Source organism: Strongylocentrotus purpuratus, unplaced genomic scaffold (assembly GCF_000002235.5).
Source record: "Strongylocentrotus purpuratus isolate Spur 01 unplaced genomic scaffold, Spur_5.0 spur5_scaffold_14, whole genome shotgun sequence".
NCBI lineage: Eukaryota > Metazoa > Echinodermata > Echinoidea > Camarodonta > Strongylocentrotidae > Strongylocentrotus > Strongylocentrotus purpuratus.
In genome coordinates, this window is record NW_022145599.1 from 24597730 (window position 1) to 24859640 (window position 261911).

Below are 261911 nucleotides of genomic sequence, written 5' to 3' on the forward strand. Positions count from 1 at the left end.
TTGATTTAAAAGCAAAAAGATTAGGTGAACTATTGTAAAAGACAGCTACCTTTTTCCATTAATATATCCATGAGGATAGCATCTACATATTTTACTAAAAATAGAATGTAATAATAATTATTTACAATATAAATTATATCAGTATCTAGGCAGGAGCATATATTTATCTTGAACATTGTCAACACCTTGCGCACTCCTACTGATGGCTGGTGTATGTATGCAAGATAAAAGCAGACTGATATCATCGTTATTACTCACTGTGCTTATACCAGCTCCTGTGTAGATGACTAAGTTTTCTGCACGTTGGACTTCTTCTGCAAGCTCTGCTACCTTAGTTTCAAGTTCCCCGACAGAATCTTCAACCTTGGATTAAGAACAACAATGTATGTGTTACATTTTGCATGGTTTCGTGGAGTCTCTTGAGAAGAGAAAGCAGGAGCTCACATGTATGGAGTAATATTGTAGCCCTAAGAATACACTTCTCTGCATTTATATGCAGGACTCAGTTTATGGATGTGACCTTATACAAATTTATGGACACTGTGCTCATTACGATTCTTTTGGCAAACTTGTGACCATTTCCCCTATTCACATTTCTTCCATAGATATGAACCTATCAATTGATAGGTGTACCTCTACACCCCTAAATCAAGGACCATTAATTCATACATTATCCTTGCTATATCTTTGGCAGGTTGTTTATTAATAAGTTTCATTTTGATGGTCTGCTTATCCATAATTTTCCATTTCTATTTCAAGGCCTAAAAGAAAGGTCCACAATGAACAGATTTGTTGTTTAAGTCTAGCAGACCATAAGATTTCCTGGATACAGCCATTGGTCATTTACTATCTAGGCCAGATAATATTAGCTTTTCATATCAAAGTTTTCAGAAAGAACATGTGATAGCTGCTCATCATTTGCTACTTTGTTATTTTGTTCTAGCAATGCCTTTTCTTATATTATTGACATGCAGCCATACCTATTAACTTATACAGTGCACCTAGAATGATATCAGTGGCAGTTATTATACAAATCATTTATTTCATCTTTATATAACGCATCCTTTTCAGCTGGAAGAGCTTATCTAACAAAAACAAGAAATATTTGATTCCATTATCTTCTTCTTTTTTTAAACTAATTAATCAGTATTTATTTTATTAAATGGTGTGGTTCTCAAAAAGAAAAGAAGGAGGGAATAGATAGGAACGGATACCAGATATTTCATCACTTTGTCTTTTACCTCTTGTGATTTCTGGCGATTAAGCTCTCTCAGCAGCACCCTCTTCTCAAGAATCTTGACAACCTTTTTGTTTTGTTTGATTATTTGTTCCTCCTCTGTACTCCTGTCAGCATGGTTCTTCTTCAGGATCGCTCTTACCTGGGATAAAAAAGAGACATGGAAGGATCGTGATCGCCTTCTTTTAATCTTCACTATATTCCCTACATGCCCAAGCTAGACTAGAGTGTAATTATAGATTAGATACTGTACTTTTGTATCCATTTTTGGTTTTGAGATAGCCTACTAAAGCATACCAAAAATCAACTAAATCTTCATCGAGAGTGTGCGTGAAGTCGATTACCGGTAATAAAGTTGATAACTTCACGCACGCTCATGCGCCCGCACCCAGGCCTTTCGTCAGTACGATACAGTATGCAGTTGTAATGTAATTGTGCAGCGGTTTGCCGTGAAACCTGTGAGAAAGTGAATATTGTGCCGTCTCCGTTTTTAGGAAAATGCTCCAAAAGATAAGAAAATTGACACGAAAGGGGTAAGAAATATAACAACTTTACATCATTGCCATTATTTGAACAATTGATGTTGATGAAAATTTAGTTGATATATCATCATCATATGTCACATTATCACCTGGCCCTTAAGGGTACCACCCCCCCCCCCCCCCCCCCCCCCCCCCCCATAACAAAATAAATAGAATTGTCTCTTCAAATACACACTAGACCCTCTAGGCCTACACAGATCTTAACGAATGGGGCAATAGTTTATACTTCTCATTGCTATTTCTGTTCTTCTCATCCTTACCTGACTTTCTTTTTCCTTCGCTTTATGTTTTTTGTAGAGGACTGACGTGTAAGTTGCTTTCCGACATTTTCGTGCTGGTCTTCCTATTGCTAAAGATGATTTTTTCGGACATTCCTTAGACTTCTCGGCTCAACTGATGCGAATGAATTTGCCGAACATGACCTAAGTGTGTGATTAAGGTATAGTCGAAGGGACAAATTACGCAGGACAATGTAAATAGAACTGTAGCTCTTTATACATTTTCTTTCTTTATTAAAGGTCACCGTACAAGAACTGTCACGTCTTTTGCCAGTGATATGGGGTAAGCGTCCTAATTCGTCGGTAAATGTAGTCGATAATCTCAACCATGTACAAGTGTGAGAGCAAGAGATGCATGCACCTCAGTACCTGTGCAGTGGATGTTGTATTTTGATTTCGATTCTGTCACAATGTCTGTCACAAACAATTTCTTCAAGTCGGCTTCTGCTGAAGAATGGACCAAGGTTCTTGAACTCTACAACCAGGTCCTGAAACTCAAGGCCTCCAAGATCCAGAAGCCTGGTGGAAGCAAGAATTTGCTGGACCTTGACAAGTGGTAGGTTAGATTTAACTTTAGAATTAGAAAAAGGAATTTAACATTTTTCACTTAGAATCGATCAGCAAGTTAGAGAAATTAATCTTTTGAATAGACCTAGGATCTTTTAACTTTTATATCTTCCTCTCTCTCTCTCTCTCTCTCTCTGGGGGAGTTTTTCTCTTTTCAGAATTAGTAGTGCTTTTTTTTCAACATTTTCTTGACAGAATTGTTATTTCATGTAGTCTACAAGCATTTATAAATGTTGTTTACTTCAAAGTCAAACAGATAAAATGCTTTTTAAAGAAAGAAAAATAAACATGAAATGACTAATTACTTTATCATTATTATTAACTAGACTATTATTGTATTAAACGAATAAATGTATGAAACTGAAAGTTGTTTTGATTAGCGCTTAATTGAGAATTATACTTTTGTATTATATTTTGATTATTCTGAATGTGATGTAGTCTAGGTCTAGATTAAGTCAGTATGATGTAAATTACATGATGTTGATTAGAATGTATACTCCTTCTGGTATGATTGGGGAAATAAAACGCCTTATGAAACTATAAAAATCTGTCCAGTGAAAAAAATACACAGGGGCTCAGGGCGAAATAGCCCCTGAAATGGCAAAAAGAGCCCCCGAAAGTCATAAAAATGGCAAAAAGAGCCCCCGAAAGTCATAAAAGAGCCCCAAAAAAATTTGAATAGAGTTCAATGCAAAACAATTTAAAGAGCGTTTTTTTCATTCAAGCAAGCTTGAAAATTTTAAAAGTATTTTTTCCCGGAAAATCTCAACTACCGGTATGTAAACTTTTGATTGGTCGGACGACTTGTGATTGATTTGGATCAATTGCAACTCTTTGTAAGACAGGGCCAAGGTCTCACTGGTCTAGTCTATATGTGAAGTGTTGTAAACTAATAAAACACATGACATAAATAGGAAGAGAAACGGAAAAGAGAAGAGAAAGCACAAATTAGAGGGGAAGGGAACTTATATCTATTATCTAAGTTTTAACTATAGAATTAAAAAAATGATTTAATGAATGAACTTAATGTCATAAAAAATGTAAATTTGAAGTAAAACAAGCTGGTGTAAACTGTTTTCTTTTCTACTTCTAGACCTAGATGGTTTTTTTTTGTAATATTACATTTGAAATTGAAGTTTATCTATATAGTAGACTCTAGACTATAGTTATATATTTAATAAAGATCATCCTTTTCATTTTCTAAAAATATACAAAAGACAGAATTCTATATTCGACTCTGAGTGTTTTTAAAGAGATTTAAAATAAGGTATTAATGTTGTTCAAATAAATAAAGACTAAAAATGTAACCCCCCCCCCCCCCTCCCCTCCATGGCTGTGAACTTTGTTTTTATGTGAAGAAAAGTTGCTACTTGAAATGAATAATTTATTTTGTTTGCTTTATGTACTCAGGTTTCAAACAGAACTTTCACAGGCCATACAAGAGAGGAAAGAAAGATACATTACACATGAGGAGTTGACAAAGCTTATGAAGTGGAAATTGAGTGTGAGTATATTCTTTAATATATTTCATATTTTGGCAGAAACTTCCAATAAAACCATATTGTAGAAAAAGAAAAAAAGAAGAAGAATAATCTCTTACCTTACCAGTAAGTTATTATACTGCAGAATATGCAGATTGATTTTGTGGAGCAGATTTTGAAGTCCTACAGACTCATTAAATTTAAAGAAGAAATAAGTAACGGTAGTAAAATTCTTTTTTTTTTCTTCTCCTTTTCTCTTTTCTACCATGCAGAGAGGAAAGTTTCGTCCGAGGTTGACTGAAATGGTCCAGACCAATAGCTCAGACCTGGTTGAGAAGTCTAGCCGACAAGCCTTTAAGAAGCTGCCCAATGTAGGAGCTGCCATCAAAGAGCTGATTGTCCTCAAGGCAGTGGGTCCAGCAACAGCTTCAGGTACTGAGTTAAGATTGCTAGTTTTCAGGCAAAAACCTGATTCCAGATGCCTCTCTAATTCAGGCTTGATTAGACAGAGCTCCAAGTATGCTTCTCTTGATAAAAAGCATCTATGACCCAAGAAGTAATAGAGTGAAACCTATGTATAAAGATCACTCAAGGGAGGTAAGAACAGAGTTCGCTATGAGCAGGTGGTCTTTCTGAATCATTTAATACAGACCTTTAAGGGAACGCTATACCGGTAGTTCACTTTGATAGACTGTTTTGTTCCCTGTCTTGACAGCTATTGGATCCCCTTGGACATAACTTTCCCCTGAGGTTACTTATGACATTTACATGCAGAGAATTTTTCTCAGACAGCTAACTATCCAGGCGTAGCCGTTCTGAGGCAATTGCGGTAGGAGGTTTTTGTCAAAGGGGCCTTTTTTAAGGGGGGTTTGATTAATTGTCTGATTGATACAGTCAAGTAGTTTTCTGTTCGTGGTGAAGGAGTAATTATATCATGCCTTGAATCCTCTAGTTATGCTTTCTATGATTTTAGAAGTATTTATACTATGGAAAGAATGTAATTTTTGATTTACTTTTTTTTTTAAAGAAATAAATTGATTTTCAGAATAGTTTGTCTTACATTCAAAGCCAAATTTATTAATAATTTAGGTGCTCTCACAACCATTGTAGAATATCAAATAATATAGTTCATTCAGTTCCTTTTTAAATAACATTTTTCATTACAGCTGTGTTGGCAGCAGGAGCACCTGAGCATGCCCCATTCATGGCAGATGAGAGTATGTTAGCTATCCCAGGCCAGTCCCCATTGGCTTACACCGAAGCTGCCTACAAGAGATACAATGCAGAGGTTCAAGACTGTGTGAAGAGACTTAAAAAAGAAGGTAATATGTGTGTTTGTGATAATATTGATACACATTTTGGAAGAAGAATTCCCCCACCACTCAAGCAATCCATACCCTAACACTAACCCTCAGACTTACACCTGAATCCAACCCTAACTTAATCCTTAATCCTTACCCTAATCCCAACCCTAAATCTAACCCTAACCCTAATACATGTACAGTACATTGTGTTGACGCTTGGTGTGGTATTCTGCAGTAATGCCAAAATCTAGACCAAAAAAAGAAACACCTTTTGGCAAGTGATACAGAGTGCTTGTTATTCACTGCACTTGACTAGGGGGTATAGCATCTGTTCTTACTATAGGTACTGTTCCCTACCCACAAACTCACCATATTAGACAAAACACATCACTGATGGAACTCATGGAAGTAGTATTAAAATAAAGTGCTATTAAATGCAAGTATTTCACCTGAATAAGTAGTTTTCATTGCCCTGGACAGTATAATATTTTTGGTCTGGGTCTTGTATTAAATTAAATTGTTTCTTTTATGACATCATCATGAATGAATGAGGTGGCTTGATGGCTCAGAGTTAGAGCATTGGTCTTGTAACCGGGAGGTCTAAGGTTCAAAACCAAGTCAATGCGCTTGTGCCATTTAGTAAGTCTTTAATCCTCATTAACCAAGTCCCTCTGAGAGGACTTAAAGCCGTCGGTCCCCTGGTTGCTTACTTACAAGCATGTTTTCTTAGCAGTCAGATAAAGCAATCCTCAAACATCCATGTATTTTCAACATTTTTATTTTTTCCTGTCCAGATCCCTCCGGAGAGTGGACCCCGCATAAAGTGGAACTGGCCTTATGGACCCACTACATGGCCTGTAAGCTGGATCCATCTCTACTAGCAAGCAAGACTGGACCATCTAAGAAGAGGAAGAGCACTGGAGAGGGGGAAGGGGAAACCCCTAAAAAGAAATGAAGGAATGTGTGATACAATCACCTTACTTTTCTATGGCAGTGTTAATTACCCCACTTGATAATCATGATTATTACGATGCTGCTATGTATTGAATGTCAATCTATTGATGCCTTCTATGCAATCATTGCACATTCCGAGATTGTAATCAAATTCATCTGTTGTTATTGTATGACAATAATTACAAAAAGTATGACAACAATAGTTGTAAACATAAGGCACCTTTTCCACAGGAGACAAAGTACTGAATGCTATTGTCACAATGGCTTTAGCAGGGCTTCCATGATAAGGTGCTCAGTTATTCAAGGAATTTTTCCCAATTACTCATTTGCTTCACCTGGGTTAAGAGTGACATTTGTAGATCAATGTTGTGCCAAAATATGTATATTGTGATGTGCCATAAGACATATTAATACTAATAACAATGTAGTAATACCAGTTTCTTATATAGTGATTAACCATTGACTGATAAAAGCGCTTCAAGTATTATTATTACCACAGTCACTGAATTCAATTACTGCACATCATAGTGCACATACTCCACTCCCTGGGGAGCATTCCATCTCATCATCTTTTTATGGGTGTAAACATGCTAAATTAACCACAATAATGTTCACATCCTACCCAGTACCTAATTTACACCTGGGTGGAGAGGACCAATGTAGATAAAGTGCCTTGCTCAAGGACATAAGTGCCATGCCAGGGTACAAACCCACAACCTTTTTCATTTCCAGTCAAGTGATTAAACCACTTGAATGTGACACCTTGAATGCAGATTTGGACATTTGGGGGAAGAGGAGGTTGGAATCATTAGTATTCTTAAATATGGGCAGTCCATTTAATATTTAGTTCACCTAAAACTTCTACCTCATGAGAGAAAAGACTAATGATGAATTCACTCTCTCACTTTTATGGTGCTTTAACCATCAAGTATTATGAGTAGAATCATTCTTGATGGGAGTCCTAATAGATGTTGAATAAAAGTTATATCATTCCAAATGATAAATGACATTGTATAAACGTCTGTAAATTAGACGTTAATAAAGTATTGGTTCAAGAGACAGATGTTTTGTATATTTAGCTGTTTGGAAAATAGCTTTTTGAGAACTTACCATTATCAGTATTCACTTTCCGGATGCAAGTACGAATGAATAAATACCAAAAAAAAATAGAACAGTTATTAGTTATAGCAATATTTTTAAAAGATTTGCTGATTTTCTTTGCTTTTTCCCCTAAAAGAATTTGTTCTGAAATATTTTTGAGGCCTGTGCAGTGTGCATCCCTATCCTCTTTGAAACCCTGCATGTATAGAGTAGGTGATAATTGTAATGGCTAGGAAGAAAGGGCCGCTACCGATTCTTGAAATATTTGCTAACTTTGAAATGTCTAGGATTTTTTTTTTCAGTGTGTAATTCAAAGACAATGGATCCTCATGATTGCATTTAAAGAAAATGAAGAATTTGTAGAGAGAAAAATTTATTTGATTTTCTTTTTAAACTACCTATATATCTGCACGATAATTCATATTTTAGGGTTCACTTAAACTAAAGGCTATTTGAAAGTTTCTCTTCTTTCCATTGCATTATTTTTTCAAACCTTAAATTTGATATAGATCTATCTCATCCTATCACAGTGTATGACAATGTAATTAGTCAAGCTGCAAATTAATGAAGTAAAGTTTTCTGTGTTCAAGAGAGATAGTTAATCTGCTTTTTCACCCAGTGTTGCAGCAAGTGCCTCAAATTTGAAATGTTACATCTGAAGAGAAACGTTTCTAATAAAACAGTACTAATAAATGTATAGAAAATCATGTGTTCTTGTTTGATTCTCAATAAAAAATACAAATTTGTTATTATTCCACACACAAAATTGTGAAATATATTTCTTTCTTGTTTAAAATGGGTTATCTTATTTCTGGGATGAGGGTTTGGGGCTCGATTTAAAACAAAAATGAGTGAGGGGACGAAGAGAGAGGATGCCTGATTGACAAATCGGAAAGAGGAAAGAGAGAGAGAGTGGGAAAGATGGTCAAATGATAATAAAAACAGATATGAAATGAGAACCTGACAAAAGGTAGAAAGAGGGAGGGGTGTAGATGGAAAAACGGAAGAATTATAAGTGCGGAGAATGTGATAATGGTCAAACTGTATAAGCATTTAATCATAGATTGATCATGGACCAAGTAGAGAGAGAGAGAGAGAGAGTGTGTCAGAGAATAAAAGAGAAAGGGCAGCAGATATTTGCCGACCACATACCCCTTTGAGCACTTAAAAGTGCAATAAGAGGAATTAAAACAAAATAGAGAGATAGATCTAGGAGGACTTGGTAAAACGGTAAAAAATACAGAAAATCTCACTAAAATCAGAAGGGAATTACAGCTAGTGGACAAAAATGAATACTGTTTGATTGTTGGTGTGTTTTTTTCACTCTTTTTTTTTTTTTTTAAATCAAAGGTCTCATAATTATACTCTAAAATCACAATTAATTCTTTTCATCAGTGATCCGAAGCACTGATCTCTCAGAAAAGAAAGAAAATAATCGTAATCATCATTGGTCTTCTTCTTTCTTCTTGATTTGTTTTTGTTTGGCAATCAGTCACAGTTGACTATTTTTGCCACACACTATTTTATGAATTATTTATATATATATACATATATGTACAATTTCATGTCATAAATGACTATTTTTAGGATTCTTTCTCTTTCCATCCTCTTTCCTTCCTCTTTTTTTCTTTTTAGACTCTATAACTTTTTTTAGAGAGAAAATTCAATAAATTAATAATTTTGGAAAGAGACGACGGCCTAGCAAGTTGTGAATGAAAAACGCCTATAAACTTAAACTAAACCAATTTAAATAAGGAGCAGTTACAGCTACCATACCATTTAAAAATTGCCTTTCATTCGACTAACTTCAATCGTGTGTAGCGGTTAATTCGATTCGGCGAAGTCGAAGAGTGAGTTTAATATTCAATGTTCAACTGATTAAACGAATAACTAGGCCTAAAACCTTATCTTTGCAGTTTTTATGTTGATTTATCATGCCATTTACCGAAAGTGTATGTTTAAATGAGGGTACAGAGACGGTTCCTGCTCGTGATCGTGTGAGTGCTGTTGTCTGTGTTGAGTGTTGTTGTCAACTCCGCCCCCGGGCTGGGCGGGGGGCGAGTCCCATGGCTTGGCTAGCTAGCTGGGCTTGGCTGGCAAGGCAAGGCAGCAGCTAGCAGCTAGCCACTCATGCAAAGCATGATAGAGTCAATGCTAATGCGCATTGGCAGCTAGCTAGCAGTAGATAGAAATAACCGTCTGGTATGGGTCATTTTTAGGGTGGTTAGAGTTGTTTTTAATGCGAGCTATCGTGCTCATACTAATGTTTTGTTCTACAGTAGACCCTAAATAACTTAGCAGTAGGGGCGCTGGTCCGAGAATAAGGATCGTCTTCATAAACGAGGATCGTCTTCGTAAACACGGACCGATGCATCCTCAAAAATAAGGACCGTCTGCATTTTTGCAGACGTTCCATATTTTTGATCGGTGCATTGGCGATGCAAAAGACGGATTCTGCAATGATTTTCTTGATGCATTTCACATTGACATTGTACAGAGACTTTCACATTATAAGCAATAAATCCTTGGGAAGACGGACAACCCATAAAAGTAGACGGTGAACTAGGGTTATTTTCCCCGGGAATCCATTTTTGGCATCGCCAGCAGGCCGTTCTGTAACATGAAACCCCCAGAGCGCCAATGAAAAAAAACGTCCTCAAAAATGCAGACAACCCTTATTTTTGAGGACGCATTTTGTCCTCGTTTATGAGGATATCCTTGTTTATGAGGACGATCCTCATTCTTGGACCAGCGCCCCTACTGATAAGCTTTTGAAGGTTGAAGACATTTACTTTATACAGTTAGGCGCAATTATGAAAATGGTACTCTCCCAAATGCGTTAGTACAAATATTTCGAAAGAACAATCAAATTCATAGCTATAATACAAGGCAGGCAACTGCACTTCATATTCCATGTGTAAGAACTGCTTTTGCTCTGAAGACGCTGGCTTGTACTGGTCCCAAATTTTGGAACTCACTTCCTATCAATGTAACTAGATCTGTCTGTGTCTTTGTTTTTAAACGCAAATTGAAATTACATTTATTGAGTAACTATGTCGACAATTAACGTAAAAATTATATCACCAGAAATGATATTAGGTAATAATTTATCAATTGTTATTGATAACGTGCATTATCTTTTTGTTTTTGTTATGTTTGATTATTCAATATAAATGTCAGCATTTCACATTATCTCTCTCTCTCACCCCCCCCCCCCCCCCCCTCCTCTCTCTATTTTTCTTTTTCTTTACACCAAATACCATTTTCCCTATACATATAACTTTCTTCTTTCTCTGTTTTTCTCTGTTTTGTTGTTTTTTCTCGTTCCAGTTTGCTTTTTTCCTCTCGATTCCTTTGTATATATTTTCATCCTCTCCTTTTCAAATTTCAAGCTATCCCTTTTGTTTTGTAAATATTTCCCCCATATTTAATCATGTGTAGTTTTGATAACTTTGAAACATTTTTAAAAGTGAAACATTGATGGATTATTTTATTTGGGGACCTTGCTCTTACAAGCCCAGCTTTTCTAAGGTCTCCACTTTCTTTCATTTGGATTATATATCAACTTAAAATTGCACTTAAATTATTTTTTTCTTATGCTGTTTTTTGTTCTATTATTATATGTAAAAATGTTGTGAAAGAAAGAAATAAAATGAACCTTGAACCTTGAACCTTGAACCTTTAATAAAAGTTTAAAACTGACATTTGTCAACATTATTCCTCATCTTGCTCATACATAGACGGTAACCCGCGCCGTAGGGCCGTACGGCTCGCACAACGGTGCCAGGGCCGGGGCATGTAGAAGAACTTTAGCTTAAATTTAGCGCATGTGAAAAACATTCATCCGATCTCGGCGAATCGCAGCTTCATTTTACTAAATTTGCGCCGACAATTACAGGGCTCGAATTACCCACCGGCAATCGGCAATTTGCCGCCATGCCCCTCTCACTGGCCGGAATGCCCTTTTCAAAATCAAACCGTTTACGGCCACAATATTTTAATCCACAAAAGTTTTGCCGACATTATAGTCATCGTAAGCCAACCTGACTTGTAATGTTCAAAAAGGTTTTGTTGCCCCTACGGAGCTCTAAAAACAATAATAGTCGGCAAGGTTTTGTTGCCCCTCCGGCGCTCTAAAAACAATAATAGTCGGCAAGGTTTTGTTGCCCCTCCGGCGCTCTAAAAACAATAATAGTCGGCAAGGTTTTGTTGCCCCTCCGGAGCTCTAAAAACAATAATTACCGGAAGGTTTTGTTGCCCCTCCGGAGCTCTAAAAACAATAATTACCGGAAGGTTTTGTTGCCCCTCCGGCGCTCTAAAAACAATAATAGTCGGCAAGGTTTTGTTGCCCCTCCGGCGCTCTAAAAACAATAATAGTCGGCAAGGTTTTGTTGCCCCTCCGGAGCTCTAAAAACAATAATAGTCGGCAAGGTTTTGTTGCCCCTCCGGAGCTCTTAAATCAATAATAGTCGGCAAGGTTTTGTAGCCCCTCCGGAGCTCTAAAAACAATAATAGTCGGCAAGGTTTTGTTGCCCCTCCGGAGCTCTAAAAACAATAATAGTCGGCAAGGTTTTGTTGCCCCTCCGGAGCTCTAAAAACAATAATAGTCGGCAAGGTTTTGTTGCCCCTCCGGAGCTCTAAAAACAAAGATAGTCGGCAAGGTTTTGTTGCCCCTCCGGAGCTCTAAAAACAAAGATAGTCGGCAAGGTTTTGTTGCCCCTCCGGAGCTCTAAAAACAATGATAGTCGGCAAGGTTTTGTTGCCCCTCCGGAGCTCTAAAAACAATAATAGTCGGCAAGGTTCTGTTGCCCCTCCGGAGCTCTAAAAACAATAATAGTCGGCAAGGTATTGTTGCCCCTCCGGAGCTCTAAAAACAATAATAGTCGGCAAGGTTTTGTTGCCCCTCCGGAGCTCTAAAAACAATAATAGTCGGCAAGGTTTTGTTGCCCCTCCGGAGCTCTAAATACAATGATAGTCGGCAAGGTTTTGTTGCCCCTCCGGAGCTCTAAAAACAATGATAGTCGGCAAGGTTATGTTGCCCCTCCGGAGCTCTAAAAACAATAATAGTCGGCAAGGTTTTGTTGCCCCTACGGAGATCTAAAAACAATACGAATCGGCAAGGTTTTTGTGCCCCTACTGAGATCTAAAAACAATAATTATCAGCAAGGCTTTGTTGCCCCTACGGAGATCTAAAACAATGATAATCGGCAAGACTTTGTTGCCCCGACGGAGATCTAAAAACAATAATTATTGGCGAGACTTAATTGCCACTATGGAACTCCTAAATTAATTGGCGGGACTTAATTGCCGATACGGAGATATGAAAGAATGTCTTCATCCAAATGAGTGAAACGTTTGGCACAAAAACCGTAATGACTCAGGCTTAGTTTGTCAATCCATCATTTTTATTTGGACCAATCAATATCGGGAAGTTTTGTTTACCCATCGTTGGTTCAACATCTTCACTTCGCGTTGTGACCTTTTTTGGTGCGTTTTCACAGTTTTTAATCAGTGAAAAACTTGGGATTTTTCTCGGGAGGAGGGTCTGGAATTAAATCAGAAAAGGATTAAGAGTCGAGATAATGGTACATAGAATCGTCTTCTTTCCCATACGTTTTAATTAAAACGTCATAGCTTCCGCCCATCGCGCGGGAGGGGTGTGACTTGAGTTCAGAAAAGGATTAATACTGGTAGTCGAGATCGAGACGAATCGTCTTCTTTCCCTAATAATTTATTAAAAACGTCTAAGGGGGAAACTCCCCACTCCCTCCAGCTCCCCCCCCCCCCATTTTTTTTTTGAAAAGCATTTTAAAGAGAAATAGAATGAAAGAGAGCAAGAAAGAAAAAATAGTTAACTACCAGTTTCTCAACAAAATAAGGTATCAAAAATTGCTCATCTGACCGTAATTAAACGCCTAAAACCCCTGAGCTTCCGTGGGCTCTGCCCCCGGGACCCAACCAAGGGCCCTTTGGCAGGCCCCTTGATACTCATCTGACTGCAATTTAGTGCCTAAAACCCTTGATCTTCTAGGGGCTCCGCCCGCTGGACCTCACGCCAATCAGTGTCCTGCCAGTGTCACAAATAAAGTATAAAAATATGTTCATCTGACCGTAATCAAATGCTTAAACCCCTGAGCTTCCGGGGGCTCTGCCCCCTGGACCCCACTGGATGCTAAACTGATGGTAATGTAATGCTTTAAACCCATGGGCTTCTGGGGGCTCCGCCCGCTGGACCTCACGCCAATCAGTATCCTGCCAGTGTCACAAATAAGGTATAAAAATATGTTCATCTGACCGTAATCAAATGCCTGAAACCCCTGAAATTCAGGGGTTTCCGCACCCTCGACTCCACCAGGGGCCCTGAGGCGGGCCCCTGAATGCTTATCTGACCGTAATTTGCCTTCAACCCATGAGTTTCCGGGGGCGGATAAGGTATCAAAAGATGTTCATCTGACCGCAGGCACGTAGCCGGAGGGGGCAGTGGGGGCGCCCCCCCCCCCCAAAAAAAAAGCCCAAAAAGGAGAGGAGAGAAAAGGAAGAGGTCGACGTATGAAGAAAAAGGAGAAGAAAAAGGAGCAGACAAAAAACATTTTTGAAATTCAGACAAGGATTAAGAGTCGAGAACGGTACAACAAATCGTCTTCTTTCTCTAATGATTCCGCGCTTTGCGCGGGAGGGAGAAAACTGTATTCATGCAGACGAGGATTATTTTCAAGAATGGTACAACGAATCGTCTTGTTTCTCTAATAATTAAATTAAATGTCAGAGCTTCCGCCCTATGATCGCGCAGGAGGTGGGGTAACTGAATTTAGATGAGGATGAGGGGTCGAGAACGGTACAACGAATCGTCTTCTTTCTCTAATGATTTAATGAAATGTAAAAGCTTCTGTGCTTCGCACGCGCGGATTGGGGCGGGGGAATTGAATTCAGACGAGAATTAAGAGTCTAGAACGGTAGGCTACAACGAATCGTCTTCTTTCTCTAATGATTTAATGTATTGTAAAAGCTTCCGCGCTTCGCGCGCGCGGATGGGGGTGGGGAACTGAATTCAGACGAGGATTAAGAGTCGAGAACGGGACAACAAATCGTCTTCTTTCTCTAATGATTTAATGAAACGTAAAAGCTTGCGAGCTTTGCGCGGGAGGGGGAGGGGGGGGGTGAATTTAGACGAGGATTAAGAGTAAAAAACGGTACAACGAATCCTCTTCTTTCTCTAATGATTTAATGAAACGTAAAAGGAGGAGGGAAACTGTATTCAAACGAGCAGGCACGTACGCAGGGGGGGGGGGGGGTTTGGGGCGTTGAACCCCCCCCCTTCGGGTTTTTTTATGTCTGTATTTTGGAGCAACATCCCCCCTCCCCCTTTTTTTGTGATGTTTTTTTAATTTTTTTTTTTAATGAAACACACAAAAAAAAAAATTATGCTAAAGGCTGATCTAAAAAAGGTGACCTCACCACCCCCCTCCCCCCCCCCACCCCAACGGGAACAAAATGTCAAATTTTCAAATTTCGAGACCAAAAAACACAAAAGGTGTCCTCTTACCCCCCCCCCCACCCCCCCCCCCCCTCCCCCGCTTATTCAGCGGCTGGCTGAGTCATTGCGATTTGTGGCCCCCCCCCAAAGAAATCCTGGATCCGCCCCTGGGCACACATATCCCCCCCCCACACCTTGAAAACAACGGCGTGAGGTGATTTTACGCGCACTTTCCACGTTGGCCTTATATACTGCCCCTTAGGATAGATTTGTGCCCCTTTCAGTGGATTTGTGCCCTCTCAAAAAAGTGGCCTTGACCAAAATTTGATGTAATTCGAGGCCTGCAATTATGGCCTTCTTGTTGGCTATCGCTGGCTTCCATTCACTCAATGGTATAAGATATTGGTGCGAGGAGAAAGCTTGCAATTTTCTGTTTGATCCGATATCAAAATTATGATATTTCAGTCAAACCCTCTATTTTTTATGATTTTTCAGCATCCTTAAAAGTTTCAGTATTTCACTTTAAGTTTCAGTCTTACATTGTATGTAAGTCCGAACAATTCTCATTTTCGTCATATTTAAGGTACGGTACGTACTATTAGTTGACATTGCCATTAAACTTACAGTAAGTTGCGCTTAAGTTAAATAGGCCCTCTCTCACTTAAATTTGAAGCCACTCGAGGAGTCGAGGGGATCGGCCAATGGGAGCACATAAACTCAATGTGCAACGTTCTTTGTGGTTGACTCCTCTCTTTAGAGACAGAAGCCAGCCACAAAATAGGGTCTCCTGTTAGAAGTTGGTGGTAGTCACGTAACACCAAAAGTGCCACCAAACTTTGGACTAAAATGTCATTTTAGCAGATTCATATCCGATGCATTTATACTTGAACATTTTTAGATTAGGCCTAGGGCTAGGCTAATGCATTGCATTTAGATGTCTTTTTTTCAGCATTTAGTTTGTTGAAGTTGCATTCTGTTTTGAAATTCTTGCAGCCATATTTTAAACTGTTACTGTCAATGGATAACGTCATCATCCTTCATGCGCAGCGACAATTTAAAATACGGCTGCAAGAATTTCAATTTCAAAGTGCATTAGTGCCTCTCTTTCATGTACAGGTTCGACAATGTGACTGAACTCCAGTAAAGATTACCACCCATGGCACAGGAACGTGCAGATAATGTGACCAATCTTGGGGATGCCTCCTTTGCACGGCTGGCAGCAGAGAAGGAGCAGGAATGGCGCAACCTTCAGGCAATGCATGCCCACAGTCTGGAGGATCGTATCCGGGAGAAAGACAAGATCTTGAAGGAGCAGCAAGAGAAGTTTCACACACTCAAAGAAGATTTCAAATTCAATCTGAAGCTTCTTGCAGAGAGGGATCAGGAATTAGATCGGTAATTATGTATGGACTATGGTCAAACACAGTTCCAAATGTACAATGTGCTTCCTGTATTAAATTCTAGATCTGAGAATGCATTTTGAACTGCTATTTCAGAAGCAGTGATAACAGTGCTGTGTAGCAGATGCCCAACTTAAAATGAATGGATAAATGCATCTCTTTTGAACATAACTTTGTAATGGGTAAGTATGGTGCACACCATATGTGTACATACATGTAGCTTGATTTTTTCTCTCTAGATCGGAGATCAGTGTCAAAAGACTATTTTAATAGTTACCTCTTGTAATAATTATTGAATTTGTGGAAGGTCTGACTTATATTTGTGTAGACATTGATTCAGCGACCCTTTCTATGGCTTCAGAACTTTGGCACTAAGAATACTTGAGATACCAGATTTGTCATAAATGTTCTTCGACAGACAGATTGTTCTGTTACTGTTGTCTGATATGATTATTTTGAAGGCTTGAGGTGACGCAGGAGCAACTAGGAGCCAGATTGCAGTCCAGAGAGGCAGGAGTCAGCCAGCTCAAGATTCAGATCGATGAGCTGAAGACAAGAAGGGCTCAGGATGAAAGGTCTTTGGAGGATCTCCAGAGGCACTATCAACAGAGGGTCAGGGAGAAACAGGCTGAGGTGGAGCAATACAAGATGTTAGTATCTTATTCTCAATGAAGTGGATTGATCTCTTTAAAACTAAAATGACCCAAAGAGTAGTTACCAAAAAAAAAAAAATGAGAATAGCTCGATAAAATTCTCAAAAATTTGTATTAGAAGATATATTATTTCAGTTTTGTTAGAGGTCCAAGTATGTTGGCAATTTACATTGAAGCCAATGTTTGAACTTTGAACATAAACTCTAGACCTTATGGAGCTTTCTTTGAAAGTACTTACTTGCAATGTCTAATGTCTTTACTTTATCCTGTAGTGTAATTGAATGGTGTACACCTGTATATGTAGTCAGTAAACATTCTTTATCAAGGAAGTCAATGCTCAACACATCTACATTTGTAGCTTCCATAGCCTCAAAATGAATTTGTATCAATTATTCCTTGGCAATTACTAGAGACCTAAATTTTCATATGGCGCAATTCTTGAAGGAAGAAAAAATAACAACAGACGATGCTCTGCTGAAACTCTACCACACCACCTTTCAGTTTGTAAGTGCATTCAAAGAGGGCGCTGTTATGCTGCTAGCCCATGTTTTTAGCTTGCTCTTCATCAGGACACTAATTTTCATATTTTTCACCACCTTGGAGAATTTAGTCAATTTTTTGTGTGTTTGATCTGTTTTATCATCATTAGTTGTCAACCGTGAGTAACTTTGTTGTGTGATTTGCAATTCACTTTACTGTTTACAACCACGTTTTCATCATGCACCAGTCATCGTTTGAGAACAGATATACACAATTCATGTATAACGTACATGACTTACGGCGGATCGGACCACTCCTAGTACTTTGTTGTCTGTTGTTCATATCTTTTGTACTTGTAACAATGACTTCTTCACAACATAATAGGCTGTGCTACAGTCCCTGTGAACTGAAGACGTTACGTAATATTAATTCATTAGTGTTCCTTTTTTTTTAAAACTTCAATTGTAGGCCTATGCCCTTGCTAAATATTAATGTTGTGCTTTTTATCTCTAATATAATGTGCAATATCTTATACGAAATTATGTAATATTGTTATTCAAATATCATTTTTTTTTCTTGTTTCAGATGAATGATGTCATTACAATTAACAATAGCAATTGTTAAATACACTCTGTACTATATTTTTTAGACAAATAACTTTCTTATTCTCATGCATATTAATAGATATTTGGTTTTAAACAAACCGGTATAATAATACGTTTGCAATATACACTTTTATCCAAATTTACTCTCAGACTGCCTAAAACTGTAAACATATTTTTAATCCGTTGTTTCATTAGGTCATTAGTGTTCCCTTCCTTTATATATTTGTTTTAATACAAATTCATGCCCTTGCCAATTATTTGACTTGGGTCTCTTTCTCCAAAGTAATGTGCAATATCTAATTCGAAATTACACTATATTGTTATGTAAATACTCATTTTAATTTTATTTGAACAACTTTCTCGATCTAAATGAATGCTGTCATTACATTTATATTAAAGGAGAAAACGAAATAGAGACTGTCATTTTGACTTTTATGGTTTAATTTCATCCCATCCAATAGGTTTTTTTTAATGCTTAATTTCATTTTTTGTAATAGAAATGTTTGTTTAGCAATTGTTAAATACTTTCTCAACTCTTTCGCTCAAACAACTTCCCTTTTTCTTCTCCATTCTCTCCTTACCACCGTCTTGGTTCTTCAACATGAAAGTATATTATTACATTACTGTATAACTTTGTTTTTGCAATTTCGATTTCATCTTACAATGACTTACAATATGTATTTTAGTTTTGTATATGTTTATATGTTTTTATATTTTTAACTTGTTTGTAAATTGAACATTTTCAGCCTGCGAGCTGCCTGTTTGATGTGATTTCTCAATAAACCAAACCAATCCAATCCAATCCAATTAAATAGTATAATGTTATCCATGCTCAGTTCTAAAGATGTTGAGCTGCAGACAGAGCGAGATGAGTTGGAGGCGCTGAGGCGTGACATGAAGCGAAGGATTGGTGAGGTTGAGGAGGATCTTGAGATTCAGCGCAGGGAGATGTCAGCTGGGTTTGACGATGCCTCCAGGAGGAGAGAGAAGGAGTATAGGACCAAGATCGATGAGCTGAGCTCTACGGTGCTCGCACATGAAATGAAGGTAAGTACATATGAGATGAGCTAGCAACCTTCACACTATTTTGGCTGAATTTAAACCACCTGGCCTAATCCTTACTATGCCTCCCACTTTGCACATAAGTGTCACAAATACATATTGAGCAATGTTTTGGCTGTTTATCTTGATAGTTAATCAATGTCCCTTCATCACAAATGTATCATTTTGCAAGGATAAAGTTATGATCCAAACGTATTCTATGCCAGTTTAAAATTTTGGAAAGAAACTTAGATCCTTAAACACAAAATGTGTTAAACATATCATACTTTCATATTCACAGCGTACCAACTAGATAAAATTGTACCATCATAAGCTAGTTTGATAGAATTGTTTTTATTTATTTATATATCTTTTGCACAGGCAAACTACTAAGTTTGTTCTTTCTTTTTAACAATACAATGCTTTGACTGTGATCTAATATGCAATATAGGCCAAGTTATTGAGCAGGGAATTGGACCTGGTGAGAGGGGCCAGTCAACAGACCTCTACAGAGCTCAAGACCAGTGACACCAAGATGGACGACCTCAAAAAGAAACTCAAACAAACAGAATGGGAGCTGAGTGACCTCCGAGGCATGAAAGATGCAAGGTAAACAAACTTGAATTCTTTCAAAATAGGTAGACTAGATTCATAGCATTGATTTTCTCTGTGGACATGTCGGTACAAAATTGTCCCGGCATCAGCATGTGGAGGGAGCATAGTGAAATCTATTTGCCTTCTTCACCTTGTATTTAGAGACTCCAAATTTGTTCTGCTATGCTGCACATTTCAGCTTGTTCGGAAACCGTTCCCAATAGCCTTGCCTGAGCCAGCAAAACTATCCCTACATGTATATGCTGGCTTCTGCTGTAGAGCTCTGCATTTTTTTCTCTCAAATTTTTTCTTCAGTATTTTAGTGAAATGACTGCACATCTCTAAATACATACACAAATAAAAATGTATGAACAAAGGATGTTTACACCTGGTAATGGGCTGTTTTGTTATGCTGCACATTTCAGCTTGTTCCACTAAAGTGTACCTCGGTTCACTTTATACCAACAAGACCTGCAACAGACTGACAACAGACCAAATAAAATTTAGATAACCTGGGCCCTGTCTTATAAAGAGTTGATATTAATCGTAAGTTACTTGCCATTGATATCAATCGTCACTATCTACATAAGAGAAAGGAGACTGCAAACTTGCGATTGATTGATTGCAACTCTTTATAAGATGGGGGCCCAGTATGGACAAATATTGAATGGTTTGGAGTCGGTGTCGGGTCACACAACAATTATTTGAGATTCTTACACTGTGGTCTTCACTAATGCCGTAGAACTAGCGATTATGCATTATACATACATATGATATTATTGATAGGTAGGAGTGAGATCTTGTTAAAGACTAGTGATTAAAATTAGATATTTCTAAAGTATTATTGTTATGTCCTATTCTCTATTTTCATGCTGTATGTGACCTCAGGATCGCCGAGCTTGAGTCTCAGTTGATACATGCACAGCAAACAGTAGAGAGAGCTGAGGAGGAGTTCAACAGAAAGTGAGTTAATGTTGATCATTTTTATGAAAAGGGCTATGTATAATACAGAACAAAATTAATCATACCCCTTGTAAATACGATGTCTTTTTTGTTTTTTTTCATAACTCAAGACTGAAAGGTGGACTGGTTGGTTTCTAGGGCCTTTCTTGAATACTTAAAGATGTAAGCTTCAATATGTCACATTCTCAAGAAACACAAATTAGGATAAATCACTTTGTTACATACTTGAACAAATTACAAAACTTGGTAAGGGTATGAATTATTTAGTTGTTAACTATAAATATTGCCTCATTTCTTCAAAGTGTACTATGTGTTTGTAAGTTTTGTTTGGTCTGCTTGTTGTTGTTGTTTTTTCATAACTGACATTTCAACTCTTGCTTCATTGGCATTCATTTCTTTAAAAAAGGAAGTGAGTTGTTATTATTGTTGTTGAAAGATCATTGCTATTTTTAGGGCAAGGGGAAGATTGTGTAGTGTGGAGGGTATAGTTTGTAATTGCAATCAATTGCAATGACCTGGGTAATTAAGAATGCATTTAAAAAGTGTTAGTGTCTGTATGAAATAATGAAGTTAATTTTCAAAACAAAGTAACATTTATTGTTGTAAACATTGTCATCATCATCATCACCACACTCATTGTTGTTATTATACGCCAGTTCATAGTTGCAGTCTGAGCTTGAGCAGATAAAGGTCATTGCAGACCAAATTGTGAAATACACTTAGACAAAATACTGGATATGTGCTCATGAAAGTCATGTTGTCGTTATTCATTTATGCACAAGCAGTGCACTCCATGATACACAGGTGGAAGTATTCTTTAGGAAAGAGGAAACAAAAGCTATTTATGTAGCACCTCCATCGCTGTATGAGTGATTATTTCAAAATGTACAAAGTGGGACCTCTTCATGTTTTGAAGATTTGTGGATATTCGGGGTCATTTGGGACATGTGCTAACCGTGAGCTGGTCTATTGTCACTGTTTTATTATCATTATTATTGTGATTCTCCATGTCAGACACAAGGAGCTGGACCGCTATGCCAGGGAGAAGGAGACTGCTGTGGTGGGCTTGAAGGAGTCCCAGGTGGAGGCAGAGAGGAAGCTCCAGGAGGAGATCAGGAGACTGGAAGGAGCCCTGGAGGCCAGGGAGGTGGAGAGCAGGAGGGAGGCATGGGAGCACCAGGATGCATTAAAGGATAAAGAAATGCTCGTTGAAAGGTGAGTTAAAATCTCAGGGAGTTGTAACATTTGGTTGAATACCTTGCCTACCTACAATAAAGGACTCAAGAAGATAGGCTAACCCTTTGCACTTTCATATTTTAATTACTATTCTATATTCAAAACCTCATTGCGAAACTTCCTGCCTCACATAGTTCATTAAGGAGCTTATTCACTCATGGTTGTTTAAAAATGGTTAAGTTATGGAGTAATTAATATATCCCCCTCTTTTGTATATATATATATATATATATATATATATATATATATGCATTAAACTGTACTTGCATTTATGTGTGAATATATCAGGACAGTATTAATTTTATTATAAAATTGCTTCCATATTTTACAGTTGTTTAAATTGTGTTTGTGTAAAGCAGTGGTTGAATGTTCAATGATGATTATGGTACCAGATTTATGTAGTGCAAAGATGGACTCTATTGAACACTTTGTATGATTAACTCTCAGAATGAAATAGTGATTACATTGTCCACAGGCAACCACGTTTAATGTGGGGTTTCATAGCTTTTCCCTGACTTTGCAGAAAGAAGTTTTCTTCACCAGTACCATCGTCTGCTTGCTTTGCATTCTTGTGTAAGATGGAAATTCAATCGTGTCATTGCATATTATATCTCTTTGTGCAAGAGTATAGCTTTCAAACTGTGAGCCTGATCTAATTGGTATTTTTGCAGACATCAGCAAGAGTCCAGAGAACTAAGGAACCAACTTGATGGTCAAGTTTCCAAGGTGTCCAAAGACTTAGTGTCGAAAGACCTGGTGATTGAGTCACTGCGGGACAGAGATGGCAAACTGAGGGCAGAACTAGAATGCCGCAAGGATGACATAGAGAGGTAATGTAATGGGTTTATTGCCATTTGGTCTACAACCATTTCATCGACTACCCAATTGGTCTATTCCCATAAGGTCTACACCCAGTCCTTCTACTATCCACATGGTCTAATAATCATTTTGTCTACTTATCATTTGGTCTAATGACCATTCAGGCTAATAGTCATTTGGTCTAATCTCCAATTAGTCTACAACCTATTTGGTCTACTGCTCATTTAGTTTCATTTTCAGTTAGTCTAATTTCCAGTTTGTCTTCTATCCATATGATACAATAATCATCATCAAATGATTATAAGACCTTATTAGACGGGAAGGTTGACCTTATGGAAATGGACCAATTGGGTAGTTGACAAACTGGTTGCAGACCAAACAGCAATTCATCATGTAGTGTACTCATCTCTAACCTAAATGTGTGTCTTTGATTCTTTACCAATTGAAGTGAGAATGGATCTTTAATTCTTTTGAGGATCTCGATAAGAAACTCCTCAATTTTTTAACAAGACTTCACTTCCAATAGTAAAGTAATTTGTAAATCTGCAGTGCGAATGTGCCATGAGCTTAAATGCTTGATAGATTCCATGGTTTGAGTTACAATTCTTGTCATTTTGCTTTCTTGGATTTGGGTGTTTACAAATATACCGGTAAGCAGAAATGTGTAATTTTGTCAATTCTTATTGAGAGGCAATATTTTCACACAGATTTTCTTATTTTATGAGCATGGAGAAACTAATGCCACCCCCACCATTGCATATAAAAAAAGTTCATACTAGATGAATGCGAAGTATTTTGTGAAATTTGGGTAATGTTCTGAATTTGGCACATCCCCTAATGCCCTTACTCCAGTTTAGTTATAACCGCACTTATACTTTATGTTATTTTGGAAAAAACTTAAGATACCAGAAGGAGCTAGTTGTGGCTGCAGAGAAGGAACAGAACATGGAGCGCACCAAGGCTCAGCTGGAGCTGGACTGGCAGAGGAGGTACGAGGATGCAGAGAGGAACCAGTATGCCAAGTCGGAGGATCTAATCGCTAGGCTTACCAAGTCAAGAGATGAAGTGAGCCAATTATTTACATTTTACGTGTAGGCAAACTTTACAGTTCCCGTTTTTAGATTCAGATATCAAGTGATACTATAATTCTGCCTGTTTTTGATATACATGAGGTGTTATTTGAGATTGTTTGTTAATTGAGAAGATACCTGTACATAAAGACCACTCTAAAGTGAGACCAGAAAAGTGGTCTTTATGTTCAGATGATCTGTAAATTCAGGCTGCCTTAAAGCAGGACTGCACTACTTGTAGCTACTTGAGCCCTTTATATAGCAAACAATGAAAAGCGGAACCCGTTGGTCCCATTTTTCTTATGTTAATTGAGAGGTGATTTGCTGAGATAACCACCTATCGGTGACCATGCAAGGTGGTCTAATTTCTCCTGGCCAAACAAGTGCAGATAGGCTTTAATACACTTTTTAATGATAAAGACTATCCACTGCAAAGCATAAAATGTGGAGTGTTAGACAGGAACAAATGCAAATTTAATATTGATAAGCCTCAATTAGACTATGCCAAACTGAAAATTATTGCCTGTTTATTATTAAGACCAAGTATCTTTTGTTTTGTTCCTACTTTTCCTTGACATGATATTGTATTATTTTGTTTACAGGCTGTTGCACTGACAAGGGAACTAGAGAGGGAGCTCCAGCAAAGAGATGATTTGAACAGAGTCTTAGCGAGAGACAGGGACCAAGCTGTAGCCACGTTGAGAAAACACAAGCTGAAGATTGATAGAGATATGATTCCAGTGAGTTTAGTTCCTTTATGAAACACCAGTGTCTCTAATCTATGTTTAATTGCAAGCACATGTTTGAGTTGAATTCACCACTAGCCAGGCTCTTTTTTTCACCATGAGAGAGCCAAGTTACAAATAGAGCAAGATCTTATTGCACTTTGCACTAATAGTGAGCATTCATGGCAAAACACTTCTTATCTGCTCATTGATAGTACAAGTTTTAGTGTAATCGAAAGAAAAAGCTCCTTTTACTAACTGTTACTGTGAGCGTCTATTTCAAAAAAAGGTAGAATCACAGAAAGAGAGAGAGATAGAGTTTGAGATGGGGAGAGGGGAAGGGGGAAAGACGGACACACACACAGAGAAAGAAAGAGAGATCGAGATCAGGAAACAGACACACAGAAGAGAGGCAGTAGTTGTAATCTATACGTAAATTTTGGATGGGTCACAAATTTGGGGGTGGCATTTAGATTTTTGCCCATCTCTTAGAGTACAAATAGAGAGGACCCCCTCCCCATTATTCATCCCCCCCCCCCTCTTCCAAGAAATTAATGGCCATGCAACTAGGTGTTGTGGCATGCACTTGTAATCCAGCTAACAATGAAGTTACAAACTGATTCAGCCGAGGACGCAGGTTTGAAACTGAGTCACGTCTTTTGGATGGTGACGTTTAAAGGTCGGTCCCCAGGCGTAAATAATCATATCTGATTGATACACGTCTGTAAAAACCCAACACACACACACACACACACACACACAAATGCACGAGACCATTTCCTAATAAATTCAAATGTAATGCACAAATCTTTGTTAAGTTAAGAAATAATTGTATTTCAATAGTTAGAATGTGAATTGCATGTTAATTGTTACTAGGTGGAACAAACATTATGGCTTGTCCTATCTAACAACACGTTATGTATGCTATTTGCATTCTTAGTATTGAATGACAATTATACAAAACAGGTGAATGCCATGATTTGTAATGGGGCACTTAATAAGGATTTGTGCATTAAATTTGATTACGTTACTAAAATGGTCTATTGTTTTTTTAATCAGAGTCGAGATACTGGCACGGAGGAAACCCACTTGGGGTCCAGGCAGGCTGAGGAGCTTCAGGCCCAGAATGAATCTCTCATCGCAGTCATCAGGGATATGAAGAGAGAGATGGAAGAGATGGAAAGCCATGTGGACGGAATGAACAAAGACGGAGTGAACATCATACCAAGAGGACCCAGAGGGGAAAGCACGAAGGATGAGCAACAAGAACCCTTTACTGGAGGTATATCAATCTCTCATTTTGACTCTCGTATTTGCATTGTTCACGTTCACAAATGAATTGTTTTGAGTTTGATTTCATTCTCTATAGCAGGTAATGTTGTTCCTGTTACAGTGTTTGATTTTTTTCTGAGCATATTTGAATAGCATAGCGATAGCGATATCAATACCGATATTGAATCAAATGCATGGATTGGGCCTAGCTTCAAGACAGATTAAAGATAAACTTGAGTTCTGGTAAAAAAAAGAAAATGAATTCTCACAGAATCAAACGAAACTTACACTGAATGTTCAAGATTACAAATAAATGACATGTGCCATACAATTTTGGAAGAAAATGTATACTGGCTGAGTAATGAGCATAGAAAGACAAGGAAATCAAGGTAGTACTAGCCCCGACACCATGTGTGTTGTCCCATATATAGCTTTCTGTGTACAGTGCTTGTTACTTTACCAATACTCGGTCAAATTTATTATGATTTTAATGACTCCAGAACCTTGCAGTGCACACCAATACTTACATGCTACATGATCAACTGTTTCTGATCCTTTCCACACCTTTTCTTTCACAATGCAATCGCATTACCAGTACTAAAGTTTATCTTTAACAGACATATTTCTTCAATGAAAGAGATTGTAACCTGATACAAAATATGTATATTTGGAATTTTTCTAAACTCTACTCTGTTTCTATCAATTCATTAGAATGCATATCCCATTTTCATCGGGAGAGGGGAGATTATTCTGTGTGATACAACACATCAACATATTTTCAAAGCATTTCTCTTGTATGAATCACACCATTGATTTATGATGTGTTTACAATACAACTGTACATTCAGTATTCATATCCAAAGTTCATCCATTGATAGACTTTGCTTCACAGTTCTTATAGGATGTTGGATGACATGAAGCTTTTCAGATTGGATGAATTACATCATTTGTTATCAGTACGGAAGATTGATATGTTAATTAGTGTTTAGCTTGAAATACATTCATATGCTATATTAGTTCCAATCAACATTTATTAGTTATCTAGGAATCCATTGTAATGCTATGTAAATATGTATATAAGACTTTTGTATCACAAGTATGGATCTATGTGGAGCCAAGATAGTCTTTGTACTTTGTTTATGACCTTTTAAACTATATGAGGCTAAATAGAGAAGTAAATAACATGTCTGAAGAGTAATGATTATTTTTACCTGAATTAAAATCAGCAGATTTCCATCTATACATGTAATACAATATTACAAATACAACTACGTATCACAAAATGTTGAGAATGAATTGTCTTCATTTCTACCATAGAAGTAAATAACATGTCTAAAAAGTAATGATCATTTTTCACCTGATTTAAAACAGATTACCATATCTATACAAGTAATACAATATTACAAAAACAACTACAGTCAAACCTGCTTTAGTGACCACATGTCTACAAAGGCCACATTTGTTGTTTCCCTTGCAAATGGTTTCTCATTGAATCATGTATTAAAGAAACCTGTCTACAAAGACCACCTGTCTACAAAGGCCACTTTTTGTGTTTCCATTGGGTGGTCGCTATAGACAGGTTTGACTGTATCACAAAACATTTAGAATGAGTTGTCTTCATTTCTACCATAGAGTATGTCAAGTCCCTAGAGAAAGAGTGCAGGGAACTCAAGGTTGAAAAGAGGAGACTGGAGGAAAGACTATCCACCCTGGCACAAACCATTCAAGATGGAGGGGTTTATCCGTCTGGTCATCAAGAAGGGATTCAGATTGATCTGGCACAAAATGATGCAATCAAAAGTCATATCCAGTCATTGAATGACACCATTGGTGAGATATAACTTAAAATTGTCTACTTCTTGGGAGAATATTTGTTTAAGTTCTTGTTGTGTTTATGTTTTAAGATTTTATAGAGCAGTTCAAGGAGTAACCTGTTATAGTCAGTCAATCCATCACATCCACGAGGTGTTTGGCATGGATATTTAGGTTTGGATATTGGCAAACAGAGATCCCTTTTCTTCGTACATGGTTAGATATTAGAAAGTTTTGTCAAAGAGTTGCAATATTGCCAATTCTGATAGAAAAACATTGATTTTAAATATCTTAGCATTTTGCCAATTTAAGGATTTTAAATCTTATTATCCTTCTTAAAATTCCTGCCATCAAACACAATATAGTCATACAACAAAATGGACACATTGGGTCTAGAAATGTTTGCCCCTTCTCCTCAATTATCCAGTATTTTTTTTATGGATCTAAATCAACAATTATTAAGCCAAACCGAAAAATGTGGAATGACTGTCTCAAAAGTGTAAAGGGTATTAAAGAAAAAAACTTTACAATTGTCTTTATTTGTGATCTCTTTTGTAGGTGCCCTTAGAGCAGATAAGGTAACAACATCAGCAGAGTTGAGGAAGTATCAGGCTAGACTGAGTCATTTAGAAACTGAAATAAACCAGAAACAATACCAGGTAAGCTCAGCATATCATGGAATTATGTTCACTTTTTTTTTTTTTTTTTTTTTTTTTTTTTTTTTGGGGGGGGGGGGGGGGGGGGTGGGAGGGATCGCAGTGCTGAGCCAGATTGAGATTTTTCATTGATGTATTGAATTTACATATATATTCAATTGAGTCCTTCAATTGAGTCTCTTCTGCAGTCCCCTGTGAGTTGTATACTCACAAAGAGTGTTAGTGTAGATAAATATAGATATGGTATAAATAGTGGTAGTATTGAAGAATTTTGATTTTTTTTTTTCTCTTTCTCCTTCTTCTTCTCCTCCTTTTTCTTCTTCCTCATCTTCTTCTTCTTCTTCTCCTCCTCTTCATCCTCCTCCTTCTTCATCCTCCTTCATCTTCTTCTCTTCTGAGCCTCCTCCTCCTTTTTCCTCTTCTTCTCCTTCTTCTTTTCTATGCCTCCTCCTTTCTTTCTTGTACAGCCAAGAGAGAAACAGGCAGAAGTTGATCAGCTAAGGTATGAGCTCTCTACCCAAGCCAGACGCCATGCTGCTGAGTCTGCTTCCTATACCCAGAGAATGAGTCAGCTAGAGCTGGAGCTGATGGAGGCTAGGAGGGAAGCAGACGAGTATTACAAGGGCACCTTACAAACCAACCTTGAGGCAACCACCCTGGGGCAACAGGTCAGTGTACATTATCATTATTCATTAATGGTTGTCATTACCATCATCATTACCATCTTCATTATCATCATCATCATCATTACCAATTGTCATTGTCATCATCCTTATCATTACCAATTTTCATTGTCATTTTCATCATCATAACCATTGTTTTTATCTTTATCATTGACACATACATAATCACCATTGCTTTCATGAACTTATTATCACAACCAATCTTCCTCATAATCAACTTCATCATAATTTGTATAGTGATCATTATTATCACCATTACCATAAATCACTGATATCATCATAATTGGTTTTATTATTAATATAATTATTAATATAGTTATTTACAAAATTCTGACTGGTATCTCTTGTCAGGTTTAACACTCTTCTGTATATTACATTATCATTCTTCTGCTCACTAGTGGAAACATCAGAATGCACTAACTTGTTGATACACTGTACTTTTATAAGAATGTTTTTTGTTTCAGTGTGTGACGACGTGTTTGATTATTAATTATATTCAATTATTTCATGCCAGGTTTCTGCACTGACTATGGATCTTGCTGGTCGAGGTTCAAAAAGCAGGCATGGGATTCAGGTTAGTTAATTACTACAGACTAAAAGTTAACTCTTTATCAACCGTCAACATTGAAACTTGTTTCATTTCTTTTGAATGGGTTTTAGATTCATTGGATTCTTCTTCTTCTCCTTCTCCTTCTACCCTTTCTTCTTCTTCTCACTCTTCTTCTTGTTTTCTTTTTTCCTCCTCATCCTTCTCATTTTCTCATAACATGTCTTCTCTCTGCGCTATCTATCAAATTGCAAGTTTGTTAGGCTAATACATAGTACCAAACAATGTCTATAACTGATTACATTTCAATTTTCATCTTCTAAGAAGCTCAGCAATCTGAATATCATTTCATGCATTTACCGTAACAAATATTTCTCCCAAATCACATCAAACCTATAAAATTCCATATCTTTCACATGTTTTCAAGTTTGTTGTTACTACATGTTCTATAATTGTCATTTTGTCAGAGTGGTTTAGTGACACAGCTTCAGAGAGAGGTGCATAACCTGAGGGCGCAATTGGCCAGAGTCAAATCTCATCCCGGAGATGATGAGAACACGGACATTAATGGAGTAAGCATATCAAACCTAATGAAGTTTCATGGGGGGGAGGGGGGTTCTACATGTTATTGATGAAGACGAAGAGGAAAATGAAAGAGGGGGAAGCGCTGTACATTTTCAAAGGATGAAGAAACAACTTTAAAAGACTGCTGGATTGGAAACAAAGAAGAAAATCATTAAAAATGAGAAGGAGGAGAGGAAAGTGAGATGTACATGTAGTTGACAAAAATGATAATTTCAGGGGCGGATCTAGGGGGGCACGTCCCCCGTCCCCCCCCCCCCCCCCCCACTGAGCGAATTTGCGGCCGACGCGATTTTCAAATTATGACCGATTTTAAAATGTTAAAACCCCCCACCCCCCTCCCTTGAAAAAATCATGCATACGCTACTGATTTCACCCCATGCCATTTTGTGCCCCCCCCCCCCCCCCCCCCCCCCGGTAAGAAATTCCTGGATCCGCCACTGAATTAGATAAAAAAATTATACAGAAAGAAATAACAAATTTAGTATTGTCCTCCTGAAATCAATTTCTATACAGATATTAGTCAGATTTCCCCAAATTGAATCAATTTTATTTTTTTACCAAAATATGCTAAACGTGTTATTTTCACTTCCTAGGTCGAATTCTGACATAAGTCAAACTATTTTGCAGTATTATCAGATTCAACTTGTGCAAAGTTTTCTGTAATTGCTTTTGTTCATCATTTCATTGATGATCTATCTATTGTTTATTCCTTGGAATACTTTCAATCAATGCAGTATACTTACATGATTCTTCTTCACCTTTCAGCTGCAAGCCAAACTCAAGACGGCAGTACGTCACATCAGTCGGCTAGCCAAGGAGAAACAGAAGCTCATGGAGCTGGGGAATGGACTACGATCAGAGCTTGCCCTCTACCGACCTTCACCTGCTCCCCAGCCCACAAGAGGTCAAAGGTCAGCTGCAGGAGAGAGGAGCATGACTGCAGGGAAGCTGGCAGAGCAGGTCTCTTCCAAGCTTCAAAACTTGGAGAAACTCCAGTACGTCCTCACAAAGCAGGTAAGATCATGAATCTTTGTAATGTTTCATATTGGCAGCTTTTGGAGTGTAATTAGCATAATATAAAGTATAATGTATGTTACATTCACAATTATATTGGAACATTTATGCAGGGAGATCAATTGTTTTCTAATGAACTCCACTCATTTTGTTAACTTTAATTTAATTTTCAAAGTAATTGTTACACAATACATGGTATTATTTCAATGGGGCTGGATAATCTTTGTTATAAGTAGTATTCTGTGTGACTACCGGTATGTCAAAATTGGGATCTCTTTTGATTAAAGCCCCACTGCACTACTTTGTAGCTACTTTTTCCCTCTATATAGCAAACAATGCCTAAGCTGTTCCCGTGGGTCCCCCATGATCCTCTTTTTCTTATGTTAATTGAGAGCCAAGTTGATGAGATAACCACCTGTCAGTGACCATGCTAGGTGGTCTAATCCTTCCTGGCCAAACTAGTGCAGACAGGCTTTAAATAAAATCATCTAATAACAAATACATGTACTAGGATTGTCTGTAATACAAGCGTGTGGTTTTTGATAAATATTGATTTGATCTTGCCAAATGAATTTGTAATAAATAAGAATATGTGCTTGTGACAGGTGCAGGATAAGAAAATCATGAAAATTAATGATAATAATAATATTTAATTTTTATATAGCGCTTAATACAAATGTCTCTAAGCGCTTTACAAATATACTATTACCCCGGTCATTGGATTCAGTGCTTGCCCGCACACAATGGAATTACACTTTAAGTATGTCCTTTGATATATATTTTTCCTGCTGTAGGAATTGCAGTTTGCCAGAGGAAGAGGTCACAATGAAGGGGTGGCCGATGTCGTCCAGGTACAGCTAAGCTCATCATCGGATTCAACACCAGAGATCACACCTAGGATAGCTGCACATGCTGAATACACACAACCTCTTCAAAGCAACCATTCACAAGGTATGGTATGATGTATTAGAAATTACTTTAATTTAAACTTAGTAACTCAAGGTGAATTAAGTAGATAAACCTGTGATAGATTTTGCAATGCAAAACTTTGTATCTCGGACACAAACACAATTATTCACTTATTAGACCATTAAACCATGTAAATAATAGACAAGGTGGGAGTAGACCATATGGAAATAGATAAATTAGGTAGTATATGAAGTGATTGTAGAACGAACGGCAATTCACATTGAGCCTCACTTTCTTTACAAAACAGACATAGTACTTTCATTTTTTTCTTGTTGCATTACTCTTCTATTTCTTCTTTTTTTTTGACCCAATTTAAAGCAACCACTTGTAAAAGACAAAAAAGAGGATTCCGTAACTAAGTCTAGAAACCAATTAGTAGAGAATTAACAGATGTCATCAAGTTTTTTACTTTTCTTTTCATAGGTAATCCCCCTCCACAAATACTGCGGCACTCACACAGCTCTGAGGGGGAGGCCCCCAGCAGTGATTCCTCAGCCAATCAGAGGCACACACCACTAATGATGTCATCACTAGGGGAGGAGTCTATGCAAGATGTGTGGCGTCTTCTGGATGATGGCGCCAGCCCACTATTCTTCAGGTCACCCTCTCCAATGCGCAAGCCAGGTAAGACCCTAACAATACCTTGATTGCAAAGTAAAGATTTTGTTCACACCTTTTAAAAAAGGCCACAGAACTACTAAACAGAATTCACTTTTTAAAGGCAAGTTGTGGATTCGGAAACAGTGGCATTTTAGAATGCCAGAACAGTAATGCGTTTGATACAAGGACCATTTTGTAAATAACATTATTAAAAGCACTGATCAGAACAAGACTTGCATATAGTATAGTTGAAGTATACTAACGTGATAAAGAATTTTCTTGGCCAAACCCTTCTTGTTTCATTGTCCATTTATGCAAACATGTACTGCGTAAAACTTTTTTGGAGGATGGTCACCTCTCATCTATTTTAATGGATTGTCAATGAATAGTTATGTAGCCCAATATTTTGCTGATTCTTATTGATGTTCTTTCAGAGTAGTCTGTCTTAATTCAATTTTGAATGGTTTTGTAATCACATTGTATCTGCATTATTCACAGACCACTCCCCTATACCCGAGGAGCCACACCACTCCATCCCATCCAGCATTCATGCCCGCCAGCACCACAGCACAGGAGGCCTAGAGGTTGCTGGCCATAGCACCCACTACAAGGTCAGAGGTTCAAAACCCTCAACCAAACCAGAGTTATCGGCCATGGTGGCAGGCAAGGTACAACCTCAGCTGCAGCCTCCCAAGAGAAAAGTTAGAAATTACGCACATAGAGACAGCAATGATGTCAGATGACACTGAATAATTTAGGTTCTTCTTTTCTAAATAGTGTGTGTTCAGTACTAACAAATAAAGAGAAGTTCATTTCATCTTGTATTAAAGTATAATCTAAAAGCAATGCACATTGAGACAGTGCTTAATAAAGGTTATCATATGAACTGTTTCTCTTCATATATTGTACGATTGGGTTAAGGCCGCTTTAGGCCTCTGCACACCAAAGATAGTGCCAGAGGCATTATGTTTTGGGTTCTCCATTTTCAGTCGATCATTCTGAACTTCATGATCCATAATGCCATTATTAATTTCAAGAAGAAAGACAAACTTGTACATTTCTGAAGAGAAAATGTAGGTGGGGTTAATCATTTTTGGTACTGAAAAGGCTGATCATAGAGCTCTCATTCTATCTTGTTTATGTGCCGCTCTAAGTTTAGGACATGAATACACCAGGAAATTGCATTGATCCAGTTTCTTTTCAAATACAGTGTATGGGCACACATTTTCATTCCTTAGTCTTTAAATACATGTACGGTATAAACATTCTTAGTTTCAGAATTACATTATAAAGACTAAAAGATTGGAATACATTTTATACAACTCACTCCTAGTTTCTTATCAATTGGTCAAAGTGGTCAAACGTGGTCACGTGTGATTCATTTACTGAGACATACATAGCACTACCTATTACGTGTGTAGACTGTAGAAGTATTTAAGCGAGCTTATCTAAAGTAAGCCTATTAAACTTGGAATTTATTTGTTAGCGATGACATGAAAAAATGTTGACATGAATTATTTTTAAACCAGTAACAAGGATCTAGGAGTTTTGCTGTATAAAACAAAGGATGCACGTTTTCTTCTGTTTATTACAGGATCTATCTGCTCTTGTTGACGATGTTTATGCACCTGTTGATAGATGCATAATGCAACAACTCCAGTGCCGATATATTGTCTAATGTACTCATTCGCATGCACATTTGTATATTATTTGCTGAGAAAGCATTTTGTATCGTTTATTTATTCATTTTGACTGAATTGCTCTTTGGCGAGGCCGATGTAACCTATCAATTCATTACTGAAGTGTCCTTTGAACAAGGAAAACCATATATCTTATTTAATAACTATATGTGTGTATAAAACAAGCTTTAACATTTCTGAGATCATCACCCTTGTGTAATTATTGAAAGTCATGTCATGTGTAGAATCCCACACAATTCTTACTAGTGAGGGTGCTGGTGACAGGTGCAGTGATGTTTGAGTCCCGATTTTTTTTCTTCAAAAACTATGTATAAAATAATACTGATCTGCAAAAAGCACATCAGAGGAAACATATCTGTGCCAAATATCGCTGTTGGTGTTTCTTGAACACCTGGGCCTTGGGGTAGGTTGTTTTTTTTTGGGGGGGGGGGGCGGGGGAGGGGTACAGGGCTAGCTACAATGAATTTCATGAAAATATTTTTTTTTTTTTAACTCAAGTAAACAACCCCCGAGTTGGAATGATTGGATTGTCACCAGTTTCCATGGCATTGTATAATTGCTTCTCTACAGTTACTTTTAGGCATTCCAGTGTAAAAAATATATATATTCTATTTATTGTATTCATTAAAATGTTCTATGCTAGGAAACAGAGATTGTAAAAATTAAATTTGAATATCATGCAAAATTTCTACTTGTATTATGTTTTTAGTTCATTCTCGTCGGAAGTTTCATGTATGCCATATCTTTGCTTCTGCCAAATGAAAGCAAATAAACACGTACTTTGCCCTCCCTCAACATTTATGTCATATCATGAAATGAGAAAGAAACTGAGCTGTAGAATATTTACATATAATTCACTTAAAGAGCATTATAAATGAGTAATGAAGTGCTGGAGATTCTGAACAAAGTGAAGCATGTGTTGATGAAGGGCAAAGGCTGCATCATTTCAAACTGTTTTACCCCTCCCTGATGTCTCTCTCCATCATCCCCCAACCCTCCCTGTCTGCCTTCTCTCTCTCTCTCTCTCTCTCTCTCTCTCTCTCTTAACTCCTTCCTCTTTCAGTCTCTTTTTCTCTATCTCTGTCTATCCTCTCTCTGCCCCTCTCTCTCCTTCCATCCCTCTATTCTCTTTCACCTTCTCCGCCACCCATTCCTTCCTCTCTCTCTCTCTCTCTTCTCTCGCACTCCCCCCCCCCCCTTTCTGTCTCTCTTTCCCTTTTCCACCCTCTTCTTCCTCTCTTCTCTCACTCTCCTCCACCTTTCTTCTCTCTCTCTCTCTCTCATTCTCTTTCTCCTCCTTTCATCTCTCTTTCTCCCTCTCCTTTCCTGTAAAATGCTCAGTAATCAGTCAAGACTCTGACAAGTGAATACATGTACAGTGGAAGTATATGAATAATAAAATCCATCAAAAACATACCAAAGACAAGTCAAATAATTCAGTTAGTTTTAATGATGTCTGTAAATAGTACATACAATCTCCCTAGAAATTATTATTTTTCATCTTTATTATCAACCTTAAGCCCTCGCAACCAACCTCCCCCTCCAAGATTAGAATCAGAAACAAGTTTTTGAAATGAAATTTCATAACAATTGACTTTGGGGACCTGGCATCGTGTGTTGTCATCCAGAGTTTTTTCTTGCTCGTACGATCCTTGCTGCTCAGACATCTTGAGAAATCCATCTCTCATACAAAACAAATATATTCCAAGCTAACTTCAGTGCATGAAAACATGTTTTGTCTGAAAGTCCCTCCTACAGTGATGATTGATTCAATGGGTTTTCCATGAACTGTTCTCATATGTCATTCAATCATCGAAGGAGACCTGTCTTTCATGCTTGGTAGCCGAGTGCGCCTTCTTCCCTCTTAATCGCTCTCTGTTTGCAGATTCCACCCTAAAATGATAGGAAGAGAATAGAGAGGAAACTCCAAATAACTTCTATCAGATTTAAACTTATGATGAGATTTATTGCACATGTATGTATCTTTTCGTCCCAAGGAAGTATCAACTCTGTTTTTCAGAATAGAAATACATCAGATTTTCACAAACTTGGTGTAAAAATTGTACAAGATTTGCGGAGAAAAGGTTGAGTATTGATGTAGCAAGAAATATATTGTTTTGAAATACAGAGCAAACCTCTGACATGCCCCTTCAATTAAAGTTGAATATAAGAAGGTCTCTGGAAAATTCAGAAAAAGGTAAATGTGAAAATAACAAATTGTATTGCAACAATAATTATTGCCATTCAAAGGCAGCAAATTAAGGTTAAGGTAAAATCTGAGATCCATATTGAATTTTCATTTTCTTAAGCTTTGTTTGTTTAATATTTCATAGTCAATCATGGTTCATGACAAGTTATTTTGAACTTTGCTGCCAGTGTCATACATTTTCATGCAACAATTTAATTAGTAGCCTACCACTACAGGCACTTACTACAATTACATACTCATTTGCAAGTCCTGAATTAATTTAGCAAAAAAAGCCTGTCCAAGACTCTTAATTAGTCTACACAATCATAGTTCATTTCAGCAGAGGAAGCAGCTTGAAGAAAACAGCCATACTTTTCTCCAACTCACATAAATTCTCAAACCATAATTTAAATCTAGTCTTCTACAACAGATACTTTCTGTAATTACCCAAATTTAACACCAGCAAAGTATTGTTTTATTTTAGCAATAACCTGTCTTCACAAGACTAGTTTGATTTGTCTATTATACTAACCTGTCAATCATAGTCAATTATCAAGGAGAAAATTGGATATTAACTATGTTTGTTTGACATGCCAAGGAGAAACAATAGATGAATTCTACAACACTAAATGAAACCTACCATACAAGAATGTTTGATATTGACTATGTATGTCAGAAAATCTCCTGATAGATTACTATGACCTCTTCTGAACTTGGGTGAATGTACACTGTTAGAATGCCATGGCCAATAAGTTCAAAAGTTCAAATAATGTATTGACTGAGGCATTTGTAACTATTTTATTCATCAAGTCAGTATTAAACAAAAAAAGTAAAATGTTAAATTAAAACCATCATCATGAAAATATAAAACGATCTGAATAATAACAAGTCTCTTCATACTCTCCTTGAAAGATATCTGTAGAGAATTCCTGCTCATAATTTCTGTTTTAACAAAGTGTGAATGGGTGGAATATTACACAATTAACCCCATCCTCCAAAAATGAAGATTATACTTACAGATTTGTAATTATATTATTAAACAGACCTCGTTTCCTGTAATTATATATTGAATAGATAAATTTACCTTCAAACTTCAATAGATCTGTAACTGAAAACTCAACTAAAACATTCTGGTATATTGCAATGCAATCTTACCTTATTCTCCTGACAGCCTTGTCCTTTTCGCTGGGCTCTTTAGGTTTCCGCTCTGCCTCCGCTACCATATCTCGGATCTTTTGTAGACAGTCGCTGAAGTTCCTGATCTGTGATCTCGTTCGCTCCGACACGATCACCATCTCTCCTCTGCTGTTGATTTTATTTTTTTGCTGTATTATAGAAAATTAAAAACAAAATAAGCTCTGAAAGTTAGGTTCAGGTAAAAATGTCTGAGGAAAAATGCCTGAGATAATAATTTATACCTCTGGCATTTTTGCCCCTATAGCCCCCAAGATCACTTAGGCAAAGGTAGATTATCAAACAGCCAGAGAAAAGCAGATTATTTTTTTGTTATACCCCACATCAGCAATACATTTCCAATGAGAAAGAGGTAGACATTCCCAGAGATTATCTACAGGCACATAACTTGTTGTTGGGCTTCATTTTCAATAATTTTTTTTTTTTTTTTTTTAAACTTTGAAATTCAAATTGAAAATGCAAGACAGCCTGTAAAACTGTGTATTCACCAAGTCATCAATCTACAAGTGTACTTAATGCATCTCATTCCAATGATCTAGTAATAAATTATTCTTGGAGACCATTTACCTGAATTTGCAATTTTTCTCTCACATTCTGAGGCAGCCATTCTGCTGTAGCAACAAGAAACCGGACATCCACCTTCGTTTCCACTATGTAAAAAAGGAAGAGAGCATGCATTAATCACTATATAGAAATCTTTCTTAGTCATTTAGATTTACATGTATAGCCATGGGACTATGTCATGCAGACCCATAAAACTAAATCAAACAAAGATGCTTAATATCATTTCAATATCCTTTATCATGATACATGTAGTTTGACTTTACTGGACTAAACTTTGGGATAACTGTCTCAAATTAATTTAATTTATATTTGATAAATCTTCATTTTTTTTAACTAATCAGAAACTAATGGTGAATTGATACAGCTCTTTTGTTATAGAAAGAATTCAAACATCATCAACTAACATAAAATGCAATGACAGCAACTGATACAATATCCAAAAGAGAATATTTTCAATCCCACCACAAAGCCCTTTTCCTTCATTATTCTGTTCCATAAGTGACAAAAGTAAAATTTATGATGAAACACTTTTAATAAAAAATATAATTCAATCTACATGTATGAAGGAAAAATTAAGGGCTCACTTTGAAGAAAATTAACTATAAGTAGTTTCAAAGTATCATCACTTTATCATCGATCATTCTTTTCTGGAGTAAACGCTCTAACCTTTCCCAAGATTTCCAGTACTTTTTACATTTTGTTCCATTGAAAGATAACTCCAAAAAATAGTTTAATAGTAAATTTATAGCAATAGTAAATAATAGGCAAGTATCTTTGCCACAGAACATGGTTAGCAACTTAGCGTTATTTTTCATTTTTAAAACATGGATTACTTGTGTAAAGCACTGTTTAGCTTAATTTTCAAAGTTGAGAGACAAAGTTGTCCAAGGGAGTTGACTCATTACCTTTCTGTACATTTTGACCCCCTGCTCCACCACTCCTGCTGTACTTGACTAGCAATTTATCTGAAAGAAGTAACAAAGACAACAAAAATAAAACATAAAACATAACATCATGATAACTTGAACAGATTTGAGACTAAGTGTGTACTACATATACATATTACATTCCTCCATCTTGAACAAACCAGCAAACCTCATTTTTTCGTTGACACATTGAGAGATTCACAATCACTGTTTTTTATCAAAATTTGCTCTTTTTTTTTTTTCCACTCAACTTTTTGACAACATGCCCATTCATGTACATGTATATTGTTTTCAGAGGAACTACATTTTAAATGATAATTGGTGCCAATTCAAAGAACAATATAATGTGATCATTTTAGCCCAACATAAATACTGTCTTGAAAGGGATAAGGAAGATTAAAAAATTGACATGCGAATGTTGTTATTCTCATACTCATACAACTACAATTAAGTCATAAGCATATTTAAAACAGGGACCACTTGGTTTCCATGCAGGGAGTTGCGAGTGAAACTCACAACCCCCCAGGCTATGGGTTAAAAGACGCCCAACCTGCAAAACATAGATTCAGAGGTTTCAGTCTTGCAGTTGCACACGCACATGCGCTTCATTAGACCAAATTTTCTGTCTCTTTCGTTCGTTAGCCACTGATTTGGGTAGGGTCGGCTCCTCTCGTTAAGAGAGGAGCCGACCCAACCCAAATCAGAGGTTAACGAACGAAAGAGACAGAAAATTCGGTCTAGCACTTTATATGCACATACAGTAGACTCTACTTACCAACTGGAATTTGTCCACTGAACTTTGACTCGATGTTCTGATCTGCAGTCTGAATAAAAAATTAGAATGAAGAATGCAATTATAAAAAGTCACAGATCTATCATCTATTACCAATTTAGTATTAGCAAATTATGGATTTTCAGTTTGCCACTCTTCAATTAGTCTAGATCTAAATGCATTTATTATGTAAAACACAAATTATGTAAGAAGATTATTTTATATTTACAATGAAACATCTGTAGCCTAAATATCTCATAGAGGTCTAGTCTATGACTGCATGAGCGTGACAACTCAATATCAAATGTGAACAAAATCTTCTTTTTTTTAATTTTAACTTTAACATCCAATGATCCATAATTCAAATGAAATCCACTGCACAAAAAATGTTAGGAAAATAAACTAAAATATGTATGATGGGGGACCCTATTCTACGTATATCATGTACATACACTTTGTTTTCAAAAGCTAGAACTAGAAGCTGTCGGTCTTACCTCATGTGATTTTCTACATGAAATTGTGATGTCTTGCTCACTGTGTGGATATAATTTGTTCAAACTATAATTGCTCTGGAATTGTCCCACGTTTAGCCGATTTTGGGTGGTGCAGAAGTTCCTTTGACGCCAAAGAATGCAGCTAGCACGTCTAATCATGATGCTCGTCACTTGGAAAGAAATGAACAGAATTGAATTCACGATAAATGCTTAATATCTGTGTTGTTGTTGTGACCAAATATCATCCAAATTCCTCAGTTTTGTAACTAGCATACAAATCTACATAAAAACTAGCCAACCGCCCAGTTGGTATATGGGACTACACTGTAATAATTGTAGCGACTGCGATACCTACACACACACACATGCATGCAGTTATAACTTTTTGCACACAATATAAAGTTTAAAGTAACTCGATGTACATCAAGGTAGCGTGGCCGAGCGGTCTAAGGCGCTGGTTTAAGGCACCAGTCATTTCGATGGCGTGGGTTCGAATCCCACCGCTGCCAATATCTTTTGCATTTTTCACCTGAATAAAATAGTTATCTTTAAATCTTTTTTTTTATTATACAGTAGGCTTGCGGGAGCACCATGTGTGAGAGAGAGGGAGGATTGAGAAATCCTGAAAATGTTGTTATTTCCCCTTCAAACAGGACATCTTCCAAAAACTTGTGTTTTCTTTATGAATAAGATAATTGTCTTTTAAATCTTTGTTGTCTTATCTTCAAACGAGAATAAATTATAGCACTTTTTTCTTAAATATTAGTTGGTTGGCGGTCTAGTGTAACCTATGTTAATGACAAAATAATGTCAAATATGTATATGTATCAACAGAATCGCAACGACTCAGCCAGCCGCTGAATAAGCGGGGGGGGGGGGGGGGGGGGGGGGGGGGGGGGGGGGGGGGGGGGGGGGGGACACTTTTTTTTTTTTTTATTTGGTCTCCAAATTTGACATTTGACATTTTGCTCCGTTGGGGGGGGGGGGGGTAAGGTCAACTTTTTTAGGTCAGCCATTGGTATAATTTTTTATTATTATTATATTTTTTATTAAAAAATAAAAAATAAAAAAATACCAAAGGGGGGGTTCAACCCTAAAAGCCCCCCCCCCCCCCCCCTCCCTGCGTACGCGCCTGTGCATCAAAATTGATCCAAGCTTTAAATTATAGGGGCTCATAGTACGGTATCACTTAATAATAGCCTAACAAAATCTATACCATGTTCCAAGTGTAGATCACCTGATAGTGATGAAATGAACTGCAAAGAAAAGTTTATAATAATCACTCTAGTGATGACCTGATAATTTACGTACCCTCAAAAACACTTTTTTTTTCAAAATCGAACTTTAAATACCATTTTCTTTCTTTAATGACCTCATTGAGTAAACAATATGCGCCAACCATAATTCGTACAATGTCTGGTCCGGAGTAGTATGAGCAGACATGATGAACTCATACGATGCTCTTCAAAATATTATGCAAACAAATAGAAGAAGTTAATCGTTAACTAACTGTGTTTGGTTCCACAGAAACTGTGACCATAGACTCCTGGTACGCGATTCGTCTGTTAATGTTTAATCCCTCAATTTTCTGACTCACTGTTGAATGAACGTTGGACACTGATAACAAAACGAATATTTCCAAATACTGGAATGATGGAGTCTTTATATCATTCATACTCCTTCTTTCAAATACATAAAAATATCCGATAATTCCAAACCAACGCGATCCCTTCACAAATCGATGTCGCTGCCCCTTCGCATCTTCTTAATTTTAATGGTCGATAAGATAATTGTTTTGATGTAACAAGGAGACAAACTTTCAATTCCCGATGAAATAACCGACAGCCCGCGATCGAGGCCGACAAAAAAAAATACTAACGACAAGGACAAAGTTCTAAAGGGTTCACGAAACCGAACGCCCATGAGACTGACAGCCTGCTATAGACCGATAAAACAAAGCAATATAATTATCAGGCGAGATATTTCTTTGTCGTTTTCCAGTGGACCGTCGGTAGGAATTATCTTCTTTTATAAGATGATAATTAAGGCCGATCCTGGTTGAGAGCGTACACGTGACCAGGCATTGCCTAACACGTAGTTTTACTATTGACCGGTCATTAGTAAAATCATGCTATAAAATATCAATTTATAAACATATAAAACATCATCTTATAAAACAAATAATACACATCATTTTGTTCCGGCATTAATAATATTACCCACACTCAGTACCTTCGAAACAGTCCAATGCGTGGGTAATTCTTACTAATGCCCTCACTGATGTGTATTATTTGTGTAATAATAATGCTGTGTTATGTTATCATTTTTACTGTTATATTGCTTTTGTATTTTGATGATGGTATTATACACGCATTGTAAATATCTGATTACTTTGTAAAACATTCAATGTCAGCACTGAGCTGCACGTCATGTTTTTTTAATAAACCAAATCAATACACACAAAAAGAAGCCCATGAGACCGAAAAAGGAGAATGAAAAAAAAAGTTGATTACACGCACGATTCAACATTAAAAAAGAAGGCATATCAAACAAACAGAAAACATTTCAAGTGCTAGGGAGAGGTGAAGTTCAATTATATTCGTCTGATAATTCCAACACAGAGACTCATACACCAAACATTCCACAAACAACATCTTGAGTTAATGATTAATAATATGCATACTTTGCTTTTGCAACTCTTCAAACAAATGGCTTCAGAACTAGCCAATAGCATCGCGTCTTCCTCAGCAATAACCCGCTTGTTTATTGGAGTACCACGGATGTGTGTGCGTCCGTGCAAAATACCAGGGTGTTGCCGTTATAACATCTGCAAGACAACTTGCTCGTTTTTGTAAGGTTTACTTTACCGCCATTTTTGTCTTCACGCGTCGCATATCTTGGGAGTAATACCTGAGACAAGCGAATTATACCTGTTGGTGAATACACTAAGATAAATTGGTGACTTTGGTGCTGCTACCTGAACCTCCTATTTGGAACATATATAGTGATACATTTCAGGTGGAAATATAACAAAAATGGCGCGCAGAAAAGACGACAAAATTTCGATCGATGCCAGCGACATCGTCGAGCTGTCGAAGGCGACATCGGTCTTTGAGAAGTTCATTCAGTCGACTTTCGCTGAGTTCATTGGAACCATGGTATATACCTTCATCGCATGTATGGCAGTAACGACCATGGATGTTACCTCGATTGCACTTGCAGAAGGGCTGGGAATTGCCTTCCTCTGTTCAGCTTTCTTGAACATCAGGTGAATAGTTCAATTATAAACTTGTTATTACGAATATGCCATAAATACATGTGTATTGATATAATAGATTTAATTGTAATGTTATTTTTATTATACATTATGTTATATAAGCTTTACTATCACGATTCATCAACACATTCTTTTCGAGCAACGCCATTTTAATTGATATTTTGTAATCCCTTCGCAAGGCTTCGAATTTTATTAGGCCCCATCCCAATTATTATATAGAAGCGTAATATAACCTTTCATTTCCGTTATAACCATTATTAGAAAGACCCAACTTTTGTACTACAGACCAATGTCTGATAATAAATACAAGCACTTCATGTTAGCCAATTCAAGTATCTTTCTGTTTATTTTATTCAGCATATTATTCTACTCTTTTTAAAGATGACAACATTTTGTGGTGTGTGCAAAAACTAAAAACTCATCGGATTCAAAATGGCGACCAACATGCTATATAGACATCATCACGTAGATATTGAATAGACTCGATACATCATAGTAAATGAGTTTGTACCCACATCAGATTATGTAATGATATTAAATATTAGTTATTGCCTCCATGAAAAGTTGGTTTTACGAGCTACTGTGAATGTATACGTTTCCCTGCCAATTTCCTGCCAACAATCTGGCCGTTTATTGATAAAACACATTAATTTTAACGAAATTAAAGTTTACAAACTGACAAACAATGCGAGAGTTAGCACCGTGACGGCGAACATAGGGGAATGTTCCAAAATATTTAATAAGTTTTGATTGTCGGTTCAAAGCGCGGGATTTCTTGGTCCTCTCTTTTTTGTAGTGCGTTTTTCTGTCTCCGCCTTTCTTTCCCTCTCAGATTTATGAAACTTCTGCACTTTTTTGTCCACTGCGTTACAATTTTGATTATAAAAATAGTGAACATATTTTGTATTGCGCCACGTCTGTCACAATCGTGTAAATGCATTTCCATTTTACTACTAAGAATTTAAGAAACCAACAACGTATCATAGTCAGCTTAATAATATCTTTTCATAGCCTCTTCTAAAAGTATATGTCTTAGAAAATTATATTAGGAGATACTGAGAAATGCGGTCTTTTATCAACGAAGATGTATATAGTTATGGTCAAGTTAAGACATGATCACACTTCAAAAAATACTTTATGGATATATTAAACATGGTATTCTTTCCTTTATATTTTATTTCCAAATAGAATTATTCAGAATCACAGGGCTGCCTACTTTTAATGACAACTGTCATTCTCCAGACAATGTGTTTTTTAATATTATCGTTCAGGAAACACACGGGGTTCTAACTAAGAAACAAGAAGTAAAAAGTAGATATTACGCTTAGAGGAGTATTGTGTCGAGTCTGTATTCACAAGGTATGGAGAAAAGTATATATTTACATAGTACATACATATTTTATATCTGTTTTAGACATTATTTCTTTCATTAATTTTAGGATTTAGATTATAATTTTCATATTATGACTTCTTTTTGACAGCAGAGACACATGTAATATTCATTGATGAAATATTATGAATAATATATCCTGCTGACATTATTGAATCACGCTAGACAACGATGTAAACAGTGACAATAATGACAAACGAGAATATGATTATGAACAGAAATAACTATGATGAAAATGATAAACTTAGTGTGAAACCAATATGATACTTTACCTCCCAACTTGAATTACATTGTTTAGTACTCTTTAGATTTCAGTCATTTCAAAACCATAACACAAAGATTCTTTCGTTTATGACAAATCGTTTGTTTTTTAGCGTCATTTTAAAGTTTTCTTTTTATAAATTTACCCTCCCAGCACTAATGACGGGTTACTGTAGCATCATGAAATGATTGTTTAAAAGATGAAATTTGATATACTGATTTACTTCCCTCATATCACACTATTATCTTGATCGTACTCATTGTTATCCAACTTTTAATGTTTTTTTTAAATGTTTGTCAAAGTTAATCATCAAATGACGTAATACTTCTCCATTACCATGGTCTCATAATTCCCAATCCCATAATGCTATTCGTGGATGACTAAACCGCCAAACATGCATGCAGTTTGCTCGGTTTATGGCAAATCGTGTTTACTTAATCTTCAAGTTTGATCTTTATCATCGACCCAAGCCGTTAAAGCAATTCAGACTGCACAACATTTATAACAGACAAAATGTAATACAAATTAATGATTCATTGCTAGAATCTTGATAATAGCCCTCATATCTTTTCTATTTTGAAGAGTCGTGAAGTTATACTATTTCGTATTTCTAATTATTTAAACGAGAAAGACTACAGCCACCGATGTTTGAGAAAATGATATTTCAAGAATATTTCAAGTCGACAATCATATTAAATGTTATGATATAGTGATTGTATTTTTTAGATGAATTATGTCAGAAATCGGAGTAAAATGCATTTTAGTCGTTGGTGACATTATGAATTCATTTAGCAATTACTATTTTTTTTTGATCACGTCATGCTGGATTTAGAAGCAGACATAAAAAAATTAACGTGTTACTAATCCTCCCCTCCTTCTCCCTCTCCCTCCGCCCCCCCCCCTTTCTCTCTCTCCCTCTCTCTCTCTCTCTCTCTGTTCCCCTATCTTTCTCTTATCTTATACTTTCTCTCTCTATGTCCCTCCCTTTCTTCTCTCGATCCATCTTGTCTTTTCTTTCTCTTCTTCTCTCTGTCCCCCTTCTTTCTCTATTTTATATTCCCTCTCTTTCTCTCTCTCTCTCTCTCTCTCTCTCCCTCTCTCTCTCTCTCTCTCTCTCTCTCTCTCTCTCTCTCTCTCTCTCTCATTCTCTCTCCATCTCTTGCTGATGAGCAGTGGAGGCCTGTTCAATCCCGGATTAACCTTTGCTATGGCTCTTTCTGGTGGTATCAACGCAGTCGCCGCCATCATGTACTTCATCTTCCAGATCTTGGGGGCTCTGATTGGAGCGGCTTTCATCAAGGTATACTTTTTATTTGTGGAAAATCGAGTATTAGATGAAGAATTAAAGGGAAAGTAAACATTTTTGTGTTAACTAAAACCATTACTGATATATATACATGCAAAATTTCAAAATGATTCTTGGCCATTCGAAATTATGATAAGAACATACATTTTAATATAGATCACTTACAAATTGCAGTTCATTTTTGAAATATCACAGATTCACTTGGCAAAATAATTTAGAATAAATAAACAATCAGAAACACTTTTAAAAAGTATGCCGTTATGATGATGATGATGATGATGACAATATGATACTGAAAATAATCATATTATGATAATAAACTAATAATAATAATAATAATAATGATGATGATAATAATGATAATAAAAATAATAATGATAATAATAATAATCAATGTCTTCAGAACCCTCAACCCTTGGAATGATAGTCAAGTGCTTGAACCACTATACCACGACATTAAACAAAATGTAATTTCATACCTGAATTCACACCATGATCTATCCACACCATTCTATTCGAAGTGTACGCAAAATTACTCGAAAATTCCCTTAAACTTTATTAAAAACTACACTTTGCTCATTTCAATAATGAAGCAAATAGTCATTTCAATTTCTCTCTTTCTCTCTCTCTCGCAGGCGGTGGTCCTCAATGATTCCTACTACGACATCAAGGGCGGCTGCAACCAGTACCGCGGCCTTGTACCTTACGACAAGTACGACGCCAACCGCCAGCTGGACATGACAACGGGTACCGCTGTTGTCATCGAGACCGTCCTCAGCACCATGATCTTTCTCGTCTACCTGATGGCCAACCTTGATACCAAGGGCCGCCAGAGCACCGGCCCACTCGCCTACGGATTTGCCGTCCTCGTCAGCATCATTTGCGCGTAAGTGCCAATCTTAATATTTTTATCCTCGAATCAAAAGCAAACATTTCTGGAAAAATAAAGCTGATGTTATTTTTTTGCATTTTTTTTTTAAACATTTTTAATTTGAATGGTTGATTTGATTTTTTTTTCTTTTTAATTTGATTGAATGATGAACAATCACAGGGGTTTTATCTAACATAATGCAAATTTAGCCCAAGTTTAGTTTTTCATATTGTGACATCATTCTCTTTACCTGTTTTATCTATGATATGAGTTAGGACCAGTAGGGGATGGTGATAGTGAGATGTACTGGTCTTACTTTATTTGTTTGAATCCGATGTAGTATCCATCATCTTCTCATTTTTCCTTCCCCCCCCCCCCACCTCTCTCTCTCTCTCCTCTCTCTCTCTCTCTCTCTCTCTCTCTCTCTCTCTCTCTCTCTATTACATCTGTTAATCTACAGGTACCACTCCAGCGGAGGCTCTTTCAACCCCGCTCGTAGCTTCGGACCTGCAGTCATCTCGGGCTACTGGGCAGAGCACTACATCTACTGGGCAGGACCTGCGCTTGGCGGACTTCTGGCTGGTCTCTTCTACAGGTATTTACTCCGAAACGATCACATGTGCTACTGACAAAAAAAAATGAATGGGGGGGGGGGGGCTGGGGTCGATGAGATTCAGTGATCACTTTTGCAGACAAGAGCGAAGATTGCCAATATGGAAGAAAAATGAAATCAAACAAACAGGGTTCCTCCAAGATAATCCATTTGCCTACACAAAATAGACCTCATAAAAACAATGTAAATCTAAGTTTATCAAAACGGCTTTAAGAAGTTCTAAAACCCCATATTAGTTTGCCAACATGTTTGAAGTATTGGTGAGGGGAGAGGGCTTTAGAGGGCTTGAGGGTTATTGTACTCATTTTCTACATGTACCTCGATTATGTTTATCTAAACGCAGGGAGGAGCTTGAGCCACCAAGACCCCCTCAAGAACCGCTACTGGTATAGATCCAGTTGAGGGGCAAATGTAAATGCCTTTAAATCAGGACTCTATAATATATTGTAGTAAAGGTCACCCATATACAGGGATCTTGAACTTGACCTTTCAAGCAAAGTGAACGTGACCAACTTGTGTCCCAATATTCAAAAGATTATAATTTTAAAAAAACTTGTGTCCCAATGTGACTTGGAGGGGGTATCTGTTTTTATCTTTGTACCTAGCATGCAATGTGCGGTCCTTTTTTTTATAAAAGTTATTTTACAGCAGGTTTGTCAATCATGTTTATGAGATAGCCACTCGGCATGACGGCACAAAGAGATAACAACTAAGTGTCATAATAAGGTACCTGAAAATATAATGCATTGAAGCTTGGTTAATGATTATAATATCAATTGTTTTCTTTTGTTTCTTTTCCTTAGGTTGATTCTTGGAGATCGTAAGAAGCGTTTCATCCTCAAGCATTAAGCCAGGACAATGAGTCGACACGTTTTAGGAGTACTATGAGAGTGAAACATTCACTACAAAATTCGAATCTCTGATTGCCAAATCGAGTGATTTTGTTCCTGTTTGATATTAGAAGTAAATATAACACTGACAAATATTCTCATTTACGAAAAGCCCCTTGGACTAGTTTGTTTGTTTTCATTAATATTTTCGGTAACTCATGTATCTTTATAAATATACAAAACACATCAGAGGTATACATCAGGAGTATACATAATATATCAAATTCAAGGAGCTTAGCTTCTGGCAAATGAATATCACATATTAATTATTCATACCTTACACCACAACCACTATTAATAAAAACCCTTTCGTTTCATTTTCTTTGAGCCCTTTTATTTGAATAAGACGTTTTAAACTTGAACACAATTATTACGACATAAATTTGCCTTTCGTCGAGTTCATCGAACATTAAGAATTTCAATGACCTGTTCAATTAATGTCTTTCGAAGTTGTGCACTTGCTTATTTTGAAATCATTTTCTGTATATATTGACATTCTTTTGTAGTTTTTTTTCCTTCTTTCTAAAACTTATTGCTTCAGTTTTAGAAAATAGCTAAGCTTTTTTGTAGTTAAATCATATTTAATTATTAATCATACGCTTGTACACACAAATTTTAATTAATATGTAATAGATGCGATTTGAATAAATTGCGTTAAGTTGGGATTTTTTCAAATATATTTTTAAAGAATTGTCCTTACAATACAATTGTCGTGATAAAATCTCCCTTGTAGCGCGTTTACCTTGATGCTTTTCTGTGCCCATTTCCCCGTTGCTATCGCTTATTCTACAATGTGTTAAAATCTGCAAAATACATACATTGAAATACGCAATCCAGCACTACGTTACATGAATTAGAAAAATTAGATTGATTAAGCATTAGCTAATTAGTGAATCAAACTTTTTTAATCAATCAAGTGCAATTAATTCAAAAAATGTACATAAAGAAGTAACAAATTATGATTAGAAAGAATTGATAATCAGAATAAGAAATAAATGATTGAATATGTACAGATCTGATTTTTACTGGTAATAAACTTGCCACTTAGTTTGTAAACACATTTTGAGTTTTGTTTGATTTATTTCATTTTCTGGAAATGATCTCGATAATTGTATATAGAAAGAAAGTGCATGCCTCAAATGTTTAATGACGTGACCACCTTTATAAGCTTTGTATATCCTTTTGATGATGTCGGATTGGGACCTTTAAAACCAGAATGTATGTAGTCATTAAGAAAAACGGATTTCTAGTATACAAATGGGAATGCTATGTTGTTGTTGCCGCTGTTGTTTTTGTTGTTGCTGTTGTCGTTCTTGTTTCTGGTGTCGCTGTTGCTGTAGATGGTGTAGTTGTTATTTATGTTGCTGTTGCTGCTGTTGTTGTCGCTGTTACTAGACCGTTGATTGTGAAATTTTCTTTAGCGCCATTCTCAGTGAATTTTTCCCTATTAAACTTTCTTTAGTGTTTTTTTCTTCAAATAAAGTTGTCATGCTTTTAGTCGTTTATATCTTTTCTTCAGGATGGGTATAACTTTCAGTTTACACGTACTTTCCTCTCTGTATTTCCTCTGTGGTAATACGAGTTGTCTTAAAATGGCGATGAGATTATGCTTTTCCATTCCCTTCGTGGGTAAATCAATCCTATCGTCTTTTCTGAACCATTTGACCGATGGAGCACTCGTGAATGATACCCTCTTTCGTGGTCGTCTCTTCACGTGGTCGTCTGGCGTCGATGACGATAACGAGACGGGTTTCTCACTGTGCTTCAAGGCCTGGTGGCGTAGTGATTTTGGGAGCGAGATTCCGACATCCCCATGAGGTGCATTTGGGATATCTAATGCTATTAACGAAGAGGTCAACGAAGCCTGCATCGAGTCGACGTTAGAGTTGTTGTTCGTGCTGCCTAATCGAACGTTGCACCTCTCGTAGAAAGACTGGATGACCTCGCTGGCGTGGTCGACCAGGTGGGCGCGGTACTCGTCGAGCCGAATTCGATCAAACTTGTTTCGGTGTGATGATATCCTTCCTTCGTCATCGTCAATGACCTCATCCACCATGTCGACATCAGATGAAGACAACACACCGTTGACAACACCGTCACCATCCTCCGATTCGTCACCGTGATCATCGCTATCGTCTAGATCCACTCCATTCAAACAGGTGGTATCCAAGGTACTTCGGAGGGAAAGCTTCTGAAAACGCGTCGTCAGATTTTCAGGGAGGGGGGAATTGCCATTGCAAGCAGGAGGGACGCCAATTTCACTCACTGCACTTCGACTTGCGGATACAAATGATGTGAACGCCGCCATCTCCGGCTGGTAATGGCAAAATCCCATCTCGCTTTTGGCTGTCTGTTGAATGCCTGTCAATGGCAGCGATGCGTTCACATCTTGAGAAGAGTTGTTTTTCTTTGGTGCTTTCGAATCAATATCCTATTTCGGAAAATAAAGATTGACAGGAGTGCATAGTAGTCCTATTAAATACTATACTGTATGATGATAATAAAAGCAATGTATAGGCCAGTGAGACGTATTAATTCTTGTTATAGAGACTGAACGTTCTTTTAAACGAGATATCAAAATAAGCTAAAGCCAAACGTCACAATTCACAAATTTTAAACACGAATTTAGATGGGTCTAGCCAATGTAATGGGCCAGGTTTGTCCTTTTTTAAATTTGTTTACAAAATAAATATTACGAGGCCAATGAATGCGAGATTACAAGGTATCCGAGTGATGAACATAGAAGGGGGTGTAGATCTACCAACTTTTTTTCCTGCACATTCTTCTACCATCCCTCCCCCCCCCCCCCCTCTCTCTCTCTCTCTCTCTCTCTCTCTCTCTCTCTTAAAACACTGTTCTTATACCAACGAACATATTATTGTCTATAACATAACATGACTTTTGTGTAAGAATGTTTGCCACTTTGGTCAAAATATAGTTGAGACAATACTGCCATTTATTTAGACCAAACTCCTTGATTATACTAGATAAAAAACTATTTAGTAAGCTCATAGTTTGCGCAATAATGCCAAAAGTGCTAAATGAACAAAATTGTGCCATTCGGTTTACTCACCATATCAATCATTCAAAATAAGGATGTTAGATATTATTGGTGTAATCCTGTTCCTTTTCTTGGTTACATTTCTCATCCCCTTTAAAAGATTGACTGTAACAAACAGCGGTTTAGACATCGCATCTCGTCGCGTCGAATCGCAATTTCATTTTCTTTCTCAAATTGGATTGTTTGCGTAGCTAAGCACAGCAGGGTTGGTCCATGGGAGGCGTACATATACGTCACAAACATCTCGCGCATTTTGATTGGAGCAAAGTTTGATAGTTAGGTGTGACGTAACAAAAGAGATTCGCTCTTGGGCAAAGAGTCGCGCGGTATGATTGGAGCAAAGACTTTGGTGTGACGTAACAAAAGGATTTCTATCTTGAGCGAGCTAGCTTGGAGTTTGAGAGTTACGCGTGACGTAACAAAGGAGTTTCGGTTTCGGACTATGAATAAGATTTCATTAAGCGCAGAGGGAAACTCCTTTTTAATGAGGACGCGCAATGTGCTGATTAGTGAAATTATTTGAGAGGAAAGCGTGATGTAATAAAAGAGTATTACTCTTGGACTCTGCCCCTTTTATATCAAAAATAATGGTTCAGTTTATAAATATTCATCTTGTTTTCTGCGTCTCGGATTTCATTCATTTCCAAAAGAATTCAATATTTTGTCAGGTGTTCCGAAGTGATACTATTTGTATAACAGTTGTCACAAGCTGCTGACCAAATCGTGATTCATAAGTTTAATACAGAAAAACAGAATTGTATGTAAGCAGGAAATTAATATAAATCTTGTTTTTAATGGCGACAATTAATATAACTTATGGACGTCTCGTATGCCTTTACTGGGTACGAGAGTAGAGAGAAGAAATATGGAGAGAAAGACAAATGAAAAGAGAGAGGAAAAGAGAGGGAGAATGTGATAAAGTGGGACAGCCTAGGAAAGCCAGGCAGATAGAGACAAACAGAGACAGAGTCAGAGAGTGATAAAGGCAGAGAGATATGGACCGGGAAACGAAGAAACAGTCAGAGAGAGAGGGAGAGAAAGAGGGAAATTGAGAGAGAGAGAGAGAGAGAGAGAGAGAGAGAGAGAAAGAGGTAGAGTAGAGAGAGAGAGAGAGAGAGAGAGAAAGGGAGAGATGCAAATAAAGTGAAATAAAAAGGGAAAGAGTGATGTGGTATGATTTTGAAGCGGTATTGAAACCATGTCTGGATCATTTTCACCGTTTGGCTAATAAGAAATAAAAAATCATTTTATTGTATTGATAACATAGAGATCGCGAGAAATAAAATATATTTAATTTGCTAAACAAATTATGTCTTGTTAAAAGAGATTACTGCATAAAAACAATATGAAATCTGCAATACTTCATATATTGCTTAGTTTATTACGATTCGTATCCGATTTGACACGCTCTTAGCCTTACAAGATGGGGAATGTACAGTCTAATGTCAAATTAATTTTCTACGCATTCCGATTGCATGTAAGAGAATTCTGAATGTACTGTATCTCCATTGCTTTAGTGATCATTACAATTCTTTATTTTATCTACACAAGTGATCACAACCCATTAAATTGAACACTAAATAATGATAGATATTGTTGTACCGATTCTTATTCTCACATTTCATTGATGAATTCAAAATTATCATAATTTGATATTGTGAATACCGGTCTCTTACCCCCACACACGGTGTCGGGTGAAATCTAGCCCCCGGCCACAGCGGTGCTCGCCATTTGAGACGCTTTCCATATTCACCTTTGGACCGCTTCTCATTATGAGGACATTCTATCTATGTCGGGTAAAATTGATTTATTCTTCAGTCATTGAAGAAATGCCATTGTAAATGTAGATCGTTTCCTATTGAATACATAAAAATGTGCGATATTGTCAAGTATTTCCTTTCTTTGCTACTAAATTGCGCCGTATCTTTCCGTGACAATACTAGATGCATCATGATTTCAGAGGAGATAAACATAATTCAACTATTTCAATCTCGAGAATTTTACTGGAATTACAACAATCCTTGAGTCGGACCGTCTTATTGCCAACATAATATTTATTCTCTTTCATTGCAAATAATGTCCCTGGGTAGTTTGGACGAAAATTTCTTCACAAATTATCAAGTTTTGCCACTTTTATGAAACATTGTAGTGAAAAATGTTACCGCATCAAAACTAAGTGAGGGTAACCTTCTAAATAAGTAACACGGTGAGATGTCACTACGTTCATAAAGAGTATTCCGCAAGACCAGGCATCAACGTTTGCGGTACAAGATGATCCGCATTCTACTAAATTAGTTAAACTATAAACTAAGTCCATGGTTTAACCATACACTGAGTCATATATCACGTTTAATTAATTAAAGACAATTTAAAACTCAGATTAGCTTCCTTTGTTAAACCCAATTTTAAACAAATGCCGTTGTAAAATTACGAGAGGATGTATTTTGTCGTAGTCAACCAAGAATAAAATGAGAAATTATCTCCATGATGTGCTACCATGCCCATGGGTACAAGTGAAACACGACTTCTATAAGAACACATTATTTAAAGTCAATATAGTGTATTCATGCACAACTTTGACTAACAGTCAGAGAAACCTTTAAAACGTTCTTATACGTCCACACTACGAGCTGAGTTTATTCTCTATCACCTTCAGAAAGGTAGCTTAGCATATTGGATGATATTGGACGATATAACAGGACCTTCGAAGCAAACACCTATATATTGCGAAAGAACGTGGGCGTCTGTCGCAGCTACATTGTATTGCACTATACCGAAGCAGTCACGACTATACTACGATGTCAGGGCGTGCGCTTGTGGGAATTTGTCAATCTGCTAATATCCTGGTAGTCTATTCAATTCCTTCTTTCATATTGTGCCAGTTTAAGAAGGAAACAAAAAACTATTTCCTACCACAGAAGTCCTATTCATGCCGCTAAGGTGCTCAGAACATTCAACCATTTCAAGTGCAATATTTATACAATCTAGCCTTCTTCGCAAGTAAAGCCTTTCTCTGACGGATACTCATAACGTCTTTCTTCTTGAGTTCAAACGTAGTGATGCAGACGATATTTGCACACGGTCAACCTCATGTAATCGGATTTATACTTTGCAAAGTGATAAAGTATTTCCCGCCGATTCGAGTCCAAACGATGACGTGTCTGCCGTCCGCGCGTCCCGTGTTAGGGATGTCGAAAAATGAATAGCGACCGAGCTCGTAAATTCGCTGGCCCGGTGCAGTTATCTCTCGAATCTCCATCGCATTGCTTTCCACGCGATGATGGCTGGGGTCCTTCGAAAAGCCACATAGAAGCTCTAGTAGTTCTGTAAAAAGAAACATGAAAGCAGTTTTATTCGAGAGAAAGAGAGAGAGAGAAAGAGAGAGAGAGAGAGAGCAGGGAAGCGGTTGATTCGTATAATCTTTTTCTAATTCTTCATGTCTCTAAAGCCAGTCACAATTAATGTACAATCTGGCTCAGTCTGTCCTTGTTCATCACAAAACAGTTAGACATCACTTTTAATTTTATATCACAATATATTTCATGTCTCTCTATTAACGTTCTTCCTTTTACCTTTTCTTCATTACCATTCCACTTATATACAGTAGGTTTACGGTTGCACCATGTGTGAGAGAGGGAGAGGATTGAGGAGTCTTGAAAAGGACTGTAATCTTTATTTCTTGTCCTCCTTCCTGTTCTCCACATAATTATTCTTCGCTTTCGTCTTTTTTCAGTCCCTATCTTTATGCTCTTCTAATTTTTCTACAGCAACACGATCACGAGTATTTTCGGAAAAAACAATCATCTTAAAGGCAATTTCGATACCCTATTATACATCCCATAGAAATCACGTTCGGATTACGTAATACCTCATTGTCATTGGAATATTAAAAGGTGACGAACATTATACAAATAATACACAGTAGTGAGGGCATTAGTAAGAATTACTCAAACAAGGTACATTTGGAACAGTCTAACACGCCCGAGGCGGTAGCCGAGGGTGTTTGGACTGTTTTGAAGATACCGAGTGTGGGTAATAATTTACTAATGCCCGAAAAAAGTCCTGTGTATTATTTGTTTTAGAAGATAATATTTTATTTTTTGTATATAAAATGATCTTACTAATGACCGGTCATTAGAATTGGATAATGACCGGTCATTATCCAAATTACGCGTTAGGTAAAATAAAAGCCTAGTCACGTGTACGCTTTCAACCAATCACTTGATTAGGATTCACGTCATCATCTTATAGGTGACGAACAATGCTATTGAAGATGATTTAGGTTGAATTTTCAAAAGTAGTTGCGATCGTGCTCAGTCTTCTATAGAAGTTTCGTCCGTCATATTGTTTTTTTTAATTTTTTTCTATCTTCGATACATTTCACATCGTACCTAATCCCCTCCATCCCTTCTCTCCCCCTCTCTCTCTCTCGCTCTCTTTCTCTATATCTATCTTTCTCTCTATCTATCTCTTTCCCTCTCAAAAAGAGTGTCAATATTTTAGGCTTGTAATTATCTTTACCAGAGTCCGTTTAGAACCACCTTCCTACTCAAGTAATCGTTATAAAGGAGGTATGCTAATGAGCGTCTAGGATTATTAAGCCTAAGTTAAACTAGAGAAACGACTGGTCGCCGCCAACCTCTGCTCGAGGTCGCAGAAAGGTTTGTGTCAGTCTTTAAAAAGGTTGTCAGTGGCCTTCGGAGTATTTTGGTCGGATGTGTTGTTATGAAATACAGATATAACTGATTCCCAATTTAAACCTCACCTTTCCTACCCCGGATGACGTCACGCCCTTCCATCATGACGCAACAATCCTCAGCGTAGATGGAATCAACCATCTTCTCTAGCTGTCGGCTGTTGTAGAGCTCGTCGTACATCGAATGGGCTTGGACGATCGCCTCCGTGATCGATACGTCCAGTTCATCGTTCCCCGTGTTCGTTGATGTCGCACACGCCATCGTTGTCTGGCGGTTGTTGATTTTCTGAGGAAAACAAGTAAAATTAAGGCCGTAACAGTAGAACGAAATATTCAAGCCCACTCTGACATCAACTTATAATTGGAAAGACATTAATTTTGTTTCCAAGATTTTATTTCAAAAGAACTTGTATTACATTATAGCTACAAAACATCAGAAATATAGGTGCGTCCCCCCCCCCCCCCCCCCCCCCCCCACACACACACACACATAGTCATGTACATTATTTCCACAGAGTTATGATAGTCAGCGATAGTGTTGATCTAACGCAATTCAAATATCACAGACTTCATTTGGCAGGCCATACTCAACCACTATGACCAACACATATTATATACGTCATACCGAGTTGTGAAAAGAGTTTATTTTATTGCACAATTCACCTCGGTAATTATCGTAATCGTGGTATTTTGTAGCTAAACAAATATAAACAGTATTAATCATCACAAGTTTAAAAACTTTTATTCTTCTTTCCCGATTAATCAAAATGCTTGAATAGGCCAATAATCTGTTACGGTGCATTTTACATGTTCTTATCAACTCATAGGAAGCCATGTTTGAAAATCAACATCTTGAAAAGCATTTCATCCTATATGAGGATATAAATAATATATATTAGTATGTTATTAATTCATATCTTGCTATATCAAAAGCTTGGGGAATTTCAGCGATTGTCCTTCCTATTATTTTTCCTTTCTTCCCCCGTTCTTTTACACTGTTACGACATATCAACTCGGTTTAATCACCAAATTAAGGCAAAGTGGGTGTGAACATCACCCCCCCCCCTCAAAGAAAACAAATGTCACCCTTCTCCTCACAAAATAAAATGAATAAACAATATTCAAAACATGTGTGCAATTGAATATTTGTATAAACATGGCATAGATTTCTCCTAAGTGAAAAGTTAAAAGAGAAATTGTTTATGAATATCTAGCATTGAAATGGGCATTATGATAAATTATGCAAGACCTCTTTTAGGGGGTCATTAAGGAGTGCTACAAAATTTTCCTTTTCTGCTTATAAATATATGATCAATAGCTTTAATGATCTGGGGGTTAGGTATTCAGGTTAAGCAAGAAAGGTGTTTTTTTCTTATGGAATGTTTTCGTATTAGATTTTGAGCCATCTTTACATAACCTGGCGACATTTTAGCTGAATCTCGAATTGTCTTAAATAGCACTTTCTATATAAACTTTAACTCGGGGAAACGTATGTAGAGGTTCACAATGAATTGTAAATAAAAGTATTGTGTATGCTATTATGGTTATCACGCTAATTCTTCTTGAAAGAAATTTTGCGTTTTTTTTTTTCTTCTTCTTTTCCAGACTGTTAGGTTGCTGTAAATTCTAATGCATGTTGAAATCCAATGAAAATACAGGATAACAAAATTGTCGGCTCGATCAGTCATATTTTTTAAAACTTGATTTACCTGTGAATTATTTAGATATCGTAACCAGTCAATCGTCAATTAATTTTTTTTTTACATACACTGATATACAGGGTAAAGTTCGTAATATATTATGTATCATAGAAAACAATCGCTATGGTATAAGGATCATATTTTTATAATTCTTTTCACCCCGTGAAATGCATATTCCCTGTTCTCCTGGGAAAGCCAATGAATAACAAATGAGTCATGACTTTGTTTATACAACCTTCATAAACAAATTAAATTGTTATATCGCTCACAATCCGAACTGATTGCGAAAAGGTATTAAATACACAGCATATATCTCACCCACATGAAATCGTTTCCTTGTGCAATGAAGCCTGGTGAAAAACAAACGAATGAATGATTCATAATCAACTTGGTGATTACCATACATTCCATTTGGTTGTATTTTGGAAAATCAGACCTGTAGATTATAATGAATAATATACTTACGGGTCTATTGTTCGTATCTTGAAATGAAAAGGTCGGGATTATCTTTTTAAAGTAGTTCAATTCTGCAAAGGTTGAAAGTGATGCCACGTCGATATTGAACTTGAATCGCAGACTTGATCCTTACAAATTTACGGCATGTAATGTCAGGAAGAGCAACACGTCTCGATCATTCATTACCCGATGCGGATTTTGGGCATCTTAATTCCGACTCAGCTCAAGCGAGCTAGCGAGCTCCCACCTCCCAATACAAATTCCAAAGCACTGCAGGTGTTTTAATGTCAGATGGAGACATAGCAAGGCGGGGGAAATAACGATCAACGATGTGAGCTAAGATCTCTCAAAACGCACCTAAAATCATTATGCGACTAAAATCATTGTCTGCTAGAGTGTCGTCTGCCCATAGTTTTAATTCCATTCACTCGCTGTGTCCCCCTCGGCAAGCCAGTTCGACATCACACACACACACATGCAAGCAGGAGGTAGACGTATTATGTGCACGGAACTTTGAGCGTTGTGGCGTACCGCGGGAAAAGAGGTGCTCGAATTTGTAGGGATGCACATTTCCAACCGCAACCACCCGCAATGTTAATGACACCTTTCTACCGTTCTTATTCATCTGCACATATGGAAGCTTCGATAAGGGTTTATGAAATGTAGTGATGATTATCATTATAGAACGTAATATTCACACGTTGCGGTTTAACTTAAAAGTAAACCAGACCTCAAATTGGGAGGTACTGCAGGTGGCACACACACTGATCATCATTCGTTAGCCTGAGGTTTTCATATGGCGCCATTTTCTCCAATGCCTTTACTATTTATAACCGAGAGTTCATCTGCGAGACTTATTTTATTGAAAGTTTTTAGGGGCAGTCTTTATTAAACTCAGCTTGTCTATAACCGTCCCCTCATAGTGCATGTTTCAAATAATAAACAAAGCTTGTCGTTCGTTTTCCATTTCAATTCAAGAAAGGGCATGCCCCATGGCCGTTGACTGTATCGAGAATATTTATTTAATTTCGAAGTTAGCGGGTAGACTTGTTTTCATTTATATTCCCCAAATCATTCCTTGTAATACCTACTTGAGCGACATTTCAGCAGTTTGGTGAAATATAAAATACATTCAAAGGAACATTAGGTTTGACTTTTGCCTGAAGTAGCTCTTACAAACTTTTTGTTTTAAAGCAAACATCTACATACGGTAGGCTACTTTGATATTACGACCATAACAGTTCCGTATATCACGTGGGCTTTTTTAAAAATAGGTATATAGGCTCATTTTTTTGTTTAACCCATTGCATTTTTTCCTCATTTTCTAAGTACGTACATATAAGTATATTATTAGTACGTGTACATTTTTAAACAAAATGTTTCCGGAATAACTTAACAACTGCTATATACAGTATATTTATGAGCATTTACCATTGATCTGTTTTAATAGATGGGGGGCATGCAGGCTAGGTCCACCCTTAATACCCCCTCGACATCGGGAGCTACCCCCATTGAAATTCACCTACGTCACACTGATGACAATGATAACACCTCAAGCAAACACAGCGTTATGGATTTTGTTTCAGAAATAGAGAAAGAGAGAAAGAGAGGGAGAGAGAGAAAGAGAGGGTGATGAGTCATATCTAATGCAAACTCTGTTTCTCGATAAAAAAAAATGTACACGGTGTGCAAGTGCGGAAATAACAGCTGTCTATAGTGTATCCAAATAAACTTTTAAAATAACGATGAATTGTTTGAGAATTGATATGGATTTAATGATTGCACATAAAAGCTTATTTTACAGCTCGGAACAAAAAGAATAAATATGATTCATCTTTCATATTCACAGCTTTGTCCCACCAAGTCCATTGTTATATTATTGCATTCATTGGATAGTTTTGGATGATTGAATGCATTTCTGTCGCACACAAAATGCCTGGGTTGAAAGACTTTATTTCGCAATGATGGGGCCTAAATTATTTTTCATGTATATTAATGATCTCTTTGCTAGAGCAAAAGAATGTTGTTTTATCCTATATCACGGTTTATATATTGTAGAGAAAGGGGCTTATCATACACAACGTAAGATAGGAAAGGTGAAAGTGAGATAACAGAGAGGGACAGGGGCCGTGGGGTAAAAAGAGACAAGGCTGAGAGAGAGGAGGATAGAAAGACATATAGAGGGAGAGAGATATGGAGAGAAGGGAGAAAGAGATAGAGGTATGAAAAAGGGTGAAAATGTGAGGGAAATCGAGTAACAGAGGGAGAGAGAGAGAAAGGTAGAGGGGGATCAGGGGGTTGAATGTTTTCAACGTGTTAAATCATAAGAACGTGAAAATAAATTCTTGATTTAACAATCCACCTATAATATTTCGTTCATCTTGTCTGTCGTTCATTACGCTACGCTGCACACATTGCAAATCATACTTATTTTTTTTGTCGAGGCACATTGTAATCTCGATATGAATTATGCAAACATTGCGGGCTGAGTCATCGAAATATGAACATGATTCCGTGCCATTGTGATTACCGGTGATATTCATATACAGTTACACAGTTGAACATTCAATATTGACCCATCCTATTGTATTGATTCAGGAATGCTTCATAATTATTATCTTGTCTATATCTCTCTTCATATACACACAAGGGTAAGGTTTACTTGATATAACATCTCGGCTCAAAAAACAAAATGGTTACACATTGATGTATAATATTATGACGCTGATTCTATCATTCATGGTTTCGGAAGGATATATAAACACGTATTTAATCGAACGAACTTTTCCCGAAGTATAAATGACTCCTCGTTTTAAATTACATGTAATAATACTCCATGTCACATCGCAAAACCGACTCCGAAAACCATTGCAATTGCATTATCTTGGCCATATAGGGAAGTTTGGTATTTTCCTCTTCTTCTTCTTCTTCTTCTTCTTCTTCTTCTTCTTCTTCTTCTTCTTCTTCTTCTTTTACTTCTTCTTCTTCTTCTTCTTCTTCTTCTTCTTCTTCTTCTTCTTCTTCTTCTTCTTCTTCTTCTTCTTCTTCTTTTTCTTCACCTCTTCTTCTTCTGCACTTTGGTCTGTTGTCGGTGTCTGCATCGGTTTCACGAAACGATCATAAGCACAATTTCGAAAAATTCCATTTGAATATGTCGCCGAAACGTAGGCGAAATTATTTTTAAAAAAAAGTATTTTTCATGCATTTTTATGGCGGTTTCGTGAAGCGCTGCCCTGTTTTCTGTCTTGTCAGTGTGATTTGGATGGTAAAGCTAGTGTGAACTCGACCCTGTCTGCACATGAGCATACAATAAGCGGCCATGTCACCTGTTAGAGTCCTCGCTCGATGCATAATGACATGTGCACGACTAAAGTGGTTTGATATGCATCTCTGGCTCTTCTTCTTGCATGCCTCCGAGTCGCCTCTGCTTCTCTCTTCTGCTGTAGCTCATCTCTTTATCGACGACCCGCAAAGCGAGCTGCCACGTGGGACGACATTCATTTTATCATCACACGAAGCATCATTAAATGTTAGTTTAGTGCATATGGTTACATGCAATTGGCTATTAAATTGGATTGCTTTATTACGCAACATCAATTAGTTATTGTCAGCGTTTAACATCAAGTTTTGTGTTTTACCTAGATGTGTTTGAGTCTCTTTGTGATTGTATATTATGTAAGTTATGAATGCCAGACGGCCACTTTCCTACATCTGCAAATTGCCCTGAGATGATATATTTTTATATAACGTCGGCAAATATTGTCTTGGTGGTAAACTGACTGACTCTAGATCGAACTGCACGCTAGTGTTTAAAAATGGCCGCCACCCCGTCGTCATCGTCGTCGTCTAAGGCTGCGGTTCGTGGGCTCGTGCTCGAGAGGCGACGTCTGCACATGACTCTCTTCAACTTCGAGGATTTGGCGGGAATCGCGACCAAACTCTACTCACCTCAGGCACACATGATGTATCCGGGATGCAGCCCGGCGGCAGAGAAATCACCAGGTCAGTCAGGCCTCTTACAATAGCATCCCATGAATCTTAAGTGGCATTTGAATTACCTTGGTCTTTTTGTCTGTTTGTCTGTCATCTCTCTGTCTGTATGTCTGTCTCTTTTTCTCCCTCCCTCCCTCTCTTTCCTTTTTTCTTTCTCTCTCTCTCTCTCTCTCTCTCTTTCTCTTTCTCTGCCTCTCTTTCGCTCTGTTTGTGCGTGTGTGTGTGTGTTTTTCCTCTCTCTCTCTCTCTCTCTCTCTCTCTCTCTCTCACTCCTTCCCTCACCCTCTCTATACGTCTGTTTCAGTCAGTCTATCTGTATACACTGACAAACATATACACATACACACACACACACTCTCTCTCTCTCTCTCTCTCTCTTCTCTTTCCCTGTATGTATCTCTTTCTATCCACTTCCAACTCTGTCTCTCTTTATCTATCGTGGGAGCGAGACATTAATTTATATTTGCCCCTCTCCAGCCAGGCGAAGTCTAAATGGGGCTGCGAACAAGGAATTCATCAAATACTGTGGGCACAGACTTTGTTTAGCCTTCTTTATTGTAACTCCTTTAGCATATTGTGTGGTATACGTATATGAGCATTATATAACAAAATATATTACTACATGTAAATTCATCATTCACAAAATGAGATAGCTATGATTGTACGTTATACATGCCTATTTATTGATAAAATTTCAGTGTTGATTTTGAAGTAAAGGGCGAGCAAGCCTGACTTGCCACCACTAGTAGCATTTTCTCTAGAAATGAGGTCAATCGTATGCATATTTGAAAACATCTAAGGCATCGAATTGATTTTCTTCTACGTTTAGAAATCGCAGAAGGTTAAGGGGTAAAAAGCTTCGGCTGCTATATTCAATGCTATTTACGTATTTGCCATTTGAAAACTGGGCTGATAGAAATGTAAAAGGTCGCATATGCTGATGACTGCACAATCCTGTATACAGCGTGTGCCAGAGAGTCTAATGGGGAAGACTGCGAAATTTAGCTTAGATGTGCAGGGGCGGATCCACCATTTTGGTTTTCTGAAAGGAATTCCCTCACTTTTCTGACAAGCAAAAATAAGAGAGAAACAAATGAATGGTTATATTTCACCTATTGAAACCTGAATTAAACAGGCATTTAGGCATATCGTTTATGAATTAACATCGTGCATTTCTGGCTCTCGACAGACGATTTTGGGTGATGTTTACACCAAACATAAGTAGTAATAAAAAGGTTATAACTTGCTAAATTAGCCACTGATTAAATGATACAAACGTCCAGTTTGCATCAACACGTGGTTATATCAACAGAATATGTGTAAGCCCGTAAACATCTTTGCTTGACATTTTATTTCATATTGTTTTACCTGAATTATATACCCTCAAGTAAGGTACATGGTACAACATTTCCCAAAGCGTTTATCAAAGTGTGTTTTTCAATAATATTATGAAGTTGTAAATCGTAAATCATTTCGATTGCTCTGCTTGCTCGAACAAAATCTTCATGTAGCTGGCGATTATCATTATAATCATTATCTTCATGAAGTAAAATTGTTATCATCAGCATCTTTAAATGAAGATAAATGAATACATTTCATGCAATGAACTTGAATTCAAAAGTGAGAGTTTATGTTTAACTTATTCTTGTATTTTATATCTTTACCACCAGAGGCTATTTTTCGATGGTTCCGCAAACTCGGCGCTACTAAGCTTGGAATAAGCGTGCAAGAAGTCGGTGATGACCTGGACAGCGAAAGGCTCTTTGAGTGGAGCTATGTGAGACTAGTCAAATCTGATGGTCAAGTATTGAAGGAAGGAAAATTAGCAGCAGTGTGGAAGAAAAATGGCTCCAGCTTCGTGATCGATGTAGAAAGTTTTACGAACAACGCTGAGGAGAAAGTCCCCTTGTAGTTATTTCGCCCCATATACAACATGTAGTTATTTCGCCATTTTATCATTATAGCCTGAATGACCGGGTTCGATATATAGATTGGACATAGTGTGAAAACACTGTGAACACGTCCTTGCAAACAAACCACATGCATGAATAGAGTGAGCGCAGCATTAACATTGTTAGCACCTGAATTTCAATAGTATAAATACCACTGAACTAAATTAGGACACAGTACGAATTAGTGTTAACACAGTATTGGCTCAGTGTTAACGGTATGAACCAAGCATGATTAGTGTTAACACAAAATAGACACAATGTGAACACTTTGAACACAGTATGAATTGTGTTAAAACAGCAATAGCAAGATGTGAACATTGTAAACACATGATGTAATTTGACACAGTATGAACAATGCTAGTTAGCACAGTAAATGTGAACACAGTATATCGATAGAGCGTTAACATAGCACCAACAGTGTTAAAAGTGTGGACATAGTATGGTAACAATGTAAACAATGATGACACAGTATACGTTCATTGTCCACACTATTAAAATGCTCCAACTTGTTTTTAATGTCGGATTAATCCTGTGATCTAAATATTGCACATTTTCTCCTAACAAAACTGTTTCTATGGTGTGTCACACAACGCGAAAGTATTGTGATTAGTGTCTTTACTTAATACTAACGATTCCAATTTATATCAGCTCAGTGTTAACAGTGTGAACAAAGTGTGATAGTGTTAACACAGTTGAAACACGATTTCGTTCAAACTTTCACCAGTCTGCTTCTCTGATTTTCTGCTTACTTTTATATTTTAGAATTGTTGGATTATCCTTTGATGAATTGTGACTTTTCTTCATGAGTACCGTGCAATATTCTTTCGATTGTAGAAGACTGTGTTAGTTGTACATGTTGTGTGCATAGGTGCATACTCCTACGTATTTAATGAGAGTTTAAAAGAAAACTACATTTACATGTGCCATAATCATTTTCTCTCGACTCTCTCTCTCTCTCTCTCTCTCTCTCTCTCTCTCTCTCTCTCTCTATCTCTCTCTCTATATATATATATCTCTTGTCTCTCTATGTCTCCCTCCCCCTTCCCGCCCTTTCTTGTGTTTCAATGTGTCTCCCTCTACAATCATGTTTGGGCTATCCATAATATTCAAATAATAAATTGAATAATAACCAAAGCACCTGTACACTTTTATTGAACTCTGATGAATATAAGCGAGGTCATTTGATAGATTGTTTTGAATAAATGAAATGGTCATAAACATATTGTAATGTTGTAATGTTGCAATTTTATCAGAGAGACGGAGGGAGGAGAGAGAGAGAGAAAAGAAAAGAGAGAGAGATACAGACGGGGGGAGGGTGTGGCGGGAAAACGGGTAGAGAGATTGAAGGGGAAAATAATCCTTAGCTCCATATCTCCTCATACGACACTGTCCACTGTTCTCGCCCTCTACTATATCCTCAACTTTATCTAAGCCTAATATACCTTTCCATGATTCTAAAACTCAATGTAGTTTCACAAACAGTTTGCTTTTCAAAAGCAAAAATATCATAACTCAATAAAACAAAGCTCTTCCCCTACGACTGAATATTATAATCAACAAAATACTGGTATTATTCTCGTATTACATTATGTAAAATATACATGCAAACAATCTATAATAAAAGCCGGACTACATAGGACATGCATTGAACTACAATTCAAACGAGAAAAGAAAAAGTTCACACACATATTTTCGTTGTTTCTTTCTGTTAGTTTTATTTTAATGTTCAGTAATAGTATACAGAACAAATCATTACACACACAGCTTTCAGTATTCATAAACATGTACAACAGATATCACATTTTCCATCTTGAAACAAATAATATGGCTATCCATATATAACGAGACATACAATAATTCAACAATCATATATATAATATATAAATACATTCTTCTCTATTTTTTTTGTTTAAAACGCAAGAACAACCAACATCTGTCATAATAATCTTGTATCAAATATCTGTTTCTCTTTAGTAAATTTATTTCAAGTTCTTAAGAGAATTACATGATTTTTAGCATACATGTATATCTATAAACATAGGGGCCTGCTTTCCATATTAAAGTTTGACCACAGACCAGGCATTAAATAAGAAAATCACAATTTGGTTGTTCAGTAACCCTTTCCTGCATCTCAATATTCAAAACAAATGAAGAGAACATGCAGTTTGGTCATAATGGACTGATCTATGGTCAAACTAGACACAAACAAACTCCTTTTTAAGGAAAACAGACCCACAAGAATACTGATCAATGTGAGTTTGTATCTTCTTTTTAAGTATTACTTTACAACACATACCCCACCCTCCCCATAACCTACTATTTGTGTGTATGATACAAGAAACATATTTCTGCAGATGTCCAGCATGACCATGCTGTTTGGTGTGCAGTTCATGACAATACCTACATCAAGAAAGCATGGGGGTTACAATAGATCCTCACAGCTCTCTGCAAAACAGTTGAGAAATTAACCAAGATGATACAAAACAAATGTTATGAATTTGCTCTTTTTTATTCTTGATTCATTCCCTCACATTTCAGTGGAAAGTTTAGACTTGTCAGCTGAATAAAACAAACTGTACATAAAAACAAGATGATTTACAACAAGAAAATATTTTTTCAAATGCAAATACCTAAAGACTAAACCATTTTATAGTTAACAAAGCAAGAACAAAGAAGCACTGCACTTCAAGTGCAAACTCAAAGGTAATAGACACTTTTTGTTTGGGAGGGGGAGGGGGGGGGGGTCTTTTGGGGGCTAAAGAGACATTTTGATCAAATTTCAGAGCACACTTTCTCCTTTGAATAGGACAACATCTTCCAAACCCCAAACAGATATGTGCTAAATATTAAGAAAATTGAAGATATTACAATTGAACAAAATATTATTGGGGAAAAAAAAAAGAAGGATATTGCAATTTGCAAACTCATCTTTTCGAATAATGGAAATAAAATGATGGAAATTTGTCTTTAAAAATACAAGGGGGAAAAGAGATCTAGAATTCCAGAATTTTCATTTAAATACTTCAAGAAATTTCAAATCTCCCAAACATTGAAGGGTATTATTTTACACAATTTATATTCTATAGATAACATAAATTACAATTCATGCATTTCCAAGCACAAATATACACTTTAAAATCTCTTTGCCTTTGAATAGTCAAACTTCTCCATTTTTGTTTGCACGTGCTCCACATGAGAGTCGATGAACACGACACACACACACACACACACACACACACACCCACACACATCTAGTGAAATACATTCCATGATTGCTTCTGCACAACTCACTGGTCTACTCTTAAATCAATTAACTAATAAATTCATGATTCTCTTCTAAAAAATATCTATTTCTCTCTCATTGATCTAACCATTGTTGAGTGACTCTACTCTACTTCCCTGCCTACATTCTAACAGATACTGCTCGCTTTTGGAATGAAAAAATATTCCATTCTTCCCTCTACTGGCGAAAAGAAAGCTATTTAAATTTCTGTGATGTTAGTGCTACAAATCTGCCATTGTAAATAATTACAAAACAAGGAAGTGGACTACCTTATTTGAATATGAGGCATTGCATTTTACACAAGTTTTCCAACAAACACTTGCTCGTCAGTAGCAATGGAATTGATATAAATGTACTACAGGTAGGTATACAATCGTGAGTTATCTCCTGCTATAATATCCCAAAATGTTCATATATTTTGCTTTTTTGTCAATACTGATATTGGAGTAATTGGGCTTTGCGTGTTGCAGATGACAATACATTATTAAAATTTATTTATCTAATGACATATTATTTGAAAGAAAAACCATTCTTGAAAAGGGGACATACAATTTGGAAGCTAATCTAATTTTCTGACTAAATTCTATGATTACATTTGATGTTTGTTGATACTACTCTTTCTAAGCAGACCTTTACAAATCTGCAAACCATTCTTAAACTAGCATTCATTTCACGGGATAGTACTGTTTACATTTCAATTTGGCTCATGTAAAACTGTAGAACTTCTGCATAATTACATTTATGAATTTGGATCGTCTGGTATTATCTAGACTTCATATATCTATGGTAGTGGAACTGCTGTAACTAGTCACAATTGTGTGTTTGCCCTGAGTTTTTGCAAAAGAGCACTCATGGTGTTCACTTTGGTTAGGTGTAGTTTACTCTAAAACCAGAAACTTTGGCAAAATGAGACTTTGGCAATCTGTAAAAGAGCAATTTTCACAGATTCCTTTTTGTTGTTGGTTTTGAAGTTTTCCAACATGGGCCTCGATGACGATAATGATGAAAACTGAAGCTTACAGTATCTAATACTTTTTGTATCTGGGTTGTAACAGTAAGACCTGGTAAGTGCAAATATTTTTAATTCAACACTAAAAAGCAGCAAACTCTTCTTAAGAAAATTCACAAACTCGGCATACATTGTGTGCAGCTCAATATAATTGCAATTCATTTTTCTACCCATAAATGCAAGAAATCATTCAATTTAAATGATTTGCTAAAATGTACAAAGCAACAATTTATGTGCATGATCAAAGGTTTTCATACACTTCATTTCAAGTTTTCTTTGCACAGAATGATTTAATATCTTGCCTCAAGTTAGCATTACATCAATTGAAACACTATTTCCTAAGTTTAATTTTAACTCTCACGTACCCAGTGATATTTACCCCACAATGATGTGGAGGAACAGACAGACATAAAAACAAACCAACAAACAGAGAGAGAGACAGCGACAAACAAAATGCAGCTTACTTTTGAAGAAGTCATTAAATTGCAAGATGATAACCCTCATACCTACTTCATGATTCTGGAAACTGTGGCAAACCAAATTGTATTGACATAACCAACTCTCATCTATAAAGGTTTGTTTGGCTGTGAAGCGGTAAACCACTGCCGTTTTCAAATTACTTGTAGAGGAATGGCAGCTGGGCAAAACATAGGTCCTACACGTATTCGCTGAGTTTTGTGTTATAAGATACAGAAACGATTCAATTACGTCGGTATAATAACAACCACAGCAATTTAAAACCTCGCATCTGAACAAGAATTAAATTTTTAAAATCTCTGTAACAGTGACCAACCAAAATGGGCGATGAATGAAGGGTATTCCCATCCTTTTTGCATGCTTGCCCACTAAACAAAATCTATGACAGCCTCTTGAGTCAAAAGACTCTCTCTGCCCTTTTACCTTGGCTCAAAATACATAACAACTTTGGAAGTTACTTGAAATTTTGGGCAAGTGCTCTTATAACACTGGGCAAAAATGGCCAGACATTCATATCAGAGAGCGCCTTTTGTCTGCTTTTATACCATCACCCACAGGAACCTGGGTGGTATGTATATGGTGAAGAGAATTGAGTAGTCACGGAGTCGATACTTACACACTCTCTTTGCTAGCGACACTGTGATATATATTAACTTACAGCATTCATCAAGAAGGTTGTGACTTTTAAAAAGGGCAACAAATGAAGCTTTGGATTTAAAACCCCAAACAAAAATCAAAACAGCACAAAAAAACTACAAGCACTGTTCACTCAAAGCCCTTTGTTCTCAACAACATGGGACTCTTTCAAGCAGTCCCACCTTAAAATAAAACTCTGTGATGCTCTCAACAAGATAGAACTCTTTCAAAACAGTCCAACGCATAAACATCTGCGTGAGGGAAAACAAAAAACACGAAGTATAACACTATTGAAGATATTGGAGTTTGGCTGTTTTTGTTTTCTCTCGTGAAATTCACTGAAAGTTCATTGATAATCCCAAAGCATGACCAGCCAGAGTCTCGACTCTGCTCTGTCCACTCATTGTGAGGTGGATCTCATTGCAAGAAGGATCTCTGAGACGAAGGTTGCGACGTCGATGTTGGCATGTTCATAATCCTTGATGAATTTGTACTCCTATGGATAAGAGGATATAAAGAGAGTATTGACAATTAGAACGTAAAGTGACCTCACAATTGCTCCTGCGTCATAATAATGATAACAATAATAATCTGGATTTCTACAGGATTTAATACTGAATACCATCTCTAAGCCCTTTACAGATATTATTACCCCGGTCATCAGATTATTCACACTCACTGTGCATCATTTCCGCTCTATAGGTTTGGCATAGCGTTGCAAATGGATTTTTAGGATAGTTTCAATGTTAGGATTAGATATAGCAATGGGTCCAGGATTTGGGTGAAGAATTTGATAAACGTGAAAAATTAATTGTCACAAGAGCATGTGCTGTACAATCTACAAGTGAATTAAACATAATCATGACAAAATTATACAATGTAGATCACCAAATACACAATGACATTTTTCATCCATTGTGGACATGTTATTCCTGGTTTGTAATTGGTGTAGGTAGGTACATAGCCTGTAACACATTCGACTAAAAAACAAACCAAAAACTAGATGGAACTTCGACTGCGCGCAGTCGAATATGATGCCTCCGTCATAGAGCAATTTTACAAACCAACACAAGTTCAAGTTCAATTGTAATCCAATTAACAGGTTCTCAGAATATCGTGATTACAAGAAATTTCTCATATACATATATGCCCCTTTGATCTTTGACCTCATGACCCTAAAATCTACTCAGTTCATTGGCTCTGCAAGATGTCCCGAGTTAAATAGTAATCCATCTGTCAGTTCTAATGAGAATGCGTTCACAAGCTATTTTTTCATACATAATGAGCCCATGACCTTTGACCTTTGACCTCAAGACCCAAGAATCTACTCAGTTCATTGGCTCTGCAAGATACATGCATGATCGAAGTTTGGCAGGAATCCATCAATCTGTTATAATGATAATGCAATCACAAGCTATTTTTGCATACATAATGTGCCGCATGACCTTTGACCTTAACCTCATGACCTCATCAGTTCATTGGTTCTGCAAGTAACATACATGACCTAAGTTTGGCAGGAATCCATGAATCGGTTCTTGAGATAACGCGATCACAAACTGTTTTTGCATACATAATGAGCCCTGTGACCTTTGATCTTTGACCTCGAGACCCCAAAATCTTATCAGTTCATTGGCTCTGCAAGATACATACATGACCAAAGTTTGGTAGAAATCCATCAATCGGTTCTTCAGAAAACGCGATCACGAGCTGTTTTTGCATACATAATGAGCCCTGTGACCTTTGACCTTTGACCTCGTGACACCAAAATCTAATCAGTTCATTGGTTCTGCAAGATACACACATGACCAAAGTTTGGCAGGAATCCATCAATCGGTTCTTCAGATAACGCGATCACGAGAACGGGACGTACGGACGGACGGACAGACGGACAACCCGAAAACATAATGCCTCCGGCTACTTCGTAATGGAGGCATAAAAATGTTCATCCTCCTTAAACATTTTGTAAACAAAAATAAAGATTGACATTACTCACTAATAAATTCTTGTACTTTGGCCTGTACTTCTCGTCCTTCGTGAGACTGCATGAAAGATTAGACAGGAGATAAAAATTAGGTAATTAGCATTCATTCTCAAAATAAATCATATCTTCTTGGTGATAGCTAGAAGGGCATTAACTTAAAGTGTTGAGTATACGAGTTAAAGCCCTTCTGACTCTCAACAGATAATATGAGTGTAACAGAAATAGGATGTATTACTATGCACAGTTATATAACCCTTACAACCCTGTGGAAGTGACTAGTAGGTGGCTCAGTCAGTAAAGCATCTGCCTGTGGGTTCAAATCCAACCCAGGCAGATGCCTGAAGCCTGCCTCGTGAGCTTACGTGCCCCTCCCCTGTTTCTTAGAGGCAGGTTGTGTTACAGTGGAAAACACTCCATCCCTCGGATAGGACGTTAAATGGAACCCCGTGTAGAGGAGAGTCACCACTTTTTGCATTCTAAGAAACCACTGGACTATTTGTATAAGAGTAGGGGGAAACCCCGGTGCAGTGGTCCACCTGCACACTCCAATCAGATATACCGGGAGGAGAGACCCAATGAATACAGTAAATACATTTGTTTTTTCCCTCTCCAGTAGAGGTGACGCCAAATGCCTAAAATAATAATGCCAAGATTTGCACGGTGTAAACCTAACTTACAAGAACTAACCAGGCCGAATTCTAAAACTTTAATCATACTCGAAGGAGGATCAGTTGTAAAAGACCTCATTCTATCAAATTGAATGGCTTTCTTTACCTCTATAGCTTCTGTTTATCATAAGGAAGCCCTATCTGTTGCTGTCTATAAAGTTTTGTTGAAGATGCACTTGTTTTCAGAAGCCTTTGATTAGTTTTTGGTTGGGTGTCTGTAAAATAGCACTGTTAGGAGGTGTATCATTTGAAAGGAGAAAAACAAATATTACCTTTGTTGTGTTTTGTGTGTGTGTGTGTGCATAACTTCAGATAGACTGAAATTCCTTTCTACACTAACAAACTTTCTTCAATACAGAATCAAACTGGGGAATCCCCTAAATAATACCTGCAAGAAATTGTTGCGCAAGACCCAATACAGTTCCTGCTACATGGCAGAACTCTATACTGATGGTTTAGAATGAACCAGAATGAAGGGCAAATAATGTGCCATTGTTCACCCATGCAGAAGCACAGGGAGTGCGAGTCAATGTCATTTTGAACTTGTTAAAACAAATAAACTAGTTCATAGTTAGTACAGTGTACATGGTACAAATATTCACACATGGAGAAGTCCTTACTTTGTGCATTTTAGAATAATCACTGCCAAATTCACAGGAGTGCTTCATGAATACCCTTTCTTGTCACAGAGTGTACCGTTGGTGCATAAATGAATAGTTTTCATGGGCATGTATCCAATATTGGACTTAGGGGGTTTTACATTTTTGCACAAATAACCTTTATCTGCCCGTGTGTAGACCGTTTCTACGAACTGGCTTATAAGATTAACTTATTGTGTACTATCCAATTTTAGTATAACACATCTCCAAAGTCTCTATTTCCCACATGATCTCAAGCTTAGCATTTAGTGGGTTATGGTATGCTTCTGTAGTTGTTGGTAGGAGGTGTTGTTGTTGTTTCTTTTAATATATATATATATATATATATATATCTATAATGCTTGGGAACATAAGCTTGTATGTTACCAAATAAGGGACCAACAGTATGACATCCTATCCATGGGACTATTGCCTTCTTATAGATTGTGTTAACCCCATGACAACTATTTGCTTTAGTATGACACACAATCTCCATAGACTCTAGCACAAGTTATCTAAGACTCGGCATTCAACAGGTTAATCAAGTCCAAGCACAAGTTGTTCTCTCACCATTTATTGACAAAGGATATAAAGTCCTCTGAGTAGGACTACAATTCTAGCCAGAGTTATCTAAGGATCAGTATTCAACAGGTTAATCAAGTACAAGTACATTAGTTTTCTCACCATTTATTGACAAAGGATATAAAGTCTTCTGAGTAGGAGTACTTGTCGTTGTGTTTCAACCTTGGCGGGTCACCTTTGACCACCTGAGAGAGCTGCTCAAAAACGCTGTTCCATTTGGGGTACGGGAATTCTCCTGTCGCTACCTCGTACTAAATAATGGCAAAGGGGAGAAACAAAAATACAATTGAATTCAATGCTGAGTACTTGAGGTTAAATAAACCTAATGAATTGAACAGATTTACATACCACTTAAATTACTGATTTAATTGACATTTAAAAACTTTTAAAACTACAATATTGAAATCAAGTATCGAATTAAAATTTTTAAAAGCTGAACATTAAATCAAATGTTAAAGACAGACATATATTAAAATACAATTCAATATAATTATATATATATATATATATATATATATATATATATAATTTTAAAAGACAATAGAATGTGAATAAATAACAATTTGAAAGAATGTTGAAAGGTGGCACTAGTTTGGCCAGGAGGGATTAGACCTCCCTGCAAGGTCACTGACAGGTGGTTATCTCATCAAATCAGCTCTCAATTAACATAAGAAAAAGGGGATTATGGGGTACCAACAGGCACCGATTAGGCATTGTTTGGTATATAGAGGGCGCAAGCAGCTATAAGTAGTGCAATGGGACTTTAAACAAAATTAATTGTACCTGAATCACAAATACTGTACGTGTAAGAAACTTGGATCTTGTCAGGAGGAATGCTACATAGCCCAATAGACAAGGAGTGCCACAGAGAGAATCATCTTGAATCAAGATGATTCAAGAAATATATTGTCACTGTTGCAAGGAGATGGATAGTAGTATAATGTCACTATGAATATGACGGACAAAGAAAGCGGACAAAACAGTTCCTCAGGTAGACAAAGGAACATCCCTTCACTGCTATTATGTAAAAATGTGTAGAACAGGTGAATATGCATGTGACACCTGTTCTACACATTTTTACACAATAGGAGTGAAGGGACGTTCCTTTGTCTACCTGAGGAACTGTATATTTTGTCTGCTTTCTTTGTCAGTCATGTTCATAGTTTGTAGTTAGACACATACCATTGTGATTCCCAGACTCCATACATCTGATCTGATATCATAGCCAGGTCTGGACTGGAAGGGATCTATCCTCTCAGGCTGGAAAGCAAACAGAATAAAATCACAGTTATACATCATATCATAGTTTAATAACAATCATATGATTCAATATGATGGTCCTTGTTTGGTTTTAGAATGGACACTCCAGCGGCAATGGCTCAATGGTCAGTATCTTGCACTAACCAAATTCCTAACTTCGATCCTAGATCAAACAATAACATCAAACTCAATTACAACCCCAACCTTAATATCTTTGACAAATAATGGCAGGAAAAATAGTTGATGAGGCAAATATCTCGTCCCCATCTGTCTTTATTAAAAAACTCACTTTAAAAGTTAAATTCTAGGAGACACAGTTTTAGAAAAAAGTGCCATGAGCACCTAGAAGAGGCAGAAGCCTGTGGTATACAAGAACCCATCAACATCATCATCAACATCAACATCATCATCAACATCATCATCAACATCAGCGTCATTATCAACATCAAATTATAAAAAAAACATTTCCCCTAGTCCTCTCTACAACAATAAACCTTCAATGATGAAGCTGTAGAGACTACATCAATGCTTCTCCTAATGTCACCACATACTCACAGCCATGTAAGGTTTGCAACCAGCATCCATTGTATTTGCTACAAGCTGCCCACTGTCACCAAAGTCACATACTTTCATTATGCCTCCCCTTGTCTACCATCCCAAAGACCACCATAACTACCACCTCCACCACCACAACCCCTCCCATTAGCACCACATACTCACAGTCATGCAGGGTTTGTAACCAGCATCCATTGTTCTTGCTATTGAGTCTACAAGTTGACCGCTGATACCAAAGTCACACAGTTTGATGTAGCCTCCCCTGTCTACCATCATAACTACCACTACCATAACTACCACCTCCACCACCACAAACCCTCCCATTAGCACCACATACTCACAGCCATGTAAGGTTTGCAACCAGCATCCATTGTTCTTGCTATTGAGTCTACAAGTTGACCGCTGATACCAAAGTCACACAGTTTGATGTTGCCTCCCCTGTCTAACAGGATATTTGAAGGTTTCACGTCTATAACACACACAAAAAAGAATGTTACATAAGACAGGGAAAGTGAATTATCAATTCATTTCTTAATGGGTGCCATCCCCTTCATATCTTTTAATTTCTATGCAGTGCTGTACACACTTTTATATGTACTACAAATAAATTCCTAGAAACTAAATTTTGCCAAAAAATTTATCTGGCATTCCCAGAATAATCAATCTTGACATCTCTGGGTTAGAGAGTTGCTTGCTTTTTTTTACATGTAAGTATCATATTTATAATACTACTATTTATTCAAATTTTATTTTTAGGTATGGTAATAGATTCGTTTCTAAAAATTGTGCAAGATTCATTGATCACAATCTTCTCAAAAATAAAAAATAAATTAGGGGTTACAATGTAAAACAATATCAAGAACATGCATGCATGAGCAAGGGTGTATCATGGCAGTCCCAAGCAATAAAATATGCTCTAAAATTCTGTAGTCTATTACTCAGCTATTGCTTTCTTTCCACCAATTTCTTGATATATCTTCGGCAGGAACTGATTGGACTTTGAGAGAAGTTAATCATTACAAATGATCAGAACTCTAGAATATATCTATTTGCTATGAAATTTCTTCTTAATGTTAACCTGAGATAGGAAGGAAAAAAAAACTTACCTCTGTGAATGATTTTCAGTGTTTCCTTGAGGTAATTGAGAGCTTTTACTGTCTGTGGAACAAAATTAAAAAAAAAATGATTAAGATCTTGTGTACATACATTGTAGTACATTATATGTGATGATTTCACATAAAATACATACATCTCCTGTCCATATATGGATCAAAATCAAGAAATAATGTTGTTGTTGTTGTTGTTTTGAGATATATGGAGACAGACCCTGATGTGGGAATCATAGGCTTAGCTCTTCATAAAAAATGTCATGACACATCTGCCCCCCCCCCCCAAAAAAAAAAAAACAAAGAAGAAGAAGAAGAAGAAGAAGAAGAAGAAGAAGAAGAAGAAGAAGAAGAAGAAGAAGGAGAAGAAGAAGAAGGAGAAGAAGAAGAAGAAGAAGAAGAAGAAGAAGAAGAAGAAGAAGAAGAAGAAGAAATGAATGGGTGGGGGGAAATAAAAAATAAAATAAAATAAAAATAAATAAGTAAATTAATAGATAAAACAATTAATTAATACAAGTATATACATTTAGAGTCATCTCTTCATAAAAATAAAAGCATTTCAGATTTCTTGGACAATATGTATGATTTCAGGATCTTCAGCAGTGAACAGCAGTGAATAAACCGCAGCAAACATTGTCACAAGATATAATATGAGAGTATTGCTCAATGCTGCATGAAAATACCCCTTGGCTCCATGCCTTAATATTAAAACCACAGTATCAAAGTTGAATGCTTTCTGCCTTTTGATCAGCATACCAAGGGGAACATTCCAGACTCTACCATTCTGTGTGTGTTGAAGAACCAAACTTCCTCATAAACACTGAAAAACAGAAAATTAAATTCCCAGATAGACTTCTCAAAGCCCCACTGCACTACTTATTGCTAATTGCGCCCTCTATATAACAAACAATGCCTAATATGTGCCTGTTGGTCCCCCATAATCCCCTTTTTCTTATGTTAATTGATAGCTGATTTGATGAGATAACCACCTGTCAGTGACCTTGCAGGGAGGTTTAATCCACCCTGGCCAAACTAGTGCAGACAGGCTTTAATATACAGACTTAATACAGACTGTAATTGTCTTCATATTTTTGTTTGTTTTGTTAGTTGGAGTTGGAAAGTCAAATCAAGTTTCTCATAATTCTAAAAAGAGCTACAAAAGGGTTTCTTTTTTAAGGTGGAAGACCTGGGGGTGTTTCACAAAGATCCTAAGTAGAACTTATCACTAAGTTGGACTTAAAAATTATGGACAGCCATTGGAGCCTTAAAATGAAATATATTCAAAAGCAGAAATTCAAGTATTTTAGACTTTTTATGAATTCCACATCCAGAACATGAAGTCTCCTTTAATGATAGAAAATATGAATGATTTGAATCAACATTTTATGCCTTTCAAAATAACTTTTACAAAATATTTTCAAAGATGCTAATGGCTTTCCATAATGTTTAAGTTAAACTAAGAGATAAGTTTAACTTAGGATCTTTGTGAAACACCCCCAGGGCTATTTACAACAGCTAATAATTCCTACAAACATTAGACTCTTAATATACAGACTGTAATTGCTAAAACTAAACCATTTTAATTCATATTTGTTCTTTTTTGTTAGTTGGCAGTTGGAAAGTCAAATCAAGTTTCTCAATTCTAAAAAGAGCTGCAAAAATGCTTCTTTTTGAAGGTGGAAGACCAGGGCAACTTACAACAGCTTATAATTCCTACATACAGTACATGTCGTGGCTACCATATATATAAATACCTTAGCTTTTATTTCCACTTATCAACTTTTGTAACCCCTCTCAAATCCTGGTACACAGAGCAGTAGGAACAAATTGTCCATTGCTGTCATTATTGAGGTTCTTATCCTACAGTTGGACAGGACGATACTTTATATTTCACTTTCATAACTACATGTACTAATACCATAATCATGTACATTAATGAGTCCTTAGAAATAGACATAACATGATCTTACCGCATAAGCAACTTTGCCCATGATGTTTTCTGGTATATAGGTGTTCTGGACCTCGTGCACAAATCTGTAGAATTTATCTAGAGAGGAATCCATCAGCTCCATACAGATCCAGCAATCCCCCTGTGTAAAGACAATGTAATCAGGTATTTTATTTAGAAAGAGAGAAAGGGGGGTTATGTAAGATGGAGGCAGCAGAAAGCAAGTAGGGGAGGGGGAAGAGAGAAGATATATGGCAAAATTGACAGGTAATTGGGAAAGCATCGCCAGACCAAATTGGTGTCCCATACTACATGAACCAAGTAATAACAAGTTTTGAACATAAATTAACCTGAAATGTGTCATTTCAATTCATATTTGATCCCATCCAAGCTGCAGTAGCCAGGGCAAAACAACTACCGGTAGAAGCAAGTGATCAGAAACTGATACATGAACATACATAAATCTTAGGTGTGGTCAGTAATTAATGGGACATAAATAGGTTGGACTTTTCCAATTAGAATAACACATAGTGAGTCGCGGAGAAACAGGACAAACATTTAAAACGTCTCAAACTTCAAGGTAAATTTCTATGGGGATTGAAGAATAACTACCTAATCTGCTGTCAGAGAAACTCATTTTTTAAATGAGACCAAAATCATGCAAAATGAGCGACTCTAAGGATCAAAATCAAAGAATATTCATAACAACCCTGTGTATCACTAATTATATATGCAAGCATCAATTTTTTATGACAAATATGACTAAATGGATGTCAATTATCACGCGCTGCAGAACGACTGCATACCTCTTTGAAGAGAGCACCAAAGAATTTGATGATGTAGACACAGTTTGCACTTCGCTTCACCACATCCAGATCCATGAGGAGCTGCTTCTGATCCTTCTCATCTACGGTTGAACGTATCCTCTGCCAAATGTGAACGGAAACACAGTGTGTGAAGATAGGCAATGAAGAGAAATGATTTGTGAAAAAATTGATTTATGAAAAAGTAATGAGGATAAGTTCACCGACATCCCATTGCATCTCATGAGAAACTTAATGCACGTATTTACAATGGGATGTTGGTGAAATTGCACTTAAGATGGTTTTGTGAAATGCTGCCCAGGAATACAAAGTGGCTGGCAAAGATTACATTGTACATGGGGAATTAATGTATTCAAATTCACACTGGAAAGAAGGAATACATGTACACATGTAGGCAAGGACTTGGTAAATCAGTTTTCTGACAACGTTTGTATTACTTTACAGTTGAGTTAAAATGGCACACACTGCCATTACATCTTGTTTGCAAAATTGAGGTGAAAATGATTTTATTTTCATTTTGTTTTTGTTTAAAGCAGTAAAAAAAACCTTGCAAGAATGGTCATACAAATATCACTGGAGGAAAAAAAATTTAGGTGCAAAAACAATTACCCTAGATCTTATTACAGGTAGCATTTCACTCAGCATCTGGAAGCTCTTTAATGCTACATTTATGTAGAAGTAATGATTTATACAGACTACAAATTGCAGCATACTCTTTGAGTTGCATGAATATTAGACATTGTGAACTGCAAGTTGATTGAACTTCATTCTTAGTGAGTTAAGAATGAATAATGCCCTTAGAAAACTGGTGTCTTTTCCAAAATAGTCATAGACTGGAACATGATATCTGCATGTGGAAGAACATGCATTAGCATTTGTATGTATGTAGAGGGAACTAAGAATGAGATGTAAATTGCAAACTGCACACATCTTCAACCATTGTAAAATCAAAACCATTTTGTTTCCATGATTTTTTTGGGTGTAAATCTGGAAAGGAAATGAAGTAGCTTGACGAGGTTGTTGAGGAGTATAGTATACATTTAACTGGTGATGGTGAAAAATGATCTTTAGCTTTCTTATTTTTTTAAATAATTAAGATCAGGAGGACACGGTCTTCTGAGAGCTATAATGCTGTTTACTAATGGCATATGTTACTATGAAATAAAATTAAGAAGAAATGATTCTGCACAGTTCATGAAACATCTGGGGAATACCCCCCTCCCTGACCTTCTTTTCTCACCAATTGAACTGTTACTTTCTTACCTTGACTGCCATGATGCTCTGACTCTGTTTATGCCACATCTTATTGACTGAACCAAAGGCGCCCCTTCCAATCTCTCCCATATCTTCCAAGTCTGCCGATGTGAACTCGTACGTCTGCACAATGGGAGAAACAGTGAAATATTCAAGCCCTGTTCACACTTGGCACATTGAGCTGCCCAAAATAAACTGTATGTACATGTACATGAACATGAATGGCAAGAGGTAATATTTGGGGACTGAGAAGAAGACAAAAATATGCGAGTGCTACAATTGGCCCTCATGAATGCTCTTATCATGTTTGATATTGTCTTTATTTAAGAAAAATTAGTGATTTACAATTTTTTGTTCTTCCTTTAATTTCTTTCCACTTTTTATTTAGATACTTTCTAAACAAAATCTTTATATGTGACACAGCTGCTACCGACTCAAAGTGGCTACTGCATTTATCTTGATTATAGTTTACTTACCTTCATACTTTCAAGATTTCAATTATATATGTTTATTATTGTATGCATTTTTATGTGTGTATATTTAAGTTGTCACTCTTTATATAAATCAATTATTATTATTGTTATTTGAATGTTTTATATTTTATTTATCAATAAATGCAGAAACATCTGCTAAAAAAAGGCACTCTAATATTGTAAATTATATGAGAATGTTGCAACTGTAAATATAATCTGAATAATATAACTGTAATCTGTGCAGTACCAAGAGCAAAGATAATCCGTGTAATCTCAAGAATTTAAGATGTAATTTTGATTGGTTGTTCTGGGGCCCTTTTTCATAAAACTTATTATCAGTAACAAATGCTAAATTTCTATGGCAAATTTGCCATCAGCCAATCAAATGCCACAATTTCAGTAGTTTATAACCGATATTGTTGTTATTGATAATAAGTTTTATGAAACAGGGCCTTGTTTCATCATGGAAACAGAAGTCCCAATGATCACAGTATCATCTGTTGGGAGTGAGGAGTCAATTAACTCTCTTTATAAAGACTACCGTAAATCTCTGTGTATAAGGCGCACTTTTTTGCCGCCAAAAAAAATTGAAAGTCGGGGGTGCGTCTTATACACAGGTACAGATTTTTTTTAGTTTTTTTTTTTTTATTTATTTTTTTTATTTTCGATTTATGGCGCTATGCCTGGCAATGTCTCCTAGCTCAGTAATCAGTGTGTTGACTCACCACTCGGAAACTACAACAACACTCAAATTTTTCTGTCATCTTAGTTTGAAAGTAATCTTTCTAATAGATCTAAATATGTAGTTTATAATAATAATTCCTCAATTTTTTTTTCTATAACAAATGGTGTACCACAAGGTTCTATCATGCATGACTATTGATGTTTGGCATAGAACACAGTGCTTTTGCTAGGTGATGTGAGGAGGCTGGTGTGGGACACTTGGTATCATGAAACCCTAGACTGTTGTTACTATTATTTGTGACAAGTTCACAACTTCAACTGCACCTCAATGTAAAATAAAGGTCCTTCCCCGCGTGGGTTTTCGGCAACAAAACAACAACAACAACAACAAAAATTTAAAAAAAAAAAAAATTTGCCCCCAAACGTGCACCTTATACACAGAGATTTACGGTATGCAACTGTATTCGTTTACAAATGCCGCTCTGGCTCTGAACAGATGATATGCATGTCTGTTCCAGGAAGAAATAACCAGCAATCCTTAATAGTATAAAACAATTCAATAATGAGCTAGATAAATTTGCAAGCTACATGTACATGTATAACACAGAAATTGATATTTTGAAATAATTTATCACTGTCATAATCACATTGAACAAGTGATCATCCAATAATCCAATATTTTCTCACATAAGGATAAACATAATAAGTATTCAGTTATAAAACACAAGAACTATGGAAATATGTTCTACAGCTCTGTGACTGAGAGCTAACAAGGTCAAAACTACAATGTACAGTTACATTTACAAATTATAAGTGCTTTTAGTTTTGATTTATAAGAGCATGTACTTCAATAACAATGGGCATTTCCTCATTTATGTGGTAAAAAGAAAAAGAACAAAACTTTTTACATTCAATTGAGGAAGTTGAATCATTAAATTTCTCATTATTCATGTCAGCGACATGTTCTTGTTCAGTATCATATTCCTCAGGACCCAGGTAATGAGACACACATGTTATACAGTGCGTCTCAGGAAAAACGAAAACCGAGAATTATCGGTGTCTTGTCATAACTTAAGCACAATTATAATTAATAAATGATATGTTTGTAGAGTTTAGATCCTCTTCTTCATTTGATGCAATTCATGTGATGCATATTTCACACATGAGTGATATAAAACAATTTGAAAACAGGGTACCAAAAATTTATTTGGCGAACAGCATCTGAATTTCAAAGAGAAAAATCATATTTCTAGAAAGTTCATTTTCTGCCCTTTCATATGCCACATCAATCAGGAAAAAAGAGCCAGGAATAACAAAGATCTGTTTATTTAAAGTAATGCTTGCATTTACATAATTCATTTCATTTTCACTGGCTGCTTGCCATAGCAACAAACAACAAACTCTGTTTCGTTGATGATCAGCTATGCATGAAGTCTTTTGTCTTCTTTGTTGTTAGGGCAGACAGCCAGTGGAACGGATTCGTTTAATAGAATTATGGAAATGCAAGCATTACTTTAAACACTGTATAATACACGGTACCTCAACTTTGATTTAGGAATTCCCAAATAAAACACCTCTGCATATTACATGTACATGTAAGCCTATTGTCATGCAGTACATGTATCAGTATTTCCAGTGAGGCGGAAAAGAATTGCACATTTTTGCATTTACAAAAGTGACTCAAGTGAGAATTTCATGTTAAATATAAAAAAATAATATCTCATCATCAATAAACTGATGGTGGCCAACATAATATAATTTCTCACTATTGTTAACTTCTTCCAAATTCATGTGCATTGTAAATTTAATCTGTAATACAAATATCCACACAAATAATGTTCCGACAACCCTCTTTCAAGTTTCATCATAGCCTTTCCACGTTAAGCAGTACAAATATAACTACAACGTATCGTAAAGTGAGTTTGTCATCAATCACCCCTACATGTATCTTCATGAATCACCCCTTTAAAACGGGATACCCTAATACCCAACATGCAACAGCCATCCAACACATTAGAACTGATAGAAAATTGCCATTCGCCCCTCGGCAAAATGAGTTCCCTGTAATATTTATCAACCTCCACCCACAATTAGTTAGGGGAGAATGCAAGGGCATCAATGCATGCATGGTTGCGTGCAAGTGTGCACACACATCCCCATACATACATGTACATGTACACGAGCCGATTGCAAATTCATTTTTTTGCTCGGCATGAGATACACGAAGCATGCGGTGATCGGCATTGACCAAGCAAAGGGAAAGGGTGAAAACGTACATTCAGGTAGAATGGCCCCGGGATGTGACAAAAGTGACCCTGCCCCAAATACTGAATGGCCGGTGGGCCCCCTCAAGCAATGAATGAATAAGTGGAGGTTCAATGCATTGCTCATCCAGATGTTTGGTCACACTAGTTACTGGGGTCCTTCTCCATTTGAAATGTGTTTACACTGGGGATGGAGGAAAGGGATGGGGTAGCATTGTAAAGGAGGAGAGGGATCGGGAAAGGGAAAGGGGAAGAAGAGAGAGAGAGAGAGAGAGAGAGAGAGAGAGAGAGAGGAGGGATCGGAAAAGGGGAAGCAGAGAGAGAGACAGGAGGGAAGGAAGACAGATAAGGGGAGAGGGGGAAGATAGAGCGGGAGAGAGAGGGGGAAGAGAGAGGGGGAAGAGAGAGGGAGAAGAGAGAGGGAGAGAGAGAGGGAGAAGAGAGAGGGAGAGAGAGAGAGAGAGGAGGGAGGCAAGACGGATAAGGGGAGAGGGGGAAGATAGAGGGGGAGAGAGAGAGAGGGGGAAGAGAGAGGGAGAAGAGAGAGGGAGAGAGAGAGAGGAGGGAGGGAAAGATGGATAAGGGGAGAAGGGAAAGATAGAGGGAGAGAGAGAGGGGGGAGAGAGAGAGAGAGGGGTAAGAGAGAGGGGGAAGAGAGAGGGGAAGAGAGAGGGGGAAGAGAGAGGGGAAGAGAGAGGGGGAAGAGAGAGGGGAAGAGAGAGGGGGAAGAGAGAGTGGAAGAGATAGGGGAAGAGAGAGGGGTAGAGAGAGGGGTAGAGAGAGGGGACGAGAGAGAGGGGAAAGAGAGAGGACACTTCAGTCTTTCAATCTACAAACAAATTAATTGGGTTACACATGTACATCACATGTAGGCCTACATGTAATCTGCTGAATGTTCAATGATGCCCCAGAAAAAAAGCAATATTTCAATTAATCCATTTCTGAAAAAGTGTGTTTTACATTACAACAAAAAAAAAATTCAAGTACATGTACAGTATATGAAGGAAAAAAGAGATCAAAAGAAATTGTTGATCTTTATGGCTACAGAGAATCCAACAATTTTAATTTTCTGTTTGACTATCTACATGTATCATTGGCACAGCCCATCCTTTTTTTGCTATACCATTTCCCTTTTCACTTCTTGCCTGACAACTGAATAATCACTCTCTGCAATGAATATTTGATTGGATTTACCAAACATCAAGCAGGGATAATAGATATGCCATCTTGAATATATATCCTCTATGGGGAATCACAGCAAACTTGTGCATAATGCCTCACAAGATGATGAGCATTGCAGTTCACAATTTCTCAGAAAGCTTGCATCAAATATTTTTGTTAACTTCAATTTAAAAAAACTTTACAACCATTTCTGTTATTTTATATTCCACACACTAAGATGTACATGTCATTCATAACTCATTGACTTGAAGTTATTTTTCACCTTGCCTCATTTATATTGTATGATATCGAAAATGCAATTTATTTTTCCCTTCTGATAAGACACATTACTACATGTACATATACATGTATATAATCATTTTGCATGGAGTTTTTCTTCAGCAACATACAGTACATGTACAAATATATATATGAATTGTTTCAATATCGGATTCTGTATTGTAAATGTGTCTTATTTTCAAGATAGTTTCAACATTGCCACTTCCGATAAAGTTAAGTGCTGGATGGAACTGCTCTCTAATTAATAACTTTATCCTCAATAAGTGTAAATTGCTTCCTCACAAAAACTGACAGAGAGATAGAGATAAATGTATGTATACATGTATGTATCAAACCTTACAACAATAGGTCCTAAAGAGAGGTGAAACTTTCAGTCAAAAGTGTAGAGAAACTATGTAAGAATAAGTAACAGGAAAAAGAAGAGACAGAAAAATAAAATTGCCAAGTTTAGAAGTACAGAAAGGGAATCTCAATGCCAGTGGGGGCACGGACAGAATCAGTCCTGACCGTTTTGTATTAACAGTTTTTTTTACATACTGTAGACTATAAAAGACATACAGACAAACACCATTTCTTCTTTTTGTTAGTAATACTAACTTACCTCATCAGGGGAGATGCTCAACTTTCCAATTGATTCCATGCTTCTTGATCTCATCGAATTTCTGTAAAATTGGAACAAAACAAAAAAAATCCTAGTTATCCTTTGATCTTCATAGAAAACAACAGAGTATACATGTACATATGTGTACCTTAAAGATAAAGTCGAGTTCTGGTCATGCGATTGCATTATAAAAAAAAGTTGATCATGTAGCATGTAAGTATTGGTGTGTACTGCAAGGTTCTGTCATCATCAATAAATTTGGCCCAGTCTTGGTAAAGTAACAAGCACTGTACACAGAAAGATGTATATGAAACTACACAAATGGTGTCGGGGCTAGTTACCTTTTTTATTTGGCAAATAATATTGATTTGTAATCTTGAACATTCAGTGTAAGTTTCGTTTGATTCCGTGAGAATTCATTTTCTTTTTTTCACCAGAACTCAAGTTTTAATCAAATAATGAATGATTATTGACTTCACAACAAATTGAATAAATTACAAGAGTTTCCACTCCTTCTCTATCAATTCCCTGGGCAGATGAAAGACTTGTGTACAAAACAGTAAAACCAATCAAGAACACTGCTGGATAAGTGTTCAGGAAAGTTATTTGATCATTATTCATTTACATGTATGCAACCATGGTACATTCCATGAAACACAGGTGGAAGAATTCTTTTCAAGAGGGCAAACAAATGGTACGGTATTCATGAAGCAGCCTCCATTACTTCTCCATGTGTAAACGATCTGTGGATTGAAGGGTCATTTATATTACAAATACAAGTACAATCTCAGAAGTGGCTTATCATCTTGAACAGTTCCCAAAATTCACCATTTCTTGCTTTTAAAAAAAATGGGGTTCCAAACTTGGAACTTACAACTGTTCCCTTTCCTGACTGGGTCCATTGTTGATTTCAGGTTGCTTCTCTAGTAGATTGGGTGTACTGGTATGAATCTTTAGCTTGAGAGACAGACGTCCCCTCCCTGCTTCAGCTGCAAAAAAACAAGATAAAGATCATCATAATGGTGATATTTAGTGAAACACATCATGTTTTGGGTAGCATAAAAGGTACTTAACATACGGTATGTACAGTAGCTCTCTCATTATTAAAACTTTTCCTGAGAGGCCCTGTACAAATTATAGATTACTGATAAAGAGTGAATGTTATGTAACAGACTATGAATATTTATGTATAGGTAATCGATTTGAAAGGGCTCGTATTATAATGTATACTCTGATCAAATATCTCTTTTTTATGTTTATAATCACGGGGTAAAAATATCAAACACAAAAAGGCAAACCAAAAACCTTAATATAGTTAAACTTTGTTCAATTTCCTCTGTATCATTAATCTTTAATTTGTACAGGGCCTCTCAGGAAAAGTTTCAATGAGAGAACTACACTGTACATACCCTTTTTCATTAAAAATGAATAAATACATGTACATAGTACATACATGTATGCACATGTACAGTAAATGTATAAAATTGTATATGCATGTAAAACATTTTCATATTAAAAACGTATTACATTTTTTGTACCACTTTTGTTTTTTTTGTTTTACATGTACATTACAAATAACCAGACAACCAGAATTACAAATACGAGTAGAACATGTATTGATTTGATTTTACTGCCTTTGGAGAAAAACAATTTCAATCACGATGTTGTTTCAATGGGACTTAGTGACCATTCTCTGATCTTCGTTGATGTTAAAACTCAGAAAGTACATACTACCCCAACTATCAAACGGTTTCGTTCATTTCGTAACTTCGACCGGGAAAAGTTTTTGGATGAAGGTGGATTACTGAATTGGAATGATATTTATGATACCACTAATATTGATAGCAAATGGAGTATATTTGTAAATTTGTTTGTGAAACTTTGTGATAAGCATGCACCTATAGTTTCCGTTAGGCAACGACAGAACCCTTCCCCATGGATAACTGATGATTACATTTCTCTCTCAAGAGAACGAGATTATCTTAAAGAGCGATTTGATGGTAAACATGGTAACAAAGATAAAAATGATATGTCCATCTGGAAACGTTTTCAAGTTGCTAGGAATAAATTAAATAATTGGAATAAAAAACTTAAGAAAGACTATTATCTACATCAATTCGATATCAATAAATCTAACTCTAAAAATACTTGGAAAACTTTGAGAGAATTTTCCCCCTCTGTTAATAACAATCGGTTAGCAATTCACGATACAGTCACTGATAAAATAGAAACTGAACCGTTTAAAGTTGCTAATTTGTTTAATGAACATTTTACACCTCAAAGTGATGATTCATCCAGTGATACGTCTGAAGAAAGTCACTGCACTTTTGAAACGTTCAAGTTTAAATATGTGACGGAAGATTACGTGTTTAAAGAACTGAATAGTCTAAGTACAAAGAAATCACCGGGCCTTGACTCCTTACACCCATTCCTCTTGAAAGAAGGGGGTGCTTTTATCTGTGAAGTAATCACTCATATCTTTAATACCTCCCTTCGTACAGGTTGTATTCCGAAAGAATGGAAAAAAGCAAGAGTTACCCCTTTATATAAAAACGGGAGTAAACAAGAGATTTTTAACTATAGACCTATATCGGTTCTTCCGCATATAATGAAAATTCTAGAAAAGGCTGTACATTCTCAACTATACAAGTATTTTATTGACAATGAACTATTGAGTTCACTCCAATCTGGCTTTCGCCCACTGCACTCAACAAATAGCGTTTTAATTGATGTAAATGAATACTTGTTACGTAACATAGAAGAAGGCTTGGTGACCGGAGTTGTTTTCATTGATCTGAAAAGTGCATTCGATTCTGTTTCTCATGAACTACTTTTATCTAAATTATCAACGTATGGTGTAAAAGAAACAGAGGCTATTTGGTTTTCTAATTATTTACATGACCGTGAACAATGTGTTAAGGTGAACGATAGTCTTTCCAATTTTAGACCTATATCGAAAGGTGTCCCGCAAGGGAGTATGATATCGCCTCTATTGTTCTCTATATTCATTAATGATGCATGTAATATTAAATTTGGTAATTCTTTTAAACTATGTGTGTACGCTGACGATACCGCTATATTTTGTCGAGGGAAATCATGTTCTCTTGTCCAGAAAGAGTTACAGCTAGCACTGAATAAAATCCTTGCATGGATTGATGATAATCGGTTAACCCTTAATGTAAAGAAAACAAAATGCATGTTAATTGGAACTCAATCTAAAGTGAAAAATAAGAAACTAGAAATGTATGTAAACACCAACAAACTCGAACAGGTTAATGAATTTAAATATCTTGGTTTGATAATTGACTCTTGCTTACGGTGGAACTGCCACATTAATACATTATGTAATAAGTTATCAAGAACTATTGGTTATATCAGACGTATTCAATATCTTTTACCGAAACGTATTTTGTTAATGATTTATAATAGTTTGTTTTTACCGCACATCGATTATTGCAATATTATCTGGGGACAAAGTGCAATGTGTCATATTTCAAGAATTCAAAAACTACAAAACCGTTTTGCAAGACTCATACTTAAAGCTGATTTTTTTACCCCTCACATCACTATGTTGACTGAACTTTCCTGGCAATCAGTACGTCAAAGAATTAATTACCAAATTTGTTTAAATATGTACAAAATTCAAAATAATCTCACGCCTTTATATCTCAAGCCAATAGTTATCCCGAGAAAGATTTCTATTTATACCAGGCATTCTGCACAATCTCCACTCTTCATTAAAACTCCCCGAACAGATTATTTCAAAAGATCCCTTCACTACCAAGGGTCACTCATGTGGAATAACCTCTCTCCTAATGTACGTGTTAGTGTGTCCCTATTGTCCTTTAAGAGGCAATGCAAGCTTCTCAGTATCCAAAACGCCCTCTGACAAACACTTTTTTTTTTTCCTTCTTCTTCTTCTTTCATTTGCAATATTTATTCTTAAACTTTTTTTTTTTTTTTTTTTTTTTTTTTTTTTTTTTAAATATTTCATATATTGTATTCGTATTTCTTGTTGTAATTTTAGTTACTTTGTATATCGGTTTTATTTGTATGTATACCATATTAATGTGCAATGTTTTACATGTTTTTAATTGTATAGACAGGGCCCCTTGGAAGAGCAATACTCGTTATTGAAAGGGCCACCCTGTATAAAGAAGACTTGAATAAATAAGAATAGAATAAATAAATGTACTACCAACGATTCTTTCAACAAAAGAGAAAATTATCAAATATTTCAAATTTTTTCAAAGATGAGAAGTAAATTATCTTTAACTACATGGATATGTACTGTACTACAGGTCTGCATTGGGGCATTTGTATGAATTATACTTTTTTTTATTTGATTTTGTTATTGTTACACAAAATACACATTCACATACATTTAGTTTAACATACTCTACATTGTATGTTTATATATCTATTATTAAAATCTGAACTATCCTTAAATACAGTGAATCTTTGCAGCTTACATTGTTTTAAATCATATTACTTACATGGTTGTAATCATTTTTCATGAATCATTATTCAAAATGATACAGTCATTGCATATACTGTAACTTAGCTAACTCATCTCTCCCATGACCTTCCTGTGTTAGCACAGAACACAGGGCTACCAGTAATAACTGTATGTACATGTATATGTGACAGTGTCAACAAACAGTGTATATTTACACTGCTGCCAGCTGCCTACATGTACAGTACCTCCAGACTTGTCCAGAGTACACGCGTACATGTATGACCATGACATTGGTGGCCTAATTAAAATGAATCGTAACTACACAAACTATCGCTTGGCCTGCAAAGGCTACTGCATGTCCACTACACCAGCTTCATAGGCTTGCGGTAGTTGTAGATACTGTATTAAACTAATACTGTATGTATGTTCATGTGTACCATTCAAATTACAGATTAACATGCCTGCAAGAAGCTACATGTACATTGTAGGTCTAATACAAGAATTTGTGAAGAGAGTTTGGATGACCATGACACTGGCCTACAGTGTAATAATGATGATGATGCGTTACTGGTACATGTAGGCCTACAGTACATGTATCTATTAAACACAAACTACCAAGTACCATGCACATAATACAAGTATACATGTACTGTACTACATGTGCAGTACGCCTGTGTATTTCATTCATTCATTGACATTGAAAATTTGAATATTGCACCTTTTTGCAAACCTGGGGGCTAAATAAATGAAAAAGTAAAATCTTGTTTTACACAATTCAAGAAAATGCTACATGACATGGGGTACATGTACAATGTAAATGTACATGTATGTAGTGTGTGTATTCAAACAACAGTTTGTCTTGATTTGGGTCACACCCGAATCGAATGGCCCTTTACCATCATGATAAAAGTAGAGACATGCCATAATTAGTATCCCTTTAAATATAGACTAGTAGTATTTCCATGTGTGCAATGCATACATGTACATGTACACTGTACACGTACTTGAGTTTGTCTCGGGGGAAATTCCCTTCAATTTACTCTCCCTTGTTTTAAGCTTCCTCACCAACACAATGTTTAGGGATACTAATACAGATAAGATGATATTTATTACATGTAACATAAGACAGGTTTCTAGGAAATCTGGGTGTTCTAAGGGTGCGTTCAAGTGACTTTTTTCACCCTAGAAATGCGGTTTTCAAAGACGTATAGTTTGAAAAAGACTAACGCTGAAAAAGATTTGTTTTTTTAATGTGATTCGCTAAAAATTGCTTGAACGAAACCGAGATCTAAATCATGATCTCAATCTCAATCATCTCAATACATGTGCATGTTAATGTATCTCTTGAGAAACAAATTGTGCCACTTAAAAAAATAGACAAATGTTGGTCTGGTACATGTAAATGTAAAATACAAGTACAATATTTTCAAATGGATATTTTTAAGCCTTTCATATGATTAAAAATACACCTAGTAACAAAATAAATGATTAAAATACAGAAATTGTTGTCAATGTTATTGTTATGTATCCATGTAAATGTATTTCTGCTGGTGGTCTATGAGTTTCATGTATGAAGGTCAGCATGTTCACGTTCACATACACTGTGGGCTAAAAGCCGCTAAATACATGTACATGTAATTATGTACAGTACCATCAACATGACAATCTCCATGGCACCAATGGCACACACACACATACATGTATCCTACCACTGTCCTTAAATCTTTGACTGACATCCGTGATTCACAAAAACCATTGACCCCAATTTGTGACTCACACCTCACTCACTTTCCTGAATTTTGCCTCAAGAAGGTCGCAGTGCTCACGTTTCCATTTGCAATTCAACCTACATGTACAGTATTACCATGGATGGACCTACTCCATGGTATGAGCTAGTTCCTCCTTGATATTACCTAGACTTGAGCTACAAATATGGTCAACATGAACATGCCAGTATTGTAAAGCCTTGTACAGAACACTACTGTATGTAAAATCATACCTTCATGTTAATTACTATAGGCCTTATCAACATGTGTTATCATACAGTTACAATAGTTTTGTACAATGTATTCTGTATAAAGTACAGTCACCTTAAACCTACAGGGTTTTCTGGACGGCTTGTGTACATGTACAGTGTAGCTTTCCACAAATACACATGCATGTACAGTCCATTGTGCAATATATGATTTCTCCTTTCTCTGCATTTCTATTTGTGAATATTATGGTATTAACCTAAATGTAAACAAAATGAAACTACTCTATGAAGAGTGCACATTTTTGTTTTTGAACATGAACAATATTAGAATAGAAGACATGTCGACATGTACAATGTATGCCTGAACATTTGGATTATTTATGGAAAGGGTAGGGGTTCATCTCATGGAGCCTTGAAATTGATTTCTATAGTCATTCCAATCAATCAATGCAGACTAAAAAATCAATCAGAATGTACAGGTTGTAGATCAAAATCAAATTTAATCAAGGAGTTACATGTAAACAATGTTTTTCAATATTATTGCAATTATTTTAATATCCATTTATCTAAATGTTTTCATCTGAATTAATGAAGCACACTCAGGAACACTGAAAGATCTACAGGTGAGTGAGTGAGATCGTACCCAGGGCAAAACAGAGAATTATGACTATGAGTCATCTGACCTGATTATATTAAGGTCAATGGATGTTATGGCACTTTTCACTGCAAAAGATATCAGGTGATTCCATGCAAAGTTTCCCCGAATGACAAACAATAACATATTGGACTTTTTCCAACATTTTTCATGAAAAAACTGAAGAATCTCCTTACATGTATTCATACATGTACATGTATGACCACTGATTGAATAATGGTGCTAGGTGCTTCATGGCTCCACTGCCATTAGTGATTAATCATAATCATATCAAGAGATTTGTCATTTATAGATGAAACGACACTTTTAACATGTATGGATACATGGATAAATATATCACGTCTCAGAGGACCAACATGTAATACATTGAATCACCTTACATAAATCAATTCCTATAAAGCATTGTATCAGAAGGCATACATTGTATCCTAATATTAAAGCCTATGGTACACATTATACATGTACACACATATCTTGGAAAAGTAGTCTATTTGCATTTTGCAATCAATCTCTATAGCCTCATGACATGGGGGAATTCAACAGTATTTGAAGAATTCCCTCAAACAAAATATACAACGTACATGTACTGTACGTGGTATTGCACATGTAAATGTACAGGGTATCCACCTGCATGTTCAATTGTTCATGCATCTTTTGTAAATCATTTAAATGCAGGTGTACTCCAGTTTTGGTGACATACAAGTATACATGTACAGTACATTGTATTTCACTTTGTTTTCACTTTACACCTGTTCTCTTTGTCATTACAAAAATATTATCTTTGGCAAACGTGTGTGCCCTTCAATTGAGGGAGGGGGGGATGTTATCACTGTTCTCTATTGTGAATCATAAAATGCTACATTTTTAAATTTTAAAGTGATGTACATGTAGATTGAATTTGATATAATATTGAATTTAAAAAGTGACATTCTCTGTTTCCTGTTTTGATTTCTCCTGTCCAGAGCATGACACAGATAATAATTTAATAATTCATACAATCCAAATGTATGGGAGGACAAGCACATGCCTTAAAATCATTTGCAAATCTCAAGCAAATAGCAATAGACCGTTTTTCAATGCAAGCAAATCTAATGCATGTATTTGTGAAGTGCCTCAAACCTCAGGCCCTCAATACAAATTAAATTTCTTTCATCTGTTACAAATAGATAGGTAGTTGTATTTCAATATTGGTAGTCAGAATGTGAATTGCATGAATGTACATTAGTTGTTGACATGTACATGTAGTGAAAATTCAGTTTTTAAACTACATGTACACAGATAAAGTAGTTTTTGTGGTTTCACAAAATTCTTGATCAAGTTGACTTTTTTCAAGTTCATTGGAATGGGCAGATGAGAAAGAGAGAGGGGGGGGGGGGAAGGAGGTACATGTAAGCACTCATCTCACACTTTGGTACAGGTACAATGTACGGTTGCCTTTAGGGACTGAGAAGCCTACAGTACATGAATGCATGTATCTGGATGTATAAAATAAAACCGCACTTGATGACCTTCAATGTACATTTTCGCCCTTTTGGTTACGATTCATTTGCACCATGCCTATGAGACTATACACTGTCACTGTATGATTGTTTCAATACTACATCTACTGTACATATACATGTAATTTGCGATATCTCTTTTCTAATATCATACATCTCTTGTAATGTTTTTGCAATGATTGCCGAAAATCCACTCACTATTCATGCTGTTACATGTACATTTTCATTGTTATTGACTCCTTAAGTATGACCTTCGTTCATTCGTTGTACGATTCTAGATATTGATTTTCCCCATTGAATTTTTATTTCATATAAATTTGAATTATGTATTTTTTGTAGTCATTAAAATATTAAATGCATTTATATCCATATTGTACAGTCTTACAGTATATTCATTTGCTGAGAGTCACTCCTGGTATAAATCACAATGTATTTGTATGTACTGTATGTATTCTTAATTTCTTATCCCTCTTCACTCTCTCTGTCTGTCTCTCTCTCTCTCTCTCTCTCAGTCTCTGACTGTCTCCCTCCCTCTAACCCTCTTTCCCTACTTACCCTACTTCCGTCCCCTTCCTTCGATTCCCCTCTAAATACCCTAGTCTTTCCTCCCACTAACGAAAACTATCTATCACTTCATAATTTAGAATGTATCAGGTACTCAGTTAGCATAAAATAGATGGTTAGTGGTTGAATCAATCAAATCACTTCATACATTATGTACAGTAATTTACAATCTCTTCTTCCTCTAGACACACCTTACCCTCAATATCATTGTACTGTAGTATACACTGTACATATAATCTCCCCATCATTTCTGTCTTGTCTCTCCCTCTCTGTTTCTCTCCTCCATATTATTGTATTACAACGATAATAACTATGTATGGTCAGACAAACACTTTGTTGTATAGCATTAGCATAGTCTGACATCTACGCATGCACTGATTTATAGACCTTTAAATGTACCAAGTGATCTGACCGGGAGACCTACAGGATATCCTACACTCCCGTATAGATGATGATGATGATGATGTATTTGTAACTTGTAAGACATTTTTTGTTTGTGATTTTGTTTTTGTCTTTTTTTCTTCATTAGGAAATAGGAGAAAAATAAGTTTTCTACGAAATACCATAAGCTGCAGTGATGATATCCAGGTAGGCCTATACCCAATGCAACTGTAGTGTTGGTGTACAAGTACCAAAACAAAACAATAACAAGATCAAAAAACAATACCAAGAACAAAAACAATACCAAGAACAATTACAAAAACAATTCTGTATACTAATGCTGATGCTGAAAAACTAAAACTTCCTATGCAATTGTGTTCGCAATAATATTAATAAAGCCTACACTAGTACAGGTACATCATGTGTACATGTATATCCATATTAGTCTATATCAGTTAACTTACAGGTAATACAAAGTTTTGGTATGGGGTCATGAATTTGGTTAAAATGAACATATTGGAAGCATATGCGATCCGACAATACTCAGTGATCTTTGTCGCGGTTGAAATCGAGTCTAAAGTTATGAAATTATAAATAATAAACTCTTTATGTTGTATAGCTCCCTCTCAAGGGGCTGTTTTAGGGGCTGAATTTTCTAGTGCTTATAAAACATCTACAGGGGCATCCAAAAATATAAAAATTGTAAAGAATCACCATCCACCCAATTTTCAAAATTTCCCAAAACTTTGTAGACTACACTGTACCTTTAATGACAAAGTATTTACAGTAATTCATTTTCCTCTATTCATTTTACACACAAGATGAAATAATACCCTTTTCTAATGCATTGACATTGTGAGCTCCAAGTGGTCAATTTACATTTCGACAACTGGTATTAATAATATGGTTTAACAGTCTAACAACAAGTAGCTTGGTCAAAACAAAACAGTGGGCAAGACACTTATTAAATACATTTATCATTTTATCATCCATGAGTAATACAATAACAGGGTCATTGACCAAGCCAATGTTGACACAAATACATCTTCAGATGAACAAGATGAAAATAATCAAATTACATTTAAAGTATCTAGATTCAAGATTGACTTCATTTGTGTCAGAATCAGAATCTCATACTCAGAGGTCAGAAACAGGTTGGCCCAATTTTGGGAATAAAAACAGGAGCAAGCAATTAATGGGTTTAAAATTGCCTGTTGATAAATCTAAGGTGCATGCATCAGGTTCTAAAGGGATAGTGGGGGTATTCGTCACTATGACTCACCATCTCTATCTCTATTTGCCAGCGCCATAGTTTCATCAGGGGTCGACTTTCAGTGGAGCGATGGAATCTCTGTAGTGTTCACGCAATTACTCATCGGCTGCGAGACGATGCACACACCGACAGGCACCCGCTATGTTGTTCTCGAATGCCCGCTGAGGTTCAAACTCGGTGTCGCACAGCTTGTCGTGCAAAAACTCGGTAAATCAATGGAATACACAACGATCTCCTCGTATCCGAGCTCAATAATTGATATTTTCCAATTGCAAATTTATATTCCGCCTATTTTGTTGTAAAATCCACTAATATCAGCAAAACTTCGGAAAATAATGATGCCACCCGAACAATTTTCGTGATGACTGTCAAACTAAAATGTTGATAGAGGGCGCTCATAAACTTTCGTCGCTAACTTTCGTTTCTGTGACGTGTAGGCCTATCCTTCTTCTTTTTTCCCCCGCTCCTTATTGTCTCTCTTCCTCCCTATTACGTGTTACTCCTTCTTCTCCTCATTACCCTTTCCCGTCTTCGCATGTCAAGCGTGTGTTATTCTTTTGCTTTACCTTAGACATAGCCGGGGCACAATTACTTCATAGGGGGGGGGGGGGCGATTATAAGTCCTCCCTAAAACTTTTCATTTCCAAACTTTGCGAGGGAACTTTTCATTTCCAAACTTTGCGAGGGAACTTTTCATTTCCAAACTTTGCGAGGGAGCAAACAAGTGAGTAACATGCAAAAGTTGCCACCTTATTATGGTTAAGAATATTATTTCGTTATGAAAATGTACTTTACCCCCCCCCCCCCCCTCCCCCTCCCCTGGGCTACCCTCCATGCAGTCACCCCTTTCCCTACTAGTGCCACTCTATCATCATAAAGCATATATAGAGAAAACATTAACATCAAAAACATAACAAATCAATTCGGTAAATTGTACAAACTAATTAAAAGCTCTATACTTTTTGATTGATCTTCTTTCTTAATTTGTATCGGCGGGGGGGGGGGGGGGGGGGAGGCTGTCTGTGCCTGTGGTATCCATGTGGTCTTCACTATATGAATATGACGGACAAAGAAAGAGGACAAAATATACAGTTCCTCATTCTACCCTCAACAATTGCTGTGGTAGACAAAAGAACATACCTTCACTGCAATTTAATGATGTAAATGTAACATTTTTCATGCCTTCTCACTATACTTCCCTGTCCTCTAACTTCTCCCCCCCCCCTCTCTCTCTTACTTTTTCTCTTTCCTCTTCCTTAACGCCTCTCTCTTTATTCATCTGGCTCTCTTCTTTTCTCTTTAAATTAACTAAGCTTCATGGTTAATATGCGTGATAAAATTGTAAATGTGCGCGCGAGTCATTTAAAGGGACTATGTCCCATTTGCAGGCCAAAAAAATGAAAAAGTTAAATTCCAACTGCATTTGAAAGATAATACTAATTTAGAACTTCCCTAAAAAAGGTGGGGCTTGAAAATGTCTTCAAGTGGGAAAATAACGACTATTAGTTGTCAAATCGACTTTAGGGCTATAGAGCCCAAAAGTAATAGTCTTGATTTTCAGACAATTGTATCGAATGGTCATACGTTTTATGCTGCGCAAAGATTCAATCAGTTTATCTTGGCCATCACAAGAAGTGGGTTATTGATGTAGACAAATGCTCATGTACCCTTTACAACTCTTTTCATATATGTTATTACCAAAGAAGAAAAAAAGCCAGGCAGTCACTCAATAGCGTCTGACAGTGAAGTCTAGCAAGTAAACGGGTTTCCTTGCATAATTTGAATATGAGGACACTGCTAACGTTTAAATTTCACAGATAGGACATACATGACATATTCATAATTCCTGCAAAGTTCTACAGAATTTGAGGTTGGCTGCAAAAGGGACATAGTACCTTTAAGGTGGTTTATAGGCACATTCTTGTTTTGATAATAATGATGGGATGACACTATTATCATCGGGTACAAAAAAGGCTTAAAACATGAATTATTTGAAATATCTCTTCAAATTTTATCTCTTTCTCTTACTTGTCTGCTTCTTTAACCAGGTGTATACTTAATAAACTCTAGATTACTTTGTATTCCTCGCTCACATCATGTCCTTCATTTCCTTGTTCTTTTCTGTGAGGCGCAGTCTCTCTCCATTGTTTGTCATGGGGGTGTTTCATAAAGAGGCTCATAAGTAGGACACTTAAGAGAGACTTTGGGGTTCATGTCTACTATTGTCTAGACATCAATTCTTAATGAAACACCCCCTGTACTTCAAATGTTCATTTATATATGTTTGTAAACCACCTACTAATGAGGAGAGAGAATCTAATCCTAGTCACTAGGCATATAATCTGTGGTATTTCTTACCAGTTTTTTGGGCTTTGAACATTTTTGTTCTAGATGAAATTTTCCTGGAAATTAAATAAATAAATACAAATATAGTACAGAGAATATTAATTTAGATGTTCAAACTATCTTATCTAAGTTAATATCATTTTAAGTGATAGCACAGAATCACCAGGTACTCACACACACTGGCATAGCCAGACTGAGGGAAAGGGGGGGGGGGGGGGGGGGGGCTTGGTGACACACAAAATCACATTAGTACACACATATAGTGTGGATGCCCTTTTGTAACAGAACATGGGGGCTACCCCCCCCCCTCCCCTTCCCCTTATGTTTATATGGTCATGCATCATGTTTAATAGGCATAACACATCCCAATGTCTAAATATCAGAACATTCAGAACATACATAATGATTGTCACAATTTGACACAAGGATTCTAAAAGCATAACTACAAACATAATGAAGACAAAATAGCTTCGATCAGAATATCAAAATATATCTTTTAATCAATTATCGCCTGAGAATTTCTAAAACAGATACATAGACTATATAGATATAAATTTGTTGAAATGATTGTAAAAAAATTATCGATATGAAATGTATGATATTGGTGGGCTCTAGTTACTCAAAGAACAGGAATGGAAAAAAATCAGACATATCAGGCAACAGATTCATTAAATTCATCCATGATTCTTACACAATCCTTTAAAATTAGTACTGTAAAATATTATTATGTTCAAGATAGATGAAATTTATATGAAACTCTCATAAAGAAACGTATAAAGAGTCGTTGTAAAGTGAAAGAGGACTACACACTACATAACATCATCTTATATTTACTCTTTGGTTTGAAGAGGTCAGCTGACAAAACAGCTAGCCAATCCTCAGTGCACGCTCACCACAAGCCCCGCCCAGTGATTACATTCAGTACAATACGACATTCAAATGAGAACAGGACCCTGATTCTTTAGGAATTTGTTGTATGATAAGATGCTCAAACATCCATTTCCCTATACATTTATTCATGCATTGTTTGTTCCTATAAAATTTTAATTTTAATATACAGTAGGCTTGTGGTTGCACCATGATATCTAAATCACCATTATTATTATTATTACTTATAAGCAGCATCTAACAATTTAATAGACGAGAAGGGAAAAAGGTTATCACTTATAGTACAGTTATACAATTCTCATATAGCGATATAATGACTTCACCATTACGGCGCCCTAGCATTTCTAGGAATGAATTCCTGCCAGGTACCCATTTACATCACCTGGGTTGAGTGTGGCAAATGTAGATCAATATCTCGCCAAAGGACATTAGTACCGCAGCAGGATTCGAACTGCAGACCTTACAGTTCAGTGATTTATCCACTCAACCACGACACCTCTACATGTACATGCATCATATATATATTAATAACAATATTCAGCCTAGACAGTTATTGCTTTCTCCATTGTTGTTCTTCCTCTATTTCATGGGGGGGGGGGGGGGGTTACCATGTTAGAAATTGTTGTATGGAATATTGAAGAAAAAAAATCCCTCTACCTTACCGCAATTATCCCATGAGACTTGAATTCAGATTTGCAAGTTACATGTATCTGTATTTCAGTATAAGTAGATATTCATTTTTGATATACATGTACATTGTTGTTTATTCATCTTTATTCAAGAAAAAACATATAAAATAATAATAAAGATGTTACATAAAACCCATGACTGAGATTTGAATTACATTGGATGCATCTCATGTAGGGTTAAACAATTACATACACATTAACAAAACGGAAAAGAGAACATTTTAACGACAGTTTTTTTTAATGAAAACATTAATAATTCCTAACAAAGAAAAACTAAATTATTTTCTCAATTAGGAATACCTCACTATACATTTATATGCCATGGTCATATCTATCAATATCTTCTTAGTATCATGAGTAATCAACCACAGGAACCTATCTCCATAGAGAGAGAGAGAGAGTGGAAGAGAGGGAGATGGAGAGAGAGAGGGTTGAAGAGAGGGAGAAGTAGAGAGAGAGAGAGAGAGAGAGAGAGAGAGAAATAGATATATATTTCGGGTTAGTCTAATACAGGCCTTCTCAGCTAGTTTATTAGAAGCGCCAAAACAAACATTTATTGAGGTTGAAGTGCCAACCAGTATGTTTGATGGACCGAGCAACCGAGCCGATACCGGGTGGGGTCCAGGGGGCGAAGCCCCCGGAAGCTAGTGGATTTTAGGGCTTTTTTAAGGCCCAGATATGGCAATTTTAACACCTTTTTGTTCCATAAAACATCAATCATAATTTCATATTGATGTGAAATAATTAGTACAATTCCTGGCAAAAATCCACACTGGAAGTTAATTTAAATGTAGTTATTTTGGTGCAATAATCACGGAAAATGTCAAAATGAAGTGAAAATCAATCAAACAAAATGGCTAGCTTACATATTGGGCTCAACTTATCGCTGTTACAGCTGAGTTTTTTTATTTTTAAAATATAATTTTTTAATTTTTTTTTTCTTTAGTTTTCAATTTTTAATATTTATTTATTTTTTATTAATTTTTTGGAACAGCCGCGCGCCACTCTGACTGAGCGCAAGCGCCACAAGTGGCGCGCGCGCCGCCAGTTGAGAAGGCCTGGTCTAATAGCATGAAAGCATTTCATTCCCGATCTTGTGATCAGTGAATGATATTAATCTCAGGGCTTCCTTGCTGAGTGGGTTCATTGTACATGGGACCACACCCATTATCAGGTCCAAACCGCACCCCATGAGGGTAGCAATGCCAGGTGTCTGCGGTCTCCATCATCCAAGAATGCAGCTGAGTGGTCATATTCTGCCTGACCTCCTGATGATCAGGGTCATCAGCCAGGTTAATCAGCTCATGGGGGTCGTTCTGCAGGTCGTAGAGTTCCCACTCGTCACGGTAGTAGTAGTCTTCCAGCGTCTTGAACCAGTTGGTGGGCTTCCCACTGACGGTGTTGTTGAGGATCTCCAGGAAGGTCGGGCAGGCATAGAGGTCGGTAGCCAAGGGGTACGGAGCCCGGTTGTTGAGGTTGTGGATGAGGCGGTAGCGACGGTTGCGCAGGACACGCATGGGGTAGTACATGGTGACCTCGTGGAAGTTGTGGCTGGCGTAGACATGGTCCCAGCCTGTGCCTGGCTCGCTCTCAGTGATAGGCACCATCGAGTGACCGGTTAATGCGGCACTGGGTTGCTTAATCGTCTCATCAGGAGTGGGAAACTCTTTGGTCTTGGGGATTGGCTTTGTGGTCTCGTCCTCCTCCTCACCAGGCATAGGTATACCAAACCAGTCCAATACTGTAGGTACAATATCCATTGTACTCGTCATGGCATCGCTCACCTGAGATTGAAAACATACAAACATCAAACATTTTACTGTCATTGTTTATAGGTTTGATCTTAATCTTGATCATGGAGGTGTCATGGTTATGGCATACAGTAGTTCATTCATTTAGCTTTCAATCAAAGAAGTTGAGGGTTGACGTTTATCCTAGGGATAAATCTGGATACCTGATACCACAAGGTAATTTTTATGGTCTCAATGTTCTCCTTAAAGCCCCTCAGCACTAGTTGGCCAGGAGGGATTAGACCTCCCTGCATGGGTTCTGACAGGTGGTTATCTCATCAAATCAGCTCTCAATTAACATAAGAGAGGATCATGGGGGACAAAAAGTCACCAATCAGGCATTGTTTTCTAAATAGAGGGAGCAAGTTGCAACAAGTAGTACAGTGGTGCTTTAAAACAAGTTTTCAGTGTAACCAAATTTCCACTTGAAGCACAAATGTAATTAATGTGCTTTCAAGCTATTCAAGCCATTAGAGCTGATACACAGGCTATTAAGTATTCCAAATTGCAATAATAAATTCATGCAGACCTACCTGTCCCCAGCGATGCTTGTCGAAGGGGTTAGAAATAAGCATAGGTTCCCCCATCCCTGGTTCAAACAGGTTGGTCTTAGCATTGGGGAATGGGATACCATTATCAGCTGTATAGACGATAAGGGTATCGTTGAGATGACCGACGCGCTCTAATTCAGCCAGCAACATGCTAATACCTGAAGAAAAAACAAAACAAGAAATTTTCATTGGATATTTGACATGAATGAATAGTGCATCGTTAAAAGTTCTATTACACTATTTGACTGCATTAAAGTAAACAGGAGAGTGATTTGGGAACAATTAATCAATATATCTAACCATCAAACATCAGTAGAGTGTGAAACATTTCCCTCTTAAGAAGTTGAAAATCACCATCCGGATATCAAGTAAAGCTCTTGGGGAATTGATTACTGCAAAACATGTCTAAATTTATATATTTTTTAAATCTAAAAAATGGTACCCTATGCTAAATTTTCAAAAGATGTTCAAGATTCTAAAGAAAAATGTGAAATCTTGCAGTGTTAGGAGGTGATCAAGAAGGGACCATCAACCGATCAAAATCTTGTTAGGGTCTTATAAAATTGTAAATGGATAGTCCCACCTATTCGATAACAATGAAGATAACTATAAAAGCAATAAATTGTTCCCAAATCACTCCCCTATTGCTTACTAGTATGTTTAAAATGAATTGGAAACCATTGATGTATGTAGGTATATAGGTATTAACTCAATGAGTACTCTTTCCATGTGATGTCAGTGGCAGAAGGGATGGAGGCAATATCCGTATTGACAAAATAAAAAAAAATACGGGTGCTAAAAGGTTCAACCACTTTATCATTATTGTTATCCATACATTATGTATCCACATAGTTAATAATTATTGCTTAAGTCTTTAATTTAGAGCAAAGAGGCTGAGATAGCTCAGGGACATGAAGTGGCATAAAAAGACGAGTCTAGAACGCAAAAGTGCATAATTGTTGAAAATCACAATTTTACCATACGGAGGTACAACAACATTGTTAGGATACAGAGATGGTAAATGCATATACCATCTCAATGTGGGTTAATGTTAGCTATATGCCTTCATTCAGATATTTCAAAATCAACAAACTTTTAATAAAAAAACATAACTTCTTATTATGCACTTTGCTTTTTGGAAGCGTCTTTTCGTGCCCCTGCATTCCGCTAAGCTACATGTCTAAAAAGAGCTGTACCTGCATCCAGTCTGCTGAGTGATGTATACTGCTTGGTGATGTCGATTCTCGTTGTCAAGGTATCAGGCAGAAAGTACGGGACCTCCACATCTTTGGGGTCATAATAGACTGGCTTCCAGTCATCAATGATCCCCATACCCTTCTCGCCATTGCCAAATTTCTCACAGAACTCGCCGTACTGGCCCCCGCATCGATGGGCATCATTGAAACCCATGTAAAGCATGAAAGGGCTGAAAGTTGATCGTTAAAATAGATGAATATATCAATTAATTAATTTGATTATTAAAGATCTTGTGTCACTTTTGTGATTGTTAAAACAATATCAATTTTCATGGGGAGAAACTTTGGTATATGGCAAAAAAATTCAGATTTTCGATAATGCAATGTATCTTGTGGCATGAAATTTGGAAGAAAATGTTTGGCACCTTCTAGTTTACAGTGCATCTGAAATTCTGAATGACAGTTGGGCAATTCCGTGGAAAATGTTCGCAACCCAAAAATCATTACAATTTGCAATAACTCCAGAAATATGTGAGCCACTGTGATAAATTTGGTATCAAACAAAAGAGCTCAACAAGCTTTTCACTTTCAGTGGTTTATTTATAGCAGGAGTGATGAACATTTCTTCACAATTTTCTTAAAACCACCCATTTTTAGGGCAAATATATTTTACACCTCAATCACTTGTAGGACACAAAACTGTCAGCACACATATAGTTTGATGGGTTTTTAAGCTATTATGTATGCTACTATATTAAACTTACGTTGTGTTGTTCTGCTGCGCAAAGAACTCTCTGACATATAGTTTCATCTGGGTGATGTTCCTTGCACACTGTAGCATGTTGAGGGTGTCACTATCCCTTTCAAAGTCAAACTTGTAGACATACTTTGGTCCAACATGCTTCTTGCCGATCATACCTGCAAAAGTTGGGAAAGCAATAGAGAGGATTTACTTGATTTACTTAGCAGATGTTATGCCCTTCCATGGCCATGCCAAGGGCAGAAAATCCCATCTAATAATGACATTGTTTAACATACAGCAGTGCAGAGTCTAACTTTAGTGAAGTTTTTGATCCAGAATGCTAGGAATTACACATTACACACAAGCAGAGCTAAAGAGCTGAAATCACAGAAAATTTCAAGTCTATTTCCAATACATTCCAGTATATTGTGTGGTTCTCGAATGAGAATGCTGTAATTGTAAATAATCTTTAAAGTCTCTAAATTGGCAAAATGGTGGAAAATATGAATCAATATTTTCATGTACAAATATGCATTTTTTTCCAAATAAATTTTGCAATTCACTTTCACATTGATTAATTCAATGAATATTTGTTTTCTTCTTTAAAGTATGAGGATTGTTGCTTATTTGAGGAGGGTAAGCTGATTAATTCAGGAAAAAAACCTCTAAACTGCTTTGGGTTTAATAAACAAAGTTTAAAACTCTCAAGCTACTGAATGTCAAGTCAACTGAAGTCAAGTCAAAGAAGGACTAGACCACTACACCTCCGCAAGGGATACAAGAAAGACTGCTGCTAAAATGTCTGTTAACAATAATTTCTAATTCAGATGCCAACTCAGGGACTAACCTGTATGGATGCCATATGGCTTTAGGAGGAGGGGCAGACTCTTCACCGTATCAAACGACATGAAGTGATTCTCCTGGTGGTGCAGTCCGTACATCCCGTTCTGGTGCTGCGGCATACCCGTCAGGATCACAGAACGACTCGGTGAGCAACTGCTGACCGAGGTGTATGCATTACGCACAGTCACGCTCTGCTGAGCAAGCCGCGCCAAATTGGGCATTTTGCAGGCAGTGTGGTTGTAGACGGATGTTTCAAACCCAACATCGTCAGCTATGCAGTGGATTTTGTGAAGAAATGGGAGAGAGAGAGAAGCATGAAAACAAAATGAAACATTAAAGAATGTAAAAGAGGAAGATAATTATGAGTGATTTATGCTCAATAGGTTGTGTGTTGCCTTTGAAGTGTTCTCTGAGATTATTCCCTCTCTCCAAATTGTTATACAAAGCTAAGAAATAATTCTAATCAACTACCAAAAATAGCAGAAAATATCATTAAAGGTTAAGACTGATAGTGGTAAAATTGGGGTTCAAGGGTTTTGGGTGCAAAATATCCATTCAATATTGTTTACATATTGCCTTCAGGTTTAGATGGCAAAACTTCATCCATGGCAAAAACTGTGCATGTCATTACGAACTCGTAGCTCGTGCACAGTTTTTCTGTTATAATCATTTTGCCTTCGGTGTAGACTAGAAGGAATGAGATTTAGATGACGTCATACGCAACCCAGCTGCAAGATTTTCTTCATGGATGTCGATCTTGACCCATAATTTCCTGAAAAGGGACCATTAAACGGATTCAAATAGTCAAGTTGGTAAGTGGAACCGAAGTAGTTAAGCATTAATTTAGCTAATTTAGGACTTTAAATGCATCGGTAAAATATCAAAATTAGGGATTAAGTTTGGCCAAGTTTTGTGTAACGTTTCTTTACACAAACGCGCGTCCACTACAGCGTAAAGGGCTGTTCTGTCTCTAAAGAGAGAGCCGACCTTACCCAAATCAGAGGCTAACGAACGAAAGAGACAGAAAAATTCGGTCTACAGCAACACATAATAAGGTAGGCAAATCGCCATCTCTGCAGTAACAAGTTGCCATTTTAAAAAAAATTCTAGACCGATTTCAAACTAGGCAAAGTGCTTTGTACAAGCAGAAGAATTAAGAACTTCTTTGAAGAAGAATCATGCAGTGAATTTTGAAGGCAGTTTGCAATGTTCCTTGTGTGCGGGAATGGGTGATTAGTGATTACACACACAATCCATTTGAGGTTTTGTTTATCTAATACAAGTTTACCAGGGTTACAACTTACTTAGTTAAATAAAAAAGCTCTCTAATTTAAACAGCCACAGCTCAATCAAATGAAATGGATGTCAACTAACTCGGAACTAAGTAATGCAGGCTTGGACTTGGTGATTATGGGTATAAATTATCAATCATCAAATTTCAAGCACCAAAACAAAGAAAAACACCAAACATTTACCAAACATAAAGCCTGAAGGGAAGTATCAAGTAGACATAAATAACTGTCTGGAATGGGGTAGACTCTAGATCTATTCTTCAATAAAACTGACACTTGTCAACCTTCCTCAAGAGCTGAGCGCGGCGGTCCGTGGAGCTGGAGCCAGTACGGTAGTTGCAGCGGAACAACCGTCGCGATAGCCCCCTATCTCAGGCGTACACGAACTCCGCCTCCAGCTCCAGTCACCAGCGCAGTGCGAAACTGAAAAGTGAAAGTCAAATTTAATCTCATCTAATTCAACTTACCTATTATAAGGAGAACATTTCGCTTGTCATGAGGTGGTTGGGCTGAAACCAGAGGTAGGAGAATACACACCAACAAAACAAAAACAGCCATTTTGGCTGTGTCTTGATTCAGGTTGAAATGTCCTTTTCTACAGCAATAACTGTAAGTGTGAAAAGTGTTATCACACATCACGTGATATGAGGGGCGGATCCAGGGGCGGGGAAATGGTTACCAGGGGTCCGACCCCCCCCCCCCACCCTTTCTGTCGTTTTTTCTTTTTCAGAGGCAATAATTTCAAATTGATTAAATAATAGAATTATCTGGTATAATAAATTCACCTGGGGGTAATTCCTCCCCCTCCCTCACCCCGCACAAATAGGCCTATGCATAACATTATATATAAAAGAGTAATATTACTGCATTATTTAGAGGTGCCTATATAATTTACTGATAAGCCAACATTATAACCCTTTTGCGAGTGTTATCATTGAATCAATATGTGCAATCTTTTGTATTTACATTGCTTTCTTCTCGTTTTTTCTTTCTATTGTAAGGTTTCTTTTTTTGTGCGAGTCTTTGTTTTGTTCTGTTTTATTCTTTCCTGTTGTTTTTGTTTTTATTGTATTTTTGTATTTTGGATCTGCAGTGATCCCTAGCCTTTAATCAAAGCGGCTTTGCAGCTCTGTCAATCCAATGGTTGATCCTTGAGAAGAAAGATATCAAAATTTAGTACCTACAAGAATGATAAATTAAGTGAATTGATACAAAACAAATCAAAGACACATGAAAGTCGCACATCAATACAAACTGAAAATTGAATGAGAAACGAAAACAGCTATCGAGTGTGATATATTCAAAGAATTTAATCATTTATCACAAATAAAACAATACATTGTACAGTTATATACAGTATCATGAGTAAAATTTTGGATTCTTTCAAACTTAAGTATGCAAATTACATAATGATGCTTGGGGGTGTGGGGGTATCGAGGACATTCATACAAACTGTACCTTCACTTTCAAGTTGACAACCACTCACAGGAGAAACCTATACATTATTTATAATTCAAGGCCTCTTTCAAATAGGGGTACTGTATTTAGTTGCTCTATTTGCACAGAAAAAGAGCAGGTCTTTGGTTATGACGTAAATGTCCAGATCGCCCTCGGGACGTCATATTCCCACAAACATGTGTGTCCTCGAACATGTCATAATATTCTGATCTTTACGATTTATCGCCGTTTTGTCTACAGCCAATTAGTCTCCTACCCAATTGGTCTATTCCCATATGGTCTCATACAGCAAGGGACAGACGAGGCACCCAAAGTCTAAGTCCAGACCCCAAAATATAAAACAAATATCAATTTGCAACATTAAAGAGCAAATATCTGTTTAGAGCCAGTACGGCATTAGCTCTGTGTAAAATGATGAGTTAACACCCTTCTGGCTGCAAATAAACTACCTATACAGTGGAACCTCAGTATAAGGAGCTCTGATTTAACCAGGTATCTGTTATAACAAGATGATTTTGCTGGTCCCAGCTCTTTATATTCTTTTGATTTTTTTACCCTGATATAACAAAGTAATTTCCTTGGTCCCAAGGACGTCGTTATAACGAGTTTCCACTGTATATCAATTAAAATTGCCTCACCTTCTTATACATATCAGTCAATTTTGTCATACAAATGTATTACAAACTTACATCAACTTTTCTTGACTAAGGCAAAAATGGATGAAAATGATGGAAATTTCATCAAATGCAATATAGTGTTTTACAATAATGATTTTAACACAAAAGATACATCTACGCAAAATTGCAAATCTCCATGATCAAATTTCGCAAGTCTTTGAACCTTCCCCTACATGATGGATGTGTATTTCTTAGCCTTTGCCTTTCCTCTTGTAAGAAATATAATGCAATTTTGCTGATTCAATACGGTGGATTGCAATCCACAGCGCCATGTAGCAACACCAGTGTTTTGTTGATTTCATGTGAGGCATCATGGGAAAAAGTCGATACAAACATCAGCTGTGACAACGTTAGGAGATGGGGGTATTTATCAGAAATTGTGGTGGGTTTTGTTCAAATAGCTTATCCGGGGTAAAAGTTTTGCACTTTGCACTGATTCCCAAAATATCAGTATTATTGACCCTGCTCACACAACATTTTAGTCATTTTTGCCCAAACTGACCAATATAGTCACTTTTAGACATGGCTAGTTTTTGCAGATTGTTATTATCAGAAAAGGAGATATTTGATGGGCCTATTCTGTGTACAAATGTGCCCTGATGCATGAAGTACAGTCAAACCTGCTTTAGTGACCATCTGTCTACAAAGACCACATTTTTTGTTTCCCTTGAAAATGGTTTAACATTGAAACACGTAATAAAGAAGCCTGTCTTCAAAGACGCCATGTCTACAAAGACCACTTTTTTGTGTTTACCTTGGGCGGTCGTTAAAGACAAGTTTGACTGTATAACAATAAACATAATGTATACATTTATGCAAATCAATTATCACCAACTCCCTTACATCTTTGTCTCTTTGAGATAGACTTGGGTTTCCTGTTTCACATATTGAAGTTTAATCGGTCAGTTTTGTCCATTGCAGTATTAAGATACATATCATTAACACAGTGTGTGCATCCATGCCAAGTAATTATCATCAACTTTCAAGCATCTTTGTTCCCTCCCCTTTATGATGCACCTTCGCTTCCTGGAAATCCCCTGTTTGGGTGAATACGATGAAGAAGAAACTTTGCCAATTCTATTCAGTGTATTATGCTTCTATGCAAATTAATCATCCTCAACTTCTAATCGTTTTGGTTCCCTCCCCCAAACGAAGCACTTTTGTTTCTTGGCCATCGCCTCTCTTGTTGAATAGGATGAAGAAGCCATTATGCCAATTCAATTCAGTATAAGTATATATAGTATTAACACAATATAGGCATCTATGCAAATTAATTATCATCAACTCCCCAGCATCTTTGTTCCCTCCCCTATATGATGGACCTGTGTCTCCTGGCCATCGCCTTTCTTGTCGAATAGATTGAAGATGACGGTGAGCCTGGCTAGGTGAGGGTTCTCATCCTGTAGTCTATTGATCCATTCATTTAACATCCCTCGGTCGCCATCGCTGGCCATACACATGGCGTAGACATTGCCTTCTGTGGGGGCTGGGGGAAGTTGACCTAACGGAGAGGAAGGCAGTAGAAGAAAATTTCTAGCTTAGATTCATTTTAGATAATCGCATTACACTTTGAAAGAAAACCTTAACATGGTATGTTTGATTTTTAAAAAATAAAACAATTTAGGATCATCTACCTAATAAATTTCTGTAACTTTTTTGAATGATCCAACCACTTTGTAATTTCCTTAAGTGTATTTTCCATTGAATTGGCTTATCTATGTTTGCAAGAAATATTTTATTGTATTGTTTGACTTTGTATGTTAATTCAATTCAATTCAATATTTCCATCTTGTTTGCATTCTATCCTCTACAAGACAATAAAAAAGCATGGGAAGAGGAAAGAAGGTGTACAAAATAACAAAATCCTTAATCAATGCTTATTTATTAACATGTGTCAATATATGAAAAGCCCTCTTTCTTGATATATAAGAACAGGATATGGAGATTTAGAGTATAAATATTTACTAGCAACTGTTGTACTTGTCAAAGCTATGGTTGTTGATTCAATCACTGGCATTGCACCCATGTCTTTATGCAAGGCATCTTCATGGCTTCTCTCTGTACAGGTATATAAGTGCGTATCTGGTAGGGTGCATACGTTACATACACTTGTATAGCATTTGCCCATCTGTGAAACGCGACTGGCAAGAAGGCTGCGCAAGGTAGTAGGGGGTGAGCACTGTATGTGCAGAATAGCAATTGAATCTAATGATAGGGGTAACATAATTGTAATAATAATAGCTCACATTTATATTGCGCCTAATACTTTGTTTCTAGGCGGAGCACATATTATATCCCCGGTCATTGGATACAGGCTTACCCGCAACACAATTAATGCACATTTTCCACTCCCTGGGGAGCATTCCAAACATAAGGTGGAAGTGCTTTACTAATGTAATTACAATTTATTTTGTTCATACCTCTTTCATACATAAGGGGCTCCTGTAACTCCAATGGGTCTGTTCTCAATACATAGTAAGACTGAACGGTTGTCTTGAGCCACAGAGTGTACGGTCCTTCCACATAGAGCGGTCTGAAGATCTGGTGCTGGGACAGGTCCTCCTTCTGCTCTGGACTCTGCACACTGGCAATGTAGTCCCGGCCTTGAAGGTCTGAATAGTCCTGGTCTTGGACCATTACTGATGTCTCACTGGACCTGTTGACCTAAAATGAATGAATGAACAATAAATCACTTTTAGGAAACTATTTTGAAAGTCTTCTCATGTGATTGGCTTGGGCATAAATTTGTTCTAAAATGGAAAATTATAATCATTTGAGGAGAGCGACTATTGGGTCTAAATAAATACCTTTATTCATCACTCATAGCATACTCGCATTGCATACAAAATGCAGTTTACAATATTCCATAATTATCAACATGATTTCATTATTTTGAGAAAAGTTTTCAGTGTCTATTTACAATTTAACCTGCTTAAGCGCCACCTGACTTTAAATACCATTTTTTTTGGTTTTATTTAAAAATTGGTCCTTACTAAAAAACGATGTAATAAAGGATACGTTCATAAAGACCACCTGCCAATGAAGACCATGTTTTTTGTCTCCCTTGAGCGGAATTTTCAAACAGGTTTCACTGTAAAGGGTGATCTAGCTTATGTTAATAGTGCCAGATTTCAAAGAGGACTTTGAATACCTTCCAAACAAATGAACTCCATGAGGATGGTACAACTGGGCCTTGCCCCTATTGTTTGACACCAATTTATTTACATTATAGTACACAAGTACAAAAAGTGCTCTCCACCCCCCCCCCCCCCCCCCCCTCTTTATGTGATTCCATTATTTTTTTTAATGTAATAACCCCTTTTTTTTTCTCTTTTTTTCTTCTCACAATCTCACTTGTCAGCAAAGTTTAGCAATATTATGCTCCCTCTTTTGCAAAATCCTGGATACGCCCCTGTGAGAGGGGCGAGGATAAACTCTTGTCACTTACACTATAAACAGTGAACTCTGCTTCATATTCTGATATTCTCTTGAGTCCAATCTCGCTGAGTTTGATGGGGTCGCTTGGCATTTCCTTGGGTAGAGGGAAAGGATTGATGTTGCGAAACTTGGGGAACCAGTACATCAGACGCTGGTACTTCTTGATCGGATGGGCATTCCGACCAAAGATTGCGAGTAGGATTTCCTTGGTATTATTGTTTGGTAAGACAGCTTTTCATTGGAAACAAAAGTGGAAACAATTTAAATCATTTTTTTTTTAGAAAATGGGAAATGATGATGGTGATTTATGGACGAGAAAGATCGTAACCTTGTTACAGGAAACAAGAGGAAGAATCAATTACATGGTTAAGAAAAAGAATGACAAGGTTTTTACTGACAAAAACCAAGAACATGTTCCTAAGAAATGTGCAAGATTGTGTTTGGAACCAAATTCTTATATTCACATATATAGTAAAATGGGAATGGGAAGTCTAACCCTATAGTTTTCTTATTCATTTGAAAAATAAGATATTGCTCAGAATAATACTACATTGTTTGAAAAATTGCAAATATACCTGGTATATAATTTTTTTCCTCAAGCAACAGGCTAATTACCTACTGGGCAACTCACTTTAACCAGTCGTTGGGGAACAAATGCCTTAACACATTAATTGATAGCGAAAGGCAAACCAAAGCAAACTTAGCTTAGTCATATTGAGAGAAGCATAACGGTACAGCACCATAGCAAAATGCAGAGACATATCCTAGGGATAGTTAGATCCCTGAAACACTTTGCCTTGAAATATTGAAGGGGCAATGCACATTGGTATCTTGGAGGTAACTCGAGACTCATCAGACTTACCATTGTCTTCCATCTGCTGTAGAACCTTGATGCCACACACCTGCTGCTCGGGGAAGTGATTGAACATGGACTGGTAAGCATTCTTAGCAACGTACTTCCCTTTGGGGAAGACATCAAGCAACATGTTATACGCTTCCACATCCTTCTCCACACCAAAGGCCTTCATGTACCTCAGGGCGGTCTCGATGAACTGCACGTGGCCCCTGCGCCTCTTGTCCATCTCTGTGAAGGTCGTGACGACCTCCTTGAAAGCACCTTTATTTGGTGAATCGTGCGTGGCCTCCTCAAAGAGAGTCTTGGAGAGGACCATGGAGTTCCTCTCTACTCTGGAGATGCCTGATCCTGCAGGGATGTCCGAATCTCTCAGGCATCTGGCACAGGTATGAAATGATGGCGTAGCCTGAAGTTTCAAAAAAATAAATAGAAATCTTAGGGATCATTAATAGTTTCTGTCGGATTATGCAGGTTGGTCCGCAAATTACGAAATAATCATACTACATTTGCAGCTTGGAAGGAGTATGAACATAGTTTCAAAATGAAACAGTTTTTTTTACCTGTGAGACTTTCGCCTACTCCTTGCTGCAGGCATCATCATTATTGCCACTAGATGGGGTAGTATGACAGTATGAACTGATGTGCACGAAGCACAATGTCCTTTGCTGCTGGGCTTTAGGGCCCTTATTGTGAACCCTATATGCTCTGCTGTCTGGTGCAGTAATATTTTGAAGCAAATTTCAAACAAGTTCTATTACCCTTTTCTAACTGGCCTGATTTTCATCGGATGCATCCAGACGCATCCGATGAAACAGCCAGTATGAAAGCAACAGAGGAGAAAAAAGCGATTAAATAGCCGATGAAAAGAAAAGAAATAGGCAATTAAATTCTCCTGCTCAAGAGCAGGAGAAATTCTCATTCTATCGGTGTAACACCGATGAAACAGCCACTGTGAAAGCGTTCGGGAGAAAAAGGCGATTAAAATGGTCAAAGGTCGCAGTGTACGCGCGCTTTATCGTAACCAGCTGTGTTTGTTGACTTATGGTTGAACATGCTGCATGCTAGCTAGATGGAGCGTGGGCTTAATAATAATAATAACCGGCAGTATGAAAGCGACATGGGGAAAACTGCCGTTTCACCTTTGTTTACATAAGGGAAATTCAATCAGTATTTTCATCTGTGTGACTCCGATAGAAGCCAGTTTGAAAGCAGTATGAGACTTATATTTCAGAATAAATTTTGGTGAATAATTACTTTTAACATCTTTAATTTCAATTTCCTTGTTTTTCTAAACTTTCATGACCTTTCTGTTCCCCTTGAGGTAAAACAATTGTAATAATGTTGTTTTGTTTCAGATTTTCAATTTCAGGTACTTTTTGCTTTTTAAAAAAATTAATATGATGAAATAGGCTTTTCAATTGGAGGGTCTTACCTGATAATGTTTAGGGAAATGTCTTTGCACAAACTGTAGAGGGAGGTTTCTTGTAGAAGATATTGTCCCAAGTTTCATGCAAGTTCGCATCATGTGGCGTCCGAGAGAGGCCATGGCTTAAGTCTTTGGTCGAATCCCTCACTGATATCTGTGGTATCTGTATGCAAATTGAAAACAAATAAAATCTCATGTGTGAAGGGAAATTGTTTACAGTGTTGTCTAAAGGTAGCCATATGCCAAAAATGACCAGCCAGCACGCATAAACGACCACATGTTTTGAGGTCCGGGGGGGGGGGGGGGGGGGGGGGGGTACTCATATTAGGACATAAAATGGTGTGCCGCTCTAATGGGTCACTTTTTCACAAAAAATCCCTACACATTTTAAAGGTACTAGAGTCTATGTCCCATTTGCAGTCCCAAAAAATGAAAAAAATTAAATTCCAATGACATTTGAAAGATATAATACTAATTTAGAACTTCCCTACATTAAGGGGGGCTTGAAAATGTCCTTTCAGTGAGAAAATAACGACTATTAGTTGTGGAATCGACTTAGGAGCTATAGAGCCAGTAAGTAATAGTCTGATTTTCAGACATTGTACCGAATGGTTGTACGTTTTATGCTGTGCAAAGATTAAATCAGTTTAATTTTGGCCATTACAAGAAGTGGGTTATTGATGTAGACAAATGCTCATGTACCTAGCTTTACAGCTCATTTTATGTATGTTATTACCAAAGAAGAAAAAATGCCAGTCAGTCACTCAATGTCTGTCAGTGAAGTCTAGCAAGTACACGGCCAGAGGATAAGGAGTAGACCTGGCTATGGTCAGTATGGAAAATAAAGTGAAAATGGCTGATTTTGCGTTGCCAATTATTTGATACAAAATTAGCAATTAGAGTAAGACCGCCAAACTTCGGACACTTAACCCTAATAGGGCCGGGCTATTTGAAGTCTTAGTAGGGCCGGGGGGGGGGGGGGCCATTATGGCCCCCCTTAAGATCTCGGCCGCAAAGCGGCCGATCGCCGCGAAAATTTGCACACATGTCAAGTGAAGTGTAAAGAATAATATGATAATTTCAATTTTTTGAAAATTCAATCATTTGCATATTTATGGTAATTTATGCAAATAAAGTCATAAAAATCACATTTTTACCCATAAATCATATATTATTCATATTTAAGCATTCTTTTTCACTAGATATATTCATTAGACCATTCTGAATAATAATATGACAAAAAATTTGGAAGAGCCAGCTTATTTCTTATGTTATCCCTTGTTTTGATAATTTCTTATGTATTTCATTGTTTTTTTAACTTATGTATTTCATTGTTTTTGTTGTTTTATTTCATCTTTTACTACAATTCAACTATTTTGACTCCCAAAACAACCTCCTAAACTTTAAACAAGACCCAATAACCCATGTTTGATCTATTTTTAGGAAAAATGACTTTGCCATACGTTTTGTACACAAATCACGAAAATGAGCGGTTTTTAGGCTGACATGCAAAGACAAAAGGTCATGTGACCTTGTAACCGTAGGTCCGATTTTCAAGAAAATTATTTTAAAAGTTGCGCAAGACTCGAAAGAAAAAAGTCAGCGAGCGGCGGGGCGCCATCCATATGCGTTCCCGAGCAATCAGAAAAATTGTGGAGGGGGGGGGGCCATAATGGCCCCCCCCGGCCTTATTAGGGTTAAGACAAAACGGGGGGAAAACATTTTATTCTTTTTTAATTCTTTTTTAATTATTGAAAGATCAAATATACTATTATTTGTGCAAATACTGTTTATGTATAATATATCATGTAAAAGAAAATTAGTAAAGGAAATGGAAAACTAGAATTATTTACATACCCGCCGAACCTGTTTTCATGCCAAGCTTCGGACGTTCATGTGTAGCGCACGTATAGCGCACGTGTAGCGCGCGCGCTAAAGTGCGCATTCATCGGAGGACGGGGGTAAGTTTGACTCCGTTGATTTCATGAAAAAAATATTATTTTCTCGTTTTGGGTAGATTTAAAGGTATTACAAAGTTTTGGGAAATTTTGAAAAATGGGTGGATAGTGATTCTTTACAATTTTTATATATTTGGATGCCCCTGTGGATGTATTAAAACCACCAGAAATTTTAGCCCCTAAAACACTTTTGCTTTCGAGAAAAATTGAATACAAAAGATTTACCGGTGCTCCGGGTAAATTTTGATAAATTTCAAATAGCTCCTACTGCCGTACAATGGTAGCTGCGACCATGAAAATCTCACAGTATGTAGTTGTGGTATATAATTTCCGAACGACAATAGCTAATCGGTCGATTTTAGTCAATAAGCATTGTTTTATAGCTTAATTAATATCTTGACCCTGAGAGGGAGCTATTCAACATAAAATGTTTATTATTTACAATTTCATAACTTTAGAGTCGATTTCGACCGCTACAACGATCACTGAATATTGTAGGATCGTATATGCTTCCAACGTATTCATTTTAACCAAATTCATGACCCCATACCAAAACTTTGTATTACCTTTAAGTTAGGTAGAACTATCAGAAAGGTGTTTTTCACAACACTCGTACAATATTTTGGTGCTAAAATCTTACGAAAGCGCTATTTTTTCGTAGTCAAAATGACACTCAATGTTGCCTGTCCGAAGCTTGGAAGAGCGCCATCTTCTGGTAGGGGAATCTATCTAGTAGTACCCCTAGATCCGTGGTAACGGCCGCCATTAGAAAATTTTCGCGATAGAGTGAAAAAGTATCTCATAAGCTCCCATAATTTTGGCAGAAACCACCTGAAATATGCCAAGGATTTGTTTGTAATCGATATATTGGAGGCCCTACACCTTAACTCCCCTGTTAAGGAACTGTAAAAATCTAGGTAACCTGAAATCTGTCTCTGAATTCGATGTTTTTTGTGAGTTTTGCAGAAGGCAACCTGCCATAACTTTTTGTACTAATGATATAGGTTAGTAGAAGTATCAAATGCATGCAAGTTACCCGCCTGAGCTAGGCTCATATTTTGCGTTCGAGCCGTTGAAGTAATTTTTGTCCGAAGCTTGGCAACGTCCAAAGTTTGGCGGTTTTACTCTAGATCTAGGTCCAACTATTTCATCTAGTGTAAAAAAAAAAAGGCGCCCGGCTAGAGCTAGAGTGTATGTCACTGACCGTTGCTGAAATCTGTGACACTCCAATCCTGATCCAAAAATACACGTTGCACGGTGTAGACTAGACTCTACACACAAAAACAAATTGTTTTTGAGTTGCAAATTTGATGCTTCTTATTCTTCAGCCTTTTCACACACAGCTAAAATTCATCGTATCTAGAGATGATTAGAATCACTCAACAGTTTTAAACATGTTTATAGACAAAATTTGCCAGTGTGAACATCGTTTATACGATGTTGGGATAGATACAAAGTCGCGATCCATACGCCCCTAAAAGCAGGCTGCAGATACGAAGTTCGTATCTAGAGAGCTTGACATTTTGTGTGTGAAAGGAAATTCGTGTTTAAACGTGTTTAAGCTGGATGGAGCTGGAGCGTGCGCTTTGATTGATATGACGTGACCTTCAAATCAATGCGCAATGGCACTAGAGTAAAGGAGCCCGTTTTCGGCCACTTAAGACAAAATCCTATTTTTAGGACTCTTTACTTCCTATTTATTATCATTTCTTGTTCAAATCATGAAGCAAATATTATTATTATTTAAACAAAAAAAGAATCCCAGAAAAAAATCACGAATTGCCATGACAATATTCATTTCAATTTTCACTGTTTTGGAGCCCGTTATCGGCCGAGCGTTTCAGTTTACGGCCGCATGTACAAAGTCAATAGGAAGCGCTCGCGCGCGCCGTGCGTTTCCGCGCTGATGTACAGCACAAGCGGGCGGAGCAGGTATCCCACGCCGGAGCTCCCTGGTGCTCGCCTGGCCGAAGACGGGCACAGCGGTGATCGGAAGTTGGAATCTGAATTAGACAGAGATATCGTGTGTGCGTCGCGGTGTGCGGCTGCATTGATTTAATACATGCGATGAGATACTTTTGAGCTTGCGACCAGCACAAAATCGGGCTTTGAATCTGAAAAATACTTGAAATAAAGCTCATTTTATGGTACCCATATTTCTTACAGACACGCGTAAGATACTCGATTTTTCAGATTTGGGTAGCGGGACCGGCGATTACATCGCTAAAATGTGATATTTTAGGATATATTTTCCATTGCAAATGTGGTTCTTCAGTGACACTGGCATGGTATGGTATGTGTGGGATATGTGTTATGCTATTATGCGATGTATTTTAGAGTGATTTTACCTTGCATCCAACCAATCGGCCGAAAACGGGAGCTGGCCGATTACGGGCTCCTTTAGGCTTTACTCTACTGCGCATTTTACGAGCAGTAGTTAATCACGAAACTATTAACGATCGCAACGAAATTTCTGTGTGTGAAAGGCTCGTGATTAGTTTAAACACGTTCGAAACAAGTTTATACTATCATGTTTATAGAATTTTAGCTGTGTGTGAAAAGGCTGCTTGTTGCTACACACTAACTTAGGCCTACCCAATACTAAGTGAATGGGACTGTACTGAAGAATTCCGGTTCTCTGCTGAACAAACATGAATTTGTTTGATTAAAATGACAATAAATTATAACAATAATAAGTAAGATTAGTTTACCCTAGCCCTTGGCGTGACGCCCACCGTTCTGCTACTTCATTTGCACGGTTCCGTAGACCACCATCCGCATATCGGGCACCCTCTTTCTTTCTCCTCCTGGCCTGTCGCGTGCTTGCGTTTAATGTTAGACACGGATTCCCAGTATCCGAAATAACAGGCTGATTTCACATCCCTGATTTCATAGTGCTTGTACTTGTCACAGCACAGCTCTGCAGCGCCCGAGTGGGTGCATGGTTTGTTAGGGAAGTAATTCCAGGGATCCCTGGTAATTCCTCCTTTTTCTTGTGATTGTTAAATAGTTATACTATTTTATAGGGGAAGCAGTACCCCTTTTTTGTAGGAACATGCACTTTCCCTTTTTCTTCAATAGACATTCCCATAAATGCCCTAGCTGTTCACCTCTGATAATAATAATCACCCCTAGACTAGGACCTATTATATTTTGAAAGGTACGTGCCCCTTTTCCTTCAAAAATCGCCCCCTTTCACTTATGATAAGTGCTCCCTTCACCTCGATCTTATTATTGCCCCTATTCAAATATTGAGGCGCCCGTTTTACAGGTTCCCCTTTTCCTTTGTAATTAAGTGCCCTTCGAAAGAGTGCTCTCTCAGTTTTCACTTCTGACAGTGCCCTTTTTTTATTTGGCACGTGCCTCCTTTCACTCCAGCAAAGCACAGACAGAGAGTCAATGGCTCAATGCTAATGCATACGTGATGTGCATGAGGCAGGTATTATTCAGGGCTGTCAACTTTGGGGAACTGCTTGGAGGGAGATTTTTTTTGTGGAGATATTATTAAGTGCCAAATCCAGCCAGCCGCTGAATTTATAGTAAGCGAAAATTTTTGCAACGACTCAGCCAGCCACTGAAAAAGCCGGGGGGGGGGGGAGGGGGGTAAGAGCACTTTTTTGTTTTGTTTGGCGGGAGGTTTTTTCATAAACCGGGAGATTCTACATAATTGGCGGGAGAGCGGGAGGAAGGCGTGGTGGCGGGAGTCTCCCGTCACGAGCTTTTGGGGCGGCGGGAGAATGAGCGTGGTGGCGTGAGACTCCCTCCAAATGCGGGAGGGTCGGGGGAAGTTGACAGCCCTGAATTTGTTAGACCTATACACAAATACATATTGCATAGACTGCATACAATCATGCCGATGCGGCTGTAAGCAAAGTTTGGCAGTAGACTTACAATTTGAATTTTTAAATTATATTCTTTTTAACATCAGTAAATTGAAAAAAAAAATGTATTTTACTGCTATTTAGGTGTCATCAATTGATTTTGAGTGAAATTGAGTTTTGTACAGTGGTGTTTGAAATGTTGAGCTTTTACTACACAGCCAGGATAGTGATGCTCCTATGTGTGCTTCCTTTCCCGTTCTCATATACTAGTGCCCCTTTTCCGTGCGAGACGTGCCCCATTTTGATCTAAAAATTGGCCTTTTTACCTTGGCACATGCTCCTTATCTTTCTAATATCCATCCCTTTCCCTTTATGATAAGTGCCCCCTTTCCTTGCTCCATAACATGTGCTCCTAATGTAATGCGACCAAGAGCAACTGTTATGTAATTTATCCCAAAGCTCCTCGTTATACGATCACTCACATTTATTGTTGATAATCAAAGGTCTTTTGAGCCTTTCATGATTAGATTGTGCTTAAAACCCGAATAGAATAGTTTTTTACCCTTTATTAGATGAAATATTTTTGCACTGTGTCCTCACAAATCTGATCAAACCATCGCATCCAACTGCAAAGTATGATCCTTGGACCATGTAAAGAAAGAAACAAATACTGAAATCATCCTGATAATGTAATCTCACTTTTTAGGGATATACCAATGTTTAAAAGTGTATGTATTCTCTTTGACATTTCCCTTTGTAGGCCGGTGCTGCCCCCCCCCCCCCACCCCCAAGAAAGGGCCATCTTTTGTAGGTGCCACAAAAAAATATCAGTAATTTTGATTTTCTTTTTTCCAAGTGCTTCTCCTTTGGGGCATTACTCAAAATGCAGCTTATTATAGGTCCTCCAAATAAAAATAAAAACCCTCCCGAGTTATCCTTTTTAGTCATTTTGTGGGTTTGAATGAAATATTAATGAGAAAGTTTTCCAGTACTACGTCAGTGACATTACCAATTCAGCCGATTTGAGTACCCATGTCCTTTCCTTCTCTCTCTCTCTCTCTCTCCCTATATCACTTTCTCTCTCTCATCCCACATCTCCAATTCTCTTCCTTCATTCCATTTTACAATCCTTCCTAGCTGTGCTTCATTTCTTTCCTCCACTAGATCTCGCTTCAACATGATCATTTCACCACAAAAAATTATGTTCTACATATATGCTTATAGGTCAAATTTTGCCACTTTAAAAACAAACATTATTTTAATATGCGAGTGGTGTTTGTTTTGCCTAATTTAGTTTTGTTCTTATTTGATGAGGTATATGACTTTTTGTAGTGTGCATAATTTGAGAATTACACCTTACAAGCTTTTAGCAAACTTTTAGTTTGTAGTTTCCATATTCTTTGATCACGAATTCGTACACAATCTTTATTGTACACTGCATATAACATTGTCATTGTTTTTGGTATTGAGAACAATAATAAATTGAACCATGAACCATATCTTTAATTTCCAACACTTTCGTTGGTAGATCTTGTTACATCTCTTTCAAATGAGAGAAGAGCAGAGAGGCAAGGGCTTAAAAGCTTTCTTACAAAAATAAATAAAGTGAATAAGGTATGTCATCAGATGGGTTGCAATATATATATATATATATATATATATATATATTTACTGTAAATCTTTCAATCTTGTTCAGATTTGATGCGGTCAACTGCCACCAATTTTTCTTTTTAAATGCCCACAACAAAGGTCCTGCGCATATTCACTGAGCTCTGTGTTATAATATATAGAAATGTAAAGAATGTAACACTTCAAATCATCATTCATTTTAAATGCAGGTGTTTTGCAGCATCATATCTGAACGAGGCTTGATGGGTATATGTTGTGATCCACTGCATGTACATACATGGAGTCTATGCATAAAGGAAATGTGTAGGGGTAATGTGTGGTGCTCTGACATAGACACCGATGACAATTGCCTCAGGCTTTATTTCATCAAAGGTATACGGTTTATAGGATTAAAGTTGTGATTAGGGTTTTAGATTACCGTTAGGTATAGTGTGTGTGGTCCATGTTTGAAGTCAAGATCGCAGTTTAGGATCTTTACCTTGTAGTTACCGTTGTGTGTTGCACAGCTATGTGTTTTGGTTTTTTGAACAACTAATTACATTACCCATCATAAAACTGGTACAAACACAAACATCAACAGATATACAAGCAAAGCAGTAGCCATTCAATTCATTAATTTATTTGTATGCTTCATTTACAGGAAGATGACATAAAGAGGAATAGTAATCACGCTTTTTTTCTGACTCTAGTTACCATTCACAGATAGTTATTTTTCATGGACATTCTCTTGTCTCTTCAAATGAAACAAGATAAATTCAGTGGTCCATTTAAATTCTCTGTTCTCAATCAGTCAGTTTGATTTGGTCTATTATTCCCACAAGTATGCGAGTATAAGCACAGTGAGTTTGGGGAAGAATCATTCATCATCAACATAATACAGTGAAACCTGTCTATTAAGACCACCCAAGGGAGACAAGAAAAAGGGTCTTTATAGGCAGGTGGTCTTTATGTACAAGTTCCTGAAGTACATGTTTCAATGAGAAACCATTTTCAAGGGAAACAAAAAATGTGGTCTTTGTAGAAAAGTGGTCTTTCTATACAGGTGGTCATTAAAGTAGGTTTTACTGTACATTTAAAGATGACAACTTATGAAATTCAATTATTTGGAAACTTAATAGACAGAATTTAGATAAAGGAAGACAATAAAATACATGGGTAAAATTATATGAAATGCGGGGTACATACTATGCCAAATTATCATATTCAAATATAAATTTCAGATGGTTGAATATTGTGTTGGCATTTCCAGGTAGTATAGTTGGTAGCACTGGGTATACACATATACTTGAGAGAATTCATTATTAAAGTCATTTACAGGAAGATCAGACAACCCGAAAACGAATGCCTCTGGCAGCACCTTCAGTGGTGGAGGCATACAAAACAAGATTAATTACATTTCAAAGACAGCAATAAAACTAAAACTGAAGCGAAGAGTTTCATGCCGCAAAATAACTGAACTAGAACACTAAACCTCTGCAAATATTGTTTCATGTTTTTGCTGCAGAAAACAGCAGCCGTTTCATTTTGCTTCAGTTATGTGGGAAGAGGTCAAAGCAGTGTAGCATTTGAAGGGTTGCTATTCTACTATCACCACCTTTGCTTTCATATACAAAATACAGGTTTTAAAAAAAACACCTTACTCAATTCTGAATTATGTGAAAGTATTTCCACTGCATCGAGGAAGGCAATACATTTAAATGGCTGCTCTTTCCATTCTCAAATATTAAGCAATAACACAACTCTTCTTTTTGTTTGCTACATGCAATTCTGTGTACATGAATTTTAATGCAATCAAGTAATCAAAATTTGTCAATATTCTAAATATAGTGTTTTCTTCAGAGAAAATGTTATTCCTTCATTACATGTATGTTGACCATGAAAAGAAAAGAAACAAGAATTTTGCACATCTATGAAGAGAAGGATGTTTGATATCACTCAATATTTGCTTTATCCAGATAAGTATACAAGTACATGTATGTAGCTATTGATTAAGTAATGAGAATAGCATTTTGACTATCTTATTAAATGATAAAAGACAAATATGATTTCCTCCTCAATTAAAAAAATTAAATTCTTGTACCTGTATCACAATGTCCAGAATGGCAACCTCTTGCATACATTGAAACATTTTTCTTCAATTCTAAATAATATACAAGTGATCATATTGAACATTTGTTACCGTGTATATACCATTTTGTACATGTATGTCATTAAAAAAAAAATATTCTTCATCAACAATGTTTCGCCAACCCAAATATCTCACAATAAATCCTGTATTTCTGTCCCAAAACAACCTGGATTTCTATGTAATGTAATAAATGTACACATCCAAATATTATCAGAGTGATTTTTAATCCAACATAGTGGCCCGAATTAACAAAGGAGGTTTGTAGACAAACCTCGGTTTATGTACGTCATATGACGCGTTTTGACACGTTTTTTTACAAACCTGGTTTCGAAAACCTTGGTTTGTCGACAAACCTCCTTTGTGAATTCGGGCCAGTGAGTTTAATCCAACATAGAGATTTTCTTTTACAAAGAAGGCTACCAACATAATATCTGTACCCTGATTAACATGAATATTTTGAGCATTTTACATATTCTCATCATCACCAATAATAATTCTTCATTTTCTTTAACAACCATAAAGTGTAGTATATAGTTTCAGTAAAGGACATCATTTCAGACTTGAATCAGAAGACATGAAGAGATTCTAAATGTTCCAAAATGTTTGATTCTACCCTTTATGCTTGAAAAAAATAGAAGATCTGTGTTGATTGTTCAGACTGCTGTATTACATATTCTTACACTACACGTACCTGATAAATGAAGACTAATGCATGGCCACATTATAACTGTTCAAGAAAATCTGGGTGTTGGTAACCACCTCCGGGCTTGATGAAAATAAGAAAACCTTGCTTGCTTGGTAGGAAACATTATTATGCTCAGAAGAGCGCTACAGAGAGGTTATATACATATAAACAAATATTGAACAAAGACTGATTCTTCTTTTATGCAGCAAAACCCCCTGTTCATTCTTGGGGGCAATTAAACAGAGTACAGAGAGAGGGTGAACAGAAACCATTTGACAAGGCATGGGTAATTCAAATTTCATGTTATGTAAAAAGGAGCAACAAAAAAGAATCCCCATAATGAGATATTACTGAAGTACAACTTTGACTACGCTAAAGCTCTAACCTATACTGAAGCCACTTGAAGTGCTGTGAATTGATGCCATTGCCCAATGTCGCCCTCTATGTGCTCTTCCATCTGGTGGTGAGGTAGCCTGGCTGCTGGTGCACCCTGTATAGAGATCTGGAGAAAAGAAAAGATACAAAAGCAAGCGTTAGCATGATGATGATCTTTGCAGGAATGGTTAGGGGGAGAGTGGGGAGCATGCACTAATTAACATTCCTTCCATCATAAAACTAAGGCAGCAAAGAGAGCAATACATTTTGATGGTTTTATCTCTCTCATTAAGGGTAAATAGAAGTCATAAGCAAATCCTAACACGGCTAATCAACCAAAAAGGAGGACCAAAAAGATAAACACTAGATTTCCATACTGCTCCTTTTTTAAAGCATATTGCTTCTTATTTTAAGGGACGTAATGGATATCTGAAGTGTTCACTCAGGCACTTGAATACAGGTGTTTCCTCTTACAATTTTCTTTCTTGATAAATTCCGGGAAAAAAGCAACAAAATGTATCTCTCAATGTCAGGATATATTTCCAAAAACATGTTTCTTTTTTTTTCTTTCTCATGAGTTATGACAATGTGTTTTCAAAGATATTCTAGCAATCATTCGTGCAGTAATAGTTAAAGTTTCGTCCAAGGCTGATATTCAATTTGACAACACTTCACTTTTTAAAATAGCAAATGGAAGGAAGGCAATTTTACGAGAAAACAGGGTACTGAAATCATAATTTGATTAAGTTCAATCCCAAAAAGATTCCATCTAAATTTATTTTATGATTTCTTTTTTTCTTCTTTATGGCAGTTTTCCAGACTGTTACATAACATTAAATTCTGTAATACTAGGGATCTCCAGAGCAGAGCCATCACTGCAAAATATGGGCGACAAAAAGGATGAATTCAATGCTTCAGGGTATGCCCATTCACAATTATGGTGACCACATAAATATGCATTATTGTATTGGCTACATTAAAAATATATAGAAAGTAGAGGATTAAGTTAAAAACACAGAGAGCATTCCGAAGAAAAAAAATCCCGCTGAGACAAAGCAAGAAATCACAGAAGTGGATGCAAACAACAACATAAAAAAAAAAGGAAAAAAATATTTTTAAAAATGTATCCTGACACAGAATATTGTAACGTGGATTGAGGTACCTGTGTAAGCATGAAAAATGAACCACGTTCCTGTGTTGCTTATCACATGATGCGGCAAAAACACAAGCCATGACAGTGCTGGGCTTTGGACGACCGACCGTTAACTCTCTCCCTCCTCTTGGACTCAGTCAGCTTCAGGGTTTTATACAATTCAGATTTAACGTCACCCAATGTGCCATACCTCAGCACAAGGGTAACTTGGTACATGGATTTACTTCACTATAAAAAAAAGCAGCGTAACACACAGCCGTTTACATACCTCTACATCTACATGTATATCTGAGCTATCTCGTTGACTAATTATGAAAAAATTCTACAATTACACATATTTAACAACCACTACATCTTTTTAAGAGTTAGTACAAAAAATGTAACATACAACTGCTACATTTGGGTAACTTTTTACATGTTTTCTTTTTGGTGTGGAGTCTTGAGCTTCGAAAGTGAAGATTGAAGGGCAAAGTGGAGCAATATTCTTGTGAAGGAAAAATTGTCTCCACTTCAGCATAATTGAAATAACAAATTTACACAATAATTTAATCTTCCTTTATCATCAAGTGTCATTGATATGGCATATCATTACTACTCTCTCTCTTTAACAAAAAGTTTCTTGTGATTTTGCTGTTGACTTTGTTCAGAAATTCTGAAACTGCACATTGGATTGATTGGAAAAGCTAAAATAAGTGATATGAGAGCAAAAAATGAGTGGGTAAAAAATGAAGTTTAGCTAAACAAAGATATCCCAATGACATAAATGAAATGGGTACAGGTAATCTATTCTATTTAACGTTCTACAGTTGAAAAACGATACTGTTACTATTTACACATTTCTTCTTGGAGGATTATTTCAGCTTACATCAAGTGTTCTTTTTTATGCTCACACATCACAATTTGTGGTTGTGATAGATTCCGGTGTTTTAGATATCGCAACTGAACATCTGGTCAAATATAGATGCCATAAGAAGTCAAATGACTCGACTACTCATCAAAATAAGTGCTCCATCAATGAAATTTCCAGCTGAATTATTGAATTTCCAATTCCACGATACATTTATTACTACAAGTAATGTAGAGGACATTTGCCTGTACTTCTAATCTAAAAGAATATCATTTACCCTTCACCCCTTCCCTTACCCAAGAAGTAATATTTATTTCATACTGATGACTCAAGCAGAGTCCAAACAACTTTAAACCTGAAGACGGAGTGCAGGGCTTTATATTTATGTCAAATCTAGCATAGAGACTGCTCAAGAGAAGAAAGAATACTTTCAAGGCAAGTAGTCTTGATGATCTGTTACTTTTGTAGAGAAGAGTAATGCTGATTAATGGGGATGTGTACTAGTCTTTATAAATGGGGTCTTTACATATAGGTTATGCAGGTTATCACTTAGGCAAATGAGATATACAGAGCACCGACTTGAGCACAGTTATTAGAAAAATGAAAAGTAAACTGTATAATGGCACAGGCCACTGTTTCAAAGTGTTCATTTTACAATAAAGATTTGAAACACGTCTAATTAATAGATTATTGCACCTTGACTTCAATTCTAGTGCATGAAGGGAGCTGAGTCTCTGTTATTAACACCCCGTGTTCCTTCACGTCCACATACCTCGGTTCATACGCTGATGGGGGTGTGTGATCTGGGAATGCAAGACTCGGAACGACAGATACAGAGGCGGCCGGCAGGGCCTAGTGTATAATGGCATACTGTACCTGTGGAAACAGTGCTTATCAAAACAATTCTCATAACATCGAGGGAAAAAAATCATCAGCTAGAATTAAATGGGATAGTTTACAGGTAAATACTCAGGGCTGCAAGAGGAAGTAATGTTGTAAAGAGGGAAAAAATAAATTTTATGGCCCATTCTATTTTAATGTTGTTTATTTTTTGTTGGTGATTGCAGTTTTTTTGTGTGCATGTGACTGTACCAGTGTATGCATATGTGTGCATTCTCTTTCATCCTGGGGGCATTTTTAAGATGAAAGCTTTAGTTAGAATTTGATTAGTCAAATATTTGTATCCCTTTTGAGTGAAAATATGAATAGGACCTGGTGTCTTAAATTCATATGTGAAGGGGGTGTTTTGTGAAGGAGTTTTGTGTGTGTATGGGGCGAGGTTTGTCAAGGAGCAGGAACAGTTATAGGGGTAGGGACACTCACCTGTTAGGGGCAACAAGAGTCACCTGGAGGATGAGAGTTAAAATGCAGCTTGATCTTCAGCGACTGTCACCTCCTCTTGGTCTTGAGCTCCAGCTCCAGCTCCAGTCGTTCCATTCTCCTTGCCCCTCTTCTCCTCCTCCCCCTCCCCCATCTCGCTGTCATCAGTGGTGGTAGCTGGGTCTGGATTAGCAGCATCCATGCTCTCCTCTGGCTTGTTGGAATCATCTTCACCCTTCATTGAGTCTATGCACATTGTGATAAAAAGAGAACGATTGATCATTTGATAGACAGAGAATAAAATGAGACTATTTGTAACAGGTTTCTTTTCAATTTCCTTTTTGCTAACGAAACTGTACATGAGCTTTAACCTTCTGAATGAAGTGGCCAAGTGGGAGTTTAACCAGACACATATTTGTCACAGAAGCTCTTCGCAGGATTTGCTATTGCAAAAATAAGATTTCCTCTGCGTTCTAATTTTAATGTATTTCATCATTCTTTAAACATTGATTTCAGAATTTCAACAGTCCCCTTGAAGCTTTCCACTGCTACATCACTCACCACTCCCATATGTATTGTTTGAGAATCGATATCACAGTCAGAAGAGAAATCAATGTTTTTAAAAAACAACTTTTATCTTCGACAAACAATGATAGTAGAATCCTCAAAGAAGAATATTGTCCAAGTTTATACTCCTTCTCACTGATGGGATGCATTAAGAAGCAGAAAGTGCGCTTACCTTCTTGGTCTTCCTGTGGAGCCTGATCCATTGTGACATCATCTGAGGTATCCTTCTCAGGAGATCTTGACTTGGACCTCTCATGGCTTTCTTTCCTGAATGATGAAAAATTTCATTCATTATTACTACATCAAGTTATTACTATAACAATAAATTATTCCAAATTAAACATGCTTTTCAGCCCTAACTTTAAAAAGGGGTGCCCATAGATGAGATGGTGTATTTAAGAACAATTTCAATTACAATTGCTTTATGAGCCCCTGAAAAGCAAAGAAGCGTAACCCACATGTTTAAAGTGTTAACATAGAAAAATCTATGCACTTTCTACAAGGAAACTATTGATAGACTATCAATAGAGTAAATTCCTGATAATGTCATTGGTATCAGAGGATGGACAGAACTGAAAACTATTGTATACAAATAATAATTGTGTGCTTCTTTGTTTTACCTGATTGCTGAGAAAGCTACTTTATACTGTATGACCAAAATATCATTAAGTGCACTTTGCTTCTCAGTGATCCATATAGAAACAAGTAAAGGCACCATTGACAATGAAGATGTTAGAAGGGTTTCACTACCTGTCTTTGTCCTCACAATCCTCATCCCGTGACTTGCTATGACCCCTTTCTTCTGATCTGCTGCTCTTCTCTCTTGAGCTCCTTCTGCTATGCCTCCTTTCCTTGGAACGACTCCTGTCTCTTCTTCTCTCCTTCGAGCGACTCCTATCTCTTCTCCTCTCTTTGGACCTACTTCTTCTCCTCTCCTTGGAACGGCTCCTATCTCGTCTCCTCTCCTTGGAACGACTCCTATCCCTTCTCCTCTCCTTCGAGCGACTCCTCCTACGATCTCTGGATCTGCTTCGATGATGACGATCGCTCGACCGGCTGCTACGCTTCTCGTTGGATTTGCTGCGACGTCTGTCACGGGTTCTGTCTCGAGAGCGGCTGCGACGCCTATCACGGGATCTGCTTCGGCGGCGATCGCGGGACTTGCTCCTCCTCCTCCTGTCGCGAGATCTGGACCGTGATCGCCTTCGTGACCTTTCTTTTTCTCTCTTTTCCCTCTCTTTACGTCTTTCTTCTCTCTCCTTTTCCCTCTCTTTTTCTTTTTCCCTCTCCTTTTTCCTCTTTTCTTCCCTCTCCTTTTCTCTTTCCTTTTCCCTCTCTTCTCTTTCTTTGCGGATTTTATCTTCCCGGTCTGTTACTTCTTTATCCTTTTTTTCCTGCAAAACAAAAAAAGAGAAAAACAAAGTCAAGAAACTGAAACATTATCTCGCACAGACATACCATTTTAAAAGTCAGTGCAATTTCCTCTAATGGCAACATGCACTCAAATTTACAACACATACCACATCCTAGACAATCATCATCATCATCATCATCGTTTAGAGTCCATTTGTCCCACTTTGTGGGGTTGGACATTTCATTTCTTTAATGGCCGCCTTCCAAGCTTTCCTGTAAATAAGAAAATAAGACGCTAAATACCACGTATCAATGAGGAGTATCTTAATTGAACTTATATAAAATGTTAGTTTCTGATAATGTTATCAGTCAAATATAACCCCCCAAAATTGCAAAAGCTCACTGACTAAATCCTTAATGATCTGCAATTTGTTACCTGTATTTCTTCAATGGTCAATTTGATCTTGGCGAATCCCATGTGCTGTTTACCCATCAGATGATCATCCACTCGCGTCTGTGAGTCGCCCACGATGAGGAATGCTCCACAAACCTCACACACTTCCATCTGTTTCTCTTGGGAAAGAATGGTGTCCAGCGCTTCCTCTGAGGCCTGTTGATATGCAAGCGTATGGTAGGAACTTACGGAATATGCTTGAAAAGTTGAGACATGATTTATTTTTTAAGCAAATATGACCGTGGAATAAAGTCATTATTAATTAAAATTATTATGTTATAAATCATTGTTGTCATAATAAATTCAGCTCTCAATGAGTAGAGAAATATTCCACACTGATTTTCAATATCAACTTTAAATAACTATGATGCTACGATGATGTTCATGTAACCCTCTTGTGTAACAGACTTCACAATATATTGAAAACACAGTTTAGATGCTTTTCCAAGATTCCAAAGCATACTTATTACACTTTTATCACTTTAAGAAAGATAAGAAAAGCTGTCTTTTTATACGGGTGGTCTTTACGTACAGGTCTCTCACACGTAAGTATAGGTTTCAATGTGACACACTTGGGTGTAGAATAAAAATGTGGCCTTTCAGCACATGATCTGTATTTAGTGGACAAGCAATAATATTCCTTTTACGAGCAATAAGACAAGTGTGCATGAATTTTTCAAAAGGCAAGATGACTTACTGCTTGCAGCTCTGCCCTCTCGTAGGAGAGTTTATCACATAGCTTCATCATGTTCTGTGCCTCATCCACCCTGCCCTCGCAGCCCAAGGACTCCACCTGACCTAGCAGTGAAGTGATGCGCTCTGAAAGGATCTTGATCTGCTCTTCATCAGGGCCTCTGTGAGGGGCTGTCAGCTGCACATGACATACAATCAGAGGGGTTCTTACAATCAAATTAATTTCAACACTATCATATCATTTCATTTTCAGTGGAGTATGGTCTTGAAAGGCATATGAAATACACAGAATAGTGATTAAGGCCCAAGAGGCTCATATAGATTTCTGTCACAAAAATTAGCTTCCATGAATAAAATTTTCATTTCCAAACACCTGTCCACAATTTTTTTTTTAAAGATAAAGTTGAGTTCTGGTCATGCGATTGCATTGCGAAAGAAAAGGTGTGGAATGGATCAGAAACAGTTGATCATATAGCATGTAAGTATTAGTGTGTACTGTAAGGTTCTGGAGTCATCAAAATCCTAATAAATTTGGCCCAGTCTTGGTAAAGTAACAAGCACTGTACACAGAAAGATGTATATGGGACTACACAAATGGTGTCCAGCTACTAACCTTGATTTCCTTAGCTTTCTATGCTCATTACTCAGCCAGTATACAGTTTTCTACCAAAATTGTTTGGCAAATGACATTTATTTATAATCTAGAACATTCAGTGCAAGTTTCGTTTGACTCTGTGAGAATTTTTTTTTTTTTTGAACCAGAACTCAAGTTTATCTTTAAATAGCATTCTGGTCATTTTCAGGATTTTATACACACAAAATCAAAATCAAGTTTAAAATGTATTATGACATGCATCAAAAGTGAAACCCTTGCTTATTTATGTAACCCACTCTTGCAACCCCGAAACAGTTTGTATGTATCGGGGATATGACACTTATTTCTGTTGACGGAGCGTGGCTGTTTTCTAGCTCTGTGTATTTAACTGAATCCCGAATTGTGTACATTTCCTGACGAGTGAAAAAGTGCTGTTTATACAACGTTATTACGGTAGACACAAGATTGTACCATCCCATGAAATATAGTACAAAGTACAAAGTCATTCACAGAATACTGAAATTATTCACAAGAATTATGTACAAGAATTAACTCTGAAAATAATATACTGTCTAAAAAATATATTGATGTGTTATCCTGTTAGTGCCCACATGGAATTACCCTGTCGGAGATGCAATGGGCAATTTTACTCAGGAAAGACATGAACCCTATTAAAATGTCAATTAATTCTATAAGACAATATAGAGAGATGATTACATTTGGTCTGTTGCTGTTGAGTGCCAGTCTGGAATGACCTCTCTTAATCCTTTTCTCCACATCGTTCATGATCTGCTGCAAGTACTGCAAGAACTCCTCTTCATAGTTCATCCGTTTGAAACGACTACTCTCAATGTATCTAGGGAATCAAAGACATGCGATACAGATGTTAGCAGGGCAGATGGGTATTGAATAGGCAAAAAAAAAGGGGGTGGGAGAGAAGGGTATTTGGTGCAACTGCTATACAGGTACAGTATATCATCATGAACAGCAAATGTGAATGAAGACTGGGGAAAAATTCAATTCTGGAAAGGTCTTTTAACTTAAGCTAAGGAAGACTAGAGTACCAATAAATAGAAATCTATGGAAATACAAATTTCACAATGGTCAATCAACAACAACAGAAAACTCCCATGTAAAAAAAATGATTATGATACATTGGGATTGATTGCAAAATAAGAAATCTGAATTTGAAAATAAACTTGTGTCGTGATCAGTGAAAAAAAGAAATGACAATCTTATTCTGGAAAGATCAATAAAAGGAAAGATGGAAGATACTTTATATTGAGAATGATCCATAATTTTTTTCCCTAACGAAACCATAAACTGTGAAGACTAAGCTCATTTGTACACTTACTCTTTTTTGAGATGATCATCATGTATTTTCTCGCATTGACCTGATAAAAAAAGTTGAAAATATTCATGCTGTAAAACACTTTATTCAAGATGAAACACATTCATAACCGTACACTTTCATTCAATTATTCATTATCATCATATAAATTTCAATTATCCCCAATCAATTTACAACAGGGCTCGACACCTACTTTATCGGAAGGGGGTTGAGATTGAGCTTTTTACAGTCAGTTTGCCTGAGCCCTAGGTATTCCTGAACATATGCTAAATTGAATTAATAAGTGCTGTAGCCTGGAAGGCTTACCGGGTTCCAACCCGCCGGGTTGAGCATTTCGGGCCGGACCAGTGCCGGGCCGAACTGTAGCCAGAATTAGATCAACTCGGTAACAAAACCCGGCAGTAAAAAAGAGTTTTTAAATAGCTCATTGTTCGTTATCTACTTATCTTTCATCACCATAAAACCTGTCAAAAGTAACTGTAAACAAACACAGCATGATGGCTCGATCTTTTACATATGTTGACCTGTCTTTGCAATAGACACAGCACACATAGATTTTGTGTCGTGTGTTCAAGTGTGTATATGTATCTCCCTAGCCCTGGCCCTACCTGCAAGTGATGTGACTGATCAGCTTACTGTACTGACCAATCAGAAAGTTTCCCCCGAGTGGGCGGAGAGTGAAACCAGCATAAATTAAAGTTCAGTGATTGCTGGCACAGTAGAACAGACGATTCATAAATTATGAAGTTTGTTGACCTAGCTGATAGACGAGTGAATGGCAAATTTACATAATGTGGATGAGAGTGTGTATGTGAAAATTTGTTATGCCTGAGGTGGAGGCTGAGCTGAGATGAAGGCGGCAGAGAGTTAAATTAAAGTGTAATTCCATCACCAAAATACTTCCTGACAAGCGGATTTAATTAGCAAACAAGATAATTATTGGGGTCCATTCTCTCTCTTATTCCCCTGTCTCTTTCTGCCTTAATTCTTAACCAAAATTGAACAAAAAGATTTAGCCCAGATTAGAAGAAAAAAAAGAAGAAAAAAAATGATAAGTTTGTGAAATGTTGATAGTCTTTAGAGATGAGAAGGAAAAGGTTATCTTCATCATCATTCTTCCTTCCATCTTTACCTTTTTTCAATTCTATTTATTCATCTTCCGAATGTGTTATAAACCTTTTTCCCCCCTCAAATCAATTTGATCTTCTTTCTTAAAAAAAAAATAAAAGTACAGAATTATTTACGTAATGTAGTTTTTCTCATGTTTTCTTTTCTTTCTTAAGTTTCTTTCATTGTGTCTCTCGATCCCCCCAAAATTAATTCACATCTGATATATCTCTTTCACTATCATGTCACAGAAATTTAGAATACAAAACATTCCCTGTCAAAGATTAATGCATGCCAGACAGCTTGGGCCCAGCTAGGTGTAACATTACACCGCGGTTTCTTTGAACAGGGTTCAAAGGTTCATAGGTTCAACAAGCAGCCTTTGTCCTGCTATGCGCACATTTCAAAATATATGCAAATATCAGTTAAGCTATATCATGTGCCTTACATTGTGATTATTGTTTTTAATTGGCGGACAAACAGACCAATCATAGTAGAGCATGTTGTATGGGCACTCTGACAGGGAAATGAGCTATTTTTAGGATGCCTACATACATGTAGCTAGCGTTATGCTTCATCTTTTTAGGGAGTGGATTAAGGGTGATAATTTATGCTGACCTGGGACTTATATCTGGACTCACAGACAGCATGATAAACAAAATGAAGCGATGTGCCCTCCATTCAGGACAAGGTCGGTAGATCACACAAGATGTGTTTGTAGTAGCTTTCAAATAGAATCTAGTCAATATTATTTCAGTCCAACTCTCACCGGGTTACCGGACCTTTCCGGTCCCGTTAAGAAATTTGGAAAATTGCCGGGTCGGGCCGGGTCCGGGTTTTGGGTTCCGAGCTACAGCACTAGAATTAATCATTGAATGATATTGCCTTAAATATTTTGATAACTATTTATCCACATCTTCAATACATTTTTCTAAATCTTGTATAATTTTGCTGTGTGATGTTACCATTGACATTTTTTTATATTGCTTTTCTATTTTGATGACGGTATTATTATTGTAAATATCTGATTACTTTGTAAAACTTACAATATCAGCCTTGAGCCGCATGTCATGTTGTCTTTTAATAAACCTATTCATCCAGACTTAGATTTTGGGCACTCATTTATCTCAGGGCCAGTCAATATTGAGCCCTGCAAAAGGTTGTATGTTGAGTGGACAGTTTTTTTTTAATATTGATATTTTTAAAAACCACTAAAAAAAAAAATCATCATGCATATGAAATAATAATTATCTTCCACTTGAAGAAGAAAACTATAGAGAGCAGGTCTATATTTGAAACTCACCTAAATCCGATCTTGTGTTCACAAATAGTTCATTTGGGCAGAAATCCACCAGATAATGTTTGCAGACCTGAGTGGAAAAGAAAAACTTGTGGCTAATTCATATTTGATATTGGTCTCATGAACTATTTTAGTTTAAGCCCTATAATAAAATTAAGCGCAAGTTGGGAGCAGTTTGTCTATTTTTTTTAATAGTTTTCTTCTTCCTTTTTCAGGTCAAGAAGTCATATCTTTGTATGATGGAAAGGGGGGAGGGGGGGGGGGGGTGTCGGGACACTTACCAAACATAAAGCCTTCTCTTTTGCATTCAGTTTTAACAAAAAATATTCATCAAATAGCATCAACTAGCCATCATCTAAAATCCTTCCCAAAGAGATTGCACGCATCCCTATGCAGTCTATGTGCGTTGCGCGATCATGCAAAATTGGTCAATGTTTTCATTACCAAATCGAGATTCAATTCAAACCTTTATTTCTTGTGATCCTGAAGGTGATATTAAAAAATGAGGTGTCATATGAAAGAGCAGATTAATCTCCATATTTCCAAAGGGGCGTCATCGTGGAATTCTAAAAATAGCACGGTCAAAACAGCGACTTAAAATTTGTTTCTATCGTAGCTCCGAAATTTGCCACTTTTTTAGAAATAATGATCAACGCAGTGCTACTTTTTGACCTGGCGTAAGATACCTGCTCCGCCCGCTAGTGCTATAGATCAGCGCGTGCTTCCTATTGACTTTGTACATGCGGTCGAATAACTGGCTCGCTATGTCGTTAACTGCCTCCGAAACAGTGAAAATTGAAATGAATATTGTCATGGCAATTTGTGATTTTTTTTCTTGGATTCTTTTTTTGTTTAAATAATAATATTTGCTTCATGATTTAAACAAGAAATGATAATAAATAGGAAGTAAAGAGTCCCAAAAATAGGATTTTGTCTTAAGTGGTCGAAAACCCCCTCCTTTACTCTATATGTGCGCTGCACATGAACGTCCGAAGCTTGGCAAGTGCGTCAGAAGCTTGGCAAGTGCGTCCGAAGCTTGGAATGAAAACAGGTTCGGCGGGTAAGTAAATAATTCTAGTTTCCCATTTCCTTTACTAATTTTCTTTTACAACATGACATAGTAGGGTGTCTGATCGCGCACCCGATGTTGTGTGCTAAAATTCTTCCCATAGAGATTACACGCATCCCTATGCAGCCTACGTGCATTGCGCGACCATGCAAAAAAAGTCAATTTTTTTTTTTCAAATCGAGATTCAAAACTTTATCAGTTGTGATCCTGAAGGTGATAATCAATGAATAAGGTGTCATATGAAAGAGCAGGTGAATTCCAATATTTCCAAAGGGGCGTAGCCCCCGAAATTCTAAAAATATCTTGGTCAAAACAGCAATTTAAACATTGTGTCCTGGCTAACTCTGAGGTTTGTCACTTTTGAGATATGACGCCCCGATCGATATGTAGTCCCAGTCCTAAGGAACAATTCTATGTGATTATATTTTCGCTAGCCCCCAGGGATCACAACTGATAACAGTTTAAAAATACCCTTCTCGCTATTTGGTGGATCAGCTAATTAGGAGGCGTGCGCTCCGCTCAGTCCAAACCATGGTTACATCGCGTAACATCTCCGCGCACGAACGAAACCCCAAATTCAATTACACATTATAGTGACTGAAATTATGGTTGGCAATTCCCTCGATAAACCCGGAAGTGAATACACGTTATAGTCAATGGCAATATCGCGGAGACAGCGTTGTCTCCGCGATATTGCCATTGACTATAACGTGCATTCACTTCCGGGTTTATTGTGCGACGAACGCCAACCATACTAGTCAATCGCACATGTCGCGGAGACAGCGTAGCTCAAGCTGCAAGTCGCGGATTGGCTTAGCAGCATGCGTACGATATGCACACGCTTGCATATCGCGCGATACAGCTGTTTGGCTAAATTTAGCAAAACAACATCACTCTGCGTGGACGTCTTTTTCGTCGATTTTGACCAAAATGATATGAATATACCAGCGTGTTGGAGGGGCTGTAACTTTTGATAGAAACATCGGTGAGACTTGAAATTTGAAATGCATTATTCTGATAACATTTTTTATTCAAATATCAAACAAAAATGGTGAAAAACGATCCCAAATTGAAAATTGAAAAATCGTTCAGACACCCTAGACATAGACCTCTAGGTCTACATAAGCAGTATTTGCACAATAATAGTATATTTGGTTTTCAATAATTAAAAAAGAATTTAATGTTTTCCCCCGTTAGGTCTTATTCTTAAGTGTCCGAAGTTTGGCGGTCTTATTTACGTCTTTAACGTTGATTCTGACAATAATTGGATGAATATGCTTCGATTTGGGGGGCTGTATCTTTTGATAGAAACATAGATGAGTCTTGAAATTTGAAAGGTATTATTCTGAGTAAATGTCTCTTTCAAATATCCAACCATAATAGTGAAAAATCGTTCAGACACCCTAATATCATGATATTAAATAATACACAAACACGATACAGACGTCAGACGCACACTCTGAAACTGAAAGCTGAATTCAAGTCACACGGCACGGCAGGCGGCACACACACTCACCATGCTCACGCGATCACGCTCACCATCTCAGACTAAAATCTTAAAAATAAATAGGAAATGAGATTCATTAATCTACAAAGATTTCCCCACAATGTTGATAAAATACAATACCTCTGCATCACTCCATCTTATACCAGAAAACTTTTCATCAGGCGCATTGTTTCGATTTTTGCCCATCAACTCATCAAGCAGTGCAGCAGCAGCGCCCGCCATCTTGATTATGAATTTGCAATATGCGCATGCGCTGACAAAGCTAGTACAGCAAAAAAAAAAATCAAAGTTCTATCACCGATCAGATCGACTGTCCCTGTAAAAGTATATAGTGTTACAGCAGGGTTTAAAACACCTCCCTGGTTACAGTTAGCTTGAGGGGCTCACGGGGCCAGGGCCCGGGGGTATATATTGTACTTATCTTATTGTACTTATCTTAGGCCGCCATGTTTATGTTTATAAACTTACACCTTTTAGACATATGTTTCATTTATTCAATTAGTACCTTGAATTCAATCCTGAAGTTTTTTTCTTCTTACAATTAAATATAGTCTATAGTTTGTAAAAGATCAGAATATTTCACCTCTGATTTTGATCAATCATCTTTAGCAGCTACCGGTATATAGCCTAACATGAAGCTGGCTTGTAAAATTCTGAAAGGATCACTTCATAATTATAATCATCAACATATCATCATCAACTTGCATGCAGGCATCATGTATAATTCCAATATTAAAATCCACAGCAATTCTTGCAAACAAGTATAATCAACCACCCTTGCATAATTAATACTGCAGGTATACATCAACAATTATTTGTTTTAGTTTCATTTTCATATGTTTCCTTATAGCTCAGCATTAATTATGTTTATATTATTTACTTGTATCAACTATAGTGGAAAACAATATGAAAATATGTACGTCCCATAATCTCTCTATATCTCGCTATATAGAAATATCACATAGCTACATGCATGGCCCTATTTGTTATAAAATGGGGGAATCTAGCATATATACCTAATTCCCCAATTTAAAAGCTATATTAATTATACAGTGGTTAGGATTCAGCTACAAAAATGTGCAGAAATTGGCATGTGCATTTTCTACATTTTCCATGAAAGTTTCACGATTTGAGAGTATATAGCCCAGCAAGGCACATCGGTTATGAGCATAATCCATGGCCCAGCTAGAATATACTGTGCTATCATCAGGGGCGTAGACAACGGGGGGGGGGGGGGGGGGGGGGGGGGGGGGGATGAGGGGGATGCATCCCCCCCCCACCTCACAAGGTGGGGGGGATGGCATGTACAATCATCCCCCCCAGGTATTGGGGAATGATATTTGCTTACTTAATAAGTCATAATGATGATAATAATAGTAATAATAATGATAACAATTATAATATTAATAATAATAATAATTATGATGATGATAATAATAATCCTCATCATTATTGTATTTGTGTTTATTGTTATTAGCCGCATTCACACGGTGAAAGCCAATTCAGACGGTAAAAAAAAAAAAAATCTTACAAGTATTTTGTGGTTATCTTGTGGTTTGGAAACCACAAGATAACCACAAGATTAAACAGGCACGGATTTACGGGGGGGGGGGGGGGGGGGGGGGGTTAGGGGGTTTAAACCCCCCCCCCCCCTTGGGCGGCCCAAAAAACAAACAAAAATAAAAGGGGAAAAAAAGGAAAAAGAAAAAGAAAAAAAAGAAAGAAAAAAGAACGCACGCTGGAGAGAAACCCTTTCAAGTGCAAATATTGTGAGAAGATATTCAACTCAACTGGTAACTTAACCAAACACATGATAACTCTGGATATAACTGTGTATTTAACTGTTACTTGATTTAAAAAGACGTTATCATGCACTGCTTTTTATGGTCTCCATTGTGTTAATAGATGCCAGGAAAACATCACTTACGGGGTTCAAATAAACACCCCCAAAAAATCGGCTCGCCGCTTTGCGGCTCGTGGACGATGCTCTGCATCGTCATTATTGATCAACCCCCCCTTAGCAAAAAGCTAGATTCCCCCCTGAGTCATCCCCCCCAGGTGTACGAACCTGTCTACGCCACTGGCTATCATTATATCATATATGCCGTCTTTACCTCTCTCATCTCACCCTTCTTTTCCATTCTGATCTCTCACATCCTCTCTCTTTATACCACAACCACCTCCCCCTCCTATTACTTCCACTTTTACCTCTACTCTTTTCAATTTTCTCTCACAAGTTCTTTGTTCTGTTTTTCTCTAATCTTTGCTGTTTTGATTCTCTCAACCTGTTTATTTTTCTGGTTTTCCTGTCCATACATATTCCACTGGGCTTTTTCTCTATAAACTGTGGTGTGCATTCCCTGTGATACATTTTCATGCACATGGATCGCTTTTATGTCTTACATATAAAATATTTGTTAAATGTTGATTATTCTCATTTGTGATTCTATGTTAATACATGTTTATTTGACACCTTGTATTTTTTATGGAAACAGCTAGAAAATAATTTGTATGCCAATTATACTCTGATTTTTGTGCATGATGACCAATAAATTGAACTAAAATGAGCTAAACTATACATTTGAGACAAATACATTTTACTCATATAATTTATTTCAGTCTATTCATATGTTTTGCTTACATTAATGTATGTCATAGATAACATAAAGATTAAAACTTATCCTCATATCTTTTTTAAAATCTGGATTTGAAGCTCTACTAAAAAAAAAGTAAAAATTAATGTGGTCGTTAATTGATTCAAATACACACCATAACTCAATCAATAATTTTTGCTCTTATGCCACGTCATGAAGTATTTGATTATTGTTTATAAATTTGAACAAATTTATGACTTCATCTAATTTTGATGTAAGAAATATATAACTCTGTTCTGTAAATAAACCTTAGGTCAACAGCATAATTTCATATTCACAATTATACAACTATAAATCTATGGTATATACCTCCATATACAAAAACATTAAATCGCATATACTGGCAAGACCATTATAAGCACATATTATTAAACAGCACAACTTGTTACTACTCTATAAAGTAAATAAGAAGTGGAGAAGCAAAATATATACTTCACAAAAATGTACTTCAGTGAACTTTTCCCCACACTTGTTAATTTGTACATATATCTATGACTTCCGTTGTGCACTTGCCAAATACTTCAAAGTCAAAGAAGTGAAATAGTTATATATATAGCACACTATCAATAATTCTGAATGAACTGTAACAAATTATAGTACCTTTACGTACATACAAGGTACAAATATGAAAAGAGATGTATGTTTAATTGATGAGTTGACGGAGGTATAAAATGTTTTTAAAAAGACAGTAACAGTACTATAAACATACTAAAATAAACTTATGAACTGTAACCTTGGATAGAAGATGCTTGTTTGGACGGATTTTATTCTTTTCAAGCACCGAGAAGAAGCATAACCTTGGATGGCATCATCTGAATACAGTTTTAAATAACAGCTTTAATCAATCTGCTAGTAGTACTTCAACCATTAAAAATATCAATAACAAGGATTTAATTACAAGGGTTCTAGCACTGTTTGATCACTATTGAAATGGAGATCTTCTCATCTGCAATTCAGTCACTATATGTGATGTCATAGTGGGAATACTTCAACAGGCACTGTGAACTAAACAATTACAATAAATATAACTCCTCTACATTTTCATGATGAAACAAGTATTCTCCTACAAATACCTGAGTGACAATATCTCAAGGCTTCATTTTATCAAAACTATCGGGTAAGAATCTGGGTCGCAATTGGGTATTAGCTTAGGTTTAAGGTTATAGGGTTGGGTATGCCTTTGCATGGTCCAGGAGAGAGGCGCTGATGTTGGTCTAGTAGAGAGGACTTAGTCTTGTTGGGGTCCCATATCCCAGTCTAGGTCTTCTGGCATCATATGATCTATCAGTGTATGCATCATTGTAGTCCTGTGGGGAGGGGGGGGGGGGGGGTCAAGAAAGAGAAAAGAAGAATATATTAATGAATTATTCTAGATCAGATGTGCCACAACTCAGACACAATGCCTACTGGATGCTCAATTAACCCTTTGCAAGTGGTAGGGTGATGGGAAACAGCTGTCCTGAAAACTACTCCTTTTTTTACACACAATCGTAGACGGCATTCATAAATCAGACTTTTCGAAATGCGTTGCAAGATTCCTTACTCTAATTGAGAGTCGATGCTAAGCCACATCAATGATTCTATACAAAAAAACAGAATTTCCATCCTAAAAAGACAAAGACTCTTTAATGTGATAAGAGTTTGACATGAGGCAGTGTTGTGGGCACAAACACATAGATTTGCCCGATACTGGCCCCTAGCTAATCCCCTGATCTGTACGTGTGTAATAAAATACAGAAATATGAAGCAAGCACACACCATATAATTTATTTTGCCACAGCACAAGCCCTAGCAGTTGCCTAGTGTTTAAATGGGCATAAACATTTTGACTGCAAGAACAGATGACAAAATCTATTCAAGAATTATTATTCATCAGTTATTTCTTCTCTTGGACTGAACTAAGCATCATTTACTAGGTTGACTGACTCACCTGCCGGGGTTTTCCTCTGTCATAATATGGCAGGGGAGGTAACGAGCGTTGCCTTAGAGAATCATCTGATCTCAGTGATATGCTAGCTTTCTCTTTGCCCCACTCTTTGGCTTTATCCAGTAGCTGAAATAGAAAGAGTAAATATGTGAGACTTCTGATTAGTTACTTCATTGATTAGGACTCCTTTTCCTCTTCTTAAAAAAAGAAGAATGCAACCATGCATGCGTATATATATTTTATCTATCATCATCATCTCCTTTGTAAAGAGCATGCATCCTTACATTTCTAAGAGAGGCTATTTCTTAGCAAGCTACATGTATTGCTATTTCTATTATTATATCATTTCAACTTTGTAAGATACCAAATCAAATTCTACCGGGAAGACATAAAGATACATAAAAAATTTGAGCCATAACAATAAACCATATTTGGCTAAAATGCATTAATACCAACCAAACTTTTGACTCCTCATTTCTGCATTATATACAATACATTCTATGGAGCACAGGTGGAAGTATTCTTCTCAAGGCAAACAAAATGTATTCATGAAGCACCTCCATGACTTTGGCAGTGATTATACTAAAATGCACAAAGTGGGAATTCTCCATGTTTAAAATATCTGTGGATATTCAGAGTCATTTGATCCATGTGCTAATTATGAACTTATGTATTGTTGTAACATTACAATGATAATAAAAAAAAATCATATATAGCGTATTTTTACAAAAACAATAATTATATTTCTCACCTCTTTTTCTAATGATGACACTCTACCCTCAGTTCTCTCCAACATGAACTGCATCCTGAGCTTCTCTGCTTCATTTGCGGAACCTCCCTGGTAGATGAAAAAGTAAAAATTTTGAAAGAATTGACCTAGAATTTATTTTAAAATAAAAATAGACAGTGCGGGTACAAATAGATCATAATTATACAGACAAATATCACAATATAGCAAACATGGCCCATAACAATGGATTTGCCAAAGCAGGGCATAACATATAAACATAGAACATACAGTTGTATAGCTATTTGATACATAATTCAATAAGATAATATATATGAGGTAATCAACATTTCAGAAATATCAATTAAATGGAAATGAATTAGATATAGGTGTCATGTTTTTTTAACATATGAGAATGGTGTGTTAAGTAATGTGGAGTATATTAATGACCATGATTCGATTCATACGATCCATACAAAGATTCTGCAAAGTAATTGTCTCTTCCCTCAAATGGTCATAGTTATAAAGAAACATTACAGAGAGAGATAATTAACACCATTATTGCTTATTTGTCAGGAGTTACAATTCCCTTACCCTCGGCTGAGAAGCAGAGAGAGCTTTCATGTGTTCTAGTTCTGCTTTCAATCTGGCATTCTCAGCTGCTAGTGCTGCTGTCTCCTGGGATTCTACAACAAAGAGAGAGTATACTAATGATAAATTATACATATTACCATGACAACAAGCAAAGGACCAATCAATCCTTCACGTGTCGTAGGTAGAAGCTTGACTTTCTTCTGAAAATTCAAAATGGGTTCTTTGATTGTGATATGAAAAACTACCGTTAATACAAAAAAACATTGACAAAATGGATGCAAGTTATATGTATCTCTCTGCCTGTAATATGTATGTTCATTGGTCAATGATCCTGTGACCTTTAGCATCTTCCCTCACAAACTGAAACTCTTGATTTAATCTTTTCATGCTTATACACACATCTACTCAAGCCAAGTTTTGTTGATATTGGTTAAATTTTTAAGAGTTATCACAGTAATAAGAAAACTTTAACAAGTGCACTTTCTTGACCAGTAGTTTCAGATCTTTCACCATCTCCTCCAGTACGTTGTTTCAGCATTCTAGATTTACAAAATAACAATTCCATCAAACATACAAGCTACTGACAGTGATGATCGTGGGCCCTAGCTCCTACCTTCTTTAAAGCGAACCCCTTGCTTGCCTTGTTTGGCTTTCAGTGCTCGGTCCATCTTCTCTAGGGCTTTCTCCTGCTCCCTGCAAGCCTGCTCCAGCTTCACCACCTTCCCCTGCCTCTCCTGCAGGAGCTTAGACTGTGACAGCGAGGCCTCCTGCTGGTCCAGATAATGCTTCTCCCTGTCATTGTGCTGGAAAAACAAAGACCAGTTATTCATTAGTTTCTTTAAAGTTTCTTTAAAGCCACACTGTACTACTTGTAGCTACTTGCTCCCTCTATAAACAATGCCTAATCGGTGACCATTGGTCCCCCATGATCCTCTTTTTATAATGTTAATTGAGAGCTGAGTTGATGAGATAGCCACCTGTCCAGTGACCTTGCAGAGTGGTCTAATCCCTCCTATAAACTAGTACAGATGAGTTACATTTCATCTCCCTATGAAAGTGCTTGTAAAAGTCAATACAGATTCAAAAGATAAATTCTATTGAGTTACTAATAATTATATTCTGGGTTTATGCAACACTTACTTGATCAAGGATGTCTCTAAGAACTTTACAGATATATTATTACCACAGTCATTGATTCAGGCTGGCCCGCACACAATGTATGCACATTCTCTACTCCCTGGGGAGATTTCAAGCCAGGCACAACTTTAAAGATACTGACAATGCTGAGCAAACTGTGATGACTTTTGTGGGTACCCATTCAACAACTGGGTGGAGAGTGGCAAATATGGATTAATGTCTTGCCATAGGATGCCAATGCCAGGCTGGGATTTGAATCCTAAACCCTTGGACCAAAAGTCCAGTGAATGAACCCCACAACAAGAATAAAATAAGTAAATAAATTAATAAACAATTCATACAAGTTTGATGTTTAAGACGTACCTTGATGAGGTCGTTCTGAGCATGAAGTAGTTTCTCTCTGTAGTTTGCTGCTTCTGCGACCTGTTTAGAGAGGGACCTCTTCAATGTCACTGCATGGTAGGTATAAACATTAGAATTAATTAGATTAACTCTCTTCATAATGGAACAGAGAAAATAAAAGCACACATATCTAACCTATGATTAGAATATATAAGATGCTACAATGTACACACAGTATTCCAATTTCTTTGCTCTTTCTTATAGGCAATGTACATGTACTTGGTCTTCTGGTCAGGTCACTTCTGGGCATATAACTACACATATATTTCAAAAAGATATTGAAGGTATGTTGCTCTTCCCACCAACTATTGTGCATAAACTAATTATTTTTTCCTTGGTACATAAATGCTTTAAAATACTATTTCAAATTTGCAACAGATAATATAAATCTAAAAATGAATGAAATTACTTTTCATCATTTTAAAATTAACCTCCACACTTGTAAAGCAAGTAGGAAGTACTGGATTAAACCCCTTGAAAGGGTACTCAAGTATTACAATGCAATAATTTCCTTACCGTATTTCTCAAGCATCTCTGCCTTGCTCATACCCTCCAGCTTAGCATCAGTCACCATTGCCCTGGTCGTATCCTCGTACATGTTGGCCTGCTGACGGAGACGTGAGTTGTCTGTCTCTAACCTCGTGAGGGCGTCCTGCTGCTTGATCACTTCCTCGCCCATCCTCTTCATGGCCTGTCGATAGCTCTCGATCTCCCGTTGCTGTGAGTCGATCAGGTTCATAAGTGTCTGATCATTTTGACCGCCACCGACAGGAGATTTTGGCTCTCTTGATCTATACATAACAAAAAAAAAGTATAATTTTTCATCAAAGAATTGAAATTGAAAATCATATCAAGTGTTCTTTGTCATTCAAATTAGTTAGAAAGTGAGTCAAGTTGAAAATCAGAAATTTCGTTTTGAATGTCTTTCCTCAAAGATTAAGAATATTGTACACAATGAGACATGGTGGCCCATCCCCATTTTAGTATGGAACGATATAATGCTTTAAACACCATGGGCAGCAGATCCAAGCACTGACTGCAAATACTGTGCTACATGTACATTTTTATACAGACTTTGAGCTAAAAATAGCTTTCTTTCCTTCCATGAGCAGAACCATGGGCAATCACCGTACGGTTGTTCCTTTGGAAGATAAGCCTAATATAACAGTTCATTTATGATAAAAAATCAAACCTATTGGTACAAAAGACACATTTTTACTATCTGTATATAGCAAATGATACAAATAACCTCAAATATCATACTTTCATGAATACGTATCCAATATTAAACTCGGTGGGTTTTACAATTTTGTACAAATATCCTTTAACTGCACATGTGCAGATAGTATCTATGAAGAGGCTATAGAGTTTTACATGACGAATCACACAAAAATTCTGTATCTCAAGTCTACAGTCTAACTCACTGTGGCTTGTCTGAAGGAGGAGGAAGCCTGGTGGGTATCAGTCCCTTGGTTGATGTAGGCTTCTCCCCGGGCTGAACCAAGCGGTCTTGTGGATTGGAATCCAGAAGATTCTGAAGAGCATCACTAGGTGGGAGGTCATCATCTTTCAAGGACTGTTTGGAAATAAAAATAAATATTCATATAACTCTAAATAGGCATACAGATTAAATATTAAAAGTGAATATTTATAAAATTATATTAACTGTCAGAGAATGAAAATTTTTACAATGTCTCTCCCACTGCCCTCCCTCCTTCCCTTCATTCCTTCCCTCAGACCCTCATCCCCTCCCATTCACTCCCATCCTCAATCCCTCCCTCCCCTGCTTCCCTCCCACCCTAACTCCATCCATCCTTCCCTTCCACCCCCACTCCCACCATCTCTCCCTCCCTCCCTCCTTCCTTCCTTTCCACCCTCTCTCCCTCCTTCCCTTCAAAAGCAATCAATTCTCAAGTCAATTTCGAGTCCCTCAGAACAATCTATCATTTACACTGACAGCCTACTCTTATGTATCCAAGGAGACTGTGAAGTTGTTAGCTTCATGATCAAAGCAGATTAATAATTTACAAGGTGTAGAAGGAGAGCTATAGGCTCATGAATAAATAAGATCCTGAAATGATACATCTTTATACACACACTAAAACACAGGATTGGCAGTGTGGTGATTTACATGTAAAATTGAAATTATCGTAATGAAATATATATATTGTAAAACTGTACAAGGTTGTCTCGCTGAATTATGGTACATGGTAGGTCTACATGTAGGAACAATGAAGGCCTATTCTTTCACGTAGTATTCTAAGCGGGGAATTCCACCCTGATATTGGGTTTAACAAAAGTGGACAAATGATCGAGGAACAGGCAAGTGAAAGTTTGAGCAACTTTCGATATGAAATTTTGAATTGACGACCAATCAAACACAAATTCAGAATTGGCAGCGCTGTGACATATTTTGTGAGCTTCTCTCCAGGGGCGGATCTAGGGGGTTTTGGCGGTTTAAACCCCCCCCCCCCCCCTTGGGCGGCCAATCAATGAAAAACAGGGGGAAAAAGAAAAAATAACAAAAAAAGGAAAAAAACAGTAAAACGGCGCGATTTTTGGAAAATCGTTGATCCGCCACTGGGTCAAACCATAGACGTACCACCACGAAACCCCCCCCCCCCCCCCCCCCCTTGGCAAAAAGCTAGATCCGCCCCTGCTCTCCACTTGCTTCGTCCATATTATTTTACAAACTTTCATTTTCTTTGATTTTGATGAATGAATAGATTTTTTTCCATACAGGGGGTTGACTAGAAACAAATTTGCAATAATTATATTTAAGGTACATGAATGAGTGTAAAAGTCCTTTTCTTTTTGTAGTTCAGAGCAAATGTTCCTCTCATTTTCTGTTTCTATCAAAACCAAGTTAATATCAGGGACGACTTCCCTTTAAAAAAAAAATGTGCCTGTTAAATAAACAGGCACACACACAAAAAAAGATTGACAAATGGACATGTACTTAATATTTTGCACTTTCATGATTCAATAATCTAGCTTTAATCTAAATAAATGCTCCTAAAAACCTACACAACATTACCCAAACAATTCTTACTGAAATGGAGTAGAAAACAATTATACACTAAGTCACAGTCAAAATCAATGCACTATATAGTAAGTGGGATATATCTTTCAAGATTTATCCTATTTTCAGAAATATCAAAGCTAATAAGCTGTACTCACTTCTAGATCAGCTGTAAAAGGTCTGTAATATGCACCTCCACTCATATTCCAAGAATATTTTTATCTAAACTTCAATTAAAAGACCACTTTTGGCAAGAGCTAGCTTATTCTGTAATGTATCAAACTATTCAGACAGACTACTGCACTATATATACACAAGCACGTCATAACACTCACTATGTACTGTTTAGTGTATGACAAAAAATAGCTGCTCTAAATCTCTCTCCCTATTCAATGTGGATCTTTGAAAAGACAAACACACACAGTGAAAGAAAGCTGGATTTCGGATCAAAGATCGTGGCCTTCCCACACCCCAATGGGATCATACTGTTTATACACTACCCAGGCAACCAAGCATATAGGACTGATCCATTTTCCTCAAAGGGTGAACAAAAAATGTTAACAAGGATTATAAGTTTTTAAGTAGGTAAGGACTGTAGAATTGTATTGTAAGAAAAAATTAAACATAGAATGTAAACAAACAAAAGTTTAAAAGAAAGACAATTCAAGAATTTAATTATGATAGATCATAGGGTCCAACCCTGATATTGCTATGAAAACTGTCAAGATGTTATCACCTCCCAAACTGATCAACCCACTCACCCCTGTTAAAAAGTAGACAAGTCTATTCCACCTGACTGTACTACAAGCAGGTGCTTCATTGTGAGAAGTGTGAACTGTGGTATTGATTTCTGACAAGACACTGATTAGAAGTCAATGAATGGTCACTGAGTTGGATGATGGGATTTCCTATTGCCATAATGCATTTTCTCCTCCCTTTCCTTTCTCTATCAGTTTCTTTATTTCTTTCTTCTCTGTCTCGTACATTTTAATTTCATCCCCGATCCTCTTTCTCTTTCTTGAAAATTTCTCCCTTCCCAAGGTCTCTCCTCAGTGAGTTTTCTCATTTTTGTAATACATTTGGATCTCATCTTTTTTAAATTTATATTTTTTGTCATTTAATTAAGAAAAAAATATTTCATAGGCATATATTTTCTATTTATGTTTTCTATGATACTCAAATGAACAAGTCTTAAAAAAATAAAATGCATTACATAGAAGTGCAAGAGAAAATTCGCCTTTACATCGGCACATATATCATCACATTGCATAACAATGATTGTTCATCTTGTTAGTTTTCTCTCTAGCTCTTTCATATACTAATTTTTATCTCTCTCCCTCTCTCTCTCTCTCTCTCTCTCGCTCTCTCTGACAGATCCCCCCCCCCCATATATATAAAGATATATATATATATATATACAGTACATGATTACAGTGTTGAATCAACCACTTTAGAGGAAATGTACATAAAACCTGTTTACCCCTACATCACCCAAAGTATGCTCACATATCTGTGACAATGAAGCTCTGCCTGATGAAAGATAGTGTAATGTTTTGCTTTAGGATTTAGATATAGATTGCATTGGATTGTGATCCAAAACAAAAGAGAATCCCAATAACCCCCCCAAAAATAAATTTAAAAAAAGATATATACATATATATATATATATATAAAACAAAAATATATTAATGAAAAAAATACAAATACAAAAATACAACAAATGTATATACTGTACATGCATACATACATGTACATATATACATTAAATAAACAAATAAAAGAATATATATATTGATTAATTAATGAAATAATAAGAATCTTGAATTTCCCACTACCGGTAATTGATGATGTAATGCAAAACTGTGTCATGATGTAGAAATGATAAATTCTCATAATGCATACGAGGCTACATCAATAATTTGTTAATGCACATGTGATCTCATACATGTAATTTATATAAATGAGTATTAAAATTCAAATAAACAGGACACACTTTACATGGTTAAGTTGTCATTCACTTTAAATCATGCTAAAATCCTTTCACACAGATTTCAGGTCTTTGATAATTTGTTGAAAAAAACATACTAAGAATCTTTGATCATTTCACTGTCCTACCATTCAACAATACATACATAAATAAAGTGAACTCTGTTATTATCTCAAATTAGGGCAAGCCAAATTTTCCCTAAACTAGACTATGCGAAGCATTTATTATTTATTTGATTTGATAATTATTCACCACTCATGGGATAGACTGCCCTTGTCAGCTTATAGATGTTTTTCAAAGGGGTCCACTATCTTAGTTGAATCATTTTGTTTCTGGTCCCAACAGATTCAACTTATACACACTTAAATCTCAATTAGGTGCATGATGAAACTAAGCCATAATTATAAGAGACAGACAGAGACTTAAGTTTAGGACCAATTGACAAAAAGGAGTTTTGGCACCATGGCACCATCATCACAAAAGTACAATGACTACCAGATTTTTATTTATCAACTCAGTCAAAAAACACTAACACACAATGAAAACAAAAAATTCTTCGACACATATATTTCGTTATATATTGCATACCGTATTTGCCGGCGATAAGGCCGCACCGCCGCATAGGCCACACCCCAACTTTGACATTTCAAAGAGGGGGAAAAAAAAAAAAACCAACGGACAAAACAAAATAATTGTAATTTTCTCGTAAAACACTATTTTTTTTTTTACAAACTGATACCAAATTCATCAATATTCTTATAATTTACCGGGAATTTAGCTCAAAAAGTGATCGCGGGCAGATTTGGTGTCCGATATACCCCTACCACAATGTACGGTGTAATGCGAAACTGCATGAAATGGAAAAACAATATGGCGACTTTTGCAATGCACTGGCACGAACTTAGATCAAGATCTATCGGCAAATGTTTGTTTAGGAATTTATTTTCATATTCATGTCAACAATGCAAGATAAAATTGTCGGTAAGATGTGTTGAAATGTCCTGTAGTGTACCATAGTGGTATAGTTATTGTACCGTAAGTAGTCCCATACGTGCAAATTCGTGCTGGTTTTGACTTGATTTTTTTTTTTTTTTTTTTTTTTTACTCCTTCGCCGTAAAGGCCGCACCCCGACTTTTTGATATTTTCTCTTCCAAAAATACTGTGGCCTTTGCGCCGGCAAATACAGTACTTTAAAAAAAATCTTCAATTCATCCCCTATAGCAGGGCTCAACACTAGCAGTGTACCGTGATACAAGGGCACCCCAAATCAAAGTTCAGACAGTGAAATTTTTGATATCTTTAATAGGGCTTATGCATAGCAGACTCAAAAAAGTCCAACCGGTGCGCCTTTCCCAGCAAAAAAGTTAGTGTAGTGCCTTGCCTATAAACTTCAAGAAAGTATTTGTCATTTCCCAATAAAAGTGATCTCAAAGTGATTCTTCTAAAAAGCAATGTTGCAGGGTTAAGGACATAATATTTCATAAAATTGTACAATATGAAACTGCAAAATAATGCCACAATTAACTTTCCATTTCATTTAGGAAGACAATATTTCAACAAGTGTTTGTCTTCTTGGTAATCTTGAGCTCTGCATAGGGAACCGTCTGTCGAGAGAACATGGCTATCATTCATTGTGGATTTTTTATCCTGCAGTAAATTGAGTGCTTGAACCAGTAAAATAAGAAATCATCTTCAATAAAAACCACAACTCTCATTTGCACATACCGTAGTGACCTGTGTTTAGCACACACTTACCTTGATTTCCTTATCTTTCCAGGCTCATTACTCAGCCCCTAAACATTTTCTACCAAAATCGTTTGGCACATGTCATTTATTTTTTATCTTGAATATTCAGGGTGCATTTTGTTGGATTCTGTGAGAATTTTTTTTCTATCATAACCAGAACTCAAGCTGATCTTTGCCATTTGTATAACCAATCAAATCTTTTTTATTCATAATTCTTATCAGGTGTGCATGTCCCATTCACTATGTGGTTATCATATAATTCTTTATATGATGCTTCTTCACTACTGAAAGGGCTATCAATAACAAATAAACAAAAAACATTAATCAACTTACCAGTTTTTTCCGGGTATCTATGATCACCAAATCATAGAGAGGTTGGGGCAAAGGTGTGGTGGGTGGAGAATATGCAGGTTCAGGGTTCAAGCCTCCCCAGGTTGGTTCGATTGGGGGTAGAAGATCTTCAGGAGTTTCAGGAGATGTAAAACCATCCACGGACGGAAGGGTGTCCAATTTGGACACAGAGGGCAAAGAATCTGGGACCTAAATAGGGAACAGAAAGAGAAAAAGTGATTATTTGGATCAAACAGTTTTTGAGCGTCAAGTAATACCTGGCTGGAATGCTCCCCAGGGAGTGGAGATTGTGCACACAATGTACGCGGACAAGCACTGAATCCAATGACCGGGTAGTAGTATATCTGTATAGTGCTTAGAGACGTCTGAGATGTATTAAACGCTTTATAAAAGCTGAATATTATTATTATTATTATTAAATCTGGAGTGTTGGTTATGAAACAAGAAATATAAATGGCTGCCGATTGTGCACTCAGATTCAAATAAGAATAAGAAAAACACTTGACCACAAACATATTCACAAGTACAACAAAGCAATATCAATCTTATTGTGAAAATAAATGGCAACTGGCAATGTTCTTCTTTTGGCTAAAACTGTTAGATTATGAAGCGTATATTTAAGCAAGCAAGCTGCTCATTAATGCTAAACAATGTTTTTTGTTACTACAGAAACATCCCTTGTCAAAGACTATACATTGATTACTGCAGCAGTAATAACATAATTGAGTAGATCATGACCTGTGAAGAGGTCATCATGAATTGTGACTTACCCGAGATGTAAGTAGCCTGAGTGCAAGAGAGAGTGAGGGAGTTTTCTTGCCGTGAGTTGGTAGAACACACATCTATGGGGGAAAAACATCAAAAAAATATGCTATTCTACATCTTCATTTTCATAAACAGGGAGGGGGGGGGGGAACGAAAAAAATTATTTCTTTCTGAAATGGCTTTAATATCCAGGCAGAGAAATAAACCATGTTTCTTGGTGTTTTCAGATAAATCAATGACGCCGATTTTTCAATCTTTTCTACAAATGCGATCAAAATAATTTCAATTAATTCTTTGATAACTTTGTATTGACTGTTTTTTTAACTGTACTCTCCTTAATTGACTTTTTCTGTTAAATAAAGTTCATTAGATACATCTTTATTGTCCATTCAGCAATGGAAATTTGTTGTATTTACATGGTATATGGATACATAAATAGAAATATACACATTCATATAAAAAGACAAAATTCAATAAAAGATATTTTGAGTCAACAGAAAAATAAAAATATATCAACAACAACAAGCACAGACCTGCTATGCAACCCCCTCCTTCTTTTCTTCTACGGCTTCATTATTATTAAAGATAAACTTGAGTAGTGGTAATGCGATTGCATTGTAAAAGAAAAGGTGTGGAAAGGATCAGAAACAGTTGATCATGTAGCATGTAAGTATTGGTGTGCACTGCAAGGTTCTGGAGTCATCAAAATCATAATAAATTTGACCGAGTCTTGGTAAAGTAACAAGCACTCACATAGAAAGCTATATATGGGACAACACACATGGTGTCGGGGCTACTGGCTTGATTTCCTTGTCTTTCTATGCTCATTACTTAGCCAGTATACATTTTCTTCCAAAATTGTTTGGCACATGTCATTTATTTGTAATCTTGAACATTCAGTGTAAGTTTCGTTTGATTTTGTGAGAATTATTATTTTTTTTTTTACCAGTACTGGAGTTTATCTTTAAATTATAGAATTACAAAACATTCATGCCTTTGCAATATCTCTATATCTATACCAATGAGGTATTGCATCATTGCATCTGATAATGACAGATCCATTCTCCCGTTTTTTAATTCATTCTACTGTACCAAAATAATTCCTCACCTGAAGAGGTACATTAGGAATCCTGACCCCTAACTTCCCTCTGTTGTTGGTCAGAGCATTATAAACCCTGTTGTCCAAGAGAACCACAGCAAAACCAATGGGTCTGTGAGGGTGCCACATCGTGCCATCAAAGGCTGTAAACGAAGAAAAAAATTAAAAAATTGAAACGACTCTCGTTATACCTTGCGTATAAAAAGGCAAACCAATTTTGTATTAATTTCATTTGTATGAAAGCGGAAAAATAAGAGAAACAGAATGCCGAAAGTTTGAAAAAAAATCGGACCAATAATAAGAAAGTTATGAGGGTTCGAAATATGAGATCTCTAAAACTATGCGAATTTCAAATCAGTAATGTAATTGTAGTCACTCTCCTGTTTGTTGTGTACAAAAATACCATAAAAATCTGTTTCCTAAACGCCTTCTCCATAGGGGCACTACTCAAAATTGATTTTGGTAGCAAATTTCTAAAGATTCTCTAAAAAGAAATGACACTCCTGAGTCATAGATTTTGAAGGAAAAAAAATTGTTGGAACAAATAGGAAAATTGTCAGAAAATTTGTCAAAGTGACATTACAGACTCGGCCAATTTGAAGACGGTGCCCATACATCTAGCGGTTACAGCATTCGAAAATTCATAACTTTCTTATTTTTTGTCCTATTTCATAAATCTGCTTTCTTTCTAGAGTACCGGTAGTTTGCTATTAGCGTTGGATTTCACTCTAAGTCCAGGGATGGGATAGGTGCACAATGACCTTTATGCCTTGATCAGATATGATGCGGCAGGTTTTTTTTTTAACGATGATATAAAATGTAATAATTAGCATAACGTTTCTGTATCTAAAACAAAACAAGTGCTTGGTGAATATGCACAGAACCTTTGTTGCAGCCATTGCCATTTACACATTTTAAAAAAATCATGGAGGCTATTTTGCTGTGGTCTACCTAGTCATATCTGAACGATATGAAAACTTATGTTTTTCTGTCATCTTTGAAAGTATCTGTACACGAAAATATCGGGCCACACTTAAACTTTTTCAAAAAGACCATAGTCCCACCTGAGTTGACATCATAGAGCTCAATAACCACAGCCGCTGTACTGACAAACATGGACGCTAGCTCTCTCTCATGACAGAAGACAAAGGAGTGATCCCACTGCATATTATCTGAAACATCTGCTAGCCAAAGCTGTAGAAAGATAAGAACAATCATTACCATTAATAACACTTAACATGAGGGGCATTCACACAGCAAGCAAAAATGATAATTTTTATGACATTCTGGAGTATTGTCTGAAATAATTGCTAGGAAACTACCCATAATCACGATGAATAACCCAAATAAAAAAAAACCCCACCCCCACCTCTGGAGTGTGGTTTTTTAAATGTCTGTGGAAACTCCTTGTTTTTGCAGTGTAAATGCTTGCCTTAGAAACACAAGTGAATTTTTTTTCTGTTTTTGGTTCACGTGACTCTCCTGGCTTCCGTGCTAACACACACAGTGACAAGTACCACAAAGAACACTCAACATGCGGGGCGTTCACACTGCAAGCAAAAACCATTATATTTATATGACATTCTGGAGTTTTGCCTGAAGTTGCTAAGCAACTACCCATAAACTAATTTTGTCAAAGTTAAACTTTAATATTTTTTTGGACATGAACCCCTATACTTCTTATTAGGATCTAACATAGCATCAAACTACCGACCCTAACCATAACAGAACATAGTGCCCATATAAAAAAGATGGATATACAGAGGATACTGATGAATATGATTTCTACATTCTGGTTTTGCCTTTTCTTTTTTTTTCTTTCTTTTTCTCACCTGTGAATAGCCCTGATGCTTCCCCCTTGTTGCTGTCAGGAATGAGGAGGGATGTGGGACGGGCATCTCCACTACCAAGGGCTCCACACTCAGCAGGTGGGTGTGCTCACGAAAAGCATCTCTGAAAAACAATAATAATAATAATAATACAGTCAACCTGTCTATAGCGACCGCCCAAGGGAAACACAAAAAGTGGTCTTTGTAGACAGGTGGTTTTGTAGACAGGCTCCTTTAGTACATGTTTCAATGAGAAACCATTTTCAAGGGAAACAAAAAAGCGGTCTTTGTAGACAGGGGGTCACTAAAGCAGGTTTGACTGTATAGCGCTCATGCCTGTCAGACTTGACACTCCTGCCGTTCCACAAGTATTACCCCAGCCTTTAACATGGCTTCCATTATCATGGTACTCTAGCATTTCAAGGAAATAGTTCCTGCCAGGTACCCTTTTACATCACCAGGGTTGAGGCTGGCAAATGTAGTTTAATGTCTTCCCAAAGGACATAAGTGCCTTGGCAGGACTTGAATCGCAGACCTCGTGACCCACAGTCCAATGACATATCCACTATAACCACGACACCTCTACAACATACTAAAATGTCAGACATATCAGTTTCAAGGCTTTAAATATAATCTCATTCTCTTATATCTCTTACCCTCCACACAACACTTTGATGATCTGTCAAAATGCATTTATTTCAGAAGAATGGAATTTACATTGATTTCAAGATGACATAAACTTTTGTGACAAGTTTCACCTACCTGTACTTCTGGTAGTCAGGAACTATCTTTGTGACAGCCATGATGGAGCCCATAGCATCGTACAGACGACGGTCCAAGGATACTAGTCTTACTTCCAGACCATGGAAGGAGAAATCTCCACATTCTGGTAGCATGCTCAGCTTGCGATAGATAGTGATGTAGAGATGGATTGCACTGGGTGATAGAGGTACAGCCTGGATGAACAGAAATAATAGAGAAGCCTCAGAAAAAATACTTACAACTGAAACTCTTTACCCGCCACCATGTATCATTAACATTCATGATTTTAACGCATTCAAGGCTCATCTGTAACAGCATTTTCAATCGCATTATTTTATCATTCATTTATAAACTTAGTCCAACTCGTTGTACTCCACCAGGAGTGTTGAGCCATATATCATCAGATTCAGATTTAGCTTGATCCAACTGTTAAAAGTTCCATCCGGACTTCATTCCAAAAAAGGTTAGTGTGGAGCCCTGTTATAAGTGGTAAGTATAATTGTTAATGATGCAGAATAAGTAATTATGACAATAATTCTTCAAAAAGGTTAGCGTAAAGCCCTGGCTGCATGCTAACGTAAATTATCAATGAACCGCAAATAAGCATTCGATTCTGTTAAGGTCTTTCAGCCTTTAGGGTTAAAAGCTTTAACACTGCAAAGCTAAGGCAAATACTATTTAAATTGTCGATCCTCCCTTTATCACAAATGTTACATTTCTAAACTCTGTCAATTTCTCGTTTGAATTTGCTAATGTACTGAGCTTCCAAAAATACCTCATTTGAAGAGTGCAATTGTATCATTATTTGTGCCTATTTCTACACTTCTTCATTCAACCAGTATTGCTTTCAATCAGTTATTGTAGCCTAAACTAAGAAGGAATATCAGTATCTTACCTGTACTAGGTCTAAGTGATAATGATGAAATGGTTCAAGCAAAGACAGTGAGAGCTCAAAGGTTGAGATGTCAGTCTTGGTAGGTTGATCAACAATCTTCAACGTCAGAACTGCAAAGTTTGAACAAGGAGAGATATATGTTTTCATTGCATACCATATAATTCTTTATCATAATGGAAACTAGAAAGACTGGTGCCACTTGAAACCAAATCCTATACCAGGATCAGTTGAAACACGTTAGAGCAAGGCCCTGTTTCATACAACTAGTTGTAAATATCAAGTTACAAAACTGTTATAAGCTACTGAAATCATGGCATTTGATTGGCTGAAAGTAAATTTGCCATAGAAATTTAGCATTTATTATTGATAACAAGTTTTATGAAACAGGGCCCAGGTATACAAACAGGCGAAAGTTCCATATCGACAGAATATGCATCTTTATATGGAACAATGATAGTAATATCCAATTACAAGTGAAAACGGTCAAATTTCAAACAAAAGAATACGGTATGTGGTGTTACCGCAAACCTTGCTTAAATAACTGTTACTACTTTCAACAACAAAATTGGCTTTAAATATCAAACTGTGTATGGAGTGCTATCTGCAGGAGGTAGCTAGCTTCCACCATTTAACTTATTCCAAGAAAGGGATGATGCTCATTTTTCAATACAAGTGGTATTTCTGATTAATAAGAGGGTTATGACCATTTACTAATGAGTTCTTAGGTCTTTAAATACCATTAGACTGAGCTGAGGTACTATGAAAGCAGCAGGTATCTTACAGCATATAAATCCTCCATTGGAGTAATCGCAGTTATATCTATTTGGTAACTTTAATTACCCTAATTGTTTTACTACAAATTAAGGCTCTATTTTTTTTACCAGTAGACAGAGTTAAGTTAGCACTTTTGGCAGCAGATATCTTTGAGCATATAATATCCTCCTATACAGGACTAGTAAAAAATCCCAATAAGACTGAGAACGCTAATTACCAACAGGGTTTTACTACGAACTTAGTCTCTAGTTCTCACCATCAGATTAATAGTTAAGATACAAGAAGCAGCCAATACGTACAAGCATGTAACATTCCCACCCCAAAAACTGTTAAAACCAGCAATTCTAATCTATTTGGTAACTCTTATACCCTTTATAAAGAATTTTAACACAAAGTTCCTAGTTCTTACCATCAGACTGAGTTGAGCAACTATCAGCAGCCGGGATCTTACAGCATATCACCTCCTCCCATATAGGACTCATGGTAGGAGCAACGGTAGAATGGGTGCTCTGCCAAGGGGTCTGGGTATGAGGTACAGCTGCCCTGCCCTTGGAAGAACCTGGTAGAATCTTCCTACAACATGGAAGAATGGTAATACAGTCAAACCAGCTTTAGTGACCACCTGTCTACACATTTTTTGTTCCCCTTGATAATGGTTTCTCAATGAAACATGTACTAAAGGAAACCTGTCTACAATGACCACCTGTCTACAAAGACCACTTTTTGTGTTTCACTCTGGCGGTCGCTATAGACAGGTTTGACTGTACCACATATATTCTGTCAATTGCTCAGGGCTTTGTGTCATCAAAAGTAGAGATTAAGAGTAGGGGTTGGGTTTGAGGTTACATTTAGGGTTGGGTACAGTAAGAGGTCCTCCTCTTATGATGTTAGTCAGTATTCTGTTAGTGTAGGAAATGTTGGTGTCAAAGCATGGGTCATATAACTGGAAGAATATAGTAACGTTCAATATATGGATTTATGTTTTCTACCTCAGAGAAGTAGTGTGTTACCCAATAATGTTAATAGGATTGGCAAGCTCAGGTATTTGCCATATGTGTCCCATCAAGTTTCGCTGCCTGGTAGACTTGCACACATACTAATTAGTAATTCAATCGAATCCGGTGTCAGCGATCATAACACAATATATACACATGGAAATAGACGACTCTATGTCTATGACAAAAGACCTGCTCCCTGGGCACTTACCCTAGAACATAAGGGCGAGGGGTAGAATTGTCTCGCAGGGCAGACAACCCACTGGCAGCATGCACAACCACCACCACCTCCACCAGGTTGGGTAGTGCTATCATACCCGATGGTCTGCTAGGTTCTCTACGCTTTGGAGGGTCAAATGTCACCTGGGATAGAGGCCAAACAGAGGTAAAGAAAACATAATTCACTTAAATGTATTGTGATAATTAATGGATAGGATAATAATACCTGGAAAAGAACATGCATTGATTTTTGTGGTCTGATTAAAACTATTTCATGTTTCATTCTGACAAACATATCCAGATATAAATTTTAAAATTACTGAATGACAAGGAGCATATTAACAAAATCTGAATGGCACCGCTCATTGCATGGCAAGAAATGGGGAAAGAGTAAATCGTTTATCAAATAACCAACTAACCCAGCCGAAATCACGCATCTTTGAAGGAAAGGTATGATGTGTGCAGTGATAATCAACAAATGCATATCATGGATCATAATAATTTACAACAGGGATACATGTAAGAATAGATGGAATAAATGTGATGTTTCCGAGCAGCCTGAACCATGTAAACATTGAAATGTATCCTACACGACTCTTGCACTTAGCACGACTTACCACAGGTGGCACAGGAGGAGGGGTGGGGGTGCGCTGCCTGAGTACTAGTTCCGGCTCTGGTTCTGGTAAAGCCACAGGGAGAGGTTCTGGCCGGTCTTCTGGCAGGGGTTCCGGCTGAGGGGTTGGAACCATAGTAGGGGAGGGGAGAGGGGACGGGGTGGAGGGGATAGGTGAGGGAAGCTCTTGCGATCGAAGACTAGCCTAAAAGAAAAAATATACATTACAATGAATTAATACACATCTAGAATGTCATAAAAATGTCCACACAGACGGTTTATAAAATGTCATTTCTTATCACTATACAAAATTGTAAGTCATGATACATTTTAAACATTCTAGGTCTTCATCATGATGATCATACTGTCCACGCTTATAATTAAAAAAAATTATTATATACCGTACTGTCTTCATTACACTGGTGTACCTTTTAACTTGATTAATTACATGATGCAAGTAACTCGAGTTATTGTTAAATTGTGAAATAAATACTCAGGAATGTATTTTACAAAATATAGTATAGGGCTTGACCTATTAAAGTCTACTGTTATATCAAAGCAACAACTTAACCCCACTCTAAGATTTCTAACACAATAACTCAACATAGGCCAACTTAGACCCAGTACAAGGTTAAATCGTAACTAAAATGCAGGCTTTAGTGGTTTAGAACCAAGCAGATCGAGTTCATTACAGAAAGCCCTTTATACTAACTTCATATTTCACTATTCCAAGCTGGACGAGAATGGATTCCTCTGGAAGTTTAGTGACGAGTAACAGTTCTCCTGATTGCCTGTAGATCTCCTCACTGGTCCCTGCATGTGAGCTTTTCTTTCCCCTTGGATAAATGAGGAATGAGGACTCAGCTATCTTCTTGTTCTCTGTCTGATCATAGGCTGCTATCTCAAGGGTCACTTCTTTTCCTTTTCCATTTTGGCATAAGTCTAAATATATAAATAAATACAATGTGTATGTATACTTTTGTTTGAATTATTTGTTGTTAAATGTATTTTGTAACCGAATAAACGACTCTGAAGAGGATTTGTTTTAATGTGTATCATTGTAGGAACAGGAGGAGGAGGAGAGAAAAAAAATACTATAACAAAATCATCCCCTTTATGATGAAATTTGCATTATTTTTACTATGATGGTTCTTACTTACATGTAAATACAAAGTGAAGTATTGTTTATGAGCCTTTCACCCATACAGCAAGATTCCCACGTTGACATATCAAATAAAAGAGGAGATGTATTCTAAATAATTCAAAGTTTCTTCACTTTCAAAGTTATAAGATAGGGAAATATAATGTCAAAAGTCTACACAACATCAAATTACCTTTGGGCAAATAAAACGTGACATTATTTTTGGCAAATGAGATGTATCCATCCTGGTTCTCTGAAGATATTGCCACAACATCAGTGATGAAAATGTGATCTTTGACCTCTTCTTCAGACTCTCCAGATTGGTAGACGACCTCCTTTACTAAATCCTTCCTGGATGAAGCCGAGATGGTAAGCCTTAAGAAGACGTTTCCCAAAACATTGATGAGGACATTGTTGAGTTTGAATGTGAAGACAAAGGGGTTATCTGCAGCAGGACTCATGGTTTATTTTCAAGAACTTGTCCCACATCTGCATGCTCTTGACTTGACTTAATTGACCAATTGAAGTCCTGTTGAAATTAATCAAAAGTTTATTAGATTCCTATAAACCAAATAATTCTTCAGTACTTAACAAACTAGACTTAGCATTACAAAGAAGAAAAAAAGAAGAGATTGCTAGTAGACATTTTGTTGCAACACCCCATTTTTTAGTTCATGGGTAGAAACTTAAGTATGATTTTCATGACTGCTTTGACTATCATTCATATCTTCATCACAACATGATTTTGCATGTTCAACATGCTGGGCACTGCATTAACTACTTTATAATGCCAATCAGATCATGAAGTCTTTCACATGTTTTTTCATTTTTTATTTATTATTATCTTTATGTATTTTTAGTTTTAATTTGTTGTTATTATTTAATATAAACTGGTAATTAACATGAAAAAGGAAGCCACTATGTGCTCCACACAGTAGTAGTCCTTCATTGCATCACATGGCCTCCCCTTTTCTCACTCTTTCAAAGGAACAAGTGTTTTGCAAAACCTTAATATAGCCATAAACTGCATGGTATAGCAATGAGTCTTACATTAAAGCATTACTGACTACCTATATCTTTCTTTATACAATTAAGGGCATGCTAGTGATAGTGATTACTATCAATTTCTCACATAGCTCTACACACAGTGTCAGCGACACATGCTCAACATCACTCATCATACTATACTCTATAGTTTGTGTGAAATTAAGACACCCCCTATTTACTTGTCTTATTTTTTAATGTTTGTTGATTCTCAAAACTCTCACACCATGCACTGGACAAAACTCAACAGAATTAAACTCAATATATCGCCACTGTCTAGTGACAATTTACGACACCTAAATGGCACAGTAAAATACAATTAATTAAACTCTCTGATGTTTGAAATATTACTTAAGAAAATTTAAATTCGAAATATAACGTCGAGCAAGCATCAATCCTGGCGATAGGCGAAGAGCCGCTTCTTCTTCACTGTGAGCTGTGCGCAGTTCGTGATCATCGCGAGCGCTAAATCTCCCTACCACCCGAGCTGAGGCAGGGCCTGCGCCTGTCGACTGGTGGGACAAGTTAGTGATTGCTGCAAGAGCTTCGCCTTCGCCTCAGCTGCACCTTGCAAGTTAATTAATTGTATCCCTTGAATTAAAGAAATGCATTTATAAGGTATTCAATATCTCTCTGCATTTAAAATATTATTGTATCAAAGACATGCAAAAACATCCACTCACACAGTCTTTTCCACCAACAGATCCAAATTGTTGTCATAGTTTCGTGAAGCTGGAGCTCCACGGCCACTACACTGTAGCGCTCTCGATCATTTGCTAATCTTAGTGAGAAATAAGGCGTTGTGACTTAGATTTTAGTCAAATTTCTGACGTTTTTTTTAAATTAAAAAGTTTTGAATCTTGTTTTTCAAATACAGTACAAAAAATATTACAAGATATTTTATTAAAAAATAAAAATAATTGTGATTTTTTTTTAATTTTTATTTTTTCTTCTTTAGAAGATATTTTAAATAAATGTATTTCCTTGAAGAAAACTAATTACATCATCGATATGAGGGTATTTTTGGTAACAACCCCCCCCCTCCCCCAGGTGCCCAAGAATCACAGATCAGTAATCACCAGATATTTATTAAAAGATATATTATTGTAATAAACGAATTGAATCGAACGAATTGAACTCAGACTGAGCTTATTTTTAAATTCATTTCTGCCTTCTTTGGAGCAGTTCAAGCAGGGATATGAGAGTTAAACTGGTTCAAGGTGGCTCTTAATGAATCAATATAGTTCCCTTTCCAGGAACTGTACCACATAGAGCTGTATATAACAACTCTATGCTTTACCCTCATCTAGATGCTGAACAGGCGTTGATATTACCATAGACGTAGAAGTTGCCAAAATGATGATGGAGGCATCCGTCGGATCCCATGCAGGAATGATGGAATCTGTAATTAAAATGTGCCCCCATGCAATCCCCGGCTCCCCTCATACCCACACACGCACTTCGATCAGGTAATAGGTATCCCTGGACATACAATATCGCCTCGATCATTCAACCAAAGTTTGTGTCTGGAGACATTTCAGCATTCTTTTATGTTTGTGTTAAATTCAATTAAATTAAACGTTATAAAGTCATTCGAATATGATTATAAATTACATTAGTTTTCATGACGAATATCCCCTTTTATGATGATGTATCATAAAACTAAAGCAATTACTTTTGCTAATCTTAAACGCCCTCCCCCTAAAGAAAGGACTGATCTATCGATCTCACAAGACAATTTTTTTTCTCCATAGTTTTTTTGAATGATTCCAAAACAACATAAATCATTTTTAGAAATACAATTGGTTTTCATCTTGACATAATTCAATACATTTTCAATTCATAGATTGTACGATTGATGAAAACAATCAAAAGTGAAATCCGTTGTAACGTTATAAAACAAACTACCCCGTCCAACCAGACCCCCCCAAAAAAAAAAAAACAACAACAACAAACAAACAAACAAACAACAACAACAACAACAAACAAAACAAACAAAAAACAAAAACAAAAAAACCACACACACACATCGTAAACAAACATGCCCACCACCCGACCACAATTCCGCACCGACATACCATACACTTTTCCTATAATTGGAGCGTTTAAAGAAATGAATAAATTATTAAACGAGGCTATAATAATCCAGTGTTCAAAGTTCATGTAAATTTCACTTGTTCACACTTTTGTAAGGCTAATTTACCTCCCCTCACTCTGCAATATCCTTTGCTTCTTCCCTACATATTCCAACAGTTCATTTTGTTAATCACCCAAAGGCAATATTACGGACTTTCCCCTGCATCATATCCAATATTTCATTGCAAAAATAATTCTATTAAATATCTTTATATTCGTGAGGAAATTACCAGACAACCCTAAATGAATTTTCTCCCAATCGACAGACCTTAGCTCAAACTTAGCTATTCCGTTCTGCCCAGTGGCGTAATGAGCAAAAACATTTTTTTTTTTTGGGGGGGGGGGGGGGGGCTGACAAAAAAAAAGCGGCGAGGGAGCGGAGCGACCAAACCCCCTCCCAGAGTAAGAAGCATTTGCAATTTAAAGAACCAAATTAGACGCATTTTCAGGCACTTCCTGGAGTAATATGACGTAAAATTGCTTTTTCCTACCCCTTCCAAGAGTAAGGATCTTTCGCAATTTGAGAACCACATTTGGCGCATTAATGTCCACCGGCACTTGCCAATGTCCAAATGTCTATAAATTTAACCCTATACACCCGGGGCGCGTCTTATTTTTTCGTACCACGGCGAGGCCGGATTCCTGTTTTATCATGAATATTCATTAGGCAGGGTCGGGGAAAGTCTCGATTCTCTTAAATATTCATATCGAGGTGGGAATGCACGACGCGCGCTATACTCGCACAAAGTGAGAAGATTTAGTTCACGGAGAATGCATATGGGTGAGTAATTGATTGAAATATCAGTAGATTAAGAGAATTTAGTCATTAATTTGAAAAAGCTGTAATTCGTGATCTACTGTAATTTCGGCGCTAGTGTAGCAAGGTATCCAAAATATAGCCTACTAAAACAGACCTCAAATTTTAGACCCCAAATTTCGTGTTTATCATTATCTCTAGGGTTAGGGTTAGGGTTAGGGTTAGGGTTAGGGTTAGGGTAATGATGACCACAAAATTTGGGGTCTGAAATTTGGGGTCTGTTTTAGTAGGCTATATTTTGGATACCTTGCTACACTAGCGCCGTAATTTCTTTACATTTTGAGACTGTTCTCAACAGATTTGTGGGGAAAAGGCTAGGAAAATATTTCTCTTGAAATTGCACTTTGATTTTCATCGTCGTGAAGTAGTTTGACTGCGGTTTGCCTTCATGTCACCCTTTAGAGCCCCGGGGTTCCGGCAGGCCCTCGTTGGGGAATTTCGGTGCTCATCTGCATCAAGATAAAACTTTCTGATCAGGTTTTATTCCAAATTTGATCGTCATCGTGAATCTAATTCACCAATCATCCATTGAATTCAAATCTAGATTTAACGTTACACCTTAAAATAATCTATGAAGTATGATTTCTTTAATAATCCAAGAGGGTTAGTTCTTGTTTATATCTTTAGTAGATGCCGACTCTGTTGGCTATACTAGTATTACTAAGACTAAGTGCTATCCGTTCGCTCAGTTGCATCATTGGTGCGTGTCAACTTTTAGACCAAAATTGTTTGTGACCATGGATAATCAAACGGCTCCAAACCATATTTCATTTAGACGTAAACCTGGAACTTATTAATAAAAATATTCAAAAACAAACAAACTAGACCTAGGATTCATTTATTTAATGTTCAGATGTTGTGTGTGTCCAGTGTGCTTGTCAAGTTGTCATAACTTTTCTAGATCTAGACCTATATTAAAGATTTTTTCTTCTCCAAAGTGTGCAGTTCATTTGATACTTGTTGGACGTTGTATAAGAGAAGACCCCTAGGGTAGTCGACAATTATGTTTACTTATACGCAGAGGCGGCGGAGCAACTTCCAAAGTGGGGGGGGGGGGGGCACCAACAAAAAAACTTTCTTGAAAAAAGGGCACCTTCAGAGGGAAAATATACCATTTTTTTGACATTGGTATATACCCCTATTTTGTGATTACATTATCAGGGATGATTTCAATATTTGTTTCTCTTAATACAGCATTTAAGATATTGCTTAAGTATCATACTTTGCAGTTTTTGGCTTGCAGTGCGAAAAATTACATCTTATAAAGAGGAAAACCCAATCCTGATGGGGTTATATAAGCACAATCTCATAACGGAAGACTGAATAGATCTGTGATAAGTTACATAATTATAACATCTATAACTATGGGCAAGCGTAGCGAGCGAGCTTTGTGGGAAATTGCTTTTAGTCGCTTGAAATTAGGGACACGTTTAATGATGAGAGGAAAAGGGGACACTTATCGAAAGGGTTAAGACACTTATCAGAAAAGAAAAGAAGCATGTGTCAAAGTACAAAGGCTAATTATCAGAGGTGAAAATGGGGCACTTCTTACACCTAAACAAAGAGGCATGCACCAGGGATGATAAGAACATGGGCATTTGTCGACGGAAAAGAGGCACCCATCAGATTTTGATAGGGGGCATTTATAAGCAGTGAAAAGGGGCATTTATGAAAAAGGGATAGGTTCTTTATAAGAAAGGAAATAGGGTACATATCATTGTTAAAAGGGTAATGAGAAGGGGAAGTGGCTCTTATTAAAAAGAAAAAAAGGCACATGTTTAAATAAACGGGGCACTTATCAAAGACGAAAAGTAATACCGGTAATTATGATAAGGGGTAAGGGTGCTTATAAGGAAAAAAGGCATTATATAGGAAGGAAAAGGAGGACGTGTCAAAATAAAAGGGGCATTTATAAGAGATGAAAAGAGTACTGACTAGGAGGGGAAGGGGTGCTTGTCAAAGTAAAACAAGTATCTCTCAGAAGTGAATAGGGTCATTTACAAGAGATGAAAAGGGGCACTTAAGAGAATGAAAAGGAACTATTTTCATAGATGAAAAGGGGCATTTATGAGAAGGGAAAGGGCCTATTTTTAAATGGGGGCACTTATAAGAAAAAGGGGCACTTATTAAAAATGAAAGGGAGCACATGTGAAGATATAAGGTGCGCTTATCCAAGTTAAAAGGGGTAGTTATTAAAAGGGGAAGGGGCACTTTAAAAACTTAATAGGGGCACTTGTCAGAGTAAAAGGGGCACTTTTCCTATGTAAAAAGGGGCACTTTTCCTATGCAAAAAGGGGCACTTTTAGGGTACTTGACCAAATGGGAGGGCACTCTGCCCCCCCCCCCCCTCTCGGAGCGCCGCCTCTGCTTATATGGTATGTAGTCCACCTCTTCTTGTTATAATAAACTAATTCTACTTAGTACTGCTTCGTGTTCATAGGCCATAGAAACCACTGTTTGATGCACAAGTTAAATCTTCCATTTAGTTTTACTTTGTACTGTGGTTCATTAAATAGGAATGTTGATTTCCACACCATATTAAAATTAAGGCCAACCAATGCATAAAAATATCTATTAATTTGAATTATGCTAGATCTATTTTATTTTGTTAAGGAGAAAGGGATGCCTTGATTGTCGTATTGATTTTCTTCTTCTTTTTGTTCCAAAAGATTGAAACTGAAGAGCTGGAAGGAGGACATTACAACATCTCTTATATTTGCAAGATGAAGCAGAAAGTCCCATGCAGGTACAGTTATCAGGTTATTTAGCACACACATATTAAACGACCACCTATTAATTCACTCAAAAGGAAATGGAACTAAGTTGACATTGCAAGCATATATAGTGGAGGGTATATTTTATTCTAGTTCTGCACCTAGTATACAAATATTGATGTCTTTTCTTTCTTTGTTTACAAAGGAAAATTTGTCCTTATTTACAGGAGGTCCTGTGTTTAGAAGAGCCATATCAAATGCACATTGTAAGCACTACATGTAGGGTATACACAGGACCCCTCATTTTTTTTTTTGTAAGGGGTACTTTCACTTCTTGAGCAATGAAGATGAAGAAGAACACAAAATAAGATTGATAAAAGTCTGTTTATAGGATGTATTATGGTTGATATGTATCCATCAGTATCAGTTTTTAATTGAAGTACATGTACCTACTTTGTTTTCTCTCATGTAGGATGATGCCTCTCTACAGTGGATGATGAAGGCATTCTGGTTTGCAAACTCAGGAGAGGAACAAAGAACAGATGTTGACGGGATCATATCTAGAGATGCGGGCCTACTACACTTCATACGAGCAAGTGTGCTAATATACATGAAGGTACCCCCAATACATTTTTGTGGAACAAATGTCATGGAGAAAATTATAGATCTAAAACAGATATTTTTCATTGTCAGTTGACTTGTAAAAGAATAATTGACTTAATATCACAATTGTAATTTAGATTAAAAATTAAATGTCAATATAGATGAAATATAAGTCTACATTACGTATGTTTCAGTAGCATTATTTCCAGTACATTCTCTGGTCAAAGTTGTTTGGTCATTTTTTGTCCCATACTTAACCGAGTATTATTCAATTACCGGTATGAGCACGAGTTGTATTACATTGTATTACTTATTTCATACCTTGTCTGATCCGAGCTCCAGCAGGCCTATCGTCTTAATGGGATCATCAGTAATAATTTAAGATGCGGTCAGTATTTAAACTAGTCTTGTACAAAAAATAGTTTAGGTTTGCCCACTAGAACCCCAAGTTAATTTCAGTCCTTCCTTTTTCTGAGCAGGTATCAGGGTGTATGTTATTAGTCATTGTTGATTTTTTTATATCTTATTTCATTTTTCCATTCAACAGACTTGGGTTATATTTTTTTCTGAAAACTAGGCTACAACTTTAGTGATGGATGCAGAAGATATCTACACGAGACTACGTCTTAAAGATGCCACCCTCATATAATGAAAAAGGACAATAGAGATGGGTTTAAACTGGAATATTTACATGATATTTATTTGTTATTTGTATTATATGTTTGTAGAATACTACATTCAATAAAGCTAATGAAGTTTATCATCTTGTCGACTTTCAAATAATTAAAGATAACTAATCCTCAACGAATAAACATTAAAATTCTAACAATGTCAACTACCATCTTATAGGATGAAACTGAGGACTGGGCAGAAAGATTCTCCTTCAAATTTGATTGATAAAGGTCTATCAGTCTATATCAAAGATTGAATTAATCAATGATATTTTGATTATAATTATACATGTTAAAATTCATTCACCTCTATGGACTTCTGTATGGGAAGTTTTGTAGATTATGAAATTATTGCTACTTCAAGTATTGTATGTAAGAAGGTTTGAAAGACAACACTCTAAATGCATTAAATATGGAAACTGCTAATCCTCATTGCCTTTCGTATCCAAACTGGTAGCTTTCATAGAATCATGTTTCGATGCTTCCCAACTAAAGAAAACAGGGAGTGGGGGGGGGGGGGGGCTTGCTATCCTCTTATCTTATCCTCTGTACAAATATGATTATATGTTTATATTAGAAGGATTTAGAAAGTGAAATTTTGAATTATAGCATTACTGTTGGTAGAAGTAATGGCAGTGTCGGGAGGGGGGGGGGGGGTTCCTGGTGAAATTTACGGTATGCCAATGTCAAATTAATAAAAAAGAGAAAACTATTCTTAATAATAAAAATTATACAGTACATGGGCCTCCTAACAAAAACCCTGGTACCACTGTTGTGTTTTGAGTGTGTTTTTTTTTTTTGGGGGGGGGGGGGGCTGGCAAACCAATTACAAATTTCCAGTGTTAAATTCAATTTTTTTCTTTAACAAAATTATGTCAATATATTGTAATTAAACAATGTTTCACTTTCCTTTTTTTCAAGTTAGATATTTGAATAAAATGATTAACATACTTTCCGGTTTCTCTGGCCTCTACATTAAAAATGTTCTACTTCTAGCAAAGCTCCTGGAAAGGCTGCAAAAAGGGAGAGTGAAGAGAATGAAATTGAAATGTGGACAGTAATGGAGTGAATATGGAATGGTTGATGGTAGTTGATAACGAGTGAATGCAAATGAGTGGCAACAAGTACGACTGAAAGTGAGACAGAAAGGAATTGCAACAGGTTGCTCAGTCAAGAGAACAAACCTTGCAGAAGATAGTTTTCGAAAGACAGAGAAAGAGAGAAAAGGGGAATTATAAAAAAAGGAAAAGGGGGCATGTGTCAAAGGGGCATTTATGAGAAAGGGTTGGGGTTGGGGCTCCTATTAAACAGGGAAAGGGGCACATATCAAAAGGTAAAAGGGCACTTGTTAGAAAGTTTAAGGGGACGCGTGTCAAAGTAAAACAAAAATGAAAGGGCTTTTATCAGATATCACAAGGGGCACTTATGAAAATGGAACAGTGGCACTTATTATGAAGTTAAAGGGGCATTTGTTGAAGAAAAAGGGGCACCTGTCAGATTTGAATAGTGGGTAATTATCGCCAGGGCTGTAGCCAGAGTTTTTTTTTTGGGGGGGGGCACATACATGTAATTGATCGACGTCCTGGGGAGGGGTCAAAAAGAGTTCAACCGATCTTGGATTTTTTTTTTCTTCTTTTTTTTCTTCAATGTATGTGAAAGAATGTGTAGTTTTCTCTCGAGTTTGTCTCATCATGCGTGGGATCTGTGGGTGCTGGGGTTCCTGCAGCAACCCTGTACATGGATTTTCTTCAGTGGGTGCATATAACTCGTGGACTTCACATTGTAAACCTTCAAATGATGAATTATCATCGAGTCCCCCACCCCCCCCCCCCCCCCCCCCCCCTTCCCTCATTATTTTAGAAAGAAACCAAAGAGAACTTTTAAGAGAAAAAGAGAAAGGAAAGGAAAAAATGATAGCTAGGCCTAAACAAAAACAAGAGGCAAGATAAAAGAAAACAAGATTGAAAATATGGTATCAATATTATCTTGCTCCTTTCCCTTTTTCTTTTGTCTTCTTTTCATTTCAATTTTCTTTCAATTTATTTCTTTCTTCCTTGGTATCTATTCCGTATTCTTTATTTCTTCCATTCATTTATTATTTATATATATTTTACTTTTTAACTTTGTTATTCTTCTTTCTAATCCCATTTTTCTTTCTTCCTTTTCTTCCTTATGCAGTTAAGTGAGCATAGATCATAGAAATAATTTAAGTGCAATACACAAGTATTTTATTTTTGATAAATGTCTGTATGTAGGCCTATTCTTGTTATCTATTTTATACGGTTTATAATACTGTATCACAAGATACCATAATGCAACCTCTGCTTGTAATATTTAAAAAGCAAACCTAGAACTGATTATTTACCAATTCATGAAAAGAACTAGACTCCCATTAATCTCAGAAAAGTAGGCCTAGGCTACTCACAAATTGCCTATCAAGACTCTTATTTGAAATATATGCTATATATCTTGTCTACCGATACTGACATTTTGGCATTTACTAGTAATTAAACACAGCATTTATGACTGTATTATCTAAATGACCATGACATTGCTTTTCTATGTCATATTATAGGCCTGACATTAATCCAACGTACTTGTTACACACGATATTCGATGCTGCGCATGCCTCGATCATACATGAATATTCAAGAGAATCGAGACTTTCCCCGGCCCTGCCTAATGAATATTCATGATAAAACAGGAATCCGGGCTCGCCGTGGTACGAAAAAATAAGACGCCACCCGGCGAGACACAGTCCTCATTGCAACATATTCATGGGCCAATAAAATAAACCCTCGATTGACGGCGAGTTTACCGATACTACTCTTTCATGCCATATTCATCCGCAGGTCCAAGTCAAATTCCAACATGGCGGACAAAGGTAAAGAAATTTTAGTACTTACTTTTGAATCATGATTATTTGAGATATTGATCATGATGAATGTTGATTGAGTAATTGTGCATTATGAGTGATATTTACTTTATATACCTATACATTAATACCCCCACATACTTCCAGTAAGAACGAACTGTAAAGGTTTAAACCCGGGTTTAAACCAGTGAGCTTGCACGAGTCGCTCAGCTCCGCAGCACACCATGGCACTGTACTGGTGCACTGTACTGGTGCAGGTGCCGGTACTTTTTAGCAAATCATAAGCAGGCACATTTCACTGCTCGCGCTTGGTGGGCAGGGCCAGGGCAGGGCCCGGGGGTAGGCTAAGCTTGGTGACGTATGGCATGAATTATGAATAAATATTAAATTAAATATGATATTGACAATAAAAATTTTAAAGTGAAATTAGCAGTAGGGGCGCTGGTCCGAGAATGAGGATCGTCTGCATAAACGCGGACATTATCGTCCTAAAAAATAAGTTAAAGATCGTCCGCGAAAAAAGCTTGCTGGTTTCATTCCAGAATTTGTTTTTCGCATGGCCAACGTGCGGATCAGAAACATCTACGAAAATGCGGATGATCCTTATTTTTCCGGACGCGTCGGTGCGTACGATCCTCATTCTCGGACCAGCGCCCCTACTCATTTGCACCTGTACCTCTCAGAGACGCCAAGTTCAAAGATCGGCAATGCGTGACATTTTAATTTTTCGCCGCACAAGCGCGCGTGCGAGGGTATAACACACGTATAAGGTAGATCTATAGCCTTTTTTCTAAATCTAGCGTGCGCGCCTTGCGTGAGAGCATTTCCAGACCCTCCAAATGCGTGATGTCACGCCTAATGCGTGACACTTGGTAGCTCTGACCTCTGCATGAAGAGAGCATGAATTTTTGGAGACTATCAGAGAAAGTTTAATTAGGATGCCTTTTTAATATATTTACAACTAGAGGAAGAATATGAAAGAAAAGCAGATAATTTAGCTCTAGAGTGTGACTTGAATAACACAAGTATTTACTAATTTTCATTTGTTCTAATTTCTTGATTAAATCATTAGTTGTCCTGGGGTGTCAATTATCGATGCTGACGTTCTATAGCAAATTCTGCGATGAAACCGGCAAGCAAAAAATAAAATGTTGGAACATCCTTTTTTCCTAGCCTTAAGGGCTCTCTCGAAATGTTTTTTTAATGATATTATTCGAGAGAGCCTTAAACGGCTCCCATACCCCTGCACGGAGAGGCATGTAAACAAAACTCAAAAGTGGTCCAAAATCACACTTTCGCGCACCCGACCAATATTGGACAGTGGCTTTGATAAATTTTGTCCGAGTTTTGGTCTTAATTAGCGCTTTAATTTCAAAATCGGATCTAAAAATAACAAAATAAGAGCAATTTTCTTACCAGACCGATACAGCTCAGCTCCCTTTTCACGTGTACCGTGTGAATTCACGATGTCTACACAATGGTGATGACCTCTGACTGGCACTTCCGTAATTGTGGGTAAATTGTGCTGCTTCCGTATAATGCGCTGTATGAGTGTTATTCAGCGCATTATACGGAAGCAGCACATTTACGAAGTGCTAGTCAGAGGTCATCACCATTGTGTAGACATCGTGAATTCACACGGTACACGTGAAAAGGGAGCTGAGCTGTATCGGTCTGGTAAGAAAATTGCTCTTATTTTGTTATTTTTAGATCCGATTTTGAAATTAAAGCGCTAATTAAGACCAAAACTCGGACAAAATTTATCAAAGCCACTGTCCAATATTGGTCGGGTGCGCGAAAGTGTGATTTTGGACCACTTTTGAGTTTTGTTTACATGCCTCTCCGTGCAGGGGTATGGGAGCCGTTTAAGGCTCTCTCGAATAATATCATTAAAAAAACATTTCGAGAGAGCCCTTAAGGCTATTTTTTCCACACACGACAAACCTTGCACACTTGTAGTCCTACACTCCACGTAGAACTTTCCGCATTGAGCGCTGTGCACTTAGTTTACAATTTCATTTCATTTCATTTATTTTCATATTTCTCATAAACATACGTATATTTCAAATGAAGTACAAATTTTTTTTTTTCATTAACACATAATAATAACAAAAATAAGTGGTCAATATGAATTTGTGATTTAACTAAGAGAAATATGATGGGACCTACATGAAAGCAAGCTTGTAAGGCTGTAGGCCCCAGTAAAGTAATTGTGGTAATAAATGGAGGACGGATATACATGTAAAAAGTGACCAATCTAAATAATTCAAAAATAAAAAGGAAATAATAATAAACTTGCGGTGGTGCTGTTTATATTATCCCTTCCTTTCTTACAGTGTAGATAAAAGTACACGTACTTAAATTATTATACAATGGGTGCTCAGCTGGTAAACGAACATTACAGATAATAGTAAAATGAATACATTTGTATATTGCATACATTTAAATAAAATAACGAAGCAAGCAAGCACACTGTGTCAGCCGGCGCACTCTCGGATATAGAAGTAAAGATGTTTTATTGTTGTTGTTTTGTTTTGTTTTTTTTTGTTGTTTTTTTTCTCGCTCTCTCTTAGCCAATGAGATTGGCGGAGCCGCTTGAGCGGCTTTGAATTTTAGTGAGAGAGGGCCTACCTGACTTAAGCGCAATGGCAATGCCAATACGTAATATTACATAATACACTGACATGCTTTAAACAGGTGACGCACTTCACATATAACTGACGCACACTCAGCATAGGTACACACTTAAAATCAACAAACATTTCAGCACAACTTGCAATATTGTACCTTAAATTAAAACATGACGAAAATGAGAATTTTTTGAACTTAAAAAAAAAGTTATGTAAGACTTATTTTTTTGGAGGGGGAAGGAGGAGAGGGTGCAGTCATCTTCCAGATATGAGTTGGAATGAGAAATTAGATAAACAGTAACATATTTTCCAACTCCCCAAAGCTTCATTTATGTCCCCTTTCTTGATTAATTCTATTGTCTTCTCACATTTTCAGAGACATTGCCCACAAGCCCCACATAAAGAAAACATTTTGAAATTGCATAGCTTTTGAAGCAATGTACACTTGTACTTGCCCCAGTTCTCCTTGTGTGGGGAATAAGCACCTCAATCTTCCAGCATTTTATTTCACATATTGATATCCTGTTCTGAAATAGTTTTGTTCAAGTGATTTTTTTTTCTTCTGCCAATTGTCCTTCCACTAACCTAATAACTTCTATATTACCTTAAGCTTAGTGTGAACAATTTGTGTAGATCATATTTTCTGTGAGGAGTGCATTCAAAATATCGAAATCATTTGACTGACTGCATTGTCAATGTTTATTTTGTAGCTGTTGCAGAGTTGAGGCTGAGTGAGGTGAAGCTTGGTCAGCTGCCTAAGTGGTTATCAACCTGTTCCTTCACACCAGGAGGTCTCGTCAGAGCTTTTGGAAGAGGTAAGATCACTGGCAGCGTAATATGAGGGGGATGGGGGCTGACGCAGGGTTGTTGGCATCAAATTGCTTTACCCTTGGTCCAAATTTTCCAAGGAAAATCCAACCTTAAAGCCCCACTGTCCTACTTGTAGCTACTTGCTCCCTCTATATAGAAAACTTCCCCAATCGTTGCCTGTTGGTCCCCCATGATCCTCTTTTTCTTATGTTAGTTGAGAGCTGAGTTTAATGAGATAGCCACCTGTCAGTGACCTTGCTGTGTGGTCTAATTCCTTCTGGCCCAGTAGTAATGACGGTCTTTAATAGACAACTACTTTTAAAGAAAGTTGACAAATCAGGGAAGCAGACTAATGAAGGTTTGAACAAAATAAGCTAATAAATAAGAAAGTTATGCATGTTTGAAAGTTGTAATCACTGTATAGGTACTCCAAATTGGCTGAATTGGTTATGTCACTGTTACGTATTGCTGGACAACTTTCCCATTTCTTTCCACCCACAAACATGACTAAAATTTTCATTTTCAAAATGTATAATGCAGGTGGGTCTTTTCACTTAAGAGGACCTTTGATGAAATGCTATCCATAATATACCTGTGTGCCTCTTGGGAGAAAGCGCTTAAGAGAAAGAAAAACAAATTAATGATACTTTTGTATACATCACAAGCGGAAGCCACTGACTAAATTGTCAATTTGAGATTCGCACAGATGTAGTGATCAAACATTCATGAATTTCTTTATTATTGGTCCAATTTATATCAAGCTATGCCATTCTGTTTCTCTAATTTGTCTGCTTTCCTTCAAATCAATTCACTACAAAGGTTGGATTGCCCTTTAAAACTCTCTTTGTAGCACTCTACGGGAATGGTTTAGGAACACCAAAGCATCTTTATGCAGGTTATTATTATTTTGCACTGTATTTGAACCTATTCAGCCCTCTTTGCCAATTGGTAAGGATCTTTGGCAGTCTCAGGCCAAGCAACAGTGCTACATTAAAACTGATGTGTTGACGTTGCTGAGAAAAGACAATTTACTCAGACTGATAATGCACCAGTTACAAAGATTTTGTGAAATTTGAAATTGCTTTCCAGAAAATTGTTCTTGAAATAAGGAAGAATTTCAAATACCTAAGGACATATTTTGACAAGGGGCTTGGTTTACCCTTTTCCCATAATAATGATAAGAATAAAACACATTCATATCACTTATTTAACTACATTTATCAGTACCAAAGTGCTTCAATTTTATGGAGACTATTAGAGAAAGATTAATGAGGATGCTATATTTATATATTTCCAACTAAAGAAAGAATATGAAAGAAAAGCAGATAATTTAGCTCAAGACACTATGAACATGACTGACAATGAAAGCGGACAAAATATACATTTCCTCAGGTAGACAAAGGAACATCCCTTCACTGCTATTATGTAAAAATGTGTAGAACAGGTGTCACATGCATATTCACTTTTTACATAATAGCAGTGAAGGGATGTTCCTTTGTCTACCTGAGGAACTGTATATTTTGTCCGCTTTCATTGTCAGTCATGTTCATAGTAAGAGTGTGACTTGAATGAGAAGTATTTACTATTTTTCATTTGTTCTAATTTCTTGATTAAATCATTAGTTGCCCTGGGGTGTCAATTATCGATGCTGACATTCTGTAGCAAATCATATGTTGCAATTTTACTGCTCCTCATCAGTTGTGATCTATTCCATACTTGTTACATTTTGAAATGTGTATCATATTTCTTTTCTTTAAGATTATGTTGGCTTTTGTTTCACTGAGTTGAAAAGTTATTATTTTTCCTTTCTTTAAATACAGGCCGCACAAGGTATTACAACAAATACATCAATGTAGTACGAGGCAATGTGGCTCCAGTTGGCCAGTTTATAGCAACTTTTGTCATTCTTAACTACATGTGGCGCTTCAAGGTTGAAAGTAAGTAATATTTAAACTGTTAAAATCTGTTGCATTGTTTTAGCAGTTAGGACTAATGTTTCATATTAGTGGGAAATAATCTCAAATGAAAAGAATTTATTCACTTATGTGAGGAAGAAGAGAGTATTGAAAGTAATCATAGACCTCAAAAGTTGTTTCTGTAAATCGAAAAGACAATGTCAATATTCAAATGTTAGATTATTGTCTTATAAATGTGTTTCATCAAGCAAATATTTTGCTGATTATAGGTCATGTTCTCATTGTAATGATATAGAGCATGTCCCTCCTTTGAACATACAGGGGTGGTCTTGGCATCGAATTGCTTTACCCAATGGAGCTTGCGATATTTCTATTTCTTCTTTCCTTCAAATCAACTCACTACAAAGGTTGGATTGCCCTTTAAAACTCGCTTTGTTACACTCTAGGTGTAATGGTTTAGGAAGACCAAAGCATCTTTATGCAGGTTATTATCATTTTGCACTGTATTTGAACCTATTCAGCCCTCTTTGCCAATTGGTAAGGATCTTTGGCAGTCTCAGGCCAAGCAACAGTGCTACATTAAAACTGATGTGTTGACATTGCTGAGAAAAGACAATTTACTCAGACTGATAATGCACCAGTTACAAAGATTTCATGACATTTGAAGTTGCTTTCCAGAAAATTATTCTTGAAATAAGGAAGAATTTCAAATACCTTAGGACATGTTTTGACGATAAAATAAACATTCATACCACTTATATAACTAAGTTGAAAGTAAGCAATATTTAAACTTTTAAAATCTACCACCTTGTCTTAGCAGTTAGGATCAATGTTTCATACATGTTTTTAGTGACAATTAAATGTAAATGAAAATAATTCATTGACTTAAATGTATGTGAGGTAGAAGGGAGTATTGAAAGTAATCATAGACCTCAACATTATTTTCTTTGAATTGAAAAGACAATGTCATTATTCAATTTTTAGATGGTTGTCTTATAAATGTGTTTCATCATGCAAATATTTAGCCGATTATAGGCCATGTTCACATTGTAATGATATGGAGCATGTTCACATTGTACTGAAAGAATTTTTGTAGAAGTTCATTTCATTACCATGGCCCTATGATGTATTTCCATGTTACTGTTTTGTTTTCTTATCAATCATTGAAATGCATGTCCTCTATCCTCTCAACCTCTTTCTACATTGTAAGTAACACATTGTAAGGCACTGAACGAAACGAAGCAATTTGGAATGGTTGATAATGTACTACAAAAGAGTTGGTTGACAGAGATGCCAACCAGTACGATTAAATTGTATTTAGTACGATAATAAGAGTGAAATATGATTTTAAAATCTTAAAATACGATTTTTCATCTTTTTTTTTCCAAAACAAAAAAACAAAAACATCCTTAAAAATAAAAAATTTAAAACCCATAAAAACAGCGGAATCGCATAGAAACATGTACAAGTAAACCCCCGCAACCCCAACAAAATCTTTGCTTTAAAGTTTTCTCATTAAATTTTTCTGAAATTTTACTGGCCCGGGGCCAACAGGCAAGTGGTAGTGTCGAGTTTTCGTGAAAATCTGATTTTTCTCTCCAAAATCTGACTTTTTAGAATACTCAGTCTGTCTTTTTTTGTGTCAAGAGGTTGGCATCTCTGGGTTGATACTGTGAGGTTATAGAATCATAGGAAAAGATAAGATATTAGCTCAATCCTGCTGAAAACCCCTTGCTCACGAAAGTTCGGTTCAATCTTCTCAGCTATTTCTCATCATATTTTGAATATGAGGGCATTTGAAGAGCAGTTTTTTTCAGAGGAGATCTTATCTATGATATTCTTCCAAACTGAAATAAAACAAAGAGAAAGCTCACAGGTTTCTTTTCATCTGGGATTCAACCTTTCCTCTAAAGCATCTCACAAATGTGTATCTTTAATTGTTCTCCTTTACAGAGCAACATCGTCTCAAGAAGCATCATTGGTGATGAAGACTGCGCCCTTAGACCTGACCTCTACAATCTACCCAATTCCACCACCTAGCTCTAAAGATAATCTATTCAATTTCCATCTTCAATGGATACAACCCATCTGGACTTCATCAACTTGATCTAATAGACGTTTAGACAATTCACCAACGAGAAGGAACTGACACTTTGAATATAGAATGGAAATGGTTGTTGTCTCGCAAGGCTTTCTCCTCTTGTTGAGAATCATTTTTGTGTCAGTGTGAAAGCCATGATGACAATAAGTTTCCCCTTGAAACTTGAGCCCTCTTCTGCATTCAGTCGGTTCCCTTTTTGGAGGAACCACTGAAATCCCCAAACTTCAATAGAAATACAATGTGGAATGGAATGAATACTTGACCAATGCCCAATGACAGTCATGCGTTGACTGTCCTGTAACACGCCATGTAGAAGTTTGTATTATTTTGCTGTGTAACACAGAAAGAAAAAAAATTATATGAGAATTAAAAGATTTGTTACCATGTGAACTTTGTCTCTTATCCATTCTATTTGTTTCCATGTATTGTCTTCTGAAACATTGAAGGTGGTTTAAAAAGAAAAAAGTAAACGAGATGGCAAACTACAAAGCTCTTGGAACTTACCGGTAGTGCCATGTCTTCTTGAGTATCATAACTTCCATTCATTCCCTTCTCTGGCACTAAAATTACAGTCTTTATCAAAGTATTTAAAACAAGAATTTGGTTTGGAATTTATTTTTCTGTTTCATTTAATTGTGCATGAAATTTATTCGTTTGAAAAAAATAGTTTTGCCAATAGTGTAAACAGAATTTGAAACTTCCATATTCTTGGATGGGATTCTTGCGGGAATCTGATAACAAGGTCATTTTCATGGTCCCAGTGTCCTCGTTAAACAAGATCCACTGTAATCTGTTTGGCAAATGTAATTGCTTTGCAGTACTGGGGGAAGAACACCACAAAGTGCCTTTTGAGGAAGAGTAAAACTTGTTTCAATGTTTCTTTGATTAAAGCCACACTGTCCTACTTGTAGCTACTTGCTCCCTCTATAGAGCAAAAACAATGTCTAATTGGTGACCATTGGTGCCTGTGATCCTCTTTTTCTTATGTTAGTTGAGAGCTGAGTTAATGAGATGGCCACCTGTCAGTGACCTCGCTTTGTGGTCTAATCCCTTCTGGCCTAGTAGTATTGACGGTCTTTAAAAGCAGAAATACCACAAAGAGAAGGGGAGAGAGAGAGGGAGAGAGGAAAACAATGAATGCAATTTGTCTTCAATCATTCTATTTAAGAGGCATCCAATCAACAATGTGGTCAAGTCTGTGAGGTCATAGCTTCATTTCCACTATTTGTTTTGAGAATGAGAAGTTATAACTAAGTATCCTAAGTATTTTAGGGTAACATTGTGTTATGGGAAGTTTATGCAGCCATAGAACTAAGACAAAGAATTCTTTAAAAAGTTGTATTTGAAGTCATGACATCACAGTTGCATGAAAACAATTACATATTGGCCGCCTCCTACTGAAAGTTTAAAATATTCTTTTTTAAGTCCTCATGTCCCAATCTGTTCAACTATTAGTCTGGTCATACGAAAAGCAATAAAAAAAAAACTTGACTTAACATTGACTACAGTACAACTAAATACACACAAATATAAAAAGAAATCGAAACTCACAATAAAAGAAATATAATGGTGGATTTACTTTATTGCACGTCAAAAAGTAATCCTGCTTTACACAGGGAGATATTTACTAATGGAAAGGCTTGATCTTATGGCGAAGAAAACAGCTACCAAACAAAAATTGTTGTAGCAATACAGACATTTGGAATAACAAATAATATATGAGATGCTTGGAAGAGATGAAGGAAAATAGAAGGCCTACCTGATTAACGATAATAACAATGGTTTCTTATAAATGCTTTACCAGTCAGCCCCCCCCCCCCCCCTCGAGGGGGGGGGGGGGGGGGGTTGTCCACTTTGTTTACCAATATCCTTTACTTGTTGAGACCAGTTTATAAAATGAAATCTCTTTTCAGTCATAACAACAAAGAAGGCAAAAAGCTTTGAGAACATGCAGGGGTAGGGGTTTCAAATTTGTTAAAGCTAAAGACCAGTTATTGTCGTGCAATTGCATTGTGAAAGAAACGTTGTGAAATCGATCAGAAAAGGTTGATCATCTAGCATAGATGTACTGCAAGGTTCTGGAATCATCAAAATGATAAGAAATTTGGCCAAGTCTTCATAAAGTTAGAAGCACTGTACACAGAAAGATGTATATGGGACTACACACACATGCGCGACACGTGCATTTTTATCTCTCAACAGGCAAGAGATAAAAAAAAAATTACCAAATATATCAATTAGAAGGCGGTTTCCCGTCAAAATTTTTGTCATGTAATATTCAAAACATTCTTTCACATGATTGGTAATAAGAGCTTCCATTTCATTTTTTGAAGGGTGGAGACATCGGTAGGCAAGGTCGGGCTCCGGATGAATTCAGGCAAAACCAAGTTCATGTCATTCAATCACAGGGGGATCATCACTATAAAAACAAATGATGAAATTCAGTTGGAGAATGTCCCTGATTTCAAGTACCTGGGAGCACTGATGGTGAGCACAGAAAAAGATGTGAAAGCTCGTAAGTCAGCAGCATGGAGAGCGTGTAGCAAGCTTGGAAGAATCTGGAAATCTTCTCTTCCTAGGCAGTTCAAACAACGTTTGTTTGTTGCTACAGTTGAATCTGTGCTGCTATACGGCTGCGAAGCATGGGCAGTTACAACAAAGCTGGCAAAAGAATTAGATGGTTGCTACACCAGACTTCTTAGGACAGCATTCAACGTGCACTGGAGTCAGCATATGAAAAATAAGGAGCTGTACGGGAATCTACCAAAAGAATCAGAAAAGATCAGGGAAAGAAGAATACGTTTTGCAGGCCACAGCTGTAGGAACATCAATGAACCAATATCTCAGCTTTTACTCTGGAAACCTAAACACGGGAAGAAGAAACCTGGAAGACCTCATCTTACCTATACAGACCTACTCGATCAAAAAGGATACGGGACTTGAACTGTCAGAGATAAAAGCAGCCATGCTGGACAGGAATGTGTGGAAGGCCATCACAGCTCGGGCAGTTGACCCGACTTAAGCAAGCATAGCAGAATCATCACTATGTGAAGTATCATTTAAGTATCATTAGAAAGTGGGTTTATTCCTTTTTTAAATGCTACCCCATTTGTCATGACTTTTCAGACATGGAATGTACAGTAGATCAAAATAAGGGGCAATGTCAAAAATGAAAAGTTGCAAATTGAAATTCTGTGCATTCCTATTGCCCAAATAGTAGCAAATCTTGCTTGGCATGTCACTATAGTGCATACATTTTAATTTCAGATTCTTGAGAATTTGGCTTTCATGGATGATAAGTTGGTAAAACAATAGCCCCATTGTCATTTACACAAATCACACTCTCTTGTGTCAAAGAAAAAAGAGTGCTCTGCATACCAGTGCTCACCAGTTCAATTTGCAACTTTTCACTTTTTACCCCGCTTCATATTCTGATGTGCTGCTCACTCTCTGGCTGCAGAATCTTAACAAATATGGTATCATTTTAAAGGGGAGTAAACACACTTTCTAATGATAATAATCAAAGTAATGATTAATTACGACAAGACAAAAGAGCTAAAAATCAATCCAACTTGAGTGTCCATAACTGTTTTAAGGGGCTTATATTCTACACTGATAGAAGCGAGGCCAATTACTACAATTGTCTCTACCTGTACGGGTATCCCATAGGAGGTTCATGATTTGCTATTTTTCATTGCATCTTGGATGAAACTAAAGGCATCTCTACTTGCTCCTGCTTTCTGCTTCTCATCATTATTGTCCACAACAAATCCAAACCCTGTGGTTGGCTTCTTGGCAAGATTGATCGGTGTCGAGGTCATCCCACTTGAGATCGACGATAGCTGAGGGTACATCTGGGAAATATGCTGCGCTGTCATGGCCGGCTGATGTAAGGTCATGCTAGGATGAGGATGTTGTGACGAAGGCATATCAACCTGTGGCGTTGCTGTACTGAGCTGTGAGAGAACTTGGTGTGACGAAGCCTTAGGGTCAGAAGATGCTTCCTTGGGGGACACCGTGTTCCAGAGGTCAGGGAACCCTGCCTCTCTGGACATTATAGGATCCATCCTACTGTGCTGAGACGCCTCTGGATCAAGGGATTTCTGATGTACTGGTGTTTCTGCAGAGTTTACATTACTTAAACTATAAGCAGCAGGTGAACTCATTACCTGTGTGAACTCTCCTTGTGTCTTATGATTTGTTGCTGAACTTGGCTTGGTGTCAGAAACGAGTAAGCTTGTTTCTGACGAGTCTGACTTTGGCATGAACTGGGTGTCTATTAGCAGATCAGCAACAGAATGTCCTTCTTCAGCTTCCTTGTGCCTATTGGCAGAACTGAAAAACATCCCTGGTGAGGTCTTCCCTCCAGGAGCTACTGGCGATCTGGTCGCTACGGTCATACCACTGAACAAAGATCCTCCAGATGATTTTGGTGCTCCGTCTGAGGAAGAAAAGGCATCTGTTGGCGGAACAGTTTTCACTGGAGTTGTGTTAGTTGAGGAAGCTAGTATTTCAGCCTCAGCAGCTTCTAATAATGACTGGGACATGAGCTGGCTCTCTGGCATCAGTGGCTGATCTAGACTGGTGTCTGCTTCAAGCCTCTCCAAGACTCCAACTGACGTAAAATCTGGAGAAAGAAGAAAGAATTGAGACCAGACTAACAAAAAAAAAGAAAACCCTTTCAATTTTTAAAATTTACACTTCAATAGGTAACAAGCAAAAGGCTTCAGGATTATAAAGTGAATATTACTACACATGCATTGGTTCTGATATGACAAACAGACCCTATCCGGACTTTTACCCCCTGGACATCCACCCCTAGGACGACTACCCCCCCCCGGACAACTTCCCCCAGGACAACTAATCTAGGGGGCAGTTGTCCGGGGGTAGTCCTAGAGGGTAGTTGTCCAGAGGGTAGTTGACTGGGGTGGTTATCCGACGGGTGGGTGTCCAGGGGGTAGGTGTCCTAGAACCTAAGCAGACATCTCTATGGATATTTGAACCATTTGCGTTTTTACCCTGTGCCTCACTTGTAAGGGGGCTCGGTGATTAAAGGATTAAATATTTTGCTTTATTCTTCTCTCATACATTTTGGGGGGAAATCTTATAGATTAATGGGCAAGGATACAATGAACCTCTCATATATATATTCAGTAATTTTTTGATGTGAAGTTTCCTTAAAACATTATTTTTAAGATAAGGGATAGTTCGACTCCCTGTCTATATATATATATATTATATATATATATAGACAGGGAGTCGAAATTTGTTAGTACTGGTAGTCCACTGGGAACTATAAAATAAGATTTTAAAAAAGAGAAGACCAACAAATAGTAAATATATTAATAATTTGAGTGATAAGTTTTGATAAAGTTATCACTAGGAAGTAATTAATTTGTCTAGTGGTCATCTCTATTATATATGGTCTAATTGTTCTTTTACAACATCCAAGCCCAGAGTTCAGTCACTAATTGTGTCTCTTAGAGGGTAGAGGGCAGTCCTCTAAATGAAAATTATGAGATCTGATTGATACAAATCTGCATTTTTTAAAAATTAATACACACACCTACACCCACCCACACACCATGAATATTCATAGACATACGTGTGAATATGCATTGATATGAATATTCATACCTTGAGAGACTTTGTCCTGATAGCTTTATCTTGACTACCCGGCATTGATGTAAGGTGACAGCTGAGAAGACTAAGAGCCACGTCGGACGAGATTAAATCCTCTTTCAGAATGCCTTCAATGCCAAACAAATAAAGCTGGTAAATATAATAATACAACAGTAAAACGATTAGAAGTTCAAAGCACAATTTTCAGCCCCAAATGAAAGAATATAAAGTTCCTTGTCCCTTTTTCTTTACCATACTTTTTACTTTTACGAATATATAAACATGATTGAGAGAATAGAGGTTAGATGACAGACTGTAATACATTAATGAAACTGTATATCCAAATACCATATTGTTGTTTGGGTCTGGTTTTATTGTCAATTAACATGTACTGTAAACTGGAAATATAAAATGGTAAGGAACCCCACCTTGTTTATCAGAAAAATCCCAATAAGAATGATTTGAGTATAATGGACAATTATGGTGTAGCTCCGATTTATCATAAAAGTAAGGTTATTGATTAAGGATAAACAATAGGAAATAAAAAAAAAGTGATAGAATCATCTTTGATTTGTTCTAGTTTTCTTACTGCTGAACTTTCTTAGATTCCTAAAACTGAACAACTCTACATGTTAGGCATAGAAATTATTAAGACGTCATTTTGTTTCGTGATGATTCCAATAATACATAAACAACATTTAAGTGAGAAAGAAAGAAAATAAATTTGCAATACAATGGAAAACATCACAAAATTGTTCGAATAATTGTTCTATTATACGCGAGAATGCTCTTAGAAATAAGCAACAAACAAAGAAACAGATTAATTGTGCGATACTTACTAACTGCGTGTTGTGGAATGATGTTAGATATGATGTCAGTAGTTCTTCTCACAATTTAATAATGAACTCCTAGAAAACAAAAACATAAAATTAAATCAATGAGATGTTTCACAATAGTTTTATAACCACTGTTTATATCTTATAAGTTTTTAACTAAGTACGGCCTCCGTACAATAACGTGGCAACCGCACGGAGACCGTACGTTGTAAGCACGTTGTAAGCACGTGCAACGCGCTTACCACGTGCGCAACGTACAATGCACGCAACCGCTCATGGCCAGGTGTGGCATGCGGGCCACGTACTTACACTGTGCGTGTGACGTGCGTTGTCGGTACTCCCTCCCTGCCTTTCCCTACGTTTTCAGAAAAACGTGGCGGCCGTGGCCTCCCCAAAAACCGTACGAACTAAAAACACGCACGGTGGGTTGTGACCAACGCTTTAATTACAAAGTTGTTTTTTTCTTTTCATAGAGACGCAAAAACAAACAATATTTTCTAAATTTTAAGTATCGATACACATAAATAGGATATTTATTTGTTTTACCGTAATATGGAAGAAGATAAAAAAAAAAATATTTTGTTGAGAAGCAGAAGTATTGGGCGTCAACCAACTGTATTCTTGGCTAGATTCATGGTGGATTCATGTATTTCATGTGCTTTTGGCATTATTTTCATTTGCAAACAATGACAGTCAAGATCAAATGTCCACACCTTTTTACACGTTATTAAAGCTCTCACTCGGACACAAACTACATAATGAACAAAGATTTGCTCAATTTGAAAAGATATATACGGAAGCGTTAAAGTGCCATTCTACTTGACGACATGACGAGATATTTCATCTTGTCAAGTCGACTTAATATCCATATCATGTCGACATGTAAAGATATTTAACCTACCATGTCGACTTATCAACTTTTATTAGTCGACATGGCGAAATAAATTATCTTGCCAAGTCGACTTCACAAAAACTTCATGTCGTCATGGCGACATAAGGTATCTTACCAAGTCGACTTCTAAAAAAATACATGTCGTCATGGCGACATATATTATCTAACCAAGTCGACTACCCAAAAAGTAATGTCGACATGGCGAAATAAATTATCTTGCCAAGTCGACTTCACAAAGAGTTAATGTCGTCATGGCGACATGTATTATCTTGCCAAGTCGACTTCACAAAAAAGTTCATCTCGTAATAGCGACATAAATTATCTCACCAAGTCGACTTCCCAAAAAGTATATGTCGTCATGGCGAGATATGAAGTGTGACGACTATTTCATGCAGCGCGCGTATATGGCAGGCCCTTTGTGTAAAAACCAGATAAACTCTGTTTTTCTCAGATAAACTCAGTTTATCAGAAAAACTGTGTTTATCAATGATAAACTGATTTGATAAACTGAGTTTATCAACTGATAAACTGAGTTTCTCTGATAATAATAATAATATAGAGTATTTGTAATGCGCCAACTCCACATGAATAATGTGTTCGAGGCGCATGGAGAAGAAAAGATATACGTACACAAAAATACACACAAAAATGAACAACGACAATGTGAAAATAAAACTAAATCTACTGAAAAGCCGCTTTGAACAAATGAGTTTTAAGGGCATGTTTTAAGCAATCTACACTTGAAATATAACGAATATGTTGTGGCAATTGATTCCATATGTGAGGTCCAGCGTGTGCAAATGACCGATCCCCCATGATTTCTTAGTTTTCGGAACAACAAGCAATTGAGAATCGGAAGATCTTAAGCGTCTGGGAGGATTATAAGGCATTAACAAATTAATATTGTACTCTGGGGCAGATCCATGTATACAGTGAAAAACAAGCAATAATAATTTAAATACAATACGGGATTCAACAGGTAACCAATGTAGTGAAGACAAAACAGGAGTAATGTGAGAAGTACGTCTGGTAAGGGTAACAATACGGGCTGCTGCATTTTGTAATTTTTGTAACCGTGAGAGTTGAGATTGTGGCAGCTGAAACAAAAGTGCATTACCAAAGTCCAGTCGAGACGATATGAGGGCATGAACTATTTTTTCTGTGGCCGAGCGGGTTAAATACTTGCGAATAATGCCTAAATTACGTAGTTGATACCTGACAGATTTACAAACAGCCGGGATCTGAACTGACATGGACATTGTAGAATCAAATAAAACTCCAAGATTTCTACATGATATAGATGGAGTGATAACATCACCATCAACCTTAATAGAGGAAAGGCTGACCCTGTCTAATAGAGTTTTAGAACCGATAAACAACAGCTCTGATTTCTCTTGATTTAATTTCAAGGAATTAGAGCTCATCCATTTCTTGATATCATGAACACAAGCTTCAAGTTTTGTGATGGTATCAATGACATTGGTTTGGTTAGGTAGGAATGATGTATACAGTTGGATATCGTCTGCATAACAATGGTAATTAAAAGAGTGACATTGTAAAATCTGTTTTAGACCACTTAAGTAAATTGAGAAAAGTGTTGGGCCTCCAACAGATCCTTGCGGAACACCACTTACCAACGCAGCAGGATCAGACTTTGAATCATTAACACAAACAATTTGAGACCTTTCAAATAAGTATGACTTAAACCATTCAAGAGCTTTTCCATCTACACCAAGTGATTTCAAAGTATTTAACATAATTATATGATTGACAGTATCAAATGCGGAAGATAGATCAAGTAGTAACAGAACAGTTATTCTCCCATAAACTCTGTTTATCTGTTGATAAACTGTGTTTATCATTGATACACACAGTTTTTCTGATAAACTGAGTTTATCTGGTTTTTACACAAAGGGCTTGCCATATACGCGCGCTGCATGAAATAGTCGTCACACTACATATCTCGCCATGACGACATATACTTTTTGGGAAGTCGACTTGGTGAGATAATTTATGTCGCTATTACGAGATAAACTTTTTTGTGAAGTCGACTTGGCAAGATAATACATGTCGCCATGTCGACATTAACTTTTTGTGAAGTCGACTTGGCAAGATAATTTATTTCGCCATGTCGACATTACTTTTTGGGTAGTCGACTTGGTTAGATAATATATGTCGCTATGACGACATGTATTTTTTTAGAAGTCGACTTGGTAAGATAACTTATGTCGCCATGACGACATGAAGTTTTTGTGAAGTCGACTTGGCAAGATAATTTATTTCGCCATGTCGACTAATAAAAGTTGATAAGTCGACATGGTAGGTTAAATATCTTTACATGTCGACATGATATGGATATTAAGTCGACTTGACAAGATGAAATATCTCGTCATGTCGTCAAGTAGAATGGCACTTTAACGCTTCCGTAGATATACTTCTTTTACTGAATGCTATAAATGAATTCATATTAGAAATGTTTGGTAATAAATTTGAACCTAAAATGCACATTTGCAATTTCATATCTATATGCTTTGGACCTTTTTTTTTAGGGTGGGTGGGTGGGTGGCTGTGAGTAATTCTGTATGAGGGTGAGGTGTGCAGGTATGTGATCATGTTTCATACATCATCATGATATCCTGCAGACTTGATGGAGTGGACTTTGGACCTAACATTCAAGCGCACAGAGAATGTGAGATGTACACAATATGGGCTGTTCACACACAAAGCATAATCACACTTAAAAAGTAATTTGTGTATAAAATCAACTTAACAAAAACTTACCTGGCATTCTACGGGCTAACTCAGTATGAAAAACAAAGAATATCATATCAACACAGGAATAAGGCTGTGTTAGTGAAATGGAATGTGATAGTTCTCAGACTCAGAACACAACAGAATTATGAGTGAAATTAATCATAAAGGAAAACAGAAATCAAGCACAATTATAAATTACCTGACAAAAAGAGTATAAGCATAAATATTCACTGGTTCTACCGACCATAAAAGGCATTCATTTGCCCCTCTCTCTCTCTCTCTCTCTCTCTCATTTTTTAAAATTTTATATCTCTCTCTTTATCTCTTTTCTCTCTCTCTCTCTCTCTTTATATATATATATATATATATATATATATATATATATACAAATTTACTGTGAAAAGAAATGAGAGAATAATGGTTGCAGAGCCTTAATTAAGCTTCCTATTGCTGTCCTTTGATGTTAATTATCTAATCTTGATTCTATCATTTTGTATTTCCACAAGAGTGGTTGTAAAACATTACTTATTCCACATGTGTACAGGTAAATAATTAATAATAATAATAATTACAGTGCTTATATAGCGCCTAACACTTACTTTGTCAGAAGTCTCTAAGCGCTCTACAATAATGCAGCATAATTACCCTGGCTTTAGCAGTGCAGCTGTTACGCGCGCTGCGTTTCAAGGAATAAATTCCTACCAGGTACCAATTTACTTCACCTGGGTGGAGTGTGGCAAATCAGGAATCAAATACATTTCCAGTGCTTTATTCATTTCATTTCATTTTCTTTACTTGATTCCATATTCCTACAAAGTGTGAATTGACCTGATGTGTCATGTACCTCCCAGGGTACTGAATTTTGGAACCAGTCCAGCTTTCGTTGATTGGATGCTACTTATATTCTCCATTGTCAAGAGTAATGTTGACATATCCCTCCCAGGGTACTGAATTTTGGAACCAGTCCAGCTTCCGTTGATTGGATGCTACTTATATTCTCCATTGTCAAGAGTAATGTTGACATATCCCTCCCCTAGCTGGTACTGAACGTTTGAACCAGTCCAGCTTTCGTTGATTGGATGCTACTTATATTCTCCATTGTCAAGAGTAATGTTGACATATCCCTCCCCTAGCTGGTACTGAACGTTTGAACCAGTCCAGCTTTCGTTGATTGGATGCTACTTATATTCTCCATTGTCAAGAGTAATGTTGATATATCCCTCCCCTAGCTGGTACTGAACGTTTGAACCAGTCCAGCTTTCGTTGATTGGATGCTACTTATATTCTCCATTGTCAAGAGTAATGTTGACATATACCTCCTCGCGGGTACTGTTTATTCTTCATTGTCAAGAGGAAATTTGGATTGCGCAGTATCAGCTTTGTGGGTTGTTTTCATTGCAGCTGCACTTCCTTGTTTTACAGGCTGCGTTTTTTAAGCAATCTGCAAGCATAAGATTTAGGTAAGTGTATAATTTGTTTATAGATATTCTCTAGAAAGTAATGATGTACGTAATGTAATTTGATTGAAAGTGGCAATCGCAACATGAGTGATTGCTTTATTTAAGTATATTTTGAGCAATCTGAAAATCTGATATTATATAACTAATACTACCTACTCACACAGAAGTATGTATCAAACTAAAGTCAGAGTATATCTGCTCTGAACTTAAAGCATCTACATGTACCAGCTCCCGTACATCCATTTTTTCTCTGGGCTTTACTATTTTTGTTTAATCTCAAAAACATATATGGAGGTGTCATGGTATGTTGGTTAACTCCCTTGAATCTGAATCCAAGGGTTAATGGTTTGAATCCCAGTCTGGCACTATAACCCCATTTGGCAAGATATTTGACACTCTCCACCCAGTGACCCAGATGTAAATGGGTATCTGCATGGCTTAAAGGTAATTGCACAGCTCCAGGAAGAACAGCACTGATGCTAATGAGATTGGGTTTTGAACTTTTGATAGGGCTTTAGGTTTTATATCTTGGGTTGGTTAGGCTAATAGGTAAAGTGTTGGGTTCAAAGTGGAAGTTAGTATTAAAATTAGCAAGAGCTAGTGACCATCATGGAGCAGCTATCACCACAATTTATGTCGAAATGAAATGAGGGGCCCGTATTTGTAGTGGTGGTTATTTTACCTGACTGCTAAGAAAGCATACATGCTTGTTAGTAATTGCAACCAGACAGCTGACGGCTTTAGGTCCTCTCCGAGGGACCTGGTAATGAGGATTAATGCCTAACCAAAGGGCACTATAGGGCATCGACTTGGTTTCGAACCCGGGTCACCAGATTCAAGACCACTGCTCTACCGACTGAGCTATCGTACCTCCATATGTTGTATGTCATACAATCCACCTACTCTTTTTTTCTTCTAGCACCTCCAGGCAGTGGATTTGACATTTCGTGCATCTAAAACTACACCAATGGCCATTTCTACACCACATCTGACTCCTACATGGAGATATACAGTCTGCAGGATATTGCTGTTTGATCAAAGTGAAATGGAGCTCGGTAATTAAGAAGGGAATAAGTCAGTCCTGGTTGACGGATCAACTCTTGCTGTATGTCTAATCGTCCAATCTGATGATTTTTACACACTGACAATCTTCATTTGACGAATCCATCAGGAACAAAAGCTGGAACACAATACAGTAGATTACGGCTTCAAGCCTACAATGACTGCATGATTCATGCCTGTGTATATGTGACAGAACAAGCCGATGTATGTGTTAGCCGAAAATTAGATTGCACTTTTACACATTTTGAACAACTGGCTGGCTTTTAGCCAAGTCGTTTTCATCTGAAATTTTTTGAACGACTTGGATGTCAAAGGTGGAGCAGTATCATTTGTGAATGAGATAGAATACTAGCTGACGATCACTTTCTCCTAGTTACAGTTCAAAGTAACAATCTTTTACTCCACATTTTGGGAAGAATCTCTACGGCCGGTATTCTACCATAAATCACAATGGTTGAAGTTTTGTTTTATTCCTTGACTGGTGGATTTAAAATTCCAAAATGGTTTGTCTTTTTCATTCTCATGAATCTAGGTGGAAGTAAATCCACAACATTAAATAAAATACAAGGGCAAGAAGCTAACTTGATTTTCCCATACCCATGTGACAGTACAGAAGTCACTTTACGGCATTCCCTCAGCGCCCCATTTTATCGCTCGACAGACGGGTCAGCGCTGTCATTGCCTCGAGTTCAGGTCAATAGATTCCAAGTGCAGAATAGAAACAAAAATGGAAACTGCTCTCTGGATCTTACAATAACTAATCTAATGAGAAATGATGCAGGGAAATACATCTCATCGGTTTACAAGGATGGGCAGTCAATTATTGTTGATCACACAACAAGAGTCGAACTGCAAATAGACTATCCTCCTGGTAAGGCATCATGTGATGTGAGTGAAGGAAAGGGTGGAGACTGGGTTTTAATAGACTGTACAGCTAATGTTGGGAGTCTATCAGGAAAGATTGAATGCTATCAGGGTGGTGTATGGATGCCTTCCCTAACTGACCCCAGTGAATCTGTCACTTTATTAACACAGACCATTCTCATCAGAAAATCTCTGCCAGTATTTTGTTGTTCTTCTTTTTTGGATGAATACAAAGAAAGATGTGAATGTAAGGATACTGGTCTGTATATAGCTGATGATGATAGCAATGACCCTTGCCCTCCTTTAGAAATTACAACAATGCCTCCTCTTTCCACTCTCACAGAAAACAATCAAAGTGATTACTATTCCAATATGACGTCCTCCATTCCAATTAATATGGAAACATGCAACTTTGATAGCATTCAGTTTATAATTTCCGTTACTATTGAATCCATAGTGCTAGTCTTGATTTTTGTTATGGTGTATAAAATGATAAAAAGGGTGAGAAATGCTGAATGTAGACAATATATTCCTCTTACTTTGTGTTGTTGGCCCAAATCTTCCAATAATGGAAACGATTTGATTGAAATTAAACCAGTTTATTAGTTTACCACAGGTTTGATAATTTAGTTACTACAATTACTACCGAACTCATGCCTGTGTATGTCTTTGAATGTCAGAGAACCAGCCGATGTATGAATGCTAGCTTAATAATTGATTGCATTTACGCTTGCATTTTGAATAACTAGCTAGCTTTTAGCCACACCATTTCCATCTGGAATTTTTTTATTGAGTTGGATGTCAAAGGTGTAACATATTACTGTTTGTGAAATACAGTGTGAGTCAAAAAAAGTTTACACCTAGAAAATTGCTAATTATTTGTAAAATAATCTATTAACAGTACATTATTATACATCTTATGAAAGAGTGTTTTATCCCAAATCATCTTGTACCATTTTTGTGTGATATGTGTTAACGCTGGGATGATCAGGAGGCATTGTTTGCGAGAGTGCAAAAATCGACTTGCGCCAAGGTTGCTTATGTGATGTATGAATAAAACAATTGGGATTTGGGTATTAATTCGATCTTTGCAGATCTAAATAACATCCCTAACAAATTTAATAATGCCACACATATCAAATATCGAATATCAAATATCAACGAACTTTTGTGCGCGCGTGTGTGGGTGTGTGTGACTTTGCCCTTTGCAAAAGCATATGCAATGCATTTCATTTGATACATTCAATTCATTCTCTTACTCCGCTAATCCCAACATAATACATACTGTAGGCATCACTTTGGCGCAAGTCGATTCTTGCACTCTCGCAAACAATGCCTCCTGTTCTCCCAAGCGTGAACACATACCACACAAAAATGATACCAAATGATTTGAGATAAAATACTTTTTCATAAGATGTATAATAATTTACTTTTCATCGATGATTTTTAAAATAATTAGCAACTTTCTAGGTGTAAACTTTTTTTTGACTCACACGGATATATAGATATGACGATCACTTTATCCTCTTTGCAGTTACTGAAAAACCTCTGTATTTAGGCAAAAATCTGAATCTAACCGTAATTCAAAATGTAACAAGTTTCATTTCATCCTTGAATGGTGGATTTCAAATCCCAATATTATTACAGATAATGAGTTCTGGTCATGCGATTGCATTGTGAAAGAAAAGGTGTTGAATGGGTCAGAAAAATGTGATCATGTAGCATGTAAGTATTGGTGTAAGCAAGGATCTAGAGTCATCAAAATAATAATAAATTTTTGCCAGTCTTGGTAAAGTAACAAGCACTGTACACAGAAAGATGTATATGGGACTACACAAATGGTGTCGGGGCTACTAACCTTGATTTCTTTATCTTTCTATGCTCATTACTCAGCCAGTATACATTTTCTACCAAAAGTGTTTGGCAAACGACATTTATTTGTACTCTTGAACATTCAGTGTAAGTATCGCTTGAATCTGTGAGAATTTTTTTTTTTTTTTTTACCAGCACTCAAGTTTATCTTTAATTTCTATTATTAGTCTATACGGATGTAAGTCAACACAATTATCTCAAATACAAGGGCAAGGAGCTCTCATGATTTTTCCCATACCTATGTGATGGTGCAAAAGTTACATTACAGCATTTGTACAGATTCTCATTTTATCGATTGACAGATAGATCAATGTGTCGTTGCCTGGAGGTCAGCTCCATAGATTCCAAGTGCAAAATAGAAACAACAAAACTGCTTCCTGGATTTTACAATAAGTAATCTAATGAGAAGTGATGTAGGAAAATATACATTTGTTTACAAGGATATGCAACTAATTGGTGATCTCACAACAGAGTTTATATGCAGTGTATATCATAGCCTATCTTCTTTATTGGTATGAATTGGGAATTTTTTAATATTTTCTATAGAAAGAGTGTAACTTTCTCTGAACACTGGGCAATCTTTGTAGTTTTTGCCATGAGCCCACCTTGGGCAATACGGAGCTAGTTGCCATCTACTTTTCTAAACCATTATCCCTGAACTGTGCAGCTGTATGATGTAGAGAAAATTTCGATGAATTGTTTTGAAGTTGTATTTTTTTTTCTTTTTCATTCCTGTATTCCGTTCCAAAGAATTCTTTATCTGATAAAGTGCGAAGATAAATTGAAAGAACCACCTATTTAAATTATGTATAGTTTAATGAGACAAGTTTCTCTAGAAGGAAATCGAGAACACTGCACACAAATACTAGCTTTGTCAGAATGGCTCCAATTCAATGAGTCAGGGTTGTATATACAGGGTTTGATGTCCAAAGACACTTTGACACTGAGTTACATTTACTAAGATGTTTTTTTAAGGATACTGTTATGCTTTATTACGATGGCTTCCATTCAATGTGTCAGGATTGTATATACAGGGTTTGATGTCCAAAGACACTTGGACACTGAGTTACATTTACTTAAATGTTTTTGAATGATACGGTTATGCTTTATTACGATGGCTTCCATTCCATGTGTCAGGATTGTATACAGGGTTTGATGTCCAAAGACACTTGGACACGGAGTTAAATTTTCTTACATGTTTTTTTAATGATACTGTTATGCTTTATTATCCTGACTTCCATTCAATGTGTCAGGATCTTATACAGGGTTTGATGTCAAAAGACACTTATATACTGAGTTACATGTACTTCTATGTTTATTAATCACTATTATGTTCTTTTATGATGGCTTCGATTCAATGTGTCAGGATTGTATACAGGGTTTGATGTCAAAAGACACTTTTATACTGAGTAACATGTACTTCTATGTTTGTTAATCAATATTATGTTCTTTTATGATGGCTTCAATTCAATGTGTCAGGATTGTATACAGGGTTTGATGTCAAAAGACACTTTTATACTGAGTTACATGTACTTCAATGTTGCTGAATTACTACTATGCTCTTTCATGATGGCTGAATGAATATGTCTCCAATAACTTATACAAAAAGCAGTACTACATACAATGTATTTTTATATGTTTGTTTGTGTTGTTCTCACAGACTTCCAAATAGGGACAAATATTTGTATGACAGTAAACCAAAGTGATTAGTTTACCACAGGATTACAATTATTTTGTTTTATAATCTAATTTCAAGATATAAAACCTGCTTTAGAAATTCCTCATCAGAATATTTACCTTCCTAGTGCATTTTTCTGTCATGGATTAACTGATTTAGTTAAAGTGGATGGGTACCCAAACCACCAGAGCAACTGCTCATGGACTAGTAGTAGATTTATTGTCTTATCTCTTTATAATGGATGAGGTTAAAGAAGTATAATCCCTCCTTGCCTGGTCATTGACAATCACTTTGAAAAAGCATTTTATTGAAAAAAAATCACTGGCATTTCACTAGCATCCACAGATAGTACACCTTAATAGTCTTTATAAATATAATGTACATGAGTAACATAAATATATATGTATGCTTTTAAATAACTGCATGTCTTTCTCTATCAAACAAGCTGAAGCAATATACCTGAAATGTCTTTTTTTATTTTGAGAAGTAGCTTTTCTCAAGTTAATATGTATTTGATTAATGCATTTCATCTCTAGTGTGCAAACAATTTAATGTATATAGAATATTTCCTGGTGCTTATTTCGGAACGCCATGTGCGTTTATAGATCTTTTCATTTATTCATGTTGATGTCATATCGCCATGTCATCTCATCCATCCGATGGGTCACTAAGGGCTCCTTTTACACTACATTTTGTAGCCTAAGTGGAGGGTTGTATCTGCAAATTATTAAATGTTTAATCAAAATGAAACCATACCAAAATATTCAGAAGGCAATTTTTCAGTCACTTGATATATGCACTTCATCGATGCATTTCATCCATGAGGACACATTTATTCAAAATTGCGTTCGATGATTAATTAACTCTGTTCACTTTGATGTGCATTCCATAATGTATTGTAATTTGTAGGTTTATTTGCATTTTTAGTTTTGTTTAAGATGTAATTGTATATCGGTCTATTTTGTGTGTTATAGCGCTTAGAGACTTCGGTGGTAAGCGCTTCATAAGTAACGTTTTTATTATTATTATTATTATTATTAATATCATTGTGTGCAAACCGTATCATTTTTTTCTGATTACAATTTTGTGGTTGTTTATGGGTACTTTGTACTTTGATATCAGTTTCCAACCTCTTAACAGAATACCAGTTAACTTTCCTTTTTGTTGAGGGGCAGAATATTACTGAGCAACTTCAAACTGTATTCCTAGCTAGATTCATGTATTAATAATAATAGTAAATACTTATAAAGCGCACTTATCTAATAACTTACTCAAGGCACTATACAAAACAATATTAAAACGAATCATTTACGATATGTGAGAAATGTTTATTTTTATACTATATATTTTCTGTCTGTTTTACTTCTTGCTGTGAATGAATTCATATTAAAAACATTTGCTTATAAATTTGAACATAAAGTGCCATTTGCAACTTCATATTGTTCTTTGTTTTGGGTGTGAGTTTTGTGAGTAATTGTGTATGAGGGTGAGGTGCACGTGTACGTCATTATGTTCCATAAATCATAATCCTATCCTGCAGGCTTGATTGTGTGGACTTTGGACCTATCATTCAATTTCACAGAGAGATGTGTTATGTACACCATAAGGGATGTTCACACACAAAGCATAATCACATCCTCACTTTCAAAGTGTACCTATCACCCAACAAAGTAAAATCAACCTAACAATAATTCACCCGGCATTCTATGGGCGAACGGAGTACAATGATAGGGTGCGAAGAAAATGAAGAATAACATATCGACACAGGAATAAGGCTGAGTTTGTGAAATGGAATCTGATAGTTCTCAGATTAGAAACTTAACAAAATTATGAGTGAAATTAACCCTAAAGGAAAATGTTAAAATATAAACAGAAATTTAGCAAAATTATCAATAACCTGACAAAGTTGAAGCAAAATTACATTTAACTTGTTTCAATTGACCAGTAAACTAAGGCTTTCATTGGCAGCTATCTCTCTCTCTCTCTCTGAATGTATATATATATATATATATATATATATATATATAAACATGTATACTGTGAAAGGAAATGAGAGATGAATGGTTGCATGGCTTAAATCAAGTCCCTGATTATTGCTCTACTTTGATGTAATCTCCCTAAACTATATTTTCTCATTTGTATTTATTTCCATGGAAGTTGTTGTAAAAACACTTACAGGTGTATGTATATTTATTTGTATATTTATATATATTTTAAAATCAAGGGTGATAGTGAGAGTTAAAAAAAGAAATCGTTTAGTGAGAAATACAAATTAAAAAAAGGGGTTTTAGAAATCAGACAGAATCAAGTTTCCCGAGCGCCTGCATGCGTTCAAGCAAGTCATGAAAAAACGGCACCTCACCCTCCAAATTCCAAACCGGATTTTGATTTATTTATTTTTTAAATAAAAAACGATTTAAATGGGCAAATAATCAGGCCTGATATATATATATATATATATATATATATATATATATATATATATAATCTCACTTATCCCACATGTGAACAGGCAAATAAGTGAAATTTGAATCAGGAATCAATTGCAACGTTTTCCTGCCCTTAATTATTTTTATTTTATTTTATTTATTTGATTCCATATTTCTTAAAAAGTGTGAATTGGTCTAATGTTGGCATGTACCTCCCAGGGACAGGTACAAAATTGTTGAACCATTCCAGCTTTCGTTGATTTGATGCTATTTATATTCTCTGTTGTCAAGAGGAAGTTTGAAAGCGAAAAGTCATGCTTCACCTAGGATGTATGGTTTTCATTGGAGCTGCATACAACTTCATGTTTCACAAGCGCAGTTTTTAAGTTTTAAAGTGAAAACCACAACATTATTGATTGCTTTGTATAATTATATATTTTAAATCTGAAGAAAAATGTTCCAGATGTTCTACATAAAGAAAACAGCTCAATTAGCAATTTTCTTTCAGGACTACAGCTGAACAATTCATCAATCCTTATTTCCTAGCAAGGTCATCTCTCCTGCATGAGCATAATTATGATACTACATACTCACAAAGAAGTAGGCCTACACTCGAATAAAGTAAAAGTATATCTGCTCTGAACTTGAAGCACCTTTGGTGATCCATTCTTTCCTCCGAGGTTTACTGTTTTTATCTATAAAACGGTTCTAGGACACTTAACCCCTGGACATCCACCCCGGATAACAACCCCCGGTCAACTACCCCTAGGACAACTACCCCCTAGGTCAACCACCCTCTAGGACGACTATCCTCGGGCAAAAATCCCCGGACAACTACCCCTAGGACAACTACCTAACTAAGGGTTATTTAAGCGGAACAAAATGAAATTGTCATTTATTATGTAAAATGTAAAATTAAAGCTGTAACTTCCTTCTTCTTTTCTTCCTGTAAATGTCTTTACCTTATGTTATCTTCATCTTTCATCTGTCCTCTGTTGTTGTGAATGTATGTTTTATGTTTTTTTAATATAAAATAAGTTTATATCTTGTTTATTCTAAGTATTTATTTGGGGATAATTCTCATCAAGCTAATTTTGGCTTTCATGATTCCCCACTTCCTTTTATCTTATGTTGATAATGAACGAACATGTATATACTTTTGATGTTTTTTAAAAGAGAGTGTAATAAATGAATGGAAAAAATGAAATGAAAGGAATCCCAGCCTGGCAATAAACTTATTTGATAAGAAATTAATCCACATATGGCCCTCTCTACTAAGATGTATATTGGGTAACTGGCGATTAATACAAGAACAACAGAACCAATGAGGCTTCCCTGAGTAAACAAAATTATTATATGATTACCAGTAATATGTTAAACATTGGGTTTTGATGGGGTTTTAGGTTATTATGTTGGGTTGGTTCGGCTAAGGGATAGGTATAGTGTTGGGTCCATGGTGGAAGTTAGAGCTATAGAGCTAGTGACCATAGAGAAACTATCCCCACAATATAATGTATGTTGTACAATCCACCTACTCTATTTTTTCTTTTAACACATCCAGGCAATGATTAGGACATCTGGCATCTGGGGCTATTCTAATGGCCATTACTATACTCTACCATCACTGAATCCTAAATGGAGAGATATGGTCTGCAGGTACGTTATATCTGTTTGATCAAAATGAAATGGAGCTCGGTGATTAAGAAGGGAATAAGTCAGTCCTGGTTGACGGATCAACTCTTGCTGTATGTCTAATTGTCCAATCTGATGATTTTTACACACTGACAATCTTCATTTGACGAATCCATCAGGAACAAAAGCTGGAACACAATACAGTAGATTACGACTACAAGCCTACAATGACTGCATGATTCATGCCGATTATGTGACAGAAAAAGCCGGTGTATGTGTTAGCAGAAAATTAGATTGCACTTTTAAACATTTTGAACAACTGGCTGGCTTTTAGCCAAATCGTTTTCATCTGAAATTTTTCGAACGACTTGGATGTCAAAGGTGGAGCAGTATCATTTGTGAATGAGATAGAATACTAGCTGACGATCACTTTCTCCTACTTACAGTTCAAAGTAACAATCTTTTACTCCACATTTTGGGAAGAATCTCTACGGTATTCTACCATAAATCACAATGGTTGAAGTTTTGTTTCATTCCTTGACTGATGGGTTTAAAATAAAAATATTAGTAATTCCTATCATTCTCACGATTCTACATGGATGTAAATCCACACAATTATCTAAAATACAAGGGCAAGAAGCTAACTTGATTTTCCCATACCCATGTGACAGTACAGAAGTCACTTTAGTACAGCATTCAAGCAGAGCCCCATTTTATCGCTCGACAGACGGGTCGTCGCAGCTGTCATTGCCTGGAAGTCAACTCCATAGATTCCATGTGCAAAATAGAATCAAAAATGGAAACTGCTCTCTGGATCTTACAATAACTAATCTAATGAGAAATGATGCAGGGAAATACATCTCATTGGTTTACAAGGATGGGAAGTCAATTGTTGATCACACAACAAGAGTCGAACTGCAAATAGACTATCCTCCTGGTAAGGCATCATGTGATGTGAGTGAAGGAAAGGGTAGAGACTGGGTTTCAATAGACTGTACAGCTAATGTTGGGAGTCTATCAGGAAAGATTGAATGCTATCAAGATGGTGTATGGATGCCTTCCCTAAATGACCCCAGTGAAACTGTCACTTTATTAACACAGACCATTCTCATCAGAAAATCTCTGCCAGTATTTTGTTGTTCTTCTTTTTTGGATGAAAAGAAAGAAAGATGTGAAAGTAAGGATACTTGTCTGTTTATAACTGATGATGATAGCAATGACCCTTGCCCTCCTTTAGAAATTACAACAATGCCTCTTCTTTTCACTCTCACAGAAAACAATCAGAGCGATTACTATTCCAATATGACGTCCTCCATTCCAATTAATATGGAAACATGCAACTTTGATAGCATTCAGTTTATAATTTCCGTTACTATTGAATCTATAGTGCTAATCTTGGTTTTTGTTATGGTGTATAAAATGATAAAAGGGTGAGAAATACTAAATTTAGAAATTATACTCCTCTTACTTCGTGTTGTTGCCCCAAATATTCCAACATAGGAAACGATTTGAATGAAATTTAACCAGTTATTAGTTTACCAGAGGCTTGATAGTTTAATTTCAAGATACAATACTTGCTTTACAAATTTCACACCGGACTATTTACCTTTTTGAATCCATTTTCTCTAATGGATTGACTGATGTACAGTCTAGTCAAAGTGGATAGGTATCCATTATCCAAACCACCAGAGCGACTGCAAATGTGATGCCCACGGTTAGCTGAATGCTGCAGACTGTATCTTCGAGCAGGCGCGTACACAGGGGGGGGGTTTGGGGGTTAAACCCCCCCTTTGGTAATTTTTTGTGTGTAAACCCCTCCTAAATATTCCCGAACCCCCCCCCTTTTGGATTTTTTTATTTTGTTATGTCCTCTTACCCCCCCCCCCCCCCCGCCTTTTCAGCGGTCGGCTGAGTCGTTGCGATTTTTTTGGGACCAAAAAAAAAAAAAAAGTGTCCTCTTACCCCCCCCCCCCCCCCCCCCTCCCCCGCTTATTCAGCGGCTGGCTGAGTCGTTGCGAAATTTTGGGCCCGATTTATAAATGTTAAACCCCCCCCCCCCCCCTTGAAAAAATCCTGCGTACGCGCCTGGTCTGCAGGTTATCGCGGTTTTATCAAATTGAAATCAAGCCGGATGATTAAGAAGACTATTCAGTCCTGATGAATTTTACAAGCTAAGAATATATCGTTTATGAATCCATCAGAAACAAAGGCTAGAATACAATAGAGTACATCACGGCTACAATTACTGCCGAACTCATGCCTGTGTATGTCTAGTGTGTCAGAGAACCAGCCGATGTATGAATGCTAGCTAAATAATTGATTGCATTTACGCTTGCATTCTAAATAACTGGCTAGCTTTTGGCCACACCATTTCCATCTGGAATTTTTTTATTGAGTTGGATGTCAAAGGTGTAACATTTATGTTTATGAAATATATGTAGACAGGGATCACTTTATCCTCTTTGCAGTTACTGAAAAACCTCTGTATTTGGGGCAAAAATCTGAACCTAACCGTAATTCAAAATGCAACAAGTTTCATTTCATCCTTGAATGGTGGATGTCAAATCCCAATATTATTAAAGATAAAGGTGAGTTCTGGTCATGCGATTGCATTGTGAAAGAAAAGGTGTGGAATGGATCAGAAAATTTGATCATGTAACATGTAAGTATTGGTGTGTAGTGCAAGGTTCTGGAGCCATCAAAATCATAATAAATTTGGCCCAGTCTTGGTTAAAGCTTATCTGCCATAGTTTACAGGAGGGATTAGACCGCCCTAGAAGGTCACTGGACAGGTGGTTATCTCATCAACTCAGCTCTCAGTTAACATAAGAAAAAGAGGATCATGGTGGACCAATGGTCACCGATTAAGCATTGTTTGTTATATAGAGGGCGCAAGTAGCTACAAGTAGTGCAGTGGGCCTTTAAGTAACAAGCACTGTACACAGAAAGATGTATAAGGGACTGCACAAAATGGTCTCGGAGCTACTAACCTTGATTTCCTTATCTTTCTATGCTCATTACTCAGCCAGTATACATTTTCTACCAAAAGTGTTTGGCAAACGACATTTATTTGTACTCTTGAACATTCAGTGTAAGTATCGCTTGAATCTGTGAGAATTTATTTTCTTTTTTTACCAGAACTCAAGTTTATCTTTAATTTCTATTATTAGTCTATTCTGTGCAGCTGTATGATGTAGAGAAAATTTCGATGAATTGTTTTGAAGTTGTATTTTTTTTTCTTTTTCATTCCTGTATTCCGTTCCAAAGAATTCTTTATCTGATAAAGTGCGAAGATAATTTGAAAGAACCACCTATTTAAATTATGTATGAGACAAGTTTCTCTAGAAGGAAATCGAGAACACTGCACACAAATACCAGCTTTTTTCAGAATTGCTCCAATTCAATGAGTCAGGGTTGTATATACAGGGTTTGATGTCCAAAGACACTTGGACACTGAGTTACATTTATTTACATGTTTTTTTAATGATATTGTTATGCTTTATTACGATGGCTTCCATTCAATGTGTCAGGATTGTATATACAGGGTTTGATGTCCAAAGACACTTAGACACTAAGTAACATTTACTTAAATGTTTTTGAATGATACTGTTATGCTTTATTACGATTGCTACCATTCCATGTGTCAGGATTGTATACAGGGTTTGATGTCCAAGGACACTTGGACACGGAGTTACATGTACTTCTATGTTTGTTAATCACTATTATGTTCTTTTATGATGTCTTCTATTCAATGTGTCAGGATTGTATACAGGGTTTGATGTCAAAAGACACTTTTATACTGAGTTACATTTACTTCAATGTTTTTGAATTACTATTATGTTCTTTTATGATGGCTTCAATTTCAAAGACACTTTATACTGAGTTACATGTACTTCTATGTTTGTTAATCACTATTATGTCCTTTTATGATGGCTTCAATTCATTTTGTCAGGATTGTATACAGGGTTCGATGTCAAAGACACTTATATACTGAGTTAAATGTACTTTTATGTTTGTTAATCACTATTATGTTCTTTTATGATGGCTTCAATTCAATGTGTCAGGATTGTATACAGGGTTTGATGTCAAAAGACACTTATATACTGAGTTAAATGTATTTTTATGTTTGTTAATCACTATTATGTTCTTTTATGATGGCTTCAATTCATTGTGTCATGTTGTATACAGGGTTTGATGTAAAAAGACACTTTTATACTGAGTTACATGTACTTCAATGTTTTTGAATAAGTACTATGCTCTTTCATGATGGCTGAATGAATATGTCTCCAATAACTTATACAAAAAGCAGTACTACATACAATGTATTTTTATATGTTTGTTTGTTTTCACAGATTTCCAAATAGGGACAAATATTTGTATGACAGTAAACCAAAGTGATTAGTTTACCACAGGATTACAATTATTTTGTTTTATAATCTAATTGCAAGATATAAAACCTGCTTTAGAAATTCCTCATCAGAATATTTACCTTCCTAGTGCATTTTCTGTCATGGATTAACTGATTTAGTTAAAGTGGATGGGTACCCAAACCACCAGAGCAACTGCTCATGGACTAGTAGTAGATTTGTTGTCTTATCTCTTTATAATGGATGAGGTTAAAGAAGTATAATCCCTTCTTGCCTGGTCATTGACAATCACTTTGGATAAGCATTTTATTGAAAACAATTCACTGACATTTCACTAACATCTACAGATAGTACACCTTAATAGTCTTTATAAATATAATGTACATGAGTAACATAAATATATATGTATGCTTTTAAATAACTGCATGTCTTTCTCTATCAAACAAGCTGAAGCAATATACCTAAAATGTCTTTTTTTATTTTGAGAAGTAGCTTTTCTCAAGTTAATATGTATTTGATTAATGCATTTCATCTCTAGTGTGCAAACAATTTAATGTATATAGAATATTTCCTGGTGCTTATTTCGGAGTGCCATGTGCGTTTATAGATCTTTTTATTTATTCATGTTGATGTCATATCGCCATGTCATCTCATCCTTCCGATTGGTCACTAAGGGTTCCTTTTACACTACATTTGGAGCCTAAGTGGAGGGTTGTATCTGCAAATTATTAAATGTTTAATCAAAATGAAACCATACCAAAATATTCAGAGGGCAATTTTTCAGTCACTTTATATATGCACTTCATCGATGCATTTCATCCATGAAGACACATTTATTCAAAATTGCGTTCGATGATTAATTAACTATCAGGATGGTGTATGGATGCCTTCCCTTACTGACCCCAGTGAAACTGGCACATTGTTGAAACAGACCATTCTCATCAGGAAATCTGTGCCAGTATTTTGTTGTTCTTCTACTTTGACTGAGTACACAGAAAGATGTGAATGTAATGATACTGGCCTGAATATAACTGATGATGATGACAATGACCCTTGCCCTCCTTTAGAAATTACAACAATGTCTCCTCTTTCCACTCTTACAGAAAACAATCAAAGTAATTATTATTCCACAATGACGTCCTCTATTCCGATTTATAAAAAAAATGCAACTCCAACATATGTGTACCGGTAGTCATTCACTCGATTGCCGTACCTATTGAAGTTATACTGCTAATCCTGAGTTTGTTTTTCCACTATAAAATTAAAACAAAGATCAGAAATAATAATAACGGTAAAGATCCTCCCATTCCTTTAGAATCGAATACATCACTACTTAACGGTCATAAGATGACAAATGGATCAAGCAAACATACAGAGTTCGTGTAAATTCTACAATACTTTGAAGAACATCCAACTTTGTATGACATCATTAAACTAAAGTGAAAATGCTTCAATACACTTTAATGAAGACTCCAAACAAAATAATGGAAATCTCATAATGATTCTTAGCTCAATTTCGAATCTAACTGAATTGTGAGAAAATTAATGGAGTATAAACTCTATTTGTATCTAACTAGAATCCTCTTAATTCTAGAAAATCGTAAATCACTTTAAAATTAGAATATTCTATGGAGGAAGATAAATTACAATTTGAAAAATTTGAATAAAATTCCATAGTTTACTGAAAGTGGACAATAAGAACACTGCACAAAAATACTAGCTTTGTCAGAATTGGTTCCATTCAATGAGTTAGGATTGTAAATACACATTTTGTTGTTGTCCAAAAACATTTGGACACTGAGTTATATTAATTTCAAAGATTGTTAATCACTTTTATGATCTGTTATGATGTCTTCTATTCAATGAGGTCAGGATTGTAAATACAAGTTTGTTTTGTCCAAAGACACTTGGACACTGAGTTACATGAACTTCAGTGTTTTTGAATAACTATTATGCTCTTTTATGATGTCTCAATGAGTCAGGATTGTATATACAAGTTTGTGTTGTCCAACCACACTTGGATAATAAGTTACATATACTGCCAATTATGCTTTTTTAGATTACTATTATGATCTTTTATGATGGCTTCTATTCAATGAGTCAGGATTGTAAATACAAGTTTTTTGTTGCCCAAAGGCAGACTTGGAAACTGAGTTACATGAACTTCAATGTTTTTTTAATTATAATAATGCTCTTTTGTGTTGGCCGAATAAATATGAATCCAATTAGTTCCAACAAAAAGCATTGCCAGATGGAAATGTTCTTTTACTGTAAATCATGTCTTTTAGTTGGTTTGTTTGTGTTGCTCTCACAGATTTCTAAATAGGAACAATATTTGTATGACAGTAAACCAAAGTGATTAGTTTACCACAGGACTACAAATAGTTTGTTTTATAATCTAATTTCAAGATACAATACCTGCTTTAGAAATTCCTCACCAGAATATTTACCTTCTAGTGCATTTTCTGTCATGGGTTAACTGATTAAGTCAAAGTGGATGGGTACCCAAACCACCAGAGCAACTGCAAATGTGATGCCCATGGTTACACAATTTAGCTCATGTACTAGTAGTAGATTTATTGCCTAATTATCTCTTTATAATGGATGAGGTCTAAGTAGTACATGTCCTTCTTGCATGATGATTAATCACTGTGTATCAATTGACAATAACTCTGGATTATTATTTTGTTTAAATAAGCATTGTTAAGTGTTAACCCAATAACGACGACATTTTACTAGCATCCACAGGTTACTGATTCTATATTGTCTTGATGTTCTACCACTTATATTATACATGTTGCCCTTTTTACACTTAAATAATAGTCTTTAAAACGTTAATGTGCTGGAGTAATCAGAGGCCATTTACCTCTTATATACATACATCATCCTCTGCAATAGTCACAATAAAAAGTGTCCGTGATGTGAATATTAATTAAACAAATCATAAAATTTGATGGTAGGTTAGTATAAAGGTAAACAAAGGCAGAGGAGAAAAGGAAAGGGTATGGGGCAGAGAAAACGAGTAATAATAAAGTAACGGGTATTTAATGAACTGCTTAAATAAAGAACCTAATTCGTGACTTAATCAACCCATCATCCTTTGAAGCAGAAACACTTGTGTATATGTATATATGCCCATGCCCATATCTGCTTAAACAAGAAAAAAATCACGAATTAGACATGATAGTGATACACTCCTTCATTGTACTATACAGGGGCGGATCTAGCTTTTTGCTAAGGGGGGGGTTTGACCAAAATAATGACGATGCAGAGCATCGTCCACGAGCCGCGTAGCGGCGAGCCGATTTTTTGGGGGGTGTTTATTTGAACCCCGTAAGTGATGTTTTCCTGGCATCTATTAACAAAATGGAGACCATAAAAAGCAGTGCATGATAACGTCTTTTTAAATCAAGTAACAGCTTAATACACAGTTATATCCAGCCTTTTTATCATGTGTTTGATTAAGTTACCAGATGAGTTGAATATCTTCTCACAATATTTGCACTTGAAAGGGTTTCTCTCCAGCGTGCGTTCTTTTTTCTTTCTTTTTTTTTTTTTTTTTTTTTTTTTTTTTTTTTTTTTTTTTGGGCCGCCCAAGGGGGGGGGGGTTTGAACCCCCTAAACCCCCCCCCCGTAGATCCGCGCCTGCTATATGCATTTGTAAATAGCAACCCACGTACTCATATATAGATATATATATATGTTCTGTGAGTTTTTTAATTCCATTCAGCTACAGGTATATTCGATATCTGACCATAACTTAATGTCTTGACCTTCATTGACAGTTTGTCTTAAGGGGTAAGATGAGATGAACGTCAAGATGTCAATGTAATAATTATGTAAAGACGCCGTTTAGTGATCATCCATCTAATAATAAAGACCATTCTGTATCTGTAGTTTGACCAAATCAGACGTGTCCTTTTGTCTTTCTGTGTCTCAGTCATGTCATGAAGAGAGATCACACGGTGGAAGAGATAACAAACAAATTATGCCTTCTAAAAAACACTGTACTTTACTAGACATATGAATGGGCTTTCTTAGCTACGAGAGATTATCTGAAGCTCATTATTGCAGCTGTACGCCACACGCTCCTGCGACATTCGTTCTGTAGTCAATTTTCTACAATCACTGAATTTGTAGCTTTAAACCTGGACATAATTCTATACAAAATTAACACCAAACTCAGCTCTAATCCTGAACTGAAACCCAATTGAATTCACAATTCTAACTCTATACATCTACATTTGACCAACGCAAAAGTACTGGAGCAATTGTCACAAGAGAAAATTTCAAATCACCCATGGTGCCACAAGAGCATACACGTCCAGTACGAGTGCGAAGATCATCTAATATTTTTTTCTGGGACACATTGATAGAAAACCATGGACATGAGGTTCTGCTAAACAAGACATAAAAATGAGACCCCATGATCAGACACATAATAAAATATTTAAAAAAAGATAAATATGTCAAAAAGATGTGGATGAGGGTGGCATGTAAATGTGAGTGTGTGTTATGTGGTTGTGTGTGTGTGAGGGTGTGTGTAAATTTGTGAGTTTGTGAAAGCATGTGGTTGCTATTAAAGGTAAAGACCAGTATTGGAAACGCCCCAATTTCAAAAAATGAAATGGAAGCTCTCAATACCAATCATGTGAAAGAATATGTTTTGACTAATACATGATGATAAAAAAATTGCCGGGAAACCGCCTACTAATTCATATATTTGGTAAATTTGTTTCTCTCATGGTCTGTGAGAGATATAGGGTAGTCCCATATACATCTTTCTGTGTATAGTGCTTGTAACTTTACGAAGAATGGGCCAAATTTCTTATCATTTTGATGATTCCAGAACCTTGCAGATGCTAGATGCTAGATGATCAACCTTTTCTGATCGATTCCACAACGTTTCTTTCACAATGCAATCGCATGACCATAACTGGTCTTTACCTTTAAATGTGGGGTGAGTCTGGATGCGTGTGTGTGTGTGTGTTTGTGTGTGTCAAGTGAGACAAGGCAAATCAAGGTTGGTGTATGTGTGTGTGTGGGTGTGCATTATATGCAGTAATTGAGGGATAGATCATGTGCTAATACATTATTTAGTTTAGAAACTTTCTTAACGTCGCTAAATTCTCCATGAAGTTCTGTCTATAATTTCCTTTTTACTGCTGGATGATTTGATCTAGACCTTTTCCAACGACTTGTATGAAAGCCAAATGGGATGCTCAATCATTATTAAAAACTAAAGTTGAACTGTGCAGATGTAGATTAACATTCTTATGATAACAAACACTTTTAATGCCAAGTATATTTTTTGCCATAATTTAATTGAGGACGAGGTTATTGAAAATATCAGAAAAAAATATGGGCATCCTATCTGGCACTTCATACACAAGTCGTTTATAAAGTCATGCGTAACTTTACGAACAGCTTTATGAAACACCCCCAGGTCATTACAAAAAACAGACAGACAGACTGTGTGTATGCGTGTGTGTAACTGTGTGTGAGGGTGAGGTGTGTCGTTATGTTTCATACATCATCATGCTATCCTGCAAGCTTGATTGTGTGGACTTTGCACCTTACATTCAAGTGCACAGAGAATTTGCTCTGTACATCATAAGGGCTGTTCACACACAAAGTATAATCACATCCTCACTTTCAAAGTGTACTTATAACCTTAAAAAAATAATTTGCATACAGCTAGAACGTATAAAATCAACCTAACAAAAACTTACCTGGCATTCTATGGGCTATAACTCAGTGTGAAGAAAATTAAAGAATATAATATCAACACAGGAATAAGGCTGGGTTAGTGAAATGGAATGTGATAGTTCTCAGATTCAAAACTTTACAGAATTAGGAGTCAAATTAACCATAATGGAAGATGTTAAAATATAAACAGAAATTGAGCAAAATTACAGATTACCTGACAAAAAAAAGTTGAAGCAAAAATATACACTTAACATGGTTCTACCGAACTGTAAAGGCATTCTTTTGTACCTCTCTCTTCCTCTCTCTCTCTCTCTCTCTCTCTCTCTCCCTCTTTCCCTTTCTTTCTTGCGCTCTCTGTTTATCTCTTTCTCTCTCCCTTTCTCTCTCTCTCTCTCTCTCTTTCTCTAATTATGTACCTACCGGTATATAAATATATAAACATATTGTGTGAACAGTAAAATAGAGAATGATGGTTCATTATCTACAATTAAGTTCCTCGGTCACTGCTCTCCTTTGATGCAAGCTACCCAACCTTAATTATATAATTATGCATTCACTTTCTCACGAGTTGTTTTAAATACACTTATATAATTATATTATTTATCCCCCAGATGAACAGGCAAATATTATGGGGGATTCGTATCAGGAATTAAATACAATATTTTCCTGCACTTAATTCATTTCATTTTCTTTTCTTTATGTGAATCCATATTTCCTACAAAGTGTGAATGGGCTTAATGTTGATATGCACCTGCCATATGGTACTGAATGTTGGCACCATTCCAACTGTTCGTTGATTGCATGCTATATTCACTGTTGTCAAGCTGAACGCGGTAGGCGGGAAACATGATTTTTCACTGGAGCTACATATAACTTCATTTTTTACAAGCAGAATTTAAAGGCAACCTGAAAACAACATAGGAAGGTAAGTGTATCATTTGTTTATATAAAACCTCTAGTTAATAATGATGTACATTTAATGTATTATGATTGAATGGGATCACAGCAACAGTGATATCTTTATATAATTATATTTAAAGCAATCTAAAAAATCTGATATCATATAAATGATACATGTACTACCTACTCACAAAGAAGTATGGTAAAAGATTGGGTTTTGATAGAGGTTTAGCAGGCGCGGATCCAGGATTTTCCAATAGAGGGGGCCGGACATTTGAAAATTGCGCAGACCGTTTTTCAAGGTCATATTAGAAGCACCATACCGGTACAATTTTTGACATTTTCATCAGGGGGGGGGGGGGGGGGGGCTATAGCCTCTTGCCTGAAAAAGTAATTTTCTGATTTCACAATTCGGCTAGTGAGCGAGCAACAATTTGAGCATTATAATGTGAAAGTGTTATTTATCACCAAAATAAACGAGAAAAGATATCAAAAACGCATATTCGGGCAGCTCGCTGCCACCCCCCCTCCCCCATTATGCGCGAAGCGCGGAAGCTTTGACCTTCCATTAATTATTAGAGAAAGGAGACTATTCGTTGTACCGTTCTAGACTCTTAATCCTTGTCTAAATTCAGTTTTCCCCCTCCTGCGCGAAGCGCGGAAGCTTTGACGTTTCATTAAATTATTAGAGAAAGAAAACGATTTGTTGTACCATTCTCGACTCGTATTCCTTGTCTGAATTCAGTGTTCCACCTCCCGCGCAGAGCGCGGAAGCTTTGACCTTTTATAGTTTGAATTAAAATTATTAGAGAAAGATTATTCGTTGTACCATTCTCGACTCATATTCCTTGCCTGAATTCAGTTTTCCCCCTCCCGCGCAAAGCGCAAAAGCTTTGACCTTTTATAATTTAATGAAATTATTAGAGAAAGATGATTCGTTGTACCGTTTTAGACTCTTAATCCTTGTCTAAATTCAGTTTTCCCCTCCCGCGCGAAGCGCGGAATCTTCGACGTTTCATTCAATATTAGAGGAAGAAGACGATTTGTTGTACCATTCTCGACTCGTATTCCTTGTCTGAATTCAGTTTTCCCCCTCCCGCGCAAAGCGCGAAAGCTTTGACCTTTTATAGTTTAATGAAATTATTAGAGAAAGATGATTCGTTGTACCGTTTTAGACTCTTAATCCTTGTCTAAATTCAGTTTTCCCCTCCCGCGCGAAGCGCGGAATCTTCGACGTTTCATTAAATATTAGAGGAAGAAGACGATTTGTATTCCTTGTCTGAATTCAGTTTTCCCCCTCCCGCGCAAAGCGCGGAAGCTTTGACGTTTCATTAAATTATTAGAGAAAGAAGACGAATCGTTGAAACATTCTCGACTCTTAATCCTTGTTTGAATGCAGTTCTCCCCCCCCCCCTCCTCCCGCGCGAAGCGTGGAAGCTTTGACCTTTCATTAAATTATTAGAGAAAGAAGACTATTCGTTGTACCGTTCTAGACTCTCAATCCTTGTCTGAATTCAGTTTTCCCCCTCCTGCGCGAAACGCGGAAGCTTTGACGTTTCATTAAATTATTAGAGAGAGAAGACGAATCGTTGTAACATTCTCGACTCTTATTTCTTGTCTGAATTCAGTTTTCCCCCTCCCGCGCGAAACGCGGAAGCTTTGACCTTTCATTAATTATTAGAGAAAGAAGATTTGTTGTACCATTCTCGACTCTTATAACTTGACTAATTTCAGCCGCCGTCCTCCCCCCTCCCCCCCCCCCCCCCGCGAAGCACGGAAGCTTTGACCTTTGATAGTTTGATGAAATTATTAGAGAGAGAAGACGAATCGTTGTAACATTCTCGACTCTTAATCCTTGTCTGAATTCAGTTTTCCCCCTCCCGCGCGAAACGCGGAAGCTTTGACCTTTCATTAATTATTTGAGAAAGAAGATTTGTTGTACCATTCTCGACTCTTATAACTTGACTAATTTCAGCCGCCGTCCTCCCCCCTCCCCCCCCCCCGCGAAGCACGGAAGCTTTGACCTTTGATAGTTTGATGAAATTATTAGAGAAAGAAGATGATTCGTTGTTTCATTCTCGACTCTTAATCCTTGTCTGAATTCAGTATCCCCCTCCTGCGCTTTGCGCGGAAGCTTAACGTGTCATTAAATTATTAGAGAAAATAGACTATTCGTTGTACCGCCATCAATTCTGCATCCTTGTCTGAAATGAGTTCCCCCCCCCCCCCGCGCAAAGCGCAGAAGCTTTGACGTTTCATTAAATAATTAGAGAAAGAAGATGATTCGTTGTTCCATTCTCGACTCTTAATCCTTGTCTTAATTGAGTTCCCACCCCCCTCCCGCGCGAAGCACGGAAGTTTTGACGTTTCATTAAATTATAAGGGAAAGGAGACGATTCTTTGTACCATTCTCGACTCCTTGTCTAAATTCAATTTTCCCCTGCGCTGCCCGCGCGTAGCGCGTAAGCTATGACGGTTCATTATATTATTAGAGGAAGAAGACGAATCGTTGTACCATTCTCGTCTCTTAGTCCTTGTTTGAATTCAGTTTTTTCCCCTCCCACGCGAAGCGCGGAAACTTTGACGTTCATTAAATTATTAGAGAAAGAAGATGATTCGTTGTTCTATTCTCGACTCTAAAATCCTTGTCTGAATTCAGTTTTTCCCGGCCCGCGCGTAGCGCGTAAACTTCTGACGTTTCATTAAACTATTAGACAAAGAAGACGATTCGTTTTACCTTTCTCGACTCCCAATCCTTGTCTGAATTCAGTCCCCCCCCCCCTCCGGCCTCCCCAGCGATGCGCGGAAGCTTTGACATTTCATTAATTTATTAGAGAAAGAAGACGATTCGTTGTACCGTTCTCGACTTGTCAGAATTTTCAAAAATGTTTCTTTGTCTGCTCCTTTTTCATCCTATGTCATCTTACTGCCCCTACCGCCCTTGGCTACGCGCCTGCTTTAAAGGGAAAATGAAACAATCATGATTGTGATGGCACACAATTAGGTTAGTAGAAATGAAATGGAAAAAAAATCTATTACAACAACCATGGATAAATCACGGCCGGGAGCGTCATAGTTTTGTGTTATCGGGCGAGGGCCGGGGCGTAGCGACCAAGCGAGATTTTGCAATGCTGAATGCTGAAATTATGCATTCTAGAAAATCCCTGAGCCCAATATGTACGTTCTTTCCGCTATATTTCTTTCTAGCTATATTTCTAAATTTCCTGGGGGACGTGTCCCCCTATCGGGCCCAGGATTGCCGCCCCTGTCCATGATTACTACCAACATGAGTTCAAATACAAGCACAAGCGAGTTGGTATATGAGCTGAATCCAAATGAAGGGCAAAATAAGAGTTGTGAAGCGGCCCTACCGTTAATTTAAAATTTGACTGTTGAGTATATAACTTCTATTTAAAAGACACCCAAAATATTGTGCCCTTTTCAAATTTCTCACTAAAGAGTGATGACCTTTGTAGCGCAGGGGCTGTTCTTAACGTTTAACTTTGAACCCGCGGCTCGAGATTTTATGCGGCCGGCCCGGCCCCCCTCTATTCAATAATTTCGTTATCTTTTCTCTTCTCTTTTCTTTTCTCTTCTTTTTTCCTTTCTCTTCTCCTTTCTTTTCTCTTCTCCTTTTTTTTCTCCTCTTCTCCTTTCTTTTTTCTCTTCTTTTCTTCCTCTTTTTTTTTCTTCCTTTTTTTTGCGCCGCCAATAGGGGGCCGCGGCCGTTTCGGCCCCCCTGGATCCGCCACTGGTTTAGGTAGTATTTTGGGTTGGTTGGAATAAGGAATAGGTAGGGGAGACTCAGTTTAGTTGAGCCAGTTGGTTAGTTGAGCCACCCCCTCTAAAATAAACCATAACCATTAAAAATAATGCTGCTATCTGGTGTTACCTTATGGTACAAGGAACACACATAATGATGCAGACTATACAAGCTTGTGTAAATCAACAAAATTTGAATTTGCTATTCAAAGTGAATTCCGTGAAAAGTGGACATGTCCTTATATTTTCTACACCTTATATAATTAACTGACTATCATAATACAGTTGAAAGGATTATCATTGTATATCATTTTAACCTTATTATTTGATTTGTGTCTAGTAAGACTTTCACTTTTCACCACGATGGATTCGAAATGGTGGGTGTGGTGGTAGTTGAGCTGATGTGTATGTGGTTTATAGTTGAGCCAGTATTTGCAAGTGTGTTTGTACATGTATGTATGTGTTTGTATGAAATTGTGTGGGTGCGTGTGTGTGTGTGTGTGTGTGTGTTTGCAAGTGTGTGTATTTATTTTATTCAATTGTATGTTTTTGTTTGTATTACACTTTTGGAGGAATAAAACAAAATTACTATAAAATAAAAAAAGTCATTTGTATTTATGCCACTGATCTACATATGGCTCAACTATGCTGACACCCTGGCTCACCTAACCTACGTGTTGGTGTTAATTGAGCCACTTGACCACTTTTTTTAAGTCTCCCCTGGCTCTAAAATCAAAAGTTTTTTTCTCCATAATATACAGATATAATATGCCTAACATACTGCTCTTTCAATCCCACCCCCAAACAGCCTTACAAAACATTACCCAACGGCACCAGGTGACCTTGAATAAAAAGTGGCTCAACTAACCTGAGTCTCCCCTATACAATATTAGGTGGAAGTTAGTAAATTAGTAAGAGCTAGTGTCCATAGAGCAAATGTCACCCAGTTTATGTCGTACGTTCCACCTACTCTATTTCTTTCTTCTAACACATCCAGGAGACGAATATATGACAGTTCGTGCATCTCAAGTTACTCTAAAGGCCGTTTCTTTACCAACGCTGAATCCTACATGAAGAGGTTGTTGCTGTTGTATCAAATTGAAATCAAGCCTGATGATTAACCTATTGACTACTGGAATGTGACATCCCTATAGGCTTAATACGGAAATCACCAGGTTCCTGTAGGCGAAGGGTGAAGACGGGAATTACTCAGTCCTGGCTGATAGATCATTTTTTGCTGTATTTCTAATTGCCCAATGTGATGATTCTAACAAGCTGACAATCTAAAGTTGACTGATCCATCAGAAACAGAAGCTGGAACACACTACAGTACATTGCGGCTACAATTAGTGCAGCATTTGTGCCTGTGTAAATGTCACAGAACCAGATGATGTATAAATGCGAGCTTAAGAATAGAAAACATGTACCGGTATGCTTGAATTTCAAACAACTGGCTGGCTTTTAGCCCCAGCGTATCCATCTGGAATTTTGTTATTGAGTTGAAATTTTGTTATTGAGTTGGATATTACTGTTTGAGAATGATATAGAATTCTGGCAATCACTTTCTCCTCTTTGCAGTTACTCACTGAAAAACCTCTAGGTATTTCTCCTTGGGGGGGATCTAAATCTCACCATAATTCAAAATGTTGAAAGTTTTGTTTCATTCCTTGACTGGTGGATTTAAAATCCCAATATTAGTAATTTCTATCATTCTCGTGAATCTATATGGATGTAAATCCACACAATTATCTAAAATACAAGGGCAGGACACTTACTTGATTTTCCCATACCCATGTGATAGTACAGAAGTCACATTACAGCATTCGTACAGAGTCCCATTTTATCGCTCTTCAGATGGGTCATCAGTGTCTTTGTCTCAAGATCAGGTACAAAGATTTAAGGTTCAGAATAGAAATGACACTGAGAATTGCTCTCTAGAGTTTACAATAAGTAATCTACTGAGCATTGATCAAGGGACATACATTTTGTCTGTATACAAGGATGGGGACATACTAGTTGAACAAACACACAGGATTTGGCTACAGGTTGACTATCCTCCTGGTGAGGCATCATGTGATGTGGGTGAAGAAAAGGGAGGAAACTGGGTCTCAATAGAATGTACATCTAATGTTGGGAGTCTATCAGGAAAAATTGAATGCTATCAGGATGGTGTATGGATGCCTTCCCTTACTGACCCCAGTGAAACTGGCACATTGTTGAAACAGACTATTCTTATCAGGAAATCTCTGCCAGTTTTTTGTTGCTCTTCTACTTTAGATGAATACAAAGAAAGATGTGAATGTAATGATACTGGCCTGTTTATAACTGATGATGATAGCAATGACCCTTGCCCTCCTTTAGAAATTACAACAATGCCTCCTCTTTCCACTCTTACAGAAAACAATCAAAGTAATTATTATTCCACAATGACGTCCTCCATTCCCCTTAATACAAAAAAATGCAACTCCAACAAATGTGTACCAGTAGTCATTCACTCGATTGCCGTACCTATTGAAGTTATACTGCTAATCTTGAGTTTGTTTTTCCACTATAAAATTAAAACAAAGATCAGAAAAAATAATGGTAAAGATCCTCCCATTCCTTTAAAATCAAATACATCACTACTTAACGGTCATAAGATGACAAATGGATCAAGCAAACATACAGAGTTTGCGTAAATTCTACATTTCTTTGAAGAACATTCAACTTTGTATGACATCATTAAACTAAATTGAGAATGCTTCAATACACTATAATGAAGACTCCAAACAAAATAATGGAGATCTCATAATGATTCTTAGCTCAATTTTGAATTGAACTGAATTGTGAGAAAATTAATAGAGTATACACACTATTTGCATCTAATTAGAATTCTGCTTATTCTAGAAAATTGTATGCCGGTATCACTTAAAAAAATAGAATATTCTATGGAGAAACATAAATTACAATGTAAAGGATTTGAACAAAGATGTACATAGTTTACTGAGACTGAACGATAAGAACACCCCACAAAAGTACTAGTTTTGTCAGAATTGGTTCCATTCAATGAGTTAGGATTGTATACAGGGTTTGATGTCAAAAGACACTTATATACTGAGTTAAATGTACTTCTATGTTTGTTAATCACTATTATGTTCTTTTATGATGTCTTCTATTCAATGTGTCAGGATTGTATACAGGGTTTGATGTCAAAAGACACTTATATACTGAGTTAAATGTACTTCTATGTTTGTTAATCACTATTATGTTCTTTTATCATGTCTTCTATTCAATGTGTCAGGATTGTATACAGGGTTTGATGTCAAAAGACACTTATATACTGAGTTACATGTACTTCTATGTTTGTTAATCACTATTATGTTCTTTTATGATGTCTTCTATTCAATGTGTCAGGACTGTATACAGGGTTTGATGTCAAAAGACACTTTTATACTGAGTTACATGTACTTCAATGTTTTTGAATTACTACTATGCTCTTTCATGATGGCTGAATGAATATGTCTCCAATAACTTATACAAAAAGCAGTACTACATACAATGTATTTTTATATGTTTGTTTGTATTGTTTCCACAGATTTCCAAATAGGGACAAATATTTGTATGACAGTAAACCAAAGTGATAAGTTTACCACAGGATTACAATTATTTTGTTTTATAATCTAATTTCAAGATATAAGACCTGCTTTAGAAATTCCTCATCAGAATATTTACCTTCCTAGTGCATTTTTCTGTCATGGATTAACTGATTTAGTTAAAGTGGATGGGTACCCAAACCACCAGAGCAACTGCTCATGGACTAGTAGTAGATTTATTGTCTTATCTCTTTATAATGGATGAGGTTAAAGAAGTATAATCCCTCCTTGCCTGGTCACTGACAATCACTTTGGATAAGCATTTTATTGAAAACAATTCACTGATATTTCACTAGCATCCACAGATAGTACACCTTAATAGTCTTTATAACTGTAATGTACTTGAGTAATATAAATATATATGTATGCTTTTAAATAAGTGCATGTCTTTATCAAACAAGCTGAGGCAATATACCTGAAATTTCTTTTTTTTTATTTTGAGAAGTAGCTTTTCTCAAGTTAATATGTATTTGATTAATGTATTTCATCTCTAGTGTGCAAACAATTTAATGTATATAGAGTATTTCCTGGTGCTTATTTCGGAGCGCCATGTGCGTTTATAGATCTTTTCATTTATTCATGTTGATATCATATCGCCATGTCATCTCATCCATCCGATGGGTCACTAAGGGTTCCTTTTACACTACATCTGGAGCCTAAGTGGAGGGTTGTATCTGCAAATTATTAAATGTTTAATCAAAATGAAACCATACCAAATTATTCAGAAGGCAATTTTTCAGTCACTTTAAATATGCACTTCATCGATGCATTTCATCCATTGTGTGCAAATCGTGTTATGTTTTGTGATTACAATTTTGTGGTTGTTTATGGGTACTTTGTACTTTGATATCAGTTTCCAACCTCTGACCAGAATACCAGTTAACTTTCCTTTTTGTTGAGGGGCAGAATATTACCGAGCAACTTCAAACTGTATTCCTTGCTAGATTCATGTATTATTAGTAATAATAATAATAATAATAATAATAAATACTTATAAAGCGCACTTATCTAATAACTTACTCCAGGCACTATACAAAACAATATTAAAATGAATTATTTACAATATGTGAGAAGTGTTTATTTTTATACTATATATTTTCTGTCTATTTTACTGATTGCTGTGAATGAATTCATATTAAAAACGTTTGCTTATACATTTGAACTTAAAATGCCATTTGCAACTTCAGATTGTTCTTTGTTTTGGGTGTGGGTTTTGTGAGTTATTGTGTATGAGGGTAAGGTGTGCGTGTATGTCATTATGTTTTATAAATCATAATCCTATCCTGCAGGCTTGATGATGTGGACTTTGGACCTAACATTCAAGTGCACAGAGAATTTGCTCTGTACATCATAAGAGCTGTTTACACACAAAACATAGTTACAACCTCACTTTCAAAGTGTACCTATCACCCAACAAAATAAAATCTAAAACCTAAAAATAATTTACCCGGCATTCTAATGACGAACGGACTACGATGATAGGGTACGAAGAAAATGAAGAATAACATATCGACACAGGAATAAGGCTGAGTTCGTGAAATGGAATCTGATAGTTCTCAGATTAGAAACTTAACAAAATTATGAGTGAAATTAACCATAATGGAAAATGTTAAAATATAAACAGAAATTTAGCAAAATTATCAATTACCTGACAAAAAAGTTGAAGCAAAATTACATTTAACTTGTTTCAATTGACCAGTAAACTAAGGCTTTCATCGGCATCTCTCTCTCTCTCTCTCTTTCTGAATGTAATATTATATAAACATGTATACTGTGAAAGGAAATGAGAGATGAATGGTTGCATGGCTTAAATCAAGTCCCTGATCATTGCTCTACTTTGATGTAACCTCCCTAAACTATATTTTCTCATTTGTATTTATTTCCATAGGAGTTGTTGTAAAAACACTTACAGGTGTATGTATATTTATTTGTATATGTACATATATTTTAAAATCAGGGGTGATAGTGAGAGTTAAAAAAAGAAATCGTTTAGTGAGAAATACAAATTAAAAAAAGGGGTTTTAGAAATCAGACCAAATCAAGTTTCCCGAGCGCCTGCATGCGTTCAAGCAAGTCATGAAAAACGGCACCTCACCCTCCAAATTCCAAACTGAATTTTGGTTTATTTATTTTTAAATAAAAAACGATTAAAATCGGCAAATAATCAGGCCTGATATATATATATATATATATATATATATGTAATCTCACTTATCCCACATGTGAACAGGCAAATAAGTGAGATTTTAATCAGGAATCAAATGCAACGTTTTCCTGCACTTAATTCTTTTCATTTTATTTTATTTATTTGATTCCATATTTCTTAAAAAGTGTGAATTGGCCTAATGTTGGCATGTACCTCCCAGGGACAGGTACAAAATTGTTGAACCATTCCAGCTTTCGTTGATTGGATGCTATTTATATTCTCTGTTGTCATGAGGAAGTTCGAAAGCTTAATCTAGGAATATTCATATTTGTATGGTTTTCATTGGAGCTGCATACAACTTTTTAAGCAATGTCAACATGCAAAGGCGTTAGGTAAGTGTATAATTTGTTTATAAATACTCTCTAGTAAATAATGTATTTTGATGTAAAGTGAAAACCACAACAGTATTGAATGCTTTGTATAATTATATATTTTAAATATGAAGAAAAATGTTCCAGATCAAAGTGTTCTACCTAAAGAGAACAGGACAATGAGCAATTTTCTTTCAGGACTACAGCTGAACAATTCATCAATCCTTATTTCCTAGCAAGGTCATCTCTCCTGCATGAGCATAATTATGATACTACATACTCACAAAGAAGTAGGCCTACACTCGAATAAAGTCAAAGTATATCTGCTCTGAACTTGAAGCACCTTTGGTGATCCATTCTTTCCTCCGAGGTTTACTGTTTTTATCTATAAAACGGTTCTAGGACACTTAACCCCTGGACATCCACCCCGGATAACCACCCCCAGTCGATCAACTACCCCTAGGACAACTACCTCCTAGGTCAACCACCCTCTAGGACGACTATCCCCGGGACAAAAAACCTCGGACAACTACCCCTAGGACAACTACCTAACTAAGGGTTATTTAAGCCGAACAAAATGAAATTGTCATTTATTATGTAATATGTAAAATTCAAGCTGTAACTTCCTTCTTCTTTTATTCCTGTAAATGTCTTTACCTTATGTTATCTTCATCCTTCCTCTGTCCTCTGTTGTTGTGAATGTATGTTCTATGTTTTTTTAATATAAAATAAGTTTATATCTTGTTTATTCTAAGTATTTATTTGGGGATAATTCTCATCAAGCTAATTTTGGCTTTCATGATTCCCCACTTCCTTTTATCTTATGTTGATAATGAACGAACATGTATATACTTTTGATGTTTTTTAAAAAGAGAGTGTAATAAATGAATGAAAAAATGAAATGAAATGAATCCCAGCCTGGCAATAAACTTATTTGATAAGAAATAAATCCACATATGGCCCTCTCTACTAAGATGTATATTGGGTAACTGGCGATTAATACAAGAACAACAGAACTAATGAGGCTTCCCTGAGTAAACAAAATTATTATATGATAACCAGTAATATGTTAAACATTGGGTTTTGATGGGGTTTTAGGTTATATGTTGGGTTGGTTCTGCTAAGGGATAGGTATAGTGTTGGGACCATGGTGGAAGTTAGAGCTATAGAGCTAGTGACCATAGAAAAACTATCCCACAATATAATGTATGTTGTACAATCCACCTACTCTATTTTTTCTTTTAACACATCCAGGCAATGATTAGGACATCTGGCATCTGGGGCTATTATAATGGCCATTACTCTACCATCACTGAATCCTAAATGGAGAGATATGGTCTGCAGGTTATTGGTGTTTGATCAAAGTGAAATGGAGCTCGGTAATTAAGAAGGGAATAAGTCAGTCCTGGTTGACAGATCAACTCTTGCTGTATGTCTAATTGTCCAATCTGATGATTTTTACACACTGACAATCTTCATTTGACGAATCCATCAGGAACAAAAGCTGGAACACAATACAGTAGATTACGGCTACAAGCCTACAATGACTGCATGATTCATGCCTGTGTATATGTGACAGAACAAGCCGATGTATGTGTTAGCCGAAAATTAGATTGCACTTTTACACATTTTGAACAACTGGCTGGCTTTTAGCCAAGTCGTTTTCATCTGAAATTTTTCGAACGACTTGGATGTCAAAGGTGAAGCAGTATCATTTGTGAATGATATAGAATACTGACGATCACTTTCTCCTACTTACAGTTCAAAGTAACAATCTTTTATTCCACATTTTGGGAAGAATCTCTACGGTATTCTACCATAAATCACAATGGTTGAAGTTTTGTTTCATTCCTTGACTGGTGGATTTAAAATCCAAATATTAGTAATTTCTATCATTCTCACGAATCTATATGGATGTAAATCCACACAATTATCTAAAATACAAGGGCAAGAAGCTAACTTGATTTTCTCATACCCATGTGACAGTACAGAAGTCACTTTATTACATCATTTAAGCACAGCCCCATTTTATCGCTCGACAGACGGGTCAGCGCTGTCATTGCCTCCAGTTCAGGTCAATAGATTCCATGTGCAAAATAGAATCAAAAATGGAAACTGCTCTCTGGATCTTACAATAACTAATCTAATGAGAAATGATGCAGGGAAATACATCTCATTGGTTTACAAGGATGGGAAGTCAATTGTTGATCACACAACAAGAGTCGAACTGCAAATAGACTATCCTCCTGGTAAGGCATCATGTGTTGAGAGTGAAGGAAAGGGTGGAGACTGGGTTTCAATAGACTGTACAGCTAATGTTGGGAGTCTATCAGGAAAGATTGAATGCTATCAGGGTGGTGTATGGATGCCTTCCCTAACTGACCCCAGTGAATCTGTCACTTTATTAACACAGACCATTCTCATCAGAAAATCTCTGCCAGTATTTTGTTGTTCTTCTACTTTGGATGAATACAAAGAAAGATGTGAATGTAAGGATACTGGTCTGTATATAGCTGATGATGATAGCAATAACCCTTGCCCTCCTTTAGAAATTACAACAATGCCTCTTCTTTCCACTCTCACAGAAAACGATCAAAGTGATTACTATTCCAATATGACGTCCTCTATTCCAATTAATATGGAAACATGCAACTTTGATAGCATCCTGTTTATAATTTCCGTAACTATTGAATCTATAGTGCTAATCTTGGTTTTTGTTATGGTGTATAAAATGATAAAAAGGGTGAGAAATTCTGAATGTAGACAATATACTCCTCTTACTTTGTGTTGTTGGCCCAAATCTTCCAATAACGGAAACGATTTGATTGAAATTAAACCAGTTATTAGTTTACCACAGGTTTGATAATTTAATTACTACAATTACTACTTACTAATTACTCATGCCTGTGTATGTCTTTGAATGTCAGAGAACCAGCCGATGTATGAATGCTAGCTTAATAATTGATTGCATTTACGCTTGCATTTTGAATAACTAGCTAGCTTTTAGCCACACCATTTCCATCTGAATTTTTTTTATTGAGTTGGATGTCAAAGGTGTAACATATTACTGTTTGTGAAATACAGTGTGAGTCAAAAAAAGTTTACACCTAGAAAATTGCTAATTATTTGTAAAATAATCGATAAACAGTACATTATTATACATCTTATGAAAGAGTGTTTTATCCCAAATCATCTTGTAACATTTTTGTGTGATATGTGTTCACGCTTGGATGATCAGGAGGCATTGTTTGCGAGAGTGCAAAAATCGACTTGCGCCAAGGTTGCTTATGTGATGTATGAATAAAACAATTGGGATTTGGGTATTAATTCAATCTTTGCAGATCTAAATAACATCCCTAACAAATTTAATAATGCCACACATATCAAATATCGAATATCAAATATCAACGAACTTTTGTGCGCGCGTGTGTGGGTGTGTGTGACTTTGCCCTTTGCAAAAGCATATGCAATGCATTTCATTTGATACATTCAATTCATTCTCTTACTCCGCTAATCCCAACATAATACATACTGTAGGCATCACTTTGGCGCAAGTCGATTCTTGCACTCTCGCAAACAATGCCTCCTGTTCTCCCAAGCGTGAACACATACCACACAAAAATGATACCAAATGATTTGAGATAAAATACTTTTTCATAAGATGTATAATAATTTACTTTTCATCGATGATTTTTAAAATAATTAGCAACTTTCTAGGTGTAAACTTTTTTTTGACTCACACGGATATATAGATATGACGATCACTTTATCCTCTTTGCAGTTACTGAAAAACCTCTGTATTTAGGCAAAAATCTGAATCTAACCGTAATTCAAAATGTAACAAGTTTCATTTCATCCTTGAATGGTGGATTTCAAATCCCAATATTATTACAGATAATGAGTTCTGGTCATGCGATTGCATTGTGAAGAAAAGGTGTTGAATGGGTCAGAAAAATGTGATCATGTAGCATGTAAGTATTGGTGTAAGCAAGGTTCTAGAGTCATCAAAATAATAATAAATTTTTGCCAGTCTTGGTAAAGTAACAAGCACTGTACACAGAAAGATGTATATGGGACTACACAAATGGTGTCGGGGCTACTAACCTTGATTTCCTTATCTTTCTATGCTCATTACTCAGCCAGTATACATTTTCTACCAAAAGTGTTTGGCAAACGACATTTATTTGTACTCTTGAACATTCAGTGTAAGTATCGCTTGAATCTGTGAGAATTTTTTTTTTTTTTTTACCAGAACTCAAGTTTTTCTTTAATTTCTATTATTAGTCTATACGGATGTAAGTCAACACAATTATCTCAAATACAAGGGCAAGGAGCTCTCATGATTTTTCCCATACCTATGTGATGGTGCAAAAGTTACATTACAGCATTTGTACAGATTCTCATTTTATCGATTGACAGATAGATCAATGTGTCGTTGCCTGGAGGTCAGCTCCATAGATTCCAAGTGCAAAATAGAAACAACAAAACTGCTTCCTGGATTTTACAATAAGTAATCTAATGAGAAGTGATGTAGGAAATATATACATTTGTTTACAAGGATATGCAACTAATTGGTGATCTCACAACAGAGTTTATATGCAGTGTATATCATAGCCAATCTTCTTTATTGGTATGAATTGGGAATTTTTAAATATTTTCTATAGAAAGAGTGTAACTTTCTCTGAACACTGGGCAATCTTTGTAGTTTTTGCCATGAGCCCACCTTGGGCAATACGGAGCTAGTTGCCATCTACTTTTCTAAACCATTATCCCTGAACTGTGCAGCTGTATGATGTAGAGAAAATTTCGATGAATTGTTTTGAAGTTGTATTTTTTTTTCTTTTTCATTCCTGTATTCCGTTCCAAAGAATTCTTTATCTGATAAAGTGCGAAGATAAATTGAAAGAACCACCTATTTAAATTATGTATAGTTTAATGAGACAAGTTTCTCTAGAAGGAAATCGAGAACACTGCACACAAATACTAGCTTTGTCAGAATGGCTCCAATTCAATGAGTCAGGGTTGTATATACAGGGTTTGATGTCCAAAGACACTTTGACACTGAGTTACATTTACTAAGATGTTTTTTTTAAGGATACTGTTATGCTTTATTACGATGGCTTCCATTCAATGTGTCAGGATTGCATATACAGGGTTTGATGTCCAAAGACACTTGGACACTGAGTTACATTTACTTAAATGTTTTTGAATGATACGGTTATGCTTTATTACGATGGCTTCCATTCCATGTGTCAGGATTGTATACAGGGTTTGATGTCCAAAGACACTTGGACACGGAGTTAAATTTTCTTACATGTTTTTTTAATGATACTGTTATGCTTTATTATCCTGACTTCCATTCAATGTGTCAGGATCTTATACAGGGTTTGATGTCAAAAGACACTTATATACTGAGTTACATGTACTTCTATGTTTATTAATCACTATTATGTTCTTTTATGATGGCTTCAATTCAATGTGTCAGGATTGTATACAGGGTTTGATGTCAAAAGACACTTTTATACTGAGTAACATGTACTTCTATGTTTGTTAATCACTATTATGTTCTTTTATGATGGCTTCAATTCAATGTGTCAGGATTGTATACAGGGTTTGATGTCAAAAGACACTTTTATACTGAGTTACATGTACTTTAATGTTATTATGCTGTTTTATGATGGCTTCCATTCAATGAGTCAGGATTGTAAATACAAGTTTTTGTTGACCAAAGACACTTTCATACTGAGTTACATGTACTTCTATGTTTGTTAATCACTATTATGTTCTTTTATGATGGCTTCAATTCAATGTGTCAGGATTGTATACAGGGTTTGATGTCAAAAGACACTTTTATACTGAGTTACATGTACTTCAATGTTGCTGAATTACTACTATGCTCTTTCATGATGGCTGAATGAATATGTCTCCAATAACTTATACAAAAAGCAGTACTACATACAATGTATTTTTATATGTTTGTTTGTGTTGTTCTCACAGACTTCCAAATGGGGACAAATATTTGTATGACAGTAAACCAAAGTGATTAGTTTACCACAGGATTACAATTATTTTGTTTTATAATCTAATTTCAAGATATAAAACCTGCTTTAGAAATTCCTCATCAGAATATTTACCTTCCTAGTGCATTTTTCTGTCATGGATTAACTGATTTAGTTAAAGTGGATGGGTACCCAAACCACCAGAGCAACTGCTCATGGACTAGTAGTAGATTTATTGTCTTATCTCTTTATAATGGATGAGGTTAAAGAAGTATAATCCCTCCTTGCCTGGTCATTGACAATCACTTTGAAAAAGCATTTTATTGAAAAAAAATCACTGGCATTTCACTAGCATCCACAGATAGTACACCTTAATAGTCTTTATAAATATAATGTACATGAGTAACATAAATATATATGTATGCTTTTAAATAACTGCATGTCTTTCTCTATCAAACAAGCTGAAGCAATATACCTGAAATGTCTTTTTTTATTTTGAGAAGTAGCTTTTCTCAAGTTAATATGTATTTGATTAATGCATTTCATCTCTAGTGTGCAAACAATTTAATGTATATAGAATATTTCCTGGTGCTTATATCGGAACGCCATGTGCGTTTATAGATCTTTTCATTTATTCATGTTGATGTCATATCGCCATGTCATCTCATCCATCCGATGGGTCACTAAGGGCTCCTTTTACACTACATTTTGTAGCCTAAGTGGAGGGTTGTATCTGCAAATTATTAAATGTTTAATCAAAATGAAACCATACCAAAATATTCAGAAGGCAATTTTTCAGTCACTTGATATATGCACTTCATCGATGCATTTCATCCATGAGGACACATTTATTCAAAATTGCGTTCGATGATTAATTAACTCTGTTCACTTTGATGTGCATTCCATAATGTATTGTAATTTGTAGGTTTATTTGCATTTTTAGTTTTGTTTAAGATGTAATTGTATATCGGTCTATTTTGTGTGTTATAGCGCTTAGAGACTTCGGTGGTAAGCGCTTCATAAGTAACGTTTTTATTATTATTATTATTATTATTAATATCATTGTGTGCAAACCGTATCATTTTTTTCTGATTACAATTTTGTGGTTGTTTATGGGTACTTTGTACTTTGATATCAGTTTCCAACCTCTTAACATAATACCAGTTAACTTTCCTTTTTGTTGAGGGGCAGAATATTACTGAGCAACTTCAAACTGTATTCCTAGCTAGATTCATGTATTAATAATAATAGTAAATACTTATAAAGCGCACTTATCTAATAACTTACTCAAGGCACTATACAAAACAATATTAAAACGAATCATTTACGATATGTGAGAAATATTTATTTTTATACTATATATTTTCTGTCTGTTTTACTTCTTGCTGTGAATGAATTCATATTAAAAACATTTGCTTATAAATTTGAACATAAAGTGCCATTTGCAACTTCATATTGTTCTTTGTTTTGGGTGTGGGTTTTGTGAGTAATTGTGTATGAGGGTGAGGTGCACGTGTACGTCATTATGTTCCATAAATCATAATCCTATCCTGCAGGCTTGATTGTGTGGACTTTGGACCTATCATTCAATTTCACAGAGAGATGTGTTATGTACACCATAAGGGGTGTTCACACACAAAGCATAATCACATCCTCACTTTCAAAGTGTACCTATCACCCAACAAAGTAAAATCAACCTAACAATAATTCACCCGGCATTCTATGGGCGAACGGAGTACAATGATAGGGTGCGAAGAAAATTAAGAATAACATATCGACACAGGAATAAGGCTGAGTTTGTGAAATGGAATCTGATAGTTCTCAGATTAGAAACTTAACAAAATTATGAGTGAAATTAACCCTAAAGGAAAATGTTAAAATATAAACAGAAATTTAGCAAAATTATCAATAACCTGACAAAAAAGTTGAAGCAAAATTACATTTAACTTGTTTCAATTGACCAGTAAACTAAGGCTTTCATTGGCAGCTATCTCTCTCTCTCTCTCTGAATGTATATATATATATATATATATAACATGTATACTGTGAAAGGAAATGAGAGATGAATGGTTGCATGGCTTAAATCAAGTCCCTGATTATTGCTCTACTTTGATGTAATCTCCCTAAACTATATTTTCTCATTTGTATTTATTTCCATGGAAGTTGTTGTAAAAACACTTACAGGTGTATGTATATTTATTTGTATATTTATATATATTTTAAAATCAGGGGTGATAGTGAGAGTTAAAAAAAGAAATCGTTTAGTGAGAAATACAAATTAAAAAAAGGGGTTTTAGAAATCAGACAGAATCAAGTTTCCCGAGCGCCTGCATGCGTTCAAGCAAGTCATGAAAAAACGGCACCTCACCCTCCAAATTCCAAACCGGATTTTGAATTATTTATTTTTTAAATAAAAAACGATTTAAATGGGCAAATAATCAGGCCTGATATATATATATATATATATATATATATATATATATATATATATATATCTCACTTATCCCACATGTGAACAGGCAAATAAGTGAAATTTGAATCAGGAATCAATTGCAACGTTTTCCTGCCCTTAATTATTTTTATTTTATTTTATTTATTTGATTCCATATTTCTTAAAAAGTGTGAATTGGTCTAATGTTGGCATGTACCTCCCAGGGACAGGTACAAAATTGTTGAACCATTCCAGCTTTCGTTGATTTGATGCTATTTATATTCTCTGTTGTCAAGAGGAAGTTTGAAAGCGAAAAGTCATGCTTCACCTAGGATGTATGGTTTTCATTGGAGCTGCATACAACTTCATGTTTCACAAGCGCAGTTTTTAAGTTTTAAAGTGAAAACCACAACATTATTGATTGCTTTGTATAATTATATATTTTAAATCTGAAGAAAAATGTTCCAGATGTTCTACATAAAGAGAACAGCTCAATTAGCAATTTTCTTTCAGGACTACAGCTGAACAATTCATCAATCCTTATTTCCTAGCAAGGTCATCTCTCCTGCATGAGCATAATTATGATACTACATACTCACAAAGAAGTAGGCCTACACTCGAATAAAGTCAAATTATATCTGCTCTGAACTTGAAGCACCTTCGGTGATCTATTTTTTCCTCCGAGTTTTACCGTTTTTATCTATAAAACGGTTCTAGGACACTGAACCCCTGGACATCCACCCCAGATAACCACCCCCAGTCAACTACCCCTAGGACAACTACCCCCTAGGTCAACCACCCTCTATATAGGACGACTATCCCCGGGACAAAAAAAACCCGGACAACTACCCCTAGGACAACTACCTAACTAAGGGTTATTTAAGCGGAACAAAATGAAATTGTCATTTATTATGTAAAATGTAAAATTCAAGCTGTAACTTCCTTCTTCTTTTCTTCCTGTAAATGTCTTTACCTCATGTTATCTTCAGCTTTCCTCTGTCCTCTGTTGTTGTGAATGTATGTTCTATGTTTTTTTAATATAAAATAAGTTTATATCTTGTTTATTCTAAGTATTTATTTGGGGATAATTCTCATCAAGCTAATTTTGGCTTTCATGATTCCCCACTTCCTTTTATCTTATGTTGATAATGAACGATCATGTATATATTTTTGATGTTTTTTAAAAGAGAGTGAAATAAATAAATGAAAAAATGAAATGAAATGAATCCCAGCTGGCAATAAACTCATTTGATAAGAAATTAAACCACATATGGCCCTTTCTACTAAGATGTATATTGGGTAGCTGGCGATTACTACAAGAACAACAAAACTAATGAGGCTTCCCTGAGTAAACAAAATTATTATATGATTACCAGTAATATGTTAAACCTTGGGTTCTGATGGGGTTTTAGGTTATATGTTGGGTTGGTTCGGCTAAGGGATAGGTATAGTGTTGGGTCCAGGGTGGAAGTTAGAGCTATAGAGCTAGTGACCATAGAGAAACTATCCCCACAATATAATGTATGTTGTACAATCCACCTACTCTATTTTTTCTTCTAACACATCCAGGCAATGATTAGGACATCTGGCATCTGGGGCTATTCTAATGGCCATTACTCTACCATCACTGAATCCTAAATAGAGAGGTATGGTCTGCAGGTTATTGGTGTTTGATCAAAGTGAAATGGAGCTCGGTAATTAAAAAGGGAATAAGTCAGTCCTGGGCCCCGTCTTACAAAGAGTTACGATCGATCCAAATCAATCGTAAGTCCTCCAATCAATCGCAAGTTTGCAGTCTCCTATCTCTTATGTACATAGTTACGATTGATATCAATCGCAAATAAGTTACGATTGATATCAACTCTTTGTAAGACGGGGCCCTGGTTGACGCATCAACTCTTGCTGTATGTCTAATTGTCCAATCTGATGATTTTTACACACTGACAATCTTCATTTAACGAATCCATCAGGAACAAAAGTTGAAACACAATACAGTAGATTACGGCTACAAGCCTACAATGACTGCATGATTCATGCCTTTGTATACCGGTATGTGAAAGAACAAGCCGATGTATGTGTTAGCCGAAAATTAGATTGCACTTTTACACATTTTGAACAACTGGCTGGCTTTTAGCCAAGTCGTTTTCATCTCAAATTTTTCGGACGACTTGGATGTCAAAGGTGAAGCAGTATCATTTGTGAATGATATAGAATACTGACCCTCACTTTCTCCTACTTACAGTTCAAAGTAACAATCTTTTACTCCACATTTTGGGAAGAATCTCTACGGTATTCTACCATAAATCACAATGGTTGAAGTTTTGTTTCATTCCTTGACTGGTGGGTTTAAAATCCAAATATTATTAATTTCTATCATTCTCACAAATCTTTATGGATGTTAATCCACACAATTATCTAAAATACAAGGGCAAGACGCTAACTTGATTTTCCCATACCCATGTGATAGTACAGAAGTCACTTTACAGCATTCGTACAGAGTCCCATTCTATATCTCTACAGACGGGTCATCGCTGTCTTTGTCACAAGATCAGGTAGAAAGATACAAGGTTCAAAACAGAAATGACACTGAGCATTGTTATCTGGAGTTTACAATAAGTAATCTACTGAGCATTGATCAAGGGACATACATTTTGTCTGTATACAAGGATGGGGAGATACTAGTTGAACAAACACACAGGATTTGGCTACAGGTTGATTATCCTCCTGGTAAGGCATCGTGTGTTGTGAGTGAAGAAAAGGGTGGAGACTGGGTCTCAATAGACTGTACAGCTAATGTTGGGAGTCTATCAGGAGAGATTGAATGCTATCAGAATGGTGTATGGATGCCTCCCCTAAGTGATCCTATTGAAACTAGAACATTATTAAGACAGAGCATTCTTATCAGAAAATCAAAGCCAGTATTTTGTTGTTCTTCAACTCTGATTGAATACAAAGAAAGAAATGAATGTAATGATACTGTATTGTATTTATCTGGTAACAATAGCATAGACCCAAGTCTTTTTACATCAACTTCTACAACAAGAACTGTGAATGATATCACAGAAACCACAGAAATTCAATCAAACATGGTATCCTACATAACAAAATCAAAGAAAGAAAACTATCGCACTCTCACAGTGATTGTTCATCCCGTTTGTGTGTTAATTGAAGTTCTGCTGCTGTTATTAATTTTCCACTCCATATGCATACGGAGAAAAAATGTAAGAACTTACGTTGATGACCAGCAAAGGTCTTCTCAATCAGTACTAATTGGAAGGGTTGATTATCACGATATAGAACTTAAGTAGGCCCAACATGGAAATCATATTATTTGATTCGGCAAATAAATCATAGTGGGTTAACTGGATAAACTTTTAGTTTTGTAAATCATCACAGAAGCTGATACAATGTATATAACTCCTTTACTGAACAACATTTGTTCATTATGTATGACAAAACTAGATATCTCATTTGACTGATTTGGCTGAATGATTAATCGTTAACATGGAATCGAGATCAAGTATTAGTTTTCAATCTAAAATATCTGGCATTCTATCCCATATTCAGGACCTATGCATTACAAAACTCTTCAACAAATTTGCCTAATGTTTGAAACCTAAAATGTAATGTTGGAATATAATTCAAAGGGAAGATTTTGAATTGGGGTAGATAGTATTTGGCAATTTATTTTTTTAGTAATGGAAACACTGACGTACTGATGTCTGTCATTTGATAATTTTCCATTTATCCCGGATGAAGTAATGATTTCACAACGAATTGAAACACAGAAAAGTATGCTTGCTATGGCTTTATTATCAGTGTAAATGCTAGCCTATATTATTGATACTTTCTATAGAACGAGTGAAACTTTCTCTGTGTAATCTTTGTAGTTTTGTCATGAGCACATCTTGAGCAATTCAGAGTTAAATTTCGAATCTACCGTTCTAAACTTGTATCCCTGAGCTGTGCAGCTGTATGATGTAGAGTATTTTTTGATCAATTGTATTGAAGTAGTAAAAAGGTGGCCTTTGTCCTTCTTTTTCATTCATGTAGTTATTCCAGAGAATTATTTATCTGATAAAGTGTGACGTAAATATTACCCCCTTTAGAGGAAGATAAATGAAATGAAAGAACCCACTATTTGATTTATTTATCTTCTTCCCAAAGGCAGGGTCTTGTTACATTGTTATTCAAGAAGGGGATAGGGGTTGTTTAGACAATTGGAGACCTATTTAATTATCAAATAATGATTATAAATTGCGGCAAGAGTACTGTCTAAAAGACTTTAACGTGTTTTATCAAGTATCATTTCAACTGATCAAAGAGGTTTCATAAAGAAAAGATCCGCAGCAGAAAACATACGATTAGTACAAGATGTGATCGACTTTTTAAAGACATCCAATGGTTCTGGGATTATTATTCTTTTGGGATTTAAAAAAAGCATTCGACAATGTATCCCACTTTTTCCTATTAAATGTACTGCGTAAACTCAATTTAAAGAGTCTTTTATCACCAGGATAAAGACCTTTTATACTGACGCCATTGGTCGTGTGATAAATTATGAATGGATTTCAAACAAGTTGATCACTGACAGAGGAGTTCGCCAGGGTTGCCAATTTTCGGCATTACTTTCTAACATAGGAGTGGAGATATTGCCATGCAAAATAAGATAAAATAAGATCATTAAAGGGATTGATATACTCAGTGTTGATTTAGGTATGGACAGGCGCGTACGCAGGATTTTTTCAAGGGGGGGGTTTTAACATTTATAAATCGGTCCGAAAATTTCGCAACGACTCAGCCAGCCGCTGAATAAGCGGGGGGGGGGGGGGGGGGGGGGGGGGGGGGGGGGGGGGGGGGGGGGTAAGAGGACACTTTTTTTTTTTTTTTTTTGGTCTCGAAATTTGGAAATTTGACATTTTGCTCCGTTGGGGGGGGGGTAAGGTCACCTTTTTTAGGTCGGCCATGGGAATAATTTTTTTTTTTTTTTTTTTTTTTTAATAATTAAAAAAAAAAAAAAAAAAAAAAAAAAAAAAAAAAAAAAAATCCAAAAAGGGGGGGGGGGGGGGGGGGGGGGGGGGGGTTTTAGGTTTTTTTTAGGGGGGTTTACACACAAAAAATTCCAAAGGGGGGGGGTTTAACCCCCCAAACCCCCCCCCCCCTGCGTACGCGCCTGGGTATGGATAGTTTAAACATTTTCCAATTTGCAGATGACACGACGTACATTATTTGTGGAATCTCTCAATGATATACAATATATTAGGAATGAAATTAACGATTTAGGAGACTATGCAGGTCCAAAAATAGATTGGAATAAGACAGAAGTTATGAAACTGAATAATGTAGATAATTTTGTTGATGATAATGCCATTATATATACTGATCAACCTGTTAAATATCTAGGAGTATATGTAGGCGAAAATAAGAAATTGTTACAAGATGTAAACCGGAACATAAAAATACATAAAATTCGAAATATTTGAATATGTGGAAAAAGAGAGATGGTAGAATAATTGCTTTGAAAATGTTAGCGGCGTCACACATTGTATATACCGCAACTGTTGTACCAGTACCAAAACATATTTTACAGATATTGAATAGACTAATATTTGTTTCTTATGGAATTCCCCAAAATTTAAAGTAATGTAATTATAAGTGATATTGAAAATGGTGGATTGAATATGATTGATATTGCTAGTAAAATATCTTCAATTCGTCTGGCATGGATATCTCGTTTTTTAATGATAATGGCTCTAATTGGAAAAATATTTAGATACTGGCCTAACAAAATAGGGGGTTTGCCACTTGCTTACATTTCAATTGTAACATAAAATATATGAATGTATTATGCTCTTAACATATTTTGCGAAAATGTAATGTAGATCTTTTTATTTCTTGGTCAGAACTATTTTCATTTATATGTTTAAAGTAAGAAATATTCAAAATAAAATTATTTGGAAAATAGTAACATTACCTTTCATAAAAAATATTGGTTTATCGAGAATAGCAAGATGCCGGTTTATTGAAAATTCATAATTTGATTACAAATATTATTTTGAATGACTCTACATTGATGAATAAAAAATTGAAAGCACAACAGCTCTTATTTGATTTTAAATATACAAAATTAAAGAAAGCATTTCCGCAGTGTTGGTTAGATAGATTAAGCTATGTTAATGATTTTGAACACGAATGTGATATTTCGAATCTTATAGAAATAGAAACAGGGGATAAAGTGAATGATTTTGTTAGGAAAGTGAAAGATTACTATCGTTTGTTAATACGTTAAAAGTCTAGTGAACCAAATGTCATTTATTTTTGGAATTTCTTTTTAGATTTGGATAATGACTTTGTTTGAAAAGATTTATTTTCATATAAAGGCCCACTGCACTACTTGTAGCTACTTGCGCCCTCTATATAACAAACAATGCTTAATCGGTGACCATTGGTCCCCCATGATCCTCTTTTTCTTATGTTAACTGAGAGCTGAGTTGATGAGATAACCACCTGTCCAATGACCTTGTAGGGCGGTCTAATCCCTCCTGTAAACTATGGCAGATAAGCTTTAAGTTAAAGCAAATTCGTAATAATAAAGTTAAGCAATCTAATTTCAAGATGATTCATATGTTTATTGCCTCAAAAGAAAACTGATATAAATGGCAAATTGTGAATAATAATTTATGCTACTCTTGTGGACAAGTTGAATCAACTTCTTTTCTTTATGTTATATTGCAAGGATGTAACTTTGTTTCGGAAAAAAATATTTAATTTGATATTTAACCTATTAAAAAAAAATGTATAAACCAACCAAAAGATATTAGTTGTTGGTAAGGACATTGAAAACAAGAAATATTCTCTCCTGAACATTATTTTTAATTATGCGCAATATGCAATGTATAAATGTTACGTTAACAAGATTGCTAATGCTTCTGTTTATTACCCACATACTTTGTTTTTTTATTTCAAGTCGTTGCTAAGATTATTTTAAAGATAATTTTTTATGTGTCAGCAAAGAAAATAATATACTTTAATTTGTTATGTTTCAATCAATCATTGAGTAATCAATGTAAATATGTATTGAAAGTATGGACAAAAAAATAACCTCGCTTGAGGATAAGAGGAAAAAAATGTTTAATTTTTCTATAATCTTATGAAACAAGTTACTCTAGATGAAAGACGAGAACACAGCAATAAGTCAGGGTTGTAGATACACGTTTTGTTGTCCACAGACACTTGGATACCGAGTTACACGAACTTCAATGTTTTTGAATTACTATTATACTCTTTTATGATGTCTTCCATTCAATGAATCAGGATTATAAACACAAGTTTTTAATGTAACAAAACACTTGGAAACTGAGTAACATGTACTTCAATGTTTTTTAATTACTACTGTGCTCTTTTATGATGGCTGAATGAATATGAATACAATGAGTTACGAAATGGAGTACTAGATGGAAATTTTCTATTATTGTAAATAATGTCGTTTTGTATGTTTGTTTGTGTTTTCTCACAGATTCCAAATAGGAAAAAAAACCACAGTGATTAGCTTACCATAAGTTTGAAATTGGTACTCAACTGGACAAAATGAATGAAAGAAAACGATCTGACATCAGTGATTATTCATTCCATGTTTGTGTTTATTGTAGTCATGCTGCTGTTATTTATTTTCCTCTCCATATATAAATGGAATCACATACACCATGAATCACTAAAATGAGTTGCTATGCTTCTTTATGTCTCATTTCATACCATACTGAAAATGTAATAGAGAAAAGCAACCTTTGCTGTAAATGTCCTTTGCACAAACCATTTGGGAAGATGTGTGTAAGTGTTAAACAGTGTACATGTACATTTATTTGCAATATGTTCATAAAGTTGCAGGTCATTAAAACCAGTACTATGTTTTGGATAGATGAACTCATGAATTATATCTGTCTACTTGAATGTTTGCCGTATATGCCTCATGTTTATTACATTTTTTATTAATTTTCATGCTGTTTTGGCCATTTGGTCATCTACTTTTCTCAATCCTTGCAGTCAGTAAAATAGGGACTAACCAAACCCATGTCTCATCATCTCAAAGTAAGAAATACAAATACAAATAGTGAGAAAACAAAAACTGTTGCAACATTGTTGCCAAATATATTTTCTCATCTCTGGAATATAAAGTTAGATTGATACAAATTTCTTGTTATAACCACCCTACTTTTATCATAATTCTTAACTGTAACTCTCCTGACTTCAGCATACTGTTTGAAACACCTGTTTGACTGTTTATTTTGATTCTATTAATGATGACAGTAATGGTGAAATCTGTATGACTCAAGAGTCTCATATCTATGTCAAAGTTTCCCCAGTCACTTTTTTAAAAACCGAACTATGCAAATATATTTTACGCTTCCTGTATTTCCTTCCCATTTTAATGTAAATGTATCATACTATATCGCAATGCATTTTAGCATAGAGCTACTCATACAAGTACAAAATAGAATTTGTAAGGTTTCATGAATTTCGCTTTCCTAAATAAAATGATTGTACATGATTGCATTATGATTAAGAGTAGGAAAGATGTTTAATAATGAGAAAATGCCAAAAAATGTCAGATTGTGTTCACCTTTTGCACCGGATTGCAAGTCCTGTTGAATTAAATACAGAATAACTGAGTACAAAATTATCTCCTAGTGCTTTTTTGATGAAAATTTCTTTGTAAAAAGTTGGTAGATGGACTGGTTGATTTGAGAGTTTGCTGTGTGACTGTGTCTGTGTGTGTGAGTGACAATTTTTAAAAGCAGAAGGTGGAACATCCATATTCTTGGATGAGATACTTGTTAGAACCTGATACCAAGGTAATTTTTTGGCCCCAGTGTTCTTGTTGCAACAAGTTTCTACTGTAGTCTGTTTGGCAAATATGAATTGTTTGCGACACTGGGGCAAGTTGGCAGTAACACCCCGTATGTTGGGAAGAACACCAAGTTTGCCTTTTGAGGAAGAGTCAAACCCGTTTCAATGTCTCTTTGATTAAAAGCAGAACAATCACAAAGGGAGAGAGAGAGAGAGAGAGAGAGAGAGAGAGGGGAGGAGAGGGGGTGGGGGGAGTAAGAGAGAGATAGAGAGATAAAGATTTTTTGTTGTTATTTCAAACATTCTACTTAAAGGGCATCCAATTGACAACGTGGTCAAGTCTGTGAGGTCATTGATTCATTTCCACTACTTGATTTGGTAATGAGATGTTACAAATTACCATCTCTATCTTAATTATTTTTAGGGTAATGTGTCATTGCAGGTTTATGCACCAATAAAACTGAAACAGGATTCTTATGAAAATTGTATTTGAAGTTATGACACCACAGCTACATGAAAAATTGGCATGTATTGGCTGATTCCGAATCAAAGTTAGATTTTTTTCTTTCTTAATTCTTTCTTTTTAAGTCCTCCTGTTCCTATCTGTTCGTTCTACTATGATATCCCCTTTACATACACAGATTTTTCTTACGAGTCCTTACAGATCGCACAAAAATCACTGATTTTTCACAAATCCTTATGATTTGGCCACTTTTACGACTGATAAGACGGAGTTGCTACGAGTTATTACAAGCTATTTATGATTGATTACGGATTATTACGATGTATTTACAGCAAAATTCCACGATTTCGTTACGAGTTGTCACGGATGACTACAAGCAACTTACGGGCATCTTGTGACCCGTTTACGTGTTGTTACAAATACTTACGAGTTAGTTACAAGTATTTGTGAGTCCTTACGATATTGCAGCTTCTATACCTTTCCCCAAATCGTAAACAATACGTATGAATACGGAGTGTAAACGTATTTATCTATAAAGTACTTGTAACTACACATAAAATGCCTGTGATAACCTGTAACAATCCGTTAGGCCATCGTAACACGACCCAAAGGAAATCGTAAACAACACATAAGCACTTGTAATAATCCGTAAATAATCCGTAAACAAATCGTAAACTAACCGTAACAAATCGTTAAACATTTTACGAGTCATTTACGGATGCTTACGATTGACTACGAGTTGGCGATTCGTAAAGACTCGTAAGAAAATTCACGTATGTGAAGGGGGTATTAGTCGGCTCATAAGAAATCAATAAAAAGAGACTTGACTTAACATTGAATACAGTAACAATAAATACACACAGACATACAAAAATCAAAGCTAACAATAAAAGAAAAATAATGTTGGATTTACTTTATTGCACTTGTTAAAAGGCAATCATGCTTTTATAGAGATATTTACTATTGTGGAAAAGCGTGAACCCTTGTGACCAAGAACCCCCCCCCCCACCAAACAAACATTGCAGACAAACAGACATTTGGAAAGACAAATAATAAATGAGATGCTTGAAAGAGATGAATGGAAATACAACTAGGCCTACCTGATTAACAATAACAATGGTTTCTCATAAAGCTTTTTTGGGTCACAACGTAAATGTAACCGACCAAAGTGCTAACAGTATTTTTACCCTCATTTTTTAACGGGTGTGAACATGCTTAACACTAACCTAAAGGGAAAGTCTACCCTGTTATTAAGTTGGTTTTAATAAAAGCAGAAAAATGAGAGAAATAGGTCAGTAAAAGCTTGAGCCAAAACTGATTAAGAATTAGAATGTTATGAATTTTGAAGGTGTGATCAATCAAATAAAAATTGGCAACTCTGTGACAAATCTTTGCGAGCTCCCCTCCCATTTTCCCAGTACTAAAACACTTTAAAAATGTCTAGTTTCCCTCATGAAAATTTTAAATCAGGCATTAACCCTAAATAAAATTATCTCACATACATGTTTATACATCCCCTATATGAGAAAATTCATTCTGTCACCAATATCTAAGGAAATTAAGTTAATAAAATTTTCTGTATAGAGAAAATTGGAGAGAAGCTCGCAAAATGTGCAACTGATAACAAATTCAAAATTCATAACTTTCCTATTTTAATTGAATTTTGCTCAAACTTCCACTAATTTGCCTCTCTCATTTTTCTGCTCTTATCAAAACCAAAAAAAAAATATCAGGGTGAACTTCCCCTTTTAAACTAAACGGGATGAGGGAGGCAGATTCCACCCCTACCCCTTGCCATGATACGATTGAGGGTTTTTTTTTGCTGCAAGCTTTCATTACTTTATCACATAGAGTCTGGCACATTTTTTAATACCAGATTTTTCATATCAGATTTACACAATTAAGATCCGAAAAGGTACTGCACCCCATATGTATTGTACACTCAGAAAGTTGATCACCAATCAGTAAATTGAATCTTGCCTGACATGTCACCATAATGCATGAATTTCAATATCAGATTCTTCAGAATTTGCCATTCAAGGATGACCAGTTGGGAAACAAAAGCCTCAATGTCATTAACAAAAATCACACTTGTGTCAAAGAAAAAAAGAGTGCTATGCATACCAATACCATGCAGTGCTCACCTCTTTACCCCGCCCTATATTATGTTGTGCTACTCACTCTCTGGCTGGAAAATTGTTTACATTTGGCGTCATTTTAAAGAGGAATAGACACAATTTCTAATGATAATAATCAAGTGATGATTAATTATGCCATGACGAGAGAGCTAAAAATTGATTCAACTTGAGTTTTCAAACTGTTTTTTAGGGGCTTATATTCTAAACTGATAGGAGGCCAATCACTACAGTTGTCTCTACATGTAAGGGCAAGGGTGTCGATTGGTATCCGTGGTTGGGGGGATGATAGGTGCCAAAATATTTTCGGCAATGGATCAAAGCAATCAAGAGGTAGAAGCGTGTGGCAAGTTGCACCCCTCCCAAGCGCGTAGCCAGGATTTCATTTTAGGGGGCGGTAGTGAGCACGCGAAGCGCGGTCCTTAGGGGGTTGCGTGCAGGGAGGGGGGGGGGGGGTTCCCCCCCCCGCGAAGCGCGGAAGCTTTGACGTTTCACTAAATTATTAGAGAAAGAAGACGATTCGTTGGACCGTTCTCGACTCTTAATCCTTGTTTGAATCAAGTTCCTCTTCCTCCGCGCATAGCGCGGAAGCTCTGACGTTACATCAGATTGTTAAAGAAAGAAAACGATCGATGTACCATTCTCGACTCTTAATCCTTAATGTTTGAATCAAGTTCCCCTTCCCCTTCTGACGTTTCATTAGATTATTAAAGAAAGAAGACGATCCTATGTACCATTCTCGTCTCTTAATCCTTCATGAATTCAGTTTTCAGCTTTGACGTTTCACTAAATTATAAGAGGAAGAAGACGATTCGTTGGACCGTTCTCGACTCTTAATCCTTGTTTGAATCAAGTTCCCCTTCCTCCGCGCGTAGTGCGGAAGCTCTGACGTTTCATCAGATTATTAAAGAAAGAAGACGATTCGATGTACCATTCTCGACTCTTAATCCTTAATATTTGAATCAAATTCCCCCTTCCCCGCGCGTAGCGCGGAAGCTCTGAAATTTCATTTTCGCCCATTCCTGCGCGAAGCGCGGAAGCATTCACATTAGTGAAAGAAGACGATTTGTTGTATCGTGTCCTTCATGAACTCAGTTTCCCCCCTACCGCGCGAAGCGCGGAAGCTTTAACGTTTCAATAAATTTTACTCTTAATCCTTGTCTGTATTCATTTTCGCCCATTCCGCGCTTAGCGCGGAAGCTTTCACGTTTCATTAAATTATTCGTAAAAGAAGACGCTTCGTTGTATCGTGTACTTTGACGTTTCATTTGATTATTACGCTTAATCCACGTCTGAATTCAGTTGCCCCCTAACAGCTTTGCCCTTTTCACTGAATTATTAGAGAAAGAAGACGATTCGTTGTACTGTTCTCTATATTAATCCTTGTCTGAATTCAGTTTCCCCACTGAAAATAATTTGTGTTACAAATAAGTTGTGACATAATAATCTTTCTCCAAAAATGAAAAATCTTTTAGGAAATATCAGGAAATAAAATGAGTGAAAAAAACAAAAATAAAGATACAATGACGTGAATTTTAAAAAAGGGTGTAGTCATATTGCGAGTAATAACCATTAACTACTCTCATCGGGCTCTTATCCTTAAATCCTTAATTTTTCTCTTCATTTTTTTTTTATGGTGAATTATTGGGGGGATGATTGTACAGGCCACCCCCCCCCATCTGAAATATTGGGGGGGGGGATATATCCCCCCATCCCCCCCCCCGGGATCGACACCCATGGTATCCCATGCGAGGTTAATTTCCTCTTTAATTAGTCATCAGGATTTGCTATTTTTCATTGCATCTTGGATGAAACTAAAGGCATCTCTACTTGCTCCTGCTTTCTGCTTCTTATCATCATTGTCCACAACAAATCCAAACCCCGTGGTTGGTTTTTTGGCAAGATTGATCGGTGTCGAGGTCATCCCACTCAGGGTGATCGACGATAGCTGAGGGTACATCTGGGAAATATGCTGTGCTGACATGACTGGCTGCTGTAAGGTCATGCTAGGATGGGGATGTTGTGAAGGCATATCAACCTGTGGCGTTGCTGTACCGAGCTGTGAGAGAACTTGGTTTGATGAAGCCTTTGGGTCAGAAGATGCTTCCTTGGGGGACACAGTGTTCCACAGGTCAGCGAACCCTGCCTCTCTGGACATTATAGGATCCATCCTACTGTGCTGAGATGCCTCTGGATCAACAGATTTCTGGTGTACTGGTGTTGCTGCAGGGTTTACATTGCTTAAGCTATAAGCAGCAGGTGCACTCATTACCTGTGTGAACTCTCCTTGTGTCCGATTATTTGTTACTGAACTTGGCTTAGTGTCAGAAAGGAGTAAGTTTGTTTCTGACGAGTCTGACTTTGACATGAACTGGGTGTCTATTAGCAGATCAGCTACTGAATGTCCTTCTTTAGCTTCCTTGTGCCTACTGGCAGAACTCGAAGACATCCCTGTTGAGGTCTTCCCTCCAGGAGCTACTGGCGATCTGGTCGCTACGGTCATACCACTGAACAAAGATCCTCCAGATGATTTTGGTGCTCCGTCTGAGGAAGAAAAGGCATCTCTTGGCAGAACAGTTTTCAGTGGAGTTGTGTTAGCCAAGGATGCTGGTATTTCAGCCTCAGCAGCCTCTAATACTGACTGGGACATGAGCTGGCTCTCTGGCATCAGTGGCTGATCTAGACTGGTGTCAGCTTCAAGCCTCTCCAACTGACGTAAAATCTGAAAAAAGAAAGAATTGAGACACGACTTTAATGAAAGAAAAAATACCCCATGAGCATTTCAATTTTCTAATTTCAAACTTCCTTAGGTGACGAGCAAAAGGCTTTTGAATTATAAAGTGAATCTTACTAGACATTCATTTGTTCATCTCCATGGATATTTGAACCATCTGCATTTCTATCCTGTGCCTCACTTGTAAGTGTGCTCAGTGATTAAAGGAAACCTCACCCCAAACAATAAGTGTAGGTATGCTGAAAGCTGAGATTTATTGATTTATTCCTGCCTATTTGATGTAGAAAATTCCTTCTTCTTCTTATCGAGTCACTACACAAGTCCCGTCCAGTGGTCCACACAGGCTTTGGCACGGCAATTAACGGCTTCCAGGTCATCTTGGGTGCATGGCTCTGGCAGGAGTGGGCAGACTAGCAGGTGTTCCATTGTCTGTTCCTGGCCGCATTCACATGCCGTTTGTTCGTCTCCTAGACCCCACCTCTGCATTAGGACTCTGCATCGACCGTAGCCAGTTCTTAGGCGGTTGAGGCTAAGCCAGGTAGGCCAAGTCTCACTGGAGCCGGTTGCGAGGGATTCCTTCGGGCTGAGGGAGAGTTTATGTGGAGTTGTCTGAAGGTGGTTAGACCACAAAGTCATCCTTTGGTTGTGAGGGCTAGTATTAAGAGGCTCTACCGAGTGCAGAAAGCTGTGTCTGGATTTGAGCCGCTTGCCCACTGGCTGTTGTTCGAAGAGTGGGTGGAGTGGATTGTTTTCTTGTTTGTCCTTTTCTTTCTGGGACAAGACCAACCTTCTGACGTGTGGAGGGGCAATACCGCAGAGCAGGTAGATGTCTTCTACTTTAGTTGGCCTTAGGCATCCAGTGATCGCTCTACAAGCTGAATTTAGAGCTGGGTCAATCTTGGGTGCATGGGCCGACCTACTCCATACTGGTGATGCATACTCCGCAGCAGAGAAGCAAAGCGCGAGGGCTGTCGTCCGGATTGTTCTGGCATCAGTCCCCCAGTTGGTGTTGGCTAGCTTCTTGAGGATGCTGTTGCGGGCTCCAACTTTTGCCTTTGTGTTGGCAATGTGGTTCTTGTAGGTAAGGGAGCGATCGAGTGTGACGCCTAAGTAGACTGGGTTGGGAGTGTGCTTCAGCCTTTTCCCATACCAGCTGATCCTTAGTTGATGGTTGGCATCCCTGTTCTTGAGGTGGAATGCGCTTATCTGAGTTTTATCAGGGTTAGCTCTCAGGTGGTTGGTCGCATAGTATGGGATGAGACCGGCCAGGGCATCACTGAGGGACTCCTCCAACTTCACAAAAGACTGGTTCTGGGTGGCGATGCAGAGATCATCGGCGTAGAGGAAGCTCCTGGTGTTTGGGTGGATCGGTTGGTCATTCGTGTACACGTTAAAGAGTAACGGTGCGAGCACACTTCCTTGTGGTAGGCCATTTTTCTGTCTGCGCCATCTGCTGCAATTCCCATTGAGAACCACAAAATATCGCCGATTGGACAGCAACGTCTGGATGAGTCCAGTCAGTCTCACGTCCTTTGTCAGCTCAAAGATCTTCCTGGTAAGGATTCTGTGATTCACGGTGTCGTAGGCAGCAGAGAGATCAACGAAAGCAGCTCCGGTGATTAGCTTACTCTCATAGAAAATTCCTTATGGAGATATACAAATGAAGATATACATGGCATGATGTAATGACTTTTGGCATGACATGGGCGCAGTCATTTTCTTTATAATATGACATGCAATCACTGCACACACTAAATTTGAATGCATTTACTTGAAAGACGACTATAGGACGTCACGTTATCAAGAAAATGGGAACGCCATTGAGAGTGGAGGGCAGTTCCTCTTAAATGAAAAATATGAGATCTGATTGATACAAAGCCGAAAAAACAAAAAATATACACACCCACACCCACCCACATAACCATGAATATTCATAGACATCCGAGTGAATATGCATTGATATGAATATCCATACCTTGAGAGACTTTGTCCTGATAGCTTTATCTTGACTACCCTGCATTGATGTAAGGTGAGAGCTGAGAAGACTAAGAGCCACGTCGGACGAGATTAAATCCTCTTTTAGAATGCCTTCGATGCCAAACAAACAAAACTGGGAAATATAATAATACAACAGTAAACAATTAGAATTTCAAAGCAAAATATTTAGGCCCAAATGTAATAATATCAAATTTCTTGTCCTTTTTTCTTTACTTTTACAAATATAAACATGAATGAGAGAATAGTGGTTAGATGACAAACTGTAATACATTAATGAAACTGTATATCCAAATACCATATTGTTGTTTGGGTCTGGTTTTATTGTCAATTAACATGTGACTGTAAATTGGAAATATAAAATGGTAAGGAACCCCACCTTGTTTATCAGAAAAATCCCAATAAGAATTGTTTGAGTATAATGGACAATTATGGTTTAGCTCTGATTAATCATAAAAGCAAGGTTATTGATTATCAAAGATAACAAAATAGGAAATAAAAGAAGTGATTTGATGTGTTAATTTGATCATTGATATGTTCTAGCTTTCTTGCTGTCTGAACTTTCTTAGATTAATAAAACTGAACAACTCCATGCATGTTAAGCGTAGAAGTTATTTAGACATCGCTTTGTTTTACGATGAAAACCATCCACAATGAATTTCATTTTTTTTAAAATTCCAATATACATGTTAAAACAACATTTAAGTGAGAAAGAGAGAAAACAATTCTGCAAGACAATTCCTAAAGAATAGTTCTAATAAATTTTCTATCATACACAAGAATGCTGTAAGAAATACATGTAAGCAATAAACGAAGTAACATAATAATTGTGCAATACTTACTAACTGAGTGTTGTGGGATGATGTCAGTAGTTCTATCATTTTCTCACAATTTAATAATGAACTCCTAGAAAATAAAAACATAAAATAAACTTAGTGAAATATGTTACAATAGTTTTATAACCACTGTTTATATCTTATCTTCTTTTTAACTTGGGAGGAATAATTAAGATACCATTGGCCCAAAATCAGCATTAATTACAATGTGTTTATTGTTTCTCATAGTGATGCAAAATAAATCAACATTTCCCAAATCTAATATGATGTTTATTTACTTTATATGGACAAAAAGAAGAAACAATGTCTTTTCCATTCTCAATTTAGTAAATACTTGAATTGAAATTTGAACTAAAAATTCATCTGACTGTCTAAATATTCACCAGCCATGAGTCTGGCTTTTCATGGTTGCAAGATTCCCAAATGTTGTATTTTAGCAACCTGGAGCAACCAAATATTCAGAGACTCATGAAATATTGTTGTACAAAATTAACAAATTAATCCATTTTTTAAAAATAAATAGAGACGATGATAGAGGTGTTCATATACAGTGATTTGCAGGATATAGGAATATGAGGGCTTGAGGGGTAATACTTTACAGTAAAGATGGTCTCAAAAGCCTTCATCATCAATGAAAATAAATTCTAATATTGCTCATATGAAGGATTTGCAATATTCCTACTCCTCAACATCGATTGCATCCAAGACTTCCACAAATATGAAAAGAGACAATTTAAAGCCACTAGTTATTCACAACTCTCCCTTCTTTCTGTGGTTGTACTCACAATGTTAAGTATATGAGTAGTGCTATGGAGATACCACATAAGATGCCTTCAAACATCTTTCACGATTGCTTATCATTCTTTGTATCTTGACAAGTGAATAATTAGAGTACAATTGATATATTCATTGATCACCAGTTCTAAAAAATAATCATAGAGTACTTAAACCATTTTAAGTAACACTTAGTAACACTAACCAAGACTTATTTCATTTGTTTGTTTTCTTCAGTGTTTTCTTTTTTTTTTCTTTCTCTTGTTATGTAACACAAATCACTTAACCTCTAAAATATGTCCATGACTATAAATTTTGTTCTTTCTCTATGGTCTAACAATCCTCTCTTCCGGTCATCTCGACCTATATCCTCTTTCATTCCCTTCTGTCTGTCTGCCTGTCTCTCTCTCTCTCTGATTTGTTGTAAATGAAAGTACATGTAATTCCTGTAAATATCTTACAGTGGGGTCAAATATTCTGAATCTCCTAAAGATCTTTAATCTTGATCTTACGGTAGTATCTTTAACCTAAAGGTGTCTCTAAACTAAATTTGTAGCCTAAGTGGCTGTATCTGCAAATTATTAAATGTGTTATCAAAATGAAACCATAACTTAATATTCACAAAGCAATTTCTAATTCAATATATATATATATATATATGCACTTCATCGATACATTTCATCTCTGGTTTGCAAACTGTGTTATGTAGTATGATTATATTTTGTGGTTGTTTATGGATACTTTTCTTTGATATCAACTTCAAACCTCTTACCATGCAGTTAACTTTCCTTTTTGTTTGTTTTTATTAGCTTTAGGCCTTTGTTTAGAGTGTGTGTATGTGTGTGCATCAGACACGGATCCAGAATTTCTTAGGGGTGGGGGCCCAATTTTTTTCTTTTTGCTCCCGAAAATTTGAAAATCGCGCCCCCCCCCCTTAAGCACCGGGGGGGGGGGGATCTCCCCAAAAAAGTAAAATTAACGTGTTTTTTACACGTGTTCCCCCCCCCCCCCCCCTCTGGATCCGCCACTGGTGTGCATGAGGGTGAGGTGTGCAACTCGCGCGTATGTCTTTATGTTTCATACATCATCATGCTATTCTGCAGGTTTGTTTGTGTGGACTTTGGACCTATAAACATTCAAGTGAAGAGAGAATTTCATCATCTTTACACGATAAGGGCTGTTCACACACAAAGCATAAACACAAAATTTTTTGATAACCTGACAAATAAAGTCCAAGCAAATATATACAGTACATGGTTCCGACCGGTAAATGCATTCACTTGCAGCCCCCCCCCCTCTCTCTATGAATATACATGTATAATGTGAAAGGAAATAAGAGAATAATGGTTGCATAACTGAAATCAAGTCCCTCACTGCTCTACTTTGGTGTAAGCTACCCAACCTTTATTTTATGATTTTGTATTTATTTTCACGAGAGTTGTTTTAAAAATGATTATGTATATACATATTACTTATCTCACATGTGTACATGTAAATAAGTAGGATTTGAAACAGCAATCATATACAACATTTTCCTGCACTTAATTCATTCTATTTTATTTCATTTATTTAAATCCATATTTCATACAACTTGTGAATGGGCCTAATGATGACGTGTATTTTGGAACCATTCCAACTTTCATTGCAAGCTCAATTTCTCTGTTGTGATGAGGATCTTGGAAGGTGCAGGCGGGTAGGCGTACTGTCCTCTCAAAAGTAAACAGCTGTGTGTGTGGTTTTCATTGGAGCTGCATATAACTTCATGTTTTACAAGACGAATCTTTAATTAAGCAACAAATGATCTGAAGACAAAGAGTTAGGTAAGTGTATAATTTGTTTTTCTTGACCATCTCTGCTGCATGAGCGAATGATACTCACTATGAATGTGACAAAGAAAGCGGACAAAATATACAGTTCTTCAGGTAGACAAAGGAACATCCCTTCACTGTTATTATGTAAAAAGGTGAATATGCATGTGACACCTGTTCTACACATTTTTACATAATAGCAGTGAAGGATGTTCCTTTGTCTACCTGAGGAACTGTACATTTTGTCAGTCTTTGTCAGTCATGTTCACAGTGACTACCTACTCACAAAGAATTATATCAAACTAAAGTCGGAGTATATCTGTTCTGAACTTAAAGTATACCTACTGGGCTATTGGTGATCCATTCTTTACTCCAAGCTTTAGCTTCTAATTTGATCTCAAAAACATATTTATGGAGGTGTCATGGTACAGTAGTTCATTCCCTTGAATCTCAATCCAAGGGGTTAAGGGTTTGAATCCCACCTTGGCACTTACATCTTTTGGCAAGAGATTAAATCACAAGTGCCACTCTTCACGTACCTGGCAATTGCTGGCATAAAATTAATTGCAGCATATCACCAGCATATGGTAATACATTGGGTTATGATAGGGTTTTAGGTTTTAGGTTATAGTTTGGGTTGGTAAGACTAGAGCTAAGGGATAGGTATACAGTGTTGGGTCCTGGTTGAAAAATGTATAAATTAACACGAGCTAGTGATCATAGACCAACTGTACCACCACAATTTGTGTCGTACAATCCACCTACTCTAATTTTTCTTCTAACACATCCAGGCAACTGATTGCGTGCATCTGAAGCTACTCCAATGGCCATTTCTATACCACATCTGAATCCTAAATGGAGAGATATGTTCTGCAGGTTATCGCTGTTTCATGAAATTGAAATTGTGCCCGATGGTAAAGGAAGAGAATTAGTCAGAATCGTCAGTTGACGAATCGATCAACAAAAAAGCTGGAACACAATACAGTAAATTGTTGCTACAGTTACTGCAGAATTCTTGCCTGTGTATGTGACAGAACCAGACGATGTATATAATGCTAGCTCAAGAATAGATTGTTTACATTTTGGACACGTCGTACCATCAGAAAGTTTGTTATTGAGTTGGATGTCAAAGTTGCAACATTACTGTTTGTGAATTATATAGAATTCTGACAATCATTTTCTCCTCTTCGCAGTTACTGAAGAACCTTTAAGTATTTTGGAGGGAAATCTGAATCTAACCATAGTTCAAAATGTTGAAAGTTTTGTTTCATTCCTTGACTGGTGGATTTAAAATCCCAATATTTTTAATTTCTATCATTCTCATAAATCTATATGGATGTAAATCCACACAATTATCTGAAATAGAAGGGCAAGAAGCTAACTTGATTTTCCCATACCCATGTGACAGTACAGAAGTCACGTTACAGCATTCGGCCAGAGCACCATTTTATCGCTCTACAGACGGGTCATCACTGTCATTGCCTGATGATCAGGTCCATAGATTCATAGTGCAGAATAGAATCGAAAATGGAAACTGCTCTCTGGATCTTACAATAAGTGATATACTGAGCGTTGATCGAGGGACATACCTTTCCACTATCTACAAGGACGGACAGCTGCTTGATGACTACACAACCAGAGTTGGGCTGCAAATAGACTATCCTCCTGGTAAGGCATCATGTGTTGAGATTAATGAAAAGGGAGGAGACTGGGTCTCAATAGACTGTACAGCCAATGTTGGGAGTCTATCAGGAAAGATTGAATGCTATCAGGATGGTGTATGGATGCTTCCCCTAACTGATCCTACTCATACAGACAAATTATTGAAACAGACCATTCTGATCAGAAAATCACAGCCAGTATTTTGCTGTTCATCTGCTCTGATTGAATACAAATTAAGATGTGAATGTAAGGATACTGGTCTGTACATAGCTGATGATGATAGCAATGACCCTTGCCCTCCTTTATCAGAAATTACAACTATGCCTCTCCCTACCACTCACACAGAAAACAATCAGAGTAATTACTATTCCACTGTGACGTCCTCCATTCCGATTAATACGAAACATTGCATCTCCACAAAATGGGTGAACATTCACTCAATTGCCATACCCATTGAAATTATACTGCTATTCTTGAGTTTGTTTTTCCTCTACAAAATTAAAACAAAGATCAGAAATAATAATAATGTTGAAGATCCTCCCATTCCTTTACAATTGAATACATCACTACTTCCAACGATTAAAAATGGATCAAGAAAAAAATAAAGAATTTGTGTAAATTCTAATTTGTACGTACGTACACAATACTTGGAACATTCAACTGAAAATGTTTCAATATGCTTTAATGAAGACTCCAAACGAAATAATCAAGATCTCATACTGATTTCAAGCTCAGTTTCGAATTGAACTAAATTGCGAGAAAAGTAATAAAGTATACACTCTATTTACATCTAATTAGAATCCCGTTAATGCTAGAAAATCGTAAATTACCTTAAAATTATAATTTCCTTAAGAGGAAGACAAATAACAATTTGAAACATTTTGATATAATTATCCATACTTTACTAATAAAGTTCCACTAGAAAAAAAAGACAAAAAGACTGCACAAAAATACTAGCTTGGTTTGAATGGCTTCCATTCAATAAGTCTATATTGTCAATATTTGCTTTACTGAAGATTTTACTTATGGGTTTGTAGAAAAAGGGGACCAGCCTAGATAGATCAATGGCCTTTTCTGGTCCCTCACATCCTTACTCTACACATAAATTATGTTTTAGTGTTACTTTTGTTGTTGTATTTCTTCTTATCTAATTACATATGTTATATATATATATATATATATTGCGTATATATCTAAAAAGAAATTGAAATTGAGCTACATGTACTACATTACATTGTGATTGAATTACTATTATGCTCTTCTGTGATGGCTTCCACTTAATGAATAAGGATTATAAATACAAGTTTTGTTGTCCAAAGACACTTGGACACTGAGTTACATGTTCTTCAATGTTTTTGAATTATTATAAATGCTCTTTTGGGATATCTTCCATTCAATGAGTCATGATTGTAAATACAATTTTTTGATGTCCAAAGACAATCGGACACTGAGTTACATGTACTTTAAAGTTTTGAATTATTATGAATGCTCTTTTATGATGGCTTTCATTCAATGAATCAGAATTGTAAATATGCAAGTGGAAGGGTATCCAAACCAACAGAGAGGCTGCAAATGTGATGCCAATGGTTTCACAATTTAGCTCATGGACTAGTAGTAGATGCATTGCCTTATCTCTTTATAATGGATGAGGTTAAAGTAGCTTTATAATGGATGAGGTTAAAGTAGTAGAATCCCTCTTTGCCTGGTGATTGATCACTGTGTATTCATTGATAGTCACTCTGAATAATCATTTTATTGAAAATGTTCACTGTTAATCAAATGACCACAACATTTCAATAGCATCCACAGATAATCCATTCAATATTGTATTACTGTAGTACCAACTATACTATACATGTTGCCGAGTTTAAATGATAAGATTAAAAAGAGTCCGTATGTGAATTTAGAAAACAATTCAGAAAGAGATCCACATTATAAATCAGTGAAGGAAAGTTGTCCATTCACTCCAATAACAACCTTGACTGTAGACCCCCCCCCCCCCCCCCCCCTCAGTGTTTTTAGGGTACGCGTATGCATGTTCCCTCCTTTTGAAAACACCCCCCTAAGTCCGGTGTGTAAAGTCAATACGGGCCAGATTTTTGTGTACTATACTACGAACCGGACTTTGGTGCATGGAAAAGTACCCCTTTATCGGACATTTTGGGAACACGCATGCGGTCCCTCCGACCCCGGAGTAGGGGGGTGGGCGGGACTGTAGATTAATATGGTAACAGAGGAGGCAATATAAATCAAGTAATAATAAGTTAATGAGTATTTGATTAACTGCTTAGTTTAAGAACCAAATCGATGACTTAAACATCATACTTTGAAGAAGATACACGGATATAGAAATAGACATGATACACTCTCTCATTGTAATAGATATATGTGTAAATAGCAACCCAAAGACAGGAACACAGCACAAAAATATTAGCTTTGTCAGAATGGCTTCCATTCGATGAGTCATCGGGTTTGTAAATACAAGTTGTTGTTGTCCCAAGAAACTTGAATACCGAGTTACATGTACTTCAATGTTTTTGAATTACTATTGTGTTCCTTTATGATGGCTGAATGAATATCTCTCCAGTTACAAAAAGGAGTACTTGATGAAAATGTTTTATTATATTAAATAATGTCTTTTTGTATTTTTGTTTGCGTTATTTTTCTCACTGATTTCCTAATGACAGTAATTAAATCACAGGTTTGAAATTAGTATCCAGCTCGACAAAATGAATGAAAGAAAACGATCTGACATCAGTGATTATTCATTCTGTGTTTGTGTTTATTGTAGTCATGCTGCTGTTATTTATTTTCCTCTTCATATATAAATGGAATCACATACACCATGAATCACTGAAATGAGTTGCTATGCTTCTTTATGTCTCATTTCATACCATACTGTGATAGAGGAAAGCAACCTTTGCTGTAAATGTCCTGTGCACAAACCATTTGGGAAGATGTGTGTAAGTGTTAAACAGTGTACATGTACATTTATTTGCAATATGTTCATAAAGTTGCAGGTCATTAAATTCAGTACTATGTTTTGGATAGATAAACTCATGAATTATATCTGGCTACTTGAATGTTTGCCGTATATGCTTCATGTTTACTACATTTTTATTAATTTTCATGCTGTTTTGGCCATTTGGTCATCTACTTTTCTCAATCCTTGCAGTCAGTAAAATAGGGACTAACCAAACCCATGTCTCATCATCTCAAAGTAAGAAATACAAATACAAATAGTGAGAAAACAAAAACTGTTGCAACATTGTTGCCAAATATATTTTCTCATCTCTGGAATATGAAGTTAGATTGTTACAAATTTCTTGTTATAACCACCCTACTTTTATCATAATTCTTAACTGTAACTCTCCTGACTTCAGCATAATGTTTGAAATACCTGTTCGACTGTTTATTTTGATTCTATTAATGATGACAGTAATGGTGAAATATGTATGATTCAAGAGTCTCATATCTAAGTCAAAGTTTCCCCAGTCACTTTTTTTAAAACCGAACTATGCAAATATATTTTACGCTTCCTGTATTTCCTTCCCATTTGAATGTAAATGTATCATACTATATCGCAATGCATTTTAGCATGAAGCTATACTCATACAAGTAAAAACTAGAATTTTTAAGGTTTCATGAATTTCGCTTTCCTAAATAAAATGATTGTACATGATTGCATTATGATTAAGAGTAGGAAAGATATTTATTGATGCCAAATGCCAAAAAATGTCATATTATGTTTACCTTTTGCACCGGATTGCAAGTGCTGTTGAATTAAATACAGCATAACTGAGCAAAAAATTGTCTCCTAGTGCTTTTTTGATGAAAATTTCTTTGTAAAAAGTTGGTAGATAGACCGGTTGATTTGAGAGTTTTGCTGGAAGACTGTGTCTGTGTTCTAGTGACAATTTGTAAAAGCGGAAGGTGGAACATCCATATTCTTGGATGGGATACTTGTTAGAAACTGATAACAAGGTAATTTTCATGGCCCCATTGTCCTTGTTATAACAAGTTCCCACTCTAGTCTGTTTGGCAAATATGAATTGTTTGCGACACTGGGGCAAGTTGGCAGTAACATATCCTGTATGTTATGAAGAACACCAAGTTTGCCTTTTGAGGAAGAGTCAAACCTGTTTCAATGTCTCTTTGATTAAAAGCAGAACAATCAAAAAGGGAGAGCGAGAGAGAGAGAGAGGAAAAATATATGTAATTTCAAACATTCTACTCACAGGGCATCCAATTGACAACGTGGTCAAGTCTGTGAGGTCATGGATCCATGTCTACTACTTGATTTGGTAATGAGATGTTACAAATTACCATCTCTATCTTAATTATTTTTAGGGTAATGTGTCATTGCAGGTTAAGACCCCTTCACATACACAGATTTTTCTTATCAATCCTTACGGATCGCCAACTCGTAGTTAATCGCAAGCATCCGTAGATTTGCTGGTATTCGTAAATAACTCGCCAAAGCTCGTAAAAACTCGTAAGGATCCATGAAAGGAGAGGCAATTTTTTGACATGTCAAAAATCTTCTTACGATTGTCCACGGATTTATTTTCCCGTAAATAGCTTGTAACAATTCTTAAGTATCGTAAACCGCTCGCAACACGTAACCATCCATAAACTGCTCGTAGGAATCCATAGATGACTCGTAACCAAAAAATTGAACGATTTGTTATGGTTTATGATTTATTTACGGATTATTTACGAGTGCTTACGTGTTGTTTACCATTTCATTCGGGCCGTGTTACGATGGCTTTACGTATCATTACGGGTTATAACAAGCACTTTACGTGTAGTTACGAGTACTTTACGAATAGATACGTATACTTTAAGTATGCTTACAAACTGTTTACGATTTGGGGAAAGGTATAAAAGCTGCAAATTCGAACACTTCATTTTCAGCTATTATTTTTGGGCTAAAAATCATAAGGACTCATAAATATCCGTAGCTAACTCGTAACTAATACGTCAGTTGCTCATAGTTATCCGTGTCAACTCATAACAAACCTTGCACTTTTGCCGTAAATACATCGTAATAACTCGTAATAGACTGTGATAAACCATAAATATCTCGTAATAACTCGTAACAACTCTTAAATCGATCGCAAAAGTGGCCAAATCGTAAGGATCTGTAGATGATGTCAGTAGTTCTAGCATCTTCTCACAATTTAATAATGAACTCCTAGAAAACAAAAACATAAAATTAAATCAATGAGATGTTTCACAATAGTTTTATAACCACTGTTTATATCTTCGTTCGTTCGTTCGTGCAAAGAATATCAGGGAGTACATCGTCTAGATAGGAAGATCCTTATTGAGCCAACAGATCGTCTCATCATCGAGCTCACGAAGTCCGGAAGCGCCGTGGGGGGATTTGTAGATCGGACAATCATCAATGACATGATCCATAGTTTGGATCTCTCCACAGGCGCAGTTTGGTGATGATTCAGCTCCAATTTTATGTAGGAAATATTGTGTGCGGCCAACTCCAGTTCTGACACGGTTTATATCTTAAATTTTTTTTATAACTCGGAAGGAATAATTCAGCACTTTTGCCGTAAATACATCGTAATAACTCGTAATAGACTGTGATAAACCGTAAATATCTCGTAATAACTCGTAACAACTCTTAAATCGATCGCAAAAGTGGCCAAATCGTAAGGATCTGTAGATGATCCATGAACTTGTGCGATCCGTAAGGAATTGTAAGAAAAATCTGTGTATGTGAAGGGGGGTATTATGCACCAATAAAACTAAATCAGGATTCTTCTGAAAATTGTATTTGAAGTCATGCCACCACAGCTACATGACAAAATTGCATAATTATAGTTGGCCGACTCCTACTCAAAGTTAGATTTTTTCTTTATTTCTTTTTTAAAACCTCCTGTTTCTATCTGTTCTACTATGATACCCCCTTCACATACACAGATTTTTCTTACGAGTCCTTAAAGATCGGACCAGTTCACAGATTTTTCACAAATCCTTATGATTTGGCCTCTTTTACGACCGATTTAAGAGTTGTTACGAGTTATTACGAGCTATTTATTTATACGGCAAAATTCCACGATTTGTTACGAGTTGTCACGGATGACTATGAGCAACTTACGAGCATATTACAACCCGTTAACGTGTTGTTACAAGTATTTATGAGTCATTACGATATTGCAGCTTCTATACCTTTCCCCAAATCATAAACAATACGTAAGAAAACAGAGTGTAAACATGTCTATCCCTAAAGTACTTGTAACTACACATAAAGTGCCTGTAATAACCTGTAACAATCCGTTAAGCCATCGTAACACGACCCAAAGGAAATCGTAAACAACATGTAAGCACTCGTAATAATCCGTAAACTAACCGTAACGAATCGTTAAACAAATTTTACGAGTCATTTACGAATACCAGCGAGTTATTTACGGATGCTTGCGATTGACTACGAGTTGGTGGTCCGTAAGGACTCGTAAGAAACATCCAAGTTTGTGAAGGGGGTATTAGACGGCTCAAAAGAAAAACAATAAAAAGAGACTTGACTTAACATTGAATACAGTAAAAATAAATATATACACACAAACATACAAAAATCAAAGCAACAATAAAAGAAAAATATTGTTGGATTTACTTTATTGCACTTGTTAAAAGGCAATCATGCTTTTATACACAAAAGAGATATTTACTATTGTGGAAAGGCGTGAACCATTGTGACCAAGAACCCCCCCCCCCCCACCCAACAAACATTGCAGAAAAACAGACATTTGGAAAGACAAATAATAAATGAGATGCTTGAAAGAGATGAACGGAAATACAACTAGGCCTACCTGATTAACAATAACAATGGTTTCTCATAAAGCTTTTTTGGGTCACAACGTAAATGTAACTGACCAAAGTGCTAACAGTATTTTTACCCTCATCTTTTTACGGGTGTGAACATGCTTAACACTAGCTTAGAGGGAAAGTCTACCCTGATATTAAGTTGGTTTTAATAAAAGCAGAAAAATGAGAGAAACAGGTCAGTAAAAGCTTGAGCCAAAACTGATTAAAAATTAGAATGTTATGAATTTTTGAAGGTGTGATCAATCAAATCAAAATTGGCAACTCTGTGACAAATCTTTGCGAGCTCCCCTCCCATTTGCCCAGTACTAAAACACTTTAAAAATGTCTAGTTTCCCTCGTGAAAATTTTAAATCAGTCATTAACCCTAAATAAAATTATCTCACATACGTTTTTATACATCCCCTATATGAGAAAATTCATTCTGTCACCAGTATCTAAGGAAATGAAGTTTATAAAATTGTCTGTATAGAGAAAATTGGAGACGAGCTCGCAAAATACGCAACTGATAACAAATTCAAAATTCATAACTTTCCTATTTTAATTGAATTTTGCTCAAACTTCCACTAATTTGCTTCTCTCATTTTTCTGCTTTTATCAAAACCAAATACATATCAGGGTGGACTTCCCCTTTTAAACTAAAAGGGATGAGGGAGGCAGATTCCACCCCCTACCCCTTGCCATGATAGGATTGAGGTTTTTTTTTTTTTGCTGCAAGCTTTCATGACTTTATCGCATAGAGTCTGGCACATTTTTTAATACCAGATTTTTCATATCAGACTTACACAATTTAGACCCGAAAAGATACTGCACCCCTTATGTATTGTACACTCAGAAAGTTGATCACCAATCAGTAAATTGAATCTTGCCTGACATGTCACCATAATGCATGAATTTCAATATCAGATTCTTCAGAATTTGCCATTCAAGGATGACCAGTTGGGAAACAAAAGCCCCAAGTCATTAACAAAAATCACACTTGTGTCAAAGAAAAAAAGAGTGCTATGCATACCAATACCATGCAGTGATCACCTCTTTATCCCGCCCTATATTTGATTTGATTTGATTTGATTCGGTTTATTGAAATAAAAGAACATGCAGCTGGGAAGCTGAAATAATTCAATTTACAAAGTCAATATACAACACAATAAACGAACAAAATATGAATGACTAAAACGTACGACTATAAATTATGCAAAATAAGAATCAAATATTACATCAAAATCTAAATATATTACAAACATTAAGTCAAAATCTAAATATATTACGAACATTACATCAAACTCGAGATATATTACAATTATTACGTTAAAATTCAAATATATTACAAATATTAAAAACATTAAAAACCTTAAAAACCTTCTGTGTCATCAAAAAAAGGGGGGAGAGAGAGAGAGAGAGAGAGAAAAAGAGAAAGAGAAAGACGAAACTAGAAATGTATTGTGTGAAGAAAGAAGAAAGAGGGAAAAGGTGATAATAGCTGAGGAAAGGGGTTAAGAAAAGAAAAAGAAAAAGATGAGGACCTAAGAGAAGAGGAAGGAGAAGGGGTTTCACACTAAGCATGAGTAACATGATAAAGCACGTAATGTAACAACCTAAAAGTACAAGGATAATATTATCAAAAAGATATTGCACGAGGTAAAGTAATATGGGTATATTACATTGAAGAACAATAAAATCAAAGTTATTAGAGGAAATGTGCAATATGTCAACAATGTGTTAAAGAGAATAATTATACAAGTAAAGAATTGAGAATACACCATAAGGCAATACACTTGCATGTAAACGGATAGTGATAAACAGTAAAACTATTTGCTTATAAGGGGGAAGAAAGAAGAAAGACAAACAAAAAAAGGAAAAA

The 261911-nt window shown here is 36.5% G+C and overlaps 14 protein-coding genes, 2 long non-coding RNA genes and 1 other non-coding gene across 21 annotated transcripts in view; 8 read left to right on the forward strand and 9 right to left on the reverse strand.

Moving 5' to 3' along the window:
• The window catches only part of LOC115923816 (NAD-dependent protein deacetylase sirtuin-7-like), a 10660-nt gene extending 8246 nt beyond the window's left edge, over nt 1–2414 (reverse strand). Inside the window, exons 1-4 of the mRNA XM_030985164.1 lie at nt 2385–2414; nt 2040–2162; nt 1242–1379; nt 259–363 (exon numbers count right to left, since the gene is read on the reverse strand). Coding sequence (XP_030841024.1) covers nt 259–363; nt 1242–1379; nt 2040–2162; nt 2385–2414 — 396 coding nt within the window. The remainder of the gene's footprint in view (nt 1–258; nt 364–1241; nt 1380–2039; nt 2163–2384) is intronic.
• LOC576762 lies at nt 2335–6492 on the forward strand. The gene is made up of 5 exons (XM_777035.4): nt 2335–2613; nt 4035–4128; nt 4378–4537; nt 5272–5427; nt 6204–6492. The coding sequence occupies exons 1-5, from the start codon at nt 2438–2440 to the stop codon at nt 6362–6364; spliced, it is 747 nt and encodes a 248-aa protein (XP_782128.2). The 5' UTR covers nt 2335–2437; the 3' UTR covers nt 6365–6492.
• Nucleotides 6493–9238: 2746 nt separating this feature from the next.
• On the forward strand, nt 9239–34049 carry LOC587305 (coiled-coil domain-containing protein 57). 4 transcript variants are annotated; one of them, XM_030984531.1, is made up of 20 exons: nt 9239–9314; nt 16055–16333; nt 16800–16988; nt 18913–19123; nt 19569–19726; nt 20600–20674; nt 21689–21889; nt 22582–22740; nt 23632–23794; nt 24402–24539; nt 25584–25806; nt 27429–27626; nt 28167–28267; nt 28732–28932; nt 29462–29521; nt 29962–30066; nt 30845–31093; nt 31888–32044; nt 32486–32686; nt 33161–34049. In XM_030984531.1, exons 2-20 carry the CDS (start codon nt 16095–16097, stop codon nt 33403–33405), a joined length of 3273 nt encoding a protein of 1090 aa, XP_030840391.1. In that variant the 5' UTR covers nt 9239–9314; nt 16055–16094; the 3' UTR covers nt 33406–34049. The 4 variants fall into 4 exon arrangements, with proteins under 4 accessions (XP_030840391.1, XP_030840394.1, XP_030840393.1 ...); XM_030984532.1 differs by having other exon boundaries at nt 9243–9314; nt 16035–16333; XM_030984534.1 differs by lacking the exon at nt 29962–30066.
• A 2033-nt stretch (nt 34050–36082) lies between these two features.
• LOC762829 (peptidyl-tRNA hydrolase ICT1, mitochondrial) lies at nt 36083–40787 on the reverse strand. Its single transcript, XM_030984535.1, has 6 exons — nt 40501–40787; nt 40010–40058; nt 39214–39273; nt 38312–38394; nt 37706–37875; nt 36083–36255 (listed from the first exon to the last, which is right to left on the reverse strand). Exons 1-6 carry the CDS (start codon nt 40657–40659, stop codon nt 36168–36170), a joined length of 609 nt encoding a protein of 202 aa, XP_030840395.1. The 5' UTR covers nt 40660–40787; the 3' UTR covers nt 36083–36167.
• Nucleotides 40788–40927: 140 nt separating this feature from the next.
• Nucleotides 40928–41009, forward strand: TRNAL-AAG. The gene has a single exon. It is a non-coding gene; the product is annotated as a tRNA-Leu (tRNA).
• Nucleotides 41010–43283: 2274 nt separating this feature from the next.
• On the forward strand, nt 43284–50169 carry LOC115923563 (aquaporin-8-like). The gene is made up of 5 exons (XM_030984536.1): nt 43284–43768; nt 46603–46729; nt 47371–47621; nt 48067–48201; nt 49023–50169. Exons 1-5 carry the CDS (start codon nt 43536–43538, stop codon nt 49066–49068), a joined length of 792 nt encoding a protein of 263 aa, XP_030840396.1. The 5' UTR covers nt 43284–43535; the 3' UTR covers nt 49069–50169.
• Nucleotides 50170–54803: 4634 nt separating this feature from the next.
• Nucleotides 54804–59489, reverse strand: LOC115923564. Its single transcript, XM_030984537.1, has 3 exons — nt 59032–59489; nt 56936–57152; nt 54804–55494 (listed from the first exon to the last, which is right to left on the reverse strand). The coding sequence occupies exons 2-3, from the start codon at nt 57126–57128 to the stop codon at nt 55259–55261; spliced, it is 429 nt and encodes a 142-aa protein (XP_030840397.1). The 5' UTR covers nt 57129–57152; nt 59032–59489; the 3' UTR covers nt 54804–55258.
• Nucleotides 59490–62131: 2642 nt separating this feature from the next.
• LOC115923565 lies at nt 62132–65276 on the forward strand. Its single transcript, XM_030984538.1, has 2 exons — nt 62132–63024; nt 64686–65276. Exons 1-2 carry the CDS (start codon nt 62838–62840, stop codon nt 64925–64927), a joined length of 429 nt encoding a protein of 142 aa, XP_030840398.1. The 5' UTR covers nt 62132–62837; the 3' UTR covers nt 64928–65276.
• Nucleotides 65277–66656: 1380 nt separating this feature from the next.
• Nucleotides 66657–97851, reverse strand: LOC115923567 (dual specificity mitogen-activated protein kinase kinase 4-like). Its single transcript, XM_030984539.1, has 12 exons — nt 97487–97851; nt 87546–87660; nt 86672–86732; nt 81198–81311; nt 79917–80036; nt 79133–79252; nt 77163–77214; nt 76398–76525; nt 75424–75501; nt 74344–74492; nt 72366–72411; nt 66657–70868 (listed from the first exon to the last, which is right to left on the reverse strand). Exons 1-12 carry the CDS (start codon nt 97512–97514, stop codon nt 70773–70775), a joined length of 1107 nt encoding a protein of 368 aa, XP_030840399.1. The 5' UTR covers nt 97515–97851; the 3' UTR covers nt 66657–70772.
• A 2441-nt stretch (nt 97852–100292) lies between these two features.
• Nucleotides 100293–108452, reverse strand: LOC115923568 (N-sulphoglucosamine sulphohydrolase-like). Its single transcript, XM_030984540.1, has 6 exons — nt 108282–108452; nt 106527–106793; nt 105702–105855; nt 104938–105167; nt 103724–103899; nt 100293–103184 (listed from the first exon to the last, which is right to left on the reverse strand). The coding sequence occupies exons 1-6, from the start codon at nt 108448–108450 to the stop codon at nt 102501–102503; spliced, it is 1680 nt and encodes a 559-aa protein (XP_030840400.1). The 5' UTR covers nt 108451–108452; the 3' UTR covers nt 100293–102500.
• A 647-nt stretch (nt 108453–109099) lies between these two features.
• LOC115923569 (evolutionarily conserved signaling intermediate in Toll pathway, mitochondrial-like) lies at nt 109100–120493 on the reverse strand. The gene is made up of 6 exons (XM_030984541.1): nt 120339–120493; nt 115676–115832; nt 114250–114649; nt 113398–113618; nt 112370–112613; nt 109100–111450 (listed from the first exon to the last, which is right to left on the reverse strand). The coding sequence occupies exons 2-6, from the start codon at nt 115787–115789 to the stop codon at nt 111230–111232; spliced, it is 1200 nt and encodes a 399-aa protein (XP_030840401.1). The 5' UTR covers nt 115790–115832; nt 120339–120493; the 3' UTR covers nt 109100–111229.
• A 3954-nt stretch (nt 120494–124447) lies between these two features.
• On the reverse strand, nt 124448–139815 carry LOC590254 (luc7-like protein 3). Its single transcript, XM_030984543.1, has 10 exons — nt 139702–139815; nt 137009–137075; nt 134602–134641; nt 133965–134103; nt 132657–132830; nt 131942–132115; nt 130903–131546; nt 130325–130419; nt 129589–129831; nt 124448–126392 (listed from the first exon to the last, which is right to left on the reverse strand). The coding sequence occupies exons 1-9, from the start codon at nt 139801–139803 to the stop codon at nt 129626–129628; spliced, it is 1641 nt and encodes a 546-aa protein (XP_030840403.1). The 5' UTR covers nt 139804–139815; the 3' UTR covers nt 124448–126392; nt 129589–129625.
• A 3265-nt stretch (nt 139816–143080) lies between these two features.
• On the reverse strand, nt 143081–164999 carry LOC582684 (coiled-coil domain-containing protein 33). Its single transcript, XM_011681954.2, has 21 exons — nt 164951–164999; nt 163415–163750; nt 162793–163022; nt 162085–162285; nt 161460–161611; nt 160663–160826; nt 159480–159589; nt 158585–158778; nt 157826–157946; nt 157058–157187; nt 156003–156136; nt 154900–154971; nt 154112–154318; nt 148447–148598; nt 147539–147813; nt 146984–147072; nt 146097–146286; nt 145484–145575; nt 144914–145000; nt 144166–144288; nt 143081–143542 (listed from the first exon to the last, which is right to left on the reverse strand). Exons 2-21 carry the CDS (start codon nt 163680–163682, stop codon nt 143450–143452), a joined length of 3084 nt encoding a protein of 1027 aa, XP_011680256.2. The 5' UTR covers nt 163683–163750; nt 164951–164999; the 3' UTR covers nt 143081–143449.
• Nucleotides 165000–167016: 2017 nt separating this feature from the next.
• Nucleotides 167017–171248, forward strand: LOC115923570. Of its 2 annotated transcripts, XR_004063969.1 has the most exons (4): nt 167017–167182; nt 169888–169964; nt 170405–170548; nt 171083–171248. It is a non-coding gene; the product is annotated as an uncharacterized LOC115923570 (long non-coding RNA). The 2 variants fall into 2 exon arrangements; XR_004063968.1 differs by lacking the exon at nt 167017–167182 and having other exon boundaries at nt 169805–169964.
• Nucleotides 171249–174037: 2789 nt separating this feature from the next.
• LOC105445861 (ATP synthase subunit f, mitochondrial-like) lies at nt 174038–181928 on the forward strand. Its single transcript, XM_030984544.1, has 4 exons — nt 174038–174090; nt 177422–177526; nt 179342–179458; nt 181391–181928. The coding sequence occupies exons 1-4, from the start codon at nt 174078–174080 to the stop codon at nt 181420–181422; spliced, it is 267 nt and encodes an 88-aa protein (XP_030840404.1). The 5' UTR covers nt 174038–174077; the 3' UTR covers nt 181423–181928.
• A 10937-nt stretch (nt 181929–192865) lies between these two features.
• Nucleotides 192866–195921, forward strand: LOC105441136. Its single transcript, XR_971926.2, has 2 exons — nt 192866–193102; nt 194031–195921. It is a non-coding gene; the product is annotated as an uncharacterized LOC105441136 (long non-coding RNA).
• Nucleotides 195922–245142: 49221 nt separating this feature from the next.
• On the reverse strand, nt 245143–248973 carry LOC115923571. Its single transcript, XM_030984545.1, has 3 exons — nt 248970–248973; nt 248108–248242; nt 245143–246120 (listed from the first exon to the last, which is right to left on the reverse strand). The coding sequence occupies exons 2-3, from the start codon at nt 248150–248152 to the stop codon at nt 245176–245178; spliced, it is 990 nt and encodes a 329-aa protein (XP_030840405.1). The 5' UTR covers nt 248153–248242; nt 248970–248973; the 3' UTR covers nt 245143–245175.
• Between the last annotated feature and the right edge of the window lie 12938 nt (nt 248974–261911).

Excerpts from the sequence above, each read along its gene's own strand:
- LOC590254 (XM_030984543.1), bottom strand. The coding sequence starts at position 139,803 with ATGGCGGGCGCTGCTGCTGCACTGCTTGATGAGTTGATGGGCAAAAAT. Across the intron at positions 130,420-130,902 it reads GATTGTGAGGACAAAGACAG|GAAAGAAAGCCATGAGAGGT; the intron begins GTAGTGAAACCC and ends TTCATCATTCAG. Across the intron at positions 129,832-130,324 it reads TCCACAGGAAGACCAAGAAG|ACTCAATGAAGGGTGAAGAT; the intron begins GTAAGCGCACTT and ends CAATGTGCATAG.
- LOC115923568 (XM_030984540.1), bottom strand. The coding sequence starts at position 108,450 with ATGTGTGATAACACTTTTCACACTTACAGTTATTGCTGTAGAAAAGGA. Across the intron at positions 106,794-108,281 it reads AAATGTTCTCCTTATAATAG|CTGACGATGTTGGGTTTGAA; the intron begins GTAAGTTGAATT and ends TCCACTGCATAG. Across the intron at positions 103,900-104,937 it reads ACTCAGCAGACTGGATGCAG|GTATTAGCATGTTGCTGGCT; the intron begins GTACAGCTCTTT and ends TTTTTTCTTCAG.
- LOC115923564 (XM_030984537.1), bottom strand. The coding sequence starts at position 57,128 with ATGGCGTGTGCGACATCAACGAACACGGGGAACGATGAACTGGACGTA. Across the intron at positions 55,495-56,935 it reads CGTCATCCGGGGTAGGAAAG|AACTACTAGAGCTTCTATGT; the intron begins GTGAGGTTTAAA and ends TTCTTTTTACAG.
- LOC115923567 (XM_030984539.1), bottom strand. The coding sequence starts at position 97,514 with ATGGCGCTGGCAAATAGAGATAGAGATG. Across the intron at positions 79,253-79,916 it reads TTGGTGCTCTCTTCAAAGAG|GGGGATTGCTGGATCTGTAT; the intron begins GTATGCAGTCGT and ends GTCTTTACACAG. Across the intron at positions 72,412-74,343 it reads ATATCCTTTGTCAATAAATG|TCTCACGAAGGACGAGAAGT; the intron begins GTGAGAAAACTA and ends TCTTTCATGCAG.
- LOC115923569 (XM_030984541.1), bottom strand. The coding sequence starts at position 115,789 with ATGGCCTCTCTCGGACGCCACATGATGCGAACTTGCATGAAACTTGGG. Across the intron at positions 112,614-113,397 it reads CAGAGTTCACTGTTTATAGT|GTCAACAGGTCCAGTGAGAC; the intron begins GTAAGTGACAAG and ends CATTCATTTTAG. Across the intron at positions 111,451-112,369 it reads GCCCCTTATGTATGAAAGAG|GTCAACTTCCCCCAGCCCCC; the intron begins GTATGAACAAAA and ends CCTCTCCGTTAG.
- LOC115923565 (XM_030984538.1), top strand. The coding sequence starts at position 62,838 with ATGGCCGCCACCCCGTCGTCATCGTCGTCGTCTAAGGCTGCGGTTCGT. Across the intron at positions 63,025-64,685 it reads GGCGGCAGAGAAATCACCAG|AGGCTATTTTTCGATGGTTC; the intron begins GTCAGTCAGGCC and ends CTTTACCACCAG.
- LOC762829 (XM_030984535.1), bottom strand. The coding sequence starts at position 40,659 with ATGATTAGACGTGCTAGCTGCATTCTTTGGCGTCAAAGGAACTTCTGC. Across the intron at positions 38,395-39,213 it reads GGGTCAAAATGTACAGAAAG|TGGAAACGAAGGTGGATGTC; the intron begins GTAATGAGTCAA and ends TTTTTTACATAG. Across the intron at positions 36,256-37,705 it reads AAGGCTGTCAGGAGAATAAG|GGTGGAATCTGCAAACAGAG; the intron begins GTAAGATTGCAT and ends CTATCATTTTAG.
- LOC115923563 (XM_030984536.1), top strand. The coding sequence starts at position 43,536 with ATGGCGCGCAGAAAAGACGACAAAATTTCGATCGATGCCAGCGACATC. Across the intron at positions 46,730-47,370 it reads TTGGAGCGGCTTTCATCAAG|GCGGTGGTCCTCAATGATTC; the intron begins GTATACTTTTTA and ends TCTCTCTCGCAG. Across the intron at positions 48,202-49,022 it reads CTGGCTGGTCTCTTCTACAG|GTTGATTCTTGGAGATCGTA; the intron begins GTATTTACTCCG and ends TCTTTTCCTTAG.
- LOC587305 (XM_030984531.1), top strand. The coding sequence starts at position 16,095 with ATGGCACAGGAACGTGCAGATAATGTGACCAATCTTGGGGATGCCTCC. Across the intron at positions 30,067-30,844 it reads AGAACACGGACATTAATGGA|CTGCAAGCCAAACTCAAGAC; the intron begins GTAAGCATATCA and ends TTCACCTTTCAG. Across the intron at positions 32,045-32,485 it reads TCAAAGCAACCATTCACAAG|GTAATCCCCCTCCACAAATA; the intron begins GTATGGTATGAT and ends TTCTTTTCATAG.
- LOC582684 (XM_011681954.2), bottom strand. The coding sequence starts at position 163,682 with ATGAGTCCTGCTGCAGATAACCCCTTTGTCTTCACATTCAAACTCAAC. Across the intron at positions 154,319-154,899 it reads TCAGGCTACTTACATCTCGG|GTCCCAGATTCTTTGCCCTC; the intron begins GTAAGTCACAAT and ends TTCCCTATTTAG. Across the intron at positions 144,289-144,913 it reads TGTCATCATTAGAAAAAGAG|CTACTGGATAAAGCCAAAGA; the intron begins GTGAGAAATATA and ends TTTCTATTTCAG.
- LOC115923571 (XM_030984545.1), bottom strand. The coding sequence starts at position 248,152 with ATGCAGGGTAGTCAAGATAAAGCTATCAGGACAAAGTCTCTCAAG. Across the intron at positions 246,121-248,107 it reads TCAGGACAAAGTCTCTCAAG|ATTTTACGTCAGTTGGAGAG; the intron begins GTATGGATATTC and ends TTCTTTTTTCAG.
- LOC576762 (XM_777035.4), top strand. The coding sequence starts at position 2,438 with ATGTTGTATTTTGATTTCGATTCTGTCACAATGTCTGTCACAAACAAT. Across the intron at positions 4,538-5,271 it reads GGGTCCAGCAACAGCTTCAG|CTGTGTTGGCAGCAGGAGCA; the intron begins GTACTGAGTTAA and ends TTTTCATTACAG. Across the intron at positions 5,428-6,203 it reads GAAGAGACTTAAAAAAGAAG|ATCCCTCCGGAGAGTGGACC; the intron begins GTAATATGTGTG and ends TTTCCTGTCCAG.
- LOC105445861 (XM_030984544.1), top strand. Across the intron at positions 177,527-179,341 it reads CGTCAGAGCTTTTGGAAGAG|GCCGCACAAGGTATTACAAC; the intron begins GTAAGATCACTG and ends CTTTAAATACAG. Across the intron at positions 179,459-181,390 it reads GTGGCGCTTCAAGGTTGAAA|AGCAACATCGTCTCAAGAAG; the intron begins GTAAGTAATATT and ends TCTCCTTTACAG.